Raw genomic sequence first — 288,358 nt, forward strand, 5'->3', positions numbered from 1 at the left:
CTAAAGAAGTAAAAGCTTTTAACCCTCTCTTGCTGTTAGAAGAGAAGTATTGGATAATGGTGGAAGAAGGGAGATGGGTTGCAGGGAGGACGCCTGGATGCCTCTGTTGGTTAAGCATCTGACTTCAGCTCAAGTCATAATCTCAGTTCAGGCTCCTGGGATGGAGCCCTGTACCCGGCTGCCCTCTCAGTGGGGAGTCTGCTACTCCTTCCTCCTCTTTGTTCCTCCCCACCCCCCATCTCATGCTCGCATTCTCCCTCTCAAAGTCTTTTTTAAAGTAAATAAATAAAACAAAATTTGATTGCCAAAAGCCTGTGGCAGCTGCTTCTCCTTGAACCTGTCCCACGGGTTCAAGGTAGACTCACTTCCTCAGCGAGTCTTTAGTCTGCTTTGCGCCCTCCTCCATGGAATCCTCTCTATCGGGTGAAATGCCTAGCTACAGTGCCAAAGTTTTAGGTTCTCAAGTGGTCGCCATAGCCATTAATTAATAACAAGAACGGGTACCCTGTCGGGTACCCTCGAGCTGTCCTGGGCGAGCCTAGGCCCTCACCCAAGGGCTGGGAAGACTCCCTAGAAGCATCTGCCGGGACCTCTCCCCAGGAGGGTCTAGACGTGCGTGCAGTCCCGCCGCCCCGGCCCTCCAGCGGGGACAGGCTAAATTGGGAGCGCGATTGCAGCAGGAATGCGGCGCGAAGGCACCTGATCTTGCGCGGCTGCCGGGTCTCCCTCTCCGCGCCCAGCCTGGGTCTGGAAACCTGGGTCTGCGAACCTGGATCTGAGAACCTGGGTCTGCCCAGCCCACCCCGGAGGCACGGAGGGTGGGGAAGGCGTGCGCACATCCCGCCGGGACACCCTCAATTACTTTTGACAGTTCTTTGAGCCCTGCGGGCTGGCGGCTCAGAGTCAGCGGCGCTCGTCTTTCCCGCCGCTGGAGGGGCGGGGCACGTGTGGCCCCGCCCACGTCGTAAGCCCCGCCCCCGCAGGTTGATGGCAGCAGCAGCTGGGACTGCAGCGACGCGGGGCCCCGGAGAGCCGCAAGCAGCGGCCGGAGCGCGCAGAGGAACACCCGGGCCCCAGACGCCGCGGACACCCGGAGAGGCAGTTCCGGCGCCCTGACTCCCTCGGCCCCCAGCGCACCCCTAGACCCCTCTGCAGTGGAGTCGCAGCGTGAGCGCCCCTCGGCCCACTCAGGACCAGGTACCTCCCCCATCCCACGCCGCCACCGCAGCCACCGCAGCGGGCGGGGTCTCTAAACTGGGCAGAGATCTGCGCCCCCTCCCCCGCGCCGCCAAATTCGGTCCCGGGCGGGGCGGACTTGGCGTCTATATTTGGCCGGACAGCGGCCCGCGCGCCTGCACGACACCAACACCTCGTCTCCTAAGAACGCAGTGCCGGGGCAGGAGGCCGGAGGAGGGTGCCGGGAGGCTCGGGCCTCAGGCCTGGGGCTGCAGAAGCGGCGTGAAGGGCACAGGGATGCCCGGGGCTGGGGAGGGGCAGGAGTCACTGGATAGGACTTTGGAAAAGCCCGGTGAGTCCCCTGGGGAAGAGCATAGCACAGACCCTGGCTGAAGAAAAGGAACTCACCCCTCCTCCCCCGCGACTCCTGCAAATCTGGCCGTAGAGCGGGAATTGAGGACCCCACCCCAGGAGAGTTCGGCACCCTTAGGAGAAATGGAACGGAAGTATGGTAGGCAAAAGCCAGACCATAGTTAGGAATTCTTGGAGAGGCCGGTGAAAGGGGAGTGAAGAGATCCACCTTACACTGTGTCCCCCAACAGGATGGGATGAAGTTGATGAAAACAGTAGCAGGAAAGACTCAGGTTAGCTGGCAGGAGGAACTTCCCCTTGGCAAATTTTTAGAAAAAGACAAAAGCCCGTCTGCCCAAACTATGTTACAGATGCAGAGGTCAGGATCTTGAGGGGCTGCAGTCTTAGCCCCATAGCTGGCGTTGAGCCAAGATCCCAAGACCATGGCCTCTGATTCTGGGCAAGGTGCAGTTAGGAAATAAACCACTTCCTGAAGAGATGCTCATCCAAGGCTAGCCATCAGGAGGGCAGCCTGCACTGAGGCTCCTCCCCAAACCACTGCAACTTCCAGGAAGCTTTCAGGCCCAGGCAAACTCCACTGTCCCCTGCCTGGGTCTCAAAGAAGTCAGGTCCCAAATCCCAGCCCCTTGAATTAAGCAACATTTTATAGGTGGCAAAGACCTTTCACATACTTTCATCACCTGGAAGAAAGCTCCCTGTTCTAGGACCTGACCTGATTCATAGCCAGATAACCCTTCTCACTTGCCACCCCCTCCCTGCTCTTTTCCCTCCCCCAGTTCACAGGACTAAGGACCAAAGGCATTCCCGGAACTGAGATCCTCCATTTCTACCCACAGCCATGAGCCGGCGTGTGGTTCGGCAGAGCAAGTTCCGCCATGTGTTTGGGCAGGCGGCAAAGGCTGACCAATCCTACGAGGATATCCGTGTGTCCAAGGTCACATGGGACAGCTCCTTCTGTGCCGTCAACCCCAAATTCCTGGCCATTATTGTGGAGGCAGGAGGTGGAGGTGCCTTCATTGTCCTGCCTCTGGCCAAGGTGAGGGATTTGGGGAAGAAAGCAGGTGGGAAGACACTAGCTGTGGCCCCGGGGGATCCCTCCTTCAGTTGAGAGGGAAGTTTGTGTCCATCAGCTGCTCCCTGTTCCCCAAGTCCTTGGGGACCAACTTGGAGGCTCCCTCACCCTGCCCAGAACAGCAGCAGCACAGTGGCCTGCACACACGCACAGCGGGTCCCCTTTTCTGAGCAGCACCCTTGTCACCAGCAGGGACCAGAAGGGTGTTATGGAGATAGTTGGGAAGTGGTGGAGCCAGGGCCTGACCCAGATTCTGTTCCTGTCTCTCCCGATGCCACACCCCCCTCATGATCTTTCTCCCCAGTGCATGGTGACCATTTGATTAAATCACACCCCAGAACACCACGCTGAGGACAGCATCAAGCTCTTTCCAAAGAGTCCTGGTCACCTCCCCACTGTGGTTCTTAGAGCAAGACAGAATGAGAACAAAGGGCAGGGGTACATCACACCAGAGGCCAGAGCCCTCCCTACCCCAGGGATGGGGGCTGGGCAATTACCTCCCCCTTTGCTGGGTAACCTCAAGCCCCTTGGAAATCTCCACCCCCAGGATGGCCACCCCAAGTCATGACCTTGATCTGGCCCCTACACCCTGCGAAGGGAGACCCGGCAAGTGGCAGGGTCAGGAAGAGGCCTGACAATAGCCAGTGACTCATTCTGGGACAATGCAGACATCACCCAAGGACACCATCCCTGGGGGCTCAAATTTCAACTGCAGCCACCTCCTCACCCAGGACAACTGCCATTCCGGTGCCACACGGCCACCCCCTCCCCTACTGCCAGCTCTGGGCTGATGCCAGCCTCTGCAAAGGTCTTAGAGCCCCACATAAAAAGCCCATAACAACCAAAAGTAGGTGAGCCCCAGCTCAGGTTGGGAGATAGCACGCACCAGGAGTGGCTGCTGCTGGTGGTTCCAAGGTCAAGCTAGTGACAGGGGGGAGATCTGCCAAGGTTGGCTAGGAAAGGACTGTTGGCCACTGCATTGCCTATGACCTACTTCACCTTGACCTCTTCTACCAGGGGCTTCCTATAGACATTCTAGCTGGGGGGACGGGGCCAGTAGCAGCCTCCTCCAAGTAGGTGTTTTTGCAAGAGCACTGGACTGAGAGTTCAGGTCTCGGCTCCCCCAGTATCTTGCTGCATGTCCTTGGCTAAGTCATCACCTCTCTGTGTCTGATTCCCTGATATTAAATGGCTTCCACTCTGTCTGCCTTCAGTGGAGTATAGGAAGTAGTTGCATGGGGTTGGAGGTTCTGAAAGGGGTTCGCAAAGACAAACTAGGTGATAGAATATTGAGATGTAAACAGGTCCATGGCCCACCCCCAAAAAGCACACAGGAAATTGACCCCAGAGCTCCCTCTCTGACCCCTCCAGACAGGACGAGTGGATAAGAACTACCCGCTGGTCACCGGGCACACTGCCCCCGTGCTGGACATCGACTGGTGCCCACACAATGACAACGTCATTGCCAGTGCCTCAGATGACACCACGGTCATGGTAGGAACCAGGTGGATGCTGCAGAGCAGCTGGGCAGGGGAAGGGAGGAGGGCTGCCTCACCTGCGCTAAGGGAGGTGGTAAAAGGGGTGCTGGGTCCCCGGGGCCCTGCCCAGCCCTGCCTAGCTCCCAGGCTATATTTAGCCACATGCCCACCCCCTCCCAGGATGCACTTCTTAAGGCTAATTATAGCCATGGCCAACTTGAGGCCTGAAGAGCAAGGGGCAGTGCTCTGAAGTCTCCTGGCTGGGGTGTAAAGAAAGGTCCCTGGAGAGCTGGCAGTGTCTCCTCCTGGCTCCCAGCTGCTTCTGCCCAGGGCAGGCATCATTACATCTTGCCTACATCTTGTATTTGACCGTTACCACTCAAGAGAGCCAGTAGGGTTTGGGGTGGGGAGGGGGCAATGTTGGGGAGAAGTAGAGAGACAAAGCAGGTTCCTCATCCCACTCACCCCATGCCTTTTCCTCCCTCCCAGGTGTGGCAGGTTCCAGACTACACCCCAGTGCGCAACATTACAGAACCCATCATTACACTTGAGGGACACTCCAAACGTGTGGGCATCCTCTCCTGGCACCCCACGGCCCGGAATGTCCTGCTCAGTGCAGGTCTGGGGGCCTAGGGCGGGGTCCCTACTGCAGATGTGGTGGGGGAGGATGGCACAGGCAGGACCCAAGTAACCGTGACTGGCTGCTTTGGGCAGGTGGTGACAATGTGATCATCATCTGGAATGTGGGCACGGGGGAGGTGCTCCTGAGTCTAGACGACATGCACCCAGATGTCATCCACAGCGTGTGCTGGAACAGCAACGGCAGCCTGCTAGCCACCACCTGCAAGGACAAGACCCTGCGCATTATCGACCCCCGCAAGGGCCAGGTGGTGGCGGTGAGTGCCTGGCTTTGCTGTTCCCCAGCCTCCACCCCAGGAACCAACTGTCAGGCCCCAGTGCCCTTGATCCTCTGAGTTCCTAGTCCCGGCTCTCGCCTCCTCCACCCTAACCCGAGGCAGTACCCTCCTCCCAGTGTCTGCAACCCCCGCTCCCAGCCCTAAGGAAGCCCACGGCCCAGAGTCTTCTGTCCCGCTCCTGTTCCCTGCGTTCCCCAGCACCTCACAAGCTCAGAGCAGTGCTCATCGGGTTGGAATTGAGCAGCGGAGACGCTGCAAGCTTCCACCAGAACCTGCATGACACATCCCGGACCCCTCTCCTCTCCGCCGGCACCCGCCCCATCTTGCAGGGTCTCGGGCCCGCCACCGGCTCTCCCTCCGGGTAGGCCCCTACCTGCCCGAGTCGACCCACTGGGCGAGCGGAAGAGGGGACAACCCTCGCGCCTAGCTCGGTTCCCTGAGGGCGGCGGCCCCTGCCTCCCCGCCCTGACTCGGACTCGGGGTGCGGGTGCACGGGGTCCGTTCCTGTCCCCGCCGCGAGCGCTCTAACCCACTAACCCCGCGAGCAGGAGCGAGCCCGGCCTCACGAGGGCGCCCGCCCGCTGCGGGCCGTCTTCACGGCGGACGGGAAGCTACTCAGCACCGGCTTCAGCAGGATGAGTGAGCGGCAACTCGCGCTCTGGGACCCGGTAGGCCAGGCCGCGCTGAGCGCGCGCGCGCTCCTCCACGGGGCCAGTCCGGAGCGTCCTCCCAGGCCGGGGCCTCGCTGGGAAAAGCCCCTCTGCGGCGGCTGGGAGCCGGCCGACTTCCCCTGCTCTCGGGATCCGCCTCTGAGGGCGCTTAAAGGGCTCGGGATCCGCCAAGAGGCGCGCACTTCCCGCTCCCGCCGGTCGCAGACGCTCTCTAGGCCTGGGGCCAGCCGGGGCCCCCCCAGGAAGCTGAGTAGTTAGGCGCAGGCATCTGGGTGACGCCTCTCCCTGTCTCCCCCCACCCCAGGAGAGGTTTGCGGCCCACGAGGGAATGAGGCCCATGCGGGCCGTCTTCACGCGCCAGGGTCATATCTTCACCACAGGCTTCACCCGCATGAGCCAGCGAGAGCTGGGCCTGTGGGACCCGGTAACGCAGCTGGAAGCTTGGGGTGTGTGCCCTGGGGACTGGCATCACGGGAGAGGGGCCAGGCGCCCCCCACCCGCAGGGCATGCCCACCTGGACTGGGCTGGAGGCTGCTGCCCCCTTTGCAGCGCCTGCCATCCCCACACCCACCCCTCCGCCCAGTTGTGCTGCGCCGCCTGAAGGAGCCCACGCTGGCACCCCCATCTGGTGATGCCGAGTCCCTGGGGGTGGATTGCGGTGACTGCATGCGGCGGCGGCGCAGGGGCTGTATGTGCGGGGGCCCTGGGACTGATATGTCCATGGGCGGGACCCACAGCTCGGTTCTCCAGAACTGCCTTGGGCACGTGCGGGGGGCTTGCAGCGGGTAGGAAGGGTCAAGGGGGCTTCAGGGGATCCAGCAGTGGCACGGTGGCCGGGACAGGGCTGGTCACGCCTCCTGTGCTCGGGCAGAACAACTTTGAGGAACCAGTAGCGCTGCAGGAGATGGACACAAGCAACGGGGTCCTACTGCCCTTCTACGACCCCGACTCCAGCATCGTCTACCTATGCGGCAAGGTGCCCGGACTGCAGGGGAGGACAGGGACGGGACAGAGATATTGAGGGTCCCACCTGAGAATGTTTCTGAACTGATTGGTTTTGCAGGGCGACAGCAGCATTCGGTACTTTGAGATTACCGACGAACCACCTTTCGTGCATTACCTGAACACGTTCAGCAGCAAGGAACCTCAGAGGGGCATGGGTTTCATGCCCAAGCGAGGGCTGGATGTCAGCAAGTGTGAGATCGCCCGGTCAGCAGCCTTTGCCCTTCTCGCTTGCATGTCTGTCCCCACGTGCCATCGGAGAAGACACAGGGCTTCTCCCATAGTGTGATCTTTGGGAAGGAGTGGGGGTGTTTTGCAGGGGGGGCGGTTGGATCGGGGGAAGTGAGGGACAACCAGGCTTGTTTCCGCGCCAGCCCCAGCGTTAACATTCTCTAAACTTCAGTTTCCTCAACTGTAAAATGATGATAAACACCCCATCAGAGATGTTTTACCAGCTGGACCCATAATGTGTTTTGAAGTGCATGGTACGGGCTCAGCAAGTGTTGGTCTCCAACCCCTTGGTCCCCTGCAGAAAAGGGGGTGGGAGACGGCGGGGGTGCTGAAGCCCGCTCCCTTATAGGTTCTACAAGTTGCACGAAAGAAAATGTGAGCCCATCATCATGACTGTGCCCCGCAAGGTAAGGGGGCGCGGAGAGGTTGGGAAGAGAGGGCTCCAAGGCGGAAGGAAAGGAGCAGGCCCGGCCCTTTGCTAACACTAGTCTTCCTGTACCCCACCCTCGCAGTCAGACCTGTTTCAGGACGACCTGTACCCAGATACTCCGGGCCCCGAGCCGGCCCTAGAAGCGGACGAATGGCTATCCGGCCAGGACGCCGAACCCGTGCTCATCTCGCTGAGGGACGGTTACGTGCCTCCCAAGCACCGGGAGCTCCGGGTCACCAAGCGCAATATACTGGACGTGCGCCCTCCCTCCGGTCCCCGCCGCAGCCAGTCGGCCAGCGACGCCCCCTTGTCGGTAAGATCCGGCTCGGCTCCGGCCCCGGCCCGGTCTACACATCCCCCGTCCCGACCCCTTCCTGACACAGCCTCTTCTGTCCTCCGCGCGCTGGCAGCAGCACACTCTGGAGACGCTGCTGGATGAGATCAAGGCCCTTCGCGAGCAGGTGCAGGCCCAGGAGCAGCGCATCACGGCTCTGGAGAACATGCTGTGCGAGCTGGTGGACGGCACGGACTAGCGCGGCGCGCTGGGAGCAGCTCCGAGCCTGGGGAGCAAAGCCGGCGGGGAGCAGGACTCGGCCCCGCCCCGGCTTTCTGTCCGGAACCCCGGACCCCGCCCCTCTGGGCGGGGTCCGGGGGCTGGACTGGGAAGGGAACTCCATCCCCTCGCGGGAGTCCGGGACAAACGGAGCGTCGCCGAGACTCCCGTCTGCCTGGCACCCGCCTGGCTACGTGCCTCGTCCGGGACTCAGCAGGAGGTGGCCTTGGGAGGCCCGGGGTGACGGGGACCTCAGCAACGGTGCTGCACGGCGAGGCGGTGTCCCTTCTGTCTCCCGCCTAGGGCAGGGGAAGTGCTTAGTATTAGCGCTATTCTTGGGGATATCGGGGAGCTTGGGCTTGACCTCAAAGGGGTAGGCGTGCAACGGGTCTCGCCAGACCAAATGGGGAAAGTTATAACGCTTCTCCCTCTAATCGGCTCACTTGATGCCACTATCCGAAGTGGTAAAACGGATGGGCGCCACCCCAGATCTACAGACCTACACAACCCATTGGCCGCAGGGCCGAACCCACCAGTTACACCCAGCAGTCGGTGGCAGAGGGCTGTCTTCCTTCTTTTCACCCGCAGGGGAGAGGGCGGCTTCCGCATTGCACCCCCGCCAGAGAACCAGAAAACTGGCATGGAAGCAGGTTCACACCCCTCTTCCTGTACCCCCCACAACTGCCCCCAGCCCTCTGATGCCTCGGCTCTAGGAGGAAAACAAGATTTACTGAATGAAATATTTTACTAAGTGCTCGGTCTGTGCCTCCTGCCTGCGTGGGGGTGAGGGGGCCAAGACCCACGGCCTCTGCAAATGCTGTATCCCCAGGCTTGTGGGGGTGCTGACAAAGGCTCAGGACCCACCAGGCATTCTTTTACCTCAGAGCCTTCCCCACCCTGAGGTTCAGAAGGAACCCCTCCCCCAACCCATAGGTGGGTGTTCTTCCCCCAGTAAAGCCAGCTAGGAAAAGCCTCGGGTTTGAAGCCTCTTTTATTTGTGCCTCAGAGTCAGTCTGGTGCCCCTGACATCAGGGAAGGAGGTGAGAGGAACAGTTTCTCTTTGTTCTTTTCTTCTATCCCTTTTGTGTCCCTCCTGAGCCTCACTGGCTGAGCCAGGAAGGCCAGCCTGAGAGAAGGCGGACAAGGGTGTGCAGTGGGCCCCTGCCCCTAGCGGGGTCTGTGCTTCTCTGGGTGGGTGGGGTGGGGCAGGGGAGAGCCGGGGGTTAGCACCATTGGATGAAGGGTTTGAGAGTCAGCCCCTGGCTGGGGGCAGGTGGGACACACGACCACAGAGGGCTAGCAGCAGCTGGTGGGAAGGGGTGGGTGGTGGTGCCAGGGCCCTGAGCCGGTGAGAGGGCTTCAGGGTGCACCTGCCCATAAGCAGGGCCAGGGGACAGGGTCTAGTGCTCGCCCCCAGAGCAAATATTGTCCCCCATTTGCCAAGACATCATGAAGGAACCAGGCCTTGCCCAGGCCCGGGGGCCCACCTTGGGCACCCTCCCTGATCACAAAAGTGTGCCTTGGGGATGGGGACGCCAACCTCTGGCCACCCAAGGAGAAACTGGGACCACCCTGAGACCCAGGAAGGGGGGGGGCTGGGGAAGCCGGGCACCCCGCTAAGTGCACTTGACGCTGAAATGCCGGGGTGAAGGAGGAGCTGGGCCCTTGACGTGCTGTTTTGTGTCTGGGACAAAGCAGCAACACAGCACGTGGGGAGCTCAGCTGCCCCCCTGGGGTGAAGAGCGGAGATGCAAAGGCTTCATGGACAGTGTCCTACAGTGGGTTCTGTGAGCAGAAAAGGAGGACCGGCCAGAAGGAGCGAGGGTTGGGGGACACTGCTCCTCTGAGGACCCGGCTCCCCTTCAGGACGGCCTGGCCCCCTCGGACAAGTCTGAGCCCAAGATAGAGTGGTGGGCATCAGGATACAGCAAAGCAGGGGGACCGGGGCGCGCGAGCTGCCTCCCGGGCCCTGGCCGCGACAGGCATCCCGCGGACGCGCCGAGGCCCTCCCGGTCCTGTGCCAAGGGCGCCTCTCCGGCCCGCAGGCCTCGGCTCCAGTCTACGGCCGCAGCCGGGCGGGCACGCAGGCCCAGGCGAGTCCCGCTCCGCGGCGGGTTACGCGGGGCAGCGCCGATGGGCCCTGCAGAGGGCGCTACTGCTCGGTCAGCGAGAGCCGTAGGATACGCTCCAGCTCCTCCTCCTCCTGGCGCGCGCGCCGCCGCCGCTCCTCCTGCTCCTGAGCAGACAACTCCATGGCCAGCCGCAGCTGCTCGTCGTAGCTCCGGAACACGTGGCCGCCCGGGCCTGGGCGCGGGCTGGGCCGGGGGCTGGGCACCGAGGCGGGGGGCCCGGGCTGGCGCTGCGGCGTCGGCGGGGCGCTCCTGGGGGCGGGTAAGATACGTCGAGGGTCCCGGGGCGTACCTGCCCATAAGCGGGGCCGGGAGACAGCGTGGCGGCCCCAGGACAGAGGAGGCCACGTCCCCATCCTGTGGCGGCGATGAGTCCTGCATCACCTCCCTGGATCCCGCCCGGCTGTGACAGAGCTCATCCCCTCCAAGTCCATCCTCCTGGTGGACAGCGGACCAGCGCATGTGGGCAGCTTCTAGAATGCCAGCTCTAACATCCTGCCAGGTCGGGGGCTGAGGGCCTTGAGGCCGCTTTGGGAGTGCTGCTCACAGTGAGGAAAGGGTGGGGGTAGACGCCTTCTGCAAACCAGTAGGGGCCTTACAGAGGGAACCACGGTTTCTTGGGGCCTCGAGGGGCTGCCCAGCCATTGGTGTCCTCGCCCACTGCAACAGGGTCCTGAGGGACTCCATGCGTGTGTTATTTCGGGGGAGGAATGCTGGGTCAGGACTAGAGGACACTGACCTGTCCTGTCGGCGAGCCTCGTAGGACATGGGGTGAGTGCCCGGCTTGCTGTTAGTTAGCGCCTCCCAGATAGTGACCTGGAGGGAGTGATGGGGACCCGTTGGCTAGGTTGGCACTGCGGTCCGCAGTCTGGTGGGGCGGCGCGGCGCGGCGCGGTGCGGCGCAGCGCGGCGGGGACGCACCTGGTCATACTCGCTGCCCGCTTCTAACAGGCTCTGCTGGATGGCGAACTGCAGCAGGTCATCGTCGTCGTCGCGGGTCGCCGCCTCCCGCTGGCCGCCCAGCACACTGTAGCCACGTGGGGCCTCGAACAACGCGGGGGAGATCTCGCAGCCACGGCACGAGGCTGAGGGCACCAGGCCGGGGGTCAGAGCGCAGCCAGAGCACCCCCTCTGGCCTACGGCCTGGAAAGGGAGCCGGCCAGAGCTCGGTGGGGAGGCACGTGAGGGCAGACACACAGATGGGGAGGGTCTCACTGGTGGAACTGGAGCTGCTGACGCTGGACGAGTCGCTGCCTGGGGAAGGGGTCTCACTGCTGGGGCTGCCTCGCACGGATGGCACGGGCTCATCACAGCCATTGAGGTTCCCAAAGGTGATGCGAGCGTTGAGGATGTGGAAGATTGGGATTTCTGAGGATAGAGAAACAGTCGGGTGCCACTACCTGGCTTCTCACACCTTAGGCACCCCCAAACTTTATCTTATCTAAGCCCTACCCACCGCACACACAGACCCCCCCCCACACACACACACTAGCTGCTTAGAGGAAATGGGGCTGGGGTCTCACCAATCTTGACTGGGAAACCAGGCGGCAGGCGGAGAGTAATGAAATCCCGGAGCTTGGCGAAAAGCGCATTGCTGACAGCCATGAGGTCAATGATGGGGGCCACCTGCTCACACAGGGACAGGGGATGCTCCTCACACAGCCACAGCTTGGCCTTGAACCTGCCCCCCCAGATCCCAAGGGGTGAGGGGCATAGTAGAAGCCAGTACCTTCTGGAGACCCCACCCAGCCCTGCCCCGCCCACCCCTCCCCAGCATCATCAGGGGGCCTCACTTCTGGGTCTTGGTGGTGAGCTCCATGGGGCGGCCCATGTCCCGGTTGCCAAGCTCAAAGTTGGGGTTGAAGTACTCTTCTGCAGTGATGGCAGTGGGGTTGGCTTGGCTCAGAGTCTGAGTGATCAGGGTCTGTACCACATGAGGAGGAGCCCATGAGCCTTTCTCAGTCTCTGATGCCAGGCCAACCATTTGGGATCCTGAGCCCCAGAGCCTTACCCCTCCCCCAAACCGGCCCACCGTGCAGCTCACATGACCCTGGGCAGGGTGAAACATGGACCCTCACAGGCCATGCTTTGCAGGACGCCTCCCAGGCTGTCTCCTGAGCCACAGCCACACCCTTCCACACAAGGGCACCCCTGACATGCACTCACCCCATTTTGGGGGCCCCCATGCTGCTCAGCAATTCCCAGGAAGGACTGCAGAGGTGTCTTACAGCCTACAAGAAATATGGAATCTCAGAGGACACTGCGACCCTCCGCAATGCCAGCCCCTGAGACCTGGGGAGTAGGCTGGTTCCTGGTGGGTGGGGAGGACTACTCAGCCACACCAAACGCTTGGCACCTGCATCTGAAGGTTACTGAGGACTCCAGGGGACAGGGACCAGGACCACTATGGCACAGCGGGAATAAAAATAGGCCTGGGCCTCAGGAGAAGCTTCCAAAAGGGTTCAGGTTGGTGACATTGGACAAGAAACACCTGCCTCTGGTGAGCAGTGCTGGGATATGCGGGTGTCTGTGTGTGTTTTCCCTCAGGCACTTCCGTCTTAATGACCTCATCCGGTTCCCCTGTGAGGTAGGAACCGTCCTTCTACTCTAGGTAGACTCGCTGATGCCCAAGAGTCACGGGTGGTATCAGGAGGCACAGAGGAGCAGTGGCAGGCCCCCAGGCTTACTGCCGAGGGTATGTACTATTACGTGGGGATGGCCCATGAAGAGCACACGTGACACTTCCACCCCAAACCCAATGCAGAGACGGCAGTTACCAGTTGTCACGTTCTCTCCCAGTGAGCTCAGATGCTGCCCAGAATCTTCTAGCTGCACTCTAGGCAGTCACTCTCAATTATTAGCACTTGGCACTTAAAACTGAACCGTGTTTGTGTGAATAAGGGATCCTCGCCTTGGCTGGGATGTCACAGGGAATACTGATGGAGGGACTCGAGTGGCGTGGCTCTCTCACACCTCCCCCCTCCACCTCTGCTTCATTACCTTTGACCTTGCCCTTGTGCTGTTCTGAAAGATGCTCCGTCCGCGTCCGGGTGATGAGCTCCACGTTGGATGCCCCATACACCTAGGGACAGAGGAGGAAAGGGCTCAAAGACAATTCCGGTACCCTAGCCCCTGCCCCTAGGGCATTCTGAACACTTCCTGCAAGGGAGGGAGGGCCCACTGGGGGCCAGCTGTTTGCTCCAATCTCCCAGCCTTTGGACAAGTAAATATATGAAGTCGTTCATCCATTCTCTTATTCATTCAACAAACATTTTGTGATGAGCCTTTATGTGCCAGGCTCTGAGACATGCATCAAGGGTACAATGGTCAATGAACACAACTGCAGATAATCCCCACCCTTTTGGGGTTCATACACTAGTTGAAAAGACAAGACAAGAAAAGGGACAGTTATAACGTAGTGTGAGACCCCCTCTCGAGGGGGAAGCACAGGGTTGTGGGAACCAAAAGCAGAGGCCTTAGCCCAGCCTAGCAGGCCAGGGAAGCCTTCCAGGAGGAAACCATGACCCCACGGGGTTGACAGGGGCCCCAGAGGGACCAACACAGTCTCCTCAGGAGTAAAGACCTGGCTTTGGGGGTCAGACAGCCAAGGTCTGAACCTCAGCTCTGCCACAGATAGAGCTGTGCGACCCTTTATAGATCGTATAACCACTCAAGCCTGTTTCCTCGTCAGACAGTGGGCCAATACCCTACTCCACAGTTGTGGCCAAGAGGGACTGGGACACTGTGGGAAAGGTTCAGTAAACATCTGTAAAACAGGGATAATAATAGCACCTTCCCAAAAGGGCTGTTGAGATTAAACAAGAGTGTATGCGTATATGTGTGGGTGTGTATGCTCGCACATGTGCACGCACATGTATTCATACATACATACAAATAAACATGGGGACAGTGCCTTGAATGTGAATGTAGTAAGTCCTCAGTAAACTCTGGCCTCTTAGTCTAGTGCCCTTTCCTCCACACAGCATTGCCTCTGCACCTCCAAAGCTGAGAAAGGGTAATCAGGACAACCCGCCCAGTTCGCTGTAGGCCAGCATTAGGGGGGCTCTGGGATCAGGGAGCGGCGGCCTCACCTTGGCTTCATACCCATTCACCATCTCTGTCTTCTCGCTGCGCCAGCCCAGGATGCCAGTCTTGTTCCTGGGGAAGCAGAGTCATCCAGGTGAGGGCCCCCTCAGCAGGCTGGCTCAAGGGTCCAAAGGCTGTGTCCACTCACCTCTCGAAGGAGATGTTCTTGGTGTCAAGCTGTGTGGTGACGACGGGGGCTGTGAGCCGGCTAAGCACCTGCTCCTCAGTGGGCTGGGCGGCAGCAAGCAGCAGCTCACGGTCCTGCCCGGCCAGGGCCAGGGTCTCCGTGTACACCACCCGGCGGTCATGGTCAATCTCCATGACCACGGCGCTCGTGTCTGCCAGCCACAGAACAGCACGGGGTGTTGGAGGGGGGCAGAGGGGTGTCCCTAGCCTTCCCACATTGCCACACCTCCTGCCTGCCTGACCTTGGCCCCTGAAGACGAAGCTGCGGTTCCCTCGCTGCCACGTCATGTGGTCAAAGCCCAAGAGCGTGGTATCGACCCGTAGGTTCTGCCCACTCTTCCACACTTTGTACGTGTCACTGGGGCAGATCTTCGACACCAAGGGCACTAGGTAGAAGGGAAGGTCAGAGGTGACTTCAGTTTGCCCAAACTGGGCCATTTCGGGGCACAGGGGTCAGGGTCAGCAGTGTGACCAGGAAAGGAGAAGAGAACTCCCCAGCGCCCCCCACATGAATGTAGACCAGTCACTCTGACGTGAGCAACCTGCAGCCGGAGACAGGCAAGTCCTGGCCACCAGCAAGTTCCTAGGAGCCACCATTCACTAATTCACTCACTCCATCTTGCATCCCATCCTCCAACAAATATTTGTTAACCACCTACTGTGTACCAGGCACTATTCTCGTCAGTGAGGATACAATATTGAAGAAGACAGGACCCCTGCCCTCTGGGAGCTTACCTTCGACCAAGGAATGACAAGTAACAAACAAATGAGCAAATCATTACAAAGTAAAGGACGTGATAATAATGGAATTCCAACAGCGTCTGAGGCAGCATGGAAGGCCTAGCTAGGGAGGTGGCACTGAGCTGGGAACTCAACAATGAGAAGGAGCCCCAGGAAGAGCAATGGCAAGAGAGCTCCCTGCCTGGGGGGAGCAGTAGGTGCAAAAGTCCTGAGGTAGGCAAATGCCAGGAGAGGCCCCCCCTCTGCCCCCTTACCCCAGCTAGTGAACTCCCATTTCATCTCCACGTAGAAGTCCTGGGCCTAGAGAATGAGAAGGACAGTGCCTCAGCCTGTGCCAGAGACAGGGTTTGAGGGCCACAGCGGGGAGGCCAAGCAGCGGGCCCTCACCTTGCGCAACTTCTCCAGGAGCACAGGGATGCCCGCCAAGCGCTTCACGACGCGCTGGTAGTCCCGGTACCGCAGCACCAGCTGCACCAGCTCCAGGTCCCGGGTGCTCACAGCCTCCTGAAGCACTGGGGGACAAAGACATGACGTCATGGGGCAAAACCCTGCCTGGGGTGCCCCTGCCTTGGCTCACCGAGGAGGAGGACGTGAAGCTGGGAGACCCTGGCCATGGGGCTGGGTTGAGCAGGGGCGCCCACCTGTCCAGCCGCTGCGGTTCTCCCTGCCCACATCTGCGCCGTGTGCGAGCAGCACACGGGCACACTCGAGGTGTCCCAGTGTGGTGGCCAGGTGCAGGGGGGTCCGCCCGCGGGGATCCAGCTGCTCGATGTCCACCTGGAGAAGGAGGCGAAGATGGATTCCCGGTCACTTCGGAGGCAGCCCATCCGAGCCCAGCAGCCTCCACACATGTCCCAGCCACCCGGCTGCCCAGCCTTGCCCACCTCACCAGACAATGGAAGAGACAGACACAAGGCGCGGGGGATCAGGTGGGTGAAAAGAGGCCTGCAGGACGGGGCAGGAAGCAGCTCTGAGAAAGGGAGGAGAAAGGGAGGACCCTTTCCCATCCACCAAGCTCCCCTGACTGGGTTCACTCTTCCAAAGCTCCGAAGTGGGCTGCCTGGAAAGAGTAAGCCTTGGGTTCAAGGGTAGCCTAGATAGGCCGTAGGCCAAGGAGGGCACTTGAGGCAGGACCCAGCCTACAGGGCCAAGACCACAGCTTCAGAGTGGGCTATCAATTTAGATCTCTTATGTGTCATGGAGTGAGGTTTAACAGCTGCTGTAATAGATCAATAAGAATGAAAGAGTATGTTAATGGTACCACTTCAAACCCATGGCCTTTGCCCGTGGAACACTATGTATTAACTTTTTTATTTTCTTACAAATCCTATTACTGCTTTGTGAATAGCATGATTAACTGTATGAGATTTTTGTTGGGTGATGAACACATGTCTGTGAAACATAAGTATTTAAATATCTTTCAGAAGTCTGAGGTCTCTAGCTAAATACAATCAACTGACCACATCACATAACTCCTTCTCTCCTTCCCCAAACTTGATTAAAATGCCAGTCAAAAGGCTTCTACTGCAACCATGATGAGATAAGCTGAAATCATCCTCCCATAAACAGAGAAAACTGCTGCTTCAAAATACATGAAATAATTGTTTTCAGACAGTAGGCTCCAAGTAGTCCAGGACTGTGATCCCTGGAGTAAGAGAAACAAACAAGGCAGGCCCTATGATTGCTTAGATTTCTACCTGGAAGAACATTCTGGATAGCAGTTCAGGCAGGGGCATCTCTAGCAGAGCATGGTAGTCTTGCTGAGGAGTTGAGGAGACAGAGAGAGGGGTTCAGAGAGGCTGAGGTAGCCAGAAGCTGCAGGACAGAGTTCTAGGAAGGAGTGAGCTGTGCAAACAACGAGCTCCAGAAATCTGCACGGGGCTTCTCTGAGTCTTTGCTGAATACTAAACTCCCCTGCGGAGAGTGAAACTCAGCAATGCTGGATAGAAAAGGAGCAACAGGGTGGTAAATTCTGAGCAGTTCTCATGTCTCAGAGCAGGGAGACATTCAAGCTCCAGCCTGCTAGAGTGGAGAGTCTTTGCTGTTCGCCCAGGGCCTTGCACAGAGACCCAAGAATGGGGATGCCTTAGTAGGAGGGCTAAACCATCCTGAGAGAAGAGGCTCATCTAAATATGATATAATAAAGATTAAAAGTAATCTCACAAGGATCAAACTGATGTACAAGTAACCTAGCTTAGTTGGTCAGAACAAAGCCCAACACTCTTTAAAGGAAGAAAATAAAATCTACATTCTTAACATGACAACGTCTGCAACATCTAATGCTCAGTTACAAACTATGAGGGAAAAAATTACCTCACGTGCAAAGAAGTAGGAAACTATGACCCATAATCGAGAGATACTCAGAAATTATAAAAATGGGGCGCCTTGGTGGCCCAGTCAGTTAAGTGTTGGACTTTTGGTTTTGGCTCAGGTCACGATCTCAGACTTGTGAGATAACGCACTCCAGTCAGGCTTCCTGCTCCGCAAGGAGTCTGCTTGAGACTCTCTCTCCCTCTCCTGTCCCTCCCACCCACATATACACTCTCATTCTCTTAAATAAATAAATCTTTAAAAAAAAAAAAAAGATAGGGGCGCCTGAGTGGCTCAATGGGTTAAGCCTCTGCCTTCAGCTCAGGTCACAGTCTCGGGGTCCTGGGATCGAGCCCCATATCGGGCTCTCTGCTCAGCAAGGAGCCTGCATCCCCTCTCCCTCTGCCTGCCTCTCTGCTTACTTATGATCTCCCTCTATCAAATAAATAAATAAATAAAATCTTTTAAAAAATGATAAAGATGATGAATGGCTCAATGTGCTTGTGAGTTTACAGAAACACATGAACACAATGTTCATGGGGAAAGAATTAGAGATTAGTATAATATCTGAAATGAGAAATTCATTGTATGGAACTAACAATAGATTAGACACTACAGAATAGAAAAAAATCAGTGACCTTGAAGATGTAACAACAGAACTACAGCACACAGAACAGAAATAGAGCACGGAGGAGGCAAAAAGCACTGAAGAACTTTCAAAGAGCCTCAACAATCTGTGAGACACTATAAGGCATTCTAACATATGTGTAATTGGAGTCCCAAAAGGATAGGATTAGGAAGTAGGAGAAATAGGAAATTTAAATAGATAACATTATCTCTTTAAAATTTAAATTTAGGGGCACCTGAGTGGCTCAGTCATTAAGCGTCTGCCTTCAGCTCAGGTCACGATCCCAGGGTCCTGAGATTGAGCCCCACATCAGGTTCTCCCCTCAGCAGGGAGTCTGCTTCTCCCTCTGCCCCTCCCCCAGCTCATTCTTTTTTTTTTTTTTAAGATTTTGTTTATTTATTTGATAGAGATTACAAGTAGTCAGAGAGGCAGGCGGGGAAAGAGGAGGAAGCAGGCTCCCCGCTGAGCAGAGAGGCCGATGTGGGGCTTGATCCCAGGACCCTGAGAGCATGACCTGAGCCTAAGGCAGAGGCTTTAACCCACTGAGCCACCCAGGCACCCCTCCCCCAGCTCATTCTCATGGTCTCTCTCTCTCTCTCCCTTGCTCGTGCTGTCTCTTGAATAAATAAATAAAATCTTTAAATAATTTAAATTTATATTTAAAGAGATAAATTTAAAGAGAAATTGAAATTTAAAGAGATAACATTAAACATTTTTCCCATTTTTTTGAAAAGATTTTATTTATTTATTTGACAGACAGCGATCACAAGTAGGCAGAGAGGCAGGCGGGGGCGGGGGTGGGGGAAGCAGGCTCCCTGCTGAGCAGAGAGCCCATTGTAGGGTTCAGTCCCAGGACCCTGGGACCATGACCTGAGCTGAAGGCAGAGGCTTTAACCCGCTGAGTCACCCAGGCACCCCTCCAATTTTTTTTTAATTACTGTAGGGAGTTGAATGGTGGTGTCCCCCCAAAATATTTGTTTGTACCCTAACCACAAGAATCTATGATTGTGACCTTCTTTGGAACATGGGTGTTTTGGGATTTTTAAAAGATTTTATTTATTTATTTATTTATTTAATATTTTATTTACTTATTTGACAGAGAGAGACAGTGAGAGAGGGAACACAAGCAGAGGGAGTGGGAGAGGGAGAAGCAGGCTTCCCGCTGAGCAAGGAGCCCCAGAGAGGGCTTGATCCCAGAACGCTGTGATCATGACCTGAGCTGAAGGCAGCCACTTAAGGACTGAACCACCCAGGCACCCCAAGATTTTATTTATTTGAGAGAGAGTGTGCACATGCGTGTACATGAGGGGTAGGGTGGATGGGCAGAGGGAGAGGGACAAGCAGACTTCGCACTGAGTGTGAAGCCTGACGCAGTGCTCAGTCTCACAACCCTGAGATCATGACCTGAGCAGAAACCAAGAGCTGGGCATTTAGCCAACTGAGCCAACCAGGCATCCTGGAACATGGGTCTTTGATTTGAAATTAGGTTAAGGATCTCAAGAGGAGATTAACCTGGACTATCCAGGTGGGTCCTATATCCAAAGAGATGTCTTTGGGGAGATCCACGAAGGGAGAAGTTCCATGTAGAGAGGAGTCAGAGAATGAAATCCGCAGCCACAAGCCTGGAAATGCTTGGAGACACTGGAAGCTGAAAGAGGCGAGGTAGGATTCTCCCCTGGAGCCTTTGGAAGGAGTGGGGCCCTCCTGACTCCTTGAATTTGGACTTCCACCCTCCAAAACAATGAGAAAATAAAATTTTGTAGTTTTAACCCACCCAGTCTGTGGTAATTTTTTGTACAAACTATCACAATGATAAACGCACAGAACCAAGAAAACTCAATGAATTCCAGGCAAAGCAAACACCCAGAAGACTACACCAAGGCCCGTCATAATCAAGTGCTGGAAACTAGTAGTTAAAAAGAAAATCTTAAAATCCTTTTGAGAAATGAGACACACTATGAAGAACACAGGAAATACGGAATACTTCTCAAGGGAAACCATGCAAGCTAAAAAACAACAGGAAGAAATGTTTAAAGTGTTGGGGGGAAAAACGTTGCCTTAGAATTCTTTATCCTGTGGAATAATATCCTTGAAAAATAAAGGGGAAATGAAGATTTCTGTGGACAAATAGAAAAGGCTAAGAGAATTTATCACCAGAAGACATGCTAGAAATGTTAAAGGAAGTAATTCAAGTGGAAGGAAAATGTTAACAGATGGAAACTTAGATCTGTACAAAGGAATGAAGAGTGCCCCAAAAGGAAAATTTGTGAGTAGGTATAAGAATGTCAATAAAATATTTAAAACCCACAAAAGTAAAGAGAAGACATATTAGCAGACGAGCAATGTTAACACATCTTAATGTGGAAAGTGGCTGGGGTTTTGCAAGTGATTTAGGGGAGCAGAGGGTCCTAGAAGCCAAGCATTCACATAGGGGAACCCCAGTGAGTGTCGGGCCAGATCACCCTTAAAATGTCCAGAACATGCAAGCAGTGAGGGTGGCAGATTATGAGTAAGGCCCAGAGTTAATACAGAGGAGCTGGTTAAAATTCAGAACCCCTGGCCCTCTCCCCAATCTTATAAAGCTGGGAGATGGCCCCCTTCCGTTCCACAGTATGCTGGGAATTCATTCTCCATAGAAACAGAGCCTGAGATGCACTGGATTTGGGGACACTGGCCTGAAGATGAGGTCATGGGGCTAAAAAGTAGAGAACGGTGAAAGCCCAGTCCCTTTCCTGCCTCCACACCACTGCCCATGACACGCCTAGCAGGAGATTGGAGAATTCTTCTTTGGAGACACTAGAGGCACCAAAGACCTCTGGTACAGACATCTGGGGATCCTACAATAAGCAGGCCAGCTTGTCAGCCAATCGTTACATAGTAGTACCACCCACGCATCAATAAGCTCCACATCACCATTCTTTTTCTTTTCTTTTTTTTTTTTTAGATTTATTTATTTGAGAGAGAGTGTGTAAGTAGGAGGGGCAGAGGGAGAAGGGCAGAGAATCCCAAGCAGATTCCGCACTGAGCGTGGAGCCAGACATGGGGCTCAATCTCACAACCCTGAGATTGTGACCTGAGCTGAAACCAGGTCAGACGCTCTGCCACCCAGGCGACACTCCACTCCCCCATTCTTAAATAGGCCCCAACAGCCAAGGGTGACTGGACATTTGAGGAAAGCCACCAACATGAAAGATACCAAAAACATGCAAATAGATGCTAAAAACCCAGAGGAAACACTGTCAATGCAGGAAACAGGAGAAGAGTTTCTGGAGGGAAAAGAGTAATTGACATCCTCAGAAATATCCGAAAAGATAACTGGATTCATGAGACAAAATGGGACATCCCGACTTCCCGCGACTTCTCCTCTTTCCTTCGCCTTCACTCCAGCCATTCCTGGACAGCTGCACCTGCCCCAATTCTCCCCTCCTAGGAAATATTACCTCCATTCACCCCCTTTTTTGGTAAAAACAAACAAAACTTTTTTTTAATAATTCTTTTTTTTAAAGATTTTATTTATTTATTTGACAGAGAGAGATCACAAGTAGGCAGAGAAGCAGGCAGAGAGAGAGAGGGAAGCAGGCTCCCTGCTGAGCGGAGAGCCCGATGTGGGGCTCGATCCCAGGACCCTGAGATCATGACCTGAGCCGAAGGCAGAGGCTTTAACCCACTAAGCCACCCAGGCGACCCCAAACAAAACTTTTGTAACTGTCTTTCTCTCTTCCTTTTCTCTCACTTTCTGTATTTAATCCATCAGCATAGACCTGATCTCATGGGCTCTACCTTCAAAACAGATCGACCTCTTCTCAGTTTTCATCACCTTGAGGCTACCATCCTGGTGACGGCCACCCTCTCTCTCACCTGGTGGCCTCCTCACTGGTCTCTTCACTCCTCTCTTGGCTTCTTAGGTCTGTTCTTCACACGACCCACTGTCGCGGACACCCTTTAGCTCAAAACCTTCCCAAGGTGTCCCATCTTGTTTGGAATGCAATCCAACAGCCAACAGCCTTAAAGTCTTTGAACTCCTATGCTCTCCCATCTCTCCTCCGAACTCCACTCTGTCGATACCCTAGGTGGCTACAGCGTGCTCTCTCTCACTCCATTCAGGTGGTTGCTCAAATGTCACCTCCTCCGAAGGTCTGCCCTTACAACCCGTCTTAAATGACACTTGCTGTGTATCTCTCTGTCACCACTAATCCTGCTTTAGTCCTCTTCCCACATTAGATTGCTTGTTCATTTTTTTTTCATTGTCTCCCTCACCTAGACTGTAAGCCCCATGGAAGGAGGGTCCCTGGTGTTTTGTTCAATGCCACATCCCCAGGCTCTAGATAGTGCCTGCCATGTAACTCGTACCTCATAGGTATTTGTTCGACAAATGCATAAATGACTACATTTAAGAGGCCTGGGGAGGGGAAAGTAGTAACATATAGAACTGACAAACAAATAAATAGTCGTACACGTATATTGTTTATAATTACAGAAGTAAATAACAGAACAGTCTAGAGTCCGAAGTGGTCGGTCGCCTCCAGGGAATGAGAAAGGTGGGGAGGGCTGGAGTGAGGACTACCACTTTTTCCTGACAAGCCTCTAATAACAGCTAAATATGTTTTAAAACATGAGAAAGAACTCCATTGTCAAAAACAAAATATTATAAATAATTTAAGTAATTTGTATAATTTTCATAACCCTGTGCTGGCATTTCTTCATTGCTTAATTTTGTAAGGAGACTCCACACCCACTGTGGGCTTGAACTCATGACCCTAAGATGAAGAGTCACAAGCTGTATTCATGGAGCCAGCCAGGCAGCCTCATTTCTTCATTTTTAAATATATTAGGAACCTCGGGGGGGGGGGGTGGTATGTAGTGTGCCTGGCCCGCATGGCCCTGTGAGCTCTGGCTTAGAGATCGAGGTGCTACCCACCCCCCCCATTCTCCTCTACACCAGCCCCCCACACAGGAGGGAGAGCACTATTTACTCTTTCCCTATTATGGGATGGGCTGAGGCCCTGGGCGTCCAACCTAGGTGGGCCCTGAGTCCTGGCATGGGAGTGAGGAGCCACAGCTCCCAAGCTGGGGAAGTCAGGAGGAGTCCTCCCATGAGGCTGCAGCCGAGCCATCTCAGAGTCCCACTAGCCCTGCCCCAGAAGCCGCTGCCTGGCTGCTGCTAACAAGGCCCCAGGGAGCGTGCAGGACACCCCACCCAGCCCCAGAGTCCCAGATGCTGCCTGCCACCCTCCCTGCTCAGGTGCCTCACCTCGAGGTCCTGAGAGAGGCTGGTAGTGCTAGCTGGGCCAGGCTGCCCTTCCCTCTCTCCATTCCTCAGGGGCTCAGCCCAGGGTCCCCAAGGCCCTGCTGTTTGCCAGGGCCGGTGTGGGCCCCGCATCCACCCAGCCGACCCCCCGACCAAGAAGCTCCCCCACCCTGCCCCCAGCAGGGCCTACAGTGGAAGTGACACCTTGCCGAGGCCCAGGTGGGAGAATTCATTACTTTCCCCAGCAAAGGCCTGCAGCTATTTCATTGCTGGAAGGAAGAGTTCTCAGGAAACCTAACACCCGCCCTCCCCACTGCGAGAAGGAAACTCTGCACCCCAGCCGGTCTCCACTGGACAAAAGCTGGGGCGGGGGGGTTCTCCTGAGCTTAGGGGCTGGGGCTCCCTGGGCAGAGGGATGCCCTGCTTCCACTCAGGCCCCCACCTAGACACGCACACACATGAAGAGGTGTCCTAGGAAAAGCCAGTCCTACTCCTTTTGCCTCAACGCTCAGGGTCCCTGTACTGGCCGAGGTGTACCAGCACCTGCGTACTCGCTGCCCTTCAGACCTGCAGTTGTCTACTGATGCATCCTACACAGTCTGGGACCAGCAGACTTGTCCAGTGCATAACTCCTGAGCCCATGGGCTGCTAGCAGGGTATTTTTCAAATTTGTTCCACATTAGTGGAAGCCTTTGGTTAGATGGACTCTGACAAGGACACACTGCTGGAAGAAAAGGTGAAGGGGCCCTGAGCACAGAGCCTTCTGCATGCTCGGCCTTGGTCTCCTTCCCCTGCTCCTAGGCCTCCCCAAGCCCCAAGGAGGACCACCAGAGGCTGGGGTGGTCACTGCTTCCCAGCCTTCCCACCAGGTAGGTGGGAAGGGTCAGGGAGGTGGAATACTTCCTTGAGATGAGCTGGGTGGCTGAGGGGGGCACCCGTGGACTCTCCTCTCACACCGCCCCTCCCCTGCTTCCTGGACATGTTGATGCTGGCTCTCTGGGCTTTGTGGTTCCCCCTCTTGAGCTTTTCTACTCGTCAGCTGAGGGACTGCCTACTTTAGGGGGAGAGGGGGTCACAGGTGCTCTGGACACACCAGGTACCTCGGGTGGGGTAGCCTCTGTACGAGCATTCGGGCCCCCACAATCCATCTCGCCGGCCTCTAGGTCAGGAGGATGAACTGAGGAGATCAGGGAGGGGGGCTGGGGGTGGGGGAGACATGATGGAGCCAGCCCCAGGAGGAAAGAAAATGTTTCCTTGGGAACACAGTCTGGCCCCCTCCAGAGTGCCTGTTGCCAGGAGAGGAACCCTGCTCCCCTTGGCCCTCCCACTGGGAGCTTTGCAGCCTAACCTCCACCTCCCACCTGCCGGGGAACACCAGGGACTTATGACTCAAGAACACAGCCGGCTGAGCCAACCTCAGGGCCTCGTCAGCCAAGGGGAAACTGGCCTACAGCCCCCTGCCCCCCTTGCAACCTGTACAGGCGTGCGTATGACGGGAAGCAGGACACACAGCAACCATCACCCTGCTGGGTTCCGGCTGGGGGTGGCCACGGACCCTTGCCTTCACCAAAACACCTGATGAGCACCTCCCACCTCCCCACCACTCCCTGCTTCCAGGCTCAAAGAAGAGCTGTGGGGTTGGGGGACAGACAGCAAAGCCACTGAACCTGCTCTGAAGCCTGCCGTGCCACTCACCACCACGCCCCCAGCCTGCCAGCGATGCCAAGCCTGTCCCTGGGAGGGCCTCTGTGGGGCTTTCTTGGAGCACAGAAGAGGCAGCTATGCCAAATGAAGACCAGGGAAACCCAGTTGCTGTGTTCTTGAGGAAAGTCGGGATGTGTTCTGGGATAGTGGGGGCTACGGGGACCTAGCTGGGATGCCTAGGGTCTACGGGCTTTCATTATGATGTTAGGTGGCTGCCCCCAGGTCCATCCCTGGCAGGAAAGGGCTGGGTGGGGCCCCTTGGGGTCTCCCTGGGGGCCCCCCATGCCCTGAGGACTGAATAGTGCACTTTCTGGAAGCAAGGGTCACTCTGGGTCAGTCCTAGAGCGGAGACACACCCAGGAGCCTCTCTCACCAGGACTGACCGGCATTCCCCTTCTTGGCACCCCCGGAACAAGGAAGAGAACTGCCCTGACTCCTCTGTGGCTGAACAAGGGTTAACTTCAACCAGTGCCCTATATTCCTGTCTCCCCCCCAGAGAGGGTGAAGATAGGGCTGAATCTGTTGCCTAGTTTCTGTGGCATTTGGAGGAGAAAGAGGAACCCACTCAGCAGCCCCAAAGCACCCCCACAGGCAGCGGGTTCCCGGGCTCCCCACCCCACTTTCACTCCAGCAAGATGGCTGACTTGAGTATTGGCAGTCAGAGAGGCCTAGATGAGTCTTTTCTTCTAGGGCATTTCGCCTCTCTCCAGTCTCAGCAAGAAAAGAACCCGCCACCCCTCAGACAAGGGAGCGGGACTGAAACCTTCTGGAGGTTCAGCCACTCGCCTTCGGCCCAACAATCCTTGGACCAATCATCAATCACCCCATCAAGAAGTTCCTCTGGGATCAGATTTAAATCCTTCCAGCTGGAGCCTGTGTCAGAAGCCTGTCTTCTTTTGCCCTCAGGGGGAAGAAAACAGGAAAGAGAGGAGACTGGAGTGTCCTAGCACCCAGCACCTCGTACTGTATTTCCCTGTTCACGCTCAAACCGCCAGAATCAGGTCTCCTTGAGAGCAGGCGATGTGCCTGGTTTGTTTGTCTTCGTCCCCCAGGACCTGCCGCTCAGTCCTGGCTTCCTTCGTCAGGACTCTATGGTGGCAAACCACTTCCTTTGTGATAGATAAACAGAGGCATGGTCTGAGGAGCAACTTGGAGTGCCCTTGTTTAAGCAGAGGTAGAATGCAAAGTAGACACCCCAACCAGGCACGGAGGCTTAGGTCACCCCAGCCTTTTCTAGGACTGCTCTGTGGAGGTGGGGGCTTTGCTGCTCTGAGGGCTCAGGGGTGGACTTCAGACACACTCTCTCACCCTCACCTTGCTCCACCTCACTTGTCCTTTGGGAAGCAGACAGCTCCTCCAACTGAACTTCCTGTGACTCAGGAAGTGGCCCTCAAAAGGCATGTTCCCCAAGGGGACAACTCCTGAACTGAACCACTCCCATGCCCCCAGAGTCTGAGATATGGGCCAAGTCTGCCGGCCTGCAGCCTGAGACAAACCAGGGCAGGCTGGGCCCAGCTTTGGCTCCGACTCTCCCACCCTGGCGGTTGAGTTGCCCACACCCCAAACGCCCATATGTGGCCTGGGGAACCAAAGGCAGAGTTGGGAACTACCTGTGAACCACATGTGCCTGCCTTGGTCCTGAGGAATGACCAAAAGACCCCATCCCTTACCCCATCCTCAGGGAGGCCACCGCCCAGCCGAAGGTGGCTGACCCGTTCTCACTGACTGGCAGGGGCCAAGGAGCCCGGTCTGTGTGCAGAACCTCAAATCCTTCCTGTGCCCATTGGTCCCTAGCTTCCTCGGCGCCTGGAAGCCAGGCCCCAGCACCAGAGGGCAGGAGAGCTCCTTTCAGCACCTGGACAAGGCCCTTCAGGGCTTCCCTGTAGAAGGTGGTGGCGGGTGGTCTCTTTCTCCACTCCCCATTGCAGAGCCGCCGCCGGGGTCTGAGGGATCCAGGGGCTCTGGCCAATCCGAGCAAACAGATGTAGCGCTCACCCGTGAGGGTAGAGGGCACTGGGTGGGGCTGGGATGCCCGGGAATGTCACAGCCTATTCTCTGCTCCTTGACCTGTGACCCCCGCCCGACGCAGGCCTTGCCCACCTCCGCACACTCACGCGGGAGGTGTCACCGCTTGGCTGCTAGGCGGACTCTGGCACCACATGGAGCGCAGACCGGAGCCGGCAGCCCCTCCCCGCAGCCCTCCGCCTCGGCTGAGGAGGGGCACGGCATCCCCGACCCCAGCCTGAGAGGGTCCCGGAGCACGTGCGGGTCGTCCGTCCGAGCCGGAGGCGAGCGGGTGGGGACCGCTCCCATCACCCACTCCCGGTCAACAAGCACAAAAGCCGCGGCCAGGAACAAAGAAGCGCTGCAAACTCGCCGGGTAGGCGGGACAGCCCGCGCCGCGCCCCCTCCCCACACCCGGCGGGCGTGTCCGGCCGTGGGGGTCCCCGCGGCGCCCCGACGGCGCTCGTACCTGGCCGGCGCGGACCTCCTTCTCCAGCTCGCGGTGGCGGTTGTGCCACACGAGGTAGTGCAGCGGGTACTTGCCCTCGGGCCCCTTCCTGGCGGAGGCGTTGGCCGGGATCATCGCCCGCTCCTCATGCCAGGGCCGCGGCGCCCGGCCGGGGAGGGGGGACGGCGCCGGAGCCGGGGCCCGGGGCCGCGGGGCGGGGGGCCGGCGCTGCCTGCTCGCCGGGCTGCGGCTCGGGCATGTGCGAGCGGCGCCGGCGGGCGGGGGCGGCGCGCCCGGCGCTGTGCGGGCGGCGCGGGCCGCGGGCGTCCTCGCGAGGCGGTGGCGGGCTGCGCGGAGAGGCCCCCACCCGCCCGGAGAGGGAGCGGGCGCTCGGCGGCGCGGCGCGGACTCGCGCCTCACCTCCCACACCCCCGCACACAAAGACGCCGCTCAGCAAAGGGAGCAGGCGCCCGCAGCGGGCGCGGGGGCGCACGGGGCGCGAACCCCGGGGACGCCGCCGCAGGGACGCGCGCCCGCCGCCCCCGGCTCCCCGCAGCTGCATTGCCCGGCCCTCAGCCCGAGCGGCCGGCGAGAGATGCGGGGATGCGGGGGAGAGAGGAGGGGGGACCCGGGTGCCCGGGGCAGAGCTTGCTGTAGCTCGGCCCCGTGGCATCATGGGGCATGTAGTCCGCCTCGTAGAACTGCGGGTGGCGGGTGGCCGGAGAGGGTCCGGCACTTTCGCCCCTGGTCCTGTGAGCGGGTGGGGAAGAAGTCAGGCCCAGCGGGAACTGAGACAATGTCCTGACGCCGGTGGGCCGGGACGCACCCCCACCCACGGGCGCTTTCCCTTTTGCTAGGCAGGGAAGGGGCTGCAGGCCTTGCTCAAGGCTTAGAGGGCGCGGGAAGGTGTGGCCTTCAGGATTGAATTGGGTTCCCAGTGGAACATGAGGAGGAATCCAGAGTCCAAGGAGTTACTGATGGGGGGAATCCTGAGAAAGGTGCGGGACATTAGTACCAAAGGTCTTTGGAGCAACCAGGGATCTGGCACTTGAGATATTATGTAGGAGTCGTCCCTGCCCTCTTAGAAAATCACTTTACATCTTCCACACTTGACATTCGAAAGGGAATGACCGTTAAGGCTGGAAGGGCAGTCCTCTCCCCCCATTTGCTGTCCTCTGCAAGGACCAGAGTGGGACTGGGCAGAGAAAGCAGCAGGTGGCAGCTTCCCACCTACACTCAGTGTGGTCCCCTCAGGAGAGGAAGTGACCAGATTCCAAGAGACTGGCTTCTTCCTGCATAACCCCGGGACAGAGAGGTCCTTCCAGAGGGGCCCAGCCGATGCCGTGGTAAAAGTGTAATTGACCTCTGAGGCTGCCTATTTCAAGGGCTGGAAAGACCAAGAGGCGTCGCCCAGTCCCTGGAGGGCGGAGGGAGGAGGGATTGGGACCTTACAGCAGAGTTCGAATTCCTCCTTACTAACCACCTGACCATAAACAAACTGCTTAAATTTTCTGCTTTCGCAGACCACTCACCTCTAAATGAGACTCTAAACACTACCTACTAGGGTGAACTAAGGATAGTAACTGCCCTGGGAAATGGCGCACCCCGCCCGCAAGCGGGCTGACTGAGACAGGTGGCCGGACCGGGCACAGTGCCTTCTCGTCCACCTTAGAACAGGACAGGAATTAAGGATTCCATACCAGCCCTACTTAGAACAATCCAAGAAGTGTTTGCGTGGGAGGTGCTAGCAAAAGCTTGCAAACTCTCTGCGCCTCTCTCAGGTTTCTTTGTGTGGTCTTCTCTCCTTCCTCCTCCACACACTGCGGTGCCAGGCCCAGGCGGGAAAGGCAGGGAGGAGTGGACTGCCTCGCCCCTTTTTCCAGCCGGGGAGGAGCCAGCTGGCGCCTCCGGCAACTCGGGACCGCTGCCCACCTCTACCACGAGGGGTCAGCAGAGTCTTGTGGCTGCAGCCGGAGTTGGGGAGGGGGCTAGAGGGGGGAGGGATGGCTACGAGTGGCCGGGAGAATGCCTGTACATTTCCTCATTAAACTGTAGAACCTTGTCTGAGATTTCTCTTTTACTGTCCTCCTTCCTGAGGTGGCGACGTCTCCAAAGGGAAATCCTGCAGCTCTTTTATCCCCAGACCCAGGCCCAGAAGCTCCGCAGCGGCGGGGCTGGGGGCTTCCGGAATAAAGTTTGGAGAGTGTGGCTCTTTGCCTGGGCCACTCCCAGGTAGTCCCCGGGCCGGCCGGGAGGTGGAGCTGGCGGGCGGGAGGGGGCAGCAGGGGGAATCATCCTTCCCCCTGGAAAGTGTTGGGGCTCTGGGAGAGGAGTAGCTCAGCCTGGACTGGGGGACTTAGGCCCTTAGCAGCCTGGCCTCTTTGCCAGGCGGCCCTATACCAAACCAAGGTCGCTTTTCCTCCGGTTTGCGCGCTCCAGCTGCCACGTGCTCGAGACGCGCCCACACAGCAGAGAAACAAAGACAGCCAAGCGATGGAGCTGCCAGTGGCCGCCTCGACATTTAATAAATGAAATTCCATAGCTGGGAGATCGGGGGTGAACGGGCGGCCACCGCTCGTGGCACGTGCGCCGGTGGCCGCTCCTTTTCGTCGCCCAGCCCGGGGCCACCAAGCCCACAGACTGACTCCTTGGTGCGGCAGGTGGTGCTCCCCGCCCCCGCCGCCGGCGCCCCCCACCCCCACCGCGAGGTATCTTTGCTCGCTGAAGCCCCGCCAGCTGAGCGGCTGGCTGTGGGGGGAGGGGAGGCCTGCAAAAAGATTTTTCTTAAAGGTGCGATTATAAATATACCCCGTGGATCGCGATTTCAAACAAACTTGTCAATCTGGGCTGCAGCTAAAGGCGATGGAGGCAGCTTTGCTTGTATTTCGGGTGGTGTGACTCATGAGCATTACTTGTCTCCCCCAGGGAAGCAGTCGGCCCACCCACAAGTCACTGCTGCTCTGGCACCGCTGGGATAAAGCCGACCAATTCCCAAACCCCTGCCCAAGGACTCCCCTCCCATCTACACCCCACCCCCATCCCCACTTGTTACTGAGGTCTCCCTGCCCCTTAGGGAATCTTCGCTTCATTCTGGTCGCTGGACCTCCAGGCCTGGTTTGGGCCACCCCTGCCCTCTTCCCCACAAGCCAAGTGCCCTGGCATTTTGCTGCTGCAGGGATGGGGGCTGGGTACACGCGGGGCACACGTGTATGGGGGAGCATGCTCAGTGCAGGGGTGCACCCACGTGCGGCCTGCGCCTCCGCTTCCTGTCCCCCCACCTACGCCGTCTCCGTGTGAAGTCTAGGAAGAAAGGCCACCGTAAGAAAAGATCCCTGTATGTTGTGTGCACACGCCTTGGACACATAAAGCTGCGGTGGCCCAGAAACACCGTAGAAGAAGACAAGGCGAATGCAGAGTGGTTATTACGGCACACAGGCACAGTGGTCACTCCTCGGGAGGTCTTTAAAAACTACCCAGATTCTTTTCTCTTGGGATGGAAGCATGGATGAGGTAGAGCTGTATTTTTAGCTGGGAGGCAGGGGAACACCTGGGCGTCCATATTGTTGGCGTTGTGCGTAATCAGCAAGGGCGTGACCACACGCACACCTGGACACTTAGATGTGGATACACGGGGGACCAGGTCGTACACCTCACCTCAGCCAGACATAGGCGGGTACCCCAAACCACAGCCCTTTGACGAGGAAGGGGGCCTGGGCCTCCAGCCCCTTACTCTCTTCCCTGTTCCCCAAGGGTTACTGTCCCGGGGCTTGAGCCATCGGACCGCCCTCCACCTGGAAAGCGAAGGGGATGGGGCTGTGAGGGTAACTCACACTGCCGCAAGGCCGAGGAGCGCGGGAGCCGAGCCCAAGGCCCCAGGCGACGCCGCCCTCTCGGGTCTGCCTAGCTGCGGCCGCTGCCCCTTTAAGCGCCCCCGCCCCCTCCCGCCCGCGCTGCCGGCTTCCTTTCTCTGGGAGGCGCGGCCCGCAGGGCCCGGCGGCGGGGCGGGTGTGCGGACCGCCCCTCCCCCGGTGGGCTGGGCCTGCGCGGCTTCCTGCAGGAGCGGCCCGGAGCCGCGCAGGGGGCGGAGAGAGCGAGCGGCGAGCGGCGGCGGGGCGGCGCGGGGCGGCGCGGGGCGGCGCGGGGCGGAGGGCGCCGGAGGGCGAGCGGGCAGGCGGGCACGGCGGGTTCCGGGCCAGCCCCGGGGGCAGACGGTTGGCCGGGCGCGCGGAGCCTAGCCGGGGCCTTGCCGGAGCCGGGCCGGGCAGCAGGGGCCGCCGCCGCCCGGGCCCGCCGCCCGCGCCCCCCACGCTGGCCCAGAGGGCTGCGGCCGCGTCGCCGCTGAGGATGTCCCGGAAGGGGCCGCGGGCGGAGGTGTGTGCGGACTGCAGCGCCCCGGGTAAGCGGGGCCGGGCCGGGGGCGGGACCGTGCGGCGAGGCCGCCGGGCGGGCGCCGGGGCCTGGCGGGAGCGCCGTGCGGGGCCGGAGGGCGGGGCGGGGCCGGGGGGCTGCGGCCTCCGGCCTGGGCCCCCGCCCGGGCCACTGCGGAGCCGTGTCCTTGGCGGGAGGGCCGGCTGGGGGGCCTCGGTTCCCTTGCGTCCGTGGACGAGCGAGGAAGGACATTCCCGGCGCCACCTCCCACCCCTCAGTCTGAGGGAGGCAGGCAGCTAGCTGCCCCCCCTTCTGTCTCTGTATCCCGACGGAAGCGCCAGCCTGGGGTGGCAGGAGGGCTGTGGCGGAGGCCAGCAAGGTTTAGGAGGTGGGGGCGAGTGTGGTTTTGTGTCATCTCAGTGCCACCCCCGCGTCTTGCACCTGCTGCTCGCATGGTCTGCGCGCCCGCTGAGGTGGCGGAGGTCAAGGGGCAAGAGTGCTGGGCAGATGGGCCAGGAGGGGCCTGGATAGTGTTTCCTCGTGAGCAGACGAGGGGTAGCTGCTTTGAGGACTCCCTGCCCCTGGTTACCAAGGCCGGGGCTCCTTGCAGGGCCTGGTGTTGAGGGCCAGTACAGCCTGGGCATCTCCCTCGGAGGCATCCCCAGGCTGCCTGGTGACTGTGAGCAACTAGACTCAGCTGTCCCTGTGCCCTGTGAAGGCCTGCTTTGGGAGGTGGGCTGAGCATTGTCCCAGCTTGGACACTGACCCCTCCTGTCCCTGTGGCCCCCTCTGGCCAGAAATGGGCAGGAAGCAGTACCCCTGGGTTGTCTGGATTCCCTGGACGGGGCTGGCTTCCTGGCTGTATTTACTGTGGTGTTTCCCTTCTTCCCAGCACGGTCAGGTCCAGGCTGATGTGAAAGCCCCCTGAGCTGCTGAGGAAGAGAGGAGCAGTGACCTGAGAGGCTGCTGCTACCTGCTGTTGTGGGAGGACACTGCCAGGGATGGGGCTCAGCAGCTGGCCTGGGGAAGGAAGCTCTGGCTCTTGTCCATCCTTTTTTTTAGAAAAGGAGCTATCTTCTGGGCAGGCTCAGGGTGTCTGTGAACTCCAGGGGGACTAAGAGCACAATTAAGTGTGAGAGTGGGAAGTTCCATGGGGTCTAACTTCCAGCCACCCTTTGGACAGGCCCAAGACCCCAACAGGTTGAGAACCATAGATGCTCTGGTATTCTAGCATGAGGAATATTGGGTAACTGTGGATGCCTGGCAGAGGCAGGGTACTCTGGGTGGCTGTGACCCGGGACTCCTCTCAGGGCATGTCACGATCTGGAGGGCCATGAAGAAGCTACGGGGGCTGATGGATCCTTACCCTAATGAGCCGAAGACTGTGATCCCCTTCCCCCAGCTGCAGGCCCTCTCTGCCTGCCCCAGGCTGTTCCATACCTCTGGGGGCTGGGCAAAGCATGGGGGTGAGGGTGGAAGATCCAGAAGGCCTGGGAGAAAGGTGTTTAGCAGACACTCATCCTAGGTCCTCACTGTGACCCATGGCAAGACTTTCCTCACTCTGGGCCTCAGTTTCCTCAATTGTGAGGCAAAGAAGTTGGAGTAGAATGGTTTTTGAAGACCATCCCATCTTCAAGTCTGTGCTTTTGATACTCAGCTAAAGGGACATAGGGCAGAATCAGCAAGGCAGCTGTCCTTTCTCCACCACGGTGTTTGACTGTTTGAAGTCTCTGGATGCCAAATGGGTTCAGGGAGGAGTGGTGTGTTATGGGATGTCTTGGACTGTTTGATTCTGGTCTGCAGTCACTGTCGCCCAGGGGCACGGGTGCGCCAGGTACAAGTTAGGATAAGGGTTAGGGCCCCCTGATCCAGGACACAGCTCCAGGAGAGGCAGGTGGTGGGGACAGTGAAGTAGGCAGGGTACTGATAAAGTCTTGACCCTCACCCTACCTCAGCGCCTTGCATGGTGTCTGGCACATGATATACCAGGCACTCCCTGAGTGTTTGGTTGCTTGTCAGGACCCCAGCTGGCCACTTGGGGCTACCCCATTCCCCCACTGTCTGATGCGAGGAGTGGCGCTCTCCGTGTGGGAACTGGAGCAGCCCAGGTACGGGGCTTGAGAGTAGTCAATAGTTGGGACCCCACTGGCCTCTGCCTCTTACCTGGTCATAGGCTTCTCTTGCTGTGAAAGGACTTCAAGCCCTAGGAGTGGGGCTGCGACCTTTTTGTCGCTGGTTAATGTGGGGAGGCTGTAGGGGTGAAAGGTGACCGCAGATGTCCTCCCTCCGTTTCCAGGCCCGGGCATACAGGTGACAGGTGTATTTTGTAAGGCGGCTGGAGGTGCCATGACCGCTGTGGCTGCTGGTGCCCCCTCGCCAGGTGCCACGTGTGTACCTGCCTGTCCTGGGAGTCCAAGGGAGGGGCAGGAGTCCAGGAACTCTGGAGAATGCGTTCTCCCTGCTTCCTTCCCCTCCACTCCCTCTGCCACATGGTCCCGGCCTAGCCCACAGACCTGTTCCTCATCCCAGGGTCTCCATCTTAACTCTCCCACCTTGGCAGCCCAGGTCAGAAGAGTGAAGACCTTGGGGTGCCTGTCCTACAGGCTCTTGGGTGAGCAAGGATGCTACTGGCTAGGGACATTTGGAAACCCACAGGCTCATATGGATTGCAGGGTGGGAGTGAATGGGGGCTTTCTTCACTTTTATTGAGATTGAAGTTATGTACAGTCGAATTCCTGCACCTTACGGTTTAAGCCGCTAACCCATGTGACTACCACTCCAGTCAAGAGGTAGAGCATTCTTGTCCCTCTCTGGGCCTTTCTTCTGCCCCCTCGCAGTCAACACTGCCCCCCAGAGGTAACCGCCATCCTGACCTTTATCCCCATGGATTACTCTTGCCTGCTTTCAAGATGGTGGGCTTCTCCCTCTTGTTTAGGGAGGCTCTGCTCAGGAGACCCAGGCCTTTATAGCAGACCTGCTGCCCCTAGAGGCTGGTCATGGCTTTGGGTGGTGACTTGAGTTCACCTTAGCAGAGGCCTTCGTGGTTAATGTCATCCCAGGATCCCTCCTAGGACCCCTCCTACTGCTTGCCCATATATTCCAGACGCCCTGTCCTGAGGCAGAAGTCCTGGGGGAAGGTTGGCAGGATGCTGAGGAGGTTACCACTGTCTCCTAAACCGGATGTTCCCTGGGGGCCCTTGGCTAGCTCAGTCAGTAGAGCGTTTGACTCTTGATGTCGAGAGTTCAAGCTCCATATTGGGCTGGTGGGCATGGAGCCTACTAAAAACAAAACACCTTATGTCCCTGTCCTTTCTACCCCAAGTTTGACCTAAGGGGCCTCTTGGGGGCAAGGGTCCCTTAACCTTAAACCACAGTAGTCATTTGACTTACAGAAACCCTTCTGGCCTGAGGAACTGGCCTAAGTGAGGTTTAGCGGCTCCAGCTTGAGTAGGCCCAAAGCCACTTGGGCATTTAAGAAGTCGGTAGTAGGGTTAGGGTGTGCTTTTCATCTGTGTAATGAAGAACTGAGCTGGCCCCAGTGTTCCCCCTGCCAGGAAGGTGTCCCCAGCTCAACCTTCCTATTTCAGGTCACTGTGGAGGAGAGGTAGGACCCCTCCTTCAGGCTGGGTGAGTGCCCAACAGAGCCTGGGACCCAGTTCCCCAAATCCGAATCTCTTGGTCACTACCGTATTCAGAGGCTCACCATGTCTGGCCTGGCTCTGGAGATCTGTGCAGTCCTCTCGGGCTTGGCTTCTCCGGGCAGACCGGGGGCCTGGGGTGGAGGCCTTAGGGCGGCCCATTTATGATCCTGGCCTGGGCGGCTCCCCACTTACAGGAAACCCCACCATTTCAACAAGAGGAATTTAGGCTGCGTCATTTCCAGCTTCCTGCTTGAGCTGCCGGAGGTGGCTGGCCTGCAGACCCCTCACCCAGTGGTGCTTGGGAGTGGGGGGAGGGAGTTTTCCATGTGCCTCACTGGGGTCCCTCCCTGTTTGGGTAAAGCCAACAGAGTGTCCTAGGGCTCCCCCTGTTGGCACAGGCAATGGGTCCCTGGGATCAACTCCCAGAAAAGTATATGGCAGGCACCTTGTTGCCCTGTATTTTTGTGGGACACTTAAAGAAGCCCAGACCCAAATAGCTGAACCCCCTCTTTCACTTCTTGTTTCTTCCCTGTCCCTATGGGGGGGATACTTGATGTAGGCAGAACTCAGGCTGCTCCCTGATTCAGTCTCCTTACGATTCTCTTGGGAACTTCTATGGAAGTTCTTGAAGGGAAGGGTCTGAGAATTGCCTTCTGGTTGGAGAGTTTCTCATTACCCCAAGTCTGACCCTCCCCTGGGGGGCCCACACCCACCTCTGGACTCCCTGAGCACTGCCAGGCATGCAGAGAGCCAGTCCCTCACTCCCCCCCCCAAAAAAACAGGGCTTCCTGAGATTGGGGCGGGGGGCCTGGGCAGAGCACAGTGTCCTGGGAGAGAGGCTCCCTGCCCCCGCTCTCTTGAGGCACACAATGGCTGCTTTCTCCCCCATGACCTTTCCACAGCCTGAGCTGTATACAGCTGTCTCCTCCCCCTTTCCCAAGGGGCCCAGGATGGGTGGCATCTCCCCTGTCCTTGAAAAGGACCCCAGGAGCTCCCACCCTCTCCTGGCCCCTCCTTCTTGTCTCCAAAGTTTCCTTCTCCCCATAGAGTGGAGAGTGGCTTCCAGGGCCCTTGCCCACTTGGGGCTTCCGCCTTCGGGGCAAGAGCAAAAGAAGAGCACTGGGTGTGAACATGGCCCAGTGTCTGGCATCTCAGAGCCTGGGTCCACGTCCCAGCAATTCCACTCATTAGCTGTGTGACCTTGAGCAAGCGCTCTAACCTCTCTGAGCCGCTGTTTCTAATTGGGAAAGCAAGGATAGCATTTCCTGCCTTGCCTGACAGTGGTGAGAGACAGTGTGCGTACAAGTCTAGCTTGTATGCGGTGGGTATCCAGCATTAGTTCCTTTACCCTCTCCGGCCCTATTTAAGAGGGACTCCCGCTCAGCCCATCAGTGATGATAGAAGAAGGCTCAGCATGAAGAGGCCTCTTCCTAGCTAAGAAGAGGGTGGAAGCAGGAGCCCGTAGAACGGTGGGATGGGTCAGGTCAGGGAGCCTGTGGGTCCCACAGAAGCCTGGGTGCAGGAGGGATGGGGCCCTGCCCAGACCCAGGAGGAATGCCTAGGGCTGTCTGGCAGGTCCCCTGTGAGGGAGGTATGGGCCAGCTGTCTTGTTCCCTGGGAAAGGCTGCAGGGCAGGAAGCCATGCCCATTGAGTCAGCCCTGGGGACCCCCTCCCCCCAGACAGGCCCAGGCATAGCTGTCAGTCACCTGCTGTGCACCTTAGGGGAAATCCCTCCTACACCTAGCTAGGCTTCCTCATCGGTAGGTAACTTGTGTGTCCCGATGGTCCTCTGCTCCCTGGGCTTTGGGAAGCTGAGTGAGGGACTACGTCAGCCTGGCGTGAGCCCAAAGCAGGGGCACAGGAGACACTGGCCCTGATCTGGGCTTGGCTGACCCAGCTCCCACCCCGCAGACCCTGGCTGGGCCTCCATCAGCAGGGGCGTGCTGGTGTGCGACGAGTGCTGCAGCGTGCACCGGAGCCTGGGCCGCCACATCTCCGTCGTCAAGCACCTGCGCCACAGCGCCTGGCCTCCCACACTGCTGCAGGTACGTGGCCGTCCAGCTATTCCCCCGGCGCACGTGCCCCCACGCACACCACCCTGGATCCAGCAGCTCCCAGAGGGCAGAACCCAGCCTGTTCTTGTGGCCTGGCAGACACAGGTGCTAAGACTGGGGTCTCCCAGGCCGGGGTCCTCTCCCCAGCCCTGCCACATCTTAGCTTGACCATGTAGCACCAAGCAGGTCACTTAACCTCTCTGAGCCGTGGCACGCTTGCTGGGAGACCTGAAGTTCTACACGGGACCCACGTGCTCAGGCGGCCCGACCAGGTGGGGTGGTGGGGTGCTGGCAGCAGACACACAGGAGGCCTCCTCAGTCCTGTCTCCAGCCATGCCGGCTGTGGCCAGCGCATGGCAGTGCCCCCCCCTCCAGTAGCTGGCGCACAGCGGGCACCCGCACTTGGCGCCTCTTCCCTGCAGATGGTGCACACGCTCGCCAGCAACGGGGCCAACTCTATCTGGGAGCACTCCCTGCTGGATCCCGCGCAAGTGCAGAGCGGCAGGCGCAAAGCCAACCCCCAGGACAAAGTCCAGTGAGTTGGGCTGGAGGGCTGGTGGCAGGGGCCGCGCGGCCTGGGACGTGGATTCAAGGGGTGGCCGGGTGACTAGCCTCTCCCGCTCTCCCCGATGCGCCCCGTGTGCCCGCCCAGCCCCATCAAGTCAGAGTTCATCAGGGCCAAGTACCAGATGCTGGCGTTCGTGCACAAGCTTCCCTGCCGGGACGACGACGGGGTCACTGCCAAAGACCTCAGCAAGGTTGGAGGGGCCCCAGGGAATGGGTGGGCCTCCTCTCTTGACACCTGCGACACCCTGAGGGTCTGCTCCTTTGTCACCACCGAACCTGAGGCCCCAGAGGCATTGGGGTCAGGCAAGAAGAGTGGGCGCAGCAGGGAGATGAGACTGCATGGTCAGGCGGCATATGCAGCCGAGCCCCTCAGCTCCTCCATGGACACCCCAGGGCTCAAACCCCACCAGCTGCCATCCAAAAGCTGGGAGAACTTGGGGCCGTTTCTTAGCTGCTCCGAGCCTCAGTTTGCTTGTCTGTAAAACGGGAAACAAATCCCAGCATTTCCCTGACAGACACCATCTGTGTCAAGCAGTGCTCACGGCCAGGTGGATGTGACTGACAGCTGGGCCGACCTCTGTCCTCCCTCACAGCCCAACTCCAGCTGGGACCCAGGGAGCCGGTGGGAGGCCCAGCAGCTGCCTTTTGTGGTGTGGCTGGAGGAGGGGAGGGGCCCCATGCACACGTCTGCTGCACACTCTGCTCCTTTTGCAGCAACTGCACTCGAGTGTGCGGACAGGCAACTTGGAGACGTGTCTGCGCCTGCTGTCCCTGGGCGCCCAGGCCAACTTCTTCCATCCAGAGAAGGGCACCACACCTCTGCACGTGGCTGCCAAGGCGGGCCAGACCCTGCAGGCTGAGCTGCTTGTAGTGTATGGGGCTGATCCTGGCTCCCCCGATGTCAATGGCCGCACACCCATTGACTATGCCAGGTGAGGGCCAGGTGGTGGGTGAGGCTGGGCTGGGTGGGTGTGGTGGACAGCCGCTGCAGGGCTGAGGCATGCCCCCTCCCCACAGGCAGGCGGGGCACCATGAGCTGGCGGAAAGGCTAGTCGAGTGCCAGTATGAGCTCACTGACCGGTTGGCCTTCTATCTCTGTGGACGCAAGCCGGGTGAGCAGAGCTTGGGGCGGGTCTGGCTGGGCCAGGCAGGTGGGACCCAGACACACCCCAGCAGCAGGTGCCATGGTGACAAAGCCGGCTGGGGAACAGTGTTGCTAGGCAACTGGCTCCTGTGAAATTGATGTAGGCTCTGGGCTCCTGCACGCTGGGATGGGGAGTGGGGGTGGGCCTAACTTCAGTCTGCTCCCAGGGTGCTTGGGGGTGGCCTGCCCTCCTCCCTGTCCCCTGACACTTCTGGGTGCCACGCCCCGATCATGGCAATGAAGTGGGCTCCCAGCTGCGAAGGCCACCCCGCACCAGTGACTTGGCATTTTTATTTTTGTTCAGATCACAAAAATGGGCATTACATCATCCCACAGATGGCTGACAGGTGAGTACCCACCTGATGCCCCTTCCTAGAGGCTGTCGGGTATCCTTTGGGTGTCTGGGCCTCAGTGCCTCCACTCCTCCCTCTCCCCAGGCTTTAGGGTCCCCCATCATCGGGGGCCTGGCAGTAGAAGCATTTCTGTCCAGTCTTCATTCCCTGATGCTGGGCCCCAAGGCAGGTGACAAATGCCAGCTTGGCACGTGACCAGCACAGCCTGAGCCCCACGGCTCTCCCGCACAGGCTTGAGTACCAGCAGCGCCCACCCTGGGAGTGGTGGATTGCTACCTTCTGCTTCCAGTGGCACTCACCCCACTAGAGAATCATTAGAAAAGTAAAAAGATATGGGCTCCAGGGATTTGACTCACTTTGGGACTATTGACCAGGTCTCTGTGGCGTGCTCAGAAATTGAGTGGGGCTGGGGGCAGGGTACAGCACCACTGAGGTGTTTCTGTCTGTGATCAGCAAAGCCTCTGGCGCCTAGACTGTGGGGGACACTCCCTTGGCTCACAAGATGGTTGCTCGCGCCACCTGCTGGCCACCTCTGCTGGCCAAGTCTTGCCAAGCTTTGCCAGCAGGCCTGGATCTCAGAGAGAGGAGGCTCCCCTCCCTCTCCAGTGGCTAGCATGGGCAAACAGGGATGGTCAGGCCTAGGCACCTTGGATCCATGAACCCAGACCTTCTCTGTTATGAGACACCGAGACTCCCTCCTTCTTCTCTGGTTTTCTGCACTGTGTGTGTACCTGGATGCTTCTGGTGTATGTGTTACGAACACATCTGGGCGTGTACTCAGGGAAGTGATGACAGAACAACTTCCTGGTGCCGGCCGCTTTTCTTGGCCCTGAGACACAGGTGACTCAGACAAGATCTCTGCCTTTAGGGAGCTTACAGTCTAGAGTGAAGCTGCCTAGTCAGACCGCTCTAGTTGGGGGCGGGGGGTGGGCATTGAGAGAAGTAAAGGCAGAGATGGTATAAAGTAGCAAAGTCGTGCTGGGCACCTCGGGCAGTTGGGGCAGCCGGAGCACCATGCGAGGAGCAGGGAATCCCAGGAGCGGACCGGAATAGAAACAGACGAGAGAACAGCCCATCCCGTGAGCCCCAGCAAGAGGAGACAGTGTGTGGAGTCAGCTCTGCCATATGTTGGGTGTTTGACTTCAGACAGGCTACTGAACCCTCTCTGAGTCTTCGTTACCCCCTGGAGAGGAGGTCAGCAGCACCTACCTTTTTGGGGCTATTGAGAGGATTGGGTGAAATGATGCATGCTGAGCACGGAGCGTATTTTTTAATACGGCTGAAGTATGCCGTATGTATCTTTGGTCATTGAGTTGTTTTAAGGCCGGGGGTAGAGTGGTCCGATCCCCTGGCTGCTGGCTGGAAACAGGGATTGTGGGGGCGAGCTTGGAAGTGGGAAGATGGGTGAAGAAACTGATTCGAAGGCCCAAGGATGAGGGACTGATGGGGAACCCGGGGACAGCTGCCCTGGGGCTTGAGGGTGAGGGGATCTCCAGTGCCCCCTACCACCAGGAGCAGACGCTGGTGTGGGGTGAGTGGGGCTTGGAGGGAGAGAGCAGGCGGGTGCAGAAGCAGGTTTGGGGGGGGAGATGAGTTTCGTGGTGTGCATGGTGTCCATGGGTGTGCGCCTGTCGCCCTGCTCCCGGGTAATTGCTGCCTCTGTCCTGTTCTTTCCTCTGCTGCCTCTCTCTGGACTTAGATCTCGGCAAAAGTGCATGTCTCAGAGGTATATGGTGCCTGCCATGGGGGCAGGCTCTGGAGGTTGGGCTGGGGGCAGTGTTTGGTGTACGGCATCTGGGATGTTGTCTTCCTGGGGTCCCTGCATGTTCTGGAGTCACTGGCAAGGGCCTGGCCACCTCTCATGTCTGCCTGTTCCCATCTCCCTCTATCCACAGCCTAGACCTGTCCGAGTTGGCCAAAGCCGCCAAGAAGAAGCTGCAGGCGGTGAGTCCCCTTGGACAGACGGGCTCTAACACTAGGAGCTGTCCGCATCTCTGACCCTCCACCCCTCCGTCACTCCCCCTCCTTCCTCTAACCTCGTATCCTTTTCCAAGTCTCATGCCTGCCCCTCACTCTAGCCTTCCTGGCTCCCTTCCCCCTACCTCCCTGGCTTTTGTCTTCAACCCTGGCTCTGCCCTCTGCAAGCCCCAGGGCCCTGGCTTCACCTCTGACCTCCAAAAGCACTGACTGGTCTGGTCTCCCTCTTGTCCTCTCCCACTGTGGAGTGTGACAGAGAGTCCCCTGCCCCAGTTTCCAGTTCTGAGACTACAGGGATTGGACAGCACATGGAACACAAGCCATTCCCCACATCTTAAGACCTCTTGCTTGAGCTGGCCTTGTCAGTACTGGGGACCGACTGATCTGACAAAGCCTCTGTCTCCCTCTTTGTCTCTAGCTCAGCAACCGGCTTTTTGAGGAACTTGCCATGGACGTGTACGACGAGGTGGATAGAAGAGAAAATGATGCCGGTGAGCCCAGAGGGCATCGGAGGTCATGCATGGGTAGACGAGATGAGGGTACCTGCCCACCTGCTGGGGAAGGGCTAGGCCCTCTTGTGGTTCTCTGGTCCTTTACTGGGGACTGTGAGGGGCTGCTTGGGGTTGGTTCGCTCAGCAGCTCCACAGAGCCGCCCCTGCTGGCTGTGAGCGGCTTGGGCAGCCTCCCTGGCCCGGCGGCCTGTTTCTCCACCCACCTCTGGACTGGGGCTCATCTCGGCTCTGGCTGCCTCCTACTTTGGCTCACTCCCCAGTCCCACTCCGCCCCGCCTACACCACTCCTTCCGGGCCACAGCCAGATTCCAGCCCAAACTCTGGGCTGGGCCTGGCAAGAAGGAGTCGCCTTGTTCTGCTCTTCATCGGCCTCACTGGCCTCACCCAGCCTTGCCCTGACTAGACCCTGCTTCCATGGTGTGCATGGTCTTTCTGAAGACCACCCCTGTTTTGCACACCAGCACTTGGTGGGCTTGGGGAGGGGCGAGGAAGGCTGTGTTCAGCACTTCCTCACCTCTGCCCCGTGGGCCTGGCCGCATGAACACTCTGGCTGATGTGCTCCCTGCCCCTCTCCCGCAGTGTGGCTGGCCACCCAGAACCACAGCACCCTGGTGACGGAGCGCAGTGCCGTGCCCTTCCTGCCCGTGAACCCCGAATACTCAGCCACACGGAATCAGGTGAGGGGGCTGGGTGGGGGGCCTGGGGCCGTCTCCTCCCCTCCGGGGGTTGCCAGCTCTGTGGGCCCTGCCCTTGCTCCGTGGCTGCCACCTGGGCCGCAGCCTGGGCCTGCTCTCCTCCCCCGGCCTAGGCCTCCCTCAGGGCTCTGCCGGTGCTGGGCTTTGGAAATGGGAATCAGGCTTGGTTTTTGAGCCACTTGCTGAGCAGCTTCCAGGGGGCGGGGGCAGGATCCCAGCTGCAGGAGCTCCCCAAGAATCACCCAGAATCAGTGTTATCCCTGACCCCCTGCTCTGGCCATGAGCCAGGTAAAAGGGGACTCCCTTGCAGCTTGGTTCCCCCTGCCCTGTCACCTAGACGGGGGCCCGTCTTGCCACTGGGTTCTTTCTGGCTTGTAGGGGCGGCAGAAGTTGGCCCGCTTTAATGCCCGAGAGTTTGCCACCCTGATCATAGACATTCTCAGCGAGGCCAAGCGGAGACAGCAGGGCAAGAGCCTGAGCAGCCCCACAGGTGGGAAGGGCGTGGATAGGGCGGCGGGTAGTGGGCACTTTTCTAGAATATTCTTTTTTGTGGCTCCCTTTTGGGGTGGCATGGTGGAAGGGTTGTGTGGCTGGATCCTGAGTGATGGGACTGTGTCCTCAGACAACCTCGAGCTCTCTGCAAGGAGCCAGAGTGACCTCGACGACCAGCACGACTACGACAGTGTGGCCTCGGATGAGGACACGGACCAGGAACCCCTGCGCAGCGCTGGTGCCACTAGGAACAACCGTGCCCGGGTCTGAGCACTGCCCCACCCTGGGCCTCCACCAAGGCCCAGCTCTGTCCCCTTAGAGCCTGGGGCTTTGGGGACAAGTGGGCTGGTTACGGCCTTGAGAAGAGCCTTCTGTGGGCATTTACGCCCTGCCCTGAGGGCTGATGAGCCTCTGTCTCACTCTGCAGAGCATGGACTCCTCAGACCTCTCTGACGGGGCCGTGACCCTGCAGGAGTATCTGGAGCTGAAGAAGGCTCTGGCCACCTCCGAGGCGAAGGTGCAACAGCTCATGAAGGTCAACAGCAGTCTGAGCGATGAGCTCCGGAGGCTGCAGAGGGAGGTAGGGACGGCAGCGCTGGTGGGAGTGGGGGGCTCCCAGCGTCCTGCTTGGAGGATCCCCTGCTCCCGGAGGTGGGGGTGCTGCCTGGAGCCCCTGGAGGTTCTGACACCCTGTGCACTCTCAGATTCACAAGCTGCAGGCAGAGAACTTGCAGATCCGGCAGCCGCCGGGGCCGGTGCCCACAGCCCCGCTGCCCAGCGAGCGGGCAGAACACACATCGATGGGGCCTGGCGGGAGTGCCCACCGCAGGGACCGCCAGGCCTTCTCCATGTATGAACCAGGCTCCGCCCTGAAGCCCTTTGGGGGCCCACCTGGGGATGAGCTCACCACCCGGCTCCAGCCTTTCCACAGCACTGTGAGTTGCCCGTGGGTGTCAAGGAATAGGGGAGACAGGGTGGGAGCTGCCATGGGACCCTCCGTGATGCCTCCTGTGCCATCTCCCAGGAGCTGGAGGACGACGCCATCTATTCAGTACACGTCCCTGCTGGCCTTTACCGGGTAAGCAGGGCCTGGGACACAAGGGTCCATGTCTGCAAATGGGTTCTGAGCCCCAGCAGGTGTGGCCTTTGCGTTGACGATGGCTGGGCACGGGGAGGACCCATGATGCTGGGAAGCTGGAAGGTGGGGTAGGGGGAGCAGGAAGGAAAAACTGACTCCAGCCCTCCTGGGTTTCAGATCCGGAAGGGGGTGTCGGCCTCCGCCGTGCCCTTCACTCCCTCCTCCCCACTCCTGTCCTGCTCCCAGGAAGGAAGCCGTCACACGGTAACGTGCCCATCCCCGTTGCAAGGGACAGGCCGAGTAAGGTGTGCACGTGGAAAGCGATGGGCTGTGTGGGTCTGTGAATGTGTCCGTCATCTACTGCCCCTTCCCCGATCCTCCAGAGCAAGCTTTCCCGCCACGGCAGCGGTGCCGACAGCGACTATGAGAACACGCAAAGTGGGGACCCACTGCTTGGGTGAGGCACTCCGGGAAGAAGGCTAAGCGGGCCCTGGCGTGTCTGTGAGGGTGCCGGCAGGCAGCCTTACCACTGGTATGTCTCTCTCTCACCCTGGCCTCAGAATGGAAGGGAAGAGGTTTCTTGAGCTGGGCAAGGAAGAGGACTTCCACCCAGAGTTGGAAAGCCTGGATGGAGACCTTGACCCTGGGCTTCCCAGCACAGAGGATGTCATCCTAAAGACGGAACAGGTCACCAAGAACATTCAGGAATTGTTACGGGCTGCCCAAGAATTCAAGCACGACAGGTATGGGGGTGGGACGTAAGGCTCCTAGGGGTCCCTGGAGGGGAGGGGGGGCCCGCCGGTGTTCCATTGTCCCTGCGAACCCTAATTTTTACCCTCCCCTCCCCCCAAAGCTTTGTGCCCTGCTCAGAGAAGATCCATTTGGCTGTGACCGAGATGGCCTCTCTCTTCCCAAAGGTACAGGGGCTGGAAAGAGGAGCAGGATTGAAGGGTCTCCGGGTGGGACAGGTGTAGGGAATGGGAGCCCTACCTGGGTGCAAAGGAGGACACACTGGGCCGGGTTCATGGCTCATGGTTTGAAGTCCAAGGCCCAGCTCCCTCCTCCCCTCCAGAGGCCAGCCCTGGAGCCTGTGCGTAGCTCGCTGCGGCTGCTCAATGCCAGCGCCTACCGGCTTCAGAGCGAATGCCGGAAGACCGTGCCCCCGGAGCCGGGCGCCCCTGTGGACTTCCAGCTGCTGACTCAGCAGGTGATCCAGTGCGCCTACGACATTGCCAAGGCTGCCAAGCAGCTGGTCACCATCACCACCCGAGAAAAGAAGCAGTGACCACTCTCCCTGCACCCTCACCTGCACCCTGGGACCTCACTGGCCATGGGAGCTGGGCCACTCCAGACACTAACCCCCACCCCAACAGAGCCGCTGGCGCAAGTGCCCTTAGTGCTGCCACTCTCCCCTGGCAGCCAGGCGCCCTGGTGCCCGCCCCCCTCAAGCCCCCAAGGATGGGGAGGTGGGGTGGCAGGAGCTTCTGTCCCCCACATTCCATGGACCTCCCCCTGTACATAGCATTCCCCTCTTCCCCCTCCCCCAGCGTGCAGGGGCCTGTAAGGCATCACTCCCAGCCCCTAACCCTCGGGGCACCCTCAGCCAAGGGTCGGGTGGGGACACTCCAAGTGAGGCCATTCCCCCTCCAGGTACCCCACCCCATGAGCCAGTTCAGCCCTACCGGGGGCTGAGCAGGGGCATCCTCTCCTTTGTACATAATCTCTGGATGTCCCTGCCCTGTAGCCACCAGCCCCCCTGCTGCTCTCCTTTAATGCCAAACGGCCCCTGTCCAGAGCACAGGCCCCAGCCTGTGTTCCCAGGGTCCCTAGCAGCAAACACTGGAAACTTTTTTTCTTTCTTCTCTTCCACTACTTAATTTTAACATTGTGGTAACTGAGTGTCCCTGCGTGCCTGTGTGTGTGTGCGGGGCGGCAGTGCCGTTCCGGAGGCCTGGCCCATCTGGAGTTCTGTGAAGGGTGAGGGGACCAGAGCAGCAGGACCAGTGTCAGGGGTCAGCCCCGCTTCCCCATTCTTGGGGCCAGGGACTGCTGGTAACCAGCTGGGGTCCAACCCGTTGCCTCCCCTCATCTGTCTCCCTGATTCATATTCCTTTCTCTATGAACTTAACAAAAACCACTTCCCTGCATCTCGCCTCCACCTCCCTTGTGGAGGGGGATGTGCTGGCTGGGGCAGAGAACTGAGCATCTGAGCCTGGGGCTGGCTCCCCGGGGTCCCTGACTCAGCTGAGAGCCCCCTACCTATAACCTCTGAGAGGCCAGCACCTACCCTGCGGTATCTGGGTATCTGGAATCTGGGCTGCGGCCTGGGAAGGCTGGAGAGGCAGATGGCAGTGCCTACCGGCTCTCTTCCCTGTCCTGCCTCTATCCCAGGGGCCAGGCTCTACCTGTGTGGTGGTGGGTGGGCTGACTGTCAAGACGTGTGTCATGTACATTTGTATCAAAAATAAATAAGTGACCATGTGCTGTTGCTGACGCTAGAGAATAGTGGGGGTGGGGGACTGAGGAGGTGGCAGATGTGAGGGAGAAAGACCAACCTGTTGAGAACATGAAGCAAATGAAGATTCCTGCTACTCCAGCCCTGAAACTCAGAATGACAGCTTTTGTGTTCTAGAAAAGGAGCTGGGAAATAAGGTTTCCCTAACTATGGCCACCTCCCCACTCCCCACCATGGCAGCAAGTAGGGCTCTATCAGCTCCTAAAACTACCGCTAAGGCCAGGTATGGGGAAGGGGTGCCTAACTTGCTGTTGTAAACGCCGACTTCAAACAAAACCTGAATGGCCTCTGCTGGTGTCCTGGGTTGGAAGTGTCTGTGTGGCTGACGCACAAGTTCAATCCCAGACTCTACCAAAATAATTTAATTAGAAACACAGGCAAGGAAGGCGGAAAGGGCCCCTTTCCTCACCGGAAGAGCAGAACACACCGCAGGGACGAGCCCCTTTGCAGTGCTGAGGCGGGTCTGCTCCATCTGGCCACCAGGGGGCGACCCTGTGCAGGGTCCACGTGGCAGAGGTCGCGGCCTCCCGGGTGACAAAGCAAACCTGCCACGGTGGCAGGTCAGTCGGAGCTGTCCCCATCTGGGCCGCTGTCCGGTGTGGGTGGGAGCAGGGGTCTCCGGCGGGAGCGCTTGACCCGGCGCGGGGGCATGAGCAGCCTCCTCTTGAGCACAGCTACGGGTAGGGAGGGGACCGGTCAGAGCACCGCAGCAGGGCCAGGGGGGACCTGGGCAGGCAAGGAGGGCGAGTGCTCACCGGCTACCGTGTCCTGGCTGTCTGCCGTGGGCTCCCAGTAGATGCTATCCCCGCGTCGGAAGTTTCGATGCAACCGAGTGCAGAGCGTGGCCAGAGTGAGCAGCACCAACAGGAATGTCAGGGCCATGGCAGCCCAAGCGGCCTCCTCCGTGCGCGGGGTGGGGCCCCGGGCCACCCGTGGAGGCACCGCTGCCTGAGGGGCTGGGGAAGCCTCCCCTGGACACGTGCAGCTCCCTGAGCTGCTCTGCCCTTTGGGCACTGGAGCCTCTAGCCCAGAGCTGGCATTGCGTCCAAGCCCCTCAGACAGCACCGGGGGAGTGGGCACAGATGGCGCCTCACCCCCGGCAGCCCGTGCAGCCAACATTGGCTGCTGGGGCCCCTGGCTCTGCGGGGAAGCAGAGGAGAACCTTGGGCCTGAGGGGGTGGGCCGGAGACCAAGGGCAGCCCGCAGCCCCCGCCTCTTGGCACCACCAGGAGACAGGTGTCTGGGCCCTCCAGTTGCCTCCTCTGCACCAGGGGGCTGCCAGCTCCACAGAGTAAAGGCCAAAGCTGGAGCCTGGGGACAGAGATAGCAGTCACCTTTTACTCTGCCCAGGTAACCCAAGGACCCCACCACCAACCAAGCCCAGCACCCCTCACCTGCACACACCCTCTCCAGCACAGCCTCCCTCTACCTGGCCTTGGCACCAAGGACCCAGAAAGCCCATCAGAGTAGAGCCATGCCTTCTTCCTCTGCCTCCGCCGCCACCTCCTCTTCAGCAAGTGGGCAGCCCGGGCCGGCTCTATCCACGCCATCTCCAGCACCACACCCCATGCTGCCAACACCAGGGGCTAGGAAAGCACAGCTTGGATGAAGGTGAGGAGCAAGCAGGAGGAAGTCTCTGCATTTTCCTTCCCCTGCACATGGGGCTACCACCTCTGCTAGAGCCAGACAACCACCTTTCATAACCACTTACCCGCTCCTGAGTAAGGCTAGGGTCAGCGGCCAGTGAGGGCTGGACCACACAAACGTGGGCCAGGAGGGCAAGCTGGAGCTTCAGCCAAGGGTGTGCGCAGGGGTGGTAGAAGAAGCGGACATCCTCGGCCTAGAGAAAAAAGCACAGAGACACCACTCCAGGCCCAGGGCACTCTGAGATTCCCAAGGTCTCCCATCGTGGGGGCCAGCTTAAAGGGATCCTGGGGGTGGCCAGATGACCCACATGCAGGGTTCAGGAAAGGACAAAGAGCCCTGGGTGCTGGCAAGCATTCCCTCCGGCCTCTCACCCCTCCTCCCCATCAGGTGCCACCCCTCGAAGCTCACAGCTTTGCTGACAGCAAGCCTGGTTAATGCTGTCAGGCCCCATCGTTCAGCTGTTATTCCTCTGCGCCTGCAACGATGGCTCCACAGGTCCCCGGTCTAGACTAGAAGCATCCCCCACATGGAGACCAGGTCTCCTATTTATTGATTCTATCCTATTTAATCTTTCCCCCACACATCCAAATGCAGGGCACTCAGGCAACAGGTGCACGATCCCACAACAGAAACACTTCAACTACTATTAATTATTCTTTGAGCTGGCCTGACGCTCAGCACTGTGCCAGATGTTATAGGAGATGCCAAAAGACAACTCCTGGACTCTGCGGGGAACATAAAGGAAACTCAGGGCAACAGAACCAGTGCAAATGAAAGAGCAAACTAATAAAACTCAGAGTAGTGGCTCACTTATAAGAGCTAAGTTGTATGCATTACGTGAATTTGGAGAAGGTGAATAAGAGCTGGCGTGATCGGGCATGTTCTCGAGAAAGCTGACTGTTGCACTGGGCTTTGGAGGTGGATGGGATGGATGGCAGGAGGGCTGGGCACTACCCACTTCAGCTTCAGGTGAGGAGAGGCTGGTGTGGAGAATAAGCAGCAGCAAAGGTAGAGCAGTGGGAATGAGGCTGGAACTCAAGTGTGAGCAAACCAACACAAATGGAGAGGGAACCAAAGATCTGGGGATGTCAGATGAGGCTTATTTAGGCAGGGCCCGAAAAGCTGGGGGTGGCAACTGGTGAGAGGCGTCAGAAAAAAAAAGCCATTGAAGTTTCTGAACAGAGGAATGATTTAATGAAAGGATGTATGAGGGAAGGAATCAGGTAGGTGGCATGAGGTTTCTTGGCCTGGAGCTCTTACAAGGTTCAAAAAAAGAGATGTGGGGCACCTGAGTGGCTCAGTCATTAAGTGTCTGCCTTTGGCTCAGGTCATGATCCCAGGATTCTGGGATCAAGCCCCATTATCAGGCTTCTTGCTTGGTGGAAGGCCTGCTTCTGTCTCTCCCACTCCCCCTCTTTGTGTTCCCTCTCGCTGTCAACTAAATCTTAAAAAAAAAAAAAAAAAAGATGTTTCAAAAGGAAAAACCAAAGGGTCAGGGAAGCTATCTGACCACTGTCAACGAAAACAGAGGTGGCCATGCAAGGTGAACCCAGGTTTTGGTGCCTGGTAACCCCGGGGAACACACTATCTCATACAGCTTCCTACTGCCCCCAAGTACCATCACACACAATTTCATTTTAGGCCTCGAGAGTAGGGACATTACTCACATTCCCTCTTAAGAAAACTGGGTCCCAAAGGCACCTGAGTGGCTCAGTGGGTTAAGCCTCTGCCTTCTGCTCAGGTCATGACCTCAAGAGTCCTGGGATCAAGCCCCCCCTGGGGGGGGGGCTCCGCTCAGTGGGGAGCCTGCTTCTCCCTCCTCTGCCTGCCTCTCTCTGCCTACTTATAATCTCTGTCAAATAAAATCTTTAAAAAGAAAGAAAGAAAACGGGCCCAGAGAAGTCAGGAGAGTTCCCACAGTCCCACAGAAGAGTGGGGGCATGGGTCGTTTCTTTTTGGTCAGAGTTCCCCTTGCAGCCTCCTGCCGCGGGGCAGACAGCTAGCTAGCTACTCTACAGCATTCCTGACACAGCACTGGCAGGGCAGGGGCCCACGGTTCCCTGTTCAGGGACTGAGAACACGGTCTCGGTGGGGAATGGAGCTGGAAAGCCTAAAACGCGGAGCAAGCCTGCAAGGAGCTCACGGTCTCCCACCAAGGAGGGCTCCCGCCTGTACATACCTGCCATCGGCTCCTCCGCGCGTAAGTCACTCTCGGTGACACCTGTGCACGGGGGGGTGGGGAGGACTTAGAGCAGCTGGAGGACTCCGTGCGGGGGAGGGAAAGGGTCAGCAGGCCCCATACGGTCGGCTGGGAGGGAGACATTGGCAACTGACGGCCAGAGGAACCGGCAGAGGTCCTCAGAGGATGACTGTGGAGGGCGCAGCCGGGCCAGAGCGGGGCCGGGATGCTCCTCCACACCCCTCTCTCCCACCCCACCACCAGGCTCCTACCTGTGGCGGCAGAGGCCACAGGCCCTCGGGACAACGGGCTCCCACTTCCTCCTCCGGCTCGGCCACCACCTGTGGGTCCAAGACCCAGAAGAGCTGGGGCACTGGGCTTGGCGTGGGCCCTGCCCTCCCCTCCCAGGCCCAGCCCGCCGGGGGTGGAGGGGGTTACTCCTAGTCCCCTCCACGCGCCCCTCCTTCCAGGACGAACTTTCGGCAAAGCGCTTTGAGATCTCAGGCCGAAGCCTGCTCGGGAGCGCGTCGCCTTACCTCACTAGGACCTAGGAGCCCCGCAAGGGTTGCCAGGAGAAGCAGCTGGGGGGAAGGCGGAGGAGGCGCCATCCCGGTCCGTCCGGGGAGCTGGCGGCCGCCCGGCAAGCCAGGGAGCGCGCGCCCCTGCGTCGCCCCCCGTACCGCCCCTATGCCCACGTAGAACCCGGGCGCGCGCGCTCGTCGTCCCGCCCCAACCCCCACCCCCACCCCCACCCCCAGGCCGCGCGCCCCGACGCTCCAGGCTCGCGCCCCCAGCCCGAGCCTCGCCCCGCCCCCGCAGCTGCGAGCTACTCTCGCCCCGCCTCTGCCCCGCCAAGGCCCGCCCACAACCGCGGACTTGGCGCGCACGCGCCCTAAACTCGAAGCCGGAAAAGTTTCGTGTAGGATCCCGGGCCTGAGTGGACGGTGCTGCCAGACCCGCGGGGAATCCCTCCTTCGCCCGCGCTTTCGTCCCATCGCGTCTCCGCGGCCTGCAGCCTGGGTGGGATCATGGAGCGGGGCGAAGGGCGGGAAATGGGATCCCAGTGAAGCGAGTGGCTCCGGAGGTACGCTCCTCCGGCAAACCCGCTTCAGACACGTCAGTATGACCTGCAACTAGAAGAGGGGCAGAATCAAGAAATCCGAGCTGCGAGAGGAAGAGAGTCCCCGCTCTAGAGCTTCACCTTCAGTCCATCCCACCCGTACCCTCGCAAAGAGGGCCCGAACCTAGCCAGAGGAGCTTCGGAGGGTCTCGGGCCTCTACCCTCCCCAGGCCCAGAAGTCCCAAGAAGCCGCAGCCGGGCCTGGGGCCGCTTTGCTCCCCGACGCCCGCCTCCGCTCTTGTCGTTTGTTCAGCGTTGGCCGGCGTGCGCTTAGGAAGACATTTGTCACCGTGAGGTGGAAGATGCGGGGGGGAGGGAAGCGCCGGCTCGGCTACCCTCTTCCCAGAACCCTACACCTTGGCCTGGCTGAGGATTGAGGAAAAACGGGAACTTGGGTGGAGGGTGAAGGTTGAGATGCCCAGCCTCAAACTTAGAGCGAAAACGGGTTATTTCGAAATAAAGAAAGAACGTGACTTACAAGAGGGTTATTTACCCATCCCTCCCTCGTTCCCCTATAATTGCCAGCTACTGAAATGATGAAGGGACTGCAACCCACCCCCTGCCACGGCCCCATCGCAGACTGACAGGCATCCCCGAGCAGGACGTCTGAATGCCTCTTTTCCCCCAGCTTGGGGCTGCTGCTTTGGGGAAGCCCTGCTCAGGGAGCGGTGTTGAGGATTTCCATTAGCTGCAGCCAGGCTCCTGGGAGCCCCCATGCTCCCGGGGTGGGAGGCGGGTTCCGGACGGCGCGCTAATGCAGCGCCGGCAGCAAAATCCGCTGTCGGACGGGACGCCGGCCCAACCCCCGCTGGCCCGGAGCCGGACCCCCCGCCCGGCGGGGCTCTAGTGTAGTTGAGGGCGCCCGCAGGGCCGAGACAAACACCGAGGTCAGAGAGCACGTCCGAGCCTGCGAAGGGAGGAGCGGCTAGTTGCTCCGGCTGCAGCTGCAGCGGCCCTGCGGGAGCCAGAGAGCCCGCGCCCGGTGCTGGGGTTTATTCACTTCTTCCTTTTGCTACTTCTCAGCTGCGGCCCCTGAGGGCACAGCGACTCATCGTCTCCCGCCGCAGCTACACACCAAGCGGGGCCGACGGGAGGGGTCGGGGGGGGGTTGCTCTGATGCTTATCCCGTGCCCCGATCCTTGATCTCCGAGTGTCCCCACTCTCTGCCGCCAACACCCCACTCCTCGGCTCGCTGCCCTCCCCACTCCCTTCCGGCTCGCCGGCGCGTCCCCGCTCCCTTTTTGTGGCCTAGGCTCCTTTCACCTTCTGCTCCAGCTTGTCGCAATCGCTGTACAAAGGGCCTGGGGCGGGATTGGGGGCGGGCGAGGGGAGCCGGGCCCGAACTGGCTGCCTCTGCGGGGCCACGGCCAATCCGGAGCGCCCACCGCCCACCCCCACCCCCGCGCAGGAGAGCCCTGGGCAGCCGCCCGCGGCCGGGCGGAGTCGCCCGCAGAGTGGGGAGCTCGCCGAGGGGACGGCCCCGCCGCCTGCCACCCTGCTATCTCGCCATGCCGCCGTGGGACGCCGCCCTCGCCCTGCTGGTGGCCGCGCTCGCCCTGCTTGGCCTGCTGGCCCCGCGGCTGCGGCGCGCCGTCGGAGCGAGGACTGTGCCGGCGGCCCGCGGCCAGGACCACGAGGAGGAGACAGACGGCGGAGGAGCCGCAGACCGGTTCAGCGACGGGCGGGAGCCACTGCCCGGCGGGTGCAGGCTCATCTGTAAACCGTCGGCGCTGGCTCAGTGCCTGCTGAGCGCCTTGCGACGCTCGGCCGCGCTGGAGCCGCGCCCGCGCTCCTGGCTCTGCGGCCCCCACCTGCAGACCCTCTGCCACTTCGTGCTGCCCGTGGGGCCGGGGCCTGAGCTGGCCCGGGAGTACCTGCAGTTAGTGGACGACGGGCTGGTGGCCCTGGACTGGGTCGTGGGACCTTGTCCCCGGGGCCGGCGGGTCACCAACGCGGGAGGCCATCCCGCGGTGCTGCTGGTAATCCCCAATGCGTGGGGGCGCCTCACTCGCAACGTGCTCGGCCTCTGCCTGCTCGCCCTGGAGCGCGGCTACTACCCGGTCATCTTCCACCGTCGCGGCCACCACGGCTGCCCGCTGGTCAGCCCCCGGCTGCAGCCTTTCGGGGACCCGTCCGACCTCAAGGAGGCTGTCACTTACATCCGCTTCCGACACCCGGCGGCCCCTCTGTTCGCGGTGAGCGAGGGCTCGGGCTCCGCGCTCCTGCTGTCCTACCTGGGCGAGTGCGGCTCGTCCAGCTATGTGACTGGCGCCGCCTGCATCTCGCCGGTGCTGCGCTGCCGCGAGTGGTTTGAGGCCGGCCTGCCCTGGCCCTACGAGCGGGGCTTCCTGCTCCTCCAGAAGATGGCCCTCAGCAGGTGGGTGACGGAGGCCGCAGACCGGCAAGGAAGTGGGGGGCGTAGGGGTCTTGGGCTGACGAAGGAACAGCCCTGCATGGTAGCGAATCACATAGGTTTAGGGCAATTTGGGCAGGGCTCTCCGCACACGCTTTCCGAAGCTATCCAAACCCACTAGACAGAACTAGGGAAACAGGTTTAAAGGCCATGGGCAGACTCAGCATCATTATGGTAGAACAGGGACACCTGCCCTGGGGCCCCATGGCCTCGTGTTAGCCCCAGGGTGTCCTAGCAACTGAGCACCTACCTGCCCCACCTTTAAGCAGAGGCAGCGGCAGACGTTTACCACTTAACCCACGGCTTGTCGAATCAGCAAAGAGGGTTCTGGAAGCAATTAGGACTGTCTGCCCAGAATGTTTCCTTATTAGTGTCTGCACCTAGAGGTGACAGGAATCAGAAATTTTGTGGTATGTGATTTATTAACATTCTCTAGATTTGCATATTCCTCGATATGGATCCCAAAATGTAAAGAATATGTCAACATACTTTTAAAAAATCTCCAAAAGGAGAGCAGTCCACCTCTAGGGTGACAGGTGAGGCTTTGGCACTGAAGAGGCCGAGCGACATTCCCACAGCGAATGACCAGGCCTCAGCTTGCACTGCTGCCTTCCTAGGAGGTGGCAAAATGGGGTCAAAGACATTCAAGCAGAAAGTGTGGTGTTGCAGAAAGACCTGGCGTGTGCAGGCAGACTCACTTCAGTTCAAATCCTAACACTGGGTAGGTGCTCAAAAAGTGATGGCAATGGTAATTTCTCTTCCTCTCCTTGCCCTGTTTTGTTCTGAGAAGGCCAAACCCTGAGCTCAACAGTTGCCCCAGGAGCTGTCATGGCGGCCCAGAACTTCTGGGCCTCTGAGGCAAGGTGTTCTCCTTTGGCTTGATTACCAGTTTCCATTCCCAAATAACAACCACCCTCCCCCAACCCCCACCCAGTGCTGACTCAGGGCACCTGCTGAAGGATAAGGGGAGGGAAACAGAGAGGAAGGAAATCTGGGCCTTTAGGGTCTGCCCTGCCTATGGAAGTTCGGGATGGAAAACTCAGGGCAAGCCTCTTTGGATGTCTGCTGGAGACACACATCCAGATTCAACTGGCTAAGTCTGGACTGATACGCCCAAAGCACTGAGCTGCCCATCCCGGCCTCCGCGTCAGGGTGCCAGGCTCTCTCCCCGGAGGTGGAAACAGCAGAAATGCCCCTCTTCCCCAGAGCGGTGGCTCTCAGGCTCCCATGTGGGAACTTACCCTGTAAAGTAATTATACTCCTGGCCGCTTCCTCAGCCCTTTCTAGGAATACCTGTACCACTGCTCAAGGTTTGCCTTTATCTGGACAGCATGTTAGCTTGTAAAAAATAGACTGATATAACCTGAAGAAAGATGTTAACCGTCGGGGGCGGGGGTGTCACCTGCTGGTTTGGATAGTTTGAGCCAGGGGGTTCTAGCAGGGCTTCAGGAGATGACGGTTCAGGGCAGGTTGCCTACAGAGGGTCAGGAGTTGAGGTCAGGAGCAGAGCTGTCACAGTGGATCAGCTGCTGTGAAGTCACTTGCTGCCCCCAGGGTGAGGCAGGCAGGCCATGAATGCAGGCCTGGTAGGAACTGTGACACAGCACGAGGGAAGAAATGCCCTAAGTGTCCGCCCATGTTGCCAGACCTTTCCATTTCCTTAGAGAACCCAAATATCTGCACTTGATGTGACACCTCCAGGTTTTCAATGATGACAGTGGGGCACCGGGCCTGCTCAGTCTGAAGAGCATGTGACTCTTGATCTCAGGGTTGTGAGTTCAAGCCCTGCACTGGGCACAGAGTTCACTTAATAAAATCTTTAAATGATGACAGTGAAACGGAAGTTTAAAGAAGTTTAAAAAAGTGTCATACGGCCAAAGGATGCCTCTGGGGCCAGAATCTGGCCTGTGGCCTGTGCCTCTGGCATACCTGTTGTCGGTTCATTTCCTCATGCTTCCCTCTCTTTCCTACCCTCCCTGCCCCTCGGCGTGCTGCCAGGTATGCCTCGGCCCTGCAGGACGCCGTGGACACCCACAGGCTGTTCAGGAGCCGCTCCCTTCGGGAGTTTGAGGAGACCCTGTTCTGCCACACCAAGAGTTTCCCCATCAGCTGGGACACCTACTGGGACCACAACGATCCCCTCCGGGATGTGGACGAGGCCGCGGTGCCTGTGTTGTGTATTTCCAGTGCCGACGACCCTGTGTGCGGGCCCCCGGACCACTTTCTGCCCGCGGAACTCTTTCACAGCAACCCCTACTTTTTCCTCCTGCTCAGTCACCAGGGAGGCCACTGCGGCTTCCTGCGCCAGGAGCCCTTGCCAGCCTGGAGCCACGAGGTCACCTTGGAGTACTTCCGGGCCTTGACTGAGTTCTTCAGAACGGAAGAGAGGATGAAAGGGCTGAGCAGGCACCGGGCTTCGTTCCTGGGGGGCCGGCGTCGCTGGGGGACCCTGCAGAAGAGAGAGGCCTCTCCCTCTTCCAATCTGGAGGAGATCTTTAGCTGGAAGCGATCATACACGAGGTGAGGGCCTGCCTGAGAACAGAGCTGGGCGTGCAGAGTCCTGAACCAGCTGTGAGGACAGAAGCGGGGGCTGCACTCCGGGACCTTTGTGGCTGATTCGGCCCCTGTCTTAGACTGGTCTGTGGAAGAAGGAACTTCCAGCAAGCTGGTGCTGAATTTACCCTGAGAACACTCCTGCCCCTGGCTTTGCTCAACACATTCCAGCTCTTCCTGGTCTGCAGCTGGGCTGTCACTGTCATGCTGTCCTGCCACTGACCTCATAAGCCAAAGAGGAGCCCTTCTGAGTCTATGGACTCTTGAGAAAATGCTCTGTGACTAGCAAGGGCTCTAGAAAGGATGGGTGTATGTGCGTCATTGGAAAGCTCTGTCTCACATAAATCATCAGCTCTCTGACCCTGATTCTTGAGCCGGAGCCACTCAGTGTCGTGAGGACAGGATGTTTGTGTCTCAGTCCCACTTCCCTCCTTTGGTTCTGTGGCTGTGGCTCTCCGCTGACTTCAGAGCCGTAGGGCTGCGTCAGTCTTGCGTGAGTGTGGGAAAGGCGGCCGAGGCAGCAAGTGCTGTGCTGAGACTGGGCTGGTGAGGACGACAAGGTACAGAGAGCATGTGTCTGTCATCTGGAAGGCTGAGGTCCCGTCTTCCAGACGAGTCCTGCAGGTCTCTGCTGGGCTGATCTGGGCCTTCAGGCTAGGACTTCAAGCCTAGGGAGATCTTCGGGATGATTTTAGGAAGAGGGAGTCCTCGAACACAGGGCCTGCCAGCCTCTCAGGCACACTGGCTGCTCCTCCAGGACCATTCCTGGGGATTACTCCAGAAAGTCCCAGCCAAAGGTGTTTTTCTCCTGCGATGCGGGCTTCTTCTAGGTGGTGAAGAGTATAAACCTGCTATCTGTGGTGTTTTCTGGTTCGTTGCCTTCTTCTCTGACACTACTACCAGCCTCTTCCCTTCCAGGGCCTGGAGAGACATCTGGGACCAGAGAAAACAAAAGTTCCAAGAGGTTGGCTAGCGCTTACTCAGTGATTTACGAATATTTCACATTACCACGCTTTTTCTGCTCCATTTATTCGAAAGGCCATCCGTGTCGATGTAGAAAAAGCTTCTTCCTGGAGCTGGCCACTCACTGGTGGGTTTTATGGTGTTTGGTTTTATGAGGAATAATCCTGAAGATCAGAGTAAAGCAAAACATGCTACAGATTGATCCCCACATCCTGGTTTAAATTAGGCCATTAACAATGTCATAGGACATCTAGTTGTATGTGTGGCTATGAACTTTGCCCCGAAGTTTTATTTTAATTTGTTATCAAGAAAGAAGACACCTGTTTTGACAGGAAGCCCCCTGCTGGCCTCAAGACAGCAAACCAGTTTTAAAGAGGAGAGAGGTTTATCAAAAGCTGCGTCCTATGGCTCAGTATGAGGAATTCCAGGGACCATAATTTCAGATTTGGATCATCTTAGTCCGGCTGTGTTCTAGATCAAATTGGAAGAAACTCCGAACTATCCTAAAATCTCACCTGAGATGCAGAGGACACTCAATGATATCTGAGGCACATTATCCTGCCATGAAAAAAATCACTTCCCTCCTTCGTTTCTTGCTCCCCTCCTCCACGTTCCCCATCTGGTAGTCTTTCACCCTTTCTGAGCAGAAGTAACGAGGAACTGAAATCTAAAGCCATTCTGCTGCTCGTTTACAGCCCGTGGAGAGGGCTTGCTGAGGAAGAATTCCTTACATATCTGGCCACCCCCCCCCCCCCCCCCCCCCCCCCCCCCCCCCCCCCCCCCCCCGCCCAGCATTTGGTACAGTAAGGATTTCAGTTAATTAGGATATGCTGCAGCTGCCCTGCCCCCCATGCAGGACCCCAGGATCATTCAGAACTGACTGCAAAATGGAGAGCAGCCCAGTAGGTTTTAACCTGTTGGGGCTTATGGGGCCCCAAGGGCTGAGCTCTGGATTGTTCCTCTAGGCCAGATACCATGGGACTCTGGTTTCTTAAGGTAATAGCTTTTGGAGAAATTGTGGTTGGTTTTCTTTTCCTTTTTATAAGAAAGCAAGCCTGCAGGGGTGGGGCGTGGTTATGTACACGTAACATTTTTCTTTCAGTGACAGCCCCAACTTCATTCATTGCCTTGGACCCACAGCCCTAGTACCTAGACCCTAAGGTACTTCTCCTCTGTGTCCCCTGTGCCCCCTGTGCTTATAACCTGTCTCAGGAAGCCACTTCTTTCTCATCTTTCCATTATTACTTTTTCAGCAAAATTTGCCAAGAATGTGCAGTTCCTGTTCAAGTAGGTTTGGGTGACCCTGACTTTAAGTCTAACTGAAGGAGTCGCCCGTATTCATAGCTGATCAGACAAAACCAGTGGGAAGAACCCCAGGCACACTATCCTGAGACAATATGTGACCTTTGAACAAAATCCCAAGTTATGCGTTTGAGGAAACAAGAAGCAAACAACAAAATAAAACTAAGACCACCCAAAGAAGAACCACTGAGTTGGTTTTCCAGGTCTCTTAAGAGCCCTGAGAGATCCTCACAGGCCTCATTCACTTGCTTGCCTTCCTTTAGGTCTCTTCAGTATTTCTAACCACCTTCAAGTCTTTTTTTTTTTTTAAGATTTTATTCATTTATTTGACAGACAGAGATCACAAGTAGGCAGAGAGGCAGATGGGGGAGGGGAGGAAGCAGGCTCCCTGCCCAGCAGAGAGCTGGATGCGGGGCTCGATCCCAGGACCTGAGCCGAAGGCAGAGGCTTTAACCCACTGAGCCACCCAGGTGCCCCAAACCACCTTCAATTCTTAAGAGATAAAAGCAGCAGCAGCCCCCAAAACACAATGGCTTGGAGGAGGTATGATGGAGTCCTCTGTCTCCCCCACTGGATCAGAATGCAGGAAGCAAGGACTGCCTCTGAAGGCTTCTGATCTCTAAGACCTAACACTGTGCTTGCTATAACTTCATTCTCCTAAGAGAGTTAGTATTTTATGTTCTATATACATAGGTTTCTAGGGTGGCTTGGCCAGAGACGACAGTATGCAGAACGAAGCCCCAAATCCTCACTTTGAGGAGATACCATCTCTGTTTCGAGTGAAGGTATCCTTCCTACGACTTGAGTACTGTTAAAAAAAAAAAAAAAAAAGGCCTCGACACAGGAAGTATCAGTTTGGCTTTATAGTTAACCTCAAAATTACCCCAGAGTCAGAAGCTCCTCTCTACTTATCTTCCAGCCAGACCGCAGATGTTCTGTCAGTCAACCATCCCTGGTAATGCCCAGGTATCTTCCTTTAGAAATGAAGTTTAGCATGAATTCCTCTCCCTGCTTAAATAAGCAGAGACAATTGGCCACTTGGGTAGAATTTGGTAACAATGCCAATGAGTATTTGTGATTCTTTCACAACCCACGAAGGATGGCATCAGAAATCTTCCCTAGTTCTCATCACTGGCAGAGACAAGATTGAGAAGTTATACACAGAGAGTGCCTGGAGACGGAGTGAAGACCTCAGGAAGCAGGAATTCCCACGTCACTGGTAGGACACGCAAGCCTAACTGCTTAACCGCTGTTTGGCACACATTACGGTGTGGACGTATGCCAGGAAATAGGGTGTCCTAAATGAGTTTTCTTTTCTTTTTTTTTTTCATGTAAGCTCTATGCCAAGAGTCACATACTCTCCAGAGCCAGCCAGGCACCCCAAGGGTGGCCTAGATTAGGTAGAAGTTCTCTTCTCATTTGGGGTGAACCAAAATAATGCAGATGAGCTTGGTGTATTATAAAGACTTTTGGTTGGCTTGAGGATCAAGATCACAGACCTGATCCAGATTCTGGGAGTTGGGAAATGACATAAGATTTTAATGAAAATTGGGGCACCTGGGTGGCTCGGTGGGTTAAAGCCTCTGTCTTCAGCTCCAGTCATATCCCAGGGTCCAGGGATGGAGCTCCACATGGGGCTCTCTGCCCGGCGGGGAGCCTGCTTTCCTCCTCTCTCTCTGCCTGCCTTTCTGCCTACTTGTGATCTCTCTCTGTCAAATAAATAAAATCTTAAAAAAAAAAAAAAGATTTTAATGAAAACAACCTTGCTAAAGTGACCAGAGGATGTTTTAAAATGTCCAGGAAGAACTAAGAGTTTTAAGGAAAACTCTTAAAAGACACTATCAAAAATAAATGTCTCTAGCCCCTCCACCTCCAGCCTTCTTGTGTAATGAGGTAATACCCTAGTACTTACCACTAGTGTGGTTGAAAAAAACTTCTCTCCCAACTTGTTTGCTTCTGAATAATAAATCAAATTGCAGTCTCCCTGCAACAATGGAATGTCATTATTTTTTGAATCTCCAGAAAACAAAGGCACTGTTTGTCTTCTGAAGTCCTCTGTGTACTGAGCTATACATGCTTACCTGCCTGCAGAGTGAACAGAGCCTCCCTGAACATTCTCTATTCACCGGCCGTTGCTTCACTTCTGTACATCTAGCTTTGTGTCTCCCCACGCTAACCAGTGGCAGCTCTGTTTAATCAACAACCAGGCCTCCTGTTCTGGGCTAATAATTTCCCAGCAAGCTCAAAATTCCCTGATCATCAGTGGTACCCACATAGAGATATTTTCCACTGAGCAATTAGTAATTTGGGCATTGAATACAGAGTACTGAAGTAGCTTGGAGATGTGGTAGATTCCAGTTTCTACTTTATCTGTGACCTGTGTGTCTTTGGGAAAGTTATTTTACAAGTTGTTCCATATGAAAAGACTGAGACTATAAATAGGCCCTAATTTTTAAAGGATTATTTATTTATTTATTTGACAGAGAGAGAGAGAGAGATCACAAGTAGGCAGAGAGGCAGGCAGGGAGAGGGAGAAGCAGGCTCCCTGCTGAGCAGAGAGCCCGATGTGGGGCTCGATCCCAGGACCCTGAGATCTTGACCTTAGCTGAAGGCAGCGGCTTAACCCACTGAGCCACCCAGGTGCCCCAGACCCTAATTTAAAAAAAAAGAAAAAGAAAAAAGATTATTTTAGAGAGTGAAGAATGTGGGGGTGGTGGTGGAGGGGATATAGAGGAAGGAGAGAGACTCCCCACTGAGTGGGGAGCCCAACATGGGGCTCAATCTCAGGACCAGGAGATCATGACCCGAGCTGCAATTAAGAGGAAGTTTAACCGAATGAGTCACCCAGGCGTCCCAACAGGCCTTAATTTAGGGTATCTGTTACGATATAATGAAATAGTAAAAGTAGGTGAGATCCCATTCTTTAAGTCTACTTACTTTATCAACTGGAACTCAAAAGATAAGGTGGCATCTGCTTTCATATCAAAATGTATTCTCCAATTCTTGTAGGCCAAGAAGTTCCAGTCATTCCACTGCAAATTTGGGAAGGGCCTACATAAGCTGGGTCCTGGTTGTCCAGTTGAGGGCAGACTCACCCCACCCCCTTCTCAAACACGTGTACACATACACATACTCAATAACCTTGTTGTAGCTAACAGGGTTCACACTGGTTCATCTGTTCTGCTGGCCAAAACCCATTTTCCTAGTTCTTAGAAATGATGGTCAGAGAAGACATGGCTTTCAAATCTCACCATTATTAGTGATGCAGCTAAAGACCAGCTAAAGGCCATACTTTGCCTTCTCCTAATCCCATCACTGGCTGAGATGACAGTAAATAATGCCCATTTTAGACTTCATAATGTAAAGGATGGTAACAAAAGGGGAAAGAATTTGTCTTCTAAGCTGCTCTAGTACTCACCTCTGTGGGGAAGCCATGCACATTAATCTAAAAATGGAAGTTGTTTATTGCATAGTCCCAACGCCCTCTTCAACTCTGACTCCCTCTACTATTAAGAACACATATTTGCAGACATAGTAGCAATTAAAGTCACTCTACAACACATATAGGAAAACACTGCCCTGCAGCTGCTTCTTTGAGATGTAAGTGATAGCATGGGTTTATCACCACTGGGGCTGTGGAGCTGCCAAATGCTGTGGCAAACTTTTATTTATATTCAAATATTTTACAGTCAGGATAGGCTTTGACCCCTAATTTAACTCCAAGCATCTTTGATGCATTTAGACAATGACAAATTAAACATTTGTTTTGGGTTGTTGATAGGGGATACAGGCTTAGAAGTACAAGTTTTACCATACTTTCCTTCCATGATAGTCTTTAGAGCCCAAATGTAGGGACAAAGCAGAAAGAAATCTTGTTTCTTAAACCTTTTTTGAGTTGCTGCAAATTCAAGGTAGGATGTTGGAAAGGCTGGCGATAGGCAATGTGGGATCTAATCTTGGCTCTCCCACCTGGCTGCTTAACCCAAGCAAATTATACTACATAACATGTTAATCTCAAACTAGCTCAGTATCACCACACTAGGAGTTAAAAAGCTATGTTAAAAAATTAAAAGTGCTTTTCCAGAAAATATTCCATTCAATAAAACAGGCAATACTTTTTTTCAAAATGACACTTAAAAACGTTCCCAACTAAAAAAACATTAAACTCCCTCTCCCCAAATCAGCCTTCTTACAAAAATAGTCACTTTAACCGTGTTTTAAGCAATGGGCCTAGATTAGTATTTGTCCCATACAGGGGCAGAAAGTATGATGATTTTCAAATCATCAAAAGGTGAGACCACCTTGTGAAGTTTTTACAAGGTTCAGGAACTGCATACATTCACGTATCCATGCGTGCGGAAGAAGCTGGAGTTCTACAGACTAGAACACTGGTCTTACTGAAGAACTTGCATCAAATCACTAGAACCTAAAGTAGAATCACCTCACACCTCCAACACGACAGGCCACTTCATTTTCTGGGCAGAGTTTGAGGCAATTAGGCTAGAGGGTTCATGTTCACATCAGGGACTCTACTCTTACCTGTACCTTACACATTTCTGTAATAACGCCAACATCCAGCATAGGGCCTGAGACTATCCAACAGTCACTTAATCGAAATATACTTTATTACTGAAATAAAATTACTTAAAAAAGCTGAACAGACACTCTGTGTACTAAAATTACTTTATTACAGTTGATTTTTTTAAACATTTCCTTTGCTATGATACAAAGGATACTTACAAACAAAATATTACATATGACCTTGTTTTCGCTCTTATGTTCTGACAACTTGGTAACAGCTTTAAATGCACAATCTATACAATTAATACAGGTTATATATGAACTATAAGGTATGTTGAACCAGAAGAATACTGACAATATACTGTACAATAAGCCTTACCAGTTAGTGCTGCGGACCATTTCTACCAAAAGGAAAATGCACATCTGTACAGTCACCTTTACCAGCCGGCGCTGACAGTGAGGGAGAGGCTTCTTCCCCATTGCAACCCTTGATAAGCCTCCACTGAGGGCGTCTGTTTGGTCCGAAAATTGAGAGGACTGTGTGTATTTAAAATTAGTCATTGGTAAAGTGGCAGAACATCACTTTCAACATGATAATCTCTCACACCAAAATATCAGTCCTAGTTTTAAAAGACCACAAGTCCTTTGTGTACCACAAAAACCCTACAGGCTCAAGGGCTTTGGGAGATGAGAAGATGAAGGCTGCCAAAAAAGGAGGCAAGAAACCAAGCCAAAATCTAGGTCTTGCAAAATCGTCATTTTTCCCTTCACCAAAGGGAACTAGAAATGTACAAATTCATTGATGAACCTCAATGATAACGTATCAGTTTAGCTGATAACCCTCATTTTATCTGGACCCCTGACTTGTGGGAATAACTGAAAGAGATTGTGAATAATACATACCACTTTTAGAAAAGAACTTCTTGCTTAGTTAAAATATTCCCTTCAGCCACCAAAGCTGGTCCTGGGCTAGTACAGGTGTGCATTCATCTCTCAATGGTCTACTCAGAAATGATAAGGTTACAGCTTTTTTTCTTTTCTTTTTTCTTTTTTAAATAAAAAAAGCAATTGACTGAAGCATTTTTTTTCTTTAGGTAAATAGCAAAAATAAAAATAAAAACCAACCCTGGCATTTGCACAAATAATGCAAATGGAGCGATATGGCCTTTAAGGTAAGGGGTTAGTAGAAAGGAAGAGAGAAGTGAAGAAAATTCAAAGAAAACAATGTATTAACTTTTCTTTTTAAAAATTTCTACAATACATGTGCAAAAAAATCATGCTGGTTGAGGAAAACAAAGGGAAATGAGTATATAAAACTAAAAACATAAATAATATGTTTGGATGACTGGTGAAAGCAGAAACCAACCTGGGTTACAAAAAGGATTATACATTCAAGATGCTCTTAAACCCAGTGGGATAACTTATGTTAAAACTGTGTTAATAGTTAATGTTAAAAATCTCAAGTTTGTTTTTAAATCTTCACAATACAAGCAAAGCTGTTTTAAAATATACACTATACATATTTCTCAAAGTCTCTCCAACCTCATTAATGCGCATTAGGCTATCTTTTTCATATACTAAAACAAGGGGGTTCTGAAAGCTAGATTGCTCAGAGTAACCCATCCATTATTTAAATGTCTTAAGTTTTAAATGGGTTAAAAATTTTAGCAGACTTACATAAATAGGATTTAGCAACACAAGTGTTAATTTAAAAAACTCTAAAGCATTTACAAATTATCTGGTTGGAATTGTCTGGGAAAGTTATGTGCACTATTACTTTAAAATGTTATTTACATCAGACCATTGCTTTTGTAAAAATCTCTAAAAGATAAAAAACAAAACTAAATAAATTTGGAGAATTAACCTATTCTAAACTAGCAGAGAAGGATCATAAAAGGAAAGGTAAAATCAGAACAAAATTGTCTTCTAATAATCCCACATATCCTCTCCACTTGGATTTTGCCCTATGAAACCACCTGCAACTCCTATTAGGCTCATATATCAAGTGTCAAGATAATGTGGTAAAATATATCTTGTCAGATAAATTACTGGCCTCAAGTGGATTTTTTTTTTTTTTTAATTTTTCCACCTTGTATCTCTGGCTTGGATTATTTTAGAACACATATATGTAACTAATTGGTGGGGCACTCTAAGTAGGCACAATTCCCATTTAATGTGGAATAAAAGGTGTAACACATAAAATGTTGGGGAGAAGGGGTGGTGTTTCTCTGATATTATGAAACGCAAGGAAGCACATTTGGAATGGGCACCAAAAAAGAGCTATCTGGCAACACACCAGGGGCAGCCAACATCTTAATAAACTAAACACAGTTGTCTACGACAAAAAGGGGGTTAGAAGGGTTTCAGGACCCCCAACCCCTGTTTGATATGTGCCAAACAGTCACATGGACCAGCCAGAATCTGAAAACATTAAGCAGTTACATCTTTAAATCACATAATTCACTCCATGACCATGTGCAATTTATAATAACAATAATGTTCATGCTGAGGCAATGTATTTGAGGGCTCAGAAGAAGCAAAATGTGCCACTGAGAGAAACCTGTTCCCACACGACTGGTCTTCATGCTTTCAAGTGGCCCTAATACATCTTTGAAGCTAAGCCAAGCCATGCAAAAGCAAAGAATACACACTTTTTGTTAACAGCGGTATCTCATTTCTAAAACTCAACCGACCTCAGGGTTGCCACTGAAACACAGGAGTACTGAATGCACACAAAAGAGGGCTCACGGATTTTTAAAAATGCATTTCCCTCATCTGTGTTTACCAGCCTTTCACACCTTAGGCTACAAGGCATTTCAGAGAAAGGTTTAGTGGGGATAATGACAAAGGAACATATGTAATTCTGGAAATAGGAAAAATGCCTCAGAAACGGGATCAATGTGCCAGCAGTTAGCATAGTTCATTTCCTTTGAAAATTCAGCTACAGAGCCCAATAAACAGTTCCAAGCCATAGTGTTATCACCTGCATAATTTACATAAACATTAAAACTCTTGCACTTTATAGACAAAACACACGTCTGTAAACATGGCCACTGGGGGAGGGAGGCTCCCTACCTCATTCATGATTGAAAACATGTAATCATTATATTAAATAAAATGACTTTGCTTCAAAAGATGTAAAACCTGACCAATGATTAAGCTTCATTTCCCCTGTTTAACAACATTTAAGCATTAATTCTAAAAATGTCCCCTAGGATGGTTTCAGGATTAAATGCTAGGACCACAACTGGCAATGACATCAACTCCTCTCTAGCTGGCACAGACTTAGAAACTTTAGTACAAAAACAAAAAAATACAGAAACTAGGTCAATTTGTTAGCTACATATTTACAGATAATTACATGATTTTTCACTCATAATTGCTAAAAATCTATGAGTGAAAAGGAAACTGTGCAGGCTGAATTACCCGTACTTTGGGGGGAATCCATGGGCATCAAGACACCCTTTTCATTCATTCAGAAGTCTCAACTTTTCTCCACTTTTTCATGGCAAACTACCTACAGATGTCCAGGTTGGTACACCCAGTGGGCATCCTGTTTCAGAGAGGACTAACTTTTTTCTCTATTAAAGAAGAATCTCTCGTATATTTAAAACCAAAAAATAAACCCGAAGCAATCAGAAAGACACATACATACACACAAAAAAATATCTCTGAAACTTCAAAAAGGATTGCTGGGAAACAAGTTAACAGTGATGGTGACATAGTAAGTGGCTCCCCAGTTTTAATTCTCTGCCTTTATTTTCTTTAAAGGATATCTATTTTGGGGTGGATGGGAGGGAAGTGCAAGTTTAAGAAACCCACAACAGGCAGATAAGGTGCATACTAATTTATATTTTCTTACAATCTAAAAGCTATCATTAAGCCAAATGGGTTTTCTTCCCTTGTGTGAGTGAAATTTTGGAAATCTGAATATAAACGAGGGAAAAATTAGTCAACATGACTTTAAGGAGACTACCAGAATTCAGTAGAAAATATAAATGGACATTAATGGAAGAGTTCTCAGCTTCACTTTCTTGCTCTAGACAGTGTTTAAATAAAACTTACTTCCTTACAAATTAATAGTCATTTCCAATGTAGACCTATTGTGGTGATTTCATAAAAGTGCAGACAACATAACCACACACACAGCAAAATAGACTTCAATCAGTAGTCCCTGCATACAAGAGGCAAGTCTGCTAAGTGTACAGCACAGTCTTCATGAGGATGGGAAATTTCCAGTTCTTAACTAGGAGTGAGTGAGTGCCTTATCAAAGGCAATGCTACAACCTGGTTGGGGGCACTATCACGTTAGATAAGGGAAAAACAAAACAGAGAGAATTCATTTCTCTTCAATAATGATCTGTATTTTGGTAAGCAGCTCAAAAATGACAGCCCGAGTTTTGGCTTTGTTCCTTAGAGAAGGTAGTTCTCTAAGAAACAAGAACCTCTTCTTCCATTGTTAATAGATTCACACTTATACGCCTTAAATATATTACTTTCTGACTCAAATACACACTAAACACTTCACATTGTGAGCATGGGACAGAATGCAGGACCATATAAACCTCCCAGGAAAGGCTTGCTGTGTTGGGCCAAATCTGTGCTTAATAGCAGTGGCTCAGAAGGGCTGGAAGGTGCACGAAGAACTTACTATTAGCAAGCAAGAGGAGGCAGATCAAGGGAGAAAGCCCCACACCAATACCGTATCCTTCTCTCCCAGTGGCCATTTCCTGTTGATCTCACAGTTTAGGAGAACCTTAGATGCTTTAGCAGTAATTCCTTTCTTGGCTGTTTCAGTCCTTAGCAAAATTTGTTAAGTATTAGTATCAGCGGAGTAAAAAGGGTAAGAGGATCAATGGCATCGCTCCTAAAAATCACGTTTAGATTGCGCACATGGAGACTGTGACTTCCTGGTTCTTTTCATCATCTTTGCAGAGGAATCACCACCAGTGTTTTGAACTTCCACGGTTCATTTCTCTCTGCATCACTTATCTTTTATTGCGTCACAACACAAACTCACAGAAACACTGACTGGCTCCTTCCCCAGCAATATTTTACTGGATTGTAACTTATGGTTCCACATTTACTTAACTTTCTTACCACCCACACAAGTGCTAAGAAGGGAGTAAAAAAGAAAAGATTGCATCTAATGATCACCTTCTCATAAATATCAACCCAGCATACTCATTCTTAAGAAACACATGCATTCTTGCCTTAACTGAGGACTGAAGTAACAAACAAAATAACAAAACCTTAAGTGCCCTGATGGAAATGTACAGTATGAGTTACATCCACCTATCTACACACACACACAGACACTCATATGTATATACAATATATACATACAAATGATAATAGCTATACCAAAATGTGCATATTTAACACAGTTTTAAAAAGCCAGTAGATCATGGTATAATACAATTTATTTTCACTAGTGAATGGCACACATGGAGAAATGCAAAGGAGGTGTTTCAAGTACAATATTTTTCACAGGTGAAAATAAACAGTATTATTCCAGTGTCCAACACAATGTATTCTATAAAAGTTTAAAATGCCAGACATTTAGTACTTAAAGTAGTAGAAAGTTACTAAAGTCTGCCTTATGGTCTGAAAAAGATACTCATAGAGTTTTCAATTTTTGGATAGAGGGTGAGGAAAAATAGGAGGAAGTGTCAAGGACAGTTTTAGTGTACTCAATGGTCTTGACTTAAGTCTAGGCAGCTGAAAATCATGACTATGCTATAAAGTTCAATTCACCAAAAAATCCTTGGCATTGGGTACCAAGCATATTATACCTGTGGGGGTGGTTCAAACGCAGTACTATTCATCTCTAGGCACAGAAATGACTAAAAAGAATGGCAGCTCTAAATAAAAGTTATATTAACACATTTTCCAGCTAACATTATCTTTATCAATGAAAATACTTTCAAATACTAAAATTTGGGGTTAGAGCAAAGTTTAATAAGAACAGAGAAAGTATGTGCAAAAGGAAGGGAACCCAATTAGCAATAATATATTTCAAAGTATGAGGTTTTGCATTTTTAAAATGCTAACTTTAAAAAAAGGAGAGACAGTGAACACAGAAACATTTTACTGCCAAGTTCTGGATACCAGATATAGCATTGCAACTTTCTGATATGCTGGACAAATTTCCCATACTTTTTATTTTCTTAAATACATATATATCAAGTGAACACCAACACTGGGGAGGAGGTAGTATTAATTTGATCAAATGTTGACGTTTGTACACCGATTCAGAAAGTGCCTGCTTCTTTCTCTAGGATCTCTCAAAACCTTTCCAATTTTTCTGCTACAAGCTTTACTCTTTGATGATTCCTACCATATATGAAATTCCTCAGAAGTTAGATCTTACAAACACACACAAACCAATTAATTGGAATTATTTTTGCAAACTATAAATATTTTAATTAAAATTAACTTAATGGAATAATCCAGTATAGTCATGACCTACATGTAAAACTGGTTGCCACACAAATCAAGATACAAAGCCCTACTGGATAGACATTTGGAGTCAGTATTCAATTACAATTTTACAAGTATATATGAACTCAGTAACTCAATTTGACTAACTCAAGTCCGCAAGTAGACTTTAACATGTATCACTGGTAGTGATTTTAGAGAGTTATGTATACAAAATTGATTTGCTCCCCTAATGCACCCCTCCAGTAGTACAGATGGGCCAGCCTGAATAGTTTTTTTAAAAGGTATCAAATTCCATCACATTTTTGGACATTTAATTAATTTTAAAAACCTATCATTTTCCTCCAAACAGGTACATTTCTCAATTTGTTAGAAATACTGTATATTTTAATGCAAAAAAAGATATTGAGAAAATTAAAAGCCCCTTTCATCAGATAGGACAGGTGCATGTTATGTTCACTTAAAAACTGGTAATCTTGAACATGGCCAAAAGGGCAATGTATCCAAGTACTACCCGAAAGACTGCCTACAACTGAGTGTGAATTCTACTGTTATCTTGGTTTTAAAAAGATTTACGTTAAAATATTAATTTTTCTTCCAGTTACCTTTAAATGAAATGCCAGAAACACCTAGAGGGGATTCATGGAGATTAAGCTGACGCTGACATACATGGGGAAGACTTAAATTTGGCTGACAAAACCAAGATTTCAACAGTGATAGATTACTGTTTGGTCATTAGTCAGGTCTAGGTGAAGAGTACCATTGAGAGGGACTTACAGAATTCTAACTTGGAGCCCTCTGACCACATGAAAAGTAGGACCCAGAGTTAGCAGCAAGGGTTCTTCAAGACAACTGGGGAGGGAGCAGGACAATAACTCGTAAGAAACGCTGATCTCACTGGAAAGGACATTTTTTTCCTTCAAGTCATACTCATAGCTCCTTACCCACCTTCAACTCAATTTCCACACTGGCTGTGGAATACCAAGTAACATCTGACTTTTAGCACTGGGCTGATCCTTCATTGCAAAACACAAAACAAAACAAAATATGCCCCTCTCTGGGAAAAAAGTTAGCTTTTGTTAAGAGATTCCCTGACCACTATAACTTAACTTTTTTTATTTTTTATTTTTTTTCTTTTTTAATTTGCCAAACTTGCTAGTTCCTTTTCAGTAGTACTTTAGCACTGAGGCTAGAGACTTCTGGAAGTGGTGTTTCCTATTGTGTGATGTTAACATGATGCCACATGGTCACTAAGTCTCAAGGAACTAGAAGTTTGTAAAGTATTGCAGCAACAAAAACAGCCAGGAAAAAAAAAAAAAAAAGGACCTGCACATGCAGCAAAATCTACAGTGGTGATGAGGATTAGTCAGCAGCTGGTAAAGTCATTGGCTCAGTGACTCCTGGTTCACTATGGCAACTGCAAATTTAAATAATGGGCTATTCTACTTGTAAACAGGAAATCCCATAAGCCAAAGGGGGGGTAATCAAATTATGTCTTTGTAGTGTGATGAGAATTCCAATGGATGGCAGTTTGCAAATATGGCATCATTCAAATGCCTCTGGCATTTGACCTGTATTGGCTACATGTCTTTGTTTCCATACAAAGTAAAAGTACTGTCTGGGGTCTTGGGAGTTACAGAGCTTAGCTAAGATGAGATATCACAGTATAAGCAACAAAACGTTAGAATATATAGGCTTCATCTCCTCACTCTGCTGCTGAACATACCCACCACATGAACTTTCAAGGGCCTCTCTCACCCTCTGGTCTCCCCTTTGAAGGTTCACAGGTTTGTTGATACAATTCCCACATAACTCAGTGATCTCTTGAACACCTCCATCTCACCATGCCACAAAGAAGGCACAATTGAACGGACAAAACGATAAAACAAAAACTGACAAACCTATGCACCACTCAGAAAAAGAACTAAGTTGTTTTCTACTCTGAAAAAGTCAATGCAACCCTTTAGTGTTCATGGATTTCCACTTTTTTTACTCCAAATGAGGCTGAGAAGTCAGACCAATTTAATAAAGAAAATACACTGATGAGGGGATACAGGTGTGTTTCCATAATCACTTGTTTCAGCATATGCTGCCTGCTGTGAGTGGCTCATGAGAATCTGGGGTATGCAGACAGGCTTTCCATCTTTTCCCAAATTTCTTAGGCTATAGTTGCCCCAAAGTGATGACTCAAGCCACTATGCTGCATTCTATTTTTTCCATGTTCAGTAAATACCCCCAATCTAGCCAATCTTTTTACATACACACATCAATTCCCCTTTTCAAATTTTTTCCAAAAGTTAAAAAACAAAACAAAACCCGGCAGCCAAATACTATGACATCCCAATTAGTAAACACAAACCAGAATGCTTTACAAAATGAAATATACCATATGCACTCAGCTCCCACACTGTAGTACCCAAGTGAGGAGGCTGCTGTGATGATGTCTGTAGGCAGTTTCTTTTGGCAGACAGCTCCAGCGGAATTGCCACTCTCAATTATTAAGTTATGTATAAGACATGTGTGACCCATTGGATATTTGTGAAGTGACACTCGTGCTTCTGCTCATGCCCTGCTCTGTCCGTCCCCCAGAAGCTGTCCGCCTCAGAGCCTGAGGGCTATTGCGGACTCCCATACTGCTACCTCGGGGTACCCCTTGCATTGGCCCTGAAGGGTGACCCCATGGCTGGGGTCCACCTTGCATTGGATGGCCCCAAGCTTGTTGTGGGCCACCCATGGGATGACCCCAGTGAGGTCCTGGACCTCCAGTAGGATTGTGAGACCAACCAGAAGCTCCCGGGTAGCTGTGGCTAAATGCCTCAGGGGAGAGATTGGAAAGGACCATGTTACTAAAACCTAGTCTCATGCTTTCAGAGTCAAAAGCCTCAATTTCTCTGGCTTGACGCTCCAGCAGACTTCGTATTCGTTCTGTGCGTTCATTCTGCAAAGCCAACATCTCTTCTTCAATCTGTTTGGGGTTGGGGGAAAGAAGCAAAAAGAAAGCTGATATATTTTTAAAGATCTATAAACTAAGGAAGCAATAATAACTCAGCTTTGAAGTGAATCAAAAAAAGGTTCACTTTGCTACTTTATGGATGTACATTTAAAAACTGAAGTGGGTAGGGCACGCACCTGGATGGCTCAGTCTGAAAAGCATGCAACTTTTTTTTTTTTTTTTTTAAGAGGGACAGAGAGATAAAGAGAGGGGCAGAGAGAGAATCTTTAGTAGTCTACACCTAGCACATGGTTCAATCTCACAACCCTGAGGTCATGACCTGAGCTGAAATCAAGAGTTCCAGCCCCATATCGGGTACAGAGATTACGTAAAAATAAATAAAAACTTCCTAAAAATTATATTAGAAAACTTAGGAACAGGACATGATTTATTTATATTTTTTAAATGTGCACAATCCGGGGCGCCTGGGTGGCTCACTTGGCTAAATGTCTGCCTTTGGCTCAGGTCGGGATCCTTGGAAGAAGCCCTGAACAGGCTCCTGGCTCAGCAGGGCATCTACCAATCCCTCTGCCCTTCCCCTTTGCTCGAGCTCTCTCTCTCTCAAAAGAAATAAAATCTTTTAAAAAAAAAAAAGGATCAGATCCCGTTCTTTTTAAAAATTAAATCAGACGACTTTATTTTTCATTTGACTGCAGTTGGTTGTTACATTAGTTTCAGGTAAAATTAAGCTCTTTTTTTAAAGTAGGCTCCAAACACAACACGGGGTTCGAATTCATGACCCTGAATTAAGGTCACGTGCTGTACCGACTGCAAAGGCAGGAGTGTCTGGCTGATTGGTACAACATGTGACTCTTGATTCCAGGATCATGAGTTCAAGCCTCATACTGGGTATAAAGCCTACTTTAAAAAAAAAAAAAAAAAAGGCAGCGGTAATAACCTCTGCTGAAATAATAAATCAAGGCAATTATGATCAATGGCGACTAAATCTATTAGGTAAAAAGTTGAATGAAAAGGAAAATGGGGAACTAGCTTTATCAGACATCCCATAATATCACTCTAATAAATATGAGGGGCACCTGGTGGCACAGTTGGTTGAGCATTTGATTCCTGGGTTTTGGCTTAGGCCGTGGTCTCAAGGTTATGAGATCCAGCCCTGTAGTGGGCTCTGCGCTCAATATGAAGTCTCCTTGGGATTCTCTCTCCCTCTTTCCCTCCCAGTTGTGCTCTATCTCTCTAAAAAATAAAAAAATAAATCTTAAAGTAACTATGGTACTAGTGTGAAATAGGCAATTAGTAAAAGAGAAAGAGAAGAAAGACCTCAGTTTGTAGGCATTTATTAATTTATTAGAGAGAGCACGAGTGGGGGAGGGGCAGAGGGAGAGGGAGAAAGAGACTCCCTGGTGAGCAGGGAGCCCAAAACAGGGCTCTATCTATCCCAGGACCCTGAGTTGATGACCTGAGCTGAAGGCAGACGCTCAACTGACTGAGTTACCCAGGCACCTCAGTTTGGAGGCTTTCAGTGCAAGACAAAAGCAGTAATTAATTTAAGGAGAGAAACAAACAGCGCAAGCACATTTGGCCAACACCTAGAAGAAAATGAGAATGGGAACCCTATCTTACACCACATTCCAGATAGACCAAAACCTGAAAACAAACAAAAAACTAAAAAGTTTTCATCGAAAAGTTAGGAGATTCTGTGTAGCTAAAAATTCATAGCTGGACAGCCATCAAAATCAGTTCTGGAAAACTGGAAGTATTACAAATAAATAAATATAGTTGACTGTATATAATTTTTTATTTTTTATTTTATTTATTTTTAAAAAAAATATTTTATTTATTTATTTGACAGAGAAGGAGAGATCACAAGTAGGAAGAGAGGCAGGCAGAGAGAGAGAGGAGGAAGGCAGCTCCCTGCTGAGCAGAAAGCCCGATGCGGGGCTTGATCCCAGGACTCTGGGATCATGACCTGAGCCGAAGGCATTGGCTTAAACCACTGAGCCACCCAGGCGCCCCTAATTTTTTAAATATTAAGAAATAGAAAATGAAAGACAAAGTTGGAGAACTTTATGGATGATAAGACTGACAAAACTTGAACCCACTGATCAATATTAATAGCACTTAAATTGGGATAGTTAGACATTGTGTGTCTCTTGATGTGATGCAAAAGGAAGTAAACTATAACCCTTATGAACATTCCCTGCAAAATTTTTTTGAAATAAAAAGTTTAATCTAAATATAATCATGCCTTAAGACTTAATTACCAGTTTACATGAAATATGAAGAAGAGAGGAATACATTAAATGACACTACGAGGATGAAATAAGCCAAATCCGTATGTGAGAATTCCTACATAGCATAATTATCCGATCCTCAACAACAAAAAAGGGGTGTACGTGGGGGATAGTGGTTATAGACTAAAAGACTTAAAAGATAATTAACCAAATGCTATGCCTGGACTTTGGGTCCCTATCTAAATAAATCAACTTGAGACATTTTTGAGATCAAAGGGGAAATTAAAGCATGAACTGAGTATTAGATAATATTAAAAATTCATTATTAATTTTGTTAGATATCACAATGGAATTATGGTTATGTCAAAGTCAGAAAGTCCTTATTTGATTCCAAAATATTTTGGAATCAAATGATGGTATGCTGAAATTCCCTCCCACACATCTTGCCTCCACCACAAAGTTGTATGTAGGGAGCAGGGGGAGGGATAAGAAAAAAATTAGCAAAATACTGGCAACTGTTGACACCGGGTGGTAAGGAGTTGGGGATTTCATTGTACTAATTCCTCCTACTTCTGTGTGTGTTTGAAAATTTCCATGATAAAAAGTTTTTAAAAAATAAATAAAGAGATTTATAAAGGAGCATTATATCAGTTATCAAAGTATTTGGGGATTTAAGCCAATATTCATTGCTCTCTGCAGAAATCTAACTCAACAAATACATTTAGTTTTTATGCATCAAGTTTTCAGGAGTGTCCTTTTTAAAAAAGCTTGGCATGGGAGACACATGCAAATAAAAAATCACCATAGAGGGCACCTGGGTGGCTCAGTGAAGGCCTCTGCCTTCAGCTCAGGTCATGATCCCAGGGTCCTGGGATCGAGTCCTGCATCCGGCTCTCTGCTCAGCGGGAAGCCTGCTTCCCCCCACGCCCCGCCTCTCTGCCTGCCTCTCTGCCTACTTGTGACCTCTGTCTGTCAAACAAATAAATAAAATCTTAAAAAAAAAAATCACCATAGGGACTCCTGGGTGGCTCAGTTGGTTAAGCAGCTGCCTTCGGCTCAGGTCATGATCCCAGTGTCCTGGGATCGAGTCCCACATCGGGCTCCTTGCTCGTCAGGGAGCCTGCTTCTCCCTCTGCCTCTGCTTCTGCCTGCCATTCTGTCTGCCTGTGCTCACTCTCTCTCTCTCTGATAAATAAATAAAATCTTTAAAAAAAAAAAAATCACCATAGAATGTGGTAAGATGTAATAACAGATTTACAAGGTATAGCAGAAATAAGAAGGGATGGAGTGATTCATTTTGTAAGGGAGAAAGATGAGGGCAAAGTATTCCCAGAAGAGGTGGCAGAGACTGGATTGTGAAAGAATACAAGTTTACCAGGAAGAGAAAGGGGAAGAAAAGATATTTTCAGCCAAAGTAACATGTGCAAAGGCATGGGAAAATGATAAAATAAGAAGTATTGGGGCCAGAATGGATTCCAGTAAGAAGAGCTCAAAAATTATTGAACATTCTAAGTACTAAAGTGTTACAAAGTTTTAAACTGAACATTTCATAGGAAGGCTGAAGGAGAATTTAAAATTAGACATGAATGCTTCTGAGGGAAAGACATCAAATTGTTAACTGTGATTTCTGAGTGGTGGGGTGATAGACATTTTAATTTCTGTTTATGTTTTCCTAACCTTGTCAAGTTTTTTTTTTTTGTAAAGATTTTATTTTTTAAGTAATCTCTACACTGAATGTGAAGCTCAAACTCACAACCCCGACATCAAGAGTTACATGCTCTAATGACTGAGTCAGCCAAGTGCCCCTAAACTTGTCAAGTTTTAAGAAAAATGGCTGTGTATTTGTAAAATGATTTCCATTTTTAATAACTACATATAAAATACCCAATTCATATAGGGATTAGGATTCATGTAGAGATTAAGGATTAGGATTCATATAGAGATTAAGGATTCAAAGACATTCAAATTTATCTTTGGAATATTTTTAATGTAAACCTTTCAAAAGTCCACTTACTAAAAGCATTTGTTTTAATTCAAGGGATTTAATAAATGATGTGAATATGCTGAGTATGTAACTGATCTGAATGTTCTGTGTATTATCTAAAGGAAACTCATAACAAAAATATTAAACAAATTAATGCTTATCAACCTTTAATCTAGTAAGAATCGCTTAAATTTTGTTTGCTCAGTTTTGTCATTTAAGAAACTCAGAATATTTTTCAATAATATAAAAATGAAACTAAGATTTGTGATAAGCTATATTAATCCTCTCCCCCTTTTTTAAAGGTTTTATATACTCAGGGTGCCTGGGTGGCTCAGTGGGTTAAAGCATCTGCCTTTGGCTCAGGTCATGATCTCAGGGTCCTGGGATCGAGCCCCACGTCGGGCTCTCTGCTCGGCAGGGAGCCTGCTTCCTCCTCTCTCTCTGCCTGCCTCTCTGCCTACTTGTGATATCTGTCTGTCAAATAAATAAAATCTTTAAAAAATATATAAAGATTTTATATACTCATTTGAGAGAGAGAGAGAGAGAGAGAGATAGGGAGAGCAGAAGCAGGGGGAGGGGCAGTGGGAGAAGCAGCAGACTCCCCACCAAGCAGGGAACCCTATGCAAGGCTAAATCCCAGGACCTGGAGATCATGACTGGAGCCAAAGGCGATAAAGTTCAACTGACTGAGCCACCCAGTGACCCAATTTCCATTTCTTTCAAAACATGTTACTTATTTTTGCAAGTTAGCAAGGTGGCTTCACTGGGTAGGTAAGAGTTACCATAATTAAGACTTTTGAGAGGCTCTTCCAACCTATCTCCTTTGAAATAAAATGTATTTTTGTGTGAATATTTTCAGTTCAACAAAGAAAGGACCTATAAAATGTCCCAACTGTCTATTCTTATTTAAGAAGTACCAACTATGTTGCTGATGCTACGAGACACTGAGAGAAAACTAAATGAAATAACAAAACAAACAAACAAAAAGCCCATTTATACTATGGAGATACTGATACTTTTCATGCATGTATGAAACTCATATGGGATTTAACATTTACAGTGATGTTATGTTGCTGAATTTTTAATGTAAATAAAGTATGAGAAAAGTTGTAGTAAGACCTCATTTGAGTCAACTGAGACTTACTTGGTGTCTCAACCTAAAGGAACAGTTTTTGGTTCATTTGGAGGCTGAAAATAATCCTCAAACAGAATTATAACATTCACTCACATTCCACCTCTATTTATTTTCAGACGACTGCTTCTTTTCTGTATAACCAGTAAGCACAAAGTGTAGAAAAATAGCTGTTAAAATTTTTCAAAGTTTTTATAGGGAGGGTACACAGATTTGGTAGTTGCCAACTGACCCAAACTGCTTTACGGACCTGGGCTTCACCTGAAATGTAAACATTAGCCCTAAAAACCAAGCAGCAACTGAAGGCTCTGTAGATTTGTCATCCTATTGTTCTTTTATTATTATTATTATTATTATTTTTAAAATTATTTGTTAGAGAGAGAGAGAGATACAGAGCGCAAGCACAGGCAGACAGAGCGGCAGGCTAGAGGCAGAGGGAGAAGCAGGCTCCCCGCCGAGCAAGGAGCCTGATGTGGGACTCGATCCCAGGACGCCGGATCGTGACCTGAGCTGAAGGCAGCCGCTCAACCAACTGAGCCACCCAGGCGTCCCTCTTTTATTATTTTTAATACTAAATAATCATAAGCATTTTCCATTATCAAAGTAATATTTTAAAAGGCAGAAAACAGAACAAATCTACTGTATTAATATAGCTACTACTAGAATTCTTTCAATTTGCTGTAAATTGTCTTTTTTATTTCATTCAACACATCATAAGCATTTTCCCATATTAATACTGACTTTTTAGCCATCATGAATAAGATTTCACTGGCTTGGACATAACTACTTAATTATATCTCTATTCAGATGGTTAGGTGTTTTCTTTTATCTTTTATTTTCTCCCATGTTTTTATTTAAATTCCAGTTAGTTAACACAGAGTGTAATACTAGTTATAGGTGTAAGATTTCATCACATACAAACATACATCACATACAAACATACATACATTCATCACATACAAACAAAACCTGGTACTTGTCACAACAAGAGCACTTAATTCCCATCACCCACTTAATCCATCCACCTACTCACCTGCCTGCTCACCTCCCCTTTACTAACCTTGATGTTTGGATGTTTTAAATCATGATAAATATGTTATAATGGGGGTGCCTATTACAGCATATAGTTAGCACATAGTTAGCATCTGCCTTCAGCTTAGGTCATGATCCCAGCGTCCTGGGATCAAGTCCCATGTCGGGTACCTGTTCAGCAGGGAGCCTGCTTCCCCCTTTCCTCCCCACTCACACTCCCTGTCACTATTTCTGGTTCTCTCTCAAATAAATAAATAAAATCCTAAAAAAAAAGTTATAATGACTGTTTATATGCATAATTTCCCCTATATTTTACATTTCTTTTCCTTAGACTAAATTCTCAAAGTCTCAAATGCTTAACAATTCCAGAACTCAATATATACATCTGTATTGCTTTTCAAAATGCATTTATAGTATATGAGAGTACTACTGCACCTTCACCTATAGATATCAGTTTTAAACCAGACTTTGTAGAACATGTAGACTTTGGTTCATATACTGAAATAAAGCTGTATCTAAGTTATTAATTAGCACTGTTTAACTCTGAACCACTAGGTGGAGCTAAAAATACAAATATATTTTAATAGTACCACTATTTCTTTCATGACACGATTTCTAAAAACTACAGAGGTTTTCCTTAGAGTGATAATTTTGAAGTGTAAGCGACAGAACTTCAGACTGAATTTTAAATGTTCAAACTGGAATCAGATTTATAAATCTGATAAACTATAGATTTTCCTCAAAATTTATGTGTTCTGTCTTTCTCATCCTGAATAAGAAACAAAACCAAGATTATTTTTACAGCCAAATACCTCTCAAAGAAGCTAGTAACAAAGACAGCTGTCCCAGGGAAATAGTAACATCTTAGTTAAGTGGATTTTTTAAGACTATTTTTTGAATTTAAGAAGGCATTGTATTTTTATCCAAAAACAGTAACAACTTTCATTAGGCAAAACCCTTAGACAAGTATTCACTTACAATGGACCAACCAGCTGCTGGGAAACGGTTGTGTCAGGAATTTTTGTTTTTTTAAAGATTTTACTTACTAATTTGTCAGAGAGAGAGCACAAGTAGAGGGAGCAGTAGGCAGAGGGAGAAGCAGGCTCCCCACTGAGTAGGGAGGACGATGTGGGACTTGATCCGAGCTGAAGGCAGAAGCTTAACTGACAGAGCCACCCAGGCGTCCCTGTATCAGGAATTCTTCAACACAGCTCTAAACAGTATAGTACTGTACTGTATTTTCTCTTCTCTAGCTTACTTTATTGTACGAATACAGTATATAATACACCTAACATACAAAATATGTGGTAACAGTTAACACATATTTATGTTATCGGTAAGATAAGAGTATGTTATCGGTAAGGCTGCTGGTCACTTTCATACATGTAAGAAAAGCTACATGCACATTTTCTTTTCTTTTCTTTTTTTAATTTAATTTTTTTATTTATTTGAGAGGGAGCGAGACAGAGACAGAGAGAGAGAGAGGCAGGCTCCCTGCTGAGCAAGGATTCTGGGATCATGATCTGAGCCAAAGGCAGATCCCAGCACCCCATATGAAATTTTCCACTGCACAGGTTGTCGCAACCCCTAACCCCCACGTTGTTTAAGGGTCAACTACACTTCTAGCAACAAATGCTTTCCTCTCTCTTAAAAATCTTCTGCTCACAAAACACACACATACTTACACACCAAGTTTACTACCTTAAAGGATGAAATGAATTTGGGGATTTTAGTTCTATTCTTTAATATACCCGACAAAGAATAAGTAATAAGTAAATGAAGATAAAACTAGAAGTAACATTTTCAGCCTGATCTTTCACTTGTGTGAAAATAAACTTCTGTCCTCTAATTATCTTCCACCAATTTGTATAGCTGCAGGTCCAGGATGCACAAGTGAAATATATATTCCCGATCCTCTGTCCCCACTTCTCCCAGGCAACTACTAATGTTCTTTTTCTTCACTATCCAAGTTTTTCTCCAATATCCTTAGATAGAGCTAGGTACATAAAAGAAGTGAGGAACACGGAGCCGGAGCTACTCTCTCCCAATTCAGCTGTCTTCACATAACCCCGTATTCCTTCCTCTAGCAATTACCACTTAATTATATTCCCTTGATGTTTAGTACTCAATAATCATAAGGTTCACTGTTGAATCAATAATTTCATTTTTGAATTTTTGAATTTTATTTTTTTAAAGAAATTATTTATTTATTTATTTATTTGACAGACAGAGAGAGACACACACACACAGCGAGAGAGGGAACAGAAGCAGGGGGAGTGGAAGAAGCAGGCTTCCCACCGAGCAGGGAGGCCAATGTGGGGCTCGATCTCAGGACCCAGGGATTATGACCTGAGCTGAAGGCAGACACCTAACGAATGAGCCACCCAGCTGCTCCAAATTTTTAAATATTTTTAAAAAAGATTTTATTTATTTGAGAGAGAGAGCACAGGCAGAAAGAGTGGCAGAGGGAGAGGGAGAAGCAGGCTCCCCGCAGAGCAGGAAATCTGATGTGGGCCTCCACCTCAGGAACCTGGCTTCATGACCTGAGCCAAAGGCAGATGCTTAACTGAAAGGAGCCAGCCAGGCACCATAAAGTAGTAATTTTAAAGAAAAAGAAAAACACTACCAAAACCAGAAGTAAGGAGATACCATGTTGTGAAAACAATTCAATGTCAACTGTCAATATGAAAAAAGACTTATAATGCTTCTGCTGAAAGCAAACACTGGCACAATTACCTTCCTCATATTACTTATACCTTTTGTTCTAAGAGTGCCCGGCGGAGAGAGACCCTCTGTTCAAGCTCTCGAAGTTCTCGATCATGTTGTGCCTCTGCTTGCATCTTGATTTTGCTCTGATATGCATTCAACAGCTCCAGTTCCTGCTGCAGCTGCATCTTCAAAACCTGGCATTCTGCTTCCTGTGCTTCATCCAAACGTAGCTGAAAAAGAGAAAGAAAATATATACTACTGTGAGTTATCTATTCCTCACCTATGGAAAAGAGCAGGTATGAGACAAGACGAAGTACTCTTTTGCAGGATACACAACTGTTCTCTCTCATGTCTTAGAGTAAACATCTCTAAAGAAAGCAGGCCTACCCCTGGGACAAATAATATATTTTATGTTAATTAAAAAAAAAAAAAAAAAAGGAGGAAGGCCTAGTAACTAACCATTGATGGCGTTAGGAAGATAAAGCTATCAGGAGCTCTTTGGAGGATGCCTAAATAACGTTTTTTAATTTTTTTTTTAAGATTTTATTTTTTAATTTTTTATATATATATATTTTAAAAGATTTTATTTATTTATTGGACAAAGAGAGATCACAAGTAGGCAGAGAGAGATTGGAGGAAGCAGGAAAGCAGGCTCCCTGCGGAGCAGAGAGCCAGATGCGGGGCTCGGTCCCAGGACCATGGGACCATGACCCGAGCGGAAGGCAGAGGCTTCAACCTACTGAGCCGCCCAGGTGCCCCTTTTTTTAAGATTTTAAAAAATTTTTATTTGACAGACAGAGATTATAAGCAGGCAGAGAGAGAGAGAGAGAGAGAGAGAGAGAGAAGGAAGCAGGCTCCCCGCTGAGCAGAAAGCCCGATGCGGGGCTCCATCCAAGGACCCTGGCTGGGATCATGACCTGAGCCGAAGGCAGAGGCTTTAACCCACTGAGCCACCCAGGTGCCCCAATAACTACGTTTTTCTTAAGAAAAATCTAGAATATGATCAGACGATATAAGTAAGACTGAATGCTTTCTTTCCAATGGGAATAACTATAGCATAAAGACAGGCAAACAGCCTACTGGCCAAATGCGGGCAGCTGTCTGGGTTTTTCTGTTTTTTTTTTTTTTTTCTTTTCTTTGAAGATTTATTTATTTATCCTAAAGAGAGAGAGTGAGAGGAAGACAGAGAGGGAGAGAGAATCCCAAGCTACTCCTCACTGAGTAAGAGGCCCGACAGGGAGCTTGATCTCATGACCCTAAGATCACTATCTGAGCTGAAACCAAGAGTTGGAGGTTTAACCAACTGCACCACCCAGGAGCCCCAAGAATGGTTTTTACTTTTGAAATAGTTACATTTGCAATAGCTATGGAAGTACCCACATAATAGTTTCAATTTTGACTCCTGGCCTACAAACTCTAAAATATTTACAACCGAGCCCTTTATTTTAAGTTATTTTTTTTTATTTTTTAAAAAGATTTTATTTGAGAGAGAGAGAGAAGCAGGGTCTCTGCTAAGCAGAGAGCCTGACCTGGGGCTTGATCTCAGAACTCTGAGATCATCACCTGAGCCAAAGGCAGCAGCTCAACCCACTGAGCCACCCAGGTACCCCAATCTGGCCCTTCAAGAAAATGTTTACAAAACTTCTATAGAAAATATTTTGGGGCGCCTAGGTGGCTTAGTCGGTTTTGTCACTCTTGGTTTTGAGTCTGGTCATGATCTCAGAGTTATGGGATCCAGCCCTGCATGGGGCTCTGAGCTCAGCAGGAAGTTTGATTTTTTCCTCCTCTGTCTGCCCACCCCCCATTCCCTGTACTCTCTCAAATAAATAAATCTTTAATTAAATAAAAAAAGAACCTGAAGTTTGTTTTTTTTAATAAAGATTTTATTTATTTATCAGAGGTGGGGGGGGAGAGAGCGAGCATAGGCAGACAGAATGGCAGGCAGAGGGAGAAGCAGGCTCCCCGCTGAGCAAGGAGCCCAATGTGGGACTCGATCCCAGGACGCTGGGATCATGACCTGAGCCGAAGGCAGCTGCTTAACCAACTGAGCCACCCAGGCGTCCCCAACCTGAAGTTTTAAATAGGCTCTCCGCCAGTGCCTCTCAGGTGTTTAGCATATGTCCCAATAGCATATATCAAGACTGGAGCAGCAGTTTTATTAGGTAGTGGGCAAAAGTAGTACTGTATTTGGACTCCAAATGGTCACATTTGAGTACAAATATGAAATATTCTCTTGGGGCGCCTGGGTGGCTAGTGGGTTAAGCCGCTGCCTTTGGCTCAGGTCATGATATCGGGGTCCTGGGATCGAGTTCCGCATCTGGCTCTCTGCTCAGCAGGGAGCCTGCTTCCCTCTCTCTTTCTCTCTCTCTGCCTGCCTCTCTGTCTACTTGTGATCTCTCTCTGTCAAATAAATAAATAAAATCTTTAAAAAAAGAAATATTTTCTTTATCACAAATGGAAATACGATATTTCTCTTGCATATCAGTGGTTCCCCTAAAGACTTCAGAATCAAATCTACATTTCTGGGGCACCTGGGTGGCTCAGTGGGTTAAAGCCTCTGCCTTCCGCTCAGGTCATGATCCCAGGATCCAGGGATCAAGCCCCGTATCGGGCTCTCTGCACAGCAGGGAGCCTGCTTCCTCCTCTTTCTCTCTGCCTGCCTCTCTGCCTACTTGTGATCTCTGTCAAATAAATAAATAAGATCTTAAAAAAAACCAAAAAACAAAAAAACTTCAGGTCTGAATGTATCAGTGAGAATTCTATATACATCACGCATGCTTCCAAGCAATGTTCAGAGAAGGAAGGATATGGACCAACACTATGATATCCCAAGCTGCAGAAAAACTATCATTTCTAACTAGTATTTTAATTGCTGGGTAGAAGAAAAGAAAACTAAATTTATTTTGCCTAAATAAAACAAACTCACAGCTTGTGTGGAGAGCATTTCATTAATGCTGTGGTCATACTGCTCAGCCAAGATGGCTAACTTCCGGGTCTGTTCTTCTTTGAGCCGTTTCAGAACAGCCTTGTGCTCACTCTTTGGTGTTGTCTCCAATAGGTGATTTCTTAATGCTTTATACTGTCTGGTTTGGATTTTGCAGGTGTCCTGAAACTGCTTTTTTATTTGGAGTTCTTTAGACTGGGAAGAAAAAAATAGATACATATAATTTTTAACATATGGCATTTGGTATACCTTAGGCTTACATTAAAATAAAGTCTACAAGGAAAAAAGGAGAAGAAAAAAGGTCAGATCATAAGGCTGCAGGTACTTTTGCACTTGGCTATTGGGTCAAACCACTGGATTCTATGCATTTTTATAACAAAAGCTCTAATTTAGAACATTAAAATATCCATAACCTCATTTATCACAGGACTTCAAACAATACTTGTTATTTTGTTAAGAAATTCGGTGACTTGAATAAATATTAAAATTAGCTTGAATTACCATGTATACTGATGACAGAAAATTAAATTTCTTCTCATGTATTAAGTATGTATGAAAGTATTTTACAGGACAGACAATATTTTATCAGATCTCTGAGGGAGAAAATAAGCGTTCTGTTTCTTACCCGAGACACTTTGTTTTAATTTCTTCTAATAACAATCTCAACTCTAACTACATACTGAAAGTATATGCTAACTACATACTACATACAAAAGCAGGGTATTAATAAATAATGTTATTTATTAGTTAATTATCTTTTCCTTAAGGGAATAAACTAGATAGAAACATAATTAGTTACGGTTTATTCTTTAATACCATAAGCAAAAACATGAGAATCAGTCAGGTTAACTCATCTTTTAAAGGTCAAACAAAAGTTATGGGGCAAGGGAGAGGACAACTTTCTTGGGAGTGATAAGAGACATGAGCTACATAAATATTTCTGAGATATAATAATTGAGCTCAGATACAGAAGAGTTTTGGCTTTGGTTTTTGTTAATCACAGGTTATTCTATGAACTCATGTTTTAATAAAATTTAGTAAGATGAGATATAATTCTACAAAGTATATTAGTGAGTCTGTGAGAATATATTCATTTACTATACTAAGGCAGAACATATACTTGGAATTATTTTACCTTAATATAAATACTGCCAGACATTGATTGGGCGATTCAGCATGCAACAAATGCACACCTTACCAAAGTAAAACACTTGTCGGGGAACCAGTTATTCACCATTCAACACCAAATAGACCTTTTCCATATTTTACACCAACTGAGGCACTAGGTCATAGTCATTAATACTTTATTCTGTGAAGGGTCACAACAGAACCCTGTGAAGGGTCTAACTAGAAAGAGAAACTCTTGGGTTAATTATGCTCAGTAGTACCACCCTTAAATACTGTCCTTGGTTAACACAATTCTTGTAAGTTGGCTAGGAATGAAACAAGGAGATTTAGACATTCTTTCCTGCCTCTGTATAACATTCAATCTTTTAGAAGTTTTACCAAGAAAACCGTATAATCATTCCGTATCATTAGCCTAATGAGAAAAAGGAACTTCCAATTTTTTTCAACAAGAAGAGTAACACCTATTATCAAGAATAAACTATATCCTTCAATAGTTAACCCAAGTGAAAACAAGAACAAAGTTATAGTTCTTTCTATCATTTAAACTCACTGAACACAATTATCTGGATGGCAGATGAAGAAACAGCAGAGTAGGCAATACATGTTTACTCAATCCATTCTACAGAAACCCAAGTGCTCAAACTAAAGTCCCCCTAACTCCCCATTGAAGTCTTGAAGGAAGCTGGAAGAGACAACTATTATGACTTGGGCATATAAAAATGCGACACGTGGTGTTAAAATATAGTTTGTTCTGTTCAAATGGAGCAAGTAGACAGATATACATAACTAAAAGGAACAGTATGATTTTCTTCCCTACTAAAGTAACAGAACAATTTCCTTTACAGAAAATCTTGAGCTCACTGGTCATCAAAGGAGGCATTCTAAGTCATTCAAAGTCTGACTATGATTGTGAAATATTATTTTTCTCCTCACATTTGATATAGTATGTGTAAAAATCTAATCTAGTGTTTACAAGCTTTCAAACTAAAAAGGTTCCAATAAGAGGAAACAGAAAAGAAAGCTTAAACATCAAACAATCTACCTATTCCAAGTCTTAGAGAAATGCAATCCTATCAGTTTTATGGTATGACTAGAGAAAACTAACAAGCTTTCAGTTTCGTTTGCTTCTGGATGCTGCTGACTTTAAAGCAATAATAAATTTTACAGACATACTGTTTTAAAAATCTTTTAGGGGAAATTGTCTGTTCTGTAGCCAAAACAGTATATATATACCCTTTTCATCACAAAGATAAATCTGAAAAATCATTATGAATTCCAATTTTTTAAGTATGATTAATAAAGGTTACATGGGGAGTCAACACAAGCTACTCCGTAAATGATTTTTATTAAATTCAAAGACACAAAAAAGTGAAATTTTATCCCAGTTCACAAGGAAAGGGTAAACCATTTTAATTTTGAATATATTTCATTCAAGACAGTCTATTAGAAGTGAGCTGTGTTGGAATTCAGAGTTACAGTTGGATTTGGTATAGTTTCTAGATTTTAACACAGATTACCTCTGTGAATAAATCTCACTTCACTCCAGGACAGTTAAAGACAAGAAACAATTTTATAGTTAAATTCTCAAACAAAATGGGGTAGGGTAAAGTTTAAAAAGGAAATACCGTGGGATATGGGCCTTACTGGATGTAAATCAAAGTTTAAAATTTGCAGACATATCCAAATTAATTGAGGTACTACTTTAGATGACAGCTTATGCAGTGGATGGTTTTGTTTTTGCTCATTAAGATTAATGTGATTAGGGACGCCTGGGTGGCTCCGTGGGTTAAAGCCTCTGCCTTCAGCTCAGGTCATGATCTCAGGGTCCTGGGATCGAGCCCCGCATGGGGCTCTCTGCTCAGCAGGGAGCCTGCTTCTCCCCCCACCACCTGTCTCTCTGCCTACTTGTGATCTCCGTCAAATAAATAAATAAAATCTTAAAAAAAAAAAAGATTAATGTGATTATACTCCTTCAAATATTTGTTACAAGTTATAAAATTTGAAAATACCTTGGAATTGCTAACTCTCGTTGACTATGGGTTAGACCAGCTGGCTGGAGAGACAAGGAGAGTGAGGGAAATCTCTATAATACACTTTGGCATCCTCATAGTTCATTCTATGTGAATGAATTACTGTATTCAAAGTAAATACAAAATTTAAAGTCCTTTGGTATTATATATCACCAACACTTGTCTTTATTTATTTTTGGGGGGGAGGACTATATGACAACTTGCTCTACTCTGATGTGCTAATTAAAACAAAACAAAACAAACAAAAAAATACACATATATATCCCAACTACCTATGCCATGGTCTTACCTACATTACCAAGCAAAGAAAGCAAGCAAGTAGACTCACACTGTGATGATTCCTTTGTTCCTCTTAAGATAAGTACAATGAAGGGAGAGGGAATAAAAAGACATTTTCTATTTATTGGCTTCTGTGCTGGTTAAGAACTTAGTGTCTTACAGTAAATAAGATTCCAAAATTATATTACTTGGAACAGAGAGAAGAAAACAGGTTAGCATATTGACATGTCAACTGTAATAATAGCATTGGACATTTGAGTATGTTAAAAATCAGAATTTTGATTTTTTATGGCACATCCTACAGTTAAAAGTTCTGGTAAAATGTTGAGAAATACATAAGCAAAAAGTCTACACCTATATTAAAACTAACCAAACATTCTTCAAATGAAAAGAAAAAGTTTATTGATTTGTTTATGCCAGACCTCTTACATGGATGTCATTTATCTCTTTCCCCTTTTATCAAGATACTTAGTTAAAGGTACCTTTAGACTCTTAGGTTGTTGTCGAACCTCCATGACATGCTTTCGCCTTAGTTCCCTTTCTCTTCGCTTGTTATATTCCAGCTGGTTTGTCAGCTCAGTTTGATGCTGCAATCTGATCAACTCACAGCGCATCTTCTGAATGGTGTTGAGGTGACGGAACTCCAGTTCCTGCATGGATTCATGCTGTCGCAGTAGCATGGCATGCTCTAAGTCCTTTTGAGTCTGCCTTTTATTTAACTCCTAAACCATAACACAAAAGACAAAGGTATAATATTGCTGTATGATGCCAGAAAAAAAAATCCTGAGAAAGAGAACAACTAGGAAATAGATGTAATCCTCTGGTTCAATAATGGCTACATAGTTAAGTATGAGGGTTTTATAATATTTACTACAGTAAATGGACAATGAGTAGCACAAATTTTCTTATGCTGTTCATTTACTATTTATTAACACTACTTTATGCAGTCAAGTTAAAAAGCAATTGAATCTATCTTAAGAGGTTTACTGCCCTTCCCTCTTTCCTTTCTTAATTGTTTCCTAGTTTTATATTTGAAGAGGGTTCATAAGCCATTCCTTGAATTTTTTCAGAGTATACTATTCAATTCTATTAGGAGGAGCACACCCAGTATAGTGTAGTGGTTAAGGACATGGACTGTAAGCCTGATGATTCACAGACCTGTACCCCTGGGGCAAATAATACATTATATGTTAATAAAAATAATTTTTTTAAAAAAGGATATTTGGAGAAATCTAAATGAATAAAATGTATATATAAATATATATGAATAAAAAGAATGAAACTGTTAAAAAAAAAAAAAGAATATGGACTGTAGAGCTGGGCTGCCTGTATTCTATTTCCTTTTTTTTTTTTTTAAAGATTTATTTATTTGAGAGAGAAAGAGAACACACCTGTGGTAGAGAGGGGCAGAGGGAGAAGGAGAGAGAGTCCTAAGCAGAGCTAAGCATCGAGCCCTACTTGGGGCTTCATCTCACAACATGGCAATCACGACCTGAGCCAAACCGAGAGTCGAACACTTAACTGTACCACCCAAGTGCCCCAAGGCTGCCTGTATCCTAAATCTCAGCTCTGCTATTTATGACCTGCAAATCCCTGGGTTAGTTATTTAAACCTTCCCCTTCAGCTTCATCACTTCTCAAATGGAGATAATATAGCTATTTCAAAGATCTAATGTGAGGATGAAATAAGTTCATAAATGGGAAGGTCTCAGAATAATACTTAGCACATCATGCTCGATAAATTTTTTTTGCAGATTAAAAAGAACAAGTGTGGGCCATTTGGGTGGCTCAGTTGGTTGAGCATCTGCCTTTGGCTCAGGTCCTGGGATACAGCCTGATGTCAGGCTCCCTGCTCAGCTGGAAGCCTGCTTCTCCTTCTCTTGCTCCCTCTGCTTGTGCTCTAGTAAGTTAAAATCTTAAAAAAAAAAAAATGTTTTAAAAAGAACAAGTGTAGGGACGCCTGGGTGGCTCAGTTGGTTAAGCAGCTGCCTTCGGCTCAGGTCATGATCCCAGCGTCCTGGGATCGAGTCCCACATCGGGCTCCTTGCTCCGCAGGGAGCCTGCTTCTCCCTCTGACTCTGCCTGCCACTCTGTCTGCCTGTGCTCGCTCGCGCTCTCTCTCTCTGACAAATAAATAAATAAAATCTTAAAAAAAAACCAAAAAACCAAAAAACCAAGTGTAACACACACACACACACACACACACACACACACGCACACACTATAGAAGTCGAACTTGCCCTCTTTGCCTCTGCAAACTCTTTCTTTCTCCAGAGCTCCAGAGGCCAAGAGTCTGGTACAAATGCTTCCTAAAATTGCCCTCATGCTTACTGTGACACATCTATTATTCAAAACATACAGTTTTAAAACTAAATACCAAAATACATTATAGGCATGTGATATGCTTTCTTCAACTAAAAACATAATGGACATATATCCCAACCAGATCGGTAAATAAAGATCTTTTAAAGTTTCAATAGTAAGCTTCTGCTTTACAATTCCATAATTTTTCCATTCTTTTGCTTTAAACACATTTGTAGTAAATATCCATGCGCGATGCACCATATAATCATGTTATTATTTCCTTAAGATAATAGTTCCAAAAGTGGATTTGGTGGGTAAGAACGTATATGTATATTAAATTTTTTAAAAATTTTATTTATTTATTTGACAGACAGAGATCACAAGTAAGCAGAGAGGCAGGCAGAGAGAGGAGGAAGCAGGCTCCCTGCTGAGCAGAGAGCCTGATGTGGGGCTCCATCCCAGGACCCTGGGATCATGACCTGAGCCGAAGGCAGAGGCTTTAACCCACTGAGCCACCCAGGCGCCCCGTATATTAAATTTTTTTTTTTAAGATTTTATTTATTTATTTGACAGAGAGAAATCACAAGTAGTCGGAGAGGCAGGCAGAGAGAGAGAGGGAAGCAGGCTCCCTGCTGAGCAGAGAGCCCGATGCGGGACTCGATCCCAGGACCCTGAGATCACGACCTGAGCCGAAGGCAGCGGCTTAACCCACTGAGCCACCCAGGTGCCCCTGTATATTAAATTTTTAAAAGCTATTGCTGGGGCACCTGGATGGCTCAGTTAAGTGTCCAACTTTTGATTTCAGCTCAGGTAATGATCTCGGGGTAGTGAGACTGAGCCCTGGGTTGGGCTCCACGCTGGGTGTGGGCCTGCTTGAGATTTTCTCTACCTCTCCCTCTGCCCCTTCACTCCTCCTCATGCTCTCCCTCTCTCTCTCTAAAAAAATAAATTAAAAAAGCTACTGCTGTGGGGCACGTGGGTGACTCAATCAGTTAAGCATCTGCCTTCAGCTCAGGTCACGATCTCAAGGTCTTGGGATCAAGTCCCACATTGGGCGCTCTGCTCAGTGGGGAGTTTGCATCTGCCTCTCACTCTCTCTCAAATAAATAAAATCTTAAAAAAAAAAAAAAAAAAAAAAGAAGCTATTGCTGAATTATGCTCCAAAAGGGCAGTATCAGTTTATACTTACTACTATTGCCCATCTCCCCATGTTAATAGCCTTTTGAATTATTCTCATCTAACTGATAAAACAACTTCTTTTTTTTTTTTTTAAAGCCTTTATTTATTTGACAGAGATCACAGGTAGGCAGAGAGGCAGGCAGTGAGAGAGGAGGAAGCAGGGTCCCTGCTGAGCAGAGAGCCCGATGCGGGTCTTGATCCCAGGACCCTGGGATCATGACCTGAGCCGAAGGCAGAGGCTTTAACCCACTGAGCCACCCAGGCGCCCCTGATAAAACTTCTTTTAAAAAAGATTTATTTACTTTAGAGAGAGAAAGCACATGAGCCAGCATGCCTGTGTAAGAGCACAAGTGGGAGGGTAGTAGGGCAGGCAGGGGAGGGGAGGCGATCTCAAGCAGACTCTGAGCCTAGCCAAGCAGGGAGACCCATGCAGAGCCTGACATGTGGCTCAATCCCATGACCCTGAGATCATGACCTGAGCCAAAACAGTTGGGGGCTTAACCAACTGTGCTACCCAGGTGTCCCTCAACTGCTTTATTTTTAAATTCTTTAACTATCACAGAAGAGTTACACTGTACTTGAAGCTTATTTTATGCCACCTTGGAAATAAATTTATTTATGCTCATAGGTGTTCCTGATAATAAAAACAATTATTCTCATTGTGGTAAGAGTTTCTGCATTTGCCCAGTTAATAATTACATAGTTATAACAATGGATTAAATGGTAACACACAATTGATGGCACTCAAATCAAAAAACATAAATTGTCCAATTAATTTTCTCATTTAAAAGTTAATACTTCCTTCATTATTCATGGATTTAATATTTATAGTTAACACTGTATGCTTACTATGCACCAGATAATAGGGATATAAAGACCTGAACAGAACCTGTGGCTTCATATAATTTCCATTCTAGCTGAGGAGAGAGATTCCCCCACAAAAGTGTATATGGGTAAGAAAAAGAAGTGCAAAGAAGAACATTTAAAGGGAGAAAGCAAGCGATATGGATTGAATATCTGGGAAAGAAGGATTTAGGCCAGGGAATTATGAGTGCAAAGGTCTTGCAGCTGGGATGCAACAGATTTATTTCTGATACCCCATCATTTAAACATACCTCCCTCACAAGGTCCTGCTCTAAGTTATGGCGTCCAAGTAACATTCTTCTCTTAAAGCGACGGCATTCCAGCTCTAGGTATTGCCTCTGTCGTCGTAGAAGATTAGCCTCTTCTTCTGCTTGGAAATGTTGTATATTCTCCTTCTGCTTTGAAAGCCACTCTTGTTTTTCTTTTTTGGGGGTGCTCTGGTTTTCATTCAGTTCCTGGCAACATAAAAAACTCAGTTCAAAATACATAAAAATTAACTACATGAATACAGTTAATGTAAAATTTGGTATCTAATAAATTTAGATAAAAGTATTTAACTTATGTCTGTTCTAGTGCTCAGGCAGGGCAATGACCTCAAGGAGGTAGGAAACAGTTTTCCTTTTTCTTGACTGACCAGTGGTAAAGAGGAAAAGTATATTAGAAAACATGTATATCTTTTGGTTTAGCACAGCTACACTTAGGATGATTCAAAAGCACACAATGATTGGTAAATGAAGTAAAACATATCTTTTTTTAAATCCTTCCCAAGAAGAGAGAGAAGGTAGTGCTTTCAGGTAAAAATCATATATAAATTAAAATTAGGGCTAAAATACAGTTATGTTTCACTTGGTTATTAACATTCTAAACATCAAGCTTCTGGCAAGATTATGGATATACACAATATAAAAAACTTGGAAACTAAATGGAAAATCAACAAAACCATGGGAGAATAGAGACCCTTTTTATGAGTGGTATTTAATATTTAGCATTAATAGGGTGCCTGCGTGGCTCAGTGGGTTGGGCCTCTGCCTTTGGCTTGGGCCATGGTCTCAGGGTCCTGGGATCTACCCCAGCATCAGCTCTCTGCTCAGCAGGGAGCCGCCTTCCCCTTCTCTCTCTGCTTGCCTCTCTGCCTACTTGTGATCTCCCTCTGTCAAATAAATAAATAAAATCTTTAAAAAATATATTTAGCATTAATAAACACCAAACAAATAAAAACCAGCTTTTCTCCAGTACTTTAAATATCATCTCAAGAACTACCTACATGAAAATGCATTTATATTGGGCAAGATGACAACATTCATCATATACTCAATGAGACAAGTCTTAGGATATTAATACTAGTATATCTTCAACCTAAAAAGCCATCAATATCGCAGACAATACAAATCAGCCATCTTTTCTAAGTCTAAATTGATTTTTTAGAGACTACTAACCTTATGGTCCTTCCTCTGTTATTCAAGATAGAGACCAAGTCTTTGTAACTTAAGCTCATAAGATATTCAAACACATAAAAATAAAAAACACATAAATCAGTAGTTCCCAAATGAGGGTATATATGCATACACTATAGGAAGTGACAAGAATAACACAGGCACATACACAGAGAATCACCTGGTATATTTTTTTAGTTACTTTATTTAAATTCAATTAGTTAACATATAGTGTACCATGATGTAGAGTTCAGTAATTCATCAGTTGCATATAACACTCAGTGCTCATTATATCACATTCCCTCCTTAATGCCTATCACCCAGTTACTGCACCCCTCCCCCACTTCCCCTCTAGCAATCCTCAATTTGTTTCCTATGATTAAGAGTCTCTTATGGTTTGTCTCCCTCTCTGATTTCGGTCATTTTATTTTGTTTTTCCCTCCCTTCCCCTATGATCCTCTGCTCTTTTGTTTGTTTTTGTTTTTGTTTTTTAAGATTTATTTATTTATTTCTTTATTTGAGAGAGAGAGAGATTACAAGTAGGCAGAAGAGAGTGGGGCAGAGAGCCCAATGCAGGGCTTGATCCCACGACACTGAGATCATGACCTGAGCCGAAGGCAGAAGCTTAACCCACTGAGCCACCCAGATGCCCCCTCTGTATAGTTTCTCGAGAATCACCAGGTATCCTTCTCAAAATCTTCTGCCAGGAAATTACCCCACCAAAAGTCTAGTATGTCCCTTCCCCTATACTCAGAACCATTATTCTGAATGAACATAGACATGCAAGCACACAAACCTTGTATACCTAAAGGATTATTTAAAGATTTATTTGTTAGAGAGAGAGAAAGAAAGAATACACCCAAGCTGGGGTAGGAGCAGAGGGAGAGAATCTCAAGCAGACTCCCTGGTGTGCATGGAGCCTGAGGTAGGGCTCCATCTCAAGACTCCAGATCACAACCCCAGCTGAAAGCAAGAGTCATACACCCAACCAACTGAGCCACCCAGGCACCCTGGAATGGTTTATTTTATTTTATTTTATTTTTTTAAAGATTTTATTTATTTATTTGACAGACAGAGATCACAAGTAGGCAGAGAGAGAGGAGGAAGCAGGCTCCCTGCCAAGCAGAGAGTCTGATGTGGGGCTCGAGCCCAGGACCCAGGGATCATGACCTGAGCCGAGGGCAGAGGCTTTAACCCACTGAGCGACCCAGGCACCCCTGGAATGGTTTACTTTTAATGAAAGAGATGTGTGGCTTTTTTCTTTTTCTTTTTTTTTTTTTACAGCTCATATACTTTTATTTCTAATTAGACATTTACTTAATAAGTGCTTAGTAGGGGCACCTGGGTGGTTCAGTGAGTTAAAGCCTTTGGCTCAGGTCATGATCCCAGGGTCCTGGGATCGAGCCCCACACCGGGCTCTCTGCTCAGCGGGGAGCCTGCTTCCCCCCTCACCTCTCTCTGCCTACTTGTGATCTCTCTGTCAAATAAATCAATAAAATTTTTTAAAAAGTGCTTAGTAAAGTTATTATGAATAAAATGACTTATGTTTTTAGGAGATGATTCTTTTTACAGCTCCTCAATTGAGGATCTTGGTCATCAATGTTTTCATTCAAACCGATATACGTTTCATGGTTAACAAACAACAAAAGAAAATTTATCTTCAAGGTTCTATGAGTTGAGCAACATTACGTACAATCAATAAGCAGATAACTGCCTTGAAAATGTTTATAAAATAAGTACCTCTTTAAGCTGTTCTTTTCGAAGTTTATATTCTCTTTTCTGGGACTCCAAAAAACTATTCAGTTCTTTCTTCTGTTGGGCCTGAATATGCTGCTGAAATTTTTTCTCTTCATTGGCCATCACTTTAGCCTATAGAAAATTTAAAAAATGGACCAAATTAGTTAAGTTGATAGATTCAAAGCAGCATTTGAATATGCATTACCACAGATACCATTTTTTCCCATGATCAAAAAAAATCACCAACAAATTATTAATACTTATTACTCAGCACCCTATTTATTTTTATTTAAATTTTTGGCAGTTAAAATATGGTGCAATATTGGTTTCTGATGTACTCAGCATCTTCATTAGAATTTCAGAGAACCAATAAAATGGAACTCGTCTTTAAAATGTTGACCTTGTACAGGGTCAGAAGGTTTTCACCTTTCTTTTCTCCGTTTAACAGGAGTATGTTCTCCTCCCAATAAAAAACAAACACACATTTATCTACAAATATAATTTAACCATGATTTATCTTGGTTGACTCAAATATGAAATAATGTTTATTTTTAAAACTTACCTTTAATTTATATATTAAATAATATGAAAATACTAAATATTAGACATATGTATCATTACTGTTTTCCTTTTTTTTTAAGATTTTATTTTTTAGTAATATCTATATCCAACATGGGGATCAAACTTACAACCCCGAGATCAAGAATTGCATATTCCAGCAACTCTTGCCAGCCAGGCACCCTTTATTTCTGATGATATATGCAATGTATAATCGTTGTAGAACATTTAGGAAGTATAGTAAAACACAAAGAAGGAAAATATTACATGATTTTAGCATGCACAGATAACCAATATAAACATTTTGGTGTATATGCTTCCTAATTTTTTCTATGCATATCTATTTCTTTAACAAATTTGTAATCATATTCTACATCCCATTTCATGAATTGCTTTCTTAAATATTTAGTATCTACCTCTTAAGTTACTAAAAATACTACCCCATGACCAACAGGATAATTCTTTCACCTAATTATTTCAAAATCAAATGTTTATTTACACCATAAATTATTTTGCTAAATTCTCTACTATTGTACGAGAGTGTTTTTTTTTTTTGGGGGGGGGAGGAAGGTTGAACAGGGTAGCTATGATAAATAATGCCTTAATGTGGACTAGCTGGACATATCTGACGATATTCTGTGAATTTACCAAGAAGCTTACATTTTACTTGACAAATGGGACTATCAAAATAAAATGAAACTAATGGGACATCAAAAACCTTTATAAGAAAAGGTTTCACATAACAAGAATCCTAAAAAATTTGCTTTTATCATATACTAAAATGACCTTATTTATAAATAAACTAATGGGCTAACCCCTAATCTGAATCTCTTAATTTATAATCTTTTTAAAATAAATTTTTATTTTTTTATGAACATATAATGTATTATTAGCCCCAGGGGTAGAGGTCTGTCAATCGCCAGGTTTACACACTTCACAGCACTCACCATAGCACATACCCTCCCCAATGTTTAATTTGTAATCTTTAACATTCTCTCTATATTAATCTTCAGTTATTCTTTGACATAAAAATGCTGCTATAAATTTAAGGACAGTTTCCAAAAAATACAAAGAAAAGGGAATCACGAATGATTTTCTGAGACCTGAACCGTGTTACTAACAGGTGATTTATCAAACTCTTCAGATAACCAGCATCCTTGAGGCCCAGAACAGATGAATGAAAGACTATCACTGTGACACTATAAATCTAGCAAGTATCAGGAAATAATCCTCTGTCTATTGGTTCTCAGATTCAGTACCTGACATTATACATGTTATGTGTCTCTCTCTCCAATTGATCTGCTTGGTTCTGGTGAACAGATACTCTAACATCAAAATGTTATCTTGGTTAATTCTGGGATGGTTACAAGCTAGAACAAATTAATAATATTGAATCAGCTACCTCTTTTTCCATAGCAGCCTGATGTTTCTTGATAAGTTTCTCCATTTCTGCAGCAAAATTGTTACGCTGAGTTTCAAGATCTTTGTCTAATCTGAGGCGATGTTCATCCATCTCAGCCTTTAATTTATTTTCCAGAGTCATTAATTGCTTTTGATGTTGCCGCCTCATTCTCTTATAGCCAGACATCTGTTCTCTAAGCTCAGAGTCCTGCTCGTGTTCTTGCATTTGTCTTGTAACCTAGACATACAAACAATGGACAGAAAAGAACAAAATAAAGTAAAACATTTTTTTCAAAAGCATTTTATTTATTTATTTATTTATTTGTCATAGAGAGAGAAGCGAGAGCAAGCACAGGCAGAGGCAGAGGGAGAAGCAGGCTCCCCACCAAGCAAGGAGCCCGATGTGGGACTCGATTCCAGGACACTGGGTTCATGACCTGAGCCAAAGGCAGCCGCTTAACCAACTGAGCCACCCAGGCGTCCCTCAAAAGCATTTTAGATCACTCTGCAATTAACTAAGCAGGCAGTTAATTTAAGCGATCCCAGTTAGCAGTTTTCAATTAAATTTCGAGCACGTCTTTTAAAGAAATAAACAAGCTGATTCTAAAATTTATATGGGAATAAATAAGGCCAAGAATATCCAAAACATTCTTGAGGGGGAAGAAAAAGTTGGAAGACATATACTTCAGCAATCAAAACAATGTGGTACTGGTGTAAGGGCAGACTGACTTGATCAAAGGAATAAAATAAAATCTAGAAACAGACACACACATACTCAGTCAAGTAGATTTTCTACAAAAAATTGAGGTTAATTCAAAAAGGGAAAGTGTTTTTTAATAAATCCTGCTGAAACAACTAGTTCCCTGTAAAAATAAATAAACCCGATTCCTGTATCACTCTATATTCAAAAATTAATTTGAAAAGAATGATTTGACCTAAACATAAAACTTAGAATCATAAAGAAAAAGAAGACATGGACTACTGTGTAAGCAAATATTTCCTGGATAGAACACAAAAGGCACAGGATATAAAGAAAAAAATGTAATAGCCAAACTATGGCAAGAGTCCAAATGTCCATCAACTGATGAACTGGTAAAGAAGGTCGGTCTCTCTCTCTCTCTCTCTCTCTCACACACACACACACACACAAATATGACTCAGCCGTCAAAGAGAATGAAATCTTGCCATTTGCAACAATGTGGATAGAGCCAGAGTGTATTACACTAAGGAAAATAAGTCAGAGAAAGACAAATACCATATGATTTCACTCATATGTAGAATCTGGGAAAAAAAAAGATGAATATATGGGAAGGGAAAAAAAAGAGAGAGAGGGAAGCAAACCATGAGAGACTCTTAAAATAGAAAACAAACTGAGGGTGGATGGAAGGACATGGGCAGGGGATGGGCTAAGTGGATGATGGGTATTAAGGAGAACACTTGTTATGATGACCATTGAATGTTACATGTAAGTGATGCATCACTAAATTCTACTCCTGAAATCAATACTACACTATATGTTAACTAACTAGAATTTAAATAAAAATTTGGAAGACAAAAATGTATAAACTGCATTTTTAAACTGAGCTGAAATTCACTCACAACCCCATGATCAAGTCGCATGCTCTTCCAACCTAGCCAGCCAGGCATCCCTAAAATTAATCATTTTTAAAAAAGATTTATTTATTTTAGAGAGAGCGCACACAAGTGTGTGAGGGCATATGGGGAGGGGCAAAGAGAGAGGGAGAGAATCCTTAAGCAGACTCCCTGCTAAGTGTGGAGCCTGATGTGGGGCTGGACCATGACCTCAGCTGAAATCACAAGCCAGATCCTTAACCAAGTGAGCCACCCAGGCATCCCAAATTAATCATTTCAAAGTGAACAACTCAATAACATTTAGTATATTCACAATGTTGTACAACTACCACTTTAATCTAATTACAAAACATTTTTATCATCTCAGAAAAAAATCCTATTCCCCATTCTCTCCTGGTAGCCACCAATTTATTGTCCATTTCTATGGATTCACATCCTTTTTGGATATTTCATATAGCCATAAGATATGTGATCTTTTATGCCTGGCTTCCTTCATTTAGCATGTTTTCAAGGTTCATCCATGTTGTAGCAAGTATCAGTATTTCATTCCTTTTTATAGATGAATAAAATTCCACTGTATGAATATACCATAATTTATCATTCATCTGCTGATGGATATGGCTATTGTGAATAGTGCTGTTATGAACATGTGTGTGCATGTACTTGTTTGAGTACTACTTTTTGATTCTTTGGGTATATATGTAGGAATGGAATTGGTGAGTCCTATGATACTCTATGTTTAACTTTCTGAGGAACTGTCAACTGTTTCCCACAGAAGCTGAATCATATTACAATCATATTACATAAACACAATTACAATATTATTACACACATATTACCAGAAACACACAGGATCTCTCATTTTTCATGTCCTCCAATAATTATTATTTTTCTTTCTTTTTTAAAGATTTTATTTATTTATTCGACATAGAGAGATCACAACTAGGCAGAGAGGCAGGCAGAGAGAGACAGAAGCAGGCTCCCCGCTGAGCGATGTGGGTCTTCATCCCAGGACCCTGAGATCATGACCTGAGGTGAAGGCAAAGGCTTAACCCTCTGAGCCACCCAGGTGACCCTATTTTTCTTTTTTTTAAAAGCCATCCTAGTGGGTATGAGGTGGTCCCTCATTGTGGTTTTGATTTGCATTTCGCTAATAACTAATTATATTGAGCATCTTTTGTTGTACTTGTTGGTCATTTGTTTATCTTTTCTGGAGAAATGTCTATTCAAGACCTTTATCCATTTTTTAAAGGGAGGAGGGACGGAGAGAGAATCTTAAGCTGGCCCCACACCCAGCGTGAGCCTGACATGGGGCTTGATCTCATATCACAACACTGAGATCACGACCTGAGCTGAAATAAAGAGTTGCCACTTAACTGACTGAGCCACCCAGGAACCTGTGACTTTATGTATTTTATTACTATTTATTATTTATTTTTTATGATTTTATTTATTTATTTGACAGAGCATAGGGCCAGACAGCACCAGTGGAGGGACTGGCAGAGGGAGAGGGAGAAGCAGGCTCTGCACTGAGCAGGGAGCCCGACACAGGGCTCAATCCCAGGACCCTGGGATCATGACCTGAGCTGAAGGCAGATGCTTAACCATCTGAGCCACCCAGATGCCCCTATGCATTTTTTTAAAAAGCTTTATTTATTTTAGAAAGAGAGGGAGGAAGAGATAGAGAACATGCAGGGAAAGGGGCAGAGGGAGAGGAAGAATCCCAAGCAGACTCAGCACGGGAAGCAAAAGGCAGGGCTCAATCTCACCGTCCTGAGATGATGACTTTAGCTTAAACCAAGAGTTGGTCACTTAACCAATGGCACCCACCCATGCACCCTGCTTTATCCATTTTTTTAAATCAGATGGTTATAACTGGATTTAAAAACTAAAAAATTTTTAAGTTTTCATCAAGTAGGAAAAAGAACAGGTAACTTACACATGATGAAAAAATATTTGCAAGGTATATATGAGATAGAATACTATAACCAACTTTTATAAAGAACACCTACAAATCATATTAAAAAGATGAGTATTTGAATAAGAAATAAAGTAAAAAGATGGGGCGCCTGGGTGGCTCAGTTAGTTAAGTGTCTGCCTTCAGCTTAGGTCACGATCTCGGGGTCCTGGGATGGACCCCATGTTGGGCTCTCAGCTCAGTAGGCTGTCTAAGGGATATTCTCCATATCCCTTTCTGCTCCTCCCCGCACAGCTTGTGCTCTCTCTCCCTAATAAATAAAATCTTAAAAAAAAAAAAAGAAAGAAGACAACAGACTTGACTGCAACACTCCACTTAAGAAGTGGAGAACAGGGCGCCTGGGTGGCTCAGTGGGTTAAGCCGCTTCCTTCGGCTCAGGTCATGATCTCAGGGTCCTGGGATCAAGTCCCACATCGGGCTCTCTGGTCAGCAGGGAGCCTGCTTCCCTTCCTCTCTCTCTGCCTGCCTCTCTGCCTACTTGTGATCTCTCTCTGTCAAATAAATAAATAAAATCTTAAAAAAAAAAAAAAAGAAGAAGAAGAAGTGGAGAACAGGGGCACCTGGGTGGCTCAGTGGGTTAAAGCCTCTGACTTCAGTTCGGGTCATGATCCCAGGGTCCTGGGATCGAGCCCCACATCGGGCTCTCTGCCTGGCGGTGGAGCCTGCTTCCCTCTCTCTCTCTGCCTGCCTCTCTGACTACTTGTGATCTCTGTCTGTCAAATAAATAAATAAAGTCTTAAAAAAAAAAAGATGACACAAGAATAGACAATAAGCATGTGGAAAAGGGCTTATAATGATTACTTCTTTAGTCCCAGGAAAATGAACAAATACTATGAAATTCCATTTCATACCACTGGAGTGGCTAAAATAAAAAAGACTGACAACACCAAATGTAGGAGAGAATGTAAACCAATTAGAACTTAAATACTGCTAAAACAAAACAAAACAAACGTACACACTGCTAATGGGCATGTAAATAGTATACCCATTTTTGGAAAACTGTAAGATTCTTGGGAGGTTAAACATACACATACCCTACAACTCAGTTATTTTACCTTCAGCATTTATCAACAAGGAATTACAATATCATGTTCACATGAAGACTTGTACAAGAGTGTTTATAGCAATCTTACATGCCCAAAGAGTAATCAAACCAATTGTTCATCAATAAAGAATGGGTAAAAAAATTACACATTCACACAAGGGAAAACTACTTATAGTAATAAAAAAGAATAAACTTTGGTGTGCCTGCGTGACTTAGTTGGTTAAGGGTCTGCCTTCAGGGGTGCCTGGGTGGTTCAGTGGGTTAAAGCCTCTGCCTTCAGCTTGGGTCATAATCTGAGGGTCCTGGAATCGAGTCTTACATCAGGCTCTCTGCTTGGTGGGGAGCCTGCTTCCCCCTTTCTCTTCCTGCCTCTTTGCCTACTTGTGATCTCTGTTTGCTAAATAAATAAATAAAATCTTAAAAAAAAGGGGGTGTGTGTGTGTCTGCCTTCAGCTCAGGCTGGGAACAAGCCCTGCATCAGGCTCCCAGCTCAGTAGGGAGTCCGCTTCTCCCTCTCCCTCTGCTCCTCCTCCAGCTCCTGTTCCCTCTCTGTCTCTAATAAATAAATAAAATCTTAAAAAAAAATGAATGAACTTTAATGAACACAAGACTGATAAATTTCAAAAAAATTAAGTTGAGCAAAATAAGCCAGATACAAAAAAGTACATTCTATGATTCCCTTTATATGAAACCCAAACAGTTAAAACTAGTAAGAGTGAAGAGACAGAAAATGGTGTTCATGGCAGTGGAAAATGACAAAGTGGGGGCGGGGTATGAAGGGAACCTATTGTGATGACTAGAATTTTTACATCTCTCTTTTTTTTTTTAAGATGATGGATAACTAAGGCAAAAGCCATTGTAAAAACTCTTCAAATTGAATACCTAATATCAATTTATTATATGAAAACAGCCCAAGGCAGAAGAAAGAATGGGTTACAGTACATGGTAGTTATACTGAGTGATACAGTATAGTTACCTTGTACATAAACCTATACACACTCTTAATGTTTTATCTGAAATAGAATTACTAAGTTTAAGAATATGGATCTTAAACTTTCTAAATCTGTAATTTAAGAAGTGTCCTTAAGAAAAGGGAACCCTGTGTACTGTTGGTAAGAATGCAAACCAGTGTAACTACTGTGGGAAACAGTAGGGAGGTTCTTCAAAAAATTAAAAATACAAACACAAATGACCTATTAATCCACTACTGGGTATTTACCCAAAGAAATAGAAAACACTGGGGCACCTGGGTTGCTGCATTGGGTAAATGTCCAACTCCTGAAGTCGGCTTAGGTCATGATCTCAGGGTTGTAAGATCAAGCCCTGTATCAGGCTCTGCACTGGGCAGAGAAGTCTGCTTAAGATTCTCTCTCTCCCTCTCCTTCTGCCCCTACCCTCACTCCATCCCTTAAAAAAAAAAAAAAAAAAAAAAGGAAAAAAAGAAACAGGAGAGGGTGGGAGGAAGAAAGAGAAAAAAGAGAGAGAAAACACTACTTTGAAAAGATACACGAACCCTTATGTTCACTGTAGTATTATTTATAATAGTCAAGGAATGGAAGCAACCCAAGGGTCCATCAGTAAATGAATGGATAAAGCACATGTGGTATATATATGAATATTGCGATAAAAAAGGAGATCTTGCCATGTGCAACAACATGGATAAACTTGGAGGGTATTATGCTAAGTGAAATAAGTCAGAAAGACAGAAACAAATACCCTATGATTTCACTTACATGGGGAATCCAGAATACAAATGAAGGAACAAACAAAAATCAAAAGACTCTTAAAATACACAAAACAAACTGGTGGATGGTGGGATGGATAAAATAAATGATGGGGATTAAGAGGTACAAACTTCCAGTTATGAAATAAATAAATTATGGAGATGAAAAGTACAGCACAGGGAATACAGTCAATAATACTAACAACTTTGTATGGTGACAGATGATGACTACTCTTATTGCGCTGAGCACTGATAATGCAGAGAACTGTCAAATCACTATGTTATATACCTAAAACTAAAATAACACTGTATGTCAACTATACTTAAGAAAAAAAAGTGTGGGGCACCTGGGTGGCTCAGTGGGTTAAAGCCTCAGCCTTCAGCTCAGGTTGTGTTCCCAGGGTCCTGGGATCGAGCCCCGCATCAGACTCTCTGCTCAGCAGGGAGCCTGCTTCCTCTTCTCTCTTTCTCTGCCTGCCTCTCTGCCTAGTTGTGATTAAAATCTTAAAAAAAAAAAAAAAAAAGTGTATCCTTAAATAATTTGAGGGAGCCAGAAACTGGTACAGAGTGTTTGAGAAACATTTTAATATATGCGAAGTCACAAAGTCACATGAATTGGCATCTCTCTAGGTAATACCTCTTTAGGTATTTATTAAAATAGTCATGGGGGCGTCTGGGTGGCTCAGTGGGTTAAAGCCTCTGCTTTCGGCTCAGGTCATGATCCCAGGGTCCTGGGATCAAGACCCGTATCGGGCTCTCTGCTCAGCAGGGAGCCTGCTTCCTCCTCTCTCTCTGCCTCCCTCTCTGCCTACTTGTGATCTCTCTCTGTCAAATAAATAAATAAAATCTTAAAAAAAAAATAGTCATGAAAAAACCATCAAGCAATCTTTGCCACTTGCTCTGTTCAAAAATTATTTACATGTTGCAGAATTGCAGAAATGACCTGCTTCCTCAGGATGGGAGATGGCATTCTTGACCCCATGTCATACAGAGTCATGGGCCATTGCATGGGATTTACAAAATCTGCTTATGCAGTTGATAATTCAGAAACTTTTTTTCTCAGATATATATTTTATACTTCCTGTCATATTTTCTAACAGTTTACTTTTCCTATGATATCTTAATTTCTTTTTATCCTTTAGTATCCTTTATTATGTGTTGGTCCTACTTTTTTTGACTGATCAGAGTAGTATGCAGCCTGCTAAAATAACATCCTTAATAATGGATACATAATCTATTTTTTTAAAGTAATCTCTACACCCAATGTGGGACTCAAACTCACAACCCTAAGATTAAGGGTCATATGTTTTACCAAGTGAGCAAGTCACACACCCCCCATAATCCATTTTTATTATTTTTTGGGAAACCAGAAGAACTACATTTTGAATACATCAAATTGAATTACTTGCTATTTCCCAAACATTTCTCCTCATTCCCTCACTTCAGTATTAGCTTCAGTATTTCTTTACTGAAGAAATAGGTTTTTATAGGTTAGCTTCAGTATTTCTTTACTGTTAATTCTTATATAGAAGTAACATTTATCCTCCTCTCTGTGCCTAAAATCAACAACTATTAAAAGCTCCAATAATTTGTTTTCTTTTTTGTTATTTTTAAAAAGACTTTATTTATTTGAGAGAGAGACAGCATGAGTGTGAGCAGACAGGGAAGGAGAGAGAGAGGGAAAGAATCTCAGGCAGACTTCACGCTGAATGCAGAACCCCACTTGAGGCTTGATCTCAAGACCCTGACATTATGAGCTGAGCTGAAACCAAGAGTGGGATCCTTGACTGACTGAGCCATCCAAGACAGGCCTAAACAATCTGTTTCCTAAATATTTCTTTTATGCCCCAAATCAAAAGTAATGTGAACTCCTATTTAGCACCTTCCAGCCCTCCTAAGTATTTGATATATTCTAACACAATGGTTCTTTGTGTATGTTTTGAAGACATCACTAGTTTAACATCTCAGCATATTCTGTATATCTTTCTCATAAGAGGCACTTAAATGCTGAATGAGTATTTTGCAAAACAAACCCCAAATACAAAAAAGAAAAATAAGATATAGTTGTACTTCAGTACAGGTGCCACAGTCCAATATGAAAAATATATTTCTAATTCAGGGGAAGAACATACCAGTGATGCCGTCCGTATAGTAGCAAAGTGTTCTCGATTACGATAGTGTGATTTATGACGAGACACTTGTGGTGGAGATTGTGGATCTGATGCTCTTGTTCTAGGCTCTCCCTCTTCTCTGTAATTTTCTTCCTCCTAGGCAAAGAAAGAAACAATACTATTGAACAAATACAGCTAATCTGAACTTTCAAGAAAATTTAAAGATAACTTGATCAATTTATCTTAAAGACATAATTTTAGAAAGCAAGAACAAAAATTGTGAATGCCAACATTTTATTTTCAACATAATTAGAATCAGGAAACATCATTCTCTCAGTATATGGAACAGCAAACCGATTTAGGATCAGGAAATTTATCAGGTTAGATCTATATCCTACTTACTATATAGAAAATGGAAAAGCTTTAGTAATTCTAAACAGCAGTAAAAAAAAATTATCCTAATGCTCTTAGGTTTTCAAAGCAATAATATATCTTAAAAATACCTTTTTAATTCTTCTATAATTTGTCCAAATAATCAAAAAAATAACTAAAAATTTTAAGAACTGGTCTTTCCTTATATATGTCTTAGTTTATTAACTGAAGAGGAAGTGAATTAAGTAGCAACCAACTGATTATGAGAATAATCTTTTTTACTGCTGCTTCTATTGCCTAAGTACATAAAAATTAAACATGATTTTGCCCTGAAGAGTACTACTATATAACTACTATATAGTCATTCTTAATGACTTTTTGTGTGAGTGTAGTAGAACATATATAATATGAAATTTTCCATTTCAGCCATTTTGAAATGTACAATTCATTGGCATTAATTATATTTCCAATGTTGTACAACCACCACCATTTCCAAAACATTTCCATCACCCAAATAGAAATTGTACCTGCTGACAAAAATTCTCCATTTTATCCTCTACTCAGTTCCTGGTAACCACTAATCTATTCTGTGTCTCTATGAATTGCCTTTTCTGATATTTCATGTAAGTGGAATTATGCAGTATTTGTCCTTTTGCATATGGCTTAATATCACTGAGCATAACATTACTTTTTTAGCATAACATCTCAAGGTTCACTCATGTTACAGTATGCATCAGAATTTCATTTTTTCACAGCTGAATAATACTCCCTTATATGTATATCTGATAGTTTATTTATCTATTCATCTGCTGATTAACACTTGGGTTAGATCTACCTGTTAGCTCTTGTGCCTAGTAGGATTTTAGGTAATACTACAAGCTTTGAAGTTAAAAAAGAAGTATTCCTATTGGTTGCTAAAAACAAGTTACCTGACTTTCAAAATGTTTTCAAGAAAATTAAAAATTCTGCACTCAGAAGTGTGAAGAATACTGTAGCAAAACCCTTATTTCTTAAACCCCAAATTTACAATTATTGGCAATTACATTGTTTTATTTTAAAGATATAAACATTATGGACAGTACAAGTCACTTTTGATCATTACCCTCATAACCCTTTCTCTTAAAAGACAACCATTATCGTGACTTTCATGTGTGTACGTAACTATTTTTAAATACTGTATTTTTCATGAAACTAACTTCAAATTACATATTAACACAGTGTTGCTATATTTCTTTCTTCTATGATTTTTAAAATGTCCTTTTAATATTCTTAAAACATTAGTTTCCCAAATGCAGACATTATACTTGGAAAATAAGCCTAATGCCACTTTATTTTTATTTTTTTAAAGATTTTATTTATTTATTTGACAGAGAGAAATCACAAGTAGATGGAGAGGCAGGCTGAGAGAGAGAGAGAGAGGGAAGCAGGCTCCCTGCTGAGCAGAGAGCCCGATGCGGGACTCGATCCCAGGACCCTGAGATCATGACCTGAGCTGAAGGCAGCGGCTTAACCCACTGAGCCACTCAGGTGCCCCACTAATGCCACTTTAAAGTAAGTTACCTAATTATGTTCCAAATTTCTGAAACATCCAAGAGACTCTCCGAACTAATCAGTTGAAGAAAATTATTTACCAAAGTTGAAATTGTATTTACTGAAATGCAAATACTCACAGGTTTTAAATGGATGACAGAACTATTAGACATCACTGTGTGGTCTCCTTCCATCATATCCAGCTCACTCTTGTCATCTGAGGCATCTGGAAGACTGTTAACACTACTACTTTGGCTACTGGCGCTGATGGACATGCTGGGAATAGACTGATTACTTCCAACACTATTCACTGTTCCTGTCCGGCCAACACCATGATCTTGTTCCTAAGGGAAAAGAGAACTAGGTTCAAATATCTGTATCTCTTTTGAAATTGCTAATTATAATCACCTATCACGCTGCTTAGCACACAATCTTTAGAAAGAAATTTAGAGGTCTAACATGGGAAATTCCCTCTATTTGCCAAGACCAGGAAGTCTACCAACTGAAAAATAAACAAATAAAAATAATTAATAAGTAAATAACAAAAAGCCCAACTGTGTCAAAAATTTAGTTCATTAGTTATGGGTTATTTCCAAAGTATAGCATTTTCTCTAAGTTGTTTGACATTTTCTGAAATCCATTTCTACCACACATCTCATGAGGTATATATATGGAGATATTCTGGTCATTTCTCAGTAATTCCCATGGTTAAAACAAACCCCAATCTTTTTTCAGTCCTATAAATAACCACTTTCAGTTGTTACTGTTGTTAGAGTGCTGGCATGCACATGCAAGCAGGGTGGAAGAGGCAGAACAGGGAGAGAGAGAATCTCAAGCAGGTTCCACATGAGAGCTCGAGGCAACATCTTAATTCCACAACCTTGATCATAACCTGAGCCAAAATTAAAAGTGTGAGGTTTAACTAACTGAGCTACAAGGTGCCTCTTAGTTGTTATTTTTCAAGGAAGACTAAGTATATTTTTCTTGTTGAGAAAATAATCTCTGGCCTACCCTTTTACATCAATTTATTTAAAATTGATTCCTATCTACTATTTGTAAATTAAAAATTACATATTACCTGTACATTTAATCATACTCATAAAAATGCTTTTATGAAGTAACCAGGCAAGCCATGGTATCTGGGCACCAACATTTTAGTAGTCTTACCCAAGATTCTGTAAGATATGGAGAATTTCATAAAGACATATGGTGCATATATACATATATATAAAGTATAAATATATATATGAATTTTTCTTACATCCTAGCCTAAAAGAGATGCTATTATAGATTTAACTGCATTAGAATTTTATTAATTTTACTTTATTGAAATATTTTATATATCTAAAAAAGCTCCATTTTCTTTCTTTCTTTCTTTTTTTTTTTTTAGATCTATTTACTTTAAAGAGAGTGAGTGTGGCTGGGGTGTGGTTAGCTAGAGGGAGAGAGAATCCCAAGCAGACTGCACCAACTGTTGAGCCATACACAGGGCTCAATCTCATGATCCTGAGATCATGACCTGAGCCAAAACCAAGAGCTGATGCTTAACTGACTGCCCTACCCTTATTACCCTCAAAATGATTTTCTAATGATTACTATATGAACTAAAAAACAAAACCAAAACTGTAAGTTAAGAAAGTCTTGTATTTCACAGTTCATTAATTGTGTAGCACTATTAAAAAAGAAAAGTAAATAACTATTACTCCTGGTCTCAGAATGCAAAGTGATCTCTCACTGGAAAGCAATTATTATTATTTTTAAATATTTTATTTACTTATTTGACAGAGAAAGAGAGATCACAAGGAGGCTCCTTGCTGAGCAGATAGCCCAATGCGGGGCTTGATCCTAGGACCCTGAGATCACGACCTGAGCCGAAGGCAGAGGTTTAACCCACTGAGCCACCCAGGCGCCCCTGGAAAACAATTTAAATAATAAGTTCTATATGTATCTTTCCTTGTGAGGAAGTTCTGTAACATTTCTTCTGCAAATCTGTATTTCCATACTCCCTAAAAGGCAACATGGAAAGAACATGTGAGAGTTGAGATACATGAATCTGAACCTATATTAACCTATGATGAGTTAATCACTCTGAGCTTTGCTTTACTCATCTGTAAAATGAGTATTTTAGAACTGTACAGATGGAATGAAGTGATACAGAACAGCAAAGAATCAAGTATCCCTGACAGAGCACAACACATGATAACTCTAAAGACTTCTGAATGAGTACTGTCAACTTTCATAGTCTGTAATTTCAAATATTTCCAAAAGCATGTCCCATGGAACCATACAAGGCAAAAGAGAGTTCAGTATCCAAAAAATTTGATGGCTACTGGATTAAAGTTGAATAGGTTTCTTTAATAAAAGACTCTGCATAGCTTTACTGTATCAATGAGCACTACAAAGGGGCTGGGTTTAAAGAATGCAAAACCCTTTTCCCACCTGGGACCTTACAGGACCAATGTTAAGAAAACATAATCTGGGAAGCACTAAAACAAAACATTCACGGCAAGACAAGTTGCACAAGGAAAGAAGCTAATAAAGAAGCAAAGCTCAATATCTGAATCATTTCTAACTTATTACCTCCTCTTCCTCCTGTGCTTCTACTGCTGGTCCATTATGTGCCTCCTGAAAAAGGAGTTTCTTCATCTTTCGATACTGCAGATTGTCCAGCTCTCTTACTGCATCCTTTGTCCTTTGAATGAGATCTATTAACACTGTTTCAGGACGCTCACGAAGAACAAACATGTGCTGATAAGAACAGAAAGTAAAAGTCAGGTGGAAGCCTATTTATTTTTTCAATCAGTACAAATGTACCCCTTTCCCAGAGTGTACTTACTATCTTAAGTAATCATGATAGATAACACATATAATCTATAGCTATTTAATTCTATTAGAGTTTTGACTTCTTGTATTTACCAAACTCTCATCTCTGTACATACACTCTGGGCATGCATAACTACCCCTGTACATTATGGAAATATGGTACCTTTGTTGACCAACTGAAAAAGCAACATTGAAATAATCAGAGTCTAATTAAACACTAATAATTAAGTCTAATTAGAGACCTAAATAAGGGCTAAATAAAGGTTTACATATTATTAGAACTGATTTCATAGAAAAGGTATGTTCACTTCTGGGTTGTATTAGGTTTTAACAGGAATGTATTTCTGGTGAATTATGTAACATAAACTTGGGTATTATAAGAAGTTCCTTTAGATGCTGGATAAATAATACTCTATAACTAGCAGTTGCTTAAAAGACATTATATTATTAGTGATTTTTACCACTAACATTTAATAAGCTTAACCTTATCTAATACAGAAAAATAGAACAATTCCACCATCAGAATAATCCGTTATATTTTGACTTATTTCTTTCCTTTTTTTTTTTTTTAAGATTTTATTTATTTATTTATTTGACAAAGAGACAGACCACAAGTAGGCAGAGAGGCAGGCAGTGAGAGAGAGGGAAGCAGGCTCCCTGCTGAGCAGAGAGCCCAATGTGGGACTCGATCCCAGGACCCTGGGATCATGACCTGAACCAAAGGCAGAGGTTTTAACCCACTGAGCCACCCCAGGCGCCCCTTGACTTATTTCTTTACAGATATATTCTGTGTATAAATTTTGTTCTGTGGATACATAGCATACAGATTGCAGAAAGACACCTTTTGCCTTGAGTTCTGAGATATACTTGAATTCTTATAATACTTTTATAATTTTTACATATATTTAGAATGTATATGAGATAAATTTATAATTCTTATAATACTTTTACCTTTGTGATTCAAATTTCTTTAAAGAATTTTTTCTTTTGCCTTTTGATATTTTAATTATTCAAAAAACTTTTTTTTTAAACTTGGCTCCTTTTTTTTTCAAGTGGCCTCCATGCTGGGCATGAATTCATGGGACTTGAACTCATGACCCTGAGAGATCAAACCTGAGCTGAGATCAAGAGTCGGATGCTTATAAAAATATATGTTTATAAAAAATAAAAAATTAATAAATAAATAAATAAATAAAGAGTCGGATGCTTAACCGACCAAGCCACCCAACATCCTTTTATTTAGCTTTCTGACTCTGCACTTGTACCTTCAACACTTTCACAACAATTTTCTGCTCCTCAATAAGAAAAGCACACTTGATCCTGTCATGAACACACTTAGCACACATGGAACCCTCACAGGCTCCACTGACGTCTTTTTTGTTTTAGATGATCTTATAAGAACTGGGGTGTCACAGCACAAACTACTCAAAGTCCACCTGGGAGCACAACACATGTGCTTTTGGGTGTTTTTCCAACTTTCTTGGTATAAAGGTAAATGATTCTATTACCAGGGGTTCAGGACAACCTAGTTTTGTTAGATACTGTATTGGCCTGACCATTCTGAATGCCTATGGATGCCATTCCCCCAAGAGAAAAAAGCTTCTCTACAGAATTTTAACAATATGATATTTTGTTCTACTATCATTGTCATAAGTATTATTTCAAATTCATAAACATAATGTCTATGGGTTACTTCATCAATTATTTATGCTAAGATCACTTAACCATTACTCTAATTCTGGACAGTTATTTCCAATTTTTAATTCCCTTTTTTTTTTTTTTTTAAAGATTTTATTTATTTGAGAGAGAAAGAGAGCTAGAAGCGGACCTCCCACTGAGCAGGGAGCCTGATGCTGGGCTTAATCTCAGGACCCTGGGATCATGACCTCAGGTGAGGGCAGATGTTTAATTGACTGAGCCACCCAGGCATCTCACAGATTTAAATTTTTTTCTACCAATTCTTCTTATGATAAACTGCAACAGAAATATAATTAGGCCACAGGGAAAGAAGTACTTGATAGATAATTCCTTATCATTTTCAATTTCCTGCTATAAACCAGGAAAATTAATACTATATGCAGACTTGGGATCTAATCACCAAATATCTGGCCCTGGTGGGTTGGGTTATTACCAAAACAGCTTCTTTTGCTTATATAAGGCAAGTTTAAGAAGCCAGATTTTTTTCTTTTTCCTGAGCCTTAGCTTGGTACATATGACCATTTATGATAATACTCACTCTTCTTACCCCAAAATAATACATCTTAAATTTCTAAGTTTGATAGTTTTCTACATACAGATCTTGCTTATTTATCACTAATATAATTCCTAGCTATACTAAACATTTCGTTGCTATCTATTGTGAGTACCTATCTATTCATGCTTTCATTTCTGAGACTATGAACGAGCTCACTACCTAGAATCCCACAAGTATTACTAAAATTTTACTGTTCTTCTATATACTGTGGTTGCAAATACTATGATACAGACACACACACACACACACACACACACACACACACAATCTTTTCAATTTCTTTGTATCTTTAACTGCTGTGTACTCGTGAAAATAAACTGAAACTCTCTGAAGTTCTAAAACATTCACGTAAAAGTAGTCTATTTGATTCTTATAGTGAAAAATCACCAATCTTCCTTCGGGGCACAAGGACAGAGAGTCAAATCCTACTTACTATTGCTTTATCTAGTTTTAAGTACTATATTAAGTTCAACAATACTATTACTGCTATTAATAAGATGGCCAAACTCCAAATGAAATAATAAATTTTGGAGAACAGAAAGCATATACCAAAGTATTTAAATTAAGCAGTCAAACCAAACTCTGTAAACAGAATTTACATGATTCTTAAAATATTTTCATTGCCAAGTTAGAAAAATATATTTCTAAAAAGGAAAGAGAAATATGATATCCATTTTTAAGTTTCTTTTGAAAGCTCTTTTCTCCCACAATATTTATATAAATATACATTTTTTCTTTCATATTATTTTAATATAGATGACTATCTAAAATATGGCAGACATAAAAATTAAATCCAAAGGTAAACTATGTTTTACTAACCTTAAAATATGACATTGTTTCACATGAATTAAAATGTGGAGTTATAACTCAGGAATATTCTTAGAACATATAAACAATCAGTTGGTACTATTTGGAATATTTATATATTATATATTTATATATATTTATTATATATTTATATATTTTATATATAATATATATATATACAGACATGGTAAAACACTTAATTAATTCTGAGAACACAAATCAAAAGACTCTGCATCTAAGAAAAGTTCCAAAAGAGAACAGTATATAAAATTAACATATCAGTAAAAATTAGTAGATCAGACTTACTATTGATCCAAAATCAAATAAAATACATCCTTTAAAATAATTTCTTATAGATAGAAAACAGACTTAGTAAAACTAACCTTTAAAAGTTCCTCTGATGTAGGGCGATCTTGAGGGATTTTCTGGAGGCAAGAATCTACAAAGTTGCGAAAATAATCAGACCTATTGTAAAGGAAAGTATCAAGTGAACATATTGCTATTTCCTTTTAAAACAAATCCAAAAGAAATACAGAGATTAGCATCCTGTGCAAGGATGACATGGAAATTCATGAAGCGTTCATTTTTGAGCACTGGGTGTTATATATAGGTGTTGAATCACTAAATTCTATACCTGAAACTAGTATTACACTGTATATTAACTAAATGGAATTTAAATAAAAATGTAATTTAAAAAATCCACAAATCTAGACATCTGCCTATTAGTAGGAGGGGAAGCAAATACAATATACTATAGATTTTATATAAGTCTATGAAAAGCTATCTAAACCAACCAATGAATCTTTATCATTTTCCAAGATGAATTCACACAGATGATTTAAAAACTCTGCTCCCATAATTTAAGAAACAAACAAAGGTTAAGAAAAAAAAGAGAGAGAGAAAGGGAGAGAGAGAGAGAGGGAGAGAGGTAAACCAAGGAACAAACCCTTAACTACAGAGTATAAACTGATGGTTAAAAGAAGGGAGGTGCACGGGGCAATGGGGGAAATAGGAAATGGAGACTAAGGAGTGTATTTGTCATGATGAGCACAGGGTGATGTATGGAAGTGTATGGAATCACTGTACGGTAAACCTGAAACTAATATTACACTGTATGTTAACTAACTGGGATTTAAATTAAAAACTTAAAAAAAAATCCTACTCTCACATATTTTAAATACCATAACTTGTTCTATATTGAGGCAAAATTAGGGAAGTTAATTTTTTCTTCTTTGCATTCAAATTGAAGATGACATTCTTTTCAATTTTCTTTTCCATTCTGTAAGCCATCTCCCTTGTCTGCCCTGTGGGTCATCTTCTATCTAGCATTTTCAGAACATCAATCTATTTACTCTGGAGGAAACAATTTTATACCTACTTATTTCCAAAAAATGGATAAGACTTGCATTAAATCCAGAAAATCAATTAGGATACTTTTTAAAAAACATCAGAAATCTGCAACATATTATTTTATACAGTGTTAATGATGAGAGTTCAGGGAGGAAGGCAGTAAGTAACAATTATTCCATCAATGTCTGTCTTTCATATTCACATAAGATTTAAGTTCTTTATACGTAAGAATTCTTTTTTGAATCCCCAAATACAAAACAGTGTAAAGAAAGTTTGTGTTCAATATATTTATTACTGATATGTACCATAATGCTAGACTGTGCCAAAGGATTCCAAGTATCTCTAAACACATAGCAAAGACCTACTAATGCACCTTAAGTATGCAATCATTAAAGAAATTAAGTTTCATTAACTTATACATCTATTTGTCAATTTAAAAATACTGAGTATGCTTGATATGCCTCTAGAATTTTTCAAATGTTAGACACACCTAAATACACTTAGGTACTATACACTAAAATTTTCTATCACTGATAAAAACCCTAGTTTTCTAAAACTGTCAATCTGTTCTCCATAAACTTCTTTACATAAATTAATTTAATCAAATCAAGGAAGTACCAAGAGACAGAGTAACAGTATTCTGAATATAAACATCATAATAACAATTAGAACATCCCAAAGTTATGAATTACCTGATGATTCTGATAAAGCACTTTACATATTGTTTTTTTTTTAAGATTTTATTTATTTATTTGATAGACAGAGATCACAAGTAGGCAGAGAGGCAGGCAGAGAGAAAGAGGGGGAGATGCGGGCTTGATTCCAGGACCCTGGGATCATGACCTTAGCCGAAGGCAGAGGCTTTAACCCACTGAGCCACCCAGGTGCCCCCATTTTACCTATGTTTTATACTTGATAAATTATATACCATTCCCCAATAAAATATCAATGTTTAAATTATGCTATTATGTATTATATTTATTATATAATCAGGATTATGTGTTCCTAATGTTCAAAGAAAAAATAAATTATGAATTTTTATAAAAAGCAATACTTTCTGCTTCCATGTGGCATCATCTCTCTTTTATTTCTTCTTTTTTTTTTTTTTTTAAAGATTTTATTTATTTATTTGACAGAGAGAGATCACAAGTAGGCGGAGAGGCAGGCAGAGAGAGAGGAGGAAGCAAGCTCCCTGCTGAGCAGAGAGCCCGACCTAGGCCTCGATCCCAGGACCCTGAGACCATGACCTGAGCTGAAGGCAGAGGCTTAACCCACCGAGCCACCCAGGCGCCCTCTCCTTTATTTCTGAACTGAATTACATATATGTTATGAAAAGCAGATGTTAAACAGAAGATAAATACAAGGGTAAGATAAACAAATTTAATATCTCTTCAAGTAATACACTTTACCTAATTGAAATAAAATCATTTTGATAACATTATAAAAAAGTATTTAATTTACACAATGTTGAGTAATATATGTCTCAGCAATACTCACCATTCATTAGACTGTAGTGTAGGGGATTCATTTTGGGCTATGTGATATAAGGCACTCATTGCATTCATATTAAATAAAGGAGGCTTCCTTTCCGCTGTAAAAGAAAGAAACATTCCTGTTAAAATATGTGCCTGTTATATAAAGGCACGCAAACATTGTTTAAAATATTTGTGGGGGGCAGTTAGACCTGGGTGGCTTGGTCGGTTAAGTGCCCAACTCTTGATTTCAACTCAGGTCACGATCTCAGAGTTGGGAGACCCAGCCTCAGTTGGGATCTGCGCTGGGTGTGGAGCCTGCAAAAGATTCATTTTCTCCCTCCCTCTTCCTCCCTTCCCTCTCTTACAAAAATTAAACTAATTTAAATTTAAAAAATTTTTAATGTCTCAAATTTCACAAAAAAAATCGCATGTGGAGCTCAAAAAGCTTTTTCAAGTGTGTCAATTTACACTAAGTTGCTGGCCTAATGCCCTACCATCCCTAAATACTTTTGTATTTCCTATAAATAAGAACTTTCCTCTAAAGAACCACAATTAAATCAGGCCATTAATACTGTTACATGACTATCATCTAATCCTCAACCCCATTCAAATTTCAATCAAATGTTCCAATGATGTCCTCTGTAGCAACAGCAAGCCTTGATCATTTCCATCAAGGAAAGTGTGCATCTTATCTAAATAAATTAACATAAAATTGTTCATAATATTTCCCTATAATCCTTTTTTTTTTTTTTAAAGATTTTATTTATTTATTTGACAGAGAGAAATCACAAGTAGATGGAGAGGCAGGCAGAGAGAGAGAGAGGGAAGCAGGCTCCCTGCTGAGCAGAGAGCCCGATGCGGGCCTCGATCCCAGGACCCTGAGATCATGACCTGAGCCGAAGGCAGCGGCTTAACCCACTGAGCCACCCAGGCGCCCCCCTATAATCCTTTTAATACCTGTAAAATGTGTAGTTATGTCACTTCCCATTCCCATATTGGTCATTTGTATCTTCTTTTCCCCTGATCAAGCTGGCTAGAGGTTTATCAATTTTATTTTCTCAGAAAACTTTTTTTTTTTTTTAAGATTTCTTTATTTTAGTGGGGGTGGGAGGGAGCTCCTGAGCACCAGGGAGGGGACAGGAACAGAGGTGTTGGGAGACAGAGAATCTCAAACCGACTACCCACTGATCACAGAGCCAGTGCTGGGTTTGATCTCAGGACTTGAGTTCATAATCTGAGCTGAAATCAAAATTCCAATCTTAACCGACAGCCACCCAGACACACCTCAGAAAACTAGGGATTTTTTTATTTGTTTCATTGGTTTTCTCTATTCTTTTGTTTTTTGATTCCTTTTTTTTTTTTTTTAAAGTTTTTATTTATTTGAGAGAGAATTCATATGCAAGAGAATGGGAGAAGGATAGAGGGAGAAGCAGGCTTCCCACTGAGCAGGAAGCCAAACACAGGGCCCTGGGATCATGACCTGAGCAGAAGGCAGATACTTAAAACGACTGAGCCACCCAGGCACCCCACCTGCTTTGATTTTTTAAAAATTCTCTTTGTTCTAGTTATTTTGGGTTGAATTTGCTCTTTTTCTTTTCGTTCTTTCCTTCTTTTTAAGTAAACTTCATGCCTGATGTGAGGCTTGAACCAATCACAACCCCAAGATCTAAAGTCACTTGCCCTACTAAATCAGCCAAATGCCTTTTGCTCCTCTTTTTCTGGTCTCTTAAGGTAACTGCTGAAGTCATTTTGAATTATACAAGACTCTTCAATGTCCCTCCAATTTGGGTTTGTCCTATGATTATATTTGGGTTACATATCTTTGATTATATTTGGGTTACACAGCATCACAGAAGTGTTCTATTTTTCTCATTGTATTCTATGAGATGGTGCATGATTTTGAATGCTTCCATTATTGATGGTGTTCGCATTATATCAATTAAAGCTGTGTCTGTCAGACTTCTTCACGGTAAGTTTCTTTGTTTCCTTTTGTAATTAGTATCTTTTTTGAGAAGATACTTTTTTTTTTTTATTGTATTTACTTATTTGACAGAGAGAGATCACAAGTAGAGTCAGGCAGAGAGAGAGGGAAGCAGGCTCCCTGCTGAGCAGAGAGCCCGATGCGGGCCTCGATCCCAGGACCCTGAGATCATGACCTGAGCCGAAGGCAGCAGCTTAACCCACTGAGCCACCCAGGCGCCCTGAGAAGATACTCTGAATCTATATAAACATCCTGTTTTTTTCATAAAACTTTAATTTTCCTATTACACAGACTTGCAGATTTCTATTTTATTATCTGCTACTATCCTTTATTTTGATGTTCAAAATGCCTCATGTTTGAGCAATGAGAACACTTTATTGGCTTCTTTTTGACATGGCCCTATCATTTCTTAATCACTTCCTTGCTTTTTGGCACACTAAGATTTTCCAGGCTTATCTTGTATTTCCACACTCCAGATCAAGGTTTCCACCAATTTTCCAAGGAGCTGTGGCAACAGGTGTGCTCACTGCTACTAAGGTATCACTGTTCTTCTATCCTTTCAGTGGACAAAGTTAGGAAACACATACACATAAAAATTTATATACATACATGCACATTCAACATGTTTATGAAACAATGGAGTTCTAGCTTTATCTTTTTCCATTATTTGTCACACTCTTCTAACAAAGAGGAACCTTGCTCTTATCACATTTAATTAGTATTTTCTTATTTGATAAAATCTCCCTGTATGTAACCAGTCTCCCATCTTTGCTACCACATCCTCTCTCTTTTTTTTTTTAAAAGATTCTATTTATTTATTTGACAGAGAGCAGAAGTAGGCAGAGAGGCAGGCAGAGAGAGAGTGGGGGAAGCAGGCTCCCCGCTGAGCAGAGAGCCCGATATGGGGCTCGATCCCAGGATCCTGAGATCATGACCTGAGCCGAAGGCAGAGGTTTAAACCACTGAGCCACCCAGGTGCCCTACCACATTCTCTCTTAAGCAGATGTCTCCCTTTCCTCGCTCAAGTTTGTTGCAGTTTTTCCTTGCTCAAGTTTTCAAACCCCATTCCAAGTTACTCTATAGTGTGAACAATTCTTTATCCATTCGGTTTCTAAAACCAACCAAAACTGGGTCACCTCTCTGCAATGTGGCTCTTCTGATCAGTCTTTATGAGAGCAGCTCTCTTCCTTTTGATTAGGAACACTGTATCAGGCTACCCCGAAACACAGATGTCCTCCTTAGACTCTGAATCTGTATGACAGGAAGTTTCCCCTACTGTCACCTCTTCACCCGACTTGGGCTCTGACACTCTATGCTGAGCCACCTCCATGGTTCATGAGAGGGTCATTCTCCCTAACTCAAATGTTGCTCAAGGGTCAGTTGACTATACTGTTGAATTCGGTTTGCTAATATTTTGTTGAGGGTTTTCTGGATCAATGTTGTTCAAGGATATTGGCCTGTAATTTTTTTTTTTTAAAGATTTTATTTATTTATTTGACAGAGAGAAATCACAAGTAGATGGAGAGGCAGGCAGAGAGAGAGAGAGGGAAGCAGGCTCCCTGCTGAGCAGAGAGCCCGATGCGGGACTCGATCCCAGGACCCTGAGATCATGACCTGAGCCGAAGGCAGCGGCTTAACCCACTGAGCCACCCAGGCGCCCAGGCCTGTAATTTTCTTTTTAGTGTCCTTCTCTTTTTCCAAAGGGACCTTTTGGTATCAGGGTAACGATCTTTTGGTATCAGGGTAATGCTGGCCTCATAAAGTGAGTTTTGAAGTGTTCCTACCTCTTGTATTTTTTTGGAAGAGTTTGAGAAGGGTTAGTATTAATTCTTCTTTATGTGTTAGAATTCACCAGTGAAATGACCTGGTCCTGAACTTGTTTGTTGGAATGTTTTTGATTATTAATTTGATCTTCTTACTAGTAATCAGTCTGTTCAGATTTTCTATTTCTTCATGATCCAGTCTTGGTAGGTTGTATGTTTCTAGGAATTTATCCATTTCTCCTAGGGTTGTCTGATTTGTTGACATCTAATTATTCATAGTAGTCTCTCGTGATAATTTGTATTTCTGTGTTCTCAGTTTTAACATCTCTTTCATTTCTGAATTCATTTGAGTCCTCTTGTCATGGTAAATCTAGACAAGGTTTTCTGTTTTGTTTATCTTTTCAAAAAACCAGCTCTTAGGGGTGCCCAGGTGGCTCAGTGGGTTAAAGCCTCTGCCTTCAGCTCAGGTCATGATCCCAGAGTCCTGGGATAGAGCCCCACATTGGGCTCTCTGCTCAGCAGGGAGCCTGCTTCCTCTTCTCTCTCTCTGCCTGCCTCTCTGCCTACTTGTGATCTCTGTCCAATAAATAAAACCTTAAAAAGAAAAACAAACCAGCTCTTAGTTTTGTTGATCTTTTCTATTGGCTTTTTAGTATCTCATTTATTTCTACTCTGGTATTTGCTATTTCCTTCCTTTTATTAACTTTAGCCTTAGTTTGTTCTTTTTCTAGTTCCTTTAAGTATGAAATTATATTATTTGAGATATTTCTTAATGTAAGCATTTATTTCAAAGAACTGCCCTCTTAGACCCACTTTTGCTGCCTCTCATACATTTTAGTATGTTGTATTTCCATTTTCATTTATCCCAGGTATCTTTATTTCTCTTTTGATTTCTTCTTTGACCCACTGGTTGTTACAGTAGGATGTTGTTTAATCCCCATATATTTGTGGATTTTCCAGTTTTATTCTTATAATTTTTTTTTAAGATTTTATTTATTTATTTTACAGAGAGAGATCACAAGTAGGCAAAGAGGTAGGCAGAGAGAGAGGAAGGGAAGCAAAGCTCCTTGCCGAGCAGAGAGCTGGATGTGGGCCTCGATCCCAGGACTCTCGGATCACGACCTGAGCCGAAGGCAGAGGCTTTAACCCACTGAGACACCCTTATAATTGGTTTTAAGTTTCATACCACTTTGTTGGAAAAGTTGCTTAATATGATTCCAATCTTCTTAAATTTATTAAGACTTATTTTGTGGTCTAACATCTGATCTACTTTGGAAAATGCTCAATGTATACTTCAGAAAAATATGCATTGTGTTGCTTTTGGATGAAAGGTTCTGTATATATTATGTCTGTTAAGTCCATCTGTTTCAACGTATTAAGGCCAATGTTTCCATGCTGATTTTTTTGTCTAGATGATCTATCCATCGATAAAAGTGGGGTTTTACAGTTCTCTACTCTTATTGTATTGCTGTCTATTTCTCCCTTTAGGTGTGTCAAAACCACCTTACATATTTAGGTGCTCCTGTCTTAGGTGCATAAATATTTACAAATCTTCTATCTTGCTGCTGGACTGACCTCTCTACCATTATGTTATGCCCTTCTTTGTCTCTTACCAAGGTTGTTTTATATATTCTTAAAATTTTCTTTAAGAAAGATTTATTTATATATTTGAGAGGGGAAGGCGGGGGCAGAGGAAGAGGGGGTGGGAGAGAGAACTTAAGCAGACTCTGGTGGGGAGCATGAAGCCTAATGGGGGCTTGATCTCACAATCCTGTGATCACAACCGGAGATAAAGAGTCAAAGGCTTAACCAACTGTACCATCCAGGTGCCCCTTTACTTTTTTTTTGTTTGTTTTTACTAGGCTCCACGCCCAACATGGGGCTTGAATTAATAATCTTGAGATTAAGAGTCACATGCTCTACCAACTAAGCCAGGCAGGTGTCCATACAGTCTTTGTTTTAAAGGCTATTTTGTCTAATGTAAATATAGCTACAGCACCTTCTTTCAGTTTCTATTTACATAGAATATCTTTATAATCCCCCTTCGCTTTTAGTCTATGTATGTGCTTAACATCTGAAATTAGTCTTTCACAGGCATTACATAGATGGGTCTTGTCCAGCCAACCTATGACTGGAGAACTTAGTCCACTGACAATTAATTATTATTATTATTTAAAGACTTTATTTATTTATTTGACAGAGATCACAAGTAGGCAGAGAGGCAGGCAGAGAGAGAGGAGGAAGCAGGCTCACCACCGAGCAGAGAGCCCGATGCAGAGCTCGATCCCAGGACCCTGGGATCATGACCGGAGCTGAAGGCAGAGGCCTTAACCCACTGAGCCACCCAGGCGCCCCTACAATTAATTATTGACAGTATGTACTTATTGCCATTTTGCTAATTGTTTGTAATTCCTTTGTTCCTTTCCTCTTCTCTTAATCTCTTTTGTGAATTGATAATTTTTTGTATTAGTATGCTTAGATTCTTTTCTTTTGTGTATCTACTATAGGTTTTTGTTTTGTGGTTACGATGAGGCTTATATAAAATAACTTATATTTAGAGTAGTCTACTTTAAGTTGGTAACAACTTCGTATGAACACATTCTAAAGTTCTACATTTTTACTCTCCAAACTCCACGTTTTACGTTTCCAATGCCACAACCGACATCTTTTTATCATGCATATTCACTAAATTACTGTAGTTATTGTTATTTTGATTTATTTTCTTTTTGCTTTTTTCCCCTGAAATTTTATGTCCTCAACATACACTTTATAATCAGGAAAAAAGTGGTAAATTTTACTTTATTATAGACACAATTGTACATTCAGGCACAAAGCCTGAAAAACAACAAGTTAGGGAACTTTTTCATAAGATTAATTGTAAACAAACATATAAACTCACCCATGAAAAATCCTATACTTTAAGATTTCTTGGTCATAAGACATGACCAAGTTATTTCAATCTTTATAACAAAGTATGAAAGTATTTCTTAATAACTATACGTACCAAGACCAAGGTCAGTACAACTGACTTACATCTGTTCTCCTACCTGCACTAAGAACACACTTTGTTTTAAAACTCATTATCCTTAACTATTTAATTAATTTATTTTTAAAGATTTTATTTATCCTTAACTATTTTGGAAGTTGAAAAGCATATAACAGATATATTTCTGAAGACTGCAAGTCTAATTTGCATTGAAAATCACACCCCTTGATCTATATTGTCTAACAGGGTAGTCACTAGCCACATGTAACTATTCAAATCTAAATTTATTTTAAACAGTATAAGACTCAATATTCACTTACTCAACTGCAATAGCCACATTTCAAGTGCTCAAAAGCCATGCGGATACAGAACACTTCAGTCACTGCAGAAAATTTTATTGGCCTGTGCTACTTACTGTAAGCCTTTCCTCTGAATCCAGAAGCAGGCTTAAAATGTAGTTCCTAACTTAGCACTTCATAATTCAAAAACATTTGTAAGTAAAATTTAAAAAAGTGATTATGAAAGATTATAAAAGCTGAAGATGCCAAAAGTATGACTAAAACTCTAAGAATTTCTTTGAATGTCTCACTCATTTAAAATGATCTAAAGGCCGTTTCATTTTCTGATACTGCTTTAAGTATAAATACTCTCATTGTGAACAAAGTCTACTTTATTAGCTACAATAAAGAGAAACGAGAGGGGTTCCTGGGTGTTTGAATTTGGTTAAGCCTCTGACTCTTGGTTTTGGCTCAGATGTGCTTTCAGGGTCATGAAATCAATTCCCAAGTTAGGCTCCAGCTCAGCCTCCCCTCTGCCCCTCCTTCTCAGGCTCTCTCTTCCTCTCTCTCTTAAATAAATAAGTAAATCTTAAAAAAGAAAAGAGAGAGAAGCTAGAAAGTCTGGAAAAATAAGCCCTTCCACAGAAACTGGAGTTTTCTTTCTGAGCAGTACAACTGGTTAATGAATACCTTTTTTTTTTTTTTTTTTTTTTTGACAGAGGTCACAAATAGGCAGAGAGGCAGAGAGAGAGAGAAGGAAGCACGCTCCCCACCGAGCAGAGAGCCCGATGTGGGGCTCGATCCCAGGACCCCGAGATCACGACCTGAGCCGTAAGGCAGAGGCTTTAACCCACTGAGCCACCCAGGCGCCCCTAATGAATACTTTTCTAATCAAATAAATATTAATATATATTAATAATATCTAACAACACCATTAAGGTGATTTCACTATCACCAAAGGGTACATGTATGTATCAACCAGCGCAAGTATGTAAAAATACCCCATGGCCAGAGTGTATTAAGCAGCTTCTCTACATTTACACCCAGGTTTCTTAAGAAATTAATGAGGATCTACCTGCAAGAACAACTGAGGTTAAAAGAATTGAGGTTAAAACAGTTTAAAATAGAAAAAAAATTCTGCAAACCTCAAAGAGAGACTAAGAGATCAGAAGAGAACGACATGATGGTATCTCTAAATCTGTCTGCTGATGCTGTCATACTTTAAAATAAATTAAATAAATAATATAGAGCTCAAAGGGAATGGTTAATTTAGAAATTATAATAAAAGCAAACATACCTAAAGATTATATAATTTTGGGAAAATATGAAGACTGTAAGATAGAAAAGCATAGTTTATAATGGAAATTATAATTTTCATCTACTATATAAGGATAAGATTTTGATTTCTATTTTACCTCAATTTCCCTATTTACAAAACGGATTAACTCAATTTGAAAATAATTTAACCAAATTACACAGAATTTTACTTTTTTAAAAGATTTTATTTATTTACTTGAGAGAGAGAGAGCATGTGCCTGCACAAACAGGAGGCAGTGCAGAGGGAGAAGGACAACCAGACTCTGTACAGAGCTTGGAGCCCAAGGCAGAGTTCAATCCCACAACCTCAAGATCATGACCTGAATCGAAATCAAGAGTTGGATGTTCAAACAACTGAGCCACCCAGGCACCCCTCACATGGATTCTCTTTTTAATGTGTTATTTTTGATTTGTGGTCACTCCTAGAATGGTTCAATTAAATATTCTCAATATTTCCCACTTTTAAATAAAATTTAATGGAATTTTTTTTTTAAGATTTTATTCGTAAGTAAGTAATCTCTACACCCATCATGGGGCTCAAACTTAAGAGTTGCATGCTCTACAGACTAAGCCAGCCAGGTGCCCCTGGAATATTTTTATAAGAAGAAAAAAAGGAAAGATTATAGGATGGAAAGGGGTAAACTTGGAGAATCAAGAAGATGGACATCATCTTCAATTACAGTGACAATTCAATTATCGACCTGGCTCACTTACACTGAGAATGCTAGTAAAGTTATGATGGTCCACTGACTTAAGCATAGTTCAACAGAATAAAATGTGTGCATAAATCAAATTGTTACAGTATGTCAAGAAGCTTGACACCTAATTCTCATACCTAATTCAAAGTAATAAGCATCCTAGGTAGAGGTAAGTAATTCGTCTATGCTGTAGAGACTATCTACAGATAGTAAATCTTGTAATTACAGACTTATTTAGATGTTTAACAAAGCCATTAAATATTAGACATAAATACTTAATTAATACCACAGTGGAAAATTATTTTAGACCTAATTTAACACAGCAAATACACCTCACCTAATATATATAAAAATTACCAGATAACCAAAGTGAAAACTTTAATAGATTTATTGTTCCCTTTACTAACAGACATAAAAAATAAAAAGCTATGCTTTGGTACAGAAAATGAGGTACAACACTGATCATAACTTACTACACAGTAATAAAGAACAATGCTTACCTAGTTCAATACACGTTATTCCAAGAGACCATACATCTACTTTGCCATCATACTGTCCTTCATCCATGGCTAAAATTACTTCTGGGGCCATCCTAAAACATAAAATGTCATTTAAAGTAAAAAAAAAAAAAAAAAGTACTATTCTTTAAAAATGCAATGACCATCTACATAGAGAACACCTGTGTGAATTCTAGACCGTGTTTAGACAAGAATTTTTATAATGAGAAATAAATGCCCTACAGGTCATTAGAGAAATATTTACCACTGCATATATACTGTGAGACTCATTCTCGCCATCTGTCATTATCATTAAGCAGCATCCTAAAGAAAAGATGCCCCAGAGCAGGGTTGCATATTCTAATATTATACAACCCTTAGCCCTTAGGCTAGTGATTTTTTTTTTTCAATTCAGTGGATTTTGTTGTTGTTGTTGTTGTTGTTGTTGTTATTTTTTATAGTTTTTTTTGTAGTGGTTGTTTTTTAAGAGATAGAGAGAGAGTAGGGAAGGGGCAGATGGGGAGAGAGAGAATCCTAAGCAGACTCCAGACCCAGAGTGGAGCCCAACTTGAGGCTCGATCTCAGAACTCTGAGATCATGACCTGAACCAAAATCAAAAGTCAGACTCTTAACTGAATGAAGCACCTAGGCACTCCCCCTCAGGCCAGTGATTCTTAAATATTTTGGTCTCAGGATGTTATTATGAAAGTCTGATTTATGCTTGAAAGATGGAATTTTTATCATTGGCACTGAATACTATCAAATCATTTTCCCTGCAAGCTCACTTCATTTATTTTAGAAAATATCTGCCACAATAACCAACACTTAATAACCATAGTTTGTCACTCTTCCTTTTAAATAGGAACAGTGTTCCATGATAAAAGTGGCTAGGGCAGCTCACAACAAAGACAATAACACAATTATCAACCTTACAGGTGTCTTGGTTATAAAATGGAACATTAATTCATGTCTCTAATTAGAGTCTAACATTTTTGATGGTATTTGACTCGTATCTGTTGTTAAACATAGAAAGACACTTAGAACAATTGTTGATACTTAGGTAGGGCAGTCACCATATACCGGAGTGTGAGTGTGAGTGTGTTTAAGCTTAGGTGTAATGACATCTAAATATGTACCTAGTTCCTACGTTCCAAGTACATTATATACAAATTAATGAATATGTAAATAAAGTAAATTTTCAATTGTCAATACCAGAGTATTTCCAAGATGTTGGTTTTTTTTTTTTCTTTTTAATAGAGGGAGGAAGGGAGGGAGATGGGGAGGGAGGGACAGAGGGAGAAGGAGAAAGAGAAAGCAGGCTCCATGCTAGGCAATGGAGCCTGACATGGCGCTAGATCCCGTGACCCTAAGATCATGACTGAGCGGAAATAAAAAAACTTAGACACTTAACCAATGAAGCCACCCAGGTGGCCCGCAAGATTCTTTCAGATGAAGTAAGTTTGGGAAATTACTAATTAAGGCAGAGTAAAACAAGTTTATTTTTATTGCAGAACTTTTCAGGACTTTTATCTAATATTCACCATTAATGTATAAATAGGAGAACCATTAAGCAAATATTAAGAAATATTTGCTCACAGAATCCTTTTAATAGAAGGGAAAGGGAGTCTACCTAAAGTAGGACATAAGAAATTTTTGGTCATCTAGAGCAATGGAAGAGCAGAAATTCTTCAAGTTTTTAAATTTGTTTGCCTCTAATGAATTTATGAAAATTATTTATCCCCTTGTACATTTCTGAGTTATCTAAATTTTATAAACTTAATAGCCATAAAGGATATAATGCATAGCATATGCTTTTATGCTTTATATGTGATTTAAAAATATTTAAAAGACAGAGCTGCAGAGTTAGCTCATTTAATTTATTAAAGAACAACACACTGTTGTATAAGCCAATTAGCAAAGCCAGTCTTCACTGTCATATTAATCAGTCAAATCAGAATCACTTTCTGTTGGAAAAAGACTGACTTCATTTTCTATGCAAGCAATATGTTAATGTGTCCCCATGACAACCATCTCAGTTACGAATTACACACTAGAAAAAAAGAAGGGGAGAAAGATAATTGAGGAGAGAAAAAAAGCAAGGAGTAAAAGGGAATGGAGATGACTGAAAAGGCACAAGGCCTTGCCAAGAGTTTGTGTTCTGACTCTTCAAAATTTCTGTTACTATAGATTCTCAAATTATTCTTCTGGTGTTGCTTTGAGGTTTTTATATCCCACACCACTGCAGCACTGTAATATTCAGGATGATAAGGAGTACTATTTTTTATAAAGCAGGAGAGGGAGATTTGAAAGGTAGGTGGGAAAGAAGATATAGTGGATCTAAGACATCATTCTCTTCATATGGAAGAACATATGGAAGTTTAAGTGCTGGACAATTATTCCCTTCAAACTTGCTGACATTAATACAAAAATTATTTATGGATAAAACAGAGGATGTCTAGAATTTGCTTAACAATAATGGCGGGGGCAGGGAGGAGACCAAAATGAGTACATACAGTAGGAATGGCCATGAGATATTGTTACTGGGCTGGGTGACTGATATGCAAGGTTTCATTACACTTTTGTCTACTTTTATGTGTATTTGAAATTCTCCATAATAAAAAATAAAACCAGAAAACTCCAAATCAGCCATCAGTCTTCCGGTACTCTTAGTCTGAAGGTACCAATATATGGTAAATAAAAATATAAAGAAAACACACAAATTTCCACTTAGCATTTCTGTATTCTCCTCACTTGGATTTTCACTGAATTTTTTTACTTCCATACCCAAAATATGATGCAGGTTATAATACAGAAGAAAATGTCAAGGGGACAAATGAATAAAACAGGAGATGTAAGGACAGCACTCCAAATCTCTATCTGAAACTAACTATGCTTAAAGTTAAAATGTCCACAATAGCATTATATTACAAGAAAAAGATAGACATCTGAAAAAGTATAATCACACATTTCCTATTTCAATCATGAGGATCAACAGCAAATAGGATTATTCTTACCAATATGGCGTTCCCACAAAAGAATTGGCAGGAGATGCCATGGAAGCTGATCCAAAGTCAGCAAGTTTCACCTGGCCTGGTTCTGTCAGAAGGATATTTCCTGCTTTGATATCTCTGGGTTTAAGGAACACAGAAAATTATTTCTCTTTTGTTCATTAGACTGTGTTGAAAATGATAAAAATCAAATAAAAAGTTTTACAATAGGGAAGGAAAAATCAAAGTAATTAAGTCCTAGGATAATTTCTAAATTAGGATAATGAGATTTAAGATCCAAAAGCAAAAAATAGAGAAGTGATATAAATATACAGAGATAATTTTCTTCTCTAAAAGACAAAATAGCAGCAAAGACAAAAGACAGAAAATCAAGTAATTAGAGCATAGTCTATACTTGAGTTCCTGTTTATTGATACAAATAATGGTTTTAAAAATAGAGTTTAATTAGTTGACGAGTCCTTCATAATTTTAAGATTTCTGAGTGTACCATGTAAAGTTTAAAAAGATCTAATACCCCAAATTTATTTTTTTTGAAGGTTATTCTTATCATTTCCAAACCTTACCACAGTTCTCCTAACTAAACATGAAATAAAACTGAAACACATGGATAATGTAGTATCTAACGGGTTTTACTTTTTAATTTACTTTCAAGCTTACTTTTTAAAATTAGCAAACATATTATCCATGCAAAGTAAGAATATTATGGATATTTATATAATAGGATGGTATGCGCAATTGGTACCATAACATACATTTAACCTTTCCAAAAAACAAACAAACAAACAAACAAAAAACCCAAAACCAAAATACCAACCAAAAAAACCCCAACCAAATTTCCAAGCACTTGTCAATTCTAACTAGAGTATTGTAATAGATATAATATTAAATAAATCTTTTTCCTTCCATTTGCTTTTTAAAGGAGAAGAGGTATTCTGAGGCTAATAAGACCTTAGGTTCTAATTCCAACTCTTCCATTCATTTATTTGTTAGCATGTAGACTTCTCTTGGACCTTACTATCCTCGTCTTAAAAAAAATGGTAAGCCATTTAGCTCACAATGACTCTACTATCTAGTTTAATATATATTGCCTGGTTCACAAGCTAGTTTCCTTTTAAAATAGTCAAAACCTGTATCAATGCTAAAAATGCATTATAAAATAGTTTACTCTTAACGTTACTATCTATTATTAGGGATCATCAAGGATTAATACTCAAAAGTACAGAGTGTTAAGTCCATGTCATGGGATCAATGGAACAAAACTGGCTTATCAATTACCAGAAACGCAAAAGACCAAAGTTTAGTTCTAGTCTAGTCTGGCTTTGTAAACTTCAGAAAAATTAGTCATAAACTGGGGCACTGCTTTATCTGTAACATGAAAAAAGTAAGACTACATAATTCCTAATGTCTTTTCCATATACCAAATTAAATATTCTACAATTAAATTCCTACCACAAATCTATAAAGTGCAGAAATGTCAGAAAGCCCAGCACCACATGTAGACAAAGATAAAACTGATCCTAAAAGGAAAATTAAAATTTAATTTTGAATTAAATCTTTTATCATTATAGAAAAAAAACAAACAACTGATCCTAAAAGGAGATCAAATGTACTGGCTTGTTTGCAGGACAACCTAAAAACTGAGTTTATAAGATTCTGAAATGTTTTTATTTGGCTATAACCAACAAAACTTTTAGTGTTAATAAGTTCTATGGTTGATGAACCCAGTAAGTCATTTGCTGTTAATACATAATTATCAAAGCACTTACCTATGGATCATGGTATGAGAATGTAAGTAGGCTAATCCCTGGAGAGCACCATGTGTAATTGCTGCTATTTCCACTTCTTGTAATGGCTTTTTGTGAACTTAAAATAAGAATTTATGGGAAAATAATTACTATACAGAGTATTTTTGTTTTAAAAAATAAACATCTAATATTTCAGGCAATTTTGAAAAACTAACATTTAGTGAGAAGATTTGCTCCCCAAAACAATATAACAAGGCCACTGAAATTTGCAATTGGAATTACAGTTGTGCCTAATTGTTAAAGTATATAGCTCACAGCGTATTTCCCTCTAAGCTAACATTCAACAATTAGTTGATTATAAAAACAAAAATAACAAAAGACAAGTTTTCCCTTTATTCTCACATATCTTCATTCTGAACAGAAGCTATAGGTTAAGCTAAACGACAAAGAATGAAGAAAAATGCTTGGTAAGTTATAAGAAAATTCACCTATTTTATGCTACTATAGGACAGTGCATACCATGATGAGAATCTAGAAAAGGCGAAGGTTTCTACTCTTTCTGGGAAGTTTTTACATTATTTAAGATAAGAATTCTCATTATATTTTTGCTAATACTTTTTTTTCTTGAATAATTAAAGGAAACCTACCTTCCAGTAAATCTGAAGCAGATCCTAAACAATATTCCATTACCAGCTACATGGGAAGAAAAATTGTAAAAGCACTAAATTAGTAAAAAGATTCTATTTGAGATAAAATAAATTCACCAAGGAGATTAAGAAGACAACCTTAAGTAAAATAAAGCTAGTCATTATTTACCTTAAAAAATAAGTATTTATGTATTTAGTAATTTCTTAAATTATAAAGTCAATAATACATTAATCTTTTATGCCAATACACAATCACTTGTACAAGATGTATACTTCATCTATAATTACTAACTAAAACTATAAAGGAATATAGTTACATTGTTCTAAATATTAGGAAATGGAAAACTGTCCTCTGCATCTATATGTACAAAGGTTAGGTTATAGTTTAAATGCTTCCTTGAAGCAAATACAGAGGACCTCCTGTGTGCTAGATATTTTATACATATTAACTAATTTTTTTTTAAAGATTTTATTTATTTATTTGACAGAGATTACAAGTAGGCAGAGAGGCAGGCAGAGAGAGAGGAGGAAGCAGGCTCCCTGCCGAGCAGAGAGCCCGATGCGGGGCTCGATCCCAGGACCCCGAGATCACGACCCGAGCTGAAAACAGAGGCTTTAACCCACTGAGCCACCCAGGCGCCCCCGTATTAACTAATTTAATCCTCACAACCACCTTATAAAGTAGGCCCTATTATTATCTATTTCTGTTAAAAGAAAATTTACTCTTTTTTTTTTTTTAAAGATTTTATTTATTTATTTGAGAGAGAGAAAGAGAGACAGAGCAACAGAAAGATAGCACAAATGGGGAGGAGAGAGGGAAGCAGGTTCCCTGCTGAACAGGGAGTCTGATGTAGAGCTCAATCCTGGGACCCTGAGATCATGACCTGAGTTGAAGGTAGACACTTAACTGCTGAGCCATCCAGGCACCCTGAAAACTTACTCTTTAAAGATATAGTTATTATGCTTATACCACTGCTGGAATACTACCTTGTCACTTTAACAGGAAAAAGAGAAAATTAATCTCCACTTGTTGTAATAAAGTGTCTCAGTTTTCTACCTTTAGTATTATTCAGCCAAAGAATTATAATCAGTACATATTTCACCAAAATTCACCAAATCTGTGTGGTTAAATAGATTACAACATATTTATGTCAAAAAGATATGCTAACTTTTACCCTCGAATAATAGGATTATTGTACAATGCTTGATAACCATATGAAAAATGATGATACTAAAAAAATGTCAGAGAACATTTTACCACACACATAAAGGTCAGCCAAATCTCTGCAGTAAACTTGTACAAGTTCCATTATCTTTTACTGCCAAGGAGTTCTAAGAAAAGCTTCTCTTCCTTGCTCAGTATGAAACTAACATTTCAAGGTGTTTTGCATGGCTTTACACAACCATTTTGAGATATTCTTGAATTAATTCATTCTAAACCAATAGCAACAAAATTATAGCAAGGAGAGGGCAAACACCTACCCATGCTGTGTGCTCACGTAAATAGCAGCCTTTGTATTCTATACTGTTGGGATGTTTTATTCTTTGTAGAAACTTGACTTCTTTAATAATATCCTGCCATTTCTGTGGGGGGGAGAGGAATAAAGAAAAGAATTATGAACAGTTGCTTTTCCTTAGAAAGTTATGTAAGAAAAAAGTAATTACTAGCTTAAGCAGGGTTAATGAGAGCATACAACTTTGCTTTATTTTAATACTTAAATAGCAAACTAATAAATTTAAAAGTAATTTCATTTATATAGTTTAAACTCAATTCATAATTTATAAAGTTATTTTATTCAAGGCAGAAACACTTCAGTTTGATAAAATTTATCATCAATGAGTCTCATTAAAATTTTACCATCACACACCAAGCATGTTGATGAAAACTATATACTACAGTGATTTTTCTTCATTAGTTCAACTTCCCCCTTTTTGGTTTTTTTTTCAATTTTACTTATTTTAAGTAAAGTAAACTTATTGTAAGTACTTACTTATTGAAGGGGTGAGAGAGAGAGCAAGAGCAGGGGAAGGAGAAGCAGACCCCTCTCTTAGCAGGGAGCCTGACATGGGGCTCAATCCCAGGACTCTGGGATCATGAATTGAGCCAAAGGCGGATGGTTAACGGACTGAGCCCCCCAAGCAACACCCCCCACTTTATTTATTTATTTATTTATTTTAAGATTTTACTCAAAATGGCTGGAAGACCTAAATGTGAGACAGGAATCCATCAAAATTCTAGAAGAAAACACAGGCACAGCAACCTCTTTGACCTTGGCTACAGTAACTTCTGGCTAGACACATCTCCAAAAGCAAGAGAAACAAAGGTAAAAACGAACTATTAGGACTTATCAAGATTTTTGCACACCAAAGCAAACAGTGGACAAAACCAAAAGACAACCTACAGAATGGGAGAAGATATTTGCAAATGTCTTATCAGATAACGGGTTAGTATCAAAAATCTATAAAGAACGTACCAAACTCAATACCCAAAGAACAAATAATCCAATCAAGAAATGGGCAGAGGACACGAACAGACATTTCTCCAAAGACATACAAATGGCCAACAGACGCATGAAAAAATATTCAACATCACTTGGTATCAGGGAAATACAAATCAAATACAAATACAATACAAATACAAATACAAATCAAAACCACAATGTGGTACTGCATTGTGGATCTCTAAAATTAACATGTTAACATTAAAGTCAGGATCTCTAAAATTAACGTCCGGAAATGACAGCCATTGGCAAAAATGCAGAGAAAGGGGAACCCTCCTACACTGTTGATGGGAATGGAAGCTGGAAAACATTATGGAGGTTCCTCAAAAAGTTAAAAATAGAGCTACCCTACATCCCAGCAACTGCACTACTGGGTATTTACCCCAAAGATACAAGTGTAGTGATCTGAAGGGGCACCTGCACACCAATGTTTATGGAAGCAGTGTTCACAATAGCCAAATTATGGAATGGACCCAGATGTCCATCAGATGAATGGATAAAGAAGATGTGGTGTGTAAACACACACACACACAGAAACACACACACACACACACACACACACACACACACACAGAGGACTATTATGGAACCATCAAAAAAATGAAATTTTGGGGCACCTGGGTGGCTCAGTGGGTTAAAGCCTCTGCCTTCGGCTCAGGTCATGATCCCAGGGTCCTGGGATCCAGCCCCGCACTGGGTTCTCTGCTCAGCAGGGAGCCTGCCTCCCTTCCTCTCTCTCTCTGCCTGCCTCTCTGCCTACTTGTGATCTCTCTCTGGCAAATAAATAAATAAAGTCTTAAAAAAACACGAAATCTTGCCATTCACAATGACGTGGATAGAACTAGAGGATTCTATGTTAAGTGAAATAAGTCAATCAGAATCAGAGAAAGACAATTATCATATGATCTCACTGATAAGTGGAATTTAAGAAACAAAACAGAGGATCATAGAGGAAGAGAAGAAAAAATAAACCAAGACGAAACCAGAGAGACAAACTGTAAGAGACTCTTAATCATAGGAAACACACTAAGGGTGCTGGAGGGGATGGGGTAGAGGGATGGGATAACTGGGTGATGGATATTAAGGAGGGCCATGTGATATAATGAGCACTGGGTATTGGGGCACCTGGGTGGCTCAGTGGGTTAAGCCTCTGCCTTCGGCTCGGGTCATGATCCCAGGGTCCTGGGATCGAGCCCCGCATCGGGCTCTCTGCTCTGCAGGGAGCCTGCTTCCTCCTCTCTCTCTCTGCTTGCCTCTCTGCCTACTTGTGATCTCTGTCAGATAAATTTAAAAATAAAAAAAAAAAATCTTTAAAAAAAAAAAAATGAGCACTGGGTATTATATAAGACTGCTGAATCATAGGCCTGTACCTCTGAAACCAATACTACATTACATTAATTAAATGAATTTAAATAAAAGAAATAAAGATTTTACTTATTTATTTGAGCTAAAGAGAGGGGGAGAGTATGCGTTGGGGGGGAGAGGCAAAGGGAGAGGGAGAAGCAGGCTCCCCACTGAGCAGGAAGCCTGACTGTAGGCTCAATCCCAGGACTCTGAGATCAAGAGCTGCGCTGAAGACAGACACTTAACCTTAACCAATTGGGCCACCCAGGCGTCCCATCAATTTCCCCATTATTTGCAGCTTTATTAACATGTAATTTACATGTCATATAGGTCACCTATTGTGTCTTTGGCTTATATGTTCTATCAAATATTAAGGTTATGTTTTTTAAACTCAAATAATTACTTTGAGATTTAAATTCCTAAATGCATACTTTCTTAAATGCTAGTAAACAATTGTTATTATATAGGAAAGGTCACAGAAAAAAGCAAGCAGTATGAAAACATTTTCTTATATATTTTACTTCTTCACCGATGGCTTTGAGGAAATACAGATAAGTATTTGGCCGTAAGCTATTCCATGACAACCTTATGTCATATCCATAGTTATTCTTTTTATTTTTTTTTAAGATTTTATTTATTTATTTGACAGACAGAGATCACAAGTAGGCAGAGAGGCAGGCAGGGGGATGGGGGGCAGGGAAAGCAGGCTCCCCACGGAGCAGAGAGCCCGAGGTGGAGCTAGATCCCAGGACCCTGAGATCATGACCTGAGCCGAAGGCAGACGCTTTAACCCACTGAGCCACCCAGGCGCCCCTCCATAGTTATTCTTAAGAAGCAACCAGGGAGGGGTGCTTGGGTGGTTCAGCGGGTTAAGCCACTGTCTTCAGCTCAGGTCATGATCCCAAGGTCCTGGGATTGAGTCCCGCATCGGGCTCCTTGCTCAGTGGGGAGCCTGTTTCTCTCTCTGCTTCTCCTTGCCATTCTGCCTCCTTGTGCTCTCTGACAAATAAATAAATAAAATCTTAAAAAAAAAAAAAAAAGCAACCAGGGAACTCTAAAACTACATATCCTTTGATTCATACTCAAAGATTCTAGAGGCTTAGTGATGGGTGATGGAAATTAGAAAACTGCTTTTTGTTCTTGTTTTAGTTTTTTCAAGCTTTTCTACTAACTTGGGCCATATTTCTAAAGGCTCAGAAACTACCAGCATAATAGAAAACTTTAAAAAATATTTTGACTAAAGTTTAAGATCATATATTTATTTCACAAGTCCTCAACAAAATACAGCAAAATAAGCTTACAGTGTTTTATATAAAATGTGTACAATATAAAATGCAAAATTCTGAAAACATTTCATGGGCTTTAATTTCAGATTTGAATGCTCTGGGACCAAACTCAGAACAAAGCAAAAACCTGTACTCTTCAAGGTAAAAAGGACTTTCATGAAGGACACTAATAATTGGATGTGAAAAAATGATAAACTAAATGAAACTTTGTTTTAGGTGTAACTAATCAAATAGACTCCAACACAGTGACAATCTGCCTATGAAAGCTAGTCCTACAGCTGTGCTATAGAATGGCAAATAAAATTAGAGTGAACTTGTAAGAAATGGGAGTTTTTTAGAAATGGGAGGTTCAGGAATTTTTAAAAAAATTTTTAGGTATCAAAATGATGAAAGAGTGATATAATCATAATAGTGTTACCATACCCACAATACAATCTTCACAAAAATTAAATTTACCATAAAACAGAACTTCCAAAAAGGGCAGAAAACCAAAATCTTCAAAAAGTAAACACTAACTCAGCAATTCCATCTTAGCCATATACCTGAAATTACTGAAAGCAGAGATTCAAAGAAATATTTACATAGCCAGTTCATAGCAGCACAATAACCAAATGAGGGAAGCAACCTAACTGTCCACTGAAAAATGGATGGATAAACAAAGTGTGGTAGTTTACACACACACACACACACACACACACACACACACACACACACTCTATACGGCCTTAAAAAGAAAGGAAATTCTGACACATACCATACCATGGATAAACTCTGAGGACATTATGCTAAGTAAAATAAGCCAGTAACAAAAGGTCAAGTACTACATGATTTCACTTACATGAGACACCTAGAGTGATCAAATTCATAGAGAAAAAAATGAGAATGGTAATTTCCAAGAGTGGAGGATGCAGAGAATGGGGAATTATAGCTTAATGGGTATAGAATTTCAATTCTGCAAGATGAAATGAGTTCTGGAGAAGAATGGTAGTGATGATTGCATGACAATGTGAATGGCTTCAATGCCAATGAACTGTACATTTAAAGATGTTAAGATGATAAATATTGTTGTGTATATTTTACCACAATTAAAATAATTAATTTAAAAAACTGAAGTCTAAAAATCATAGATTCACAAAGAATACATGTCATAAAATAATTTATACAATAGAATAAATATAATCTGAAGAGAATCAGAATGTTAGCAAACTAAAGTAGTATCAATGTAGTATCAATAATTTTTCAAATTATTACACACTATTTTTAGACTAGATATAACTGCCTGTTGATTATTAAAGTTTAAAATAAGCCTTAAACAATGTCTAAACCTTTAAAAAACTATATACAATATAATCTATTGTCACATATATCTTATTCTAGTTTACTTATTTAAAAACTGATGATTCGCCTATGATACAGAAAAAGCAGTATATTAAACCACAGTTTTAAAAAGTAAACTCACTTCAGCAGCATATATATTAAAAAATAAAAAGGTAGGGGCACAAGCTGGGAGGCCATTAATGTTCTGTTTATGGCTTTAGGTACACTTTAATGGGCATATTTAGTTTCTGAAAGAAAATTCACTTAGATATACCCTTAAATATTTCTATACTTTTCTTTATGTATGTATATTTTTTAAAGGATTCCCATCTATCCCCCTTAAAAATAGCATGTCTTTCTCTAATATGTGAATAAGAATGCATACATTTTACCTACCTCAGTAGACTGCTTTCCACTATAAGACATTTTTTTGATAGCCACCACTTCGTTGGTACGCACATCTCGTGCCTAAAAAGCCAAAGCAAAGACCATTGTTAAAATGAACAGATTAAATCTAGGCAATTATTTCTCTCAGAATTAAAGCATTTATAAGCTGTCATATCAATAAGGACACCAAAAGTGCTATTAAAAACACATTTAAAAAAAAAGAGAAAATATATAATGAAACATCGAATTATCCAGGAGCTCATACACTGGCGAGAAAAAGCAGGTTTATCTTTCAGTGATTTAGTTGAGAGAAAAAATATAGAAATTTTCTTTAAATATTGTATTTATTGGGGCACCTGGGTGGCTCAGTGGGTTAAGCCTCTGCCTTCGGCTCAGGACATGATCTCAGGGTCCTGGGATCAAGTCCCACATCGGGTTCTCCACTCAGCAGGGAGCCTGCTTCCCCCCATTTTCTCTCTGCCTGCCTCTCTGCCTACGTGTGGTCTCTCTGTCAAATAAATAAATAAAATCTTAAAAAAAAAAAAAAGGTTAAATAAAGATTTATTTATTTATTTGAGAGAGAGACAGCATACAAGCGAAGCAGGGAAGCGGGGAGAGGGAGAGAGAATCCTAAGCAAACTCCTTGCTAAGCACAGAGCCCCGTGGTGGGGACGGGGAGGGGGATCGACCTCAGGACCCTGAGATCATGACCCAAGTCCAAATAGTAGGACTCTTAACCAACTGAGCCACCCAGGAGCCCCCAGATGCAGTTTTGTTTTTTTTTTAAACGGTCATTTTCTTCCTTCCCTTCTCTATCTCCCTCCTTCCTTCCTGATTTATTATGAGGGAGAGAGAGAGCATGAGCTGGTGGGGCAGAGAGAGAGGAAGAGAGAGAATTCCAAGCATACTCCCTGCTGAAGGTGAAGCCCCACATGGAGTTGAATCCCACAACCCAAAGATCATGACCTGAGCTGAAACCAAGAGTGGACCACCTTACTGAATGAGCCACCCAGATGCACCACCAGATGAACTTTTAATTAGGCTAAGACAAAGCCTGATTTAAAACTGGGTACATTGGAAGTGCCTAGTATAGACCCTAAGGGTCTCCCCTACCTTTATCTCTAAGAATTAATTAATTTAGTTAATTAATTAAAAGTGGGTATATTTTTTATTTTATTTTTTGAGAAGGAGTAAATCTTTTTTTTTTTTTTAAGCTTTTATTTGTTTATTTGACACAGGCAGAGAGTGATCACAAGTCGACAGACAGGTAGGCAGAGAGAGAGAGGGGAAAGTAGGCTCCCCGCCGAGTAGAGAGCCCAATGTGGGGCTTGATCCGAGGACCCTGAGATCATGACCTGAGCCGAAGGCAGATGCTTAACTGACTGAGCCACCCAGGTGCCTCAAAAGTGGGTATATTAAATGTAATGCAAGTTTCTGGGTTAGACTCTAGAATATAAAAGAGAGAATGGAAAAACTCGAAAATTCTGAGTAGAGTACGTACATTTAGAGTATCATTTGATCAATGTTGATTTCTTAGTTTTGATAAATATAATGTTGATAAATATAATGATGACCAAACCATGTTACACGGTTATATAACATGTTAACATGAGGGGAACTGGGTAGAAATTACAGAGGAAAACTCTATTATTACTACAAAATCTTCTAAAAAAATGTTTCTTTTTTAAAAAGATTTTATTTATTGGGCACCTGGGTGGCTCAGTGGGTTAAAGCCTCTGCCTTCGGCTCAGGTCATGATCGCAGTCCTGGGATCAAGCCCCGCATCTGGGTCTCTGCTCAGCAGGGAGCCTGCTTCCCTCTCTCTCTCTGCCTACTTGTGATCTCTGTCAAATAAATAAAATCTTTGAAAAAAAAAAAGATTTTATTTATTTATTTGACAAAGACAAAGAGAGAGAGAACAAGTGGGGACAGCGACAGGCAGAGGGAGGAGAAGCAGGCTCTCCACTGAGGAGGGAGCCAGATGCGGGGCTCGATCCCAGGCAGACACTTAACCGACTAAGTCATCTAGGCACTCAAACTTACATTACAGCATCTGCCTTCGGCTCAGGTCGTGATCCCAGGGTTCTGGGATCAAGGTCTGCTTCACTTCCTCCTCAGTGGGAATCCTGCTTTTCCCTCTCCCTGCCACTGCCCCTGCTTGTTCTCTCCCTCTCCCTCTATCAAATAAGTAAATCTTAAAAATAAATTAACAAAATACTTAAATTAGAAATTGATTAGAATTTATTAAAATTCAAACTTATTAGTAATATTACATTAAAATTAAATGACAAAATTAAAATGAGATACCCTTGCAGATTACATCTAAAAAGATTAAAAGTATATAATGTCTACAATCATGTTTTTCCCTCCCTTCGGCATCATGTGTAGTTTGTTATCATGTCTTATTGGTCTCCTTTAATCTAGACCAATTCCTTAACCTATCTTTGTCTTTCATGACACTGTTACATTACACTGAAGACTATACATGACACTGAAGACTATACAGTGGTATTTTAAAGAATGTTACTAAATTTGTATTTGTTTGGAATTCCTTCAGTATTAGATTCTGGTTATACATTCTTGGCCAAAATACTACAAGAGTGATATTGTCCTTTTCAGGGTATCTATCTATAGGTATAAAATGTCTGTCTGTTCCTCCCTGAGGTTACTAATTTTCATCACCTCCTCAAGGCACTGTCTGTTCTTTTCCAATGTATATAGTTATAGTTACTGTTTCCTACCTTATATCTAACAAGTAATCTGTGAAGAGATACTTCCAAACCATGTAAACATCCTGCTCATCAAAGATTCCCTCTAGATTTAGCAACCACTGAATATTCTAGACCCAATCTTCACTATGATGATTATAAAATGCTGATTTTTTTTCAATTCCACCATTCCCTTCACATTTAACAGTCTGCATTCTATTAAGAGAAAAAGCCTTCCCTTTTTATCCATCCATTCATCTGTCATCTGTCATGGATAAAATGGATTCCTATTTTATCCAATAGGCTATATAATCCATTACCATTTTTATACTGATGCTTATATTCCAGGATTTGGCCAGTGGGAGCCCCTCAATGTGGCTGTAGTGTCCTTTTAACAGACCCCAACTTTTTTTTTTCTTCCTTTCTTTTCTTTTTCTCCCCTCCCCACCCAAAGCACTTTTTAACTTTCTGGCACAAGATGTTCCAAGGCTTATCTTTTAATGTTCCCTGTCCCTGAAATAGAATGAGCCATTACTCCAAGGAGCTCTTGTTCCCTTTAGTGAGGAATTCAAAATCTGTGTGCTCACTGATATTGAGGTGTCACTGCAGTGACAATCTTGTAACAGAGAAAGGAGATATATAGGAGGAGGGATATAACCATATATATAAGCAGGGGGAGATATAATCTATCGAATCCCACAGGGTTGTTCCTTACCTTCCCTGAATCCATATTTCTCTTCTTTCATAGTCAGGATCCTAACTCTATATAATATCAATATTATTCATTGCTCAATCCTTTAACACATATTTTCAGAATTGTCACACCCATACCAATATGAAACAAAGGTATTAAAGAGTTGAATATCTGTCTGCAGATTCCTTCTCCCAGACTGAGGGTATACAGTTAAAATATTATGTACAAAAGTTACTTGTATTAGTTCTTTTCTTTCCTCCAATGTGGTTATATCTGGAATACAGTTGGAGTCACTGTTCCTGTCTGCTTCTGACATAAACCCCATAAAAACTGATTAAATTTTAATTTAAAAAATTTTTTTTAAGATTTTATTCATTTATTTGACAGACAGAGATCACAAGTAGGCAGAGAGGCAGGCAGAGAAGAGAGGAGAAAGCAGGCTCCCTGCTGAGCAGAAAGCCTGATGCGGGGCTCAATCACAGGACCCTGGGATCATGACCTGAGCTGAAGGCAGAGGCTTTAACCCACTGAGCCAACCAGGTGCCCCAAATTTTAATTTTTAAATATATAAAATACTTCCTACCCAAAAGGTAAATTCAAACAAGTAACATTCCATCTTCTATCTCTTCCATTCCGTTCCCCACCACAACTACCATCATTCTGTATCTTGACTTCTTGATTCTATGTGGGCATAATTTATCTAATTTCATCAAACTATACACTAAGTATCAGTATATTTACTATACATAAACTGCATTCAATAAAAGCAGTAAATTTAAAAGATACTACCAGCACAATGAATGGGCTATATGTCAGGATTTTCTCAATGTGTTTCTTTTCTTTTCTTTTAAGATTTTTATTTATTTGAGAGAGAGACACACACAGGGAGAGCATGAGTGGGGGAAGGGGCAGAGGGAGAGAGACAAGTAGACTCCAGAGCAGAGCCCAAAGTGGGGTTTGAGCACAGGACCCCGAGATCGTGACCTGAGCTGAAGTCAGATGCTAAACTGACTGAGCCACCCAGGAGCCCCCTCAGTGTGGTTCTTCTAATTGGCCCAATTCTAAGATTCTAGGTATATTTTCCCTCTGTTCTGTATTTCTCCATGCTAGTTTAAATGGAGAAAGGACAAACATAAATGCAGACAAAACTGTAATACCAAAAAAAAGGTTAATTTGAAACGTTTTCTAGGTCCCTCTTCCTTCATTTTATGTCCAATCTGGAAATTAAACAAATGCTAGCAATAACAAACGCACACATACAGCATAGGTACATAACGAGATTCTTCAAGGACATATACCTAAGTGTTAATAATAGCTGTCCCTGGGTAGTGAAATTACAGATGGAGTTTGTATTATATTCTTTATTCTTTTTGTGTCTAATTTACAAATGGAATTTTGGGTTTATACCAAAAGTTCAACTTGTTTTGAATTCGAAATACATTTTATCTAGGGAAATATTTTAAATTGTGGTTTGATTCCAAAGGTGCCCACTAAAAACAAACAAACAAAATCCATAATATGCCAAAATATTAAACATCTGTATAATGTTTGTTGTGTGGGGGAGTAATTTTAATAGGAAGAAGAAATAAAGAATGTGTTTGAAGGTTTTTCCCTACAGATTAAGAAAGGAATTCTTAGAGATGTTTTATAGCTTTAGAGTAATAGCTCACTGGCTTGATTTTAAAATCACAATCTTTAAAATAATAAATGTTTCTTTAGCTACCAATTTTTTCTCCTTGAACCTTTTGTTTATGAAGTACTTATTTCTCTAAAGGAAAAAAAGTCAACAGACACTCCCTTTTTTCTTTTTTGGGGAAAAGTCTATTTCTGGTTACTAATGAGCTTTTTTTTTTAAACTTTGAAATAATTACAGACTTACAGAAATGTTGCAAAAACAGTAGTTACCATATACCCTTCACCCAGCTTCCTTTAATGTTAATATGTTGCATAATGCAGTAGTACCATTATCAAAACTAACAAATTAACATTGGTAAAATTATTAACTATTAACTAAATTAAGGCTTTATTTGAAGTTACCAATTTTTCCACTAATAACTTTTTCCTGTTCCAGGATCCTACATTGCTTGGTTATCACATCACCTTAGTCTCTTCCACTGTGTGACAATTACTCGGCCTTTCTTTTATGACTTTGACACTTTTGAAGAGTACCCAATTTGAGTTTATTTCCTCATGATTTAAATTTAGCACTTTAAAATAAAAACAACACAAAAATGGTATGCCCTCAGTGTCACGTCAGAGAGGGGTACATGATGTCTACACTGGTGCTATTAACCTTGATCACTTAATAAAGGCAGTCTGCCAGGCCTATCTACTGATTTTCCATTTCAATTAAGAAATATCTTTAGGGGTATACTTGAGATTATGCATATATCCTCTTCCTCCTCAAATTTTAACCTACTAATTTTAGCATATATCAGACAATCTTGGTTGCAATAATTATTTCCCTTAGTCATTCTACATTTAACAAAAGGAATTTCTCATATATATATACCTACACACACACACACATCGCCCCCCCCAATCTGTGATATGTGAGAGAAAGTGAGTTCCTACTAATACCTTCACAACTCTAATCTAAAACCACAGGGTTATTATCTAACCTTCCCCCTTTCCTTATTTGTAACTGCCTTCTTGGACAGTTAAGAAAACTGGCTCTCGGGGCGCCTGGGTGGCTCAGTGGGTTAAGCCGCTGCCTTCGGCTCAGGTCATGATCTCAGGGTCCTGGGATCGAGTCCCGCATCGGGCTCTCTGCTCAGCAGGGAGCCTGCCTCTCTCTCTCTATGCCTGCCTCTCTGACTACTTGTGATTTCTCTCTGTCAAATAAATAAATAAAATCTTTAAAAAAAAAAAGAAAAAAAAAAAAAAAGAAAACTGGCTCTCATTATCTATAATACACTTACTTATTTATTCACATCTACTATATAGTTTCAGAATTGCTGAACCATATCCTTATGAGTAACAAAGTAACTAGAGTTCTTTTTGTCTTCAGCCTTATTCAGCCAAAACACCGTTTCCAAAATCATTTCAGATTAGTTCTTTTCTCTCTTACCCATTTCTGTGTGTTTATGTTATTCATTTATAATACAGTTAGGTTCATTTGTTATAGTTGGTAGTCCATTTGTATTTTCCCCTCATAGTTTGTGTGTGTGTGTGTGGTTTTGTTTATTTTTTATTTCTTTTATTTTTAAAAGATTTATTTATTTATTTGACAGAGAGAGATCACAAGCAGGCAGAGAAGCAGGCAGAGAGAGAGGAAGGGAAGCAGACTCTCCGCTGAGCAGAGAGCCTGATCACAGGGCTCGATCCCAGGACTCTGGAATCATAACCTGAGCCAAAGGCAGAGGCCTTAACCCACTGAGCCACCCAGGTTGCCCCTGTTTTATTTTTTAATGAAAATTAATGAACTGGGGTACCTCGGTGGCTCAGTCAGTTAAGCATGTGCCTTCAACTCAAGTCATGATCCCAGGGTCCTGGGACTGAGCCCTACATAGGACACCCTGCTCAGCAGGGAATGTGCTTCTCCTTCTCTCTCTGCCCCTCCCCCTGCTGTGTTCTTGCTCACTCTGTCTCTCTCAAATGAATAAATTAAAAAGTCTTTTGAAAAAAAAATTTTTAATTAATGAATATTTAATAAACAGGTAAAATTCACTCTTTGTGTCATGTACACTGAAGTAGACTGCAATTTCTGGCAATTATGAATAACACTGCCATTAAACACTGATGTTTAGTGTGAACCTGAATTTTCATTTCTCTTGGATTAGTATTTATGAGTGGGAATGCTGGGTCATATGATAATAGTATGTTTAACTTCATTTAAAAACTGCCAAACCATTTTCCACAGTGACAAGACCATTTTATATTCCTACCAGCAATTAATGAGATTTCCAATTGCTCCACATACTTATCAGTACTTGGCATTGCCTATATTTCTTTCAGTTCATCTTTACTTCTAAGTCTTTTTAATAGGCATACAGTGGTATCTCACTGTGGTTTTAATTTGTATTTCCCTAAAAACTGATAATGTTGAACATCTTTTTACATGTTTATTAACCATGTGTATTGTGGCAGGTTGTGTCTGTTTAGACCTTTTGTTCAACTTTTATTAGGTTATTTTCTTACTGTTGAGCTGTGAAGAATTCTTCATTTTTCTGATTTATTTTTATGTTATAGAGAGCACACGTGAGGGCAGGGGTGGGAAGGGGAAAAGGGAGAGGGCAAGAGGGAATCCTCAAGCAGACTCCAGCTGAGTGTGGAGCCTGATGCAAGGCTTGATCCCAGGACCGTGAGATCATGACCTGAGCCATCCAGGTGCCCCAAGAGTTCTTTGTATTTTCTGGATACAAATCCTTTGTCAGATATGTGACTTAAAAATATTTTCTGCCAGTCTGTGGCTTTCTTTTCATCTCTTTACAGTATCTTTTAGAAAACAAGTTTTTATTTTGATATAATTCAATTTATACATTTTGTCTTTTATAGATACTGCTTCTGGTGTTAAAGACTTTCTCCTATATTTTATTCTAGAAGCTTTATAGGCTTTAAGTTTATCAATATGATCCATTTTCCATTCATTTTTATATAAGCTATTAGTCAAAGTCTACTTTTATTTTTTACTTTTTTTTTTTTTAAGATTGTATCCACCCATTTGAGACAGAGTAAGAGTGCGTTTGCGTACAACAGAGGGAAAGGGAAAAGCAGGTTCCCCACCAAGCAGGGAGCTGCGTCCAGGCCTTATACCCAGGACCTCCACACCATGACTCAAGCCAAAGGCAGATGCCTAACCAGCTGAGCCACCCAGGTGCCCCTATTTTATTTTATAATTTTGAACTTTGTTTTTTAATTTTCTTTTTAAGATTTGATTTCTTTATTTGACAGAGAGAGAGATCACAAGAGGCAGAGAGGCAGGCAGAGAGAAAGCGGGGGAAGCAGGCTCCCCGCTGAGCAGAGAGTCCGATGCGGGGCTCGATCCTAGGACCCTGAGACCATGACCTGAGCCGAAGGCAAAGGCTTTAACCCACTGAGCCACCCAGGCGCCCCTGTTTTTTTTTTTTTTTTAAAGATTTTATTTTCAAGTAATCTTAATACCCAAGATGGGGCTCAAACTCACAACCCCAAAATCAAGAGTCACATGTTTCACCAACTGAGCCATCCAAGTGTCCCTCAAAGTTTATTTTTGTGCATATGGATGTCTAGATGCTCTAGCATCATGTGTTGAAAAGACTACCTTTTCTTCATTGATTTGTCTTTGCACCTTTGCCAAGAATCTGTTGACTCTATTTGTATGGGTCTCTCTCTGGACTCTCTGTTCTGCTTGATTAACTTACATATTTATCCTTTCAACAGTATCATACCATCTTGATTACAGTAGGTTTTTAAAATCAAATGATATGAGTTCTTTCAACTTGTTTTCTTTTTCAAAATTGCTTTGGCTAGTCTAGTTCCTTCACTTTCCCTAAAATTTTTAGAATATTCTTGTCAATATTTATTTTAGAAGCCTGCTGGGATTTTGATTTAGAATGCACTGAATCTATATCAATTTGGAGATAATATTATTTAGCCTTCCAATCCATTAACACAATATATCTCTTCAATTATTCAGGTCTCCTTTGATTTTTTTTTCAATGTTCAGTGGTTTTCATACTACAAATCATGCATGTTTTTTGTTGGATTTAAACTCAAGTATTTCATATTGTGAGTACTATAAATAGTACTTTTAGGGTCTCCTGGGTGGCTCAGTGGGTTAAAGCACTCTGCCTTCGGCTCAGGTCATGATCCCAGGGTCCTGGAATAGAGCCCCGCATCAGCTCTCCGCTCAGCAGGAAGCCTGCTTCCTCCTCTCTCTCTGCCTGCCTCTCTGCCTACTTGTGATCTCTGTCTGTCAAATAAATGAATAAAATCTTTAAAAAAAATAGTACTTTTAGCATGAAAGAAATTCCACTTGTTCACTGTCAACATACAGAAATACAATGGGCTTCTGTTCATTGCTCTTGTATCCTGCAAACTCACCTATTAGCTCTGGGAGTCCTTTTGTAAACTGGGAATTTCCAAAGTAAACTATCATGTTGTATATAATACAGTAAATATGTGGATAAATTTTAAAAATATTTTTCTCTTAGATTCTTTAAAATACATATGACTGTTTAAAGCAAAAATAATGACACTGAGGGGTGCCTGGGTGGCTCAGTGGGTTAAGCCGCTGCCTTCGGCTCAGGTCATGATCTCAGGGTCCTGGGATCGAGTCCCGCATCGGGCTCTCTGCTCAGTGGGGAGCCTGCTTCCCTCTCTCTCTGCCTGCCTCTCTGACTACTTGTGATTTCTCTCTGTCAAATAAATAAATAAAATCTTTAAAAAAATAAAAAATAAAAAATAATGACACTGAATTCTTGATTTATAATATATGCAGATGTGGGGCACTGCCTGGCTTAGCTGGTGGAGCCTACAACTCTCGAATTCAGGACAGAGTACAAACCCTACATTGGGAGTAAAGATTACTTAAAAATAAAAAAAATAAAAACTTTTTAAATGAATCTAATGTATGCAGATGTAATATATAAGAACAACAAATGATATAGAGAGGAGTACATGATTTCTACATTTTTCATGGAAGTGATTAATACCAACAAATGAATGGCTCAACCGTTAATACCAACAAATGAGTGGCTCAACCATTAAGTGTCTGCCTTCAACTCAGGTCATGATCCTGGGGTCCTGGGATCAAGCCCCTCATCAGGCTCCCTGCTCAGCAGGAAGCCTGCTTCTCCCTCTCCCACCCTCCATTTGTGTTCCCTCTTTCACTGTGTCTCTCTCTGTCAAATAAATAAATAAGATCTTCCAAAAAAAAAAAAAATCAACAAATGAACTGAAAAGAGGATAAGATATTCCTCTCATAGGGAATAATAAGATGATAACAGTCAGAATATTTTTTTTAAAGTGTTCATATATATACACATAACAAAATACTTGACCTATAAGTAATTAAAGAGCACAATACTACATGTCATCTATTCTCACTGCCTGAGAGTAAAGGAAGTCAAGATTGGCTGCAGGTCTAAAGACAAACTGGATGCTGTAGAGAGCAAAAAAAGAGGAGGAAAAAGGAAATATATACAGATGATATGAATATCATTCTGTTTCAAACCAGGAAACTGAAGATCCACTCAGGAGCTATTTCAATGAACCAGTAAGAATGATCTGAAATCACCATCAATTAGTTACATGTAAATGGTCTTTCTAGATCTTTTTATATATTTATATATTTTCTCTTATTTTTAAAAAAGATTTATTTATTTACTTTAGAAGGGGAGAGAGAGAGTGCACTGGGGCATCAGGAGAGAAGAAGAGAGACTCTGAAGCAGTCTCTGCTGAATGCAGAGCCCAGAGCATGCCTCAATCTCACGACACTGAGATCATGACCTGAGCCAAAATCAAGAGCTGAATGCCCAAATGACTATGCCACCCAGGCTCCCCGTATCTTTTACTAACACTACACAATGTGCTATAACCACTGAAAATATAAAACTTGCCAAGCCACAAAAGATGATAAGTAAAATCTTACAGTAGAAAAAGAGGTAAATAATACATCCCATTTTTTAAAACAAAGAAAAATGAATCTACCAGGATCATACATGTTCTGTCATATTTGTTAGCAAGCTACCTGGGTCCCAAGCCAGTGCTCTCTAACCCATCTACTCATATACTGGTTCTACTTAAGCTACTAGAAACTAAAAGAGAAATTTTTATCTTCCTGGCAATCTAGAGATAGCAGTCCTTTTGGATATCTGACTCTGGTCTGCTTTCAAATACTACAGCAACCCCTGCTTGATGAGCTTGCTTGATGAGCCAGCTATTTTAAAACTTAAGGTGATCCTTACTATCAATTAATGAAAATTCAGAAATGTTATAAAAACTGCTTTTAGCCATCTAAAAAAAATTGGCGAGAGGGTCCTTCCTGTCTCTATATACCATAAAGGCAGACACCACACAGTAAGCCCTATCATTGGGTAGGGATGAGAGGAAACAAAAACCAAAGCATTCATTCATGCGTACACACTCACACATGCCACACACACACACACACACACACACACACAGAGGTTTATCTGATACCACGAAATAACAAAAGTCAGTGACCCAGAAATGGAATTATGGCAAAAATATTTAATTCTCGGCTGCATTCAAACTTTGCTCATCTACCTGGTACATGTCTTCCAGATATCAAAACAATTAGCAGAAAACACCTGCTTTGAGTAGTTGCCCTTGATTCCTTGATGCTTTCATGCAGTGGTTCCTGATGGGTGGTCCTAACCTAAACCTAGGTTTCTTGACTTCCTAAAACAACATTTATCTTGTTTTCCTCACTCATTTTGTTATGAAAATAGGTCAAACATAGAGTAGAGTCAGTAGAGCTCAGTGAACCTTTCTTATGCCTTCTACTAGGTCAGAAGTCTGCAAACTTTTTCTATAAAGATCAAGATACTAAATATTTTATGCTTTGTGGGCCAAATACATATTATCTTTCTTTTTCTGTTGCATTTTCTTCTTCCTTTTTTTTTTCTAAATATGAAAATCTTTTTTTAAAGATTTTATTTTTTAAATAATCTCTACACCCAATATGGGGGTCAAACTTAAAATCCCAAGATCACAAGTCAAATACTCTACCTGACTGAAGCAGCCAGGTGCCCCTGGAAAAACCATTCTTAATTTGGAAGTTGAGCAAAAGTAGTTCATGGGCTGGATTTGGCCCATAAGCTGTAACTTCCCAGACCCTACTATAGATAAATCTTCAGTTAACATTTTGCCACACTTGCTTTGAAACTTTCAAAGATACATATTATCACCACATTGTCATTACTTATTATTGAAGATGATTTGAGAATACACATTCCAAAGTACTGTGATTCTAAAGTACTTCTTCATTATTTCTCCTGATAAGAAAAACATTCTCTTAAATAACCACAGCACCTTACCAAATTTAGGAAATTTAGCACTGATATACTATTATTTAGTGCAAATATAGTCTATATTCAAATTTCACCAACTATCTTTCCTTTAATAGGAATTCTTTCCTTTAACAGGAATTTTTTTCCAATCTAGGAACACACATGGTGTTTAACTGAGTCTCTTGTAAGCTAGCTCCTGATATCTAGCTTTAGACCAATTTGCTTTTGTTGCTCCTATGCAGTACTTACTTAGGAGACTATGAAACTTCTCTCCCAGCCACAGGTCTCTGAAATACTCCAGTCTGGGTAGGACAACTCCAGAAACAATTATATAAGGAGGTCTAAGCTCTAGGGAATTACCCACCTATATACATAATAATTCTCTTCCATAGGGAAGGCAATACAACGTGCACCCTCTTATCTTACCAGAAAACAAGTTCTCTTTTGTATCTGTTCAAAAATGTGTATTCACGGGATGCCTCGCTGGCTCAATTGGTAAGAGGGTAAGATTCTGGATTTCAGGGTCAGAAGTTCAAGACCGATATTGGGCATGGAGCTTCTTTCTTTTTTAAAGATTTTATTTATTTATTTGACAGAGAGAGAGAGAGAGAGAGAGAGATCACAGTACGCATCGAGGCAGGCAGAGAGAGAGGGGAAAGCAGGCTCCCCGCCAAGCAGAGAGCCCAATACGGGGCTTGATCCCAGGACCCTGAGACCATTTTTTTTTAAAAGATTTTATTTATTTATTTGACACAGAGAGAGAGAGAGAGAGAGATCGAGATCACAAGTAGGCAGAAATGCATGCAGAGAGAGGCATGGAGCTTATTTAACAAAAAAAAAAGAAAAAAATGTGGACTCACCTTTCTACCCTCACTGACACTACCTAGTTTAAACTCTCAGTATTTTTTTTAAGATTTATTTATTTATTTTAGAAAAGAGAGCATGCCTGCACACATGCAGAAGCAGAGGGAGAGGGAGGAGAGAGAGACTCCCCACTGAGAGTAGAGTCCCATGCAGGGCTGGAACCCACGATCCATGAAATCACAACTGAGCAGAAATAAAGAGTCAGACACAACCAACTGAGCCACCCCAGCACACCAAGCCCTTAGGATTTCTTTCCTAAATTATCAGAAAAGCTTCAAAATCAGAATCCTTTCTTTGATTTTTGACAAGGCCAATCTTCCCTCCACATTGTTGCAAGAATAAACCTTCTATATCACAAATGGAAATACAGTATTTCTCTTGCATGTCAGTGGTTCCCTAAAGATTAAAGAATCAAATCTACATTTCTGGGGCACCAGGGTGGCTCAGTGGGTTAAAGCCTCTGCCTTTGGCTCGGGTCATGATCCCAGCATCCTGGGATCGACCTCTGCATGGGGCTCTCTGCTCGGTGGTTAGCCTGCTTCCTCCTCTCTCTCTGCCTGCCTCTCTGCCTACTTGTGGTCTCCATCTGCCAAATAAATTAAAAAAAATTTTTTTTAAATCTCAAATCTACATTTCTTAGTATAGTGTAGGGGACTGTCTTTGAGAGCCCTTGCTTATCTTTTCTTTTCATTTTTCTCTTCTACATCCTTAGTCCCCACTACAACCCTAATTTAAAACCTACCTGCTTTAATCACTTCAAAAAAGACTACTGACAAGTTATGGATTGATGATAATACAATTTTATAGGTTTAAAAATTTTAAATCACTGGTATTTTGCTAGTATGTGATTTAACTCAGTACCTTAATGCAAGGAAAAGGATCATAACATTACTCTCTCCACTGGACAAGATCATGTGGGCAGGTCTAAAGAAGAGAAAAAATCTACAGAAATTCTATACTTTCCATTATTAACAATGAAATACCCATTGCTCCAAAACACATATTTACAGCATAATATTTGAAAATTATTAATTTTATTATAATTAATTTTATTAATTATTAATTATTAATTGCCATGCAAGAGAGGCACCTAGGTGGCTCAATCAGTTAAGCGTCTGCCTTGGCCTCCGGTCATGATCTCAGGGTCCTGGGATCAAACCCCATGTGGGGCTCCCTGCTCAGTGGGGAGCCTGTTTCTCCTTCTCTTTCTCCCTCTGCCACTCCCCCGCTTGTGCTCTCTCTCTCTTTCACTCTATCTTTCAATTAATTATATATTCATTTATATATATAATTATATATGATATATAATTTCAATTATATAAAGACATTAATTATAATATCTTTCAAAATTAATTAATTAAAGAAATCTACAAAAAAGAAAAGTCCATGCAAGTCCAAACAACAACAAACGTTAACCTAAGAAAACCTCACTACTAATACTTGCCCAAAACAACTATAAAAGCAGGCAATATATATAAAATGACTGCATGAAACTATTTAAGAGTAACAAATGCAGGCAGGTTTTAGAGACTAGAATGCTTGAGAGAGACTAGACTGCTTCAGAGAAAAACAATATATAAAATGAGCTGTAAATTTACTGCTGCTTTATCCCTGAACTTGTGGTACAGAAGAAAAGAATCCAAGGAGAAAAGTAAGCTAAAGAGACAGAGACCAGGAACAGGAGCTTCCAAAATGTCTGAGACTTACAATGCATCATCTCAAAAAAGGGAGCTGAAAAGCTCATAAATCTGCAGGGGCTCCTGGGTGGCTCAATTGGTTGAACTTCCACTCTTGGTTTTGGCTCAGGTCATGAACTCTCTGTCATGAGATCAAGCTCTGCATCAGGCTCCCCACTGAGTGCAGAGTCTGCTTCAGATTCTTTCTCCCTCTCCCTCTAGCCTTCTGTGATCTCACACATGCTCTCTCTCTCAAATACATAAATAAAAACTTTTCTTAAAAAAATGTAAATTAGCGGTACCTGGGTGACTCAGCTGGTTAAGCACCTGACCTGATTTCAGCTCAGGTCATGATCCCAGGGTCCTGAGATCGAGCCCAGTGTTGGGCTCCCTGCTTGGCAAGAAGCCTGCTTCTCTCTCTCCTATTCCCCCTGCTTGCATTCCCTCTCTATCTCTGTCAAATAAATAAATAAAATCTTTTAAAAATTAAATTAATTAAATGAAATAAAATGTTAAAAAAGAATCAAATGGACATTTTAGAAAAATTGCACGAAGGAGAAAGACAATTGAAACAGTGTAGTTTTCAAAGTTTGAAAAGTGGTACAAGTGCTAAGTTAACTATAGCAAGTGAAGAATATATAATATCATCAATCAGAGAAAGACAATTATCATATGATCTCCCTGATATGAGGAAGTTGAGAGGCAACAGGGGGAGTTTGGGGGTTTGGAAAAGAATAAATGAAACAAGATAGGATCAGGAGGGAGACAAACCACAGAGACTCTTAATCTCACAAAACAAACTGAAGGTTGCTAGGGGAAGAAGGGTAGGGAGAGGATAGTTGGGTTATGGCATTGGGGAAGGTATATGCTACAGTGAGTGCTGTGAAGTGTGTAAACCTGGCAACTCACAGACATGTACCCCTGGGGCTAACGATACATTATATGTTAACAAAAAAAATTTTCTTTTAAAGAATATAAAATATCTGGGGCACCTAGGTGGCTCAGTCAGTTACACATCTGCCTTCAGCTCAGGTCATGGTTCCAGGGTCCTGGGACTGAGGCCTCCATCAGGGTCCCTGCTCAGTGGGGAGCCTGCTTCTCCCTCTCCTACTCCCCTTGCTTATATGTATGCTCACACACTCTCTCTCTCTCAAATAAATAAATAAAATCTTTATTTTTATTTTATTTTAGTTTTATTTATTTGACAGAGAGAAACACAGTGAGAGGGGGAACACAAGCAGGGGGAGTGGGAGATGGTGAAGCAGGTTCCCCGCCGAGCAGGGAGCCCAACGAGGGGCTGGATCCCAGGATCCTGGGACCACAATCTGAGCCGAAGGCAGACACCCAACAACTAAAAAAAAAAAAAAGAATATATAATTTCTGGGGTGACGATTAAAAGAATAATAAAAGAATGGATAACCGAGAGGTTAATAAGGGCGGAAATGCATGCGTGTGCATGCATGCACAAACACACACACACACACACGTATATTTATTTATTTAATGGTGGGGGAAAATGTCAATTATTCATGTCTTTTCTTTTTAAGTAGGATCCACACCTAATATGAACCTAATATGAACCTAATATGGGGTTCAAATTCACAACCCCAAGATCAAGAGCTGTATGCTCTACCGACTGAGTCAGCCAGGCACCACCCCTATGATGCCTTTTTTTTTTTTTTTTTTTTTTTTTGCTGTAATGATGCTTTGATGTCTGCCACAACCAGAGTTAGCTAATTCCTAGAGAGAGCAAACAAGCACATCTTTCATATACAAATCACCAATCCAGAGGCTAATTACCTCCCAGTCTAGGGCCTTTGTTCTCTGCTTTAATCACCACAGGGCCAAATACTAGACAACTAAGGACAACTCCTATATCCCAGAGCCTGCTAAAAGCACTTACGAATAATCCCAGGGGCACCTGGCTGGCTCAGCTGGTAAAGCATATGACTCTTGATCTGAGGACTGTGAACTGAGCCCCTTGGTGGGTGCAAAGATAACTTAAAAATAAAATCTTTAAAACAAAACAAAACAAGGGGCACCTGGGTGGCTCATTCAGTTAAGTGTCTGTCTTCAGTTCAGAACCCTGAGATCCTGGGATGGAGTCCTGCATAGGGGCTCCCTGCTCAGTGAGGAGTCTGATTCTCCCTCTTCCTTTGCCCCTCTCCCCCAATAAATAAGTAAAATCTTTAAAAAACAAAACAAAACCCTAGATAATCCTAAACTTGCCCACCCTGCCTCACTTGTTTCTTCTTACAGAAACCACAATAAATGCTCTTACCCATGTTTTTCCCTTGCTGCGTCTGCTTCCTCACTGATACCAGTGCTTCCCCAGATGGCCCCCTCTGGCCTGGCATGCCCCCTTCTCTTGGATCTGTTGAGTATAACAAAACCATCTTTCCGGTGGCTGTTTCTACCTGATCTGTTGGCGTCCCCATACCTGAATAAAACCTAAATTTACAACAATAATAACAACAATAAACTCTTGATTAATTGAAAAGACAGCAAGAAGAGGTGTGCCTGGCTGGCTCAATCAATAGAGCATGCGACTCCTAATCTTAGGGTGGTGAGTTCAAGCCCCACATTGGGCCTAGAGCTCACTTAAAAAAAAAAAAAGATGGCAAGCACAAGTAACAAAAGAACAGACAAAATAAACAGAAATCAAATAGAAAAAAACAGACGTATGCCCACCTATAAGCAGTAATTACATAAAATATTAATGGGCAAAATAACTCAATTAAAACAAAGATGAAATAGAGAAAAAGCCCCTTTGTTCTTAGCAGCAATTTTTGGGATAGGACACCCAAAGCACAAGAAACAAAGGCAAAAATAAGTAAGTGGGACTAAATTAAATTAAAAATCTGTGCATGGCAAAACAATCAACAAAATGAAAAAGCAATCAATAGAATGGAAGAAAACATTTGCAAATCATGATGGGGTTAATATCCAAAATGTTTATAACAAGCTCACAAAACTAAATAGGCAAAAACCAACCCAATTAAAAAACGGACAGAGTACCTAAATAGACATTTTTCAAAAAAAGACTTACAAATGACCAACAGGTAAATAAATGAAAAGGTGCTCAACATAACTAATTATCAGGGAAATTCAAAACTACAATTAGATATCACCTCAAACCTGTTAGAATGGCTCTTATCAAAAAGACAAGTGATAATGAGTATCAGCAAGGGTGCGCAGAAAAGGGAAACCTTGTGCACTGCTTATTGGTACAAACACTATGGAAACCAAAAAGGAAGTTTGTCAAAAAATTAAAAATAGAACTACCATATGACCTAGCCAATCCTACTTCTGGGTACATACCCAAAAAGAACTGAATTCAAGATCTTGAAGAGATACCTGCAGCCCCAAATTCACTGCCTTATTCACAGTAGACAAGATACAGAAATAACCAGAAGATTCTGTCAAAGGATGGATGATAAAAATGTGGTACACACACACACACACACACACACAACACAGTATATTAATTCAGCCATGAGGAAGAACCAACAACTTGGATGAAACTTGAGGGCATTATGCTAAGTAAAATAAGTGAGACTGAAAAAGGCAAATACAGGGCATCTGGCTGGCTCAGTCGGATTAGCATGGGACTCTTGATCTCAGGGTCGTGAGTTCAAGCCCCATGTTGGGTGCAGACTACTTAAATAAATAAATAAACTTAAAAAGACAAAGAAAAATAATGTATATTGTCACTTTTATGTAGAATCTACAGAAGCTGCACTCAGAAACAGAGTAAAATAGTGGTTACCAGGGGTTGGGAAGTGGGGGAAAATGGGGAAATACTGGTCAAAGGATATAAACTTCCAGTTATAAGATTAACAAATTCTGGGAATTCAATTCATGGTGATTACAGCTAATAATACCATATTATACACTTGAAAGTTCCTAAGAGAGTAGATCTTAAATGTTCTCACTATAAAAAGGAAATGATGATTAGGTGACAAGAAGGAGGTGTTAATGATATTATAGTGGTTATCATTTTACAAAATATAAATATCAAATTGACACACTGGACACCTTAAACTTACACAATATTATGTATCAATCACATCACAATAAAGGTGGAAAAATTCTGGAGGAAAAAGACAACAAAGATGAGAAACAGTTCATATTTTTTAATTTTGGGGGGGAAGGGCAGCGAAAGAGGGGGAAACAATCATAATCAGGCTCCATGCTTAACCCACTGGTTCAAGCAGGGCTCAATCTCACAACCCTGAGATCATGAGCTGAGCCAAAATCAAGAGCTGGACACTTAACCAACTAAACCACCCAGGCTCCCTAAAGAAATAGCAGGCAAGCATTTGCCAAAGAAAAATGTCTGATTCACGTCAAAGTAGATTTTAAAGCAAGAAATACTATGAAAGATAAAGAGTGAAATTTTGTACTGATAATGGGACAATTCAACAAGAAGATACAATAAGCCAAAATTTGTACATTCCTAATAACACAGCTTAGAAATGCATAAAGTAAGAGAGCGATAAAAGGAAAAACAGATAAATGCACAATCAGAAGAGATTTGAAAACACATCTCTGAGCTGCTGATAGAACATGCACACCAAAACAAATGAAATTAGAAAGGATGCAAAAGATCTGAAGAATATAATCAATATATGTTCTCAGCTTGACATGCATTGATCATTATACCCAACAAACTACAGAATAAATGTAATTTTCCAATTCTGGAAGAAAATATTCACAAAACATATAATATTGGTAAGTACCCAGGACCTACAAAGAACTCATAAAACCCAAAAAGAAAAATAACCTAGTTTTTAAGAAATGTGCAATACATCTCAACAAACACTTCCCAAAGATATGTGACAGACCATTAAGTCTATGAAAACATACTATCACCAATCATCAGGGAAATATACATTAAAACCTTACTGAAATACTATTATACATCCACCAGAATGACTCAAATTAAAATGACTGTCAACAAACACCTAATGTTGGAAAGAACATGAAGTAAACAGAATTCCCATATGCTACTGATGGGCGCATAAAATTTTTACTTCTTAAGGAAAAATCTGGGAATTGGTCATAAAACTCAACATATACCTGCCCTATGATCCCAATAATTTCATCCACACTTAAGAAAAATGAAAAACTGAGTTCACAAAGATTTATAAATCAAAAGACTTAAGTCAAAAAAGGTTATGAGACAAAGAATGACGTTATATACTAACAAAAGTTCAAAACAGCAAGAAGATTTAACAATTATAAACATTTACAATACCAAATAAAAGGTCATTAAAATATATGAAGTGAAAATTGACAGAAGTGAAAAGATATTAACAGTTCTATAATAATATTTGGAGACTTTAATATTCCATTAATAATGGAGAGAACAACCAGATAGAAGATAAGCAAGGAAATAGAGAACTTAACACAATAAACCAACTAGATTTAATATACACATAAAGAACAGAAAACTCAAGGAAATAGAGAACTTAACACAATAAACCAACCAGATTTAATATACCATTACAGAACACTCTACCCAACAACAGAATACATATTCTTTTCAAGGGTCCGTGGGATACTTTCTTAACATATGTTAGGTCACAAATCAAGTCTCAATAAATTTAAAAAGACAGATATCATACATAGAATCCTCTCTGATCTCAATGCAATAAAGTCAGAAATTTGTAACAAAAAAGGAAAACTAAGGGCGCCTAGGTGGCTCAGTTGGTTAAGCACCAGACTCTTGATTTCAGCTCAGGTCATGATCTCAGGGTTGTAAGATCGAGCCCCACGTCTCCCCCTCCCCCTGCCTCTCCCTCAAAAACAAAAACAAAAAATTAGAAAATTCACAAAGTTGGGGAAATTAAACAACATATTTCTAAATAACAATGGATCAAAGAATAAATCACAAGGGAAATTAGAATACCTAGAGTTGAATGAAGATAAAAATACAGCATATCAAAACTTATGGGGCCAAGTTAAAAAAAAAAATGCTCAGAAATTTGTAGCTATGCAGACTTACATTAAAAAAAAATTCTCAAATTAACAACCTAACTTAACCACTTAAGGAACTAGAAAAAGAACAAACTAAACCTAAATGTAGTAGAAGTAAGGAAATAATAAAGATTAAAGCAGAGATAAAATAGAGAACAGAAAAATAACAGGGAAAATCGATGAAATCAAAAGTTGGTTTTTCAAAAAGATCAATAAAATTGATGAACCTTTAAGTTAGATGACCTAAGGAAAAAAGAATACTAAAATCAGAAATTAACAGGGGACATTACTACTGATTCTACAGAAATAAAAGAATTTTAAGAGAGTACTATGAACAACTATACGTCAACAAATTAGATGAAAAGGGTACATTCTGAAAATACAAAACCTACCAAGACCAAGCCATGAAGAAATAGAAAATCCGAACAGTATTACTTACAAGTAGATTGAATCAGTAATCAAAAATTTCCTAATAAAGCAAAGCCCTGGACCCAATGGACTCTTAAAATTCAACAATTAGGAAACATAAAACCTGATTTACAAATGGGCCTAACACCCTGACACCTTAACAAAGAAAATATACAGATGGGAAATAAGCATATGTAAAGATGGCTCATATCATGTATTACAGGGAAACAGGTATTAAAACAATGAGGTACTACTAGACACAATTAGAATGGCCAAAATCTGGAACACTGACAGTACCCTTTGGTACTGATGAGGATATAGAGCAACAAGAACTCTTCCTTCAGTCTTGGTGGGAATGCAAAATGGTAGAGTCCCTTTATAAGATAGTTTGGTGGTTTCTTACAAAATTAAACATATTTTACCATAAAATGTAGCAATGGCACTCCTTGGTATTTATTTAAAGGAGGTGAAAATATATCCACACAAAAACCTAAAAACCTGCAAAGAGGTTTTCTTTAAGGCAGCAAAAATACTCTGTATGATGATGGGTACTTATATACATTTGACTATACCCATAGAATGTACAGTATCAAGAGTGAACCCTAATGTTACGGTGATTATGTTATGCCAGTGTAGGTTCATCAGTTGTATTCTGGTGGAAGATACTGATAATGGGGGAGGTTATGCATGTGTGAGGGAAAGGATTATATGAAATCCCTCTGTACCTTCCTTTCAATTTTACTGTGAGCCTAACTAAAACTGTTCTAGAAAAATAAAGTCGTTTTTAAATATCTCTACTTGAGGTGCCTAGGTGGCTCAGTCAGTTAAGCATCTACCTTTGGCTCAGGTCATGATCTCAGGGTCCTGGGATCCAGCCCTGTGTTGGGCTCCCTACTCAGCTGGAAATCCGCTTCTCCTCCTTCTGCCCCTATCCCCAGATCATGCTCTCTCACATGAGCTCTCTCTCTCTAAAACTAAATAAAATCTTTTTAAAATAAATAAATAAATATCTCTACTTAATTTAAAATCTTCATCTCAATTTCTTTAAGATGAAACTGTTCAGGTTTATAAAGTATTACAACTTCACTTCTCAACAGGAAGTATATTTTTTAAGTTTTTATTTTTTACTTAAGTAATCTCCATATCCAACATAGAGCTTGAACTCTCCAGGACCCCCAGATAAAGAGATGCATGCTCTTCCGACTGAACCACCCAAGCACCTCTATGTATCTTTTACCTGCTTATGGCAGTGTATTTTTAAACAATGAAAAAAAATTAACCTACTTTCTCGCTTCAATAAGTTTTATGCCAAAAGATGTCTTCTTTCACCTGTAGAAGAACTGCCAAATAGATACACACCATAAAATATTTCTCCCAGGGGTGCCTGGGTGGCCCTGTTGGTTAAGCAACCAATTTGATTCTGGCTCAGGTCACAATCTCAGGGTTGTGAAATCAAGCCCTGCATTCAGCTCCATGTTCAGCATGGGGCCTGCTTAAGATTCTCTCTCTCTTTCTCCCTCTGCCTCTTCTTACTCATGCTCTGTTCTCTCTTGAAAAGCAAAAACAAACAACCCCCCCCCAAAACCTCTTTAAATTACTATCACTTCCAGTTCTATTCTGTTTCTTCTCTTTGCCTACTTAGGCACTAATACCATATGGCTTTAATGATTGTGCTTAGTTTAAAAAAAAATTTTAAATAAACACTACACCAATGTGGGGCTCAAACTCACAACCCTGAGATCAAAAGTTGCATGCTCCACTGACTGAACCAACTGGGTGTCTCTACTGTCACAGTTTTTTAGTAATTGATAATCCAAGCCTCCCTTCAATGGTCTCCTATTAAATATTCTTCATTTTCTAGGCTAACTCACATTACTTTAATCTCCTTTTCTTCTTTTTCCCTCCAAACTAGCAAACATATCTATTTAGAAGAAATATAATGATGTTCAATTATAGTATTATTTCTAACAGCAAAAAAAGGGGGCAGGGTTGGAAAAACCTAACTATCTAATCATGTGGAATGAAAAGCAAATTATGATATATTGAATGGATATATAAAATCTGATACAATAATTGTTATACATGTATACTTATTAATATGAAAAATAAGCAGGACTATAAAATTTTTAAAAACAAATGATACCATTTTCATTGTAAAACCTAAATGGCAAGTGAACAGTATATAAACAGTACATGTTACAAATATATGTTGGATAAATAATTATTTCATTTTGTCCTGGACTATGGGGTTTCTAGGACATGGGACTTTCCCCACTAACACCGGGAGTCTTGGCTAAGTTGAGATAACAGTCATCTTAAATCTATGTACATTACTGAAAGGCTGAAAAGATATAAATGAAATAGTATCAATGGTTATCTGAAGGGAAAATAATTATAAGTAATGGTTTCTGTATGCTTTTCATTTCTCAGTTAAAGGTGATATAATACATCTTTATATGAACAAGCAAAGTTTACTAAGGGTCTTTTACTGAAAATCTCAAACCAGAATTATAGTTAAAATTCAAGAGAAAACAGACTTAGTTACAACAATAAAAAAGTAATGAGAGAAGAGCCAAAACTAAAACCAGGAATGAGCGGGAACAGTACAACCAATCTGCAGAAATAAAAAGAGTTATACGTGAGATACTATTTACAAGTGAATACCAATAAATTAGATAACCTAGATGAAACAAATTCCTAGAACCCACAAATAAAGTAAACTTAAGAAAATAAAAAATAGCAACAGACATTTAACAAGTAAGCACTGAAAAAGTAATCAAAAACAAAGTCCATAACCAGATGCCTTTCCTGTGAATTCTACCAAACAGTTAAAGAATGAACACCAATTCTTCCCCAACTCTTCCAAAAAATAAGAGAACACTTCCTAACTCAATGAGGCCAGTATTAACCTGACACCAATACCAGACCAAGAAAATCACAAGAAAATTACAGTGTCTCTTGGGCGCCTGGGTGGCTCAGTGGGTTAAGCCGCTGCCTTCGGCTCAGGTCATGATCTCAGGGTCCTGGGATCGAGTCCCGCATCGGGCTCTCTGCTCAGCAGGGAGCCTGCTTCCTCCTCTCTCTCTGCCTGCCTCTCTGCCTACTTGTGTTCTCTGTCAAATAAATAAATAAAATCTTTAAAAAAAAAAAAAAAAAATTACAGTGTCTCTTATGAACACTGATATAAAAATCCTCAAAATACTATCAAACCAAATCCAACAGCATATTAAATTATAAACCATGACAAAGTGGAATTTATTCCAGAAATGCACAAGCAGTTCAATGTAACAAAATCAATAATGTAATATACATTAGCAGAACAAAGAAGAAAAAACATATCATCATCTTAATTGATACCAAAAAGATATGTAACAGGGGCGCCTGTGGGTGGCTCAGTGGGTTAAAGCCTCGGCCTTCAGCTCAGGTCATGATCCCAGGGTCCTCGGATAGAGCCCCACATCAGGCTCTCTGCTCAGCAGGAAGCCTGCTTCCTCCTCTCTCTCTGCCTGTCTCTCTGCCTACTTAAGATCTTTGTCTGTCAAATAAATAAATAAAATCTTTTAAAAATTTAAAAAAAAAGGATATATAACAGAGTGCAACAACCCTTCATTTAAAAAAAAAAAACACAACTAGAAACAGAAGGAACTTCCTCAATATGATAAAGGGCATTTAAGAAAACCCCATAGCTAATATCATCCTCAATGACGAAAACTGAAAAAAAAGCTTTCTCCCTAAAATCAGGAACAAGGATGCTCACTTTCATCACCACCATCAAAGTTCTAATTAGTGCAAACAGATAAGAAAAACAAATAAAAAGCATCCAAATTGGAAAGGAAGAAGTAAAACAATTTTTACTTGTAAGTGCCATGATCTTATACAAAATTCCAAAGTATCCACATGAAAGATACTAGAGGTAAGAAAATTAGCAAAATTGTAGGATTAAAAAAAAAAAAACCAATGCCCATAAATCAGCTGTTTCTATATACCAGCAATGAATAATCTAAAGAGGGAATTAAGAAAGTAATTACATTTACAGTAGTATCTAAAAGAATAACAGACTAATCTGAAGAGGGAATTAAGAAAGTCATTACATTTACAGTAGCATCTAAAAGAAAAACAGACTGATGACTATATTTAAGCAATGAAATATAACACTTGAACACTGAAAACTATAAAACATTGCTGAACAGAATTAAAGAAGACCTAAATAAATGTTTAGAAGGACATTTGCATTCATAGTGAGGCTTAATATTGGTAAGATGCCAATACTACCAAGCATCGTCTACAGATTTATACAATTCGTATAATTTTATACAAAAGCCAATCCTCAAATTCATATGGAATTTCAAAGGGCCCCAAATAGCAAAAACTATCTTTAAAAAGAATAAAGTTATCCCTGATCTCAAACTTACTACAAAGCTACAGTAATCAAAATAGTATGATACTAGCATAAAGATGGATATGCAGACAAATGGAAAATAACTGAGAGTTTTCAGAAGTAAACCTATACAATATGACCAATTGATTGCACAAATACGTCAAGACAATTCAACGGGGAAAGAAAAGTCTTTATAATAAAAGGCACTGGAACAACTGGATTTCCACATACAAAAGAATGAAGTTGGACTTTTACCTCACAACATATACAAAAATTAACTCAAAATGAGTCAAGAGCTAAGACCATAAAACTCTTAGGAGAAAACATAGGGATAAATCTTCATGACCTTGGATTTCACACTGGATTCTTAGACATGACACCAAAAGCATAAGTAACAATGACAAAAAAATAGACCAATTGGACTTAATCCAAATTTAATACTTCAGTACATCAAAGGACATTATCAAAAAAGTGAAAAGACGAACTATAGAATGGGAGAAAATATTTGCAAATTGTGCATCTGATAAGGATTTAATATTCAGAATACATAATGAGCCTTTACAACTCAACATAGAGACAAACAACCTGAATTTTAAAATGGGCAAAGGATCCGAATAGGCATTTCTCCAAAGAAGATTTACAAATGGCAATAAGCACATGAAAAGCTGCTCAACATTATTAGCCAATAGGGAAATACAAATCAAAACATCAAGATACTATTTCACACCGAGTAGGATAGCTATAATCAAAGTAACAAAAATAAGAGGCATTTGCAAGGACATGGAGTAACTAGAACTCTGGTAAACTGCTAGTGGGAATGGAAACTGCTAGTGGGAATGGAAACATATAATGGTGCAGTCTGGCAGTTTATCAAAAAGTTAAACATAAAATTACCGTGTGATCTAGTATTTTCACTCCTAGATATGCACCCAAATTTGAAAACAGTGACTCAAACGAGCATTTGTACACCAGTGTTCATTATAGCATTTATTCACAATAGCCAAAAGGTGGACATGATCTAGTGTCCATCAACAAATGAATGGATAAGCAAACCATAGTATATTCATAAAATGGGATATTATTCAGCTATATAAAGGAATGAAGCACTGATACATGCTACAACATGGCTGACCTGTAAAGTATTATGCTATACATTATACTAAGTGATATAAGCTATACACAAAAGTACAAATATTGTATGATTTCATTTCATTCATATGAAATATCTAGAATAGCCAAATTCATAGAAAAAAGTAGATCAGAGGTTAGGTAGAGGGAGAAGGAGGAGTTGTTGCTAATAAATACAGAGCTTCTATTGGGGTGATGAAAAGGTTTTAGAAATAATGTTAATGGTTGTACAACATTTTTGTGAGTATAATTAACATCACAAACTGTACAGTTAAAAATGGTTAAAATGGAAAATTTGATGATTCTTTTAGCACAACACATGCATATACATACACAAGAAAAAAAGACTTTGGTACATAACCTTCTGTCAAAAGATAATCCTAGATTTCCACAAGCACTAAAACTGTGTATGAGACTTTACAGAAGTCGGTGTTCTGCAACACTTAATTTTATAGTAATGTAAGTCATTAGACACCTCAAACCACATGTAAGTTAAAGCAAAATAAAATTCCCCCATTTTTTCCAACAATCTGAGAAGCTCAATAAATACAACTACCTACTTTCATATTATACACATTTATCTATGCAAGTAATTATAAAATGGACTATGTTTCTTTATATTTTTTTTTACCCTGCTGGGACTAGATACTAAGTAAATACTGGTCACTGGTATAAACCTTTAACACTTACAAAATACACTGCTCCAAAGCTTCCATGGCCAATTTCTCTGAGATCTGTGAAGAGCTTCTCTGGATCTTCTTTGAAGAAGAGCTCTGCAATTTCAGGGTCCTTCAGGCTGCCCGCTCGGTTAGTTGATGGCATCCTGCTGGGCAATCAGTTCTCTGATTCTAATTTTATACTGCTATCCCAATCCTTGGTTCATCTGTATGAATGAAGCCACGTTGGCATGAACTATTGTAGAAAAAGAAGGAAAAAAAGTCAGGAAAAGCAAAAGCTGCTAAGAATAATTAATACAAGATCATTTTCTGATAGCATATACAAAATTATCTCAGGCATTGATTTTTCACTGAAAAGGAAATGTGGTCTACTAATTCTTCAACCTGGTTCATCATCACAATCACTTGTGGTACTTTAAGAAAACCCAGATTCTTAATATCCATAGTATGTAAATATATACTATATTTATACTTTTAAAAATTAAACAAATCTTATGTCTTAGAAGCCTTTCTGTATCTGTACTTAAAGAGTTATCTAATCCAGATGCAGTGCACCCATCGGAAGAGATAACACATAAGCTATCAAAAACATGCACAACTTAAGTTGTGCCAATACTATGTCTCTAACACCAGGAAGATTTCCATCTATTAATGTTATTCAAATGTAAGAAAATACACAAAAGATTTAATTCAGTCAGTTATTTCTTTTCCTTTCAGATACCATTTGCCAGTGTTAATCAACTCTAACAGACATTCCAAAGAAAACTACAATGGGACAAAGTAATGAATTTCATACAGATAACTGTTGCCCCATAAAACTGATTCACATTAAAAAATATGGCCTTTCTCAAATCTGTGTCATAAGTAGATACCACAAATAACCACTAAATTCCCTGGTGTTATCACTTCCTTTATATCTGATTACTCAATTTTAAAACTATCTGTCATAATTGACAGGCTTCAGAACTTGGGTTCTGGAATGACACAGCCTGGACATGAATCCTGGCAACACTATTTACAAACTGTGAGCATGGGTATCCTCATTTTCCTAATCTGTACGCTGAAAATAACCTATTTCATAGAACGGGATAGCATCCTCCAGAAAAATCTGAGAAGTAAGAAATAATGAGGGAACTGAACATTAACCTTATCAAATACCAAAAAGTAACTATAGCATCATTTAGAATACTAAAAATAGGACAAGCAAATCCATAATCTAAAAGACAGTCCAGAAACAAACCCATGTATGTCTATCTTGGAATTTAGCATACAACTAAAGGAGAAGAAATGAATGTTGAGAAGAATTGAGAACCCATTCAAAAAACATATATAAAAATTATAATCCATACTAAGTGGCTTAAGAAACATCCCAAATAAATGAGGAAAAAATGAATTTGAGACCTGTTCCTTAAACTGAACACCTGAATTACATATGGGTCAGAAATACAAACATAAAGAATGAAACTGGGGCAGCTGGTTGGCTCAGTAAGAAGAACATGACTCGATCTTGGGGTCATAAGCTTGAGCCCCACGCTAGGCGCAGAAATTACTTGAATAAAACTATACGTAAGTACTAGAAACAAGTAAGTTCCTCCATAATCAAGGATTGAGGAAACTTTTCTATGATCCAAATCCAAAACAACAACAAAGACTGATATATATTTAACAATACAAAAAAGATAACTTGGAAGGAGGGGCCATGGAAAAGGATACTCCAAACAAAAAGACAGAAGATAAACTTGGGGGAAAAGTTCAAAACTTATGTTTACAAAGGGTTAATATCCCTAATATGTAAAAAGTTAAAAAAAAAAAAAAAAGACAATCAGATACCCTTAATATCTGAAAAGTTCTTGAAAATAGCCAAGAATAAATACAGGAGATATGCATAGTTGACAGAAAAAAAAATTGCACTTCAATTAAGTTAATGACTTCAAAAGATTAAATTGCTTAGGGGTGCCTGGTGGCTTAGTTGGTTAGGCATCTGCCTTCAGCTGGGGGTCACGATCTCAGGTTCCTGGGATCTAGCCCCATGTCAGGCTCCCTGCTCAATGAGGAGTCTGCTTCTCCCTCTGCCTCCCAACTCCCCCCACCCCCGCTTGTGCTCGCTCTCTCTCTCTCTCTCTCTCAAATAAATGAATAAAAGCTTTAAAAAAAATTAAATTGCTTAAATCTAACCACACCAAGTAAGAGAAATACAAATTAAAACTATACTAAGATTTAATTTTATACCTACCAGAAAGGCAAAAACTCACCACATGCTGATGGTAGAGTGAAGGGAAATATACATACACTCATCCATTAATAGCAGTAATGAAAAAACAGTACAAACCCCATGGAGAAAAGTCTAGCAAATACATATATGCACTTATCATTTCCCACAATAATACCACTTTAAGGAATCAATACCAAAGACACTTATAGAAAACATAAGAAATGATAAATGCATAAGGTCAGGAACTGGAAATCCTTACGTGGGACTGTAAAATGATACAACCATTTTGGAGAACTGTCTAGCAGATGCTTATCAAGAAAAATAAACATTTACTATTTGAAGGAGCAATTCCTAAACTAGCTGTCATTTATTCGAAGAAAAGAAAATACAGGCACACAAAAACTCGCACAAAATAGCTTTATTCTTAGTAGTCCAAAACTACAAATAATACAAATGTCTATCAACAAATAAATGTGTAATAGAATTGTGTTATACTCACACAACGAAATACTATTCAGTGCAATGAAAATGAATAAACTACTGATTCACACAGGAACACAAATGAGTAATGAGTATCAAAAGCATTATGCTGACTCAGCAAAAGAAGCCAGAAACAAGAGTACACACTTTATGATTCGCCCGATAAATGCTCAAACAGGCAAAACTAGTCTAAAGTAATAGATCCATGGATACTTGGTGCAGGTATGGGGAACAAAGGGGCCCAAAGGAGCCTCTAGAAATAATAGAAAGTTCTATATCTTGAGGTAGTAAATTATAGAAGTATATACACTTGTATCAAGTATTATATTATGTAACTGCGTCATAAAACTACAACTGAACACATAAAATGGATACATTTCACTATACAGAAAGTATACGTCAATGAAATTAACTTTAAAAAATTAAATGGCTTAGGGGCGCCTGGGTGGCTCAGTGGGTTAAAGCGTCTGCCTTTGGCTCGGGTCATGATCCCAGGGTCCTGGGATGGAGCCCCATATCGGGCTCTCTGCTCAGCAGGGAACCCGCTTCCCCTCTCTCTCTCTCTCTCTCTCTCTGCCTGCCTCTCTGCCTACTTGCGACCTCTGTCAAATAAATAAATAAAAATCTTTTAAAAAAATTAAATGGCTTAAATCTAAGTACCATATACACATATATAAAATCTAAGTACCAGTGGTGCCTGGGTGGCTTAGGTTAAGTGTCTGCCTTCGGCTGAGGTCATGATCCCAGGATCCTGGGATAGACCCCATGTCTGGCTCCTTGCTCAGGGAGGAGCCTGCTTCTCCCTCTCCTCCCCCTGCCTCTGCCTGGGGTTCTCCCTGCTTGTTCCCTCTCTCTCTGTGCCAAATAAGTTTTTTTTTTTTAATCTAAGTACCATATATATGCTCTCTTGTATGTGCACTCTCTCTATATAGTGCAAATTTATGAACAAGGTATAGAAGGATATGTACTAAATTGTTAATATTTTCTGTGATAAAGTATAGCCATGAAAAGCATTACTTGTTAGTCTACATATATGTATTCTCTGAATTTTTATAGCTACTGTTTTAGTAATTTTAAGAAATTTACTTACATTGTACTTTAAATTTAAGAAAAATTAAGATAGAACATTTTTAGAACTAGAATACTTATTCTGACTAGGGAGAACAACCAAAAGGTTATCTGCACTTTTTTAAATTCACAAAAGATTTATGCATTTTACAATTTTGTATGTCAAAAAAAAGTTGAGTCACACAAAAACGGAAACTTCCAGAGCAAACACAATTAAGGATTAACATTTCTTAAATATATAGTTATCATTCAAATCACTCAGGAAGTAGCTAATTCACCAACATATAAATAAATGGCCAAAGGATGTATGTCAGCACTCCATAAACAGGTAATATAAATTACTGCGGAGGGGCGCCTGGGTGGCTCAGTGGGTTAAAGCATCTGCCTTCGGCTCAGGTCATGATCTCAGGGTCCTGGGATAGAGTCCCACATCGGGCTCTCTGCTCAGCATGGAGCCTGCTTCCTCCTCTCTCTCTGCCTGCCTCTCTGCCTACTTGTGATCTCTGTCTGTCAAATAAATAAATAAATAAATATTTTTTATATAAATAAATAGCTGGGGAGAAGAGTTAAAGCTTGATAGGCACTGCCATGAGTTTGGGATTCTATCTTCCTCCTTTAACTCCTGGCAGCTTTGACCTAAAAGTGGCCTGAATTACAGCAAGGAAACCCACGGAGAAATTCCGCCCCCCCTTTTTTAAATGTAGTACTATGTACACTTTTATTTTTATTTTTTTGTTATTTATTTGACACAGAGAGAGAGGGAGAGAGATCACAAGTAGGCAGAGCATCAGGCGATGGGGGTGGGGGAAGCAGGCTCCCTGCTGAGCAGAGAGCCCAATGCAAGGCTTGATCCCAGGACCCTGAGATCATGACCTGAGCTGAAGGCAGAGGCTTCACCCACTGAGCCACCTAGGTGCCCCAAAATTCCCTCCTTCTATCCAAAAGACCAGGAAGAGGAGATCCTGTGATCTAGAGATTGTAGGGAGAAAAGCAATTATTTTCTCTTTTCTCTCCTTAGCCACAGAACTGCACTGTGCCAGCAACAGAAAAAAAAAACTGTGAGAAAACCTCTCTTTGGCAAGAAAAATCGGAAAACAGTGCCCCTGTTGGTCCAAAAATTATCAGGGGAATTCCCATAATTTTTTTTTAAGCTCCTCTCTTCTTTCCCCATTTCACTTAAGGCGATGCCCCAGGGATGGGGAACTATATACTGCACAGGTCGAAATGCTTAGAGAAAAATCTATCTTTCTGATCAGAAGAACCAGGGGCAAGTCCACTGGGAATTAAAGAGTAAATGGAGGAAAATCATGGAGAAGAGAGAGCTGGAAAAGAGATCCCTAATTCTTTTACTTTGGTATAAACCAAAACAAATACTGATTTGCACTTGTGTAAAGTAGACTAAAAGAAGTGCAGCAAAGGCTACACTAAAGACAACTGAACTATAGGATAAACCACTGCCAAGTCTCATCCTTTTACTGAGAGGCACAGTACAGGACAAATCCAAAGAGAGCAGCAAAAGTTTTGGAAATAGAACTTGATACTGGAACCACCACTCACAGAAAGTTAGATGGAACTTCCCATTTAAACCAGGTGGTGTCTACTAAAACAAAGAAAACAAATCAATGTTCTCTACAGCATATTAATAAGGCTCAAAAATGACAACATAATATTCACAATGTCCAAGATAAAATCCAAAAATTACTCTACATGCAAAAACAAACAAAACACGCATGCACACGTGCAGATGCGCGCGCGTGCGCGCGCACACACACACACACACACACACACACACACACAAAAAACTGGTTAATGTGACAAATTATCAAGGGAAGAGAGAGGACCTACAGATGCCTATGAGATGACTCATGTTGGAATTCTCACACAAAGACTTGATTTTTTTAAGTTTTTTTTTTTTTAATTTGACAGAGAGAGAAGCAGGCTCCCTGCTGAGCAGAGAGCCTGATGTGGGGCTTGATCCCCGGATCCTGAGATCATGACCTGAGCCAAACGCAGAGGCTTAACCCACTGAGCCACCCAGGCGCCCCTTTTTTTAAAGATTTTATTTATTTGACACAGAAAGACACAGCAAGAGAGGGAACAAAAGCAGAGGGTGTGGGAGAGGGAGAAGCACGCTTCCTACTGAGCAGGGAGTCCGATGAGGGGCTTGATCTAGGATCATGACCTGAACTGAAGGCAGGTGCTTAACGACTGAGCCACCCAGGCATTCCCATACATATACTTTAAAGCAGTTATTATAACCATAACAAATGAGATAATGGTTAACACTCTGGAAACAACTGAAAAGATGTAAGTTCTTAGAGAAATAAAAAAAAATTTTTTTAATCATATGAATAATTTAGGAATGAAAAAAACAGTATCATAAATGAGGGGCACCTGGCTGGCACAGTCTGTACAGCATGTTAACTCCTGATCTTGGGGTAGTGAGTTCAAACCCCATGATGGGCATATTACTTACTTAAAAAAAAATTAAAAAAACAAAAAGCAAAAAACCTCATTACATGGGCTCAACTGCTCAACAGAGATGACAGAAAAAAGAGTCAGAAAACATTAAGACAGAAACTAATGAAACTAAAAAACAGAGAGAAAAAAAGATTGAAAGAACTCACTAGAGCCATAGTGACTTGTTGGACAGCATCAAATTGTCTACGTTTCAAACCACTGGTATTACTGAGGAGAGGAAAAATAAATTGGTAAGGAAAAAAAATTTTTTGTAATGTCTGAAAACTTCACAGATTCAACAAAAGACATAAATTTAGAGATCTGAGAAGCTCAACAAACCCCAAACAGGACAAATTCAAAGAGTATCAGGTTAGACACACCTACTCACAATGTTAGAAAAAGATAAACTAAATTTGAATGACAAGAGATTTTGTGTAAAAAACAGAGTCCACAGAAAGTGGAATAATATCTTTAAGATTATAAAAGGAAAGAATTACCAATGCAGAACATAATTCTTTATCTAGCAGAAGTCTTCTACAGGAATGAAGGTGGGGGGGAATTCTTATATGATACAAAACTAAGAGAATCTGTTGCCAGCAGACCTACCTTAAAATTAATGCATAATGTTAAACAAAAGAGAGCTAGGGTTGCTACATTAGTATCAGACAAAATAGACCTCAGAACTAAGAAAATCACAAGGGATAAAGAAAAACATTATATAATGATGTTATTCCATTCATCAAATCCCAAATCTGTCTTCACCTGACAAAAGAGCTTCAAAGTCATGAAGCAAAATTGGTACAACAGAAAAGAGAAATAAAACAAGTTTATAATAATACTAGGAAACTCCAACAATCCTCTCTCAGAAATTGAAAAAGAAACAGTAGTCTGAAAATATACAGAACAACATTATCAACCAAGTTTACCTCATGACATTTCTAGAATACTCTACCTGATTCTACATTCTTCTCAAGAGCACCCATTAATTCAGGAATTGATATTCATACCAAGACAGATTATATTCTGGGCCATTAAACAAATCTCAACATGCATAAAAAATTTTTATTCATACAAAATACATTATCTGACCATAGTGCAATTACATTTAAGATTAGTAACAAAGATATGACTTCTTTTTTAAAAAGTCATTATTTATTTATTTGTCAGAGAGAGAGAACTCTAACAAGCAGGGGGAGCTTCAGGCAGAGGGAGAAGCAAGGTCCCTGCTAAGCAAGGAGCCTAAGACAAAGAGCTCCTGGATCATGACCTGAGTTGAAGGTAGACGGTTAACCCACTGAACCAACCAGGCATACCCCAAAATACAACTTTTTTTAAAACCCACAAAATTTGGAACTTAAAATAAATACTTCTACATAATCCATGAGTCAATAAAAAAAAGTTAAAGGGAAATTAGGAAAGAATACAAATTGGGGCACCTGGCTGGCTCAGTCTAAAGAGCATACAACTCTTGGTTTTAGGATTATGAGTTCAGGCCCCACATTCATTGTACAGATTACTTAAAAATAGAATTAAAAAAAGAATATAGGGGCACCTGAGTGGCTCAGTGGGTTAAAGCCTCTGCCTTCAGCTCAGGTCATGATCCCAGGGTCCGGGGATCAAGCCCTGCATCCGGCTCTCTGCACAGTGGGGAGCCTGCTTCCTCCTCTCTCTCTCTCTCTGCCTGCCTCTCTGCCTACTTGTGATCTCTGTCAAATAAATACATAAAATCTTTAAAAAAATACAAATTGAACCAAAGTAAAAATACAACATAAAATTTGCTGGATACAACTAATACAGTGCATACATAGAAATTTAAGGCATTAAATCTATATTGGGGGGAAAAAAGATTTCAAATAATCTACGCCTCTATCTTGAGAATCTAGAGAGGGGCATCCGGATGGCTCAGTCAGTTAGTTAAGTGTCCAATTCTCTTGATCTCAGTTCAGACCTTGATCTCAGGGTTGTGAGTTCAAGCCCTGTACTGGGCTCCACACTGGGCATGTAGCTTACATTAAAAAAAAAAAAATCTAGTAAGAGAAAAGTAAATAAAACCAAACAAAGGGGCACCTGAGTGGTGCAGTTGGTTAAGCAACAGGCTCTTGGTTTTGGCTCAGACAGTGATCTCAGGGTGGTTAAGAGCAAGCCCCATGTGGGGCTCCATGCTCAGTTCAGAGTCTGCTTGAGATTCTCTAGCCCTCTGCCTCTCCCCACCGCTCTAAAATAAATAAGTGAATAAATCTTTTTTTAAAAACCCCAAAAATAAATATAAAAAAAGAAATATTAAAGAAACAGACTAGAAATCAAGGAAATTAGAAAACAAAAAGCCAATATAGAAAAATCAGTAAAACCAAGAGATGGCTCCTTTGGGTAATAAAAAATACCTCAACAAAACTGAAAGATCTCTGCCAAACTAACCAAGGAAAACAAGAATAGACACAAATGAGAAAAAACAGAATTCAAAGGGGAAATATTACTACATACTCTTAGAACACTGAAAGAAAGAAAGAAAAGCTCTGGGTTCCTGAATTTAATTCACCATTCTGAACACACTGAAGAAAAGAGAAACACATGATCATATCAACAGAAGCAGAAAAGGACTTTGACAAATCCAATATCCATTTATAATAAAAATGTTAAAAAAAAAAAAAAAACCCTAGTATTAGAAGGGAACATCACTGGGATGCCTTGGTGGCTCCGTTGGTTAAGCGTCTACCTTCAGCTCAGGTCATGATCCTGGGGTCCTGGGATCAAGTCTCTGATTGGGCTCCTTGGTTAGCAGGGAGCCTTCTTCTCTTTGCCTGCAGCTCCCCCTGCTGTGTGTGTTCTCCCTATTTCTCTCTCTCTCTCACAAATAAATAAGTAAAATCTTTAAAAAAATAAAAAGGGGGGGAACATCATTAATCTCACTAAGGGTATCTACAAAAAACCTACAGCTAACATCATAACGATTAAAGGTAAAAGATTTCCCCTAATGATTAGAAACTAAGTAAGGATGTGTATTCTAATCATTCCTCTTCAACATCACACTAGAAGTTCAGTCCATGCCATAAAGAAAAGACAAAGAAAAGATACATAATAGAAAGAGCAAGAAAGAAAAAAAAACCTCTCTAGTTGCTGACATTACTGTGTGCATGAAAAATCCCAAGGAATAGAAAAACAGTAAAAGAAGGGGTGCCTGGGTGGCTCAGTGGGTTAAAGCCTTTGTCTTTAGCTCAGGTCATGATCCCTGGATCCTGGGATTGGGCCCCACATAGCACTCTCTGCTCATTAAGGAGCCTGCTTCCCTCTCTCTCTCTCTCTCTCTCTCTCTGCCTGCCTCTCTCCTACTTCTGATCTCTGTCAAATAAATAAATAAAATCTAAAAAAAAAAAAAAAAAAAAAAACCAGGGAAAGAAGAAAAATATTTAGATATGTCTAAAAATATTTGGATAGAATTTATATAGTAAGAACAATAAATGCCGGGCCTGGCTGGCTCAGAGCATGGAACTCTTGATCTCAGGGTCATGAGTCAAAGCCCCATCCCAGGCATAGAGCTTACTTAAAAAAAGAAAAGAGAAAGGGAAAAAAATTAAATGGAGAGATGTACTATGTTAATGGACTAAATGATTCAATACTGTTATAAGGCCACTCCTACCCAAATTTGTCCAAAAATTCGTTGATTCACAGATTCAATACGTCAGGCAAAATTCAACAGAATATTTTTTCCTGTGGGTATCAACAAAGGGATTCTAAAATGTACATGAAAAGGCAAAGAACCAAATTAGTCAAAACAATTTTTAAAAAGCAGTATAGAGTTGAGGGACTCACACTAATAGATTTCAAAACCTAACACAAAGCTACAATAATCAGTAATGATGAAAGGATAGACACACAGTCCAATGAAGCAAAACAAAAGTTCAGAAACAGACCCTCACGAATATGGTCAATTGATTTTTGACAAAGGTATAATAGAGAAAAGATCTCTTTTGAAAATGGCACCACAGTAATTAGACATCCATATGCATAAAAATGAACTTTCCCTCATACCTTAAAGAAAAATTAACTCAAAATGGTCCATTTATCTCAATGCAAAAAGTTAACACATAACACACAACATTTAGAAAATGACACAGGAGAAAAATCATTGCAACCTTAGTCAAGGAGTTCCTAGATACAACACCAAAAGTCTAATCCATAAAAAGGGCAAAATTGATATGGACTTCACCAAAATTAAAAACCTTTACTCTTGCAAATGACACTTTTAAAGAATGAAAGTCAAGCCAAAGGCTGCTAAAAATTTTTCAAATCCTGTATCTGAAAAAGCATTTGTATCTGAAATCCATAAAGAACTCTTGAAACTCAGTAATGGGGTACACAAATGCGCACTTAGATGATGAAACTATAAAGAAACTCCTGGGGCACCTGGGTGGCTCAGTGGGTTAAGGCCTTTGTCTCCGGCTTGGGTCATGATCTTGGGCCTGGGATCGAGCCCCGCGTCAGGCTCTCTGCTCAGAAGGGAGCCTGCTTCCCCCTCTCTCTGACTGCCTCTCTTGCCTGCTTGTGATCGCTGTCTGTCAAATGAATAAATAAAATCTTAAAAAAAAAAAGTTTTTACTGTAAAAATGTCAGGATAGTAGTTACTTTAGGAAAAAGAAGGGGCTGTGATTAGGCTGAGACATAAGAACATCTAGAATGGCTAGCAAAGTTCCATTTCTTGCCTTAGTGATTACAATGTAATTTTATTTATAATTCATTAAGCTATATGTTTGCCAAATTTCTGTCTGATCTTATAATAAAAAGAATGAAAACAAAAATTATACATACTGTAGTTTTCACAAAGAACACAATACAACAAAGTGGTATAGATTATATTTAGGTAGTTACGGCCTGTATTATGGACAACATTCAAAGTCTATACTCTCCTTATGTTCCAAAATTCCAAAGATAATCACATGTTCAACTTCCACAACCAGAAAAAGAGATAAAGAAAAAATATCCATCATTTGCGCACATTCTTTAAGCTGTGAGAAGACAGAAAAAAAAAAAAAAAATCGAATGAATACAAGTAAGAGAACTCCAACAACGTTAGAAACTCCTCAAACATTCCATTACACTGTTAGGCTAGAGTTTATAGTATCCATTGCATAACTGCTTTTCTGTACATCTTCAAATTCCCAAAAGTTAAGTACTTTATTTTATTTTTTTAAATTTTATTTATTTATTCGACAGACAGAGATCAAAGGTAGACAGAGAGGCTGGCAGAGAGAGAGGGGGGAAGCAGGCTCCCTGCCAAGCAGAGAGCCGGATGCAGGGCTTGATCCCAGGACCCTGAGATCACGAGCGGAGCCAAAGGCAGAGGCTTTAACCCACTGAGCCACCCAGGTGCCCCTAAAGTACTTTATTTTAAAACTTAGCACCATCTTGGCTGCCCTGCCCCCATTCAGAATATTGCTACACAGAGTCATCAATGTCAAAACTGACTAAGACACTTCAATTTGAGTCTTGGCCATTTAAAAAATCTGCCATGAATACAGGAAAAGGAACGGCACAGAGGAGCTTTCACAGCAACCCTAATCATAAAACTCCATAATTTCTCCAGTAGTCTAAAAATGAGTACTAGGTACATGAATACCCAACATACAGGACTAATACAGCTAGATAAACTGCTAGGCAGGTTTAAAAGATATATTTATTTAAGTTCTTAAAGATATTATGAGACTATACATGCAATCTTCTTTAAAAAAACAAACAGGTTATTAGTTACATTTTTAAAATATCAAATCTCTTAGTAGGGTAAAAATATCATTATAGTAACATATCCTTCTTACCAAAAGAGATCTGTAAAATGAAAGTAACAATCCTATAAAGAGCAAATGAGATCATCTTTGTTTCTGGTTCCACAAAAAAACAGACCAAAGAAGCTTATCATTCACTAGGTTATTTAGGGTTGAATATAAGACATAAACAATTTTTATGGTTTTGTACCATTTTGTTTTATCCCAAAACATTTATCTAAGAAAGCCCAAAGAAACTAGAATAAAAAATCCAATATAATTTATTTTAAAAACTCAGATCAAATTATGATTTTCAGAATCAAGTAACTGTTGCACATTTGTAAAACAAAGTCAAATAACTGACAATAACATCAGTCAAAGCAACAGCAAGATGATGGGGGAAGGGTACTGGTAATCAGAGCACATTCAGTATTACTTGAGAAATGCTCCTTGGATGAACAGTGATGAGGTCATGCTATTCCATCTTTTAAGAACCTTCAGATTTTCACAAAAAGGACATTGTTGGTCTTAAGCAACTGCTTCAATACCATTAAGCCCTTTTCCCTACATCTGTTAATCAGAGGGCTCAGGCTTAGAAAACAGCCAACTTAGTCAAACATTTAATCCCTTTAGAGAAAGAAAAATTGTCCCTTTACACAGTCTAATTGGAACAAGAATACATAGATAAAATGATAACTGATAAGACTGTACAGTTAAGGACTTTCTTAAAAAGAATATTACCTTATCTCTCCTTAAAATTTTTTAAAAAGATACATGTATTTGGGGAACAAAACTTTTGAAAGGTAGAAAGGATTCACAAGAAAAATAGTAAGTCTCCCAAGTACCCCTATTTCTGAGATATCCTCCCATAGATCACCTGTGCGTGATGTTAATAACACTACAATGGTCTCCAAGTGTTCAAGTGAAAAAACGCTGTACATATCTCATTTTAAATCAAAAGCTAGAAATGATTAAGCTAAATGAGGAAGGTTTGTCAAGAGCAAAGAAAGGCTAAGAGCGCGAACTCTTGGGACAAAAAGCCAAGTTATGAATGCAAAGGAAAAGTTCTTGAAGGAAATTAAAAGTGTTACTCCAGTGAACACATGAACGGTAAGAAAGGGAAACCACTTTATTGCTGATAAGAAAAAAGGTGTTTTGGGGTTGTTCGTTTTTTGATATACTGTTCTTGTTCCCTTTTTTTTCCCCCCAGTATAGTTGACACACGTATTAGTTTCAGGGGCACAACATATTGATTCAACAAGTCTATACATTATTCTATGCTCACAAGTGTAGCTACCTACTGTCACCACAGAAAACTATTATAATACCATTGACTATATTCCCTATGTTATATCCTCTGTCCCTATGACTTATTCATTCCATAACTGGAAGCCTATATGACCCACTCTCTGGTTTACCCATTTTGCCCATTCCACCACAAACTCCCCTCTGGCAACTGCCAATTTATTCTCTGTATTTATGGGTTTGTTCCTGCTTTTTGTCAGCTTGTTTATTCATTTATTTCTGTACTTCACATACAAGTGAAATCATGTTATTTGTCTTTCTCTGACTTATTTCATATAGCATTATACCCTCTAGGTCCATCTATGATGTTGCAAATAACAAGATCTCATTCTTTTCTACAGCTGAGTAATATACCATTGTATATGTATGCCACATCTTTATCCATTCATCTCTTGATGGATACTTGGAGTGCTTCCATATCCTGCTTACCGTAAATAATGCTGCAGTAAGCACAGGGATGCATGTATCTTTTTAAACTAGTGTTTTCAATTTTTTTGGCTAAATACTCAGTAGTGGAATTACTGGATCATATGGTATTTCTAGTTTTAATTTTTTATGGAATTTCCACAGTGGTTGCACCAGTTTTACATTCCCATCAACAGTGTACAAGGGTTCCTTTTTTCCCCACATCCTCACCAACACCTGTTATTTCTTATCTTTGTTTTTTTAAATATTTTTAAGTAATCTCTAAACTCAATGTGGGGCTCGAAGTCACAACCCCAAGACTGAGTCACATGTTCCACCAACTGAGCCAGCCAGGTGCACCAATTTCTTGTCTTTTGGATGCTAGCCGTTCTGATAAGTGTGAGGTAATATCTCATTGTGGTTTTGATTTGCATTTCCTTGATGATAAGTAATGCCTGTTGATGATAAGTAATGTCTATTGGCCATCTCTGTGTCTTGGAAAAAAGTTCCTCTGCCCATTTTTTAAAAAGTTAGATTATTTGGGAGGTTTTTTGTGTTGAATTGTGTAAATTCTTTATATATTCTGGATACTAACAGGATATGGAGAAAGTTTTAGTGGTTTGGACAGAAGATCCAACCGGCCAAAACATTCCCGCAAAACCGAATCCAGAGCAACGCCCTAACTCTTTTCAATTATATGAAGTCTGAGAGAGTTGGGGAGGCTGCAGAAGAAAAGTTTGAAGCTGGCAGAAGCTGATTCATATATAAGGAAAGAAGCAGTCTCCACACCAGTAAGAGTAGAAGGTGAAGCAGCAAATGCTGGGATGTAGAAGCTATAGCAAGTTACTCAGAAGACCTACTGAAAATAACTAATGAAGGTGGCTATACTTAAAAACAATAAATTTTCAATGTTATTAAACAGCCTTATATCAGAAGAAGAGCCTTCTAGGACTTTCATAGCTAAAGAGGAGAAGTCAATGCCTGGCTTCAAAGCTTCAAAAGACAAGCTCACTCTCGCTAGAGGCTTATGTAGCTGATGACTACTGGCTGAAGCCAAAGCTTACTGACTGTTCTGAAAAGCCTAATGCCTTTGAGAAGTATTCTACATCTACTCTGCCTGTGGTCTATAAATGGAACAAAGCCTGCATGACAGCACATCTGCTTACAATATGGTTTACTGAGCATTTTTAGGCCATTGTTGAGACCTACTGCTCAGAAAAAGAAAAAAAAATCCTTTCAAAATATTACTGCTCATTGACAAGGCATGTGGTCACCCAAGTACATGGAGATACACTATGAGATTAATGTTGTTTTCATATCTGCTAATACAACATTCATTCTACAGCCCATGGACTAAAGAATAATTTCAACTTATGAGTCTTAAGATTTGAAAATACAATTTGTATGGGCATGCCTGTATGGCTCTGTGTTAAGCACTCAACTTGGGTTTGCTCAGGTCATGATCTCATGCTCTCGTGGGATCAAGCCCTGCATTAGGCTCTGCACTCAGCGGAGAGTCTGCTTGAAGATTCTCTCCCTCCCCCCCTTCCCCACTCACAAACTTGCTCTCTCTAAAATAAATAAATCTTTAAAAAAAAAAATTAAAAAGTTTGTAAGGCTGTAACTGGCATAGATAGTGATTAGTCTGATGGAACTAAGCAAATTGAGAAGTTTCTGGAAAGAAAGAAAGAAAGAAAGAAAGAAAGAAAGAAAGAATTCATCTTTGTAGATGCATGTGTGATTCATGAAAAGAAATAATATCAACATGAACAAGGTTTGGAAGAAGTAGATTCCAATCCTCATAAACGATTTGGCGGGGGGGGGGGGTTCAAGACTTCAGTGGAGGAAGTAATGGCAGATGTGATGAAAACAGCAGAAGAATTAAAATTAGAAGTGGAGCCTGAAGTGCTAATTAAGTTGTTATAATCACCTTAAAACTTTAACAGATGAGGAGTTAATTTCTTTTTTTTTTTTTTTAAGATTTTATTTATTTCTTAAATTTTATTTATTTATTAGAGAGAAAGCACCCATAAGCATGGGCGGGCCAGGAGGTGGGGTCGAGAGAGAGAGGCAGAAGCAGACTCCCCGCTGAGCAGGGAGCCCAATGCATGGCTTGATCCCAGAACCCTGAGTCCATGACCTAAGCGGAAGGCAGCCAACCAAGCCACCCAGGTGCCCCTATCTTTTTTTTTTTTTTTAAAACAGAGAGATAGTAAGAGAGAGCACAAGGAGAGGGAGCAGCAGGCAGAGGGAAAAGCACGCTTCTCTTGAAGCAAGAAGCCCAATGCAGGACTCTGACGGACCTGAGCCATCCAGGCACCCCAAGGATTTGCCTTTTTTAAAAAAAAAAAAAAAAAAAAAAGATTTTATTTATTTATTTGAGAGAGAGAGAGAGATCACAAGTAGGCAGAGAGAGATGGGGAGAGGAAGCTACCTGCTGAGAAGAGAGCCCGATGCAGGACTCGATCCCAGGACCCTGAGATCATGACCTGAGCTGAAGGCAGAGGCTTAACCCATTGAACCACCCCAGCACCCAAGGATTTGCTTTCTTATGGCTGAACAAAGAAAGTTGTTTCTTGAGATGGTATCTACTAGTATTGATGCTGAGAGGACTGCTGAAATGATAACAAAGGATTTAAAATATTCCACAGACACAGCTGATAAACTAGCAGCAAAGGTTTGACAAAACTGACTCTAATTTTGGAAAATTTCTACTCCAGGTACAATGCTATCAAACAGCATTGCATTTAACAGAGAAATCATTTGTGAAAGGAAGAATCCATCAATGTGGCAAACTTCACCGTTGTCTTATTTTAGGAAAAATGTCACAGCCCCCCCGCCCAACCTTCAGAGACCACCACCTTGATCAATTAGCAGCTATCAACACTGAGGCAAGACCCCTCCACCCAATAATATTGAAAGCTCAAATAATGGTCAGCATTTTTTAGTAATAGGTGTTTTTAAATTAAGGTATATACATTTTTAGACATAATATACTTACTTATAATATACATACTTAACAGACTATAATATAGTGTAAACATAACTTGTATATACACAGGGAAGCCAAAAATTTCATTTGACTCGTTTTACTGCAATACTCACTTCACTGTGGTGATCTGAAACCAAGCCCACAGTTTCTCTAAGGTATGACTATATAAATGTTAGTACTGTAAGAGGGAGTCAGACTAAAATAATCAGGTCATTTCAAAAGTATTTTGTGACATGTACAAATTTTCTTATACACATAAAAACTATGGGAGACTTTACACTGTCTATCTTGTATTTTTTTTTTTTGAATGGTGAATGTTTTTTCTATTTAAAAACAAATGTTAAAAATCGAATACGAAAATTTCATTTTCTGGCCATAGCATTTACATGAAACTTAGTTCCAAATGGTTTAATATTTTCATAATTTGCAGCTTTCCACAAGCTCTTACCTCTCTAATATTTCCCATTCCCACAAAGATTCTGTGAACTAGAAAAGTAATTCATATGACCATTAAGAATTATTTGCAGTACTTGGTAAGAATCTAAATGCAGAATGATAAGATGAGCCTCTCTTTCTAGTTGTTTCCCTTTAATAGATTATATGGCACTTCTACTTTTCCATTCTGTCATTGCTTAATAATGTAACCATTATTAAAGGAGGGAAAAGCAAGCTACAGCACAGTGCTACAATATAAAATTCTTTTTTTTTTTTAAGATTTTAAATAATCTCCATATACAACATGGGGCTGAACTTACAACCACAAGATCAAGACTGAATGCTCTACCAACTAAGCCAGCCAGGCACCCTATATGAAATTCTTTTATTTTTGTTATTTTCATTTTTTTAAAAGACAGAGTGGTTTATTTATTTATTTATTTATTTATGTGAGAGAGAGAGAGAGCGCGCGCAACAGAGTGCGCCAGGGCTCCCAAGGGGTAGGGGACAGATGGAGAGAGAAGTAGATACCCTTGATGAGCAGGGAGCGCGACCTGGATCAGGACCTGAGCCCAAGGCAGATGCTTAACCTTAACCAGCTGAGCCACCCAGGTGTCCCAAGAAATTCTTGTAATGTCTCTCTCACACATACACTCTCATTCCCTCAGGTATGAACTGTTAATAGCTGTTATATGTGAGTGCTAGGATTTATAGACTCATTTTCTTCATTTTCCTTATCAGTACTTTCTAGTTTATTCTACTGCAGTTTACATGAATTTTTACAATGCAAATAAAAAACAATTGCATGATTCTTCAAAGTGCTAGAAACTTAAATGCAAAGTAGGGATGAAGCAGGAGTTTTTTGTTTTTAACTCAAAATCTACAAGTGTTAACAACTTTGCAAAGGAGAAAGATTTTCATTTAAATTTTTCAAAATTCCTTGAATACACTGAAAAACATTCTTCTAAAACTATTACTGGGTCAAAGATTTGGGATGAAGAAAAAAGACTATCAAACTATTTAAATATCTAGAATTCCACACTAAGAAATTTGAAAATCTAATAAAAATGATTTTCTGTCAAAATGGAAATTAGTTGCAAAACAACTAATCTGAATTCTTCAAAATATCATGAAGACAAAAAAGACCAGGGATGGTCTAGAGATTAAAGAAGACTAAAGACATACTGATGTGGGAAGCAAAGGCAAAAGAAAGATTAAATTTCGTTATTACTTACAGACCACTGACAAGTCCCTGACACAAGGCAGAGTGACATTCCTCTAGAAGCTCAGCTGCCTCAATGTTAATACTTTCCTAAGGGCAAAAGGCAATCTTAACCCAACCCCCAGGATCCTATAAGTCTTCTTTAACATATAAAAATTCCTTTCGAAACTTCCTTTATCTCTATAACCCATCCAAGATATATGTCAGCAATCATTCCCCAAGCCTATGCCCACCGATATATATCTGAAGGGTCTCATGACTAGGGTTTTATTAGACAGTAATAAAGTCTTTTCCTAACAATATCTAGCCATCTCAAGGTCCCGGAAACCCTGCTTCCAAAATTCCTTAGAGACTTATGCTACTTCTAACCCCCTCCCAACCTGAAAGTATATAATCCACCAGTCCTCATGACCCCAGCACAGCTCTTTCTGCCCACAGGTCCTGTGCTTTATTTATTTATTTATAAAAGTTTTTAGCTTTTTTTTTTTTTTTTAAAGATTTTATTTATTTACTTGTCAGAGAGAGAGAGAGAGAGAGCTCACAAGCAGGCAGAGTGGCAGGCAGAGGCAGAGAGAGAAGCATGCTCCCTGCCAAGCAAGGAGCCCGACGCGGAACTCGATCCCAGGACCTAGGATCATGACCTGAATCGAAGGCAGCGGCCCAACCCACCGAGCCACCCAGGCGTCCCGGTCCTGTGCTTTTAAAAAAACACCTTTTAGGGGAACCTGGGTGGCTCAATCAGTTAAGCGTCTGCCTTTGGCTCAGGTCATGATCTTGGGGGTCCTAGGACTGAGGCACACTTTGGGGTCCCTGCTCAGTGGGGAATCTGTTTCTCCCTCTACCTTGGCCCCTCCTCCTGCTCATGCTCTCTCAAATAAAATCTTAAAAACAAAACAAAACAAACAAACAAAAATACCTTTTTGCACCAAATAAATCTCAAGAATTCCTTCTTGGCCATTAGCTCCAAAACAAACCCCAACATTTCCTACCTTAAAATGACAATTAATTCCCATATATGGTCCTGAATTGGGGGGAAAAATCCATCTTTAAAAGACATGATTGGGGCCTCTGGGTGGCTCAGTCACAGACTGAGCATCTGACATTTGATTTCAGATCAGGTCATGCTCTCGGGGTCATGAGATCAGTCCTGTGTCCTGTTCCATGCTCAGCAGGGAGTCTGCTTGGGATTCTCTCTCCCTCTGCCCCTTCCCCACCCCCTGTACTCAAGCTTGCACACACTCACTCTCTATCTAATAAATAAATAAATCTTTAAAAAGACATTATTGTGACAAACTGGAATAATCTGAATATATACCGTATATTTGATAAGAGTATCATATTGTTATATTTCCTGTTATACTTTTACTGTGTCTAGTGAGATAATGTCCTTGCTCTCAGGCAATACATGCTTCAGTATTTACAGTCATGTCTGCAACTAATTCAAACACTTCAGGGGATATCGAGTGAATGTCTATGTAATACAGCATATGTATGTATAACATACATATATGTTATATATGTTAACTGGTGAATCTTCTTAAGGAGTACAATGGGAATTCATTATACAAGTCCAGCAATTTCCAAATAATTTTGTATTTCTCAAAATAAAAAGATAGGAAATAAAGGGCAACAATGCCAGGGTGCCTCTACAGGTCAAGGCTACCACCAGCATGACAAAGCTGCCCACTTGGGAGGTTCCAAAAGTGCAGGAGGTAAAAGTTCTGTGCTTAAAGTTGCAGCCCATCATTATGAGGCTAAGTGTGAAAAACCCAGCAAGGAGTTCATGCTCCAGGGGCTCACAGTGGGGCTCAGTTGGTGGAACATATATATGACTACTGATCTCAGAGTTTAAGTTTGAGCCTCATGTTTGGTGTAGCGATTACTTTAAAATCTTAAAAAAAAAAAAAAAAAAAAAAACCAACTTCATACTTTGCTGCTGAAAAGAGAAAGATCTGTGGTAGTGTTTTTTTTAAAAAAAGCAAGTTTGTCAACAAGTGTGCTCTGGACTTCTTTGGGCAGATGAGGCTTCCTGTGTGGAGCTTTTAAGGAATAAACAGACCTGTATTAATTATTCCAGCCTGAGTTTTTTTTTTTTTTTAAGATTTTATTTATTTATTCGACAGAGAGAGATCACAAGTAGATAGAGAGGCAGGCAGAGAGAGAGAGAGGGAAGCAGGCTCCCCATTAAGCAGAGAGCCCGATGCAGGATTTGATCCCAGGACCCCGAGATCATGACCTGAGCCGAAGGCAGCGGCCTAACCCACTGAGCCACCCAGGCACCCCTGAGATTATTTCTTTATTGTTGCAAATAGCAGGAAAAATCTGAGGAGTGTGTTGGACAAACTGGACTTAGTGCAACATGACCTGAAAGAGCTGCCAGAGGTCACCAAGGGAAACAGACTGACCTTTACTAGAGTATCTCTATCACTCAAGACTAAGACCAGAGGCCACTCCCTGAGATAGAAGATCCTAAACATGCCAAATAGGGAAGCTGCCCTTTTCTCTGAACCACAGAAAGATGGGCCTACCAACCACACTCAGACACGAGTCCAGACAGTAACTTATGTAAACTCCCATGCAGTTTAAATTGACCAATAAAAGTGTTCTTTCTGGGATCACAAACATTAACAAAAAAGTTAATTTATGTGATTTGGCAGTTATTCTATACCATTTCCTGGCCATTAAAATGTTTAAAGGACAAAAATAATAAAATTTCAAAAATTTAAAGTTGGGGAAGGGGGAATACCAGAAATAACCTATAAGTCCAATAGTTTGATAACTAAAAGCTCACTGAAAGAATGAGAAAGTATCACTTCCAATTATAATTTAAAACATAGTAATCTACTGCTCCCCCTGCTTGTGCTCTGACAAATAAATAAAATATTTTTTGAAAAATGTATGAGAAATAAGAATGTATGCTGACTCACATTTCCAGAAAGCAATGCAGGACCAGGCATCAATATAAAAACCCTCCAGCCCTTTGACTCAACTCTACCTCTAGAAACTAAAAAAATAATCAAAACAAAAATGTTCACAACAGAATTATTTATAAAAGCAAAGCAGCCAGAAACAATCTCAAGGTCTATCACTACAGACATGAGTAAATGAAAATATCTGACAAATTTTTTTTAAGTCATTTAAAAATTTTTGGTTTTAAAGAATATTAATGGCATGGGAATGGGGCCTCAATAAAAGCTTTAATAAACTGTACAAATGCATTTTTAAAAATATGTATAAATAACATTTATTATATCCTAAGCACTATATTATGTACATTATATCCATTACCTAATTTATTCTCTCTTTTTTAAAGATTTATTTGAGAGAGAGAGCACGAGTGGGAGGGGCAGGAGAGGTTCAAGCAGATTCCTAACTCAGTGAGTGAGGACCCCAAAACCAGGCTTAATCTCACAACACTGAAATGAGGACCTGAGCCCAAAACAAGAGATGGTTGCCCAACTGACTGTACCACTCAGGCGCCCCTAATTTATTCTTTTATTTTTTTAGATATTTTATTTATTTTAGAGGGAGAACACAAGTGTAGGGAAGATCAGAGGGAGAGGAACAAGTAGACTCTGTGCTGAGCAGAGAGCCCCCCGGCAAGGCTCCATTTCAGGACCCGAGATTACAGCCTGAGTGGAGATCAAGAGTCAGATGCTCAACCGACTAAGCCACCCAGGCACCCCCTTAATTTATTCCCTTAAAGGCACTATTAAGTAGCTCTTAAGTAGAGATGTTAAGAGGATTCAGACTTTTCATTAAGTAAATAAAGTACCTGGCACACAACAAATAGTAATATTTACTTTTATATCCCCATATTACAGATTTTAAAACTCAAGAGTCAGAGAAATTAAGTGATCTGCTAAAATCACATAGCTAAGGGGCATGTGGGTGGCTCCCTCTCCCTCCGCTTCTCTCTCCCTCTCTTAGTTACTGACACTCAAATCTTTTTAAAAAATCACATGGCTAATAATCAGTGGAACAAAAATCTGAACCCACAGGATTTAATTCTAGAAGTTCCTAGAGAATCCTGAGAATCTAGAGAATCTTGAGAATCTAGAGAATCTTTTTTTTTTTTTTTAAGGATTTTATTTATGAAAGAACACAAGCAGATGGAAGAGCAGAGGGAGAGGGAGAAGCAGACTCCCCACTCAGCAAGAAGCCTGATTTGGGACTTGATCTCAGGACCCTGGGATCATAATCTAAGCCAAAGGCTTAATTGACTGAGCCACCCAGGTGCCCCTAGAATCTCCGTTCTTCACTATTATGCTATACAATGTCTATACATTAAAAATACACAGAAGCAGTAGTAAAGGAAATACACCAAAAAAGTAATATCTCTAGGTGGTAAAAGCAGTGATGGCTTTTAACTTCCAAATGTTCTACATTTATAAATGAATTACTTTTAAAACTATTTTTTCCAGAGAACTTTAAAAATATCAGTAATACAGGGGCACCTGGCTGGCTGGCTCATGCAACTCTTAATGTCAGGGTTGTAAGTTCAAGTCCCATGCTGGGTATAGAGATTACTTAAAAATAAAATCATTTTTTACATAAAATCTTTTTGAAAATATCAGTAACACAAATATCAATATTATAATACCTAGGAGATATAAAATCTGCATCAAAAGCTTATTTAGTCTTGTTAGTTCAGTACCACAATACTTTCAAGAATGGCAACATTTTCTGAAAAAAGGAAACTATTGATCAAAGCTCAACAAACAAAATGTAATAATCTTAGAATAGTTTTTAAATTATTTAAAGACTTCTTGGTTATTGTATCTTCTGTTTTCCAAGAAAATATAAAGATAATAGTTAAAATATCCAGTATGTCCAAATTCATAAAATAATGTTATGGTGATTTAGCAGTGCAGCATCAAATGAATATGATGAAGAAATAAAAAACATTTTGCTTCTGGTATAACTATTCCCATCGTACACCTATAGTAACTTGGGTAACTGTAGTTTAGATAAGCCAAGAATAATTCCTTCATTAACAAAAGGAAGGAAATATTTACTTAAATATTCAAAACAGATTGTTCTTAGGGGCACCTTGATGGCTCAAATAACTGAAAGACAAACTCTATTTACATTCTTTATTAACAGTAAGTCAAGGGGCACCTGGGTGGCTCTGTGGGGTAAGCCTCTGCCTTCAGCTCAAGTCATGATCTCAGGGTACTGGGACTGAGCCCCACATCAGGCTCTCTATCAGCGGGGAGCCTGCTTCCCCCCACTTTCTCTCTGCCTGCCTCCTCTCTGCCTACCTGTGATTTTTCTGTCAAATAAATAAATAAAATCTTTAAAACAACAACAACAACAACAACAACAACAGTAATTCAAGAGATAACAACTGTGATAAAGCCCTGGAAAAGTACCAATCAGCTACGTCATTACAGACAGAAGAATGGACAGCCAATTTATTTCTTACATAGAAAGTTCAAAGGTACTATAAAACTACATATTTGACATCTCCACTTGAATATCTCAAAAGCACTTTTAACTCAACATAATCTAATCATTTAAACTAATCTACCTTTTGTGTGTCCTATATAAAAAATAGTGAACGTATCCAACCTAATATATCCAATTCAGCAATTCGGAAACCTAAGAATTATTTTTTGACAATTCCCTTTCCTTCACTCAAAACTCAATCGATCATCATGTCTTGTAGATTTGTCCTCCCAAAACTTTCTCAAATTGACCCACTTTACTACATCTCCACAATCCCCTCCTTATTCCATCCACACTACCACCATACCTAATTCGGGCTACCTTACTATAACAACTTCCTAAATGGTGTCATTGCATCCACTCTTGGCCCTTCTCAAATCCAATCTACTACTACAACCTTTCAAAATGCCAATCTGATTATGTCATTTTCTCTAGGTGTTCAATGCCTTTACACTGTATTTCAGTTGAAACAAAAATCATTAACATTTATGGAACTGCATCATCTGACTCTATCCACCTCTTTAGTCTCAACTCCAACTTTCTGTGCTCTGATAACATAGGCCTTGCAGTTTATTGTCACACTCCTTTTACCACAGAACCTTGAACACACAGGTTCTAGAATTATATTGTCTAAGTCCCCAAACCGGATCTACACAACATACTAACTCTGGGAAGTTAACTTATAGGAAAGAAACTTAATCTCTCTGACCTCAGCCTTCCCAACTCTACAATAGGGGAAATGATAATATCTATGTCGGGGGGGGGGGGGTATTACGGAGGTTAAATCAAATATGTATAGAGAACATATTGCTCATAATCAGTAAGTACTTCATGCCAAACTCCTCTACTTTATTTTCTTATTTTTCTTGATTTAAGTTTTTATTTTAATTCCATTATAGTTAACAGTGTTACAGTAGTTTCATGTGTACAATATTCAGCAATTCCATACCTTACTCAGGGCGCATCGTAAGTGTACTCCTTAAATCCCCACACCCTTCTCCCTTCTGGTAACCATCAGCTTGTTTACTATAGTCAAGAGTCTGTTTTCTGGTTTATCTCTCTCATTTCTTTTTCCTTTGCATGTTTGTTTCTTAAATTCCACATAAATGATATCATATGGTATTTGTCTTTCTCTGACTTATTTCACTTAGCATTATACTCTCTAGCTCCATCTATGCTGATGCAAATGGCAAAATTTCATTCCATTTTATAGCTGATTAATATTCTATTTTGTATATATATGCCACCTCTTTTTTACCTATCAATGAACATGTGGCTACATCGATAATCTAGCTTTTACAAACAATGCAGCAATAAACATGGGGTACATGTATCCCATTCAATTTGTGTTTCTGTATTTTGAGGGTAAATACTCAATAGTACAATTACTGGATCATAGGGTAATTCTATTTTTAACTTTTTTTTTTTTAAGTTTTATTTACTTAAGTAATCTATACACCCAACATGGAGTGTATAGACCCCAAGATCAAGAGTTGTATACTCCTCTGGCTAAGCCAGCCAGGCACCCTATTTTTTAACTTTTGAGTAACCTCCATACTGTTTTTCACACCAGCTGCACCAGTTTGCATTCCCACCAATAGTCCACAAGGGTTCCTCTTAATCCACACCCTTGACAACACTTGTTATTTCCTGTCTTTTTTATTTTAGCTGTACTGACAGGTATGAGGTGGTATCTCATTATAGTTTTGATCTGCATTTCCCTGATGATAAGTGATGTTGATGAAGCATCTTTACTCATGTGTCTGCTGGCCATCTGTATGTCTTTGGAGAAATGTCTGTACATGTCTTCTGCCCATTATTTCTTTTTTGTTTGTTTGTTTTTTAAAGATTTTTTATTCATTTATTTGACAGACAAAGACCACAAGTAGACAGAGAGGCAGGCAGAGAGAGAGGAAGGGAAGCAAGCTCCCTGCTGAGCAGAGAGCCCAACGCGGGGCTGGATCCCAGGACCCGGCAATCTTGACCTGAGCCAAAGGCAGAGGCTTTAACCCACTCAGCCACCCAGGCACCCCACTTTTCTCTTTTCTTTGTAAGCTCTATGCCAAGCTGGGATTTGAACTCATGACACCTGAAATCAAAAGTCACATGCTCTACCATTTGAGCCAGGCAGGTATCCTTCCTCCTCCCCATTTTTTAATCGGATTACTTGTTTTTTGGGTGTTGAGTTGTATCAGTTCTTTTATGTATTTTTGGATACTCTTTATCAGATATGTCATTTGCAAATATCTTCTCTGATTCAGTAGGTTGCCATTTAGTTTTATTGATTGTTTCCTTCACTGTGCATAAGTTTTTAATTTTGATGTTGTCTAAACTCCTCTATTTTCTTCTATCTCTGGTTATCATCTCCAGTGGGAAACTTCCCAACCTTATTCTTCTTCAAGGCCCAATGAACTGCTTTTATGTGTGTGTGTAATGCTTCTATAAGGTTTGCTTATACTCAATTAACAGTTATCTCACCTCACTGTTTACTAATCTAGCTCATCCTACTACTAGGTGAGTTCCTTAAAGGCAGAGGCTCTCTTATTAATCTTTGAAACTGATGTAACTAACACAACGATTCTAATAGGCATTCAAGAAATATCAGAGTGAATACAGGAATCAGGTAAACAATGAAAAATATGGTTTTAATACAAGAATTTTGACAGTAAATAAAAAGATTCTATGTACAGTTATGTTTTTTTTCAAAGTATGGTATATAGCCACCTGTGTAAAAACTGCCCAGTATGCTTTTAAAATGCATACCTCTGGCCCCTCAACAAACCTACAATTTTTCATAAACTTTTTTTTTTTGCAAACCAAAGGTTTAAAGTTGCTAGACTAAATAATGAATTAACATAATTACAAGATATAATTTAAGAAAATGACTAGTACAATGGTCAAACATTATACTTCAAAGTCCTTAAGAGTAATGAAGTCATTTAATAGAACCTACTATTGAATCAGAGTCAATTATTTGTAAGCCAAGACTACTGGCAGGTTGTATCCAACATTTCTGAGAATGTGGAGAACAGGAGAATCTGAGGGAAGGATGCCTGGGTGGCTCAGCTGGTTGAGTATCTGCTTTCAGCTCAGGTCATTATCTCAGAGTCCTGGGACTGAGTCCAGCATCAGCCTCCCTGCTCAGCCGGGAGCCTGCTTCTCCCTCTGTCTTGCACTCCCCCTATTTGTCCTCTCTGTCTCTGACAAAGACATAAAAATAAATAAAATCTTTAAAAAAAAAGAGAGAGAGAGAGAAAATCTAAGAGATAAAATACAACTGTCTGGAGATTATTTCTAACAGGATATTCTCCTTAACCTAGACTGGAAGTGAAAAGGTGCAACAATTTAAAATATAAACAATTTAATCTACATCAAATTATGCCTAAACCTGAGAAGCACTAATAAACAACAAAATATAAACTATTTGGACTATTTAGGATATATCTGCTCTCAATTATCTCCATTACAAGAGCACCTGGGTGGCTCAGTTATTAAGCATCTGCCTTCCACTCAGTGGGATCGAGCCCCGTACCGCATCGGGCTCCCTGCTCAACAGGAAGCCTGCTTCTCTTCTCTCCCACTCCCCCTGCTTGTGTTCCCTCGCTTGTTGTGTCTCTATCAAATAAAGAAATAATTAATTTTTTAAAAATCTCCATTACATATTCCACTATAGTAAGATCCACCTTTAAATTACATTTCTAAGCTTTGTGTTCTCCTTAATATCCCCCCGCAAAAACCACAATTTAACATACACATATTTTATGACTTTCCTTTCAATAATTATGCAACTGACAAACTGTGAACTAATATTTACAGAGAAAATTAGTCAAAACAAAACAACCCCTGCCTTTTTGTCATTTTTTTGTTCAAATAGAAAAAAAAGCTCTTGTGAGTTTTCCCAAATCTCAATATACGGTTTTCCTTCAATACTTAAGTACAGTTACAAGATAAAAATTGAATTTTTTTACTGTCAACAAGATCTGGCATATTGATTAGATCTTAAAATCGCTTTCAAAATAAAAATTGAGCATACGGTGTGACATATAAACAGACTCAGAACAGCAAAATTATAAAAGGTACCTTAGATATCCTTTAAGAAAATATTTACATTATAGATAAGGGCCTGAAAGGTTGAGTGGTTACCTAAGGTCAGACTAACAGAACTGGAATTAAAAATCTAAATTTACTAAATGTGGGACTCCTGGGTGGCTCAGTTGGTTAAGCAGCTGCCTTCGGCTCAGGTCATGATCCCAGCGTCCTGGGATCGAGTCCCAAATCGGGCTCCTTGCTCGTCAGGGAGCCTGCTTCTCCCTCTGCCTCTGCCTGCCATTCTGTCTGCCTGTCCTTGCTCTCTCTCTCTCTGATAAATAAATAAAATCTTTAAAATAAATAAATAAATAAATAAATAAATAAATAAATTTACTAAATGTAAGGTAATATCTTGAACTGCATCCTGGAATAGGATAAAGGACATCAGGGGAAAAATATGGATAAATCTGAATAAAGTCAATAATTTAGTTAATAGTTTCGTATCAATATTAACTTCTTAGCTTTGACAAATATATCCATTGTTATTTAAAACATTAATATTAGAGGAAGCTGGGTGAAAGGTACATGAGACCTCTCTATACTAGCTGTAATTTTTCTGTAAATCTAAAATTTTAAAAATAAAAACAAAAGGCTTACTTTAAAAACTCTAAATCTGGGGCGCCTGGGTGGCTCAGTGGGTTAAGCCGCTGCCTTCGGCTCAGGTCATGATCTCAGGGTCCTGGGATCAAGTCCCGCATCGGGCTCTCTGCTGGGCAGGGAGCCTGCTTCCCTCTCTCTCTCTCTCTGCCTGCCTCTCCATCTACTTGTGATTTCTCTCTGTCAAATAAATAAATAAAATCTTTAAAAAAAAAAAAAAGGATTATATTAAAAAAAAAAAAAACTCTAAATCTAGGGGTGCCTGGGTGGCTCAGTGGGTTGGGCCTCTGCCTTCGGCTCAGATAGTGATCCCGGAGTCCTGGGATCGAGCCTCACGTCAGGCTCTCTGCTCGGCGGGGGGCCCGCTTTCTCCTCTCTCTCTGCCTGCCTCTCTGCCTGCTTGTGATCTCTGTCAAATAAATAAATAAAAATCTTAAAAAAACAAACAAACAAACAACAAAAAAAACCCTCTAAATCTAAAACTAATTTCTTGACTAAGGTCAGGGCTATGAGATCAAGCCCCATACAGGGTCCCACGCTGTGTGGAGTCTGCTTAAGACTCTCCCCCACTCTCCCTCTGTTTCCCATCCCCTCACGTACTTGAGCGCTCATGCGCCCACACTCTCTCTCTCTCTCTCTCAAAAATAAGAGAGAGAGAGAGAGAGAGAGAGAGACTGTCAATTCATTCCTGATATCAATATCCCAGAACTCCCAGGCTGACTCTCCGACCCTTCTTTTGAGTCTATGAGCAATTTGGTAGCCTTACAATAAGTTTCTCTTCTCCTTAAGACACACAAAGTCACTCTTCCGCAGGCAAACAAAGACCATAATGGATACAGCACTCTTGACTCATTTAAGATCTCTAAAGCACCTCAAAAGTATAACGCAATCCTCCTGCTCAAAAATTTTAAATGACCCAAAACTTCCTACTACTGGAATCTTCTCTAGGGGAACTTTTCAGGGTTCTCCCCATCTGGGTCCAACAGACATTTCTGAACTTATTTCTCACCAATGGCATCATATATATTAGTGTTATTTTCTCCATATGGAATGCTATCCCACCATCTCTGCCTATAAATCTTACCCACCCTTCCAAGTCTACTTCAATTATTCCCTTGTGTGTAAATTCTTATCAACTCCACTAACACACCAAGATACTGTTTAAAAAAAAATCCCCACACCACTTTGCAGCTATTTTATTACATATTCTGCATTCACTTATCTCTATATGGATTATATTCTTCCACTGACCCCACTAACTCTTCCAAAAGGCAAAAGAAGGAGAATAAATATGTCAAGTATGTGCTGTCACAATGTAATCAAGAATAGTATCTCCCAGGGTGCCTGGGTGGTCTGCCTTCAGCTGGGGTCATGATCCCAATCAGGCCCCACAATGGGCTCCCTGCTCAGTGGGGAGCCTGCTTCTCCCTCTGCCTGCTGGTCCCTCTACTTGTACTTTCTGCCAAATAAATAAAATCTCACCAAAAAAAGAAGAAGAAGAAGAAGAAGAAGAAGAATAGAATCACCAGGGGCACCTGGCTGGGTCAGTCAGAGGATATGACTCTTGGTCTCAGGGCTTTAAGTTGAGCCCCAAGCTGGGTATAGAGACTACTTAAATAAAACTTAAAAAAGAAGAAGAGGAGGAGGAAGACGACGATGACAATGATAACTATCACAATATTGGCTATAATATTATGAAAAAATTTAGACCAATTTTTTTTAAAACTTGGTAGCAAATTTGGGATCAACTTCTGCTTCCGAGCAGTATGACAGAGTAACTGGGACAGGATTTATTTTCCTGTCTTAAGACCTGAAGAACTGGAAAAATATAAAATTCCTTTTCAGGTAACACATGACCGCAATCTTTGAGAGAAGTGAAACAAGGTAAGTTCTTTGGTTACTTGCTTTCTACCTAGAAACACTCCAGAATGTAGCACAGGCAAAGGGATTCCAAGTAAAGCATAGCACTCTCTAATCTAAGACAACAAACATAAGCGTTTAGGAAGGCCAAGCCAACTAAAAGAGAGAAAGTGGACTTTCTAAAGAAAGAATTCCAGAACTGTTTAGGGGATGCCTTCCAATATTTTGCCAAATTAAGTTCCACATGCATAGGGTAAAACTCCGATAAGGCCAGGCAAAGAACAACTACTAGGGAGCTAAACTCCCAGAAGTCACACAGGCTGGAAGATGTCTTGAGTTCTAACTCAACCACCATAGAGAGTCCTTGTTGAAGACTTATGGCACTCAGTAGAGCCCCCCAAAAGGATAATAACTTAATAGTAAAGCTAAATTAGCCATAGAAAATAAAGACTATTCTATAGAAAATAAAGACTATTCTAAATTTACCTTAATGAAGCTTAAAAACATCCCTGAAAGGACTAAGCGGATCCATAAGTAACTGCCCATCAGAAGAAAGTTTAACATTCTTTAAAGACAGACAAAAAAATTCAGCACACACACAAAAAAAGTGACAACATGCTACACTCAAAGGTATACCAAAAACTGCTGGCTTCAGCAGCATATATACTAAAATTACAATGACACAGAGAAGATTAGCATGGCTCCTGTGCAAGGATGACATGCAAATTCATGAAGGCCTCCATTACAAAAAAAAAAAAAAAAATCCAGGGGTGCCTGGATGGCCCCATCAGTGGAGCATGCAATTCCCGATCTCAAGAGTTGTAAGTTTAAGTCCCATATTGGGTGTAAAGATTACTTAAAAATAAAATCTTTTTAAAAATGCAAATTAAAAAAAAAAAAAAAGACATACCAAAAATCCCAGGAAATATCATCCATAACCGGCAGAAAAACTGATCAACAAAAATAGACCTCAGAATGAAAGGGCAGGGCGCCTGGGTGGCTCAGTGGGTTAAGCCGCTGCCTTCGGCTCAGGTCATGATCTCAGGGTCCTGGGATCAAGTCCCGCATCGGGTTCTCTGCTCCGCGGGGAGCCTGCTTCCTTCTCTCTCTCTCTCTGCCTGACTCTCTGCCTACTTGTGATCTCTCTGTGTCAAATGAATAAATAAAATCTTTAAAAAAAAAAAAAAAAAAAAAAAAAAAGAATGAAAGGGCAATTAGTGGAAAAAGGCATCAGTTATTCTAAATATCTATAAGCATTTAAATAAGAATATATACACAATGAGGAGAGAAAATAAAAAGGAAAAAAACCAAAACAGAACAAAATGGAACTTCAAAAGATGAAAAACACAATTCAGAAATTTAAAAATGGGGCGCCTGGGTGGCTCAGCGGGTTAAGCCGCTGCCTTCGGCTCAGGTCATGATCTCAGGGTCCTGGGATCGAGTCCCGCATCGGGCTCTCTGCTCAGCGGGGAGCCTGCTTCCCTCTCTCTCTCTCTCTCTGCCTGCCTCTCCATCTACTTGTGATTTCTCTCTGTCAAATAAATAAAGTCTTTAAAAAAAAAAAAAAAAGAAATTTAAAAATGTACTAGATGGGACTAACAGTGTATATGACGCTGAAGAAAACACATAAATTTTTAAAAGATCCATTAATATGGAGACATGAAAATAAGAACTAACCATATAATGTACACACAAAAAAAGAAAAAATATATATATAGGATCACAGTGACTGTGGGGCAATATGAAGTGGTCTAACATACATGCAACTGGAGTACCACATGAGAGGGTGAGCTAAAAAAATTATTAGAAGAAATAATGACCAAAAATTTAATTTTGATGGAAACTATAATCCCACAGATTCAAGAAACTCAATAAACACTTCCACGATAACTTCAAATGAAGATGAAGGTACAGCACAGTAAACTTACTGAAAAGTCAATAATAATAAAAGTCTTAAGACTCGTCAAAGAAGACATATTTCCCACAGAGAAACAAAAATAAGAATGACTGCTGAATTCTCATCTGAAATTGTGCAAGTCAAAAACATAATGGCATGATATCTCTCATGTACTTAAAAAAACGGTCAATGCAGACTACCAGATGCAGTAAAATTTTACTTTAAAATTGAAGGTGATTCTACACACCTATCAGAATGTCTAAAATTTAAAAAAAAAAGCAATTATAACACCAAATGCTATGAAATAAGCTAGTCACAAAAGGCCAAATACTGTATGATTCCTTTCAAATACTATATAATTCCAAGGGGTTGGGGAGAGGGGGAAATGAGGAATTATTTTTTAATTGATACAGAATTTTAACTGGGGAAAGATAAGTTTTGGAAATGGCTGGTAGAGAAAGTGGCACAACAATGTGAAGGCACTTAATGCCAAAGAACTATACACTTTTTTTTTTAAGAGTTTATTTAGGGGCATCTGTGTGGCTCAGATGGTTATGCATCTGCCTTCAGCTCATGGCCCCAAGGTCCTGGGACCGAGTCCCATGTCTGACTCCCTGCTCTACAGAGAGCCTGCTCCTCCCTCTCCCTCTGCCTGCTGCTCCTCCTGCTTGTGCGCACTCTCTCTGTCAGTCAAATAAATAAATAAAATCTTAAAAAAAAAAAAAAAAAGATTTTATTTATTTGATGGAGAGAAAGAGAGAGAAAGGAGGAGAACACAAGCAGGGGAAGTGAGACAGGAAGAAGAAGTAGGTTCCCCGCTGGGCAGGGAGCCCCACTCGGGGCTCAAATCCTAGGACCCTGGGATCATGACCTGAGCCAAAAGCAGACACTTCACAACTGAACCACCCAGGTGCCCCACACAGAACGATACACTTAAAAATGGCTAAAATAAATTTTATGCTACATATATTTCCCACAATTGAAAAAAATGCTAGTGAAGATATGAAGAAACTGGATTACTCACATACTCTTAGTAGAAATATAAAGATATTTATTTATTTGAGGGAGAGAGAAAGAGAGCACAGAACACATGCTAGGCAGAGGAAGAGGCAGAGAGACAGAGCCTCAAGCAGACCCTATGCCCAGCGTAGACCCTGAAGCAGGGCTTGATCCTACAACCCTGAGATCATGACCGGAGTTGAAATCAAGAGTCCAAGCCTCAACTGAATGAGCCACCCAAGCTCGCCTCATTAGTAAAAATGCAAACTGTTACCGACACTCTAGAAAAGTATGGCAGGTTCTTACAAAACTAAACATGTATGGTATAGGACCCAACAACTGAACTCTTGGATATTTATCCCAGATAAGCAAAACATATTCACACATATTAACACTTGTATGCTTGTACTTCATTTCAAGTAACAAAAAACTGGGAAACACCCAAACATCTTTCAGTAAGTAAATGGTTAAACAAAACATGGTACATACATACTGTAAACAACTACTTTGCAATAAGAACAAACCACTGGTGCATTTAACAACTTAGATGAATCTCAAGCAAATCATTCTAAGTGAGAAAAAGCTTATTTCAAAAAGTATAAACTGTGTAATTCCACACAATCTCTAAATGTCAAAACTGTAGAGATAAAGAACACAAGTGATTTCCAGGAGTTGGGGTGGGTAAGGGAGAAAGGTAGCTGTGACAATAATGGCAGCTCAAGTGAGCCTTGTGATGGAACTATTTTGTATTAACTGTGATAGCTGTCGTAGGAATCTACACGAGATAAAACTGCACAGAACTAAATATATATACATAGAGGAGCGCCTTCAGCTGGGGTTGAGTGACTGCCTTTGGCTCGGGTCATGATCCCCAGGTGCTGGGACTGACCTCCACACTGGGCTCTCTGCTCAGTGGGGAGCCTGCTTCTCTCTCTCCTGCTCCTCCTGCTTGTGCTCTATCAAATGAATAAAATCTTCAAAAAACAAACTCACACATAAAGGAGTTAAGCAAAACTGGTGAAATTTGAATAAGGTCAAGTGAACTGTATCAGTGTCAATTTCCTGCTTGGGATATTACACTATAGTTACCCAAGATGTTAACCACTGGGGGAACCTGGGTGAAGAGTCGGTAAGATCTCTCTGTATTACTTCTCATAATTGCATATGAATCTACAATTATATCAAACAAAGGGTTTCTTTCAATTAAGGTTAAATAATTATCAAGCAAAAACTGTGAGAATTCATTAACAGCAGATGTGCACTATAAGAAATGTTAAAGTAGGGTGCCTGGGTAGCTCAGCTGGTTAAGCGCCTGCCTTCAGCTCAGGTCATAATCCCAAGGTCCTGGGATCGAGCCCTGCATCTGGCTCCCTGCTGAGTGGAGAGCCAGGTTCTCCCTCTTCCACCCCCTGCTTGTGCTCTCCCTCCTGCTATCACTCTTTCTCAAATAAATAAACAAAATCTTTAAGGAAAAAAAAAAGAAGAAGAAAAATATGAGAGTACATACCCAAAACTGAAAGCAGGGGCTCAAAAGAGATACTTGTATACCACTATTCATAGCAGCAATACTCACAAGAACCGAAAGATAGAAACAACCCAAAATCTATCAATAGATAAATAAACAGGGGTGCCTAGATAGCTCAGTTGGTTGGGCATCCGACTCCTGATTTCAGCTCAGGTCATGATCTCGGGGTCATGGGACTGAGCCCCACGTGGGCTATGCACTCAGCACCGAGTCTGCTTGAGATTCTCTCTCCCTACCTCTCTGTCCCCACCATCTCTCTCTCTGTCGAATAAATCTTTAAAAACATAGATGAACAAACAAATGAACATGTGAGATACACACACACACACACACACACACACAAAATGGGAGTTTTCAACCTTTTAAAAGGAATAAAATTCTAAGATACACAACTACAAAAATGAGCCATGAAAACATTATGCTAAGTACAATAAGCCAGACCCTGAAGGACAAATACTGTATGACTCCACTTATATTAGCTACCTACAAAATGTAAATGAATAAAGACAGAAAGAACAGAGGTTACCAGGCCCAGGGAAGGTGGGATTGGGATGGAAGCTGTGCTTTAATGAATACACAGATTCTGTTTTGGATGATTAAAAAAAAAGTTCTAGAAATGAATAAGGGCAATGGTTACACAACACTGTGAGTACATTTAATGCCACTGAACTATACACTTTAAAATGGTTCATTTTCTGTTATGCATATTTTAACACAACTGTTTAAAGAATGATGAAATGTTACCAAAGATGAAAAAGGATTATTTCATAATGAGAAAAAGACAGTTTGAGAATATATAATGAGGGGTGCCTGGGTGGCTCAGTGGGTTAAAGCCTCTGCCTTTGGCTCAGGTCGTGGTCCCAGGGTCCTGGGATGGAGCCCCGTGTTGGGCTCTTTGCTCAGTGAGGAACCTGCTTCCTTCTCTCTCTCTGCCTGCCTCTCTGCCTACTTGTGATCTCTGTCTGCCAAATAAATAAATAAAATCTTAAAAAAAAATACAATATAAAAGAATATATAATGATCCTGAGCACCTGAGTGGCTCAGTTGGTTAAGCGACTGCCTTCGACTCAGATCATGATCCCAGGGTCTTGGGATAAAGTCTCACATCAGGGGTGAGCGGGTGTCCCTGCTCAGCAATGAGTCTGCTTCTCCCTCTTCCTCTATCCCTCCCCCCAGCCCACTCATGCCCTCTCCCTCTCACTCAAATAAAATCCTTAAAAAATATTTAAAAATTAAAAAATAAAAATATACAATTCTAAATGTGTATGTACCTAATAAAATTTCAAAATACATCAAGAAAAACTTAAAAGAAAAAGACAAATGAATAATTATAGTTGATATTTCAACATTACTCTATAGTTGGGCAAACAGGAAATCAGTAGGTACACAGAAACTTACATTCAAATAACTTGACCTAATTCACATTTATAAAGCACTCCATCCGACAAAGAATACACATTCTTCTCAAGTGTTTACGGTACATTAACCTAACTACACCATACACTGGGCCATAAAACAAGTCTCAACAAATAGAAAGAACTATAGTAGACTCTCTGACAACACAGAATTAGAAATTAAATTAGAGGAGTGTTCCTAAATATTTGGAAATCAAAGAATTCTAAATAACATATGGTAGGGTACCAAAGCTGCCATCAAATCTGAATCCAACACTGCCCTCCCGCCCACCTGCCTGCCTAGAGGTGTACCCCAATTCCATATGGTTCTAAATCCAATATGGCAACTCTCAAGGATCAGCTGATTCAGAATCTTTACAAGGAAGACCATACCCATCCCCCCGAATAAGATTACAGTTTGTTGGAGCTGATGCTGTTGGCATGGCTTGAGCTGTCAGTCTCTTAATGGAGGACCAGATGAACTTGCACTTGTTGATGTCACGAAGACAAATTGAAGGGAGATACGATGGATCTCCAACATGACAGTCTTTTCCTTGTACCAAAAATGTTCTCTGGCAAAGATTATAACATGACTGCAAACTCCAAGCTGGTTATTACCACACTTGAGGCATGGAGAAATGCATGGAGCAAAAAAATTTAAAAAAAAAAAAAAATTGCATGGAACATTTCTCTCATAGGAGAAAGCCATCTTAATTTGGCCCAGCATAAAGGGAACATCTTTACATTTATCACATAGCCTAAACTGCAAGTTGCTTATTGTTTCCAAACCAGAAGATATCTTGACCTACATGGCTTGGAAGATAAGCAGCTTTCCCAAAATACCTTGTTACTGAAAGTGGCTGCAATCTGGATTTAGTCCAATGCCATTATCTAATGGCGGAAAGGCTGGGAGTTCACCCATTAACTGTCATGGGTGGGTACTTAGGGAGACTCTAGTGTACCGGTATGGAGTAAACATTGCTGGTGTCTCCCAGAAAAACCCATGCCCTGGCTTTGGCACTGATACAGATATAAAACAGTGGAAAGAGGTTCACAAACATGTTGTCAGTTGACAATGCTTATGAGGTGAGCAAATTGAAAAACTATACAACCTGGGCCACAAGACTGGTGGATTCGGCCGAAAGTATAATGAAGAATCTTAGGTGGATGCATCCAATTTTCACCATGATTAAGGGTGTCTATGTAATAAAAGATGATGTCTTCCTCTGTGTACCTTGCATCTTGGGACAGAATGGAATCTCAGATGTAGTGAGGGTGAATATGACCCCTGAAACAGAGGCCCATTTGAAGAAAGGTCCAGATACACTTTGGAGGGTACACAAAAAGAGCAGCTGTTTTATTTTTTAATTTTTTAAAAAGATTTTATTTGACAGAGATCACAAGTAGGCAGAGAGGCAGGCAGGGGGCTGCCTGCTGAGCAGAACGGGATGCAGGGCTCAATCCCAGAACCCTAGGATCATGACCTGAGCCAAAGGCAGAGGCTTATTAACCCACTGAGCCACCCAGGTTTCCCTTTTTTTTTTTTTAAAGATTTTATTTATTTGGTAGAGAGAGACACAGCGAGAGAGAAAACACGTGCAAGGTAGAAGGCTTCCCGCTGAGCAGGGAGCCCAAAGTGGGGCTCAATCCCAGAAACCTGGGATCATGACCTGAGCTGAAGGCAGACGCTTACTGACTGAGCCACCCAGGCTGTTGCACCCCAAGAGCTGCTGTTCTGAAGTTTTCTAATGTTGTACCACTTAACTGTCTACACTACAACAGGATTTTAGTAGGAAGTTGTGTATATTATTGTCCTTATTATCTGTTAACTCTAGTAATATTAAAATGACCTAGGAAAAATACCAGTTTCCTAAAGTTACAGATAGGAATAGTTCACAAACCGTTGCGGCTATATCCAATGCTGGATGATACCTATCTCATATAGTCCTGAATTGGTTAATGTAAAATAGTCCCACCACCTCTGCCAGTGTTGCATATGCTGCAGTTCCTCTTCAAATCAGGTATGTATTTACTGTGTGTTATTAAACTCCTGGTTCCTTCACCCAACATGTCTAGTCCAACCACATCCTGGGATACTTGAGACACTCCTCTGCCCCTCCCTGCTGAGAGAGAGAGAGAGAGAGAGAAAGGAAGAAAGGGAGGGAGGGGAGGGGGGAGGGAGGAAGGACATCAGTTCTACATAAACTTGTCTAGCATATAAACACTTAACAACTTAACTTATGAAGTCAACAATACCATGATACCAAAACCAGGCATGAACAAGAATCTACAGGCCAGTATCTCCCATGGATATGAATGCAAAAACTCTGAACAAAATATCAGCAAGTAGAACCCAGGAACTTATGAAAATAATAATGTATCATCACACTAAGTGGAGTTCATCCCCAGAGTGAAAAATCAATCAATATTAACTCACTATATTAGACTTAAGAAGCATAATCATATGATTTCAGCAGAGGAAAAAAAAAAAAAGCAGCATTTGACAAAGTTCAATTCATTCCTGACAAAAACTCTCAGAAAACTGAAAATAGAAGGAACTTCCTTAACTTGATAAAGAATATCTACAAGAGCCCTAAAGTTAATATCATATGTAATGATGAAGGACTAAATACTTTCCCACATCAGATACAGAACAATGCAAGGATATCCATTCTCACCACATCTATTCAAGATCATACTGAATGATCTAGCCAGTGCAATAAGGCGCAAAAAAAAAAAAAAAAAAAAAAAAAAAAGAGGCGGGGGAGGAAGAGAAGGAAGGAAGGGTATGCATTCACATTAGAAAGAAGAAATAAAACTGTCTTTAATCATAAACATAACTGTCTACTTAGAAAAATCCCAAATAATCTATAAAACAGCTACCTTAACTTAGTAATAAGTCAATTTACCAAGGTTGCAAAATACAAAGTCAATACACAAAAATCAATTATATTTTTACACAGTTATTAACAAAATTGAAATTTGGAGGGAAAAAAGTAACATTTACAATAACACCAAAAATCTTCAAATACTTAGGGATAAACTTAATAAATATGTACAAGATTTGTATGCTGATAACTACAAAGCCCTGATGACAGAAATCAAAAATAAACTAAATAAATGGAGAGATATACCCTGGTGGTAGACTGGAAGATTTGATACTGTTAAAGGGTCTCCAAAATGACAACACAATTTGTCTTGCGAATGAAGGAGGGGGACGTCCTCAAATTCTTTGTAGCAGGAACCCACTTATCAGGTGGTTGACTTCCAAATAGAACAGTTCATCTACAAAAGGAAGAGTGGTGGCATCTATACCATAAATCTAAAGAGAACCTGAGAGAAGCTTCTGTTGGCAGCTCATGCCATTGTTACCACTGAAAACCCAGCTGATGTCAGTGTCCTATCATCCAGGAATACTGGCCAGCTGATGTTTGCTGCTGCTACTGGAGACACTCCTATTGCCAGCCGCTTCACTCTGGAAACATTCACTAACCAGATCCAGGCAGCCTTCTGGGAACCAAGACTTTTGGTGGTTACTGATCGAAGGGCTGACCGCCAGACTCTCACAGAGGCATCTTATGTTAACCTGCCAAACCATTCTGTGTTACAGACTCTCCTCTGCACTATGTGGACATTACCATCCCTTGCAGTAAGGGAGCTCACTCAGATGGTCTGATGTGGATGCTGGCCCAGGAAGTTCTGCACATGTGTGGCATCGCTTCCCATTAACATCCATGGGAGGTCATGCCTGATACCTACTTCTACAGAGACCTGGAAGAGAATGAGAAGGAAAAGCAGGCCACAGCTGAAAAGACTGTGACCCAGGAGGAATTTCAGGGTGAATGGATGGCTTGAGATCCTGAGTTCACTACAATTCAACCTGCAGTCACAGACCAGTCTGAAGGCATGCAGGTGCTCTCTGTGCCTACTCAGCAGTTCCCTACTGAAGACTGGAATACTCAGCCTGCCACTGAAGTCTGGTCAGCAGCTCCTACCGCTCAGGCTACTGAACGGATAGGAACAATCAATGAGTGGTCTTAAGCTGCTCTTCCACAAAGGCAAACAAAATGGAAATAAAGTTGATGGAAAATGAAGTTTCTTAAAACAAAACAAAACAACAAAAATAAATAAATAACCTAAATGTAAACCCTCACAATTTAAAACTTCTATATGAAAGTACTGAACAGGGGCGCCTGGGTGGCTCAGTGGGTTAAGCTGCTGCCTTCGGCTCAGATCATGATCTTGGGGTGCTGGGATCGAGCTCCGCATCGGGCTCTCTGCTCACCAGGGAGCCTGCTTTCCCCTCTCTCTGCCTGCCTCTCCACCTGCTTGTGATCTCCGTCTGTCAAATAAATAAATAAATTCTTTTTTAAAAAAAAGTAAGTACTGAACAGAAATTTTTTGTGATCTTGGTTTATGCAAAAATTTCTTAGATATAAAACCAAAAACACAGGGACGCCTGGGTGGCTCAGTTCGTTGAGCAGCTGCCTTCGGCTCAGGTCATGATCCTAGCGTCCTAGGATCGAGTCCCACATCGGACTCCTTGTTCCGTAGGGAGCCTGCTTCTCCCTCTACCACTCTGCCTGTGCGCTTTTGCTCTCGCTCGCTCTCTGACAAAAAAATAAATAAATAAAATCTTTAAAAAAAAAACCAAAAGCACAAACCATAAAAGAAACTGATAAGCCAAACTTCATCAAAATTGAAAACGTCTGTTCTTTTAAAGATAATATTAATAAAAAATGAGCACAAGAGAAAAGATTTGCCAAACATGTACCTAGTAAAGGGCTTAATCCTGAATATATAAAGATTCATAGCTAAATAATAACAAACAGCCCAATTTTAAAATGGAGGGAAGGAGCAAATAATTTGAACACTTAGCTAAAAAAGAAATACAGATCGCAAATAAGCACAAGAGACATCAAGGAAATGCAAATCACAATCACATAAGCCTCTTCCCCAAGATAAGGGCTAAACTTAATGACTCCCTTCCAAAGAAACAGTAGGAAAAGAGAAAAACAGTAACTTCACAGCAGTGAAACCTAGCAACACTACATTAACCAAGTGAGGAAGGCTAATATCATCAGTGTTGTCATGTGGATATCATGTACCTCCTAATAGATGTCCTGGGGAAGACACTACACATCCATGGTATTCTTTCCAAAAGCCCATCACCTCAGGCTAATCAGGAGAAAAATATCAGACAAAACTAGATGGGAGACATTCTTCAAGATACGTACCGGGGGGGGAAAAAAAAAAAAAAGATACGTAGCGAACACTCCTCAAGACTATCAAAGGTATGAAAAATAGTAAGAATACAAAGTACTGAGATACTATCATATTTCAGAGGAGACTGTGACAGAAAGAGAACAGATTAATGGAAAAGTTGGTGAAATCCAAATAAAGTCTGCAGTTTAATTAATATGTAACATACACGTGTCACCTTGGGTTTCGATGTAAGTACCATGAAATGCAGTCTCAGGATATTAATTAATTGATTACAAAGGGGAAAATAATAATTACAGTGGAGAAATATGGAAAACAACACTTAAGCAAATGAACCAGGTTAACATTAACAGTAATAAGACCTATCAACATCATGTGTCATATCCCTGACATAATGCACTGAGAAGGAATATATATCATTCTGCAGTATTCTTAACAAATACATATCCTCAAACTAATCATGAGAAAACACTAAACCTGCCCAAACTGAGAGACATATTAAAAATAACTAACCAGTACTCGAGTGTTAACATTTAAAAAAAAAAGTGTCAAGGTCATAAAAGACAAGGTACCATCACAGATTAGAGAAGACCAAAGACACATAACAAACTATAATGTGAGATCCTGAAACTGAGAAGAGTTATTAGTGAAAAAAGTGGTAAAATTCAAGTAAGGACTAAGGTTAAGTTCATAATATTATACCAATGTTGACTTCCTTGTCTTGGTAATTATTCTATGGTTATATAAGATTAGGGCTGAAAGGCATATTTGAACATTCTACAAACTTTGCAACTTTCTGTAAGCTTAAGATTATTACAAAAAAATTTTAAACACATTATAGTGTATCAATTAAAAAGCTGGAAAAAAATATGAAAAAGAATGCCCAATTCTAGTGAATCTCCAAACTTAACAACCTCTTAACTCTGAGAGCTATGTATTAAAACGACATCCCAGCACTTACTTTCATTTCTATAATTAATCTAATGGAAGAAATATTAAATCTTCACAATACTTACTCCTCCACAGTTAATGAATTTTTTTTAAAAGATTTATTTTATTTATTAGGGCACCTGAGTGACTCAGTTAAGCATCTGCCTTCAGCTTAGGTTCCTGGGATTGAGTCCCACATTGGGCTCCCTGCTCAGTGGAGAGCCTGCTTCTCCCTCTGCCACTCCCCCTGCTTGTGCACTCTCTGTCAAATAAATAAATAAAACCTTTTTAAAATAATAAATAAAAAAATTATTTATTTGACAGAGAGAGACAGACAGAAAGAGCAGGGTGACGGGCAAAGGGAGACAGGGAGACACAAGCTGACTCTGCACTGAACACACAGCCAACTGCAGGGCTCGATCCCATGACCCTGAGATCATGACCTGAGCAAAAACCAAGAGTCAGATGTTCGTCTGACTGCACACCCAGGAGCCCCCCAAAGTTAATCAATTTTTATGATATGGCAGAATATTAGCAAATGAGAGATCCGTTTTATTCTAAGCAATTACTGTAAGAGCTCTTAAGGACAATCACACACAAAAAAGCAAAACATCCATAAAAAATGTAAAAACAGAATAAATATCAGTTTTTATCATTATGTTGAAAGAAATAATTATCATAGCAAATCATTAAAGTTTAATAATGCTCCATGTTCCAATGTCCAAATATACATAGTAACTCATGGGGGAAAAGGTACTATAAGATCAAGCATTCTTCTATCAAGCTTAAACCACTTGCTTTCATTTAACTAGACAATATCAAAACCAAAATAAGCATAATTCACTCAATATTTACCAGGACTTCACCAATTCCCAGGCACCACCCTAGATGCTGGGGATTCAGAAATGATTAGATGGGAAAGGCAAATAAAGGAACAACCGGAATCTCATTTAACAAATATTCTTTAAATAATAAAAGATGAAAAAAATAATAAAAGATGAATGAAAGATAACCTGGCCTTGGGGCACATGGGTGGCTCATTGGGTTAAGTGTCTGACTCTTGATTTCATCAGGTCATGATCTCAGGGTTGTGACATCAAGCCTTGCATGGGGCTCCACATTCATTCTCTCTCCCTCTCCCTCTGCCTATTCCCCTGCTCATGTATGCACACACTTTGCTCTTTCTCAAATCTTAAAATTAAAAAAAAAAAAAACGGCAGGGAGCCTGGGTGGCACAGTTGGTTGAGCAACCAACTTGGTTTCAGCTCAGGTCATGATCTCAGGGTCATGAGATTCCTATGAAGGAGCTGCTCACTTAGCATGGGTCTGCTTGAGATTCTCTCTCTCCCTCTGCCCTTGCCCCTACCCAACTCATGCTCTTTCTATATAAAATCTTTAAAAATAAAAATCTTAAAGAAAAATTGCCCAAATTCAGTGTATACATTTTGATGAGTTTGCACATAACCATACACTTGCTTATGTACCATCACAGCAACCAAGGTACTAAACACATCCATCACCTCCAAAAAGTTCCCCGTGTTCTCTTGTGGTGTGTTTCTTTGTTGTTGGTCAGAACATGTAACATGGAGCTACCCTCCTAACAAATTTTCATATTTACTAATGAAAGAAAGGGACTGAGAATTTGTCTGTTCCTGCTTTTGTTCAAAATACGGTAGGAAAAATAGTCACATGTAAGATTCACAATGCCCACCAGGTTTAATAGGAAAAAAACTAATGTAGTTATTCCATAAGAAGTCTTAGAGAGAACAGTTGGATCATCAGAAAAGGAGTGGTTACATACTGGAAATTAAGTTGAATACACACATTGTGTGGTTTCTTCCATTAATGCAAGCTGAAGGTACACATTTGTCATCTCAAAGCCTTGTTTAATTTTAAAACTGAATAAAATGTTTATTTTTAAAGATTTATTTATTAGAGAAAGAGAGCATACAAGTGATTACAAGGGGGAGAGGTGAGGGAAAGAATCTCAAGCAGACTTCCTGCACAGTGCAAAGTGGGATGTGGGGCTCAAACTCAAGACCCTGAGATCATGATATGAGCTGAAATCAAGAGCTGGCTGCTCAGTAGGAGTGCAGGTACTCCTATTTACTTTATCTTCTTTCAAGAACTTTATTTGACAGAGAGAAAGTACAAGCAGGCAGAGTAGCAAGTAGAGAGAGAAGGAGGCTCCCCACTGAGCAAGGAGCCTGGCTTGATCCCAGGACCATGGGAACCGAGCTAAAGTCAGTTGCTTAACCAACTGAGCCACCCAGGCAACCTACTCCTTTCTACTTTTAAAATAAACTCTACCCCCAACAAGATGGGAGTGGGAGGGAGACAAACCATAAGTGACTCCTAATCTCACAAAACAAACTGAGGGTTGCTGGGGGGAGGCGGATGGGGTTATGGACATTGGGGAGGGTATGTGCTATGGTGAGTGCTGTGAAATGTGTAAACCTGGTGATTCACAGACGTGTACCCCTGGGGATAAAAATATATTATATGTTTATAAAAAATAAAAAATAAAAAAAATTTAAAAAAAAAATAAAAGAAAATATGACTGCACAATTCACAATAATAAATAAATAAATAAATAAATAATAAACTCTACCCCCAATATGGGGCTCAAACTCATGACCCTAAGATCCAGAGTCACATGCTCTACTAACTGAGCCAGCCAGGCACCTCTTGAGTTTAAAAAAAAAAAAATTTTTTTTTTAAATTTAGTTATTTATTTGAGAGAAAATGTGCATACACACTAGCAGACGCAGGGGTAGAAAGAGGGAAGCAGATTCCCCACTGAGGACAGAGCCCAACATGGCTTGATCTCAGGACCCTGAGATCATGACCTGAGCTGAAAACAGGAGTCAGACACTAAACTGTCTGAACCAGTCAGACACCCCTTGAGTAAAATTTTTAAAACTGATTTGAGATTTTATTGTCCCTCCTTAGATTATATTCCATGCCATGTTTCGTATTTTGGAGAAGGAATTTTTTTTTTTTTTTTTTTTTTTAAGATTTATTTGTGGGCGCCTGGGTAGCTCAGTCATTAGGCGTTTGCCTTCCGCTCAGATCCTGATCCCAGGGTCACGGGATCAAGGCCCACATCAGGCTCCCTGCTTGGCAGAAGGCCTGCTTCTCCCTCCCCCATTCTCCCTGTCTCTGTCTCTCTCTCTGTGTGTCAAATAAATAAATACATAAATCTTTTTAAAAAAAGATTTGTTTATTGTAGTGATCATTTTGCTATACAAATATTAAGTCACTATGTTGTATACCTGAAATTAATATAATGTTATATATCAACTATACTTCAATTTAAAAAAAGACGTGTTTGCAAAAGTAATCTATGATAAAGTCAAAACAGATGTGGGATGGATGGTTGTTGAGGGGGAAGGGACAAGAGGGAAACTTCTAGAATGTTAGAAACTTTTTAAAGCTTAATTTGAGAGGTAGATACATTTGTAAAACTTCATTTGTACAGTTTACTGGTTGTATATTTTACCACAACTGAAAGAAAGATACATAAATAGCTGCCAGATGATACAGTGCCTTTTTAGGTTTGAACAGGTAACAGGAGAGTGGAGTGTTAGGAGATAAATCACAGCAGTATGTAAGAGGAACTGAAATGCAAAAGGAAGATAGCCTTTATCTTTTTTAAAGATTTTATTTATTGAGAGAGAGAGAGAGAGAACACAAGGAGAGAGATCATCTCAAGCAGACTCCGCAATAAGTGCAGAGCCTAAAGTGGGGCTTGATCTTCATAACCCTGATATCATTAACCCCAGCCAAAATCAAGAGCTGTACACTTAACTGACTGAGCCACCCACAGGCCCCAGACAGCCTTTAACGTAATGGAGAATTAAGGTAATAATACTAATACTTATATAACACAATATGCCAGGTACTATTCTAAGAGCTACACAGTAATAACACATCCAATCCTCTTAATAACCCTATATAACAGATATTATCCTTTTACAGATGATGAAACTGAGGCCCACAGATATTAAGTAATTTGCTTAAGGTTACATAGCATTGATAACATCCATGATATTAAACTTACTTTAATATTAAACTTCCCTTTTTACCACAACATACATACCTGTGAATATACAACAAAACAAAAACCAAGATAAACTAAAGTATTATTCTCAACCCACTAAAACAGTGTTTACAGGGATGGGAGTGCATCCAAGAGCAACTTCCCTTTTTCCCATACTGAAACTCCAAAGTCAGCACCATCCTCTCACCAATTTCAGTCTGCATCCTCACCTGACTATAAACCTTACTCAGAAAGGGCACCATCTGCATAATCACCCTTACATTCTCTACTCCAAAAATGAGGTTTCACAAAATAAAAAGCACCTTCTCACAAGAACATTAAAGGTCCTTGGAAAAGAGAATAAGGGATGAAACATATTCCAAAGGAAGAAACCCCATGACTTCATAATCTACTAGATGAATACAAGTGAGGGAAGAGGTTAAAAGAATAAAAAACAATCCCAAAGTTTCTAGCTTGCAAGGTTTTAGAAGGTTATCAACCAAAATAAAAACAAATGGCCACAAAAGGCTTGCACACAAATGATTCAAATATCAATCAACAAGTAAACAGATAAATTATGGTATAACCAAACACTAGAATATTACTAAGGAACTAATGATACATGCAGCAACATACATATCACAGACATTATGCCAAGAGAAAGAAAACAACAACAAAAAAATACATACTGTATTTCATTTCTATGACACTCTAGAAAAGACAAATCTAATTCAGAGTAATAGAAATCACATCAGTGGCTGCCTAGGAATAGACTAAGGTAAGCTGATTGCAAAGGGGCCTAGGGAATTTCCACAGGACAGAAAAATGTTCTTTATCTTCACTAAGTTGATGGTTATCTGAACACTAAAACTGTGTGACTTTTACTGCAAGTATATTATACCTTGAAAAAGCTGTCTTTATTTTTTTTTGTTAAGATTTTATTTGTCAGAGGGACGCCTGGGTGGCTCGGGTGGTTAAGCGGCTGCCTTCAGCTCAGGTCATGATCCCAGCGTCCTGGGATCGAGTCCCACATCGGGCTCCTTGCTCGGCAGGGAGCCTACTTCTCTCTGTCTCCTCCTGCCACTCTGTCTGCCTGTGCTTGCTCTCTCTCTCTCTGACAAATAAATAAATACAATCTTAAAAAAAAAAAAATTAAAAAAAAAAAGATTTTATTTGTCAGAGAGAGAGTGAGAGTACAAGCAAGGGGAGCAGCAGGCAGAGGAAGAAGCAGGCTCCCCGCTGAGCAAGGAGCCCAATGCTGCACTCGATCCCAAGACCCTGGGACCATGCCATAAGCCAAACACAGAAGTTTGCTTAACTGACTGAGCCACCCAGGCGTCCTGGTAAAGTTGACTTAAAAAAATGTTATTAACTAAAAATAACAAACAAAAAAATCCCCCAAAATTATTAACTTTGAAATAGGTAAACAAGGGAACCTTTTGCAAGGGGAAATGAAAAAGATGAGCTCATTTTATATGTGTTGAAAATGACACATCTATGAATAACCAAGAAATGTAAGACCTCTTGGTTGGGTAAAATGAAGCTGGGAGAGGCAGTGAATAGAAGACAGAGAAATAAATAAAGAAAAGTATCAAGTGCTAAAAGACGTCTAAAGTAAGGGGACAGTAAAATAAAATTTTTAAGGAAGGGGATGATAAATAGTCTTAAGCATTACAAGGAAGACACTTAGGACCACACATGAATATTTATTTTCCTTGTGAATTCTAGTATGTCTTTCATGAACACCTTTTATCCCCTAGCATTTAACACAGTATTTTGCAAACAGGGAAACAGGCTCTCTCTAAGCTCAAAGTCCTGCTCCCTGAAAATCAACCTAATGAATTAATGTTATTTTAGGCACTTGAAATATTAAAAAAGAAAACAGGGTCAGAAAAGACCAAGATCACCAGTAGATTTATGCTCTTAGAAATTTTTTTGCATGTTTTTGCACACACTAAATTACTAAGAGAATACCAATAACATTTACATATCCTAAATTTTTAATGTGTACCACACAATTAATTTACTAACTATAAATCTTTCTTTTTTTAAGATTTATTTTTAAGTAATTTCTATACCCAACGTCCGCCTCGAACTTACAAGCCCAAGATCCAGAGTCACATGCTCTACCAACTGAACCAGCTAGGTAGACACCATTAACTATAAATTTTTCTTTCCTTAGAGTTTTTGATGAAGTGCTTATAAACATGTACTACTTTTCTGCAGACACACATTTGGAGGGTTTTCCCCTGATGCCTAATCCACCATTCAAATTAATACCAAGTACCTTTGAAAGGATACACAAGAAATTGGGGTACAGTGTGGGAAGGGGTTAGACATGGGAGGATAACTTACTTTTTATGGTATATCTTATTGAATATTATGAATTTTATATCAAGTACAGTTTTAACTTATTCTAAATAATTAAACTTTTTTCCCATTAAGGCCCTTCTGATTTTAAAGCAGAAGCTTATGACTTCCCAAAGACACCCATAGTCCCAAGATGCATGGATAGCTTGTATGACAGAAATGCTTTTGACTGACTTCTCACAGGCCTTTCCCATCATAGAGAGCCTTGGCTCTGCCCATTAACTTCAAGTCAAAGTACTGTTAGACTCCCAAAGGTAAGATCTCTCCTTCCCTCAGCAGAGACAGGAAGACAGTTTTACATATCAGATTTGTTTCCTTTAATCTTTCCTAAAGTTTTCTTACAAAATCCTGCCTCAAGTCTTCTACTTTGACTTTTCAATTCCCAACAGCCAGACTTCCTCTTATTCTAATTACCAACATGCCCCAAGACTAGCAATTCCTACACCTGAAAGGAAATTCTCACTAGGGAAGAGCAACATAAAAATAAATCACATACAGTAGTATTTCATGTACAAAGAACTGATAAAAATTTCACACTCAAATCCTAATAATAACTCTATTATGATATAGGCAGATATAAGAAGATAGTAAAAAAAAAAAAAAAAAAAAAAAAAAAAGGGGCGCCTGGGTGGCTCAGTTGTTTGGACGACTGCCTTCGGCTCGGGTCATGATCCCGGAGTCCCGGGATCGAGTCCCGCATCGGGCTCCCAGCTCCATGGGGAGTCTGCTTCGCTCTCTGACCTTCTCCTCGCTCATGCTCTCTCTCACTGTTTCTCTCTCAAATAAATAAATAAAAATCTTTAAAAAATAAAAAAAAAATAAATAAAAAAAAAAAAAAAAAAAGAATGAATGAATACGAAATAGCGGCTTTTGGGGCAACTTGCTGGCTCAGGGCTCAGTCTGTATAGCATTCAACTTTTTTTTTTTTTAAGATTTTATTTATTTATTTGACAGAGAGAGACACAGCGAGAGAAGGCACACAAGCAGACAGAGTGGGGGAAGGAGAAGCAGGCTTCCCGCTGAGCAGAGAGCCTGACACAGGGCTTGATCCCAGGACCCATGATTGGAGCCTAAGGCAGACACTTAACAACTGAGCCACCCAGGCACCCTAACATAATTCACTTTTTAAAAGACTAAATAAGCTATAATTCAACATATATAACATATATAATTCAACAAATACTCACTATGGCTGAAACATTTCAGTTCTCTTCAGAACACACAGTAAGACTGCACTTCCTTAACTCTTCTGTGAAATCTATTAAGACCATAAGACTTGCTTTGGCCAACGAATTTAATAAGCCAAAATGACAGGACCCTCTTCTAGACACTTTAAGAGCCAGTAAGTTATTAGCAACAGTCTCCTTTCTATTACCATGAAGATCACGGAATCATGTGTTGAGAGCGAGCCTCGATCAATCTGAGACCCTGCATAGCAAGAACAAGCAGAATCCCCCACAACCCACCATATACCTACAGCGTGTCAAGCAAAAAAATGTCCTCTTAAAAGCCACTAACATTTTTGAACTGTTACCATAACACTACCTGGTCTCTCCTGACAAATACAATCAAAGCCAAAATTATTATATTTTGCTTATTTGCTTACAAACCAAGTCATCCTCAACTTATCTTTTCCCCTACCTCTAGTATACCCCAACCCCATCAATTTGTTTTAATCTCTCTCAAATCCATCATATCAGCTCTCCCTCTCAGACCTTCTAACCAGTCTCTCTACATCTCTATATACAACCTCTTACCATTTATTCTCTGTATCTCCAGAGTAATTTTTTTTTTTTTAAGATTTTTAAAATTTATCTGACAGACAGAGATCACAAGGAGGCAGAGAGGCAGGCAGAGGTGGGGGGGAAGCAGGCTCCCCACTAGCAGAGAGCCCTGTGGGGCTTGATCCCAGGACTCTCAGATCATGACCTGAGCCAAAGGCAGAAGCTTAAACCACTAAGCCACCCAGGTGCCCCCAGAGTAATCTTTTTAAAACATAATCCTATCACACATTTGCTTTTATATTATTTTCATATCAGTTACGAGCACAGCAAAAATGACCCTTCAGGAAATAACTGTTAAGGGAGCACCTGGGTGGCTCAGTCGTTCCGTGTCTACCTTCAGGTCATGATCCCAGGAGCGAGACCCACATTAGGCTCCCTTGCTTAGCAAGAGGCCTGCTTCTCCCTCCCCCACTCCCCCTACTTGTGTTCTCTCTCTCACTGTGTGCCTGTCAAATAAATAAATAAAATATTTAAAAAAAAAAAAAAAGGAAAGAAATAAAGAAGAAAAAGTATAAGAAGTGCTAGTAATGTTCTGTGGTGTTCTGCAGTGTTCTGCATGGTGGTTACAGGACTGTATACATCTACAAAAATTCAACAAGCTTATACTTAATATGCTATACTAATTATGTCTCAATTAGTTAAAAAGAAGTAAATAAGATGACCCCAAATAACTTTTCACCTTCATTTTACCAAATATCCATCCTAAACCACATAAATAACCTATAGTCACAAACCATTAGTAATCACCCTCTTAGATATTGATCTTTCATGCTCTCAGGTATTTAATATCCTTTCCACTTTACTTTTCTTCAAGACCTACATAAAATCTCATTCCCTTGGGGATCATTCCACCTAAATATCACTTAATTCTACCTTCACTTGTGCTACAACAATTCTTGTACATTCTACTTCCCATAACCTTAGCATTCATTACACCAGTGGGTCTCAATCCACAATGGCAATGAATGTAGACAGTTTTGATTGTCACAGGGCAGGGAGAGAGTGCTACTGGCGTCTAATTGGTAAGGCCAGAAATGCTCCAAAATATCCTATACACAGCACAGATCCCCATAACAATTAATTACCCTCCCTAAAATGTCAATACTGCCATGGTTGAGAAATCTTGCACTGCATTATCATACGTACTTATTTCCAAGTCTGTATCCCTACTAAACTGAACAACGAAAGATCAAGCCTTACTTGTTTTTTTGAATCCTGGCACAGTACTTAGCAAACAGCACTCAAAATGTATGATAAATAGATGTCATTATGATCAGCAGAGTGCCTAGAATTTAGGACTCAAATATCTATAATAAATACATGTGTTATTACTGAATCTCCTTTTGATTAAGATAAAGCTAAAACTACACAGTTTACTGGCTAAACTGGTAGTCTTTATTTTTTCTTCCAAAGATATTTACTTACTTATTTATTTATAGTAGGATTAACGCCCAAGGTGGGGCTCGAACTCATGACCCTGAGAATAAGAGTTGCATGCTCTACAGACTGAGTCAGCCAGGCACCCTATTCTGGTAGTTTAAATTCAAATTTCATCAATTAGTATTTTGATTTGGTGTTTTCATAGATACATCAATAAAACTTAAGTTATAACCTGAGTATATCAAAAGTATTAAACTGAAATTGATTTCCATATTAATGACTATGCTTCAAGAGCATTAAAAAAAAGAACACTTTCAAAGAATGTTTTAATTTCATATCACAGTGCCACCCGAATAAGGTAGAGTAAAATAATGGATACTAAATTTTGGGATACCATTCCACTTAACTCTAATCCAATATAATTTAGTAGAATAATAGTGTACCTTAACAAATTGTCAAAAGTATATTTTTTTGTTACTTAATGAACATTTCATATCTCAAAAATAGAATCATTTTATTCTTAATGACTGGCTGTACCACCTCAAAGACCATCACAAAACATATTTCAGGTGTATCTTTCACCATTCATACCCTAATATATTCCACACCATCACCTGGAGGGCTAAATGAAAATCTGTACTTCCAAGACGTTTAAATTAACTAGATGCCTGTTAAATTTAGCTGTTTAGAGTAAAATATCGAGGGTAATTATCCAACAGAATTATCCAAAACTTTTAAAGAATTACACATTATTAAAATATCTACATTTCAGGGAGCTTAAGTGGCTCAGTGGGTTAAAGCCTCTGTCTTTAGCTCAGGTCATGATCCCAGGGTCCTAGGATTGAGCCCCACATAAGGCTCTCTGCTCAGCAGTGAGCCTACTTCCCACCCCCCGCCCCCGCCTGCCTCTCTGCCTACTTGTGATCTCTGTCTGTCAAAAAAAAAAAAAAAAAAAAAATCCAAAATCTTAAAAAAAATAAAACAAAATATCTACATTTCAAATCTGACAAATAAAAGTTTTTTGATTCCTATCTAAAGTTCTCAAAACATACAACTTTCAAAGTAGGTCCATTCCTGTTGATTTAAAAAAATGTTTTTTCAAAAATCACATTTGGTCCTCCTTACAGGCACAAAATCAATTCAATTCCAATACTAAAACTACTAAATGCAAAATCAAAGTAAAATATAAACCAAGAAACCCCCACCACCCTTATTTAATTACTTATTAAATAGTAAACATCATCTACTTTATATGTATTCAGCCAGAGAAAGAAAAAATTCATCTGGTAACAATCCATTGTTTAGGATTTTGGAATAACATCTTTCACTAAGTAATAAACTTCTATAAAAGTTATTCTTCTAGAGGCACCTGGCTGGCTCAGTGGGTTAAAGCCTCTGCCTTCGGCTCAGGTCCTGATCCCAGGGTCCTGGGACTGAGCCCTGCATCCGGCTCTCTGCTCAGTAGGGAGTCTGCTTCTCCTCTCTCTCTCTTTCTCTGCCTGCCTCTCTGCCTACTTGTGATCTCTGTCAAATAAATATCCTAAAAAAAAATATTCTTCTAACTTATGGAATTACCTAATACATTATTACAAAAACAAAATTCATATGTCAGTATTTTTATTTTCTTCCAAGCCATGCTATTCTTGAACACAGTGGTTCTCTCCAATCAGTTTACTATACATTTGTATGTTTATGTATAATTAATTCAAGCAAAATGTCATGTAAACAAAAACATATCCAGATTCTATACTTTCTTTTTTTTTTTTTTTTAAGATTTTATTTATTCATTTGACAGAGAAAGATCACTAGCAGGGAGAGAGAGAGGAGGAAGCAGGCTCCCTGCCGAGCAGAGAGCCCGACGCGGGGCTCGATCCCTGGACCCTGAGGATCATGACCCGAGCCGAAGTCTTAACCCACTGAGCCACCCAGGCGCCCCGTATACTTTCCATTGTTAATAACCAAGTTTATTACAGGACATTTCTTTCCTAAACAGAAAATTCTCACATCTTTTCCCTCCTAAAATCCCTTTACTCTAAAGTTTTAAAGCATTATTTTATAGAATTTTTTTTTAAAGATTTTATTTATTTATTTGACAGAGATCACAGGTAGGCAGAGAGGCAGGCAGAGAGAGTGAGAGGGAAGCAGGCTCCCTGCCAAGCAGAGAGCCCGATGTGGGACTCGATCCCAGGACCCTGAGATCATGACCTAAACCAAAGGCAGCGGCTTAACCCACTGAGCCACCCAGGCGCCCCGTATACTTTCCATTGTTAATAACCAAGTTTATTACAGGACATTTCTTTCCTAAACAGAAAATTCGCACATCTTTTCCTTCCTAAAATCCCTTTACTCTGAAGTTTTAAAGCATTATTTTATAGAATTGAACATTCACACATAATACACAAAAATATTTGTTAGTACCTAAACTGAAAAGAAAAGGAAGGATCTTTTCATTACTCTATTTTCAAATTATTTCTGCTTTTCTAGATAATGGAAAAATTAGCACCGACAACTACATGTCAAAGTAAAGAATCTGAGCAACACCAGGGTGGCTCAGTAAGCATTCATTCAACTCTTGATTTCAGCTCAGGTCATCTCACGGTTGTGAGACTGAGCCCTGCATCTGGCCACAGCCAGCTTAAGATTTTCTCTCTCCCGCTCCCTATGACCTTCCCCCGCCCAAAAGGTAAAGAACCTGAAAATGAGCATGTTATATTGATCCTCTGGGACTCAGAACCCCCTTGAATTCCAAAGAAAACAAAACAAATACCATACTCCTATAATGTGATGGTCCATACATCACAGTCATCATCTACCATATACACAGCATGAAATTATTCAAACACTGCGTATCAAATACTATCACATGCACTATACAGAGTTCCTATGCAACAATAAAGAGTAAAGTTTCAGGTTATCAAGTACAGTTATCAAGTACAGTTACAGGTAAATAAATAATTGTACAAGAACATGGATGCTTTCAGCAAAGAGAAAGCTCTCTCAATTTTGAGTGACGCTAAATTTCTTAAGTGAAAAACCTTGACCTAACTGTTTAGTAAATGCTATTTATCAACTTTTTCTGATCTCAATCTCAGTGGAAATAAATTTGAAGATATCAATCAAAAATACAAACTAAAGGGGCTCCTGAGTGGCTCAGTCATTAAAGCATCTGCCTTCATCTCAAGTCATGGTCCCAGGGTCCTGGGATTGAGCCCCACGTAGCTCCCTGCTCCTCGGGAAGCCTGCTTCTGCCTCTCCCACACCCCCCCCCCCAAAATTGCATTCCCTCTCTTGCTGTCTCTCTCTGTCAAATAAATAAATAAAATCTTAAAAAATATATATGAACTAGAAACTCTTAACCACTACAACTGGACTCAAAACATCAACCAAAATACAAGAATATGTTAGATATCATGTACTGAAGCACACAAATTTTAAAAATATACTTAATGTAGTTATTTAATATATTTAAAGTCACCTTATAAATCCTATTAAAATATGTTGCAATATTTTTAAAATCCACATATAGCCATTTTCTCAAATAAAAGACATTTTCTCAAATAAAGTTTTCCTTTTTTAAAAAATAATTTTTGGGGGGCACCTGGGTGGCTCAGTGGGTTAAAGCCTCTGCCTTCAGCTCAGGTCATCATCCCAGGGTCCTGGGATCAAGCCCCACATCGGGCTCTCTGTTCCGTGGAGAGCCTGCCTCCTCCTCTCTCTGCCTGCCTCTCTGCCTACTTATGATCTCGGTCTGTCAAATAAATAAAATCTTTAAAAAAAAAATTTTTTTTTTTTTTAAAGATTTTAGAAAGACAGAGCGAGCAAATGAGTGAGCATGAGCTGGGGGAGGCACAAAGGGAGAGAAGAAGATTCCCCACTGAGCATGGAGCCCAAAATCGGGGTCCAACCCAGGACGCTGAGATCATGACCTCAGCTGAAATCAAAAGCCCAACACTTAACCAAATGAGCCACCCAGGTGCCCAAAAAATAAATTCTGAGACTCCTAAGAAACTGTACTCATAGACAGAGGATATACGACTCCAGGTATATAACACAGGTTCCCCAATATAAAAACCAATATAAAAAACCCAAGTTACCATCACAGCAAAAATTGCTGGCACCCTAACCAGGATCCTTTTTTTTTTTTTTTTTTAATTTGTCAGAGAGCAAGAGATCAAGCACAAGCACAGGCTGCAGCAGCTCCCCACTGAGCAAGGAGCCCTATACAGGACTTGATCCCAGGACCCTGGATCATGACCTGCGCAGACGACAGATGTTTAACTGACTGAGCCACCCAGGCATCCCTCTACCCAGGATCTTTAAGGACAGAGTCCTCAGTTCTCTAACAAGGGCTGAGGCCTAAAAAAGGTAAATATGTATAACATAACTACCAAACAGACTAGAGAATAGAATCGGAGGGACTAAAAGTAGACTTACTGGAAGAAAAAAAAAAACAAGAATATCATACTTCAGAAACATTTGAAGAAAAAAGGATGCTGCAGTGCCCAGCTGGCTCAGCAGTAAAGCATGACTTGGGACTGTGAGTTCGGGCCCCACAATGGATGTAGAAATTACTATAATAAATAAATGAATAAACAGAAAGTAAAAAGGATGAGTTGAAAAAGAAATTTCAAGAAAATTTAACTGTGTATCCAGAACACACAAAAATACAACAACAACAACAACAAAAGTCTCTCTTTAGAATGCTAACCCTTACATACCACATTGTTATTTCATACTACTTTTCATTTTTTAAAAGATTTTATTTATTTATTTGATGGAGAAAGACACAGTGAGAGAGGGAACTTACAAGCAGGCTTCGGGAGGAGCAGGGAGCCAAATGAAGGGCTTGATCCCAGGATCCAAGGACCACGACCCGAGCAGAAGGCAGATGCCCAACAACTAAGCCACCCAGGCACCCCACTATTTTTCATTAAAAAAAATTGTTTTTGTGACCCACTAAACTGAATTCACAAGCCATTAATAAGTCACAACCTAAAGTTTGAAAAGCACTGGGTCAGAGGAACTGACAACCATTGGAGTTCTTACTTTCCTAAGTACCTACTTCAAGAAAATATTCAAGAGGTAGAAAAAACGAAAAGACAGAATTCCTCCAGGGCAGGGATTATGTCTTACTGGCATATGATCATCCCTTAAATTTTGTTAATTAACGCATTGTGGAATACAAAGCACTTCATGGTAAGGACACACAAAGGATACCTATAAAAATAAGTCTAGGAGAGCAGGAGTACTTTGGATGCCTTCAAAGCAAGGAAGGTGAAAAAAGTTCCAGGAAGAAGAAGAGTGACATCAACTGACTCTTAAATATAAAAATCAAGAACCAAAGGTAAAGAAAATTTTGTTCTTTAGGACAGGCTTTATCCACAAGGAAAAAAGAAAATCTATTGCAGACTATATAGTCCGCAATAGGTACAAAGTTTGTAAGCTACTCTTGATCAGAAATTCTAATCATTTCTTTCAAAAATATATTTTGAGCTCCAAATGTATTAATACAAATCAAAATTATGGAATGTACTTCAGTCTTAAATATTAGACTCCATTTGTAAACATTTACTAAGTAGCTAGTGCTAATGTGATAGGCAACAACTTACTGACAGCTTACTATGTATCAGGCAATATGTTAAGTACTTAAGAGTCATCCCATTTACACCTAAAAATCTTATAAAGTACTATCTTCATTTTAGAGGTGAGGAAAGTCTTTAAAAAGTTACATAAAGTTATACAACTAATAAGTGGTGAAATTAAGATAATAATATTAAGTGCCAGTTCTATTATTATTAGTGGCTGCAAATCAGAATATTTTGTTCCATTCCATTATTTGTCAGTGCTTCTCTCAGAAACTAAATTGTGGGGGCGCCTGAGTGGCTCAGTGGGTTAAAGCCTCTGCTTTCAGCTCAGGTCATGATCCCAGGGTGCTGGGATAGAGCCCCGTGTCAGGCTCCCTGCTCAGCAGGGAGGCTGCTTCCTCCTCTCTCTCTGCCTGCCTCTCTGCCTGCTTGTGATCTCTGCCTGTCAAATAAATAAATAAAATCTTTTTTTAAAAAAGGGGGGGCCACCTGGGTGGCTCTGTGGGTTAAAGCCTCTGCCTTCAGCTCAGGTCATGATCCCAGGGTCTTGGGATCGAGCCCTGCACCAGGGGGGTGGGGGGGGGGTGGTCCTCTCTGCTCAGCAGGAAGCCTGCTTCCCTTCCTCTCTCTGCCTACTTGTGATCTCTGTCAAATAAATAAATAAAATCTTAAAAAAAAAAAAAGAAAAGAAAAAAGAAACTAAATTGTGCATATCTTTTTAAATGGAATTAATTCATCTACTTCTAAATCTGCATAACACTATGATACTGAATAAGTTTATTGAAAGGAAAAATCAGCCCCTTCTCAACTTTAAAGGTAAGTTAGAGGCCAATTAAAGGTAGTTATATTTGGGGCACCTGGGTGGCTCGGTTGGTTAAAAACGTCTGCCTTGGGGCGCCTGGGTGGCTCAGTGGGTTAAGCCGCTGCCTTCGGCTCAGGTCATGATCTCAGGGTCCTGGGATCGAGTCCCACATCGGGCTCTCTGCTTAGCAGGGAGCCTGCTTCCTCCTCTCTCTCTCTCTTTCTGCCTGCCTCTCTGCCTACTTGTGATCTCTCTCTGTCAAATAAATAAAATCTTTAAAAAAAACAAAAACAAAAACAAAAAAAAAAAACGTCTGCCTTGGCTCAGGTTATGGTCTCAGGGCCCTGGGAGGGGAGCCTGAGACCATACTCAGAGCCTGGAGTAAGGGTTTCCTGCTTAGTGGGGAACCTGCTTCCTTTTTCTCCCTCTGCCACTCCATCTGCTTGTGTCCACTCTGTCAAATAAATAAATCAAGTCTTAAAAAAAAAAAAGTAGTTATGTTTAGAGGCACCTGGCTGGCTTAGTCGGTAGAGTATCCAATTCTTGATCTTGGGGTCATGAGTTCAAATCCCTCTTTCAGCCTATAGCTTACATAAAAAATAAAACTCAAAAAAAAAAAAAGGGTAGCTGTGTTTAAATATCACTGAGTAAATATTAAAATACTTTAATCTAAAAATGGAATGTAATGGAATGAAATAATACAGGTTTATATCTTTTTCACTTACATCTTAGAATTTGAAATCTTAAAGAATATAAAAAAATAATCTAGCCATGAACAAATGTAGAAACCTAAAGGCAGACAAACAGAACGCTGGCCCTCCCTTTTACAGAACGATTTCAATTTTATTCAAGATTCGACTACAGAAATAAAACTTTTCAGAAAAGACTCATTCATATATGATCCTGACCTGAACAACAGCTAATACATGCCAAAAAACTTCTTTAATAGGCTAGATTAGTATGAATGCAATTATTATAACAGACACTATTGATAACCAAAAGGGATACAAAGAAAAAATTAACTGATTTTAATACACAGATCAGTCAAACAAAAAATAGAATTTATCTCCAGGTAATGTGAATAACAGACTAATCTAAAATCTACTTTCAATGCCAACAGCTGGCCCCTAGATAATTTCTGGATTTACTAAGTATTTATATCCACTAAGTGCCAGCAAATTACTAAAATAAAGTATACTCTTTATGTTTAGATAACAGCATCCAGTCTTGGGGTGCCTCAGTTGGCTGTCAGACTCTTGATCTCAGGCTCAGGTCTTTATCTCAGGGTCATTAGTTCAAGCCCCATGTTGGGCTCTGTGTGGAGCCCACTTTTAAAGTAATTGATTAATTAATTAAAATTTTTAAAGAGCACCTCGTCTTTCTGGTCAGCTTCTTTTCTATTAATGGAATTGCATCATAACATGGGACCAAATATGCATGTGCCTTGATATACAGAAAGCCCACTTAATATTAAAACATAATCAATTAATTGCCATATCCACAGTTCTTCCCAAATCTGTATTATAGAAAATACAGTAATTATCTTCCATTCAGTTCACTCATATTTTTGGTCCTGTACACTGTTACATTTCTTTAAAACCTCTCATAGTTTAAATATGTTTGAGAAACTATCCTTCAGTTTTGCAAGGAAGTTTAGTTACTGTCAAGATAATCTTAGGCTATTAAACCCAGTTGATTCTTAGGAATTCTTCCATTTATAAAACATGAGAATTATAACCAAATTAACACATCAGATATCAGAATGCCAAAAGTTAAGTCATTAAAAGGGAATCCAGAGAGAGAGTCAGTTGTGAAAGAACAGGAAGTGATGTACACTGCCATTTTGTAGTGAACTATTTAGAAACATAAGTACCAAACTAAACTGGAATCAATCAAACCCAGACTTAACAGCTCTCAGTATCCTAAGAGTGGCATCAAGGTCAGCTGAAATAACCCTCAGGCAGTTCTTCCCTAATAATGAATTTATCTAACTGATAAAGAACATATTTTACCACTTTTAGCATTCCTACAAGCTATGGAAAACAGGGTTTCTTCTTAGTTGTCCTTCAGAGTATCTCTTAGTTCTAGGGGCACCTGGGTGGCTCAGTGGGTTAAAGCCTCTGCCTTCGGCTCAGGTCATGATCTCAGGGTCCTGGGATGGAGCCCCACATCAGACTCTCTGCTCAGCGGAGAGCCTGCTTCCTCCTCTCTCTCTCTCTCTCTGCCTGCCTCTCTGCCTACATGTGATCTCTGCCTGTCAAATAAATAAATAAAATCTTTAAAAAAAAAAAAAAAAAGAGTATCTCTTAGTTCTAGCATGCATTTTGAAATACGGCAAGTAGTTTACTTATATTCTCTTTACATCCCTTAACCTCTGTAGCCTTTATTGACAAATCTCTGCATGCATCTTTCCAAGACCAAAACAGTCACTCTCTGCTGAGCAGTATGCTTGGGTTTATACATACTAGTATATATGAATTATCAACAACAAACCATAACATAAAGAATTAGACTTTATGGCAGAATTTCCCATGTAAACGGAAACTCTACACACCACAACATGCAGCTTTGTGCCACAAAATAAAGATTCAAATGAGAAGTGCTGTTTAAGTCAAAATGAATTCAGATAAAAATAAAAAGGGAATAAAGAAAGCAAGAAGAATTCTACTTTCTGAGGAAAAATAAATTGACTTAACATACCATTAGTGAAATATCAAAATCATGAAATTAGAGAACAGAAATTAAATTAATGCCTAACACTACTAATACTAACATCTTTAAATCCCGGTCTTGAAACAGGTTTCAAAATGCAACAAACACACGAAAAAAGCTCTGATGAACATTAAGTATACATGACATTCAGAAATATTTTAAAATAAGTCACCCACTAAGCAAAGCTTAAACACCAAATACAACTTGTGAGTAAAATATCAAAACAGTCCATATCTGTACATATATTAGTCTTTGTTGCTTTGCAAAAAACAAAAAAAAATTAATCTTCGAACATTCATATATGAAACATTTTGAACTCACTTCATCAGTAAATCTAAATACTTAAAGAAGTTTGAACAGACTTCAAGATTACTCTGATCACAAAAAGCACTTGGCAACACACTTCTAGAATGTTAAAATTTTTATTTTTATTTACTTCTACTCTACTAAGGACAAAACCAACAAGTACTACTGTAAAACAGATAAGATGATTTGTTTTAAACAATTTGACACGAAGCAAAAGAAGTGAAAAAGTGATTTATTGACTACATAACACTGATCCTATCACAGCATAATTAGGCAAATTAGTGTCTGTTCTCTCATTTCCTTAGGAAAAAAAAAGCATTCCTACAGGAAGGTTTGTATCCTAATCATTTTAGAAAATTCCAATTCTAATGTTATACAAAATGGTATGAACCCTAAAAATTCACAGCTCAGGGAGAAATGTCCATTAGACGGCCTGTCTGCATGCATTAATCTTTCATAATTCTTCAAGTACTACTAAAGTCACAGAAAGAAAAAGGAAAGGGACAAGAAAGAGTACAAAATTATTTTATTTGAATCCTAGTGAAAACCCAACATCCTCACCAAAAAAAATGTCAATCTAGTGTTTAAAAGAGAGCGAGAGAGACATCAGAACTGTTCAAACATGGCAGGGTCCCTCTCGAGAGGCCGTATCTCCCAACAATAACAACAGGAATAGATACACTTCCCAGGGACAGATCTCAGGGGAGGACTATAAACCCGTACTGTTATCGATTTAAAACCAAAGGGAAAAGGGTAACCTTTCCAAGGGAAGCGCCATTACTTCCCTCTCCAGCTCCCCCTCCCTTCAGTGTATACAAGGGCCTGTGTATGAAGAAACTGCCTTGGACTTCTGCAGCATTGCAGCAGACTAAAGGATGGGGAAGGGGGGAAGGGTAGGGGGAGAGAAACGCTTCCATCACCCCTATACGAGTGTAGATTTCCTGAGCCGGGGTGGAAGCCACTCAGCAGGCTACCCTTCCCAAGAATACTGACACTACAAAGGAGAGGGAGGAGCAGAAGGATCAGAAGGGAAAGGGACCTCGCGCCTTTAAATCGGGGTGCACAGCAACCCAGTCTCCCCAAGAGAGCCACACCTTCCTCGAAACATCCCCTTCCACCACCCCTTCCGGTGACCCTCAGGAAAGAGGAATGTAATTGCTCTTGCCCCTCAAAACGGGAGGGCGCCCAGCTCACCAGCTTCTTCACCCCACCCACAGAATCACAGACCCTCCTTGTCTCCCTCCCTACCCCACCCCCACCTCCCTTCACGGAGAGGCCAGAGTGGGCCGAATTTCCCCGCCCCCTCCATGTCTCCCTTTCCCAAAGCAGAGGTGCCCTTACCCTTTCGCCGACAGGTCTGGGGCGGAGTAGGCAGGCGCAGCCCCCTGCGGCGCTCGGGTAGCCGCTACGCTGGAGGGCGAGGAGTGAGGAGAAGGAGGAGGGGGCCTGGCGACCGACCGCCGCCCCCCCCGCCCCCGAGCCCCAGCAAGCCGCCCAGCCCAAGCTCTGCGACAAGGGGCGGGGGGGGGGAGGGGGCGAGGGGACGACCGGGGTCGAGGAGGCGCCCTCAGAGCTTGGGCTCAGCTAAGATGGCGCGGGGAAGTGCTGGGAGCCGCTGCCGCCGCCTCGGGGGAACCGGCCGGGGCCTCGGCCGCCTTCCGTCCTCACACAGCCGAGGCCCTCTCGTCCCCCGCCACGGCCCCTCGGCGGGCGGGCCCACGCACAGTTCTCCGCCACCACCACCACCCCTGGGAAGGGGGCGCTCACAAAGGGAAGAGAGGCCGCGGGCCGGCCGGCCGGCGGCGGGGCGGGGTCCCCAGGGGCCGGGAGGCCTCAGAGGTTCGCGGGCGCCTCGCGCTCTCGGCCCTCGAAGGGCGCAGGCAAGCGGGACCCCTCCTCTCTCCTCAGACAGGCGGCGGCACCGACTCACTATCTTTGCCACCCTCCCTCTCTCTCTCTCTCTCCGAGCCCTGAAGCCACAGAGCCCGGCCGCTGCCCAGGTTTCCCCCCCCCCCTTCCCCAACACCACTCCCCTCCTCCCGACAGTCATCCCAGTCTCCGATCTCGCGAGATTTCCCGCCTGACAGGCCCGACCCTGCGCGAGACAGTACTGCGTACGCGTGCGCGCTCTCTCGGGAGCGCGCGAGTGCTTGTACTGGGCGGAGTCTCCGGGTACCCCGGCTGAGTCCCAGCCTTAGTCTAGCTTGGCCGCATTCGGCAGGTCTAACTGTTCTGCCATGCTGGCATCAGGTGCATTCAGTTCTCCCTGAAATCTGCGAAAGAAGAGTTTATCAGCTCTCCTCTGTCCTCACTTCCAAAATATCCGCGCCCCCCACCCCATAATCCTACGAATGAGAAGCTTGCCCTGGCATGTAGGATATCCAGTTCTTACCTTGGTTCAACTACTCCGTGGAATTCAGAGGGAAATTGGTCAGTGTCATCAGTACGTAGTTGAGTTTTTGAGATTCTAAAAGCTTATAAGAACTTCTGGAACGGTAATTAGAGGAGAATACAGATTAAACCACCCCGCATGTTGGTAATGGTAGGAAAGAGACAAATTCTTGAGAAGTTTCAGTGTATGTCTTTAGTAGGTTGAGTGATGGTAAGTTTTGGAAACAGGAGCTGCAAATAAACTGAAGAGTCCTACGAGTCCTAACGCAGGAAAGAGAGCTTCTAAATTTCTGTGGTGAGGACTTTTGTTTAGAGGAAAAAAAGAGCAGTTTTATTCAGGAACCAAAAGGTGTGCCTCAAGTGCAGTTACCAAAAAAAAAAGTCTTGCTTCTTCAACTGGTAAGCAGTGAGATAAAGAGATCTGCTGTGTGAGACTTATGAGTAAAAGTGTACTCCAGAACAATTGGAAGTTACAGTAAACGAGGGAAGTAAACTGGCTATGATCAGTGAAACAAGATAACCACTTCAGTGGGTTATACATATAACTTGTTACAAATATGCTTTCTCATAGTAAGAGGACTCTGTCAGTGAGTCCTCTTTTCTCCTGTATTGCCAACTACTCTCAAGTGGCAACTTCCCCTCAGCATAAAAACATGCCCTAGTTTCTTTGGAGGGTAAAAAAGGATTACCATCTTCATCTCTCCTCCCCTTCAAAGACAAGCTTTTTAGAAAATTTGTCTTCTCATCTCTGCTGAAACTGATTTTACAATGGTCAAGAGCGACCTTCTACTTTCTGTGCCTAGTAGAGTCATTTTAATCCTCCTTGACATCTGCAATATTTGATATAGTTTATACTCCTTCCTTCTTGAAACTATGTTCCTCCTTGGCTTTTCAACACCACTCAAAACCACTTTTCCTTCTACCTCCTTGCCCTTGGAGCCTCTCTTCCTCCATCTATGCTTTAAATGATGCCTTTCCAATCCTGATCCTTTCTTCTGAAAGTTACAGCAAGAATGTTCTCTTCTAGGGGTGCCTGGGTGGCTCAGTGGGTTAAAGCCTCTGCCTTTGGCTCAGGGTCCTGGGATCGAGCCCCGCATTGGGCTCTCTGCTTGGCGGGGAGCCTGGTTCCTCCTCTCTCTCTGTCTGCCTCTCTGTCTACTTGTGATCTCTGTCTGTCAAATAAATTTTTTTTAAAAAACCTTAAAAAAAATGTTCTCTTCTAGTTATTTCATACATTTAGGAATGGAAAGAGATTCAGGCTTTCCTATAATATTTATTCTTAATCTTCTATGGAAAATTTCAAACATACACAAAAGGAATGGGATATAATAAAAAAAACCCAGGTGTCCATCACCTAGCTTCAACTATTATCAACATTTTATCATTCTTGTTTCACTTATTCTCCCACAACCTTCCCCACCCCTGTGTACTTTTTTTTAAGATTTAGTTGTTTGTGAAAGAAAGAAGTGAGAGTGACCACAGGGGTGTGGGGACAGGGCACAAGGGAGAGAATCTGGAGCAGACACCTCACTGAGAGTGGAGCTCCATGCAGCACTCAATCCCACGACCCTGATATGGGGACCCCAGCCAAAATCAAGAGTCAGAATCTTAGCCGACTGAGCCAGCCAGGTGCTGCCTGCCTCCACCCAAGTGTATTTTTAAGTAAATCTCTAATAGGCCATCATAACGTTTTAGCCGAAATACTTTGGTTATAACATAACCACAATACCATTATCACACCTTTACAATAATTTCCTAATATGTATACCCAATCCATATTCAGTTTTGCCTAACATTTCCAAAATGTCATTTTATAGTCCATTTGTCTGAACCAAGATCTGAAGTTCTACACTTTGCATTTGATTAATAGATATGTCTCTTAAATCACTTTTCATGTACAACAATTTCCCCCTTCCTTCTTCTTCCTTTTTTTTTTTTTTAAGATTTTATTCATTCATTTGAGAGAGAGAGAGAGTACAAGGGAGAGAGAATCTGAAACAGATTCCACACGGAGCACAGAGCCTGACACGGGGCTGGATCCACAGCCCTGAAATCACAACCTGAGCCAAAACCAAGAGTCAGACGCTCAGCTGACTGAGCCACCCAGGAGCCCCTCTTTCTTTCCTTTTTGTATGCAGTTTATTTGTCTAAGAAATCAGATTATAGATTTCGCAGAATTTTTCACATTCTGGACTTGCCAGTTATATCCTCACAATGTCATTTCACATTTGCTTCATTGCCCACATTTTTTATAAACTAGTAGGTAAATCTAAAGGTTTGCTCTTGTATGGGTAGTGTTTCCTTTTATAATATTTTGTGTCTGCTACTACCTCATTTTCCCTCTTAACGCCACCTCTACCATAAACTGTAGCTCCACTCCTCTCAGATTCCCCAGCACATAGCATATCTTAAGAGACTCCAGCTGTCTTTTTAAAAGATGATTATTCCAGATATCTACCTATGAGTTGGTACTAAGAGACCTCCCTCTTCAAATTCTTCAAATTTCACACACACAACACACCCGTATGTACATACAGGTGGGCTTATCCTATCAAATTTGTTCAACAGTAGAGTTATCATTGGTTGATACCACAAAACATACCAGTTAATTAATTTCTGAAATTGTATTTAAATAAGAAAATTATACTCATCGATGTTAGGAAAATAATGCTTAGAACAATTGCAGATTTTGGACCTTCTGAGATTTAACTCCTGAAGATTTCTCTGATTCACCCCTTTCTTCATCCCCACTGCCTCTGCTATGGTGGTTCATACTGTTTCTAATCTGGGGTACTGCAATTGCCTTCCAACTACTCTCCTCACACCCCAGGGTGCCCCATTCTCTATACTGAGATGAATGGTTTTAATCTTCCTAAAAAGCAATTTCTAAAGGCTGAATGTGTCATTTCTCTGCTTAAAACTCTTCCATGGCAAAACAAAAACAAAACCAGAAAAACTCTTCCATGGGTCCCCAAAACCCTCCAAATAAAATCCAGACAGAGCCTTGCATACCTTTCTAACTTTATTTCAGATACTCCCACCATCCTGAACTATTATTTACTCTTCTGCTAACTGCTAACATCCTATCTTCAGGATGTGGTACTGCACTCCTCTGCCTGAAAGGCCTTCTCTATCCTTCAAGATTTAGCTCACATGTCACCTCCACAAAAGGCTTTCTCAGATCTCATTTAGGTTTTCCTTGAGCCTACAAATTGCGGTCAGAAAGCTGTGGTGTGAGGGACACCTGGCTGGCTCAGCTGGTAGAGCACACCACTCTTGGTCTTGGGGTCCTCTTCAAGTCCCATGTTGGGTGTAGAATTACTTGAAATAAACATTTTTTAAAATGGACATTAAAAAAAGAAGAAGAAGAAGGCACACTAGCTGTGGGATGGGGCAAAGAATGGGTACCAACCTTGTTTTGACCTCAATAAAAAAGTTACCTAAGCAGTATCAAAACCAAGAATAAGCTTTTTCTGTACACTGACATATTTAATTCTCACAACAAATGTGTGCAGTCGGTTCTATTATTATTACCTCCAATTTATAGGTAAGGAAACTAGGGTTCAGAGAGTTATGTCCCTTGCCCAAGATGACACAACTAATAAGTGGTGAGCTAGAATGTGACCCCAGTTGTGCATGAATCTAAACCATATTATCCTTCCATCGTATTCTACTCCTGGCACCACCAGTCGATGACAGCTTGATGCCATGCACATATTCTGTGTGTGTAAGAGATGCCTGACCATGTGTGATATCTGTATATATGTTGTCATGCATGTGTCTATGGTTGAAAAGGCAGCTTGTCAATGTGCAGGTGGGTGCACTGACTGATCTGGTATCTGTCCAATCAAACGGTCTTTTCAGTGTTGTCACTCAGTAAAAGACCAAGTCATATTCAACTCAATTTAACAAATACTTATTGAATTCCTACTATATGTTAGACTTAAGTAAAATACGCAAGGGGCAAATGGAACTAGTGTTTATAGAATTACTCTATGCCAAGAATTGTATGAAGCCAGTGCTTTACATTCATTATCCCCTTAATCTTACCAACAACCCTGAAAAAAGAATGATGATGATGATGATGATGATGTCATCATTTCTTCCTTCCAACAGAGAGGAAGAAAGTGCAAAAAAAAGTAAGCAATTTTGTGCAGCATGGAGAACTAAAATTACAGTTCTGGTTCAGTATGAATTTTAAGCGGCTTTTTTTTTTTTTTCACTGCTTGTTGGTTCCCTTTCTCAAATCCTTCCCCATACTAGGAACTAAAAATCCTATTAGAGGGATGCCTCAGTGGCTCAGTCAATTAATCATCCGACTCCTGATTTCGGCTCCGTCATGATCTCAGGGTCCTGAGATCAAGCCAGCATCAGGCTCCACACTGGATGTGGAGCCTGCTTAAGATTCTCACTCTCTCCCTCTGCCCTTTCCCTCCTAAAAAGAATCCTATTAAAGAGATTAGATCTGCATGCAAAAAAACATTTAAATAACAGAGGCTCCAGGGTGGCTCAGGTGGGGAAACATCTCCCTTTGGCTCAGGTCATGATCTCCATGTCCTAGAATCAAACCCCACATCAAGCTCCCAGCTCAGCGAAGAATCTACTTCTCCCTCTCCCTCTGCCTCTCCCCCTGCTTGTGCTCTCTCTGTCTCTGTCTCTCTCTCAAATGAATAAACAAAATCTTTTTTAAAAAGTTTAAGTTAACAGGGTGCCTGGGTGGCTCAGTTGGTTAAGCGACTGCCTTCGTCTCAGATCATGACCCTAGAGTCCAGGGATCGAGTCCCACATCAGGCTCCCTGCTCAGCAGGGAGTCTGCTTCTCCTTCTGACCCTCCACTTCTCCTGCTCTCCCTCTTTCTTTCTCTCTCTCTCAAATAAATAAAATTTTTTTTAAAAAATTCAAGTAACAATGCTTAACTACCTATTAGCAAATGACGCACAGAATCAGACCCTAATTTATAATTTTCTGGACCTCAGTTTCCTATCTAAGCACAATACACTAAAATGATCTCTGGATTCCTTTTAGTTCAAAATCTATAATTATAAGAATGATGCAAATAACATGCACAGATAACTTGAATCCCAAAGAGTGTGTGTGTGTGTGTGTGTGTGTGTGTGTGTGCACGCACACGTTTGCGAGTGCACATTTAGAAACAAATAAGAAACACTTTTTCGGATGTTTTACCTAACTCCTATTAAAATGCAGGGAACTGCATTGGTCATGATAATATCTCCATCCAACTTTAGCGTATACATTTTTTGCAATTACATTGTGATTATTTATGGAAACCTCCGTCTCCCTACAGTAGAAGGCAGAAACCATGGAAGCTGAGTGTATAACAGAGTAGTTAGTAAGGAGGATGTGTCTTCGAATTTTCTCTGTAGAAACCAGGGGTTAGGCACTCCATGAAACTGACAGTCAACAAATAAATAAATCAGTACTTTACTGGCAGCCCATTCCGTGCATCCTGGGCAATCCATTCAGCTATAGATTTTTTACTTTGGGCCCCCAGGGCAACCAACTAAGGCAGGTTTAAGCCTAGTTGTCATACCTCACCCAGACATTTCTACAAAAGGCTGTCTCAGATAAGTAGGGCTTCCACAGGCTGGAAAATAAAGCTCATCATATACAAAGTTGTTCCTTGAGCTCTGCACTCCCACATAATCGGGCTCATTCACATCACAAAGATGTGAACATCTTTGAAAAGTGCCATGCATGTGGAGGCAGCAGATTCATCCAATTTAACCCACAGGAATAGATAAATGCTGGTCCAAGGTACCCTAAGGAGAGTAGAATATAATTCAGCTCAATAACATTCTGACCCAGAAACCTTTCAGTCTCAGGTATCTATCAGCTAAGCATCTGCAACAAGCCATGAATAAGTTAAAGCAGCTGCTCCAGAGTCTCAAAAAAGTCCAAGCCTGAAGATAGCAAGGAGAGGATGTGGCGGTCCTACAGCAGCAGGCACTGACCATGGAGTCCCACCTCCATCACTTCCCGGTGTCCATCACTGAGCTCCCTGGCATCAGTGTCATAACCAGGCTGAGCATTCCTTTCCTTATCTGCAAAATGGGGTTAACATCACCATCCTCAAGGGTGCCTGGCTGGCTCAGTCAGTAGAGTATATGCAACTCTTTTTTTTTTTTTTTAAGATTTTATTTATTTATTTGACAGACAGAGATCACAAGGAGGCAGAGAGGCAGGCAGAGAGAGAGGAGGAAGCAGGTTCCCCGCTGAGCAGAGAGCCCGATGTGGGGCTCGATCCCAGGACCCTGGCTGGGATCATGACCTGAGCCGAAGGCAGAGGCTTCAACCCACTGAGCCACCCAGGCGCCCCGAGTATATGCAACTCTTGATCCCAGGGTTGTGAGTTCAAACCCCACATTGGGTGTAGAGGTTGCTTAAAAATAATAAAATCTTGGGACGCCCGGGTGTCTCAGTCCGTTAAGCATCTTCCTTGGGCTCAGGTCATGATCCCAGTGTCCTGGGATTGAACCCACATCAGGCTCGTTGCTCAGCAAGGAACCTGCTTCTCCCTCTGCCTGCTGCTCCCCCTGCTTGTGCTCTCTCGCTCTGATAAATAAACAAGATCTTTAAAAAATAATAATAACAAAATCCTTAAAAATAAATAAATAAATAACCACTATCATCCTCAGAGGTATTTAGGATTAAAAATAACATGTAAAGTGTCTACCCCATTTAAAGTGTTAGTTCTGTTTTGTGGGGAAATTTTTTTTTTCCCAAAGGGATCAGATTTTATTGGAAGAAACAAGTGAGTAAGCAGAGAAAATATTGTATTGCAAATGCAGGAGTCATCTCAGGATGCTTTGGGAGCACATGAAAGCTCTCCCAATCCAACCCCCAGGTGGGGGAGTCAGTCAGGGAAAGCTTCCTAGAGGAGGGGGTATCAGTGTTGTACTTCTGCCCTTCCTATGGAAGTTGAAATGCAAATTGTATAAATATGTAATGTCTAGGGGTGCCTGGGTGGCTCAGATGGTTAAAGACCTGCCTTCAGCTCATGATCTCCCGGTCCTGGGATAGAGACCCATATCTGATTCCCAGCTTGGTGGGAGTCTGTTTCTCCCTCTCCCCCTGGTTGTTTCTCTCTCTCTCAAATGAATAAATATAATCTTAAAAAAATAAAAAATATGTCATGCCTAGGTGGGAGGTAGAGTAAGAACTTAGTTGATTACCTTCAGTTTTGAACTATATGGAACTATAAAACACGTTTCTGTGACCAGAGGTAGAGATAAGAAGAAAAAAAAATCTGAGAGACAAAGATACAATTTTCATGAACCTAGTAAGTAGGGGTATGGTTAGGAATCAGATGTTAAGGGGCGCCTGGGTGGCTCAGCAGGTTAAAGTCTCTGCCTTCGGCTCAGGTCATGATCCCAGGGTCCTGGGATCGAGCCCCGCATCGGGCTCTCTGCTCGGCAGGGAGCCTGCTTCGTCCTCTCTCTCTGCCTGCCTCTCTGCCTACTTGTGATCTCTCTCTGTCAAATAAATAAATAAAATCTTAAAAAAAAAAAAAAAGGAATCAGATGTTCACTAGGAGAATTCTGGAAATTAAGAATTAGAAGGTTGAACACAATCTGATAGGTGACGATGCTTAGGATCTCTCTTAAAGGGTAATGTAGTTAGATTTTTTTGAAGTAACAAACAAGACACATTTTGAACTGTATGCATTAGGTTATTTCAAGTGTTAGCTCTTGCTGTGTACGCGTAAGGATGTAAATATTCATTCCACTGTTCCGACACCACCCTCTGGCAGGCACCCCATGATCAGTGCATCATGATTGTCTGAGACATCTGTGAATGTGGGAAGGGTTGGGCAGCATGTTTGTGGACTGAGAGGTTTTTGGAATTTATCCTCAGGACCAATTGGTGATTTTGTCATGCCCTTCTCTGGCTGACATCTGCCAGGATTCAAAAACAAAACAAAACAAAACAAAAAAGACACTGTACTAATTCCTACCAGAGTTGTGCCACGTAAGATATGAAACAAACAGCTGGCAACGAAACATAAAATAAGTTGCTATTTTATTGGCCTGGAATTGTCTTTGGGTCTCTTCTTTAGCCTTATATTTACTAGGTAGTAATACTATGCTAGTAAGAAGTCTTTGGGTCAAAAGTGACTATTTAGATCAGCTTAAGGGCAAAAAGCCGTGGGGAAGGGGTGTTGGTTATTAGACCCTGTAACAGAAAAGTCCAGTGCCTCAGGAATTAAGAGAATTTTGTTCATGTCTGACTCCCCCCTTCCTGTCTCTCCACATACCATCCCCAGCTCCCTGTTGCTTGACTATATTTCTCTATAGACTGGACTTTGTTCTAAGATTTTCTGTTTTGTGGGGAGTAAAACTGGTGGTTCAGGTGCTTTCCACTGCTGCCACCTAGTTCAATATTCCCCAACAATGAATGCTGCTGTTGCCACTGTCTACACACGGGAAATGAATCAAGGAACTGTTTTTATTTTTAAATGGGCTCCGTGCCCAATGTGGGCCTTAAACTCACAACCCTGAGATCAAGAGTCACATGCTCTGACTGAGCCAATCCGGTGCCCCAAATCAAGGTTCCTAATATTGGTTTTAATCAGTTGCCTCCTTTACTGATACGTTGTGTTCTGATCACTAGTGACCGGAGCCCCTGTCCCAAAGTTCAGGTTTATACATCCACTTAAACTTGCCTGCTATGTGATGTTTCCTACACAACCCTCTGCCTCCCACCTGCTGCCAAAACCCCCGAGCAGGGGACAGAGGTCTAGTCTAGTTGTCAAATGGCACCATATAAATGGTTATCATGAAGCTCATCCTTTCTCCTCCTCATAAATATTCTCAATACTGAAATGTCACAATATGGCAAATGTAGAAATTGAAGGCATTTGGGATTCTGTCCCAAATGTGGGACTCTGTCCCTCTATTAGGATGCACAGATCAGGATTGGGAGCTCATGGACCATAAACATGTTTCCGTGAGAGGTTTAAACAGAATTCACGTAGACCATTCCAAGATGGACTTCCATCTATATTTTATTTATTTCATGCCACAGAAGGATGCTTGACCAGGGCAGTGGGCAGAATGGAGTGGAAGGAATGGCAACAGAAGTTCAGATTTACCTCGTCCCAGTTTACTGACCCCAAAGGCAAAGGAAAGCTTCTCACTCTCTCATGAGAGTATATAAAACACAAAGCAACAGCTCTAGGTGGCCCAGCTTAGGCCTCGTGAGTCCTATGCTCTTCTGTGGGCTGGTAGCTTCACCAAAGGATGAGACATTTTGATCACCCTAGCTGGGATTCTGGGACCACCCTGTGGCAAGAGGCTCAGAGGAACAGCTCCACAGGAACCACATAGAACTGGTGTAGATGGAAGGGAATCGATGGAAAGGAAATTCCCCCAAAGGAACTTTTTGCCAGAAGAGGGAGCCATTCTGGACAGACCAAAACAACAGATGTGCACTACAAGTAGACTAGAACTGCTCTTGAGGCCAAGTCATACAATTTCGTGGGAACGCTACCTACCTTGCTGTGCTCAGGTAAAAGAAAACCACCATCACCTGGATACAATAGCACTTTTATGGACTGATGAGGTCTTCTGACCTTTGCCGTGACTCTGAGAAATGGGCAGAGCAAATTCCCTTTACAGAATATATTTTTGAAACTCCAGCAACACAGAGAAGTGCAGCAGAAGAAAAAACGGTTCCTTCGACAGGACCAGGTATAAATCTGGTATGTAGACTGTTTGGGGAGGGAGCACCTTCCAGGCATTCTCGAAGCCTTAGCCAATCCTGAAAATATGCGGCACGTGCAAGAGCCCAGAAGATGCCCATCAGCTAGGCATGGAGTGCCAAGGTGACAGACAGCCAGTTCCTGGAACTCCAGCATTCTTGTGCGTCTTTTCCTAAAGTTCTCTCTCACACTAGCCTTTGGAGTTGCTTCCACAGAAAAGCTCAGTGTTCTTACAAATACTCCAGGATAACAGTTTTTATTCATGCACTCTTTCATTTTATTTATTTTTTTAAGTACGCTCTACGCTCAGCATGAGGCTTGAACTCACAACTCTGAGATCAGGAGTCTCATGTTCTATATGCTGAGCCAGGCAGGCGGCCCCTATTCACTCATTCTTATTTCCCTCTCCCACACCTCAATGAATTCATGACAATACTGATGACTCACAATAAATGTTTATGGGATAGTGAGTTGATAGATAGCAAACATTTACGGGATGTCAGTTATGTACCTTTTGCTCGGCTCTGTGGATATACAGATGAATAAGATACCATTACTACCCCTGAGATCATAGCCTAATGAGAAAGACCAGCACATAAGCAGTCCTGAATTATTTAGGACTCTTTGGTTGCAAGTGGCAGAGATTCAGACCCAAAGTAGTTTAAGAAAAATGAGAATATTTTGGCTCACACAAACTAAAAAGTTCAGAGTGAAGTCTGGCTTCAGACAAAGTTAGTTCCATGCTCATAAATGCTCTGGTTTCGTCTTCAGGACTTTCACTGCGTTGCCTCAACCACCCTGATCCAAATGGGGTTCTGGAAAAATACAACAAAATTAACCATTTTATTTTATTATTGTATTTTTAGATGTATTTGACAGAGAGAGCGTGTGTGTGCACAAGCAGGGAGAGCAGCAGAGGAAAAGGGAGGAACAGACTCCCCGCTGAGCAGGGAGCCCAACACGGGGCTCAATCCCAGGACCGTGGGACCATGACCTGAGCCAAAGGCAGACCCTTAAGCGAATGAGCCACCTAGGCATGCCCAAACTTAACTATTTTATTGTTTTTTAAAGATTTTATTTATTTGACAGAGGCACGGTGAAAGAAGGAACACAAGCAGGGGGAGTAGGAGATGGAGAAGCAGGTTTCCTGCAGAGCAGGGAGCCCAAAGCGGGGCTCGATCCCAGGACCCTGGGATCATGACCCGAGCCAAAGGCAGATGCTTAATGACTGAGCCACACAGGTGTCTCTTGAATTTTTTTAAGTAGACTCCACGGCCCCCAGTGTGGAGCCCAACGCGGAGCCCGAACTCCCCACCATGAGATCAGGACCCGAGCTGAGACCAAGAATCAGATGCTCAACTGACTGAGCCACCTGAGCACCTCAAACTCTGTGCCTGTTCAACAACTTCCCATCCTGCCTCCACCCACCCAGTCCCTGCTAGTCTCCATTGTACTTTCTGCCTCGTATGAGTTTGTCTACTGAGAACCTTGTGTAAGCATCTGTCCTTTTGTGACTTACTCCATTTAGCAAAATGTCTTTGAGGTTCATCTATTTCATTCCTTTTTAAGGCTGAATGAGATTCCATTGTATGTACATGCTGCATTTTGTTTAAGTGTTTGTCTGCCGATGAACGTTTTGGGTTGTTTCCACCTTTTGCTACTGTGAATGCTGCTGCTGTGAACATGGATGTATCTGTTCAAGTCCTGGCTTTCCATTTTTGGGGGTGTACAGGAGTTGAACTTCTGAAGAACAGAAGAAACAGCGACTTTATTAAAAGGCCGTGTGAAGGGGCGCCTGGGTGGCTCAGTGGGTTAAGCCTCTGCCTTCGGCTCAGGTCATGATCTCAGAGTCCTGGAATCGAGATCCGCATCAGGCTCTCTGCTCGGCAGGGAGTCCGCTTCCCCCTCTCTCTCTGCCTACTTATGATCTGTCTCTCTCTGTCAAATAAATAAATAAAATCTTTTTTTTTTTTTTTTTTTTTGTCAGAGAGAGAGAGAGAGAGAGCACTAGCACAGGCAGAGTGGCAGGCAGAGTCAGAGGGAGAGGCAGGCTCCCTGCGGGGCAAGGAGCCTGATGTGGGACTCGATCCCAGGATGCTGGGATCATGACCCGAGCCGAAGGCAGCCGCCCAACCAACTGAGCCACCCAGGCGTCCCTAAAATCTTAAAAAAAAAAAAAAAAAAAAAGCCGTGTGAAGTTCCCATAGTCCCATGCTGCTTCTGGCTTCAGTCACTCCCACTCTCTGGCCAGACCATAGAGTCAGCCCTTCCCACTGAGAACAACAGTGAATACAGAGGTTTTCCCCATCACTACCCCTGGCCACCACATTTTGCTTTGGAATTGGTTAATGTACTGAGAAAGCCAGCTCTCCTCCCAGATCAGCTGCTTTGAATGGTAAGGGAAGCCTAGGATGAGAAACTTTGGTTCCCTGGGAGGGAACATGCCAGCTGTGAAAAGCCCACAGTTGTAAATTGTCAGATGGTGACTGCCTGTGAAACCTGTCAAGACTCTTGACAGCTCAGCTGAGAACCTAATTACCAGTTACAAAGAGAGACAGGAAAAACGTGTTGTCAGAGAGCTCCTGGTCAGAGAGAACGAGGTACAGTGTCCTGGCCCCGTCATCAACCTCCTCCTAGTTTCAACTAGAGCACAGCACTTTAGTATAATAGATGTTACACACGTTTATTATGTGGAACAAAGCAACCACGTCAGACCACAGCCCTGTGTCAGCTGAGTCTTCGGTAATCACATAAATTGAACAGCAGCATTTCATCTGATTGTACAAGTACTTCGATAGTCTCAGTGCCAAGGGTAAGACACTACTTAACTTTCCTCGAGGATTTACACAAACTTCAAAGAGTCCTCCTCCTTTCCTGGAGTGAAGAGGAGCAGGATCCTTTGTTCTGGTGAAACCTAGGGAGGGCTAATACTTAAAGTCAATTAGTCAGCAACCCAGAATCTTACCTTCCAAGGAAAATAAGTTTGTGTCAACCATGCTGCAGAGACCATGTGGGGAAGCCAGCAGTCTTCACCAAGAATCCTTACATTGGGAGAAACTAACATTAGAGTAGTCACATGTTAGTTCGTTTTTTTTTTTTTTAAGATTTTATTTATTTATTTGACAGACAGAGATCACAAGGCAGAGAAGCAGGCAGAGAAAGAGGAGGAAGCAGGCTTCCTGCTGAGCAGAGAGCCCAATGCGGGCCTCAATCCCAGGACCCTGGGATCATGACCTGAGCCAAAGGCAGAGGCTTTAACCCACTGAGCCACCCAGGCGCCCCACATGTTAGTTTTTGCAAAGTCTTGGTCCTCTAGTCTTTTTCTTTTTTTTAAAAATTAATTAATTAATTAATTTGACAGAGGGAGAGAGATCACAAAAAGGTGGGGGGGGGAGCAGGCTCCCTGCTGAGCAGAAAGCCCGATGCAAGACTCGATCCCAGGACCCCAAAACCATGACTCAAGCTGAGGGCAGAGGCCCAACCCACTGAGCCACCCAGGTGCCCCAGTCCTCTAGTCTTGCAAAACACTCACACTTCCCACTTATCTTTCCTTCTTCAATTGTATCAGCAGCACCTGAGCAAGGATGCTAACTTTCTCAACGAAAAATTTTTTTTTTCAGATTCTTTTTTTTTTTAATTTTTTAATTAATTAATTTTTTTATTTGACAGAGAGAGATCACAAGTAGGCAGAGAGGCAGGCAGAGAGAGAGGAAGGGAAGCAGGTTCCCTGCTGAGCAGAGAGCCCGATGTGGGGCTCGATCCCAGGACCCCGGGATCATGACCTGAGCCAAAGGCAGAAGTTTAACCCACTGAGCCACCCAGGTGCCCCTTTTTTCAGATTCTTGAAAGTAAGGACCTGCTACTTATAGCAGCAGGAGATGGGAGGAAGGAGACTTATCATGTATTGGACACATCTGTTACGTTCTGGATACTGTATGTTGCCACTAATTTAATCTATAAACCAACTGGCAATGTAGGTACTACATATACAATTTCAGATGCCATATCCGGAGCTCAGAGAGGTTAGGTGAATTACCCAAGAGGACGCAGCTAGTAAATGACAGAGGAGTTTTTTTTTTTTTTTTTTTTAATTTTTGAGGGCTCCTGGGTGGCTTAGTTGTTGAGCATCTGCCTTCAGTTTGGGTCGTGGTCCTGGGGTCCTGGGATGGAGCCTTGCATCAGGCAGCCCGCTCAGTGGGAAGACTGCTTCTCCCTCTCCCCTCCCCTCTTTCTGTTCTCTCTCTTGCTGTCTTTTAAGTACATAAGTAATCTTTTTTTTAAGATTTTATTTATTCATTTGACAGAGAGAGATCACAAGTAGGCCGAGAGGCAGGCAGAGAGAGAGAGAGAGAGAGAGAGAAGCAGGCTTCTCGTTGAGCAGAGAGTCCGATGTGGGGCTCCATCTCAGGACCCTGAGATCATGACCTGAGCCAAAAGCGGAGGCTTAACCCACTGGGCCACCCAGGTGCCCCTACATAAGTAAAATCTTTTTTAAAAATTTTCTTAAGCAGTTTGTTTGGTTGTTGTTGTTGTTGTTGTTTGTTTGTTTTTGTAATCTCTACTCCCGAGGTGGGTCTTGAACTCGCAACTCTGAGATCGAGAGTCACATGCTTCCAACTGAGCCAGCCAGGCATGGTTAAAATTTATTTAATGTTTTTTTTTTTTTTCTCCAGGACAGGACTTGGAACCTACTTCTTTCTAGCTCCAAACCCCATGTTCTTTGTAATGCATTATACTAACCTCAGAAGAGAAGAAATTAAAGGGATTCCCAAGAGATAAAGCTGGTAAAATCAGCCACTCAGAACTTCTAGTACATTTCATTTTCTTATACATATATGGATTCGAATTTCCTGGTTAAACACAAGGCATTCAGCAAAGCACTCCACAAGATTCAAAGCTGCCACAGAGAACAGGGAATTGCGATGGAAAGTGGGAGGAAGGAAGGGAAAAGAAGTGGAAGAAGAAAGAAGGACCAGGAAGGGAATATGCCTGGGAAATGTAATGGGGTAGCTGGAGGTTGTTCTCAAAGGCCTTCTACCAAGACCCAAAGAAGGGTGCAGGAGCTGATACTTCTTTTTTGCTCCATTCACCATTTAGTGTCTCTTTTTCTATAAAAGGATTAGCAGGATGGGCTCAGTGGGAAAGGAGGCCTCTGTGGGATCCTGTTACCAGCCATCTGTGTTCTGTTCTTTACTTTCGAACAAGACGGCTCCGAAACTCTGAACTGGAGAGGGAGTTGGAGCTGCATACAGATCAGCAGAACTGTTGGTAACAGCTCTGACGCCTGCAGGATGAGTCAACCCTCTGTGCCGGGCAGAGTCAGCTGTGGTCCCCTGGAGCCTCCTACTCGAGGGACAAAATCAGAGATTGGGAGAAGGGTCGAGATCCTTGATCTCGGGCAGGAATTCAGGCTGGAAGGATAGGTTGGGGTTCCTCAGCATTCTGGCTGTTGATGGGGGAGGGATTAAGGGTGACAGTGAGGGAAACACAGTCCTTTATGTACTTTAGCTGCTCTACAAAAGGAATAGACCTGGAGGACGCCAGTGGGCAAAAGCCATATGGCTGTGTCACCAGGAATTCATCCCAAACACAAACATCCCTCTCTTCCCTGGTGAATTTTACTCCGGTACAAGCATCTCCTGCTGTTCCCTCACTTTCAGAGAAAACCAAAGACTCTTCCTGTCTTTACACAGCACCATTAATACGTAAGAACATTCTCGAGCTGAACAGTTGCCACCTTCAGGCCTCTCCCCCGGTTACGCATTCAGATCTCCGAGGTGCACATGAGAAGGAGGAAGCTGCTTGGGCATCACGCCAGGAGGTATCTGGATTTACCCTCCACCAGGACGTAACACCTCGCTCGCTCGACCACCACCACCAAACAACCCCAGGCTTCCTCGAAGAGTTTTCCTTTCCGTGGGGTCTTTGTCACTCACCAATGAGTAGCCCCCAGGGTTTGGCTTCCTGTCGTCATGGCAACCGAGGAGCCCCGCTGAAGCTGCCAATAAAGGCATCTGCAAGAGCTCCCTAAACTCAGACTCGTTCAAAAACAATAGTAGGAAGTGGAATCGCCACGCCCCACCCTCCCCACCGCACCATGTAGACACCTTCAGCTGTTGGTTTTATGAAGAGATTTAGTTCTCAGAACAGCTAAGAAAGAGGCTGTTTGCCCCAGAGGAAAGGCTCTCATATTTGAATGCAATCCTTTCTTTACACATTAGCCTAGGAATCTATCCAGCCTACCAGGTATTAGCATCTCCCAGGGTTCCTGGAGTTTACAAAATACCACTTATGTGCCTTTATATATCATTTTTCTTTTCTTTTCTTCTTCTTCTTCTTTTTTAAAAAGATTTTATGTATTTATTTGGCAGAGAGACACACAGTGAGAGAGGGAACACAAGCAGGGGGACTGGGAGAGGGAGAAGCAGGCTTCTGGCTGAGCAGGGAGCCTGATATGGGGCTCAATCCTAGGACCCTGGGATCATGACCCCAGCCAAAGGCAGATGCCTAATGACTGAGCCACACAGACACCGCTATACTTCCTTTCTCTAAGCCTGTAGGAAGAATCTGGGTATTCAGTATTTCAGGGCTACACTGCTGGCTAGTTTCCAACAAAGAGTGAAAAGACTCCTGATATTCTCACATAGAATACGTGTGAAAGTACTGTGTTCCCTATATAGGAATGTTCAAATATTCATATTAAATACTATTCCCTGTCCACAAAACCCTTTAGCTCAAGGCCATAGGAGTTAAGCTCATGGATTCTGAAATCGAAATTCCTATTTTGAATCTCTTCTGTATGCTCTACTTTGCACTTTCAGTGAGTCTGTGTCTGTTTCATTTTCCCCTTCATGAAAGAGTGAAGATAATAGTATCCACTTCAGAGGACTTTCGTGAGGATTAAATAAAATAAGTAAGGTACTTAGATCAGTTCCTGGTTTTACGTATTGTGTGTCTAGATAAGTATGTTGCAGAGAAACAGACAAGCTACCTTGTTGTCAAAGAGTTCACAGGCCAGAGGCATCTGTGTCCGCTCAGTCAGTTAGGCAGCTGCCTTCAGCTTGGGTCATGATCCCAGAGTCCTGGGATTCAGCCCCGCATCGGGCTCCCTGCTCAGTGTAGAACCTGCTTCTCCCTCTCCCTCTGCCTGCTGCTCTGCCTGCTTGTGCTCTCTCTATCTCTCTGTCAAATAAATAAAATTTAAAAAAAAAAAAGAGTTTTCAGGATGATACCCGCATGGTAGATACACAAACCAATAATTATAGATAACGTGACACATGCTTCTCTAAGTAGAGAAAGAGAACAGAGAAGGGAGCCAGAAATTCAACCCTGAAGGATGCCTAGGATGATTTCCTAAATCAGAGAGATGATTTATTTATTAGGCAGTCTGTGTTGCAAAGGACAACTCACTCCATTTATCCCAATAATTTTCTTTTAAAGGTGTTTGCCATGGAAACCCAGGTCAACAAACAGCCCCAAAGACAGCATTTGAGGCTGTCCTTAGCTCCATCCTTAGCATGACTTGGCGATTCTGCTCTTTCCCCAAGCCCCTTTCACCAATACTAACTCGTTCCTCCTTCTTTGCTTTGTATCGATGTTCTCTTCCTCATCGTTCCTATTTCCTCAGAGCTATAGCTTGCCTCATCCTCTCAGGACTCCATGTTTATCTCATGGTCTCTCTTGATGTATCCTTTTAGCTCTTGTTCTTGTCCTGAATAATCTCATTCTTTCCTTTTTCTAACGGTGAGAGAGAATCTGATCAGCCTACTCCTTTGTTGGTGCCAGTCATGTTCTAAGTTACTGGCCACGTTCTAGATTGTCCACTGTTGCCTTAGATGCCGATTCGGGTCCAGTCAGCTAAGGCAGGGAGATCTCCATGAACTGTACATGAACTGTGGCTACTTAAGGCTGTCTCTTCCACAGAGGCTGTAGATGGGAAGGTTTCGCTCAGGAAGGAAATATGAGCTATGGACATAGCGGTCATGACATCGCGTTTAGAACAGAAAGAAGCAACAATGTATACGAAGAACATGGAAAAGAGAAGTGCAGTGGAATCGATCAAACGTATTAATTGAACTATTGTGTTTTTTTAAAGATTTTATTTATTTATTTGACAGAGAGAGAGAGAGCACAAGCAGGGAGAGAGGCAAGCAGAGGAAGAGGGAGAAGCCAGGCTCCCCACAGAGCAGGGAACCCAATTTAGGGCTTGAACCCAGGATCCTGGGATCATGACCTGAGCCAAAGTTAGACACTTAACTGACTGGACCACCCAGGAGCCCTGCAAAGATTTTTAGAGTTTATTACGTAGAGAAATTTGCTGAGGGTGCCTGGGTGGCTCATTTGGGTAAGCGCCAGCCTTTGGCTCAGGTGCCAAGAAAGCTTTCTTAGAGGAAGGAAACTCAATTTGGGGATCAGAAAGAAGGGTAGAAATAAAAAGGAACATGACACATTCCAGAATCAGAAAGTAGCTTAATGAGGCTGCCAAAAAATGAGAGGGGGTAGTAAGAGGCTGGCAAGGACTAAAAACATTCAGGTACTAAAAATTGTAGTTACCATTTATTGAACATAGACCAGAACATTATGCTATTGTATGTGTATTAGTAGTAAAGCAGGAAAAATTATCACTCGCATTTTCTTAAAAGATTTTATTTATTTGTCAGAGAGAGAGGAGAGAGCATGAACAGCAGGCAGAGGGAGCGGAGAAAGAGAGAGAAGTAGGCAGAGGGAAAAGCAGGATCCCTGCTGAACAAGGAGCCCCATAGGACACAATCCCAGGATCCAAGCCGAAGGTAGACTCTTAACTGACTGAGCCACCCAGGCATCCCTATCATTTACATCTTCTAGATGAGGAAACCAAGTGTCGGTGAGATTTAGTAAATTTCTTATGATCCCTTAGCTAGCACATACCCAAATGGCTACGTTACACTTATATTATGGGTCATATTAAGGATTTGGGTCTTTAAGAGCAATGGGAAGCAAGGGAGCAATGAGAACCATGAAAAATTTTAAGCAAATTTGCATTTCAGAAAGATCACTCGCTACAGAGTATAAAACGCTATTCTGCAAGGAGCAGAGGGAGACGTGGGGAGACTAATTGGGTTCCTACCATAGACCAAGAGAGAGATGGTAGTAATGTGGGCTAAGATGGTAACAGATAAATGAATTCATTCATTTATGACTCTGATCAATAAATGTTTATTTTTTTTTAAGATTTATTTGACAGAGATCACAAGTAGTCAGAGAGGCAGGCAGAGAAAGAGGGGTCAATAAATGTTTAATGAGCTCCTGTAAGAGTGCTGGTCACTAAGGATATAAGAACGAACAAGGTAGACATGGTCTCTGCTCTCAGAGTTTATCTGAGAGAGAATAGACAGGAATTAATAGAGTTGAACTTGAGAGTGATGATAAAGTCTGGGATGATTTACCGGTTTGTGGTTAGCTCCAACACCCTTCCCACATCACTACTCCTCTAGGATTGTGTCTGTTCAGGTTGGGGGCAGGGGTGGGAGGTGCGGGGTACTAACCGGTAGAGTTAGAAAAAGGAAGACCAACAACAATTAAGGAAGAGCTTCGTATGCCATTCTCATCAGCTCAGACGCTATTCTGGAGCCATTGAAAATGTGTAAGCAAAATAAACGGCTTGACCAAATATGCATGTTAGCAAGATCAAGATTTATCCTTTCTGGGGTGCCTGGGTGGCTCAGTGGGTTAAGCCTCTGCCTTCCGCTCAGGTCATGATCTCAGAGTCCAGTATCGCCACCGCGCATCTGGCTCTCTGCTCCACGGGGAACCTGCTTCTCCCCCCCTCCCCCTTCCCCCGCCACCACCGTCTCTGCCTGCCTCTCTGCCTACTTGTGATCTCTGTCTGCCAAATAAACAAATAAAATCTTTAAAAAAATAATAAAAGATTTATCCTTTCTGAAATTTAGAATTCCACCAGGGCCCTATAAGCCAATTTGAGAGGGTGAGAAAGCTGAAATCTTTTCACATTCTGCCCTCTCGTGGCCAGAGAAAAACCAGCAAATACCAACTCCACAGGTTAAGCTGCTGCCAGCCAGATCTGCCCTGAATGTCACAGTTCCCGCATCTCTCAGCAAGTCACTATGTTGCTCGGTCTTCAGAAGAGACCATCCATTCATTCCAGGAGTCCCCCAGCTTCACGGACACAACTCTGTCTCTGACTCCAGAGAACCCTCTTCTGAGAACTCTCACCCGGCTGGCTCTCCGCCTCCGGAGCGGACTTCGGCACTCTTCCTCTCTTTGACGCCCTTACACTACATATCTAAGGAGGCCCCAAAGGCTCGGCTCGCACTGCTGCCCTCAGGTGGAAACCTGGTGAAGTGCACATAGCATTTCCCCTGGAACCACACCCTCTCAGAAAGTCAGTTCTTTTAACTTGGTATTTTATTGAACATCCACTTCATTTACATCCAAGTTGTAAAAGGACAGTACTCCCTTCTACTCTCTGCCTCAAATATAAGGAAGCAGTGTGGAGGAGGAAAAGGCGGAGCTCCTCCTCCCCATGAATTCAACATTGTCGTCATCACCATTACCAACAACAGACCCAGAAAACAACTTTTCAAAGCCTCGAAAATAGACAGTGGGCAGATATAGGGTAGCCTTTTCATGGACGTCTCCTGCTTTCCCTGATAAGAGATGTTCTCCCTCTCTCATACCTTTATCCTTGTCTCTTTGCCCCAGAGGCCCGGTGCTTCTAAGATGAAGCTCTGATAATGTCCGTAATAATGAGAGAGTCTTGTTAGTCTATGTACTTTGGAAATGAATACTAGAATCACTTCTCAAAAGCCCAGATTGGTCTGAACACTGGCAGCGTTCCTTTGGCATTCTTGCGGATGTGCTAATGAACCTGGGCCACAGTCTCCTCCACTGATTGACTCAGCACTTGGTGGCAAAGTGACCCTGTAAATCTCATCTCGGCTAAGACATCTCTTCTACCTGCTAAAAGGGGGATTTTGTGAATTAAACACTGATGCTGTTTTTCTGATTTAGCAGATACACACCACCCACAGACAATTTATTCCAGAATTCCTTTGAAAGCCGGGGGCTTTAAGATTTCTGACCGACAGATTCCCTCCCCCTTTCAAGCCATCTATTCACCCAGGAATTTGCCATGGAAATAGTACCGCTGGTTAGAGCAGAGCGCATACCAGCGCGGTGGAGAGTTGGGTGGCCGTTGCCATGGGGGCGAGAGTATTTGCATAGAACTGCCTATACAAGGTGGTAGCCTTGAGGACAGCTCAGGTTCCCAGGATTCTAGAACTCAGCCAGCCCCCCTCATTTTGCAGATGAGGACATTGAGGCCCGAAGACTTCGGTGAAATGACTTACTTGAAGGTCCAGGGCAACTTAGGGACAAGAGTTGTGCTCTTCGCGTTACATCACGCTTTTCAGGAACCCACTCGTGCTGGTCGGGTGGGTGTTCCGCCCGCCCTTTCCGCTCACGCCACGGTGCTATTCCGGCAATCACCAATTCCAGATAGGCATGCGGGGAGATGCGGGACTGGCAGCAGTGGGATGTAAATATCCTTGCGTGTGTGTGCGTGCAGAGCCCTGCTTCAAATTGTGCACACCTGTAGGGATTGTGCTAATGAGGGAATCTGTGTTGCTGTCCAATTACTTGGAATTCCTTAAACCTCAGTGTGCCCATTTGTGAAATTCACATAAGAAATAGTACCTATCGCAAAGGATTACATGAGAGAATGTATTGAAAGCATTTCAGTACAGTAGCTGCCATATAATAAGGGTTGGATATTATACTGTCCCTGGTATGCCTTTCCGCAACGGGATATGCCAGGAATGGACTTTAAAGGCTTTCATTTTTTTCGGGGGCGCCTGGTGACTCAGTGGCTTAAAACCTCTGCCTTTGGCTCAGGTCATGATCCCAGGATCCTGGGGTCGAGCCCCGCAAAGCAGGCCCCCTGCTGAGCGGAGATCATTCATTGGGCTCTCTGCTCAGCAGGGGTCCTGCTTCCCTTCCTCTCTCTCTCTGCCTGCCTCTCTGCCAACTTGTGATCTCTCTGTGTCAAATAAATAAATAAAATCTTTAAAAAAAAAGATTCTCTCGTTCTCTCTCTCCTTTAAAAAAGTAATAAAATAAAGCCTTTTATTTTTTCATTTAATTTTCACAGTAACCCTTTGAAGTAGGTTCCTTTGTTTTCCATGTAGTGCTGATGAGAAAACTAGGCCTAGGGAGGTTGAGTAACTTACATAAGGTTGCAGAGCTAGGAAGTGGCTGGGCGAGAATCAAAACCAGGTCTGTCTAGTGCTGATGCTGTCAATCTTAAGTGGGTTATACTGCCTCTCCTCTAGAAAAGCAGAGGACTAACGAATCTACTCTATCATCTTTGGACTTGTTTGCTAGAACTCTAAACCTGAATATGTTAGATACATGCTGTATGTGAAATGGCCTGGCTCATCCGTATAAATACATTTTAATTAAAGCCACTGAAACTGTAAGCAAAGAATTTGTTCTCACTCCCCTTTAATTACAGTTCTTTATAGAGACCCTACTTAGCCATTTCGTACAAGAAACAATTTCCCAACGATTGAATGCTGTTTTATTCAATATCCTATTGCTTCTAAACTCCTACTTGGTCCTGGTACGACCTATGTAAAATCTACTGGGGCCTGGCTGGGTCAGTTGGCAGAGCACAGGACTCTTGATCTTGGGGTCATGAGTTCAAGACCCATGTTGGATGCAGAGATTACTCAAATAATTAATTAATTTAAAAATATGTTTAGGGCCACCTGGGTGGCTCAGTCGGTTGAGTGTCTGCCTTTGGCTTGGGTCACATCCAGGGGTCCTGGGATCGAGTCCCGCATTGGGCTCCCTGCTCAGCGAGGAGGCTGCTTCTCCCTCTGCCTGATGTTCCTCCAGTTTGTGCCCTGTCTGACAAATGGATAAATAAAATCTTAAAATGACTGAATAAGTAACTAAATAAAATAAAAATATTTATATACCAGTCTACTGAAATCATGTCCCAAAATGCTTGGGATCCAACTTATCTGGTAAGCTCTGTCTATTCTTTAAAATCTCTTTGGACATAAGAGACAGAAATTAAATGTTTTCTTTAATAGATATTCTCCCTTTCTTATTGAAAATTCCAGCTTTAGGGGCACCTGAGTGGTTCAGTTGGTTAAGTGGCTGCCTTTGGCTCAGGTCATCTCAGGGTCCTGGGATCAAGCTCTGCCCGCATCAGGCTCCTTGCTCCGTGGGGTAACTGCTTCTCCCTCTCTTTCTGCCTGCCACTCCCCCCCGCTTGTGCTCTGTCAAATAAGTAAATAATTTTTTTAAATCTTAAAAAAAGGCGCCTGGGTGGCTCAGTGGATTAAAGCCTCTGCCTTCAGCTCAAGTCATGGTCTCAGGTTCCTGGGATCGAGCCCCGCATCTGGCTCTCTGCTCAATGGGGAGCCTGCTTCCACTTCTCTCTCTGCCTCTCTGCCTACTTGTGATCTCTATCTCTCTGTCAAATAAATAAAATCTTAAAAAAAAAAAAAAACCTTAAAAAAAAATTCCAGCTTTAGGCTTTCACAGAGTCTGACCCAAATTTTTCTGTGGCCGCACCATTCAGTTTCTGTCAGATTAATTTCAATCAGAAATAGTTGTCCTTCATCGTTTCTTGTTCGTATTCTCTCTTTCCTCCCTCAGTAATTTCATCCATGCCTGTACGTTTAACTATCCCTGCCAGATAGATAATTACCACATCAATCTTATTCATTTGGTAAACATTAATTAACTTCTTGCTGTTTGCTACAACCTGGCTTGTACCGGTTCAGTCAGACATCTCTCCTAAACTCCAGTCCAGGTGGAACATCTTTGACAGAATGATGTGAGCTGTTTGATCCTCCTATAAAAGTTGGTCTGGGTAAAGATAGTACCTTGACTTCTCTGTACCCCACTCTTTTTTTTTTTTTTAATATTTTATTTTCTTGACAAAGCGAGAGAGATCACAAGTAGGCAGAGAGGCAGGCAGAGAGAGGGAGGGAAGGAGGCCCCCCCCGCCGAGCAGAGAGCCTCAAGTGGGGCTCGATCCCAGGACCCCGAGCTGAAGGCAGAAGCCCACTGAGCCACTCAGGCGCCCCTACGTACCCAACTCTTGGCATTACCTCTCTGACCCTCCTTATCCTTACATAGGTATCCACTGGAATTCTGGAATTCTCTATACTGAATCCGTAACTCTTGTCTTAGTCCAGCTTGGAGCCATGGTAGAAATAACTAGTGTTATTACCCCTAAGTCAACAAAACCGAAACCTGTGTCATCACCTTCTCCACCAAACCACACTGTGTTCTTGAAATCCTTCAGTATTTCATTTGATAGAAGCAGTATTTTTCTAAAATTTCCCTACATCTCCTGACTGTCCTGACACAATCCACTCGCCATTTAGTAACTAAAGTAATGCTAAACACCAAGCCAGTCATGTTATTCCCCTGCTTAATACCAGTCCTCAACTTCCCTTTGCTCTAAGAATATAATTCAGATTCCTTCCTGGGGCCTAGAAGAAACCCCAAGTGATCTGGCCTCCACCCACACACCTACTGTCATCTCATGCCGCTCTCTTGCTGTGTTCCAGACACACTGGACTCCTTTCAATTCCTGGAAAATGTAAAACTCTTGTTTTGAGGCTTTAGCAGAAGCTCTTCCTTCTGCTCTTGGCATGGTCTATTTCTTATCCTTTGAGTCTTGGTCTGAGGTCATTCCCCTTCTCCAGCCTGGCCTTCATCCCTCACCATTATCCTTTGTCATGGTACCATGTGTTTGTTCATTGGCATTTAGCCCAAATCATAGTGTTGCATCTTTTCTAGAATATACCTAGTTGTTGTCTGCCTTCTCTACTAGACTGGAGGAGGCTCCCTGAGGGCAGGGACCATGTCTACTCAGGTCGCCCCGTGGCATATAGTCAGGGTTCATAACTGATGGCTGGTATCATTGTTTTTTGTGAACTCCCTTTCTCATTCTGTAAAATGAGTGCTTTAACCCACTGAGTCACCCAGGTGCCCCTCCTGTATTCTTTTTTAATCCCCATCATCTAACACAGCTTTTGATGCATGGTATACAGTCAATATGTAATAATCAAATTAATAAAGCCAGAGCAGAACATCTCTGTAAGAAATTCAAAGCTTGTCCCAGAAACTATAAAAAGACACCTGATAGGATTCTGAGAAAAGGCAGGTGCTGTGTGGGCCATATCTCAGACATATCTTTTCTTCAAAAGCCACAGAAATCCTCAAGAAGTCTCTTTTTGGATTTTCTTCCCATATGAAAAACAAAAACAAAAACAAAAGAAAAGAAAACAGTGAAGTCCAGGAATGAAGGGAAAGTCATGTGAAATCAGGGCTCCTTACACCGATTGTTAGGTCTTTAAGAAACTTAGTTCATTACTTAACTGAAGTTCATTACTTTAGGAAAAAGTGAACGCTACCTCTTTCTTTTTATTTTTTTTTAAAGATTTTATTTTTAAGTAATCTCTATACCCTATGTGAGGCTCAAACCCACAATCCTAAGATCAAGAGTCACATGCTCTACTGACTGAGCCAGCCGCTGTCCCAACACTACTTTCTAATTCTCCTTTATTCCGTGATGAATACCTACCCCCAGACATTCAGATTTAATTGGTCTAGCATATAACATTGATATTTTTAACAGCTCCCTAGATGATTACTGTGCAGCAAGGATGAAGAATCAGCTTCTAGACTGGGGTTATGGACAAACCTAGGTCCATAATCATGGTGTTATGGTGTTTGTGTCCTCTCAAAATTCAGATCTTGAAGCCGTAACCAACAATGTGATGGTATTTACAAATAAGGCCTTGAGGACATAATGAGGTTTAGACAAAGTTAGGAGGGTGGGAAAGCTTATATACAATGAAGGAAACCATCAACAAAACAAAAAGGCAACCTCCTGAATGGGAGAATATGTGCAAATGATATATCCAATAAGGGGTTAATATCCAAAATATAGGAGGAACTTAGCTCAACACCAAACCACCCCCAAATAATCCAATTAAAAATGGACAGAAGAACTGAATAGACATTTTTTCCAAGGAAGAATCCAGATGGCCTACAGACACATGAAAAGATGCTCAACATCACTCATCATTAGGGAAATGTAAATCGAAACCGCACACCTATCAGAATGGATACCATTGGGGCACCTGGGTGGCTCAGTAGGTTAAAGCCTCTACCTTCGGCTCAGGTCATGACCCCAGGGTCCTGGGATTGAGCCCCGCATCGGGCTCTTTGCTCAGCAGGGAGCCTGCTTCCCCGCTCTCTGCCTACTTCTGATTTCTGTCTGTCGAATAAATAAATTAAATTAAAAAAAAAAAAGAAAGAAAAACAGGAGACTTAAAAAAAAAAAAGAATGGCTACCATCAAAAGACAAGAAATAACAAGTGTTGGTGAGGATGTGGAGAAAAAGGAACAGTTGTGCTCTTTTGGTGGGAATGCAAATTGGTGTAACCACTGTGGAAAACAGCTTGGAGGTTGCTCAAAAAATCAAAACTAGAAATACCATATAATGGAGTACCTGGGTGGCTCAGTAGGTTAAGCATCTGACTTCAACTCAGGTCATGATCTCAGGGTCCTGGGATTAAGCTCTCCATCAGGCTTGCTGCTGAGCAGGGAGTCTGCTTGTTCCTCTCCTTCTGTCCTTCCCCCACTCGTGTATGTGTGCACTCTCTCTCTCTCAAATAAATAGATAAAATCTTTTTAAAAAAATACCATATGATCCAGTAACTTCACTACTATTTACCCAAAGAAAACAAAAACACTAATTCAAAAAAATATATGCATCTCTATGTTTATTGAAGCATTATTTATAATAGCCAAGATATGGAAGCAGCCCAAGTATCCATTGGTAGATGAATGGGTAAAGAAGATGCAATATATATATAAGTGGAATAATACTCAGTCATAAAAAGAATGAGACTTTCCCAATTGCAACATTATGGACAGACCTAGAGGGTATTATGCTAAGTGAAATAAGCAAGACAGAGAAAGATAAATACTATATGATTTCAGGTATCTGTGGGCTCTAAAAAAACAAAATAAACAAGCAAGCCAAAAGCAGAAACAGACCCATAAATACAGAGAACAAACTGGTGGTTGCCAGAGGGGAAGGGAGAGGGGATGAGCAAAATGGGTGAAGGAGAGTGGGAGGTATAAACTTTCAGTTATAGAATGAATAAGTCATGAAGATAAAAGATACAGCATGGGGGGATGCCTGGGTGGCTCAGTTGGTTAAGCAGCTGCCTTCAGCTCAGCTCAGGTCATGATCCCAGAGTCCTGGGATCGAGTCCCACATCAGGCTCCTTGCTCTGCAGGGAGCCTGCTTCTCTCTCTGCCTCTGCCTGCCACTCTCCCTGCTTGTGTGTGCTCTCTCTCACTCTCTCTAACAAATAAATAAATAAAATCTTAAAAAAAAAAAGATACAGCATAGGGAATATAGTCAATGGTATTGTACTAGTGGATTGTATGGTGACAGTTGGTAGCTACTCTTGTGGTGGGCATAGCATAACATAAAGACTCATCAAATCACTATGTTGTACACTTGAAACCAATCCAATATAAAATCCGGTGCCAACTATACTTTAAAAATATCATGAGTGGGGGCGCCTGGGTGGCTCAGTGGGTTAAAGCCTCTGCTTTCAGCTCGGGTCATGATCCCAGGGTCCTGAGATCGAGCCCCGCATCGGGCTCTCTGCTCAGCAGAGAGCCTGCTTCCTCCTCTCTCTCTCTGCCTGCCTCTCTGCCTACTTGTGATCTGTCAAATAAATTAAAAAAAAAATCTTAAAAAAAATATATATCATGAGTGAGGGGCCCCCATGGTGTGATTAGTGTCCTAACAGGAGGAGGGAGAGACCAGAGTCCTTCCCCTACCTGCCAGGTGAGGACCTAGCAAGAAGGCACCTGTCTAAAAGCCAAGAAAAGAGCTCTCATCGAGAACCCAACGGCACTGACACCTGGATCTTGGACTTTTTAGTCTACATAACTCTGAGAAGCCAATGTCTCTGTTTAAGACACTCATTCTGGGCACCTGAGTGGCTCAGTCAGTTAAGTCTGCCTTTAGCTCAGGTCATGATCTCTGGGTCTTGGGATTGAGCCGTTCATGGAGCTCCCTTCTCAAAGGTGAGTCTGCGTCTCTCTCTGCATCTGCCCTTCTCTGCCCCCACCTCAAACAAATAAATAAAATCTTAAAACAAAAAATAAGACACCCCATATATATATTTAGTTATAATAGCCTGAGCTGACTAAAACAATTAAGAATCCACTGGTCTTTCATATGGATGTAGTGCTGAACCAATTTTCAACAAATAATCATTATCATACAAGGCATTTTGGAACACTGTCTGGCACATAGGAAATGTTCAGTAAATGTTAGCCATTAGTAATAGCAATATTAGTGTTATGATCACCATCTTCAAATAGATAGCCACGGGTTGTTATATACTTCCTTTAATTTTCAATAAAGAATTAAAGATGCATTATTTTTCTGATGAAGAAATTAAGATTTAGAAGAGTTAAGTGATTTGACCAAGGTTTCAGAGTCAGGATTGAAATTATGGCTGAAATCTGAATTTTTTTTTAAAGATTTTATTTTTTATTTTTTGACAGAGAGAGACACAGCAAGAAAGGGAACAGAAGCAGAGGAAGTGGGAGAGGGAGAAACAGGATTCCCACTGAGCAGGGAGCCTGATGCTGGGATCATGACCTGGGCCGAAGGCAGACACTTAACAATTGAGCCACCCAGCTGCCCCATGAAATCTGAATATTTTAAATTATACTAGGTTAATGACAGGAGAAACAGCTTCCTGTTTAGAGTTACTTAGAATAACAGTTCCCAAGGTGAATAGTATTATTCATGCTCAACTTGATTCCTTGGCCATCATCACCTTTTTTTTTTTTTTTCCACATTAAGCCCTTCAACACTAATATAAAAGTCAGTATGATCTAGAACCAAATACAGATGGGCAGAGAGCTTTTGGATCTAAAAACCTAACTGTTTTAAAATTCTACTTCTGGGTATTTACGCAAAGAAAACAAAAACACTAATTTGAAAAGGCATATGCACCCCTATGTTCATTGCAGAACTATTATTTACAAGAGCCAAGATATAAAAGCAACCTAAGGAGCACCTGGGTGGCTCAGTGGGTTAAGCCTCTGCCTTCAGCTCAGGTCATGATCTCAGGGTCCTGGGATCAAACCCTGCACTGGGCTTTCTGCTCAAAGGGGAGCCTCCTCCCCCTCCCTCTCTCTGCCTGCCTCTCTGCCTACCTGTGATCTCTCTCTCTCTCTGTCAAATAAATAAATAAAATCTTTAAAATTTTAAATAAATAAATAAATAAATAAAAGCAACCTAAGTATCCCCAGTAGATGACTGGGTAAAGAAGATATTGGCAGAGGCGGGTTGTGGGGGAGGTATGCGTGCGTGTGTGTGTGTGTGTGTGTGTGTGTGTGTGTGTATATATATACAGAACAGAATATTATTCATAAAAAAAGAATGAAATCTTGACATCTGTGACAACATGGATGGACCTAGAGGGTATTATGCTAAGTAAAATAAGTCAGAGACATAAAGACAAATACCATATGATTTCATTTATATGTGGAATCTATAAAACAAAACAAAACAACAGAAACAGGGCGCCTGGGTGGCTTAATGGGTTAAGCCGCTGCCTTCGGCTCAGGTCATGATCTCAGGGTCCTGGGATCGAGTCCCGCATCGGGCTCTCTGCTCAGCAGGGAGCCTGCTTCCCTTCCTCTCTCTCTCTGTCTGCCTCTCCGTCTACTTGTGATTTCTCTCTGTCAAATAAATAAATAAAATCTTAAAAAAAAAAAATTAAAAAAAAAAAAAAAAAAACAACAGAAACAGACCCATAAATACCGAGCACAAACTGGTGATTGCCAGAGGGGAGGTAGGGTGGGGAGGTGGGTGAATTAGGTGAAGGAGATTCAGAGGCACAAATTTCCAATTATAAAATAACTGGGAATGTAAAGCACACAGCATAGGAAAATATAGTAAATGATATCTTTTTTTAAGATTTTATTTATTTATTTGACAGACAGAGATCACAAGTAGGCAGAGAAGCAGGCAGAGAGAGAGGAGGAAGCAGGCTCCCTGCTAAGCAGAGAGCACCATGCAGGGCTCAATCCCAGGATCCTGGGCTCATGACCTGAGCTGAAGGCAGCGGCTTTAACCCACTGAGCCACCCAGGCACCCCAGTAAATGATATTTTAATAACTTCACATGGTGACAGATAGTAACTACACTTACCATGTGAGAATTTTGTAATATATATAAATGCTGAATCAGTATATTGTATATTGGAAACTAATATAATATTAGTTTCAACTATACTTCTATTAAAGAGAAAAACCCTAAGAGCTGCACCTGGTAACAATGAACAATTAACCTTATTTACAATACAGAGTCCTCAGCTCTTAGGCTATCCCTCCAGGCTTGAAGAGATCAGATTCCTAAAGAGCCTTTTTTAGAGGTTCATTTCTAATGTAGTACTCAAGTCCTTCTACCTTTGCTGATTTCTACAACTGTTCATTTCCTAAAAACTCAGAGGAGAGTGCTCAGAAGTGGGTCCAGAAGAGGGAAAAGGTGAGGAGAGCTGCTGTTGTTGATGTTATCCCAATATCCCCAGAAAGCCAGGTCAGTCCAGGACATTTTTTTGTGCCCTAATTATTTTACTGAGTCCAAAATTGGATGAGGTTTTTGACAGTCTGACTTCCTTGAGATGAGAGAAAAACCCAGAGACGGGCCAGATTCCTACCAGGAAGCCCGACATTTCACCTGGCTAATATTCTTTCATAAAAAACCAAATCAAAGCAATCTCTTTAGTGATAATAATAATGTTCTTTTCTGTGGTCCCACATTAGAACTACCTTTGCATAGTATTTATCATTGTATTAAAATTTTTGATTACCTATTGCTTCCCTTCATCTTGCTATGAACAAACAGAAGGATCATAACTTCTTTATCTCTATTCTCCCTCTAACAATAACAATTTCGAAGTGGCTGAAACATTGGAGATTCTTAAGAACTGATAAATTGGGGTGCCTGGGTGGCTCAGTGGGTTAAGCCTCTGCCTTCGGCTCAGGTCATGATCCCAGGATCCTGGGATCAAGCCCTGCATCCGGCTCTCTGCTCAGCAGGGAGCCTGCTTCCCTTTCTCTCTGCCTCCTCTCTGCCTACTTGTGATCTCTGCCTGTCAAATAAACAAATAAATAAATCTTAAAAAAAAAAAAGAATTGATAAATTGATTCACAAATGGGTACTAGGCTTTATTGAAACCGAAAGTAAAGCTATAATTTCAGAGGATATATTTTTGCTTTATTTGGGCCCATATCTTTGCATTATACAACATGATTAACTAGATGATAAACTTCAGTTTGCTCTACTCATCTTTATGTCTTCCACAGCATCAGTTTTTAAGAAATAATGCTAAGGGGGCACCCGGGTGGCTCAGCAGGTTAAGCCTCTGCCTTCGGCTCAGGTCATGATCTTAGGGTCCTGGGATCAAGCCCTGCATCAGGCTCTCTCTGCTCAGCGGGAACCCTGCTTCCCCCTCTCTCACTGTCTGCCTCTCTGCCTATTTGTGATCTCTCTCTCTCTGCCAAATAAATAAATAAAATATTAAAAAAAAAAAAAAGAAAGGATGCTAAGGATCTGTTCTGCTCAGATACTGAATAAAATTTCCTGTTTTAACTGGGACAAAGTCCATTCCGAAACTTAACACTTACTAGATTCTTTTTATTTTTTATTATTTTAAAGATTTTATTTGAGAGAGAGATAGATAGTGAGAGAGATAGTGAGAGATAGCACAAGGGAGGAGGAGAGGGAGAAGAGACTCCCTGCTGAGCAGGGAGCCCACTGTGGGCCTTGATCCCAGGACCCTTGGATCCTGACCTGAGTTTAAGGCAGATGCCTAACTGACTGAGTCACCGAGGTGCCCACACTAGATTCTTTAAAAAAAATTTTTTTAAGATTTTATTTTTATTTATTTATTTATTTATTTGAGAGAGAGAGAGAGAGAGAGAGAGAGAGAGTATGAGAGTGGAGAGGTCAGAGGGAGAAGCAGGATCTTCACTGAGCAGGGAGCCCAATGAAGGACTTGATGCTGGCACTCCAGGATCATGACCTGAGCCAAAGGCGGGAACTTAACTAACTGAGCCACACAGGCGCCCCTGAGTTTTTTTTTTTTTTTTTTTTAATTTATTTATCCGTTTTAGAGAGAGAGTGAGTGAGAGGAGAGAGGCAGAGGGAGAGGGAGAGAATTCTCAAGCAGACTCCCAGCTGAGAATAGAGTGTGGTGCAGGGCTCAATCCCAGGACCCTGAGACAATGACCTGAGCCAAAATCAAGACTCAGACACTCAACTGACTGACTGAGGCACCCAGTCACCCCGAGAGTCTTTTTTTAATTGGTTTCTCACTATACACAAGAATGACAGGAGACAGTATGTATAAAAGACTGGGCCAGGATTAGTTTTATAGTGAATACAAATCTAGAACTGGATTAAAAAAAAATATTTTATTTATTTATTTAAGAGTGAAAGAAAGAGAGAGCATGAGTGGGGAGCAGAGAAAGAGAGACAAGTAGACCCCCCACTGAGCAGGGAGCCTGACATGGGGCTCTATCCCAGGACTCTGGGAGCATGACCTGAGGTGAAGGCAGATGCTCAACCAACTGAGCTACCCAGGTGCCTCTGAAACTAGATTTTAAAAAATTGTAAATCTGGGATCATAAAATAATAGGACATCTTAGCTTATAGGAAGAGCATAATCAAAAGCAGACCGGCAAGAGTGAATATAGTCATATTTGGGAGACATTGGTTGGGTGGTGGTAACTTTGCAGTCAAGTGTCCAAAGCAAAGAAGATATATAAATGGCTAATAAGTGCAGGAAAAGATACCCAACATCATTAATCATTAAGGAAATGCCAATTAAAACCACAGCAAGATATCACTTCACATCCCCTAGGATGGTTATAATAAATTATAATAAATATATAAAGAAATATATATAAATATAATAAAAAGACTGACAATGCCAAGAGTTGATGCAGATGTGGAGAAACTGGGTCTTCATACATTCTTGATGGGGATATAAAAGGATACAGAAGGTAGTTGAAATTTCCTAAATTGTTCAACATAAGCTTAATTATGAGTCAGGAATGCTACTCCTAAGAACCACCCAGGAGAAATGACAGTATTTACGTCCACTCAGAAATTTACACATGAATGCTCATGACAACATTATTCATAATGGCCCCAAAGTGGAAACAACCCAAATGTACCTCAGCTGGTAAATGGATAAACAAAACATGGTACATCCATACAACAGATCCTGTTCAGAAGTAAGAAGCAATGAATTACTGATACACTATCCTACATCGATGAACACCAAAAACATGGTAAGTGAAAAGAGCCAGGCAACAAAGGATTCTATTTATATGGAATACAGAATTCCATTTATATGTGTTTCATAAAAGGCAACTCTGTGAAGACAGAAAGTTGACTAGTCCTTGTCTGGGGCTAGGAGAGGAAGCAAGAATTGACTACAAGGTAACTTTTGGGGGTGAGGGAAATGTTCTAAAAGCAGATCGGGCAGTGGTTGCAGAACCCTATGTATTTAGTAAAAATCATTGAATTGTATACTTCCAGTAGGATAATCTTATGATATGTAAATTATACCCCAATAAAACTACAGGTGGGGCTGAGGGGGAAGGACACAGGTTTAAATCAAATCCTGGCTCTACTAGTTTCTAGCTATGAGACTTAGAGAAGTTATTCTAGCGGCAGAAACCTTAATTTTCCCATCTCTAAAATAGGGATGATAAAAATAGTACTTATTGTAGCTACCCACTGAAGACTAAGTTTATGAAGTGAAGCATACAGCACATAGGAATCACTTGGCGGATGTTAGTTCTTGTTATTATTAGTGCTATGGGAAGATGGGTGAGGGTAACTGCCAGAGAGGATGAGGGCTGGAGTGCAGTACATGAGGTGGGGCTAGTTGATAGACACTGTGGTATTTGTATTTCTTTTTTTTTTTTTTTTAAGATTTTATTTATTTGACAGGGAGAGAGAGAGAGCACAAGCAGGGGGAATGTGAGAGGGAGAGGGAGAAGCAGACTCTCTGGTGAGCAGGGAGCCCAACACAGGGCTCGACCACAGGATTCTGAGACCTTGACCTGAGCTGAAGGCAGATGCTTAACCCACTGAGCCACTCAGGTGCCCCTGTATTTATTTTCAAAAAAGTACATGGAGATTTAGAGGGAAGAATAGATCTCCAACCCCAATAAGGAAAGGAATTAACAGTGGGACTTTTGAGGAGATAAAACAAGGAAGAGGAAGGTGGCTATAAAAATACAGAAGGAAACTGCAGATAAGCAAATGTTCAGTAAAAAAGATAGGAAATGAGTACGAGTTGGATGATTATAGCTGTATTGAGAACCCTTTTCTAAATTGGATTTGTATACAGGTAAAAAAAAAATTTTTACGGGCACTTGGCTGGCACAATAGGAAGAACATGCAACTCTTGATTTCAGGGGTGTAAAATTGAGCCCCTCGTTGGATGTAGAGATTACTTAACAATAAAATCTTTAAAAAAAAACCGCTTAGGGGCACCTGGGTGGCTCAGTGGGTTAAAGCCTCTGCCTTCAGCTCAGGTCATGATCCCAGGGTCCTGGGATCGAGCCCCGCATCGGGCTCTCTGCTCAGCAGGGAGCCTGCTTCTCCCTCTCTCTCTGCCTGCTTCTCTGCCTACTTGTGATCTCTGTCTGTCAAATTAATAAATAAAATCTTTAAAAAAAAACCCTTAATTTTATTTACTCATATATTCACTCATTCCTTCATTCAACAAAATGTACAAACCAGAGGTAATAAGAGCTCCTGCCATATAGAGTTGGCATGAATTAAATGGATTAATTCTTGTAAAGCACAGTTCAGAATGTTGCTTTATATGATATTAGGGAATTAGATCTGAACTTCTAAGAGTTGTTTGCGACCCATTTATATTAACTAGTTAACTGGCAGCCCAGAACAGTTTTTGTCCACATCCTTGTTAGAAATATAATCTAGAACTCACTGCCATTCCGTACATTTCCAAAGCTTAACTGCGAAAGAACTGGAGAATATGCAGTAAGTTATACATTTTTATTTATTTACTTATTTTCATCCATTTTATTTTTTTAAAGAATTTATTTATTTGAGAGAGAGAGAGCAGGAGTTGGGGGAGGAGCAAAGGGAGAGGGAGAACCAGACTTCCCACTGAGCAGGGCACTTTGGATGTGGGTCTCTATCCCAGGATCCCAGGATCGTGACCTGAGCAGAAGGCAGACACTTAACGACTAAGCCACCCAGGCATCCCCCATTGGTTTCTTTTTAAAGATCTGTGGTTCTTAACCATTTTGAGGCCTTTCTGAGATCTTAGATCTCTTTGAAATTTAATGATACCAGCAGTTCTGAATCCAAAAAGCCTTTATAAATAATGAGCTTCTGTTTAATGTGGGTTATATCTATCAATAATTACAGTTTAGTAATTAAAGAAATAATTATTTTATTTTAAAATAATAATAAACTTCTTACCTATCAACATAAATAGCATATTTTAATGAAATGTAGCTATATTTTCCAAAACAACAAAAGATGTAATAAAAAGAGTGTGAGGGTTTTAAGTTTCTACAAAGTTTCTTTTTTAAAGTAATCTCTACATCCAAGGTGGGGCTCCAACTCACAACCCTGAAATCAAGTCTCACACTCTACTGACTAAGCCAGCCAGACGCCCCTCTTTAATGGTCACTTTAGCTAGATTCTCATACATGCATCCACATTCAGGCTGTTGGAAGACATTGTTTTAGCTGAAGTATATGAAGAAAATCCGGCCTCATGTAGATATGCAGTTGGAAAAGGGGGAATTATTTTAATAGACTTCTCAGAAAATTATGGTTATTGTTTGATACTACACGAAAACAACAAATGGTAATTTCTTCTTCTTCTTTTTTTTTTTTTAACAAGTGGTAATTTCTTAAAGGTTAGTTGCAGTGTAGAATCTGAAACCATATCAATGAGCTTTTTGTTCTGTTTCATGAAAATCCATTGGTCTTTCTTGCTCTTTGAATGGCTCTTTTACCCATTCACTGGTCATTTGAAAATATTGGTTCACTGAGTTATACAGATATTCCGAACGCTGACATGTTTCATTACACAGTATTTTAAAAATCACATCTATTATCATCAGAAAAGTCTTTTTAAGTATGGGGAAACTGTCAAGCTCATGGTGGTTGCAGTAAGTTTTCTAAAATTCTAATTTGTTTTTTTCTGAAGAGGTCCCAGATGAAGAGCAGGCAGAAATCATGGTTCTTTCTTTTTTTTTTTTTTTTTAAAGAGAGATTTTATTTATTTATTTGAGAGAGAGAGAGCACAAGAGGAGAGGGAGAGGGAGAGGGAGAAGCAGGTTCCCCGCTGAGGGGAGAGCCAGATGTGGGGCTCCATCCCAGGACTCAATGACTGAGCCACCCAGTAACCCAACCTCATGAACTTTTAAAACATGCCAGATCCAGGCTCCCCAAGACTGACTAAGTCATGATATCTAGAGTCCCTGGCATTAGTGTTTCTTTTTTTTTTTTTCTTAAGTCCCTCAGGTGATTCTAATGTGCAGTTAACCTTAAGAACTACTTCTCTAGACTTTTCCTCTAGGAAGGTGCATCTACTCATGGACAAATTTCCTTTCTTCCTTTTTAAAAAAGACTTTAGGGTGCCTGGGTGGCTCAGTTGTTAAGCGTCTGCCTTTGGCTCAGGTCATGATCCTGAATCCTGGGATCAAGCCCCATGTCAGGCTCCCAGCTCTGTAAGTCTGCTTCTCCCTCTCCCTCTGCCTGCTACTCCCCCCTGCAGCGCTCTCTCGCTCTCTCTCTGTCAAACAACGTCAAATAAATAAATAAAACCTTAGAATAAAATAAAATAATTTAAAAAGACTTTATTGTTTTTTAGAGTGGTTTGAGGTCCACAGCAAAAGTGAGAGAAGGTATGGAAATTTCCCGAATACTTCCTGCCCCTACAACATGCATAGCTTCTCCCATGATCATCATTCCCCTCCCAGAGTGGTACATTTGTTGCAATTGATGGATCTACATTGACACATCATAAACCTTTAAAAGTTCACGTCAACCAAAGTGACAGGGTATTTTTGCATACAATTTTTTTTTAAAGATTTTATTTATTTATTTGACAGAGAGAGATCACAAGTAGGCAGAGAGGCAGGCAGAGAGAGAGAGAGGAGGAAGCAGGCTCCCTGCTGAGCAGAGAGCCCGATGCGGGACTCGATCCCAGGACCCTGAGATCATGACCTGAACCGAAGGCAGTGGCTTAACCCACTGAGCCACCCAGGCACCCTTTTTGCATACAATTTTAGAGAATTTAATATACCCTACATGAGCACCTGGGTGACTCAGTGGGTTAAAGCCTCTGCCTTCAGCTCAGGTCATGATTCCAGAGTCCTGGGATCGAGCCCCGCATTGGGCTCTCTGCTCATCAGGGAGCCTGCTTCCCACTCTCTCTCTGCCTGCCTCTCTGCCTACTTGTGATCTCTGTCTGTCAAATAAATAAATAAAATCTTAAAAAAAAATACCCTACATGTAGCTCACAAATCCTAGATTAAGAACTTTAACACTAGGGGCGCCTGGGTGGCTCAGTGGGTTAAAGCCTCTGCTTTCGGCTCAGGTCGTGATCTCAGGGTCCTGGGATCGAGTCCCGCATCGGGCTCTCTGCTCAGCAGGGAGCCTGCTTCCTCCTCTCTCTTTCTGCCTGCCTCTCTGCCTACTTGTGATCTCTCTCTGTCAAATAAATAAATAAAATCTTTAAAAAAAAAAAAACTTTAACACTAGCTCCTTTAAATAAAAGAAACATAGGTCTAATAAAACCAGTAGAGGGCTGCTTAATAATAACAATAATAATTTGCTTTTACTGAACTGTGTATGGCTGTAATGTTTTCAGCTTTTATAATGGGCACTATAAGAAACAGCCCTTCAGAATTAATCTCCATGCTTACCTTAAGGTGGATGCTGTTGAAGGTGACATTGCTCACAGGATTTGCAATCAGAGAAAACACAGGAGAAATTTATGTTAAGTCTTATCCTGAGAAAGAGTAGCAATTTTCCTAAAAACAAGGCTGTTTTTATTTGCCTGCGAACACTGCAAATAGAGTTTCCACTGATCACATTCTCATCTTTTGTTAGTTGTCAGGGAACTTAAACACTGCCTTTTTTTTTTTAAAGATTTTATTTATTTACTTGAGAGCATGAGCAAGACCAGGGAGTACAAGCAAGATGAGCGAGCCTGAGCAGGGAGGAGAGGGAGAAGCAGGCTCCCTGCAGCCTGATGTGGGACTCGATCCCAGGACCCCGAGATCATGACCTGAGCTGAAGGCAGGTGCTTAACCCACTGAGCCACCCAGGTGTCCCCAAATACTGCTTTTTGACTTTATTAGCAAGTATATAGAACTTCATGGTACACATTTTTGGTGACTCCCTCATACTTGGCTCTAATTACTTGCCTCCCCTCATATTCCCTTTGCTCACTTTTCTTAGATATATTCTATTTTGTCTATTTGTTTTCACAGCTTCTATTTGCTTTCACAGCCACCTTAAGTTCTTCTTCTTTGGGGCGCCTGGGTGGCTCAGTGGGTTAAAGCCTCTGCCTTCGGCTCAGGTCATGATCTCAGGGTCCTAGGATCGAGCCCCACATGGTGCTCTCTGCTCAGCAGGGAGCCTGCTTCCCTTCCTCTCTGCCTGCCTCTCTGCCTACTTGTGATCTCTCTCTCTGTCAAATAAATAAATAAAATCTTAAAAAAAAAAAAGTTCTTCTTCTTTGCAAGAAGAAAAACTACAGATGAATGAATGAATGAGTTAGTTAAAAGAAGGTGATTCCAGAAAGCCCCATCCCGGAAACTCCACGAAACACAGAAATAGTCGTTTTTCTTAGATGGGCTTTTATTTTTTATTTATTTATTTATTTTTAAAGATTTTATTTATTTATTTGACAGACAGAGATCACAAGTAGGCAGAGAGGCAGGCAGAGAGAGAGAGGAGGAAGCAGGCTCCCTGCTGAGCAGAGAGCCCGATGCGGGACTCGATCCCAGGACCCTGAGATCATGACCTGAGCTGAAGGCAGCGGCTTAACCCACTGAGCCACCCAGGCGCCCTTAGATGGGCTTTTAGATCATATTCTCTAAATGTATTTATTCATCATGAAATAAATATTTATTAAGCATTTACTATCTATCAGGCTGTAGGCTGGGCAGGTCTTCAAGAAGTAGAGGGGCCCAGTTTTCTTTTTTGCCTCCCAAAACAAGGTGTTTATTCTGCCTTGTAAGCACCTCACTTTTCTTTTTTAATAGAAAAGCTAAATGCAGGGGTGCATGGGTGGCTCAGTGGGTTGGGCCTCTGCCTTCAGCTGAGGTCATGATCTCAGGGTCCTGGGATTGAGCCCTGAATCAGGCTCTCTGCTCAGCAGGGAGCCCGCTTCCCACTCTCTCTCTCTGCTTACTTGTGATCTGTCTCTCTCTGTCAAATAAATAAAGTCTTTAAAGAAAAGAAAAGCTAAATACAAAGAAAGGGAGTAGACAATTCTTCCAAGGAAGAATAGAAAAAAGTTACTGATAATTTAAAAATCTTTATATTCTGAGGTTCCTACCACCTCAGGTGACTACCGCCCTTATTTTTTAAAGATTTTTATTTATTTATTTGACAGACAGAGATCACAAGTAGGCAGAGAGGCAGGCAGAGAGAGAGGAGGAAGCAGGCTTCCGGCTGAGCAGAGAGCCCGACGCGGGGCTCGACCCCAGGATCCTGGGATCATGACCTGAGCCGAAGGCAGAGGTTTTAACCCACTGAGCCCCGACTACCACCCTTACTGACATCTTGATCTCAACTTCACGAGACACTCTGAGTCAGTGAAGCAACTCATGTTCATATTCCTGACCCTCAGAATCTGAGAAATGATAGATGGCTTTTTTTTTTTTAAGATTTTGTTTATTTATTTGACAGACAGAGATCACAAGTAGGCAGAGAGGCAGGCAGAGAGAGAGGAAGGGAAGCAGGCTCCCTGCTGAGCAGAGAGCCCAATGCGGGTCTTGATCCCAGGACCCTGGGATCATGACCTGAGCCGAAGGCAGCAGCTTAACCCACTGAGCCACACAGGCACCCCTAGATGGCTGTTTTCAACTGCTAAATTTTAGGGCAATTTGTGCACAACAAAAAAATAACTAGGGGTGTTTGGGTGGCTCAGTAGGTTAGGTGTCCAACTCTTGATTTCCGTTCAGGTCATGACTTCAGGGTCGTGAGACTGAGCCCCACGTCAGCTCCACACTGGTGTGGAGTCTGCATGAGATTTGCTCTCTCTCTCTGTCCCGCCCATCTAAAAAACAAAAAACAAAAAAACAAAAAATACCTAATAAAATACTTTTCCTACTTCCTCTATTTTTTTACAGCACTTCAGGTAAGTGGTATTATTTATACCCACTTTACTAAAGAGAGAACTAAGATTCAAAAACATTAACTGGGAGGATGGCAGCGTGAGGGGATCCTGGGCTCCTTTTATCCCATGGATACAGCTAGATGACCCCCACATCAGTGTAAATAATCCAGAGAACAATCCAGAGATGGGCAGAACACCCTCTACAGCTGAATGTGGAGAGGAGGCCACATCGAGGAGATCAAAGAATAAGTAAGGATAAAAAACATGAATTGATTTGTCTAAAGACTCTTAGCTAGCAATTTTTGGAAGAGATGGTTATTTATGGAACTAGATTTGAACTCAACTAACAACAAGCCTCGTTTTCTCCCCTCTCTTCTGTGTGTGTGTATGTGTGTGTATACTTTCTTTTCCTTTACCCTCTCTTCTTTCATTCTATACTCTCTCCTTTCTATAATTTTAACTCTCTCTTTATGGGTGACCCCAAATCTGTACATTTCATTTAAGTCTCTCCTGAATTCTAGTCTTATGCTTTGATTTTCTGGGTGTATAAAAGTTAACCTGTTCCAAACTGAAGACATTAGTTCCTCATCCAAGCCTGTCCAAAATAAAAGTGTTCATCCTTCCAGCTTCCCTTTTTCTGATAAATGAACAGCACCAGAATTCCAGTTACTCTTACTCAAAATTCCAACATGATTGCTCTTTCTTTTACTTTTTAAAACCTAAATTAGAGGCACCTGGCTTTCTCAGTCTGTGGGGCAGGCAACTCTTGATCTCAGGATTAAAGGTTCAAGCTCCATGTTGGGTGCAGAGATTACATAAAAAAGAAAAAAAAAATTAAGATTTTATTTACTTATTTGACAGAGAGAAATCACAAGTAGGCAAAGAGGCAGGCAGAGAGAAGGGGAAGCAGGCTTCCTGCTGAGCAGAGAACCTGGTGTGGGGCTCGATCCCCAGACCCTGAGACCATGACCTGAGCCCAAGGCAGAGGCTTAACCCAATGAGCCACCCAGGCACCCCTTAAAAAATTAAAAATTAAATCTTTAAAAATTAAATTAATGGTACATGTCTATGGAAGAAAATGTGGACAAGCGACACCTTTTTTTTTTATTTAAAATTATCGTTTATTCTGAAGATTTGATTTTTTTTTTAAGATTTTGCTTATTTGATAGAGAGAGATCATAAGTAGGCAGAGAGGCAGGCAGAGAGAGTGGAGGAAGTAGGCTACCTGCCAAGCGGAGAGCCCAGCATGGGGCTGGATCCCAGGACCCTGAGATCATGACCCGAGCCAAAGGCAGAGGCCCAACCCACTGAGCCACCCAGGCGCCCCCTGAATATCTGATTTTTTTAAAGATTTTTATTTATTTATTTGACAGAGGTCACAAGTAGGCAGAGAGAGGAGGAAGCAGGCTCCCCGCAGAGCAGAGAGCCCAACTTGGGACTCGAACCCAGGATCCTGGAATCATGTCCTGAGCCAAAGACAGAGGCATTAACCCACTGAGCCAGCCAGGCACCCCTGAAGATTTGATTTTTTTTTTTTTTTTTTTTGTAAAGATTTTATTTATTTATTTGACAGAGAGAGATCACAAGTAGGCATAGAGGCAGGCAGAGAGAGAGAGAGAGGAGGAAGCAGGCTCCCCGCTGAGCAGAGAGCCCGATGCGGGACTCGATCCCAGGACCCTGGGATCATGACCTGAGCCGAAGTAATCTCTACACCCGGGCACCTGGGTGGCTCAGTGGGTTAAGCCTCTGCCTTTAGCTCGGGTCATGATCTCGGGGTCCTGGGATCGGGCCTGTGTCGGGCTCTCTGCTTGGCGGGGAGCCTGCTTCCCCCTCACTCTCTGCTTACTTGTGATCTCTCTGTCAAATAAATAAATAAGATCTTAAAAAATATATAAAGTAATCTCTACCCCCAATGTAAGGCTTGAACTCACATCCTCAAGATTAAGAGTTGCATGCTCCACTGACTGAGCCAGCCAGGCACCCCTTAAAATTATCTTTAAACAACAGTATGAAATGACTATAAATAAGGAACTTGTGAAATAAATTATGGAACATTCATACAATGGAATATCATGCAGTAATTTAAAAATTTCAAAAGGAAGATACAAAATTAAAATTTTATATTACAGATAAAAGTCAACTTTCTAAACTATAGTTAATACTTTCAGAGAAGTACTCTTTTCCCTAGATGTAGGCTGAAAAACAAAAGAAATAGATATACACTCTTTATGGTCCACAGACTTGCTTCTCATATGTTCTTTGGCTTGGAGAATGGCAATACCATCCATCTAGTTGTGAAGCCAGAAACTTGAAAGTTATCTTCAACCACTCCCCATCATTCCCAGCTATAGCCCATAGGCAACATCTACCACAGCTCTTTGTTCTCTTCCGCAGCTCAACAGATTCTCTGTGACTCTTGCCTAGATGACTACAAATTCATCATAGATTCCCAGAATTTTAAAATCTCCCTCTTCCAACCCATCTTTCTCATTGCCATTATAGTTACCAACCCTGGACTCTAATAATAGTCATAGGTAATTTTTCTGCTCTTTGGTTCTAAGACCTACAGGAGACGGTTTAGCCATGTAATGGACTCTCAAAATAACTATGCCTTTACTTATGCATATTATGACTGGTTTTTTTTCTTTCTTTTTTTTTTTTTTTTAAGATTTTATTTATTTATTTGACAGACAGAGACCATAAGCAGGCAGAGAGGCAGGCAGAGAGAGAAGGGGGAAGCAGGCTTCTCGCTGAGCAGAGAGCCCAATGTGGGGCTCGATCCCAGGATCCTGAGACCATGACGGGAGCTGAAGACAGAGGCCTCAACCCATTGAGCCACCCAGGCGCACCCCTTTTTTTTTCTTTTTTACCTGACAAATTCCATCTCATTTTTAAAAATTTTTTTAAAAAGATTTTATTTATTTATTAGACAGAGAGAAATCACAAGTAGACGGAGAGGCAGGCAGAGAGAGAGAGGGAAGCAGGCTCCCCTCTGAGCAGAGAGCCCGATGCGGGACTCGATCCCAGGACCCTGAGATCATGACCTGAGCCGAAGGCAGCGGCTTAACCCACTGCCGCTGGGCCACCCAGGCGCCCCTAAAAATTTTTTTTTAAAAAGATTTTATTTATTTACTTGTCAGAGAGAGTGAGCACAAGCAGGGAAGTGGCAGGCAGAGGTAGAGGAAGAAGCAGGTTCCCTGCTGAGCAAGGAGCCTGATGTGGGACTTGATCCCACGACCCTAGGATCATAACGTGAGCTGAAGGCAGCTGCTTAACCACTCAGGCGTCCCAACCATCTCATTTTTAAACGCGGGTCAAGTGTCACTTCTTCTCTGGCTCTGCCAGCATTCAAACCCTCTGTGCTCCCAAAAGCACTCTGCATATACCCCTTAAATCACACTCATTAGATTATATCACCCAGTTTAATGATGCTTATTATTTGAGCTTTATCTATATCTCACTTTTTCTTTAACTTTTTACTTCTTCCTTTCCAGTTTTTATGTAAGGAAGCACAATACTATAATAGGAAGTCAGAAACCCATTTTATATCAATCTTAGCAAATGTTTTAATGTACCACTTAAAATATCTATGTTCTTTTTTTTTTTTTTTAAGTAAGTTCTATGCCCAATATGGGGCTTAAACTTACAACCCTGAGACCAAGAGTTGCATGCTCCACTGACTGAGCCAGCCAGGTGTCCCAAGGCAAGATTGTTTTTGGATGGATTTTTGAATAGATTTTTTTAAATCTATATTTATGACATGGGAAAAATTTTGATGGCTTTCCAATAAAGTATGGAGTGATGGCATGTTAAAAATATCAAGAATTCTGGTTTAACGTTTAAAATTTTATCTTTCAAAAATAAAAATTAAAAAAATTAAACTGTTTCTTTCTAGGAGTACCTAGGTGGCTCAGCCAGTTAAGCATCTGCTTTCGGCTCCAGTCGTAATACCAGGGTCCTGGGATTGAGGCCCACATCGGGCTCCCTACTCAGCAGGAAGTCTGCTTCTCCCTCCTCTCTTGGCACCCACCCCTGCTTATGGTTTCTCTCTCAAATAAATAAATAAATTTTTTTTAAAATTGTAACTTTCTTTATCAAGTTGCAATATAGGCTTTTAGATTTAAAGACATGGTTACTGTAGTTTCATGTGCTAGAATTTGTTTGTATCAAATAAGTATCTATGTTGTAAATGGTAGAAAATCCAAATTTTGGGTTGTTTTCCAAACAAAAATACAAAACAAAATAGAAGTTTATTGGCTCACATACCACTCAAAACAGTTTCTTGCTTCTGATGGAGTTTGATCCAGAACTCAGTGTCTGCTTCCTTAGTAATGACTCCCTTCTCAGGCAGACTCTCCTTTCCTGGTGCCAAGCTGGCTTCTAACGGTTCTGGAGTTATATATACCCATATGGTAGAAAAGATTTCCCTGCTAGGTAGAACAAGGGTCCCAAAACACAGTCTTATTTGCCATGAATAGCCTGTCTTGGAACATATGCCCATTCCTCAACCAATTTGGGCACTAGGGGACTTTAAGAGATATGAGATGTGGTAATTTGCTTGAGTTGTTATCCAAGAGTTACATATACACAGAAAGAGGGAAGTGAAAGGGAAAATATTGGATCAGCCATAATTTTAAAATATGCTTTCCATAGGAGAATTGCCATAGTCATCAACCATAATATTTATGGAGCTTCTGATTTTAGAAACAGCTTGAAGTTCATTAGACTGGTTTTTATTGCCTCTGCTTGCTTGCTACAGGAAATTTATTAAGAAAAAAAAAAGATAATCAATAATTGTCTTGATATTTCTTGGTAAAGTGTGAGTTTATTTGTTTTATAAAATATTTTGTTCTCATCATTTTCTCTAATATTTCTGTTTTTAATTGATTGGGATTTTCATTTCTGCAAGCAGGAATTTCACCTTACACAGGTCAAACACTGGAAGAGCTGTTAGTAAATTTCAGGACAACATCTGGAGCTTGGTTGGATTGTAGGATAAAGATGGCCACATCAACTCTGGCATGGAAAGACTCAGGATATTTGAGCATATAAAGAATTTCAGCATTGGGAGTGCCTGGGTGGCTCAGTTGGCTGGGTGTCTGCCTTTAGCTCAGGTAGTGATCCCAGAGTCCTGGGATCAACTCCCCACATTGGGCTCCCTGCTCAGCATGGAGTCTGCTTCTCCTTCTGTCCCTCCTCCCCACTCGTGCTCACTCACTCTCTCTCTTGCAAAAATAAATAAAATCTTAAAAAAAAAAAAAAAGATTTTCAACATCATCTATCTCCAACAGTATGCCAGAGACTTCTCTAGCCAGAGCTAGGAGAATGGATTGAACCAGAACATCAGTGTTGGTGATGATTTTCTGGATTTGACACCAAAAGCAAAGGCAACAACAGTAAGAATAAACAAGTGGAACTATATCAAACTAAAAAACTTTTGCACAACAAAGAAAACCATCAACAAAACAAAAAGGCAATCTATGAAATGGAAGAAAATATTTGCAAACCCATATATCTGATAAAGGGTGCATATCCAAAATATATCAAGAACTCATGAAACTCAATAGTCACAAAGCAAAACCCAATCACAAAGGGAGCAGAGGATCGGAATAGACATTTAGACATTAAAAAAAAAAAAAAGACATACAGATGGCCAACAGGTATGTGAAAAAGTGCTCAACATCACTAATCGCCTGAGAACTACAAATCAAAACCACAATGAGATATCACCTTGCACCTGTTAGAATGGCTAAAATAAAAAAAAAAACAAAACACTGGAAACAAGTGTTGGCAGGATGTGGAGAAAAGGGAACCCACATGTGCATTGTTGGTGGGAATGTAATTTGGTACAGTCACTATGGAAAATAGAATGGATGTTCCCCAAAAATTAAAAATAGAACTACATGTGATCCTGCAATTTCACTTCTTGGTATTCATTCAAAAGAAATGAAAACACTACTTTGATAAGATATCTGCACCCCATGTTCATTGCAGCATTATTTACAATAGCCAAGAGATGGAAGCAATCTAAGTGTCCATTAATGTATTAATAGATAAAAAAGGGAGGAGCAAGATGGCAGAGAAGTGGAGACCTAAATATTGTCAGGTCCCCAGAGTTGAGCTAGATAGTCATCAAGCCATTCTGAACACCTACAAACTCAACAGGAGATGGTAGAGAAGAAGAGCAGCAATTCTAGGAACAGAAAGGTCATCGTTTTCTGGAAAGTCGAGAAGTGAATCCAAGGATTCACTCCGAAAGTGGAGAAGTGAATCCGAGGCAAAATTTGGGAAGATAGACTGTGGGAGGAGGGGCTGGCTCCTGGCAAGTGGTAGAGGAGCAGAGCACAAAATTGGAACTTTCAGAAGTCTGCTCCACTGAGGGATGTTGCTCCAGAAGCTAAATGGGGGTGGCAGGGGCAGTGTGGAGACCTTGTGGGGACAGTGTGGTCTCAGGACCCTCAGGGTCACAAATAGACCTGGGGAGTTTGAGTGAGGCAGAGCTCTCAGGTATCAGAGCAGGGAAACCAGAAGCAGAGACAGAGCCAAGGAGTTACCTTAAACCATGGATCCGGGGTTACCTTAAACTGTGATCCAAGGCACAGTTGGACTACTGCTCTTGGGGCAGGGTCCCCACAAGTGGCAGATATGGGGAGATTCACCTTCCTCCCCCAGGGGAGTGGCACAGGAGTGCAGCAGGAATCTGCTGGGTCTGTAGACTTCAAATGGGGGGCTGTACACCAGAGATAGAAATGCTCGGTCGGGGCACCTGGGTGGCTCAGTGGGTTGAAGCCTCTGCCTTCAGCTCAGGTCATGATCTCACGGTCCTGGGATCGAGTCCTGCATCGGGCTTTCTGCTCAGCAGGGAGCCTGCTTCCCCACCCCCACCCCGCCTGCCTCTCTGCCTATTTGTGATCTCTGTCTGTCAAATAAATCAATAAAATCGTTAAAAAAAATGCTCGGTCACAGGCTGGGTGAGCATGGAGTGCAGTCAGAGACCAGGGAGATGGGAGAGAGTGACTGCTTTTCTCCAAGGGTGCACTGAGGAGCAGGGCCCCGAGCTCTCGGCTCCTCTGGGTCAGAGATTGGGAGGCTGCCATCTTCATTCCCGTCCTCCAAAGCAGTACAGAAAGTGTTCTGGGAACAAAAGCTATTGAGAGCAAAACCGAGCAGATTGCTTAGCCTGGCCCTTGGCAAAGGTGGCTCAGTTCCACCTTGGGAAAAGATATTTGAGAATTACTGCAACAGGTCCTTGCCCAGAAGATTAGCAAGAACATCCAACCAAGACCAAGTTCACTGATCAATGAGAACTGTGGAACTCCAGCACTAGGTGAATACAGCACATAGAATTCATAGCTTTTTTCCCCCCATGATTCTTTAGCCATTCAAAGTTAAATTTATTTTATTTTATTTTTTTCTTATTCTATTTTCAAAATGTTTTCCTCTTTCATATTTCAACCTTTTTAAACTATTTTACCTTATCAATACCTTTTTTTAAAAATCTTTTTAAATTTTCATTGTTATAGCCATATTCCATCCTTTCATTGTATTTAGCCTTATTTTTTATATACATATTAGTTTTTCTTTCTTTAAAATTGTGGGATACAGTTTCTTCTAACAGATCAAAATATACCCTACATCTAGTGCATGGCTTTGTTCTAGCCTCCAGCCTGATCATGTTCTTTCCTCTTTTTTTGTTCTTTTTTTCAACCACCTTCTTTTCAATTCCTTTATTAGAATCTTTTTAAATTTTCATCTTCATAGTTGTATTCCATCCCTTCATTGTGTTTACCCTAATTTTTGTGTATATGTAGGGTTTTTTTTGCTTTAAAATTTTGGAAGGCAGTTTCTTCTAACAAACCAAAATACACCCAAAATCAAGTGCATGGTTCTATTCTATTCACCAGTCCCATACACACACACACACACACACACACACACTTTTTTTTTTTCTTTTTTCTCCATTTCTCCTTTCTTCTCCCCTGGTTTCAGGTCTCTTCCAATTTGGTTAGTGTATATTTTTCCAGGGTCATTGCTACCTTTTTAGTATTTTGTTCTCTCACTCATCTATTCTTCTCTGGATAAAATGACAAGGCAGAAAAATTCACCTCAAGAAAAGGAACAAGAGGCAGTATGGATGGCTAGGGACCTAATCAATACAGATATCAGAAAGATGTCAGAACTAGGGTTCAGAATTATGACTATCAAGGTGCTAGCTGGGCCCCAAAAAAGTATGGAAGATAGTAGAGAATCCCATTCTGGAGAAATAAAATCCCTTTCTGGAGAAATAAAAGAACTAAAATCTAACTAAGTTGAGATCAAAAAAGCTATTAATGAGGTGGAATAAAAAAAAATGGAGGCTCTTACTACTAGGATAAATGAGGCAGAAGAGAGAATTAGTGATACAGAACACCAAAAGATAGACAAGAAAGAAGCTGAGAAAAAGAGAGATAAATAATACTGGACCACAATAGGAGAATCTGAGAGATAAGTGATACCATAAGATGAAGCAATATTAGAACAATTGGGATCCCAGAAGAAGAAAGAGAGACAGGGGCAGAAGGTATATTGGAGCAAATCATAGCAGAGAATTTCCCCAATTTGGCAAAGGGAACAAACATCAAAATCCAGGAGGCACAGAGAACCCCCCTCAAAATAAATAAAAATAGGTCAACACCCTATCATCTAATAGTAAAACTTAAAAGTCTCAGTGACAAAGAGAAAATCCTGAAAGCAGCTCAGGACAAGAGGTCTGTAACATACAACAGTAGAAATATTAGATTGGAAGCAGACCTATCCACAGAGACCTGGCAGGCCAGAAAGGACTGGCATGATATATACAGAGCACTAAACAAGAAAATATGCAGCCAAGAATACCATATCCTGCTAGGCTGTCCCAGAAAATAGAAGGAGAGATAAAAAGCTTCCAGGACAAAGAAAAACTAAAAGAATTTGCAAACACCAAACCAGCCCTACAGGAAATATTGAAAGGGGTCCTCCAAGCCAAGAGAGAGCCTAAAAGTAACAGACCAGAAAAGAACAGAGATGAAATACAGTAACAGTCACCTTACAGACAATACAGTGGTACTAAATTCATATCTATCAATAGTTACCTTGAATGTAAATGAACTAAATGTCCCAATCAAAAGACACAGGATATCAGAATGGATAAAAAACAAGACGCATCGACATGCTGTCTGCAAGAAACTCATTTTAGACCCAAAGACATCTCCAGATTTAAAATTAGGGGGTAGAAAACAATTTACCATGCTAATGGACACCAAAAGAAAGCTGGGGTGGCAATCATTATATGAGATAAATAAGATTTTAAGCCAAAGACTATAATAAGAGATGAGGAAGGACACTATATCATACTTAAAAGGTTTGTCCAACAAGAAGATCTAACAATTTTAAATATCTATGCCCCTAACATGGGAGCAGCCAATTATATAAAGCAGTCAAAGAAACACATTGACAATAATACAATAATAGTAGAGGACTTTTACATCCCCTCATGGAAATGGACAAATCATCTAAGCAAAAGATCAAAAAGGAAATAAAGCCTTTAAATGACACACTGGACCAGATGGGCATCAGCAATATATTCAGAACATTCCATCCCAAAGCAACAGAATACACATCCTTCTCTAGTGCATAAGGGACATTTTCCAGAATAGATCACACCCTGGGTCACAAATCAGGTCTCAACCAGTATGAAAAGATTGACATAAAAAAAAAAAAAGATTGGCATCATTCCCTGCATACTTTCAGAACACAATGCTTTGAAACTGGAACTCAACCATAAGAGGAAAGCTGGGAAGAACTCAAATACATGGAGGCTAAAGAGCATACTACTAAAGAATAAATGGGTCAACCAGGAAATTAAAGAAGTATTTAAAAAATTCATGGAAACAAATAAAAATGAAAACACAACTGTTCAAAATCTTTGTGACACAGCAAAGGCAGTCCTGAGAGGAGAGTATATAGCAATAGAAGCCTTTCTCAAGGGGCACCTGGGTGGCTCAGTGGGTTAAGCCTCTGCCTTTGGCTTGGGTCATGATCCCAGGGTCCTGGGATCGAGCCCCGCATTGGGCTCTCTGCTTAGCGGGGAGCCTGCTTGCCCCCTCTCTCTGCCTGCCTCTCTGCCTACTGTGATCTCTCTCTGTCAAATAAATTAAAAAAAAAAAAAAAGAAGCCTTTCTCAAGAAAGGTCTCAAGGCACAACCTAACCCTACACCTAAAGGAGCTGGAGAAAGAACAGTAAATAAAGCCTAAATCCAGCAGGAGAAGAGAAATAATAAAGATCAGAGTAGAAATCAATGAAATATAAACCAAAAGAACAGTAGAACAAATCAAAGAAAGTAGGAGCTGGTTCTTTGAAAGAATTCATAAGATTGATAAACCCCTGGCCAGACTTACCAAAAAGGAAAGAGAAAGGATCCAAATTAATAAAAATCATGAATGAAAGAGGAGAGATTACAACCAACACCAAGGAAGTACAAATAATTATAAGAACATATTATGAGCAACTATACATCAACAAATTTAACAATATGGAAGAAATGGATGCATACCTAGAGACATATAAACCACCAAAACTGAACCAGGAAGAAATAGAAGACCTGAACAGACCCATAACCAGTATGGAAATTGAAGCAGCCATCAAAAATCTCCCAACAGGGGCGCCTGGGTGGCTCAGTGGGTTAAGCCGTTGCCTTCGGCTCAGGTCATGATCTCAGGGTCCTGGGATCGAGTCCCACGTCGGGCTCTCTGCTCAGCAGGGAGCCTGCTTCCTTCTCTCTCTCTCTCTGCCTGCCTCTCAGTGTACTTGTAATTTCTCTCTGTCAAATAAATAAATAAAATCTTTAAAAAAAAAAAAATCTCCCAACAAACAAGAGCCCAGGCCCAAACGGCTTCCCAGGGGAATTCTACCAAACATTTAAAGAAGAATTAATACCTATTCTCCTGAAACTGTTCCAAAAAATAGAAATGGAAGGAAAACTCCCAAACTTATTTATGACACCAGCATTACCTTGATCCCAAAACTAGACAAAGACCCCATCAAAAAGGAGAATTACAGACAAATATCCTTGATGAACAGATGCAAAAATTCTCACCAAAATACTAGCCAATATTATCCAACAGTACATTAAGAGGATTATTCACCTTGCCCAAGAGGGATTTATTCCTGGGTTGCAAGGTTGGCTCAACATCTGCAAATCAATCAATGTGATACAATACATTAATAAAAGAAAGGACAAGAACCATATGATACTCTCAATAGATGCTGAAAAAGCATTTAACAAAGTACAGCATCCTTTCTTGATCAAAACTCTTCAAAGTGTAGGGATATTGGGTACATCCCTCAATATCATAAAAGCCATCTATGAAAACGCCACAGTGAATGTCACTCTCAAGGGGAAAAAACTGAGAGCTTTCCCCCTAAGGTCAGGAAAACAGAAGGGCTGTCCACTATCACCACTGCTATTTAACATAGTACTAGAAGTCCTAGCTTCAACAATCAGACAACAAAAAGAAATAAAAGGCATCCGAATTGGCAAAGAAGTCAAACTCTCACTCTTTGCAGATGATATGATATTTTATGTGAAAACCCAAAAGACTCCACTCCAAAACTGCTAGAACTCATACAGGAATTCAGTAAAGTGTCAGGATATAAAATCAATGCACAGAAATCAGTTGCATTTCTATACACCAACAGCAAGACAGAAGAAAAAAAAATTAAGGAGTCGATCCCATTTACAATTGCACTCAAAACCTTAAGATACCTAGGAATAAATCTAACCAAAGAGGCAAAGAATCTGTACTCAGAAAACTATAAAGTATTCATGAAAGAAATTGGGGAAGACACAAAGAAATGGAAAAACGTTCTATGCTCATGGATTGGAAGAACAAATATTGTGAAAATATCTATGCTACCTAACGCAATCTACACATTTAATGCAATCCCTATCAAAATACCATCAATTTTTTTCAAAAAAATAGGACAAATAATCCTAAAATTATATGGTACCAGAAAAGACCCCAAATAGCCAGAGAGATGTTGAAAAAGAAAACCAATGTTGGTGACATCACAATTCTAGACTTCAAGCTCTATTACAAAGCTGTCATCATCAAGACAGTATGGTGCTAGCACAAAAACAGCCACTTGGGTCAATGGAACAGAATAGAGAGCCCAGAAATTGACCCTCAACTCTATGTCAACTAACCTTCAACAAAGCAGAAAAAAATCTCCAATGGAAAAAAGACAGTCTCTTCAACAAATGGTGTTGTGAAAATTGGACAGCCACATGCAGAAGAATGAAACTGAACCATTTCCTTAGACCACACACAAAAATAGACTCAAAATGGATGGAAGACCTCAATGTGAAACAGGAATCTATCAAAATCCTTGAGGAGAACACAGGCAGCAACCTCTTCAACCTCAGCTGCAGCAACTTCTTCTTAGAATCATTGCCAAAGGCAAGGGAACCAAGGGCAAAAATAAACTATTGGACTTCATCAAGATCAAAAGCTTTTGCACAGCAAAGGAAACAGTCAACAAAACAAAAAGACAACTGACAATGGGAGAAGATATTTGCAAATGACATATCAGATAAAGGGTTAGTATCCAAAATCTATAAAGAACTTAACAAACTCAACACCCAAAGAACAAATTACCCAATTAATAGGCAGAAGACATGAATAGACATTTCTGAAAAGAAGACATCCAGATGGCCAACAGACACATGAAAAAGTGCTCAACAATCACTCAGCATCAGGGAAATACAAATCAAAAACCACAGTGAGAGGGGCGCCTGGGTGGCTCAGTGGTTAAGCCTCTGCCTTCGGCTCAGGTCATGATCTCAGGGTCCTGGGATCGAGCCCCGCATCGGGCTCTCTGCTCAGCAGGGAGCCTGCTTCCTCCCTCTCTCTCTGCCTGCTTCTGATCTGTCTGTCAAAATAATGAATAAATTCTTTAAAAAAAAAACAAACCACAGTGAGATCCCACCTCACACCAGTCAGAATGCCTAAATTAATAAGTCAGGAAAAGACAGATGTTAGCAAGGATGTGGAGAAAGGGGAAACTTCCTACACCATTGGTGTGATTCAAGCTGGTACAGCCACTCTGGAAAACAGTATGGAGGTTCCTCAAAAAGGTGAAAATAGAGCTACCCTATACCTCAGCAATCACACTCCTGGGTGTTTACCCTGAAGATACAAATGTAGTGATCTGAAGGGGCACGTGCACCTGAATGTTTACAGAAGCAATGTCCACAATAGCCAAAATATGGAAAGAACCTAGATGTCCATCACCAGATGAATGGATAAAGAAGATGTGGTATTATATACAATGGAATACAATGCAGCCATCAAAAAGCGAAATCTTGGGGCGCCTGGGTGGCTCAGTGGGTTAAGCCGCTGCCTTCGGCTCAGGTCATGATCTCAGGGTCCTGGGGTCGAGTCCCGCATCAGGCTCTCTGCTCGGCAGGGAGCCTGCTTCCCTCTCTCTCTCTCTGCCTGCCTCTCCATCTACTTGTGATTTCTCTCTGTCAAATAAATAAATAAAATCTTTAAAAAAAAAAAAAAACACCGAAATCTTGCTATTGGCAGTGACGTGGATGGAACAGGAGGGTATTATGCAAAATAAGTCAATCAGAGAAAGACAATTATCATATGATCTCTCTGATATGAGAAATTTGAAAGGTAGTGAGGAAGGTCATAGGGGTAAGGGAGAGAAGAAATGAAACAAAATGGGACCATGGAGGGAGACAAACCATAAGAGACTCTTAATCTCAGGAGACAAACTGAGGGTTGCTGGAGGTGGGCAGGGATAGGGTGGCTGGGTTATGGACATTAGGGAGGGTATGTGCTATGAGTGCTGTGAATTGTGTAAGACTGATGATTCACAGACCCGTACCCCTGAAACAAATAATACATTATGTGTTAATTTAAAAAATACAACGGAGGCACAAAAAAAATAGATAAAGAAACACACACACACACACACACACACACACACACACACACAGAGGGATATTATTCAGCCATTAAAAAAAGGAAATCTTGCTATTTGTGATAACACATAAGGACCTTGACAATATTATACTAAATAAAATAAGTTAGAGAAAGAGAAATACTGTATGATCTCATTTATATGTGGAATACTGAATCATTTGCACACCTAAAATTAATATGTCAATTACATTTCATTTTTTTAAGAAGCAGGCAAAATAATACTTCAAAAATATAATTAGGAAAAAATATATAATTAAGATCTCATGAATTAGGAGTCAGAATTTTTTGCCCATTCGCCATCCACTTCTTCCACTTAGTGGCTACTCCAAGCTATTTTATAGTTTCTGATCCCATGTTCTAAGTTGAACTTAGACTTCTACCCCTTTTTCTGTTCAAATTTACTTCTAGTTAAAATATGGTTTTCATTAGTTTCAATGTCCTTCTGAAAGTCATCTTTCTACCAAACACTGGTCTCTTTAAGATGACTTCAGCCTCATTTTTTCTCAGTTTAAATTATTTGCTCTGTTCAGATATATACATTTTTGAGACTTTTTTCTCCCTCTGATCTTTTAAGGAACTCCTAAGTGCCTTACTACTGAAAAGCCTATGACAGCTTGGTTTTTCTACCCTCTTACCTAAAAGCAAATATACCAGGAACTAGGAATTTGGGAGGCCATATTAAAATTCTGTTAAGAATTTTTTGTAGACTACATAGCATAACTGTATCTTGAGACATTACTTTAAATTTCATAATTTTCTCTATCCTGTCATATTATGTGGTCAGTCAAATGTTTTAAAATTTGTTTGATATCAAATACTCAGGAATTGAAACTGTTAACTGTTTTTAATGAGAAAATCTAAACTACTCCATGATAATCGGCTATAAAAATAGGAGAGTAATCAAACAGTTAATTAACAATAATTTATTGAGTATTTACAATGTAAAGGCTAATGTGCTAGGTGTTGAATAGAGTACAGGTTTTAAATCTACCATCAAGAAACTTGTAGACAAATTGAGGAAAAAAAATAGAATACTCCAGTGTAGCCTATGATAAGAATAAGGCAGTTTTCACTTCTAGCCTTGCCTTGATGCTCTCATGCATGGCTTCCTTTGTCTAGATTCTCTGATCTTCAAAGAAGAAAAGAAAATATTTGGGGGATAATTCTGAAACACAACAAGATTCTCAGGGATTTCTCTGGACTAGACACGAACTTATTTTAAGCCACTATGCAGTCTCACCTTGACCTGGACTTCTGGAGCAAGCTGCAACAAGAATAGTGCTGGTTTGGGTGAATTTATTTCACAGTAGTTGCCTAAGCAGACACTAGGTCTAAAAACTGCCATCTGTGGCTCAGTCTGTTGCATGTCTGACTCTTGATTTCGGGTCAGGTCATGATCTCAGGGTTGTGGAACCAAGCCCACATCAGACTCTGTGCTCAGTGTGGAGTCTTCTTGTCCCTCTCCTGCTCCTCCCCCTGCTCACACACACTCTCTCTCTCAAATAAATAAGTAAACAAACAAAATCTTTTTAAAAAGTTAAAAAAAATTAAAAAAAACCCTGCTATCTTTTCCACAGAATGGGATATTTGCAAATCATATATCTATAAATGATTAATATCCTGCATATATAAAGAACTCCTACAACTTGATAACAGCAAAGAACAATTTTAAAAAATGGGCAAAGGACTTGAATAAACATTTCTCCAGAAAAGATATACAAATGGCCAAGAAGCACATGAAAAGACACAATGTATATAATTAACCATCTGGGAATCACCAGATACCATTTCATACTTACAATGGTTATTATATAAAATTAAACAACAGAAAGCAAATGTTGGTGCATGATTGGGCTCTTGCCTCCTCTTCCAATAACATCCTATATCACTTTCCCCCCATATTCATCATCTTCAACCACTACAGTGTGCGTGTGTGCGTGTGTGTGTGTGTGTGTGTGTGTGTGTGTGATGGTCTACTTTCCTAACTGGAATACACTTCACTAGTTTTGAAGATTTATTTTTGTCTTGTCTTTCAGGTCTCAGCTCATGTCACAACCTCAAAGAGGTGTTTGTTTTAAGATTTATTTTTTTATTTTTTTATTTGTCAGAGAGAGAGCACGAGTGAGAGCGAGCACAGGCCGACAGAGTGGAAGGCAGAGTCAGAGGGAGAAGCAGGCTCCCTGCGGAGCAAGGAGCCCGATGTGGGACTCGATCCCAGGACGCTTGAATCATGACCTGAGCCGAAGGCAGCTGCTTAACCAACTGAGCCACTCTTTGGCGTCCCAAAGAGGTGTTTGTTTTAATACAGTGGTTCTCAACTGGGAGTAATTTTGCACACCTCCCCCAGAGATTTGTCAGTGTCTGGAGACATTTTTGATTGCCACAGCTGGAGGGGTTGTATGTTACTGGCACCTAGTGGGTACAGGCCAAGGGTGCTACTAAACATTCTAGTATGTATAGGACAACCCCCTGCAAAAAAGAATTATCTAGTCCAAAATGACAATAAGTACAGAGGTTGAGAAACCCTACATGTAACACCCTATTTAAAGTGGCTTTATTTCACTGCCCTTCACAGCACTTATTCCTTCACAGCACTTATCATAATATGAATTTATCTTGTTTCTTTGTTTGTTGTTTGTTAATCCTCTGCATGTCCCATTAAAACATAAGCTGCATGAAGTCCGCATTCCCATTTGCCTTGTTCACTGCTGATTAAATGAATGAATGAATTCCATGAACTTGTAACTACTCAATTTCCTCACTACTTTGTTTTTGTTTTTGTTTTTTGAGAGAGATGGAGAGTGCATGCACACAGTGCGCAAGGGGTGGGGGTTGAGCAGACGGAGGGGATGAGAGAGAGAGACAAAGTTTTAAGCAGGCTCCATACCAAGTGTTGAGCCCAATGTGGGGCTCCATCTTACACCCCTGAGATCATGACCTGAACCAAAATCAAGAGTTCAATGCTTACCCCACTGAGCCACGTAGGCACCCACTAATTTAAAGTTTTATTTTACAAATTAATCTAATTCATTTACAAACAAGCATCTACTTTTAGTCATTAATTCACCTATTTTGTTTTGAATACCAACTCTGTGCCAAGCAATGAGTTAGATGCTGGGTAAATAATAGGAAGTAAGACCTTGCCCTTGGTTTTAAAGAGCTTGCAAGTCAAGTGTTGGTTGGGGAGGGATACATAGAAGTAAAAAGGCCATGTATAGTTTGGGATGCTGTGGGAAATTAAGGAATATGTATGGTCTCTACTCTCAACAGGCTTTATCTCTTCCAGGGGTGGGGGTGTGGAATGAAAGACACACACAAACAACTACAAACAGCAGAGAACACAAACAAGAAAAGCAAGATGTGCACCAGCTGTGGAAATCAGAGCAGGCTTTGCGGAAGAAGTGTTCCTAGATTTGAGACATATAAGAAGACAGATGAGAGTTTGATAAAATGGGAGGAGGAAATGGAAAGAAGGGGAGAGGGCATTCCAGGCAGAGGGAATGGCAAGAGCCAAGGCACAGAAGTGTGTGTACCAGGAACAAGTAGACGTGTTTGGCTAAAACACAGGAGACCAGTGAGAGCTTAGACTGGAAAGGGAGTCTGGGTCCAAACTGGGTCAGTTGAATATGAATACAAATGACCCAGATCTTGCCCACATTTCCTATAATTTAGAGCAGCATTTCCTTCATGCACACTGGGAAAGGGAAGCTTGGAGAAATCTGGTGACTCATAGGTCATTAGTAGACCTTTATTGTTTTGACTGTCAGGATTTGGGGAGGTTCCTGGCTGACCAAACCTCATAGGACCTTGGTATGATGACACATGTGAAGGGACAGAGCTCCTGATCTATATTAGGAACACTTGTCTCAGTGTATAAACAGTGTGTTGCCACATTTAATTTGGGAGGGGGCGTTTAAAAGGCTCAAAAAGGAGTAATTTTCCTTTTATTCCAAGGTATGATAGGAATGGGTGTACACTAATGAAAGGAAGATAAAGGAAACAGGAGGCGGACCAAATAACGGAAAGAATAGGTCAGTTTGTTTGAGAAACAAGCTATGCTGAAGTATTTATTTGCAAAATTCCAGTCGCCATAGCAATTGGATGCTGTTCTTTCCGCGGTTCCTCCTTTTATCCTTTGCATGGTCCTCAAAGAAGTCATTTCCTAGACAGATGTAGTCCTTGCTGTTGATCTTAAAGATTTTGGAACATTTCTTTCCACCTGCTTTCCCACTCCCCCCCGCTTCCCTTTTAACAGTCCAAATCCAGCCACTCACCTGGGAAGAACTGGATAGTACTGGTCATTTCAAGAGCAGGATCTTAGGAACAGAGGAGGCTTACCCAGCCAG

General features: G+C 42.7%; 6 protein-coding genes, 1 non-coding gene and 2 pseudogenes across 30 annotated transcripts; 6 read left to right on the top strand and 3 right to left on the bottom strand.

Moving 5' to 3' along the window:
• The first annotated feature begins 959 nt into the window (after positions 1 to 959).
• Positions 960 to 8,654, top strand: CORO6 (coronin 6). 11 transcript variants are annotated; one of them, XR_004280605.1, is made up of 13 exons: positions 961 to 1,197; positions 2,325 to 2,584; positions 3,992 to 4,114; positions 4,588 to 4,717; positions 4,813 to 4,994; positions 5,564 to 5,683; positions 5,991 to 6,110; positions 6,558 to 6,662; positions 6,750 to 6,895; positions 7,269 to 7,326; positions 7,432 to 7,662; positions 7,760 to 7,960; positions 7,995 to 8,654. XR_004280605.1 is itself a non-coding variant. In XM_032321390.1 (12 exons), exons 2-12 carry the CDS (start codon positions 2,387 to 2,389, stop codon positions 7,880 to 7,882), a joined length of 1,533 nt encoding a protein of 510 aa, XP_032177281.1. In that variant the 5' UTR covers positions 960 to 1,197; positions 2,325 to 2,386; the 3' UTR covers positions 7,883 to 8,654. The 11 variants fall into 11 exon arrangements, 10 of the variants coding, with proteins under 10 accessions (XP_032177281.1, XP_032177282.1, XP_032177285.1 ...); XM_032321390.1 differs by having other exon boundaries at positions 960 to 1,197; positions 7,763 to 8,654; XM_032321386.1 differs by having other exon boundaries at positions 7,760 to 8,654.
• A 221-nt stretch (positions 8,655 to 8,875) lies between these two features.
• ANKRD13B (ankyrin repeat domain 13B) lies at positions 8,876 to 28,014 on the bottom strand. Of its 3 annotated transcripts, none has more exons than XM_032321383.1 (15): positions 27,408 to 28,014; positions 15,686 to 15,821; positions 15,432 to 15,556; positions 15,299 to 15,344; positions 14,546 to 14,689; positions 14,266 to 14,455; positions 14,123 to 14,189; positions 13,032 to 13,113; positions 12,198 to 12,262; positions 11,825 to 11,955; positions 11,555 to 11,712; positions 11,247 to 11,399; positions 10,953 to 11,116; positions 10,771 to 10,847; positions 8,876 to 10,323 (listed from the first exon to the last, which is right to left on the bottom strand). In XM_032321383.1, exons 1-15 carry the CDS (start codon positions 27,519 to 27,521, stop codon positions 9,765 to 9,767), a joined length of 2,211 nt encoding a protein of 736 aa, XP_032177274.1. In that variant the 5' UTR covers positions 27,522 to 28,014; the 3' UTR covers positions 8,876 to 9,764. The 3 variants fall into 3 exon arrangements, with proteins under 3 accessions (XP_032177274.1, XP_032177276.1, XP_032177275.1); XM_032321385.1 differs by having other exon boundaries at positions 9,946 to 10,283; positions 27,408 to 27,622; XM_032321384.1 differs by having other exon boundaries at positions 9,946 to 10,388; positions 27,408 to 27,622.
• A 3,506-nt stretch (positions 28,015 to 31,520) lies between these two features.
• GIT1 (GIT ArfGAP 1) lies at positions 31,521 to 45,805 on the top strand. Of its 2 annotated transcripts, XM_032321236.1 has the most exons (21): positions 31,521 to 31,782; positions 37,308 to 37,441; positions 37,873 to 37,985; positions 38,103 to 38,208; positions 38,732 to 38,949; positions 39,035 to 39,129; positions 39,466 to 39,508; positions 41,214 to 41,240; positions 41,410 to 41,458; positions 41,910 to 41,982; positions 42,583 to 42,680; positions 43,077 to 43,188; positions 43,321 to 43,454; positions 43,618 to 43,770; positions 43,895 to 44,125; positions 44,215 to 44,268; positions 44,446 to 44,532; positions 44,652 to 44,725; positions 44,829 to 45,011; positions 45,122 to 45,185; positions 45,341 to 45,805. In XM_032321236.1, the coding sequence occupies exons 1-21, from the start codon at positions 31,731 to 31,733 to the stop codon at positions 45,551 to 45,553; spliced, it is 2,313 nt and encodes a 770-aa protein (XP_032177127.1). In that variant the 5' UTR covers positions 31,521 to 31,730; the 3' UTR covers positions 45,554 to 45,805. The 2 variants fall into 2 exon arrangements, with proteins under 2 accessions (XP_032177127.1, XP_032177126.1); XM_032321235.1 differs by lacking the exon at positions 41,214 to 41,240 and having other exon boundaries at positions 31,634 to 31,782.
• Positions 45,806 to 47,130: 1,325 nt separating this feature from the next.
• Positions 47,131 to 56,339, bottom strand: TP53I13 (tumor protein p53 inducible protein 13). Of its 7 annotated transcripts, XM_032321238.1 has the most exons (11): positions 56,265 to 56,339; positions 54,632 to 54,755; positions 54,393 to 54,522; positions 53,964 to 54,178; positions 51,146 to 51,742; positions 50,882 to 50,950; positions 50,610 to 50,651; positions 48,495 to 48,623; positions 48,178 to 48,369; positions 47,539 to 48,094; positions 47,131 to 47,457 (listed from the first exon to the last, which is right to left on the bottom strand). In XM_032321238.1, exons 2-11 carry the CDS (start codon positions 54,710 to 54,712, stop codon positions 47,345 to 47,347), a joined length of 2,124 nt encoding a protein of 707 aa, XP_032177129.1. In that variant the 5' UTR covers positions 54,713 to 54,755; positions 56,265 to 56,339; the 3' UTR covers positions 47,131 to 47,344. The 7 variants fall into 7 exon arrangements, with proteins under 7 accessions (XP_032177129.1, XP_032177130.1, XP_032177131.1 ...); XM_032321239.1 differs by lacking the exon at positions 56,265 to 56,339 and having other exon boundaries at positions 48,262 to 48,369; positions 54,632 to 54,805; XM_032321240.1 differs by lacking the exons at positions 48,178 to 48,369; positions 56,265 to 56,339 and having other exon boundaries at positions 54,632 to 54,805.
• Positions 55,595 to 56,684, top strand: ABHD15 (abhydrolase domain containing 15). The gene is made up of 2 exons (XM_032321830.1): positions 55,595 to 55,638; positions 55,994 to 56,684. The coding sequence occupies exons 1-2, from the start codon at positions 55,595 to 55,597 to the stop codon at positions 56,664 to 56,666; spliced, it is 717 nt and encodes a 238-aa protein (XP_032177721.1). The 3' UTR covers positions 56,667 to 56,684.
• Positions 56,685 to 57,330: 646 nt separating this feature from the next.
• Positions 57,331 to 229,431, bottom strand: TAOK1 (TAO kinase 1). Of its 5 annotated transcripts, none has more exons than XM_032321232.1 (21): positions 228,727 to 229,431; positions 166,121 to 166,342; positions 138,645 to 138,716; positions 133,283 to 133,384; positions 131,801 to 131,846; positions 131,175 to 131,271; positions 129,415 to 129,528; positions 126,404 to 126,495; positions 116,903 to 116,996; positions 114,439 to 114,520; positions 110,752 to 110,919; positions 108,312 to 108,515; positions 106,291 to 106,425; positions 97,821 to 98,057; positions 95,864 to 95,992; positions 92,942 to 93,145; positions 88,827 to 89,066; positions 84,890 to 85,102; positions 82,011 to 82,193; positions 60,873 to 60,944; positions 57,331 to 57,628 (listed from the first exon to the last, which is right to left on the bottom strand). In XM_032321232.1, the coding sequence occupies exons 2-21, from the start codon at positions 166,250 to 166,252 to the stop codon at positions 57,428 to 57,430; spliced, it is 2,817 nt and encodes a 938-aa protein (XP_032177123.1). In that variant the 5' UTR covers positions 166,253 to 166,342; positions 228,727 to 229,431; the 3' UTR covers positions 57,331 to 57,427. The 5 variants fall into 5 exon arrangements, with proteins under 5 accessions (XP_032177123.1, XP_032177124.1, XP_032177122.1 ...); XM_032321233.1 differs by lacking the exon at positions 57,331 to 57,628 and adding an exon at positions 57,793 to 57,822 and having other exon boundaries at positions 228,727 to 229,430; XM_032321231.1 differs by lacking the exons at positions 57,331 to 57,628; positions 60,873 to 60,944 and adding exons at positions 63,626 to 72,887; positions 172,495 to 172,555 and having other exon boundaries at positions 228,727 to 229,430.
• LOC116578571 lies at positions 197,079 to 197,185 on the top strand. The gene has a single exon (XR_004280943.1). It is a non-coding gene; the product is annotated as a U6 spliceosomal RNA (small nuclear RNA).
• LOC116577673 lies at positions 202,574 to 203,650 on the top strand (annotated as a pseudogene).
• On the top strand, positions 205,432 to 206,369 carry LOC116578006 (annotated as a pseudogene).
• Positions 229,432 to 288,358: the final 58,927 nt, after the last annotated feature.

Source organism: Mustela erminea, chromosome 18, assembly GCF_009829155.1.
Source record: "Mustela erminea isolate mMusErm1 chromosome 18, mMusErm1.Pri, whole genome shotgun sequence".
In the NCBI taxonomy this organism is placed as follows: domain Eukaryota; kingdom Metazoa; phylum Chordata; class Mammalia; order Carnivora; family Mustelidae; genus Mustela; species Mustela erminea.

Excerpts from the sequence above, each read along its gene's own strand:
- TAOK1 (XM_032321230.1), bottom strand. The coding sequence starts at position 166,252 with ATGCCATCAACTAACCGAGCGGGCAGCCTGAAGGACCCTGAAATTGCA. Across the intron at positions 133,385-138,644 it reads GTGGAAAGCAGTCTACTGAG|AAATGGCAGGATATTATTAA; the intron begins GTAGGTAAAATG and ends TCCCCCCCACAG. Across the intron at positions 106,426-108,311 it reads CTGTCATCCATTTAAAACCT|GAGGAAGAAAATTACAGAGA; the intron begins GTGAGTATTTGC and ends TTCTTTGCCTAG.
- GIT1 (XM_032321236.1), top strand. The coding sequence starts at position 31,731 with ATGTCCCGGAAGGGGCCGCGGGCGGAGGTGTGTGCGGACTGCAGCGCC. Across the intron at positions 37,986-38,102 it reads AACCCCCAGGACAAAGTCCA|CCCCATCAAGTCAGAGTTCA; the intron begins GTGAGTTGGGCT and ends GTGCCCGCCCAG. Across the intron at positions 38,209-38,731 it reads CTGCCAAAGACCTCAGCAAG|CAACTGCACTCGAGTGTGCG; the intron begins GTTGGAGGGGCC and ends CTCCTTTTGCAG.
- CORO6 (XM_032321386.1), top strand. The coding sequence starts at position 2,387 with ATGAGCCGGCGTGTGGTTCGGCAGAGCAAGTTCCGCCATGTGTTTGGG. Across the intron at positions 4,995-5,563 it reads GCAAGGGCCAGGTGGTGGCG|GAGCGAGCCCGGCCTCACGA; the intron begins GTGAGTGCCTGG and ends CCCCGCGAGCAG. Across the intron at positions 5,684-5,990 it reads AACTCGCGCTCTGGGACCCG|GAGAGGTTTGCGGCCCACGA; the intron begins GTAGGCCAGGCC and ends CCCCCACCCCAG.
- ANKRD13B (XM_032321383.1), bottom strand. The coding sequence starts at position 27,521 with ATGATCCCGGCCAACGCCTCCGCCAGGAAGGGGCCCGAGGGCAAGTAC. Across the intron at positions 11,400-11,554 it reads TGGTTTCCCAGTCAAGATTG|AAATCCCAATCTTCCACATC; the intron begins GTGAGACCCCAG and ends CTCTATCCTCAG. Across the intron at positions 10,848-10,952 it reads CGGGCAGCGAGTATGACCAG|GTCACTATCTGGGAGGCGCT; the intron begins GTGCGTCCCCGC and ends CACTCCCTCCAG.
- TP53I13 (XM_032321238.1), bottom strand. The coding sequence starts at position 54,712 with ATGTCGCTCGGCCTCTTCAGTGCCAAAGCCTCACCTGTCACCCTAGAG. Across the intron at positions 54,179-54,392 it reads TCTGCTTAAAGGTGGGGCAG|GGCTGTTCCTTCGTCAGCCC; the intron begins GTAGGTGCTCAG and ends GCTACCATGCAG. Across the intron at positions 50,652-50,881 it reads TGTGGCCTCTGCCGCCACAG|GTGTCACCGAGAGTGACTTA; the intron begins GTAGGAGCCTGG and ends CCCCGTGCACAG.
- ABHD15 (XM_032321830.1), top strand. The coding sequence starts at position 55,595 with ATGACGGTTCAGGGCAGGTTGCCTACAGAGGGTCAGGAGTTGAG. Across the intron at positions 55,639-55,993 it reads ACAGAGGGTCAGGAGTTGAG|AAGTTTAAAAAAGTGTCATA; the intron begins GTCAGGAGCAGA and ends GGAAGTTTAAAG.